Here is a 228,161-nt window from a genome sequence, read left to right on the forward strand (position 1 = left end):
AAACACTAGTTGCAATATTTAAATTAACATTCTTGCAGTTTAAAATTGCCCTTATATATATATATATATTAAGCATTTAAGCATAAACATTAAAAATCTGAGCAGAAGATCACAAATAAACTACTGTCCATGTTTGGGGTTGGCTAGATTTTTTCAATAGTTTTAAAGGAAGTCTGTGGGCTGCAACTGTTTGATTAAAGCTACAGTAAGACAGGATATTGCGAAATAGTATTACAATTTTAAAGTATCTTCTTTCAGTCGTCCCGATTAGTATTTGATACCATGATAAAGGTTTCTGGATTCTGAAATGAAAGCATAGCATTTATCTTAAAACAAAATATTACTCACAGTCACTTCTGATCAATTTAAAAGTATTAATCTTCTTAAAAATAAGAAAGAACATTTGAAACGTAGCGTAAACTGAAATGCATCTGAAACATCATACCGTTGCCAATAAACCACAAAATGCAGAGGCACTTTCTGTAAACATTTTATTTGTAAGTTTGTCATGACTAAGCATGGAGTAAAGACGGCATAGTTTTACATGTGAGTTCACATTTATCTGCATCACCACTTAAACCACACTGGCTTTAGCATTACATGTCCAGTGTATCACATTTATCACTTTAACCTGACTTACAATATGTTCTAAGTGCACAACTGAAACTAGTGGGGCACAGCGGGCCAAAACAATGGCAAATGTAACGATAACTAAAACAACTATCTGCATATGATGCATTACGGAGGTGTCAAAATCTCAAAAAGGAAGATTTACAAACACTTCACAGTCAGACACTAAAGAGAGAGGAGAGAAAATGAAACATCGGACCTAGCGCTGAATTTATATTTAGTTATCTATGATAGATTACTCATCAAGATGCGTTCTTTATATGGACGTATATGAAGAATGCTCGCCCAGCATTAATATACAGTATTTTTTTCCCCATAACAGACTATGATAGATTCTATCAACCAAGTAGTAAGTTCAAAGAGTTTCTGTTTTTAGAGATAAAGAGTTAAACCATCTTTTAAAATACCTCACATTAAACTCCAAAACGTCACTAAAGTGTAGACGGAGGCAATTCTGAGACCATGCTCTCTGTACGACTCACAGATATGTGCCAAATGCTACCAAGGTTTTACTCCCGTCAAGTATTTAACAAGGTACAAGTTTATTTACAGATAAAGCTGAATCCCCTCTTCAACTAAAGCCATTATACGCCTGGTTCCCTTTCACGTAACAAATCCAAAAAAACATCCAACTTTTCCAAATACCCTCGTTTGTTAGTCTGAACTAAAGTGTAGCATATATTTCTTATACCTATAATACCGATAATAAATGTGTTTGGTCAAATAAGCAATATTTACATAATCTACCCCCTAAAGCGGTAGACCATAGCTATAAACAGACTAACATTGAGCAAAGTGCATTAATATACACTACCATTCAAAAGATTAGGGTTGGTATGATTTTATTTAATTATTTATTGATTTACTAAATGAAAGTCAGCATTTTTTATATATAAAAACACAGTAAAACAGTAATATTCTAAACTAATATTAGAATTTAAATTTATTGATTATTCTAATATGCTGATTTGCTGCTCAATAAACTTTTTTTTATTATCAATGTTGAAAACAGATGTGCTGCTTAATAATTTTGAGGAAACGATGATGGAGATGGTTTCAGGACTGGTAAAGATAAAAGGGAAATAAAGATTTGGAATATTTTTTAACATTATAAATGTCTTTAATGTTTTAGTCACTTCAACGTATCTTTGCTCTGATGTATCAACATCTTAAAAAATAATATAAAAATCATACGACGCCCAAAATTTTAAATGATAATGCATAAATGGATCCTCCTTCTTAAAACAAGTAAAAAAAATAACTGATCAAACCGTGTATGTGGTTATTAAAACTTAATAAACAATGTGCAATTTCAGGTTACAAGGTATAAAAAAAAAAACTAAGAAAGAAAGGAAAAAAACCACACCCTAAGAAAGGTTTCAATAGAGCGCTGAAATACTCATAACATAAGGATGAGTAAATGATGACAGAATTACATTTTTTTAGGTGAACTACTCCTTTAAGAAGAAATGAGTAAAGTGCCTAGAAAGAAATTTCACAGAACAGTGATTCTGGGATGTTTTGACACAATTAGTGGCATCTAAATCACCTCCCACTCTTCCTCCAGCTCCTCTCCACTCAGAGAACCCGCGTTACCATGGTTTTTGCTCCTATAGTTCTGCAGAGTCTTGGTAAGGCGCTGGTTGAGAGCACCAGTAGGAGCAACTGCCCACAGTTCATCCATCGGGGTCACTGGAAAAGACAGTTTTTATCATTTACGTGTGCAGATGTTCATTTTATCATTAGTCGTTTTTAAACACTCACCTGCAAGCCAGCTGACCAGTCCTGGGATCTTCTTCCAGTAGTCTCCAGCTGGGTTCTTCTCTGTAATGCCGTATCGACGAGCCACTTCACCATTATAAAGACGAACCCAAGCCGTCCTCATACTTAGAATCAGTTGACTTGCTTGTAGTCCTACAATATGAAAAAAAATACATTTAACCTTCTCTAATTATAAATCTAGTTGAACAATAATAAAGTCTAAATACTGTCTGTGACTAATTTATTTATCTTTTATTTTATTTTATTATTTTTTAATGTATATATTTATTTATTTTTATTTTTCTTATTATTATGTATTTTATTTAGTTATTTTTATTATTATTATTATTATTATTATTATTATTATTATTATTATTATTATTATTATTATTATTTAAGTGCAAACTGTAAATTGAACTGGTAATTATGGAAAGGTGGATGCTTGGGGTTATAAGAAAAGTCAATTTAAAAAATAATAATAATACAAGAAATACAAGAATACTAAAAAGAGCAGAAGAGATTATGTAATGAAGGTTTACCAGGAATGTGCTCCCAGGCAGTTCCGACAGGCATCTCCTCAGTGATGCCGACGCGCACATGTACATTGCCTCGGTTGTCCAGCGCCCACAGCATGCGGTCATTAGGGCTCGTCTGAATTCTCACCAGCTGAAGGCCAGCAGGCTGCTCACATCGGAATAAGAAAAGTGCATAATGTTGGAGAAATAATCACATGGTGTAAACGATTTATCCCTCGCTAGTCATGGTTGGTACAGTTCACTAATAAAGTTGTCGCTGTAATTTCAGTATGGAAATTAGTATTCAGACGTAGTGTTTTCACATGAATTATAGTAATAGTTTGAAAGTTTTTGAAAGTCCCTCTTTCAGAAATGCTGTGATATATAATTACATTTTAAAATAAAGTTTTTCTTTTTTAATATATTTTGAAATACAAGTCATTATGAGTCAATATAAGCAGCCATTACTCCAGTATTCAGTGTCACATGATCCTTCAGAAACCATTCTAACGTGCTGATTTTCTGCTCAAGAAATATCCCTTTTGGTCCCACTCTATATTAGGTGGCCTTAATTACTATGTAATTACATTTAAATTAATCATTTGGTACAATGTATTTATTGTGTACATTAATGTTTTTACGCTGTACTTATATTTTCTTACAAATACCTATAATGTAACTACATCAGTAATTAATTTCCGTACCTACATTTACACTGTTGACTCATCCCACCCTTAAACCTACCCATACCACCAAACCTTACCCGTATCCCACCTCTATAGCAGCAAATATAATATGAACACAGGAAGCGCATTGTAATTATTTTCTACGTAAGCACACAGTAGTTAAGGACACCTAATATAAAGTGCAAGCTTTCTTTTTCTTATCAATGTTTAAAACGGTTGCGCAGCTTAATAATTAATACTGGTCCCAATAATTAATACTGGTCCCAATTTTTCAACGTATTAAGCTGGACGTAAGCTCGTGTATGAACTTAAAGTTCGGACTTAGCAGGAAGTAGTCATCTCAAGCTTGTGTACCTGTTCGGGAGGTTCAATGCAGATCCATGCAGGAAGCATCATGCTGGGGTTCAAAGGTTGAGTTCCAACCCGAAAATACACCATTCCATTGCTATCACAGGCCCAAACGTTCTGACTGCCACAAGTCAAACTGAGAAACTTCACGTGTCCTGTGAGGCAGTAACAGAGAAAAAGAGAGATTTCCAGTGTCTCTATGATGTCCCAGTGAAACATGATTGGCGCATCAGAGCTTCAGAGAAAAAACATTCCATTAATGTAAGGCTAAGGGAAAACGCATTTATCAATAAACCATTGGTCTTTCAAAATTCCTTAAAATGCATCGCTGTGCCTGGAAATATTCGGCCATCACAATCCATCTGAAGGTGACTGACAAGATGGACTGTGACCTTGTGCAGGGTGTCCGAGTTAAACTCTACACCATACATCACATATAGCACCATTTCACTAATGTATATGTCAAGGACATCCAGTGGCATTTATCCAGACTCTTTAGTGAGCCGTAGGACTGTGGGGGGAGTCTAGAACTGCACAGAGGTCTTGTCTGCACACTATGATATGATAGGGAAACCTTGAAATGACATTTATACGTCATAAGGGCTCTGTTGAGGACGTAGATAGCAAATCTGAACATAACATGTGATAGGCTAGCACACATTCTCTCCTTTTACAGCCTATATTGTCTGCCACACTTTCCATGACATTATTCATTTTGCGGTATGATTACATATCTACAGACCAATACCTATGACGAAAACACACTATTTAATATATAAAAAATAAAACATTTATGATGTTACAAAAATTGTTCTGAAATAAACATTTTTAACATTTATAATGATAGGAGGTTTCTAAAGCACTAAGTCAGCATATTAGAATACCATATATATATATATATATATATATATATATATATATATATATATATATATATACATTTTTTAAAATATATAATTAATATAGAACTTATTTATTTTTTCAGATGCTGCCTAGTAATATTTTATTGTATGAAAGAAATGGCTTTTTAAATGTAGTGGTTTAAATGTAACTGCCACCTAAAGCAAAACAGAAAGACAGAAAATGTACTTTTTCTATATACTGATGTGCCTTTTCACATTCCTTCGCCGAGTTAGTTCACACCTCTCTACCAAATCAATGCAAAAAGAAAAGCGCAATGAAGAAAAACAACAGATTACTTAGATGTTGTCACACCTGTGGCCTTTGGCCGAATAACTCTTTACATACTGTGCTGATTCATTCCCAACAGAACAAGATAATGCAAAGCTGACACTTCAGTTCATTGAATGGCCTTTTTCTAAGCCTTCATTTTAAGAGTTTTCCTGAAATGTGACAACTCACTGAGGACACATAAAACAAAACAAGGTTCGTGAGACTCATTTAGACTCGGAAGAACCAGTATTTCAAGATGCTCCGTTAAAAACCTGACAAAGTCCAATAACTCTCTTTGAAACTCGGTTCATAGGCTTGAGTCTAAAAACACTGAAAACATCATGTGCCTGTCTGTTCCCGAACTAAAAATGCCCGTAGATCCAGGACTAGCCCCAGACTCATCTTTCACATTGCCGCTCATGCAAAAACAACTCGAGACGGACAGGGCTACAGCTGTTCCATCACATGGCTTTGCCTATTTGTGTCTCCATCCTGTCACATCACAAACACACGCTCATGCACACACAGACAAAACACACACACACACACTTGTGCTCAATAAACAAACGCCTTCCATTGACAGCACTGAAGTACAAGCCATGTAATTAAAATATGTCTGATGTAATCGGATTAGATCAGCCTGCACTGTCCTTTCGGCGGAAAGCTGCATTGATTACATTTGGGAGATTGTGAACTTGTGTCTTGTTACCAAATTCACTGATTAAATGTGTGTTTAATGCATTCCTAAAGCCTAATCACTGCAAAATTCAATACTAAAGGACTGATCTCTTCCTCTCATGACCTTTGATAGTTAGCTTACCGGCTTTATTACAAAACATGTGTTATGCAAGAACCACCTGCTTGAATTAAAAATATAAACAGCACCCCTAGCAACAGGCGGTTTTGATACATAAAACCACGGCTTGCTATTTAACCTGCAGGAAGCTCAAGATTCCCAGAAAGGGAAATTAAGACACAAAAGTGAAAGCTACGTGCGTTTAGTAGGAGCGTTGCTTCTGTGGAAGTGGGAGTGGGCTGGTTATGCGTGAATATGACAGAAGTAGGTCAGCGGCAGACCATGTGGACAGCCAGGAGACATGGTAATCTGAACTAGGAGAAACAGGAGAGTGTCCTCAACAAGGTATGCCCAACATGCGTCATACTGTCACACATGACCTGTGTATACGGCACTCGAGACCTTGAGGAGCAGCGACATTTGAGCAAATCGTTTAAATCATGTGTCAGACACATCATCATAAGGAAAACCGGTAAGTGTTATATAATGCATACGTGCGTGGACGCAAACAAGCAAAAAAACTAACAAAAAAATCCCTCTAGTAAACAAGTACAAAGACCTTTTTGTAAGGATCATTTTTAGTTACCTATTAGTGAAATGTGTACAAAAAAAAAAAAATAATAATAATAATTTGGTGATCATTATTTTGGATCTTACGTAACATGCTGAAAATATGTCCAGGTCAAATTTCACCCCCACGTAAGCAAGTACATACATAAATAAACGAACAAACAAATCAATAAAAATGTTTTGTTGTACTGTTGTAACATCACCCCACGTAAATTCTCATTACCTTTATGTTAAATTAATACTTTTATTCATCAAGCATTGAATTAATCAAAAGCAACAGTAAAATGTTTTACATTATTTTTTTTTTTTTTTTTTGCGAAGTCATTTTGTAGTGATAAACACTGAAATGCATCGCAATTTCTATAAAAATATTATTTCACATTATTATTATGCACTAATTGTGAAGCTTAATAAGAACTATAAGAAATAATTTAACTATTGGCTGCTGAAAATCAAACCATTAAAAAAAAAAAAAAAAAAATTAATAGTCTTGCAGTGGCAGAGCTGAATTATTTATTATCAGTATTTATAGAATATTTATTCATTTATTATTACATATGAAGAGTTTATGTGCAAATAAATAGATCAAATATGTTATCATGTTTGTATTGTATTTTATTGTGTTAGCTGTATTTTTTTGTTTTTTCTTTTACCCAATTAAAATAAGCAAACTGCAGTCCGATGTAGATTAACTGAAATGCACAATGAAAAATATTATTTTGTAACATTTATCTGTTTCTGCAAATGAACTCATATATATTGCATATTCTTGAAATGTTATGTAAGATTCGAATAAATGAATGATGACAAAAACATATAAAGAGAAGGGGGGGTACGTCTTTTTCATTAAAACAATGCCACAAATTCTAATTATTTTCCTGCAATCAATTTATTTTGGTGTTCTTGGATTTAGTGTTCTCACTTCTCACATTACAAGAGTTTAAATTTAGCCGGCATGTGATCCACTGATAAATCTATTGTCAATGGAAAAAGAATTCTCTCACCGAGCTGGCTGAGGTCCAGCAACGTCCAGTGCATTCCTGTAGAGCAACTGGCTGATAAAGTGCGGATGTGGACACGACCGTAGTGATCTAAACCCCACAGAGCGTCACGACAGGCGGCGAGCTGCACCATCTCTACGTCTGGGGGAAACTGTATGGTGAAGGGCCGCATCTGGAGGTCTTGGTCCCAGATACAGAACAGGTCTTTCCTGCTCTGACCTAACCATAGGAAACTCCCTGTGAAGACATCAGCGAGACTTTAATAGCGTATAATAATATTTAATTGCTTTCTGCATGAGGGGTGTGACAGGACTTCTACATACCCTCTTTAGCCGGAACAGCAGAGGAGAACACAAAAGCCCACTTTGTGGCAGAAGCTGTTCCTCTGGGTACAGTACTTTTCCAAAACGTCCCTGCATTAAAATAAACAGGACGTTTTTAAACACGATCCTAAGCCATCAGAAGAGCATATCTCAGTTCTAAGCCATCGTGTTTCCCATGCTCAGCGCATCATACCGATGAGGCTGCCTTTGGCAACGTGAAACTCATTGCGTCCAGAAGCGATCCACACGCCGCTGGTGTTGACGCTGATGAGGCTGGGCTGGCACTGGGAGTGCTGGGAAAGGAAGGCCACACGCAGACGTTCGGCAACCCGCTCGACCGGGGCTCTGGTGGCTGTTGCGACACTCTGTGTGGCCTGGATCAGAGTCTGGAAAAGACTGCCCTGATCAAACACCACGTAGTCCGTGATGCTCACCTAAACGAAAAAGTAATAAAGACAAAAAAGATTTATTGTTTTGAATAATGCAATACATTTCTGCTAGGAAGCAACAACGAGCTTGAGGAATCATTAGCATTTTTACACAAAATGTGTGATTCACGGACAGTGAGAGTGTGAAACACACACCACACAGGCAGAACATCTGACCAACTGTAGAAGAGGATGTACTGGGCATATATGTACCTGCCACCAATGGTCATCTTCACCCTGGGGGTTTTTAGCTGTGACCCCTGTCCTGAACCATAGGTTGCCACTGGTATCCAACGCCCAAACTGTGTTGTTCTCACCAAGAGCAATACAGATGGGTTCTAGACCTTGGCTCTCACTGTGGACACACATAAACACGTATCTCATTTATGCAGCAAAATCTAGCCAAAAAAACGTAATTTATGCACAATATACATCAACAACATGCTTTGAAATATAATAAACACAAGTTAGGTTTGGCAGGCCATAAATCACTGGTGCAATATATAAATGTATTTAAACATAACTATTCCATTGAAAACATAAATACTACACATGTACGTTAAACAAATACTGAAATTTTGCATTGCGTACTAATTTGCAAAATAAGTTGGACACGACCCTGACACTGTATTATGCGGCAACTTGATGTCCAATGTAAAATCTTGGCGCTGAAGTAAAACCAGCCCAGATCTTTTGTTTTATTTATTCACTGTAGTGAATTTGCTATCGGCTAAAAGAAAGCACAATGACAAACATACCTGACGGTGTCATACTTCCAGTGCTCCCCCTCTGCGCAGTAGCTGCTGAGACCCTCTCTGTAAAACACACCCCTCTGCTCGCTCAGTGCCCACACCACACTGCCGCGTGCCGCTATCTGCGCCATGGGGCACGGACAGTCCACCTTCACTGACCGCGCACATGGCCTGTCCACACTCAGCCCTGAAAACACACAGAAATTACAACAGTGTTAGCTGATTTATGCATATTCTCAGAGTCAACATTTCCAATAAAAGCACAAACTGCTACTAGAAACATTTTTCGTAGCATGACCGCTGTACTAATGACTTCTACTGGACTGGTATGTGTCATGAAGGGATGATGAGGCTTTAACGGAGCTTTACGGTAATGGCTATGGGCAGTAAGTGTGCTGTTTATGCACATCATTATTACATAATACCAAAACAGAGCCCAGCCCAAAGCTACATTGCTTAAAAAGCAAAACTACTAGTGATAGCAGGAAACACCGACAACCATAAAAACAATACCACACGTGTATGACTATCAATTTAATAAGCTTAGAGGAAAACGAAAGTGTTATCATTTGGTCACACACCCATTTACAGTATTTGCTTTCTTTTATGCAACACAAATTAACTTTCCATTCTTTTACACTGCAGTATAAATTAGATTTTGTCAGGGTTTTTTTTTTGTCTAATGGACCACTTTTAATCATAGTTTTATGGCGTTTTTGGATCAGTTGTGATTCTTGAATGTCTGCAGCCCACATGAGAACTAAATGTATAAAAACAAATGCAACTAGTGCACTTCTCCATTTGTGTTACATTGGAGAATTCAAACCAAATGTGTTTGGAACAACATAAAGGCGAGTAAATAATGACCGAATTCTAATTCATGGGTAAACTGTCCTGTTAACTTCGACACAATGAGATATGTTTAGTGCATGCAGCACTCTCTAGTGGTCCAATAGTGAAATAACATCTCTCTCAGTTGGTCTGTGGCGATATTGGGCAGCGTGAAGTTAAAATACTTTCTTCTATCCCGGCTCCATAAGCAACAAGCCATTTGCTGATTCATTTGATCCATTTGGTCAAGTTAAATTTGTTGATTAATTGTAAACCCTCAGGCTCTGTGCAGCAATCCAGACATGGTTCAACTAAAGTTGTGAACCCAAACATAATGAAAGTAATATATTCATCAACTATGTGTAATGTTCCTATATAGGTATAAAGCAGCATGAATTAAATGTCTATAAAGATGCCTCAATTAAAGCTTTAAGTAGAATCAGTCGTTGTAATGTGAGATCATTCTGGTGTGTGCTGTTCTCCCACACCTGTCTGTATGTACAAGTCTCCATTAGTGCGAATAATCCAGGCTGTGTCATCACCAAGTGCTACAAACGCTGTGTCGTCCAGGGCTTTGTACCAGTGTCTCTTCCCCTTGATGGTGACCTTCCCACAAGCGTATGCAGTCATGGTCTTCTGCTCCACCTTCCACAGCAACGAGCCTAAGAAAGCACAGCAGCAACAAGACGACATTTAGACTAGCCCACCAAACACTAATATTTGTTTACACAGTTGTATGCTTATTTAATAACAAAACAAATCTATGCCTCCTACCTGTCGGGGACAGCGCCACCTGGTGGACATTTTCCTCGAACTTCTGCCAGCTCAAGCTACCATTAGGAAGACAGCTACAGAAGAGCCATCCTTTAAAGTCCAGACACCATATATACCTGTCGGTCACTACTAGACTGAGGATGCCACAACCAGGCCCACTGTAGCCCATCCAACTTTCAGCCAACTTCAAACAAAGAAAGATATTAAAACATAAATATCATTTAATACAGTGATTCTTGGTGATTCTCGCAAAGACTTTTAGGACATTATACTACTGGTAATACTTTTACAGTAGCTATATGACAGTAAAGACTTTTACAACAATACAAAAGATCAAATGTGTACATATTTGCACGAGTTTATTTGTTGCAATAGCCACAACTACATTGTATGGGTCAAAATTATTCATTTCTAGAAAAAAAAGAAAAAGAAAAGAAAATCCGAAAGCATCTTAACCATTAAAAGAATACATTAAAAGTATACATTAAATATTCCAGCATTGTAAATAAAAAATAAAAAATATATATATATATATATATATATATATATATATATATATATATATATATATATATATATATATTTATTAAGGACAACCAACCATATCTTTCAAAAGAGTTATATCTTGCAACAGGGTCAGCCTCGCTCATCACTAAGATAAAAGTTTTTATCTTTTCCCTGAACAGAGTTGCTCTGATTGGTCCTGAATCACAGCAAAAACTGCTAGCTATATATTTTTAGCAATTTTTTTTACTCTGAGAAGATTCTTATAGTATATTATTATATTAAGAATATGGGCCCAGATGTTCAAAAATTGTACCTCAGCCAGATATTGTCCTATACTAACAAACCATACATCAATAGGAAGCATATTTATTTCAGATGATTTATAAATCTCTTATGACTGGCTATGTGGTCCATGGTTGCAAATCAGCTTTGCCATTACAGGAATAATAAATGTGTTTTTTATATATTTTAGAATAGAAAAATTTAAATTGAAAAAAATACATCACGATATTACCGTATTTACCGCATTTTTGCTCACATAAATTTCTAAAAGGTAGTGTATTTTACACAATTATATAAATTATACAAGTATCTTTCTCTTGATCTACTACAGATCTATTAGTGGGTTAGCTCACTAACCTGGTCAGCTCTGAGGAGCAGCGTCTCTTCGTCCTCATTCTGCTTAGCAGATGAGCTCTGCAAGCTCAAGGCGTTCAGTCCATCCCCCAGACTAGCACTGGAAGGCACTCCATGCGCATAGATGTCCTCCTCGTCACTAGATGGCGTTGGCTCGGGTTCTGGAGAGTAACCTAGCGGCCTAATAGGATCATAAGATAAATCCAAACTGAAGTCTCCATGCAAACTCTGATTAAAATGTTCCTCCGAATCCTTCAGGGTGTCTTTATTCTCTTTCACATATTCCTTCAGTATATCCTGCTCGTCAGCTGCCTGCATGTACGAGAAGGTACATTCCAGCAGCATGTCCACGTCAGGCGTAGCTGCAATTTGCTCGTTTTCTGCAAACACGTTTTCACTGTACACCTGACACTCCATGTCTTGTAGTGACAGTGATGTAGGGCAAGGTGGTAGGGTCTCTGCTGTTTGGTTAAGTGGATCCTGACGACGCTCCTTGCTCTGTAAGGGTTCTGATGGGCTCAGAATGGGAAAGGCGTCGGAAATGTGGGATTCTCCACAGACGGAACCGTCCTGGTCCGGTGAGTCGGCGCTGTGCAGGTCAAGGCTGCTGCACAGTAGGCTGGTGTGGTCAGAAGGAGGCTCGCTCATGGGTGTATTTAGAACGTCACTGCTTGCACCGTCTTGACTGAAAACACTCTCTGACCAGCTGCTGTGCTCATTGACACGATTCCCACTCTCTGCAAGAATGTATGGAGAACATCAGTGAATGGAATCTAATCAAACTGACACACTACATATGCGATACTGATTCTCTTACCCTGCCGTCTTCTCTTGCCTTTCTTCTTCAGTTTGATGGCTTTGACCACTAGCTCCTGCTGGAAGTCTTCTTGGGTGATGGTGCTGTATCTGCTGGAGGAGAGCTCTGAGGCCTCCGTGGTGGTAAACATGCCCTGAGTGCTCTCCCATGAAGTGATTGAGCTGCTGCGGCTGCGAGACTCCATTGTACCCACACTGACCCGCTGCTGCTCCAAGTCCTCTTCCACCTCTAGAGCCTCTACCACATGATTGAATTCTTCAGGATGCTGCTGCTCCTCCTGCACCTCCTCTGACTCCTCAACCCCATCACGCGCCTCCTCTGAGTTAGGACTCGCTTGGGTATCCTGCTCTGTAATAATGGGCATGGTCCTGATTGGCTGAGCGGTTTCAACGGCGCCATTAGGAGGCAGCAAAATAGTGGGAGTGGAAAGAGGAGATGTAAAACGGTAGGAGTGGTCTAATACTGAGAAAAAAACAAACATAAGAAAGATATGTGTGTGAGATACAGGGGCCCTAAAAGGAGTGCCAACACTCAATAAATACTTAAAAATGCATTTCAAATTACAGCAAAACATTTTTAGTGTGAAATGTTTCAGGCTATGGGTTGCAGCTTTTTTTTTTTGGAAAAAAATTAATCAAGTAATATTTTTATAAATTAAATGGACAATCTACCCAAAAAAACACTGTATGCAAGTCAATGGGGACCAGCAATTATTTGGTTTCCCCCATTTTTTTAAATAACTTCTTTTGTGATCCACAGAAGAAAGAAATTCATGTGAGTAAATGATGACAGAATTTTCATTTTTGAGTGAACTAGCCTTTTAAATTGAGTAAAAGTGACAGTAAAGACATTTGTTTTGTTACAGAAGATTTCTATTTCAGAAAAATCCTATATATTCAGCATATTCAGATAATAATAAGAAATGTTTCGCATGAACCAGCATTTAAAAATACATTTTTAAATGACAGTTTAAGATACAAATGTGTAGTAAATAAAAAAAGTTATGATATTTTAATATAATACTGCTTTAACTGTATTATTATCAAATAAAGGCAGCCTCAATGACTATAAGAGATACTACAACACTAAAAACTCAGTGATCCCTAAACCGCCAAGAATTTAAATATCTTCTATTTGTTTGAGAGATAGGGAGGGGCACACATCAACAAACATAACTCATCAAGCTGCGATTTATAATTTCATACCAACTGACCCTAAAGGATGACTAAGTAAAAACACTGCCATTTTTAAACTGCCAAGGGCAAAAGAGGCTTTTTCCTATCCCTTAATATCCGAGTACTGCTGATGGAGCAGAGTGCACAACTAAAACTGCCATTACGGCATCAGTACTGCAACTCACAGTTGGAAACCAATCCCTCAGGGCAATTTGAGATCCGCAAAATGTCCCGATCTCCTTTCAGAATGAAGATTTCATTCTCGGTGCATGACACAGACACAATATCTCCACTGCTTTCCAATCCTCCAATGATGACCTTAATGAGCAAACGGAAGTAGGAAAAACAGCACAAATTAGGTTTGCATTGGCAACATTTCAATTACAGATGCAATTTCAAAATGCGCCTTCGTACTTGATTGGTACAGTCCACAACATAAACACTATATTCATTCCAGCTTAGGACCCAGCCCTCCTTCAGGAAGCAGCTGACCGTTCCCAACTGTCTTTCTGAAGGTCTGTAGCCACCGTTGGGGCCTGAACGGGGGAACAGCTCAAACTGAGGTATATCCTGATTAAAAAGTGGCTTTAGGACGTGGGTCTCCCCGACACGTCCCCGCACATCCGTCCTCCACAGTCGCAACCCTGGCCTGGCTGCGTAAACAACCAGATCACTCTGCTTGCACAGAGCTGGTTGGAAGCAGGCACCAAACTTGCCATTGCTGTAAAAAACCAAAACAAGAATTCGGCATACATTCAGTGCTGCAACCCTGACAATAATAGGCATAGTTTAAAGTGAAGATGACCTGAGGGTATACCTTTTACGTGGTTTAGTGCCCAGCTGATGATTGGACTGTTCTTGCGTGTAGAAGAGCATCGAGCGCTGATGGGAAGAAACCAAAAGTACTTTCTGACTGTATTCCAACTGAACTATTGCTGAAGGCTCTTCAAAGAGGACCACTGGATTACACACCCCCTAAAAGATCAATGCACAAACACACAGCCGTTAGACAGTAAAACAGTAAGACAGTAAAAGAAAATTCAGAGTGTACTTCAGAAATCGGCAGATATCTGAAACACGCTCAACTGGCTGCTTATAAAACTCTTACTTGGTCCAAGTCCACAGAAGAATAGACCACCCTCCCTTTATCGTCACCAGAGAAGAGCTTCATGCCATTAGCACTCCATGCTAACGCAGTAATTGTGCTTTTGTGTAAGCCCACAACATCAAATCTTCTCAGCTGTAACAGGCCAACAAAAATGTGACGCCGTGGTACACTGACATCAATTATTTGGAAATGTATTAGAAAAGTGTGTCTTTATGGGGTTTTTTTTCTTGTAAGGACAAAAAAACAACTACTCTGGTCGTACACAAACCTTAAATAATGTTAAAAGCTAAATAAAATGAAAGCTTAATTTTTATATTCTAATAACACAGATGGAAAGTAAAATGTTGTATTAAACAGCCATTGTTATGCTAATACAGTTTGAGTAAGCACAGAGTTAAATTAAACCTAATCACTTATTAAAAGAAACCCCTGCTGCTTGAAAACTGCAATCAGAGATGAATTTGTACCTGTTTATTTCTACCAGGCAATGGTGACACAAGCTGAAAGAAAGCAACCCGGCCCGATGCCGTCCCGACAGCCACAAGATCATCAAAACAACTCAGCAGTTTCACAGCAGTAATGGCCTCACATTTGCCCTTTAAAATAGGATTATAAAATAAATATTGTACAAAACACCACCTAGCCAGAAAAGACGAACGCTGCATGAGGCGGCACTAAGCAGACTTACCTCTAAATTGTATTTGTTCATTTGGCTTACTCTCCTGCAGTATAAATACAGCATGCCGATGCTGCTGCCAATGGCTATGTAATCACTGTTGCTGTCCAGCGCAGTCAAGTAGACCAGGACCGAACGGAAACCTTTCTGGACTTTAGCAGGGATGGCATTGAGAAGGTAGTAAAGAGGGCAGAACTCCCTCAGGGGCAGCGGCGCTGGATGGGTGGCCATGGTCACCCTATGGGTCTTTGCTCCCACTGATGATGAAATCTAAAAAAAGAAAGAAAAAAAAGGCATTTTCAAAAGCACATTTCCAAGTACAAGACTATAAAAAGTTCCTGTTTCTGATTTTAGTTCTTTTATTGCTTAACTTCATCACGAGGACAGGACAGTCACAGATCATCAGATCATCTAGATCATCTAGTCACTAGATCATCTTTTTAACACAACACGTCCACTCGGCGTTGACACTTAAGTCTCATTCGCATCCAAACATCTGTATAGTCAAGTGAACTAAACAGTTAACTCACCCAAAAGCCTATTTTTATAACATTAACCACGCCTCAAATTCACAACATAAGGGAGCATCTTCGCCTATTTTACAACATCACTAACGCCTCATCGCGTTAAACACGTTAACGCAGGACAGTACCCACAATTTATTCATTTGTGGCCTAAGCACTTTGAATAAATATAATAAAAAACCCAGTAACAAAAGAACAGTCGCTTACAATTTGCTTTAAGAGATGTGCATGTTTTCTAGTCAGCGAACACTAACGTTGGTCAGCTTCTCAGTTTCCACAAAACTTACCTCCGGGAAAAGCTCACATTGATTATGAACCGTAAACGTTTTTATAGTTTAGATGAGGGCGATCTGTCGACATTTCTGCCGCTTTGACAGATAGCTCTTGTTGACAAGCTCGTGCTTTTCTTCGTTTTGTTTTGGGTTGAAACAGAAAAGTAACGCCAGCGACCCCTTCAGCCGCGGAAGTGAAACCGCCTTCGATTAAATTCCTTTTTTCTCATGGTACTAAAGTTTTACTTAATTTTTTTTTTTAATTTTTAAAGTGCATACAAGTTTATTTTTAAAAATAATGAGTGATCTGTGGTTGGATTTTTTGATTTCACTTTGTGTTTGTATTTAGGCTACATTAATCTTTTTATATTGTCCTATTTGAAATATTCATGCTTTATTTAACAAAATATTCTCCTTTGAAATGCTTTGGAAACTAGCATACAATTCTAATTTCTACAAAATGAGAGTGGAATTATGCACAGAAATGAAATAGCAAATGTTAGCCTTTGACTAGATCTTCACCAAAAATCAGTTTGCCGGACTATAGATCAGCATTATGATAATGGACAGAACACTGCATCTGTTAACTGAGCCTGCTGGTCAAAAACATAACAAGAAGACACAATCAATATTTTGTTGACTCAGTAGGCCTATTTAGTCGCAGCATGGTCATCTACTAACTAGAGCATAATGTTGTTACTCCATGCCTATAATAAAATGTAAGAAAATGTTATTGACAACATGCATTTACGTACATTTAACAATATAAAAATTTGTATTCCTCTCTTCCTCAGAATTCAACCCCTCTCTTTGGCTAAATTGAGTTTGGTCAGCCAGAAAAACAAAATAGTTGGATGATATCTGGATTGGTTAAACAGTCAGAGACTTCTGGCCTGGCACTGTTAGTCTACGATGCTGCGGTTCATGAGAACTAACTTCATTTTCTAAAATATTATAATCTCCACCCTAACTTCAGGTCTGAGTTTGCTGACATGAAACTGTCATTTATGCCACTGCAGTTCTGCAGCTGGACACTAGAGGTATGTCCAGCTGCAGATAATTTATTTATTGTCAGCCTATTGTCATTCATCAAAGAGATATTTTTTAAATTGTACATAACTTAAAATTATATAATGACATATGACTTGTCATTATAACACACACACACACACACACACATATATATATATATAATGACAAGTCTAAAATGTGCCTTTTCCCCCAATCACTATCAACGTTTTTAAACCAGATATTCCGCTGTCTGGCCAACACCTTAATTAATCCCATTGTTTCCAGTGCTCTATATCTAGAGTACATGTACACGTAGATGACCGATGAGAGACTGGGGGAATTTTTTCCACCGTAAATGAGAGTGACGCACCGACGGCGCAGCAGCATCATCATCATCACACGGCACCGGCGCTCGTAGACTAGAGGAGGGACCACAGGCTCGATCTGCACAGCATCCTCAGCAACCATCAGCACCCAGCACTGGATTTTACCTGCACTTTACATGGACCGGGACACGACACTGGTAATACTGCAATTATTACTGTGCAAAATAGAGTAATTCGCGTAATTTTTCCCTGGTAAAAAGGAAATCTGTTTTTTTTTACAAACGGTCTCAGTCACGTTCGTGATGATGAGTTCGAAATAATTCATTCCCTTAGCGTCGCCCGTTCGGGTGTATACTCAAATCAGCGTTTAAACATCTTGCGTTCATGTAGCAGTGTTTACTCTGCACGCTTTCGCTGTAGCTTCAATAATTGCACGATTCGTTTACGAGGAACACGAGTCAGTGGGTCGTGTTTAAACATACATTGAGCTGCCCGTCTAGACAGCATTTCGCGTGCAGCAGTGTTTTTCAGCTTTTCTCGTACCGCACCTATGCTGCCCGAAACCTTGCACACGCCTATGGTGCTCAAACATGTTGTAGCTCGTGCGCACGTTAACCCTTAAACGCTTTCTGTATAGTAGGGGATACGTTAAAAATGACATTAAAACGCTGAAAGGAGATTTCTACAAATCTTCGGGCCACATGACACGGCAAATTAAAACGTTGACATCTTTACGTTATTTACATATTATAAAACTGAAAATAAAAACAACATGTTGGAGAACGACATAAAACATTTGAGTCCCGTTATGCTGTAAAATAACAATCTAATTCTATGTATAATTCGAAATTGTAATTATTTTATGCTCCTGCACTTTTAAGGGTTAAACACGGAGGGAGAATAGTGGTATTGCATTATTGGATCAACATCCTGTGTTTACACTAATGACATAGGGATGAAAAGTTGACTGACCCTTTCGTCACTTCAGTTATTCCTTTATGCATGTATTAATGGAACATAAAAAGTTGCATAAGGCGGTTCTCTTGAGTCTATTGGTGTGGATGTGACGTTTGGAAAAAGAGGCCGATAGATTTTGCCCTGAGGGTGAGGCAGAGAATGATGCCATTGGTATACGCATCTCCATTCTTGCCACAAATCCTTTAGATGTTTAGATGCGGAAACTTGTAAATTAACAGATTGTATTCAAGTCCAAAATAATATTTACTAGAACAGAATCAATCGGATTCCACTGATACTTCAACTAGACTTTTTATCTTTATCTGTAATTTTGCTCCAGGACCCAGATTCAATATTATCTTGTCGTAACCCAATGCACTAAACATACTAAAGTAAACAAAAATATCTTCATAATCGAACATTAAAATGTAAGAATACCACTACGGACATCACAAACCCAACAAAAAACAAAAACACATTTCAAAAATGGCAATAGGCTTTGATTAAAACAGCATTACTCATTCATTTTGCACTCAAGACCCTATCAAAATAGACCAGCAAGCCACTTTCGGGTCACTACCCACCAGCTGAGAACCACCGGGAGCTACAGGCTATATTAAACCGCACATCCACTGCAATAATAGTTTTCCAAAGTCCGGATTATTCATTGATAACCATTTTTGCGAACATCTTAAGTCACAAATCTTTCCATCCCTCTCGCGCATTTGAATATTTTCCAGCTTTTAGCCTTTTTTTTTTTTATCTCTCAGAGATTAAAGCAAAGCTGTTTTAAGTCTCAAAAGCATTCCATAGAAAGCATACTGTGTGTTTAAATCCTATTATTTCAATGAATAAATGTCTAGTAAAATGGATTTTAATAATATTAGCATATCTCACAGATGCATTTTCCTGAAGTTTACGTAATATGCATAACAATGGTGTGATGTGACCTTGTTTCTGGTGGAGAGAAAGAGAGAGAGAGAGAGAGAGAGAGAGAGAGAGAGCACAGCCGGCAGGATTAAAGCGACATGCGCTTAAATGGAGATTAATTTCATAATTACTTGTGCACAGCACTCTAATCTGAAAGCTTAAGATGTTGGTAAACACTTCGGTTTTAAGACCCTCGTAGCTGACAAGGCCAAGAGGTCAGTATAAATGAAATGGCAGATTTAAAAGACTTACTGGAATCTGATTCATTATCTGTACTTGTTCCATAATGTGAACTCAGGTAGCAGAGATTTCACAAGAAACAAATGCCTTTGACCTTTTCCACTAAAGTGATCATGTTTCAGGTCTCTCATCGATTTAATCTTATTATAGGACATTCGATTGTATGCGAGTAATGTGAAGTTGTTACAAATCATTTTGCATCTAGAGATTCAGCCAATGTTATGGATTTTCGGTCTATATCGGTTTAGGAGTTATCCATTACTGATGTGGTAAACCACATTTGTGAAGGTTAAGTGAATTTTAGATAGATAATTTATAGACTATAAGTCGCGGACTGGTAATGCGCATGCGAAATTAACAGAAGCAGAAGCTCTCGTAGCTTATGGAAGAGGCTTTCTACTGTGCATCAGGATTTTGCATTTGTTCTGCATTAAATGCATCCCGAAAATAAATGCTGGTAGTCATGTTCTTGCACAGAGGTCAATTATAGTGCAGAGTAAGCCTTCTGTGTGCCGGTCAGCATCTCTCTGTGTGCGCAGCTAACACCTCCATCCAATCTGTTTCCTGTGTTTGAAAAGACTACATAGTTACTTGGATCAACACTCATTTTTTTGCTCAGAATTATAATACATTAATTGCATGAATGAAAACGAACACTTTGATTCCCAGAATGTGCTAGTGACACCAAAATTACACACTCGGAGGTTATACTTTTGGAAAATTGCAACACTTCGAATAGAGATGTTGTTTTGTGTTGTCTTGAAAAGCAAAAAGTCTTAATGGATGATAAGCAACAATCAGTTAAAGGGAGGCAACATCCTGGCTATAGATCTAAAGCCCCCCATTAACACAGGAAGTCTATTGGATTTAAAAGCTAAAGTCTCTTCCTGTTTTGTATTCAAAGGTTCTAGTTAGTGGATGATGAGGAGCTTATTGCATCTCTTAGAGACAGAAAGTGTGTTTTGTTTAACTCTGCGAATGAGTGGGAATGTTTGTCTGAGATTAAATAAATACATAATGCTAACAAAGAAATGCAGAGACTGGATTATATAAATTTTACAGGCACTTTCTCCTGTCTTAAATCATCAGTGTTGCTCTCTCACGTTGTTCTTTATTCAAACTATTAAGCACCAGCAATATGCATTAAATTTCCATACGAAGGATCTGCAGAGCGCAGCAACATGCATTTCTCAAGGTCACAGCATGTATTGACAGTCAGATCAGGTTTTACTGCTTGAGATGCTGCTTGTTCCTTGTAGTGTGTCAGTATGTTGTTTCGTCTTTTGGGGGACTGTTTCATTTGGTGTTGTCTGCATGATTTTTTCACGAGAATTTGTCATGAAGGCCATTGACTCATATATTAACAAGAGCTTCCAGACTGCCACTTATGGAAGCCTCTGTGTTGACTGTGCAGTGCAATCCACAGTCGGCTTATGGGAAGACCATAAAAAAAAAAAAGGATTGGTTGCATTTCTCAAATAAAGGTTTGACGACATCCACATATTTAGCTAAATTAGAATTTATGTCCATCCAGAAATGAGCAAAAGTCAACTTAATGGATAAGACTGACTGTAGCCAGATATATTAAATTAACTTTAATGTAAGCATATGGCTAGTTACTGTCGTTATTCACAATGTAAAAACAAGGCTTTCAGTGCTGTAATCGTCACTTGGTTTTGACTGACAATGTTCTTGATTTGATTTGCCTTCATGTGATCCGGTCAGGGCCATGAGATGACCAAAAGTGACTGACCCAGTTTTACACAGAACATTATGACCAGCGTTGTTGCTAAAATTTTTATGGGTGGGATTGTTCTCCTTGCTTGTAATGGTCAGAGCTTTTATTTCAAAATGCTTTATTTCTTAATCTCAGGTTTCTAAAATAAATAAGTGTAAAAATACAAATACAGTACAAATGTATATATATGTATATGTATATATATATATATATATATATATATATATATATATATATATATATATATATATATATATATATATATATATATATATATATATATATATATATATATATATATATATATATATATATATATATATATATATATTAGGTTACTGTGGTATTATATGAAATGTTTATATTTGCTGCTGTAGAGACTGCTGAATTGCAGCATCGCTGGTTAAAAACAGTTTAGGCATATCAGATAATCATAAAATAGACTACAGGGTCTATGGACAAGGTTAGCCATGCTTGACTACAGACTGACAGTTTTCCAACAGGAGAAGATCTTCTTAAACTTATGGGTGACAAATCATCTGGCACATTTCTGAAGGAGAGATTTAAAGTGTACCTTTGTGCTTCTCTCTCTTTCCCCAGCCCCGTCTGCCACTGCCTGTCCTACACATTTTGTGAGTTAAAAAAAAGACAATTCCCTCTCCTAATCTATCCTTATTCCTTGTTCTTTGCAGGCAGCGGCTGTCTAAGGATAGCCCACCTAGAAAGGACAATGAAAAAACCTGAACTCATATATTATTGAAGGACAGAAGTGCCTTTACAGATATCATGACTCCCGGAGACCTTCTGGAAAAGTATCATAATAATTAATGTCTCTTCTCTTGAAAGCTATGGACTGAGAAGTGGCCTTGGAGTGATACATATTTCACATTTGTGAGTATGCTCGTATGTACGGCTGCATTAATCCTACATGTTTTCTTTTCTAATCTCTATAGACAGAGTTCATAGACGTTTGGTATCAGGTGGATTTTCTGTTACAACTTTTTTTTAAGTGAAGTGAAAGGATCCTTTTCAAAGGATTAATATGTAAAATCTCTCTTTGGTGGCAATGAAAAAAGTTACTGTTTATGCATATTTTTAATTTGAGACATTCTTATTTTTTTGACATTGTTATTTTGTTTTAAATTTTTACAGATTTTCAAATCACGTGGTCTTTTGTATCCGTTGTCTTTAATCTTGTTTATTATATGCCACATAGCAATAATCATTGTTGGGCTGAATTTACACACAGTACCTGTTTAGATTTAAAAGTGTGAAGATATCTGGAGTATATCTTGATCTTGTCCTACTTTTCTCAATTGCTGCTGGTTGAGTGGTAGATGGTACCGTATCTCCAGAGGCCATAACTCTCTGGACCATTAACTGAAATTAATTTTAGATTTGTTCATGTAGAGGGAAGATTCTTATTGAAAGGCATGAGAAAAAGATTGATGGTTTTAATATAGGTTAATTAAATCTCTTTGAAGCCTTTACACATTTGAGTGTATCTTAGTTCTGTGGAATTTAGTCAGAAAAAGTCATTTGTTCTGTAAATTATAGATTACTTACAGTTCACTTAAAAAGGAGAATTCTGCCTTTATTTACTCATACATTCATGTTGTTTGAAACTTTGATTCTTCTTCTAAACACAAATGTTCCCAGACCCAGAAACATAGCAAGGACTTAGGCAAAAAGTCTGTGTGACATTAGTGGTTCAACTGTAATTTTTACTTTTTAATGATATGGAAAATGCAGATTTTCAAATAAAGTTAGTTTTCAGTTATTTAATCTATTAACGGGACACTCAAACAGTTTCTCTTCTTGTATGCAGCCATGATGGTCCTGTTTCTAGTTTCAGCAGCTCTCATTTCAAACAGTTCCTCTCATGGAAACCTGACCGCAGGTATGTCATATTCAGCTATCTGTTTTTCACTTAAAATGATTTAGAAACACGTTGGCGATCTGTACCCAGAACCTGAATTTTCATAGAATCTAAATGTCTGGAAATGGAACGTTTCACATTTTAAAATAGAAAAATGCTTTAATCTGCCAAATTGTTCCATGCATTTTCTTTCTTGAATAATGGCAGCAGATACCATCTGGGCCTGCTGACAAGCCTGTGGAGAATATTACTTCACTCACTTCCATTGTCTTTTCATTGTCTTGTTCAGAGTCTCCAGCGCCTCAGGGCTCACATGTCTTAGCCTCAGGCCTCGTCACCTCTCTCCTGCTTGTCATCTTTCTTCTCCTCATTGCCTACATTCTGAGGTAAGAAAACACACATGCCCCAAGAACATTCTACACTATAAAACACATTATGCATTATATGCAGAGATACATATGAGTCTGGGCCTTATATACGAGTGAACAGCTCTTCTTTTGACCCGCACTTTACTCAGCTTTAGGCTTTTATAAGTTTGGCCTACAGCGTTGCCAACTGCTGTACTTCTGTTACTCTCAGACCAGCTAGGCCTGTACTTATATGTATTGGTAGACATCTAACTTTCTATTCTTGCTACATGGAAATCGCTCTTTTGTCCAGGCTACAAATTTCTTTATCCAAAGCTTCCATTATTATCATAACGTCAACTCATGATTATGATTATCATTTTGTTTAAAACAAATAATTTGCTTTTTTAGAGCTCCTATAAAGTAACTATAAAAATTGTCCCCCCTCACTGTTACCTGCAGAACTAACACTCGTTCTCCTCTAGTGTTCTTCCACACATGTATGTGAAGAGCAAATGAAGTTACTGCATAGTTTCAAACCTATCCTGTAATATAGATCACAATGAAATGTTTCTTAAGCACTCAATCAGCATATTATATTGCTTTTCAAAAGATTATTTGACACTGAGTAATAGATCAAAACGTAGCTTTGCCATAACAAGAAATACATTTTGAAATAATATTTATCTATAATAAATATAATATTTTTTGTACAGCATATTTTTGAGTTTTTAAAAATGTTTTTAAAAAATAACATCTTTCCCCACAACCTACCCCAGACAGTTTATTAAAAATATAATAATAAAAAATTCAATTCCACACAATTCTTACATATCATTACTTCACACATCTAAAGCATATTCGATATCTCCATTTTTTTAACAAAGTCCAAAAAGCCTCCTAGATATTCAAAAATTCAGAGGGTTCTTTTTTATTACGTATGTAAGTTTTTCAAGAGCCAAACAAAAGTTTTTCAGCCATAGTCCAATGGAAGGGAAATTGGTATTTTTCCAACACAGGGCAATAGACCTTCTTGCTTATAATAGACACAAATCCACCAACTGTCTTTCTCTAGGAGCAGTTGTCTTTATCCATACTCAGTACACACAATACAGGACATTGGGGTAGAAGTACATTGTGAAACAGATTGCGTTACCACAACCCCAAACTTCTGTACCTCCGCACACTCCCATACACAATGGGAAAATGTACCTTAAATGTATTTAATCTTACTGGGGTTACATGAATTCTCATTACCCAATAATACTGTAAGAGTCTCAAGCGGGAGTTTAAAGTTTGTGTTTGTGCTTTTAAAGAAATTGTATTGCTGTCATCTAATAGAATATCCATATTTATATCTTAAATCCATGCTTTTCTCTTATTTTCAGAGCTTATGATTTTCTCTTAGTATGTTAACTGGGTAATCCGCCCTTTAATGTAGCAATCTTGTAGCAATCTTATAATGTAGCGATCGACATTGGGGCAAATATTTTAAAAAGTGTTACTGAGGTAGGGTAAATTTAGCTACAAGCTTATCAAATGGCTTTAGTATATTATCTTTATACAAATCTTTCAATCTGATCATGCCCTTATTCATCCACAATTTAAACCCCATATCCTTTTTAGCTGGGCTGAAATAAACATTTCCCCCCAGATAGGAGAAAAGCAAGAAACCACTGGAAGGTCTCCAAGATATTTATAGGCTACGTACCAGATTACAATAGTATTTTTTTACAAAAGGATTATCATGTAACCAAGGCACATATAATAATATTTTAAACTCAAATGATATTTTACAATATTACCGCTTTCTTTTACTACTTAAATAAATGCAGCCGCTGTAAGCATGAAGATATATATAAAACATATAAAAAAAATATTACCAGCCCCATACTTTTGAAAAGCACTAGTCCTATAAAGCGCTCTCATTTTTCTAACATTATTTGTATACAACGTTACAAAAATATTTGCAATGGACATAATGTATTATTACATTATTCCTTTATATGACATTACATTATTTATTAAAGATGAAGTCTATCATTTCTGGACCTTCAGATATAACTCCATGTTGCAATGTTATTGCCAGTTGTATAATCTCAGCTTTTATGTTAAGTCTGATCAACTAGCTGTTACGAATGTGTAACGACACTCCCCTCTGTCTGCCATTGGTCCAACAGATAGCCTTTCTCCAAACTCACACCATTGGCTGTGATTAAACAAACAAAGCAATGCTTTGAAAGATCCATAGAGAAACATTGTTTACACTTTTTCAAAAGGCTTAGTTAGTTGTTTTTTCTTTCAGCAGAGACAGAATAAATTATTTTAACGTAATCAAACAGCACACTTCACCTTTAAGAGTATGTGTGTGCGTGTGTGTGTCTGTTTATGACCCCGCCGGGCAGCTCCGGCAGCAGCTGCGTGTGTAGTGAAATGTGAAAGCAGTTGTGATGGTGTGTCAGCGAGTCATTCTCTCTCCGTTGCTCTGAGGAATCAGAGAACCAAACAATCTCCCATGAGAAAGAACTTTAGATTCTGGTGTGTATAGAAAACTTTGTCATTTTTTTACTTTGTGTTTTGTTTCATCTCCCTGTAAATGTCTTATTTCAAAATCTCTCAGGTTTAGAGAGCAAAGGAAGGATCTTGTCGCCTCGGTTGACAAAAAGTTGCCAAATGGCTTTTTGGAAGATCAAGGTAAGTTTTTGATTTGTCATATTTTTTTTGCTGACACTTTGTCTATTTGTATCAAATCTATATTTTTAGAACAAAGCTTTTAGAACTCGGCATCTATGCGAGAGAAAAAAAAAAAGGTAACAGGAAGAGAATGTCTCTTTTTCAGCCTGTATGTTTTTCTTCTCTCTCTGTCAGAACAAACGGTGGTGCTCCTCCCCAGATCACCCTCTCCATCAAAGCGTTATTTCCCCATCCCTCTGGACTCGCTGGAGGAAGAGTTTCGCCTACGCATGGCGGATGATGGCAAACTCTTCAGAGAGGAATTTAATGTAAGAGCGCAGATGCGCACAAACTTTATGATTCTCCGCATTCACGCGAACTCCATTTAGTTTTCTTATACTCACATAATGTTCCTTTCTTCTGCTGGTTGTCTTTTAAAGTCTTTGCCTTGCGGTTTTGGCTGTGGTACCTTTGAAGAGGCGAGCAGAGAAGAGAACAGAGAAAAGAACAGATATCCTAATATTCTGCCCTGTAAGTTTTCATCACACTTGCAAACTTTCCAGGTGTAGTATATCTTTGTAATTGTGATAGTTAGGACTTGAATGGAGGAAGTTGGACCCTAGAGTTTAATAAAACACATCTCTTCATTTCCTTCTCAGACGATCATTCAAGAGTGCTGCTTTCACACATAGATGGATATATGGGCTCTGATTACATAAATGCCTCTTATATAGATGTGAGTACTTTCTCCATACTCCATGCTTAATTCCAAGTAGGAATTAAAGGGATAGTTCATACAACAATGGAAATATTGTCATTTTAAGGGATACTAGACCTTAAAATGATCATTTTGCCATTAATCACTACACCCTCATGTCGTTCCAAACCAGTAAAAGCTTTGTTTGTCGTCTGAAGTTACATTGCTGTCTATGCAGGGTCAGAAAGCTCTTTGATTTCATCAAAAATAATCTTAATTTATGTTCCGAAGATAAATTAAGGTCATGATTTTGAATGACATGAGAGTGATGATGTGATTGTATAATTAATAAAAGAATAATTTTCCTATCCCTTTGATTTCTGTGATCAGTATTTGTATTACAAGACATTCATATCTTATAAATAACATATTACATAATGCCTATAATGCCTTCTCGTTTGACATTGCACATGAATGTACTTTTCTGAGTGTCAGGATTGATTCATTGATTTTTCCTGTAGGGCTACAGAGAAAAAAACAAATTTATTGCAGCTCAAGGTATATTTTCCCACTTCCCATTTGTAATAAAAATTAGAAAAAGTTAATTTAATCAATCAGAAGCAAACATTCTAAACTTTAATTCATCTTCATTCATCAATTCATTTTTCTTATTTTTTAGGCCCGAAACCAGAGACAGTGGGAGATTTCTGGAGGATGGTTTGGGAGCAGAAATCTTCCACTATAGTCATGTTGACCAACACAAGAGAGAGAAAAGAGGTAAGAGAAGACATATGAACATATGAATTGTTGCAGAAAGTCATAAAAAATGGGACAATATAGAAAAAGAAATTCAAAACACTACTAATAAAGTAAATCCAGTTTTTAGTTAAATATGCGTGATGTCTGTGTGTAAAATCCAGGAAAAGTGCTATCAGTATTGGCCTGAGCAGGGCTGCTGGATCTATGGCTGTGTGAGAGTGGCAATGGAAGATGTCACAGTGTTGGTGGACTACACGATCAGGAAGTTCTGTGTGCAGCACGTGAGCGGTCATTTCCTTTACAAACAGTACATCACCAGTAATCTATTGTTTAGTATAATATACCGACATACTAATACACCAGTCCTCCCGATAGGCCTGCAATTTAGTAACCAAGAATATTTCACACTCAAGCAATAGGTTGTTTTTTTTTACTTAAGCAAGCTGGTGTGATTTTGCAGCATGCTGCTGATGGCTGCAGGCCTCCAAGGTTGGTCACTCAGCTGCACTTCACCAGCTGGCCTGATTTTGGCGTACCCCTCTCCCCTATCGGCATGCTTAAGTTCCTCAAGAAAGTCAAGACTGTCAACCCTGCTCATGCTGGACCAATCATAGTGCACTGTAGGTAAGACAGCAGGCTATTCTTTGAATATATTTGCACACAGTGCTACTTGCTGCTTGTTGTTTTTCTATGTAAGTATGCTAGATGGATGTGTTTGACTATTATGAGTCTTTTGCTTTTGTTTTCCCCATTCAATTGTCTGTGTCGAACTTGTTTCAAAGCAAAAACATGTTTTGTGTGAAGAACATGAATGTGTGGTGTATGATAGAAATGTGTTGCATACTACAGTTTATTAAATCTATAGGGATGCACTTAGTGAATTAAGTGCTATATATTGGGCAAAACATTTGAACATTTCAGCTATAGCAAACAGTCTGAATTGCAAAGTATGCAGAAACAACCACCAACGCAGATGTCTTGAGGCTCAGCTGTTAAACGCCCCCCTCATGTGGGACTGTTAACACTTCAGCCAGAACCACAGACTTTCCCACTCGTTAAAGTGCGAAAAGTCCCGTATTGCAGTGAAATGGCCAACTCCAACTTTTTCTGGTACGCTGGTAAAATCAGCAATGTTCACAGCATTATGAATGTTAATATAAAATCGATCTCATGTTCAAACGAACTGAGATAATTATCTAGCCCAAAATAGTACTTCAAATGGAAAGACCCGGCAGTTTTTAACTACATTATCTCATTATCCCTCATTTCATGCCCTACTTCACATCTCACGACTCATTTTGTCTTTGTGTAGTGCTGGGGTTGGCAGGACCGGGACGTTCATTGTGATTGACGCGATGATGGATATGATGCACGCTGAACCGAGGGTGGACGTGTTCGGCTTCGTGTCCAGGATAAGAAAGCAGCGCTGTCAGCTCATTCAAACAGACGTAAAAGACTTTCGGCGGTCCCTCTTTCTGTGTTTGACTCATTTCAGCAGTGACCGGCTGCTGATATTCCTCTCTCTCACCCACAGATGCAGTATTCTTTCATTTACCAGGCACTTTTAGAGCATTACCTGTATGGTGACACAGAGTTAGACATTGCTTCTTTAGAAGGCCACCTCCACAAACTCCACAACACGCACACACAAATGGATCGAGTGGGTCTGGAGGAAGAATTCAGAGTAAGAACCACATTACATGTATTACAGGTTTTGCTAAGCAAGAGTATGAAATGATCTGATGACACATAGGCAAAAATAAATAGTTCTTTTAAACACATTGTTTCGTTTGTAATCTCTTTAGAGACTGACTAATGTCCGCATAATGAAGGAGAATATGAGAACCGGAAATCTGCCCGCCAACATGAGAAAGAACAGAGTACTGCAGATCATCCCATGTGAGAAGAGGAATATATATATTTATAAATACAGATTTATTATCTCAGTGTCCTTTCTTTCTTTCTTTCTTTCTTTCTGTAATCAATATACTTGTCTTATTACCAGATGACTTCAACAGGGTAATATTATCAATGAAAAGAGGGCAGGAATTCACAGACTACATTAATGCATCATTCATAGATGTGAGTATATGTTTAATAAAAAAAAAGCTCATTATTACTATAAATAATATAGTTTATATTTACAAATTTATAAAAAGTGTATTATTATAATAAATATTATTATAAGACCACATGCCACTTGACATATAAATAATGGCCTTGGATAAAAACGAAAAAGAACATACTTTGTATACGTATTTTAATAATATATATAATATAATATTTTAACACTCATAACTCTGTGTTTTACCTTTGCAGGGTTATAGGCAGAAGGATTACTTTATAGCAACTCAGGCACCTTTGGCTCACACTGTGCAGGACTTCTGGCGCATGGTATGGGAGTGGAAGTGCCACTCTATTGTCATGCTGACTGAGCTGAAAGAGAGAGAACAGGTACGGTTTAATCTTTTTAATATTTACATATTAATCAACATAAATCCGATTCCACAATGCAATGTCCCAAGCATTCACCCTTTCGCTTCCACTCTGGCAGGAGAAGTGCGTGCGTTACTGGCCAGCAGAGGGCAGCGTTTCTTTTGGAGATTATGCACTGGAGCTGAAGAGAGACACGCTTTGTGAGACTTTCAGCATTCGAGACATGCTGCTGTCATATGCATCAGTGAGTTAAATGCGCAGTGAATTTGACTGATTTATGCTCCAAACACCCGCTTCACTTAGGAGCTTCCTTTATTTTGCACAAACTGTGACTAAATTGAGCTGTCTGCAGGAAAAGCAGACCCGTCTAGTCAGGCAGTTCCACTTCCACGGTTGGCCAGAGATCGGAATCCCATCAGACGGAAAGGGAATGATTGACATTATTGCTGCAGTGCAGAAACAACAGCAGCAATCTGGAAACAACCCTATAGTGGTGCATTGCAGGTACCCATACACTATATTTCACACACACATTGTTCAACATTGTTTTTTGTTTCATGAATAAAGTCTATACAGCCTATCATAATAGTGTGCTTTGGAATTTTTTTAATTTTTATTTTTGGTAACATCAGTGCCGGTGCTGGCCGGACTGGAACCTTCATTGCCCTCAGCAACATCTTAGAGCGGGTCAAAGCCGAGGGGTTACTGGACGTATTCCAGACAGTGAAGAGTTTACGCACTCAGAGACCTCATATGGTCCAAACTGTGGTAAGAATGCAAAACACTGTGCATAGTTCACGTAGATCTGATGCCTTCACTGTTAAATTACAAAATGAAAAAAATATGAACAATGATAAAAAAAGAATGAGTTGATGTTCTGGCTTTTGACTTTGTGAATTATGATATAATGTGATTCCATTTGTCTTTTCAGGAACAATATGACTTCTGCTACAGAGTTGTGCAAGATTTTGTTGACATCTACTCTGACTATGCCAATTTCAAATGAGTGCAGCTTACCGACACACATTTAGATTATATTTAAACTGAAGAATATTACTGTGGCTTAGTGACACTCCATGCACTTGACATTTCCTATTCTTGTTATATGCAGTAAGGTAATATTTTGGATATGGCCAGACTCCAGTGGATTAACCACGTCACGTCTTCGCGTTAAGTTTTTGTTACATTTGTGTAAGTATTCAGTACGACAGAAGTTTTACTTTTAATATGACCATAATATTTAATTTGTACATTAACAAGTTTTGTTTACTACAAAATTATTTTTGTTTATGAATTGTGTTCACGAAAGTGTAAAGCATTCCAGTATTTGTTCCTAATATTTATGCTCCAGCTTGCTTCCCAGAAAAAAATTTTGCATGGTTATTTGTGTGAACTAGTGTACTAAAATGAATGAAGATACTTCCAAATTTGAATTTTATTGCGATTCTTGGGCAGAATCTAATTGCATCGACCCTGATAAGTCACTTGGACCATATACATGCTCTTCACCTTCACATCACCTTCATAACCTGACTGAGATGTCCAACCACTTAATGAAACTTTAGTTTCTGTGATGATGATGCCGTTTATTCTTATGACTCCATAAGCCAATCAAATACCCAAGAGGCTAAAACTGTGGTATAGATACAGACATGGATTAAGCGTACAACATTATAAGGAAGTAGTAAAATCCATAATGACATTTGGTTGAGGAATTGATAAATTGCATTCAGGGTTTAGTGAAACCTGTGAAACAAAGGAACAGTTTCCTTTCATTATTCCCTACAAACACAATGCCCTGTGTTTCTGTCTGCGTGTTTGAACAAGGTCAGATCATTTGTGCTCTCACTGGAGTGTTCCTACGAGGGTGAGAAATTCTGAAGAAAATGAGGAAAGACGTATGCCTTAATCCTGAATAACACCATTTTCTGCAATAAATGTTTCAGTCAATACTTGTGTCTGCTTTCTGTCTATTTTTTACTTTAGAAAGACAATAAAAGCAGCTTTTAGTAGTTGCATACTAGTTTTGCAGGTTGCAATACACAGTTTTTGCTGTTGATATTGGTAATAAATAGTAGGTATACTAGCCTAGACATAATACATTATTATGCATAATTCCAATTACTTACAGCATTTTTTAAAGTATGTATTCACACGCTTAAATCACCAAGCTATTGCTATGGTCATTATTGATCAATTCCTTGACAGCTGGTAATGGAAAGATCGTGGAACTACGTGGCAACCCGCTCCCTGCAGCGCCTTCATCCCATACTAATTTATTTTAGTGTAAATGTATTTTTATAATTATATTATAGCTTTTTAATTTGAAAAAATAAATAACTAAATAATTCACCGAGTACACCTTTAAGACATGTGCGTGTGAGAAATCCTGCTTTCTCCTCAAGACACGCTCCCAAAACACTGGGCGGGGTCTGCGTCCTGTGTCAGGAATGACGGTATTCTATTGGCTGACGCTCTGATGAGTCCACAACGTTCTAGCATCGCTCTATGGCGTCCAAAACACTGAACGTAGCGATCCTAGATCCCACGGGCTACAGAAACAGGCCGTGATAGTTGAAGGCCGCGTTTTGAGCGGTTTATTAGAGCTCTAAAAATGGAGAACGCCGTATGCGACCAGCTCCATCTCGCACGTCCTCCCCGTGACGCATAATTTATGGGCTCGCGAGGAAGGTTAAAGAGAATCTCGAGGACTCCAGCTTGATCGATGCACGACCTGGATACTCACGTCGCGCGCGGAACTGTGCGGAATTAGGGAATGGCCGGAATTGGGAATAGTTCAACATCTGGAATGGGTGACATCATCCAGCTGAATGTCGGAGGAACGAGGTATGCTGACGTCATGGCTTCTTTACGAGAATTCGAAGTCGAAAGAGTTCTGTTCGAGATCAAGCGCCGCGTGAACTTGTGACGCAACCCGCGTTAACGTGTAACGGTACACATGTGTGACCGCTAACCATGCCTTAATATGAAGCTCCTCATTTCGAGCTAAGACTACACGTCCTGAACGTAACCGTAGCTATTATCGCGTTAATGGGACTGAGTGTATTCACTTCCTTATTTCACCCCCAGCTTCCACATGTTTGACTACAAGATGTCATCACAACATCCCCAAACCCCTAAACTACCATCGTCATTAAATCCCTAAATGAATAAACAAGAGAAATATCCCAGAAGTAACAATTTTCACAACAATAGCATGGTTACCTAAGTTACTATAATACGAATTTTGTAAATACATGAACTCGTCTTACTCCAACAATAACTGTAAACTGGATTTTGGACCTTTCTAGCTCACTGAGTGAAATGAGAGAGATGAGAAGTGATTGTATCATGAATCTTATCTACATATTTTCAGATTTAGCACATCAAGGCAGACTCTGACTTGGATTCCTGACTCTTTCTTCTCAAGGTAAGATAAGATTGTGGGAAGCAGCACCATAGCATGCTGTTGTTCTGTTCTTATTCTTTGCACTGGGAGGAGGTTTTGAGTTCTGCATGCTACATACTTCAGTCTGAAAGGTTTAAGGAAAAATGTGACGCTTCGTAGATGTTCCAGAATCATTCTTTTTGCATATTTTTGTATGCATATTTCATAAATCTTTATCCCTTCTTCTCTGTTCATGTGTTTGCGCCTAGTTTACTTAGTGGAAGAATATCAACACTACGGGATGAAACTGGAGCTGTGAGTAAATGAAAACATACCAAAAAAACCTTAATGAATACTGAATAATCGTGTATTGTGGGTTCTATGTTAAAATAACAATTTTAAACAATTTCAAAATAAAAAAAAAAAAGTTTTCTAGTAGCAAACAAATAAGAAATTTATTCAGCTTTTTTTTTTTTTTTTTTTATAAGATATTTATTGACAGAGACCCAACAGCATTTGCACCCATTTTAAACTTTCTTCGAACTAAAGAATTAGACTTGAGGTGAGACGTAAAATATGCCTAATTGTTATTCACTACATATCCCAAAGGTATATAGATCCTTGTGTGTAATATTCATGCTTTCTCTGATAGGGGGGTTAACATAAGTATCCTGCGACATGAAGCCGAGTTCTATGGTATTACTCCCTTAGGTATGCAATAGAAAAAGAAATGTGACTGAATTAGGTGCAGCACCTAATTTACGCATATATAATTCTTACCTTGTATTTCTATTTGTCACTGATATGATTAGTCCGACGATTACTGCTTTGTGAAGAACTGGAGCGATCGTCGTGTGGAAGTGTGTTGTTTCATGGCTACCTCCCTCCACCAGGTAGGCTGAGAGTAGATCTGTGGAAGTTTCATTCTTTGTGCCAAATATAACACATCAGGATGAGGCATGGTATTTTTGTCCGTCAGCTCTCCCAGCGCGGAGCAGTGCCGGAGGGCAAGGAGCAGCGGTTGCAGGTTCAGAGGAGCGCTCAGGTCCTGGTGGGGCAGAGGGGGGTTACCCACGTTCTTGCCCTCAGTCTTCTCTCCCTGGACCCTCTGGGGCAGATGGACATCAAAGACTGGGTGAGTAAAAGCTGTGCATTAATAATTTATTTTTGGTTGCAGTGGAATTTTTGTGGATATTTTTTTTTTTTTTTAATTTATATATATAAAAGACTAAACAAACAACAAAAAAATAAACAATTGCCACTGACTATATATTCTTGGTTTGTGTTAACTGTGTTATGTAATGCTTTTATAAATGTGCTGTGGATTTTGAATGCTGTATTAGATGCAGCAGTAGCGTGTACAGAGAACATTAGAACTGAACAGCATGTGCTCCATTCTGGTCTGGGCATGCGAAGGGGAGAGGGGTGGGGGTGCCATGAAGACAAAGTATTCCCCTTACAAGCACTGGTGCAGTAGGCAGGGTGAGGTCATCTTAAAAGGCCTTTTATATCCTCTGTGCCCAGCGAAGTCATGTGAGAAGAATGATGAAAGAGAAATGGAGAAAACAAGTTAATGGACAGGCCTTCCTTTTAACCATTTTATTGCATTTTGGTGCGTTTCTATAACACAGGGCAAAATGTACTGAGAGAGCATCACAGAATTTGGATAATAATTGTATAAAAATTGACAGAACAGGAAAAAAAACTGAAGAATGTGCATAAGAGCTAATAATTACAAGCAATACCCTGTAGATGAAAAAACTAAAACAAAATAAAAGGAAAAAATATGAAACTTAAAATATTGTTACTTGTTTTTAATAATATAATCATTAAAATTGTACTACAAATATTAAAGGGTCCACTGAGCTGAATGTTTGTATGCTATTACTTTATTGATTAATCATGTTTTTTTTGTTTAAATACACAGAAAATGAAAATTCTGTCATTGAAAAACCTCTTTTGAACCTCTTCTTTCTTCTTTTGAACACACAAGCACGTAAACACTTTCACTGTTTTTTTCCGTATCACAGAAGGCAATGGCTAGCATCAACATTTCAGCTTACTTCTGCATTAACATACTGAGGCATTGTTTTTAAAATATTACAATAGGATCACCGGTGGACCCTAGGAAGGTGCTGATTGTCGCCGGCCATCATAACTGGATCGTAGCAGCTTATGCTCATTTTGTCATATGCTACAGGTAAAGCTACAGACCATATGACTTTAAAATGTAAAATTACAAGTGTTATGCTCAACAGACTGGGATTGTTTTTAGGATAAAGGAATCATCTGGCTGGCAGCAAGTGTTTTCCAGCCCTTACCTGGACTGGGCCATTGAGCGTGTGGCACTCAATGCAAAAGTTGTAGGCGGCCCACATGGAGATAAAGACAAAATGGTGGCAGCATCGTCAGAGAGCAGCATTATATTGTGGAGTATCCAGGATGGAGGGAGCGGAAATGAAATAGGTAAAAAATGCAATGTGTTTATGCAGTTTAAGGTTCAGAAAACATCATTTTCTACTTACTGTACATTATTGTTTCTCCTCTAAGCTCTGCCTTCTGAAAGGAGTCGATTTGTACAAAGCTCATCATTCTAAAAACCGAGGTGTGCTCTGATTGGCCACCTGTCCAGTACGTTGTGATTGGCCTAATACCACAAGCATCTCAAGGAAATCTTATGCCCCTACCATAACGTGATGCTGTGTCTTGTTGCTGTGACACAAAAACAACGAAAGCCATTACAAATTAGGCATTTGTTGCGTCCAGTAAGGACATAATTACAGATTATAATTTAGAAAAACTTAGTAGTGCCTTTTTACGTGTCAAGTTGCATCGTACCTCATAAACATAACACCATTTCTGCATTTGGGATCGAAGAAACCACAAACAACAAGCACTACACTACACTGCTCAAAACTTGTGCTAGAAAAATAAAGAGCAGGTTCTTTTAATAAGGAAATCTAACTTACTTAAAAAGTTGTGAGTCAGAAGCGCCAGACTGTTATTGCAGAGTTGTAACTTCGATAACTGCGTAACCGATTTCTAGTTGATTGATAAGTCATTGATTTCCTCTTTTTGAAGCAGAAAGTAGTTTCACTTTCACACAGCGACACACAGCGTTTCCAGAACGTTGGGCGATGTTTTGAAAATAAGACCATTCTGTGGCATTTAAAAGTTGGGGCGTATTTATAAGAGATATTTTAAGGGGGTGTGGACAAGTAATAATTTTTATAAAAAAAAATAACGCTTTGGTTTTGAAACGTTCATCTTTGCCACTTTAGGGATCTTATCTATGCACTAACAGCTTGTAACGCTCCATAAAGAAAGAAAAACTCGAAATTGCATTATACGACCCCTTTAAAGATAATGTTTCTCTTTGTGAAGGTGTGTTCAGTCTTGGAGTACCAGTCGACTCTCTGTTCTTCATTGGGAGTCAGCTGGTCGCCACCAGTCACACGGGGAAGGTAGGAGTGTGGAACGCTGTCACCCAGCACTGGCAGGTAAAGCTATTTCAATTTTATACTAGATTCAAGCATATCATCAAGGTTCATATTTGATGATTTCATTTGCAATGCAATCACTTGTACAGGTGCAGGATGTGGTGCCCATCACAAGCTGTGACACTGCCGGCTCTTTCCTCTTGCTGGGCTGTAACAACGGCTCAATTTACTATATTGGTAAGCTGCTTATCTTCTCCTGGATTGCATTGAATTCATTTTTCTCTGACGCGAGTGGTTAATGAGATGTGCAACCGGCAGTACCAGAATCAGTGTCCAAAATTGAATTACAATTGCATAAAGGCATCAATGTAATTCATTTAACATAGTAAACAGGTGAAAAAGTCATATGTAATTCATCATCCTAATGCAGGGCTGTGTTTGAAGTTTAAAGCCTAATGTTTTGTGAGATTTTAATGTAAGGAATGTATGTTTATTAGTTATAAATTTAATTAATGAATACACTACCATTTAAAAGTTGTGGATCAGTATATTGTTTGTTAAATAAATGAATGCATTAAAATGTGTTACAAATAGTTATATTTCAAATGAAAGCTGTTTTTGACCAGTGTATCGTTTTACATAAAAATATTAAGCAGCACAACAATATTACTGTTTTTTTTTTTGTTCCATTCAAAAATATGAACTATTTTGAACTGTAGTGTGTAGTGTGTTTTTTAAATGCATTAAAACCGTTTTACATTTGAAATGTCTACTGCTTTGCTTCCTGTTAGCTACGATCTGTCCTATTAAAATTAAATGCAAAAATAAAAAAGGAAAAAGAATTGTATAATTGCCATACCATATGAAATACTTCTAGTATGCATACGTAACATGTTAAAAGAGAAGATGATAAAGGAAGGACTTGACCATATTCTCTCCACTCTCAGACATGCAGAAGTTTCCGCTGAGAATGAAGGACAATGACTTGTTGGTGACAGAGCTGTACCACGACCCATCGAACGATGCCATCACAGCCCTCAGTGTCTACCTGACTCCTAAAACCAGTACTTCCAATGATGATTAACTAGTCTTTCCAAGATGAATGGAGTGGTTAGTCTGGTCAGTCGCTGATCTCGCTGTGTTTGCAGGTGTGAGTGGGAACTGGATTGAGATCGCCTACGGGACCAGCTCAGGGGCCGTGCGTGTCATCGTGCAGCATCCAGAGACCGTTGGATCTGGTCCACAGCTCTTCCAGACCTTCACTGTCCACCGCAGCCCAGTCACTAAGATTATGCTCTCAGAAAAGCATTTAGTTTCAGGTAAACTGCTCAGATATAGGACAGTATAGCTCAAAATGGTGGTGGTGGTCTGTAATTTTGAGCTGTTTCTGTTGAAGTGTGTGCTGACAATAATCACGTACGCACATGGACGGTGACACGCTTCAGAGGCATGATCTCCACTCAGCCAGGATCTACTCCGCTGGCCTCCTTTAAGATTATCTCTCTGGAGGAGACGGAGAGCCACAGCAGCTATTCCTCCGGCAATGACATTGGTGAGAGACTTGCTTGTATATTTCCAATATATCGGTACAATTAGAACTAAGAAGCTGTTGTAAGCAAAATATCACTTCTTTAACTGTCTCCATTCAGGTCCGTTTGGAGAGAGAGATGACCAACAGGTGTTCATTCAGAAAGTCATTCCTATTACCAACAAACTCTTTGTTCGTCTCTCCTCTACCGGAAAAAGGTACATTTTGGGACACATTTAATTCTTGCACAAGAAAATTGCACATTGCATAATATGCTGAATAAATATTTCATGTAGCTGTTCATGGATATTAAGAGTACTATTAAAAATACCAACTTAAAGAGATAATACAAAATTTGATAACACCCGACTCTTTATAATGTATTTATAATGCATTATAAGGGTATCCTTAAGATATTATAATGAATGCATAATGCATCATAAATAACATGTTGTACCATCTCATGAATATTCATAAGTTTAATGTGTTATAATATTTACTTATTTGTGGTTATAGCTTTTAAGAGTATAATCATTTATAACACACAATGAACATGATTCATCAACTTAAGTTACAATGTATTATATTTCTCATATGCATTATAAATCTCTTATCTTGCCATTTTACTCATGTTACTTAAAGCGGACAAATACCACTTATATGTAATAACTTTTTTTTTTCTCAAACAACCATTAGATCAGATATCAGATCACTTGAATGTGTAATATGACACATTTTATTTTTGTAAAATCAGTTTATTTATTATTTTGATGGTACCCTTTAGACGGCTATTGATAAGTTTCTCTTCAGCTACATGTCATCTAGCCTTATTAAAGTATTAGTAGTGTGTCAGCTAAATTTATACTAACACTTACTAAGTATAGTGTACTTTGCAAGTATGTGAACATTCTATATACCCTACCAGATTCTACTAATACTCTAAGGTTTATATAAAAAACATTGAAATATTAGCCAGCTCAATATTAGCTTCACAGGAAACACTCAAATAACACTCAGCACCTAACCACTCACAAGATGTTATAAGGTACTTAAATAACAATGTCAATATATGATATAGTCCATTATACGTGAAGTAGATTTAATATGGTGTTCATTGTGTGTTATAAATAATCATACTCTTAAAAGTTATAATTACAAATACATAAATATTACGATGTATTCTAATTGTTTTATGATTATTCACTTTTTAAGGTTCGTATAATGCGTTATGCATTCATTATAATGCCTTAAGAATACCCTTTTAATGTATTATAAATATGAGCTTTGTAGAAAGTGTTAGCTTAGATATTTGAACATTTATTTCTACATTCATCTCTGTATTTCAGGATATGTGAGGTGCAGGCTGTAGATGGCACCACCATCACATGCTTCACAGTGCGAGAGTGTGAAGGCTCGAGCCGCATGGGCTCCAGACCCCGCCGTTACCTCTTTACTGGACATGCAAACGGGAGCATTCAGATGTGGGACCTCACCACCGCCATGGACACGGTCAACAAGAGTGAAGACAAAGCCAAGCGGGAACCAGGTCGGATTATTACTGAGGACAAAATGAGGGAAATAACTTGTCTGTTTGATACAGTTGTGAAATGATGTTGTTACCTGTCTGCAGAGGTGGGAGGTCCAACTGAGGAGGAGCTGCTGAAGCTGCTTGACCAATGTGATTTGAGCACATCTCGCTGTGCCACGCCCAACATCAGCCCCGCCCCCTCCGTGCTGCAGCACAGCCGGCTGCGAGAGTCCTGCTCCAGGTACGGCAGTCCAGAAGCCTTTGTCTAAAATATTGTAGTGCAGTGATTTGGACGCTAGATGAACTGTTTAGATCTTCAATTTTTGCTGTCATTCTGGTATTCAAGCTGAAACAACTTAAAGGGGTCCTATTATGCTCTTTTACAAAGTCTTGATTTTGTTCTCATGCTTGGTGAAAAATGCTTTAAGCTTCAAAAAATTACAATACCTCTCTTCCCAGCCAGGCAAAGGCGGCTGATGAGACCCGCCTTCTGAAGAAACAAAATGTGTAGTGATTGTGTAGCTGTCCTACGTTGTGTCTGGCAAACGGCTAGGCAGACTAAAAGCATATGTATTCTCTGCCAGTGGGAGGCGCTGTTGGAGTGGTAAAAATGTTCCCTGGGAACAACTGCACACAAAACAGTGCACAAATGCTGCTTTGTCAGGCATTACACGCAAGACGAAAGGAAAATGATGTCCAAAATTATCTAAAGACAGCTGGTTTTCTTCAAAAATAAAGTGATAGAAATTTCGATTTTGAAATGTGCATTCAAATTATTCTGAATAATTTTAATGATATCTAATAAACCACTTTGTGTCATCACAGATACCAGAAAATAATGCTGACTGATGCTATATTTCAGGTTTTCTTTATAAGAAGAGAGCAAAAAGTTTGATAATTTTTCACATCTTTGAAGGCACATATTAAAAAAAAAAATTACAAATGATTATGGCAATCACAAATAAACTATCAATGTATTACATCCTATTATACAGAGAAAGCTTTTAAATGACTAAGAAATGCAAATGATGCATGAGCTACGTTTATGTTTATTTTGCAAAGATATACATTTCAAAGTAATATTACCATATTAACATCCAATGAACCATATTAAAATTGTAATACTTTGAGTAAAGCATTCCTTTAATGATCTTGTAAGGTTAGATTTGTAATGATTTAGCAACACAAAATTGTATTTGGTCTTTTTTACAGTCTTCAGCTGCAGGCTCAGGAGCCCATCCCTGAGACGGCCACGTATGGAGCCTTGCGGCCGTACCGAGAGAGCCCCCTGCTGGCCCGCGCTCGACGCACCGAGAGCTTCCACAGCTACAGAGACTTCCACGGCATGAACCTGACCAAGGCCCTGCTGGAGAACCACGGACAGTGCGGCTCCACGGAGGACGAGATGCGTCAGTCGGCGGGAGAGAACGCCGAGGACCTGGACAAAAGGAACTCCACCTTTGACCTCTGGGGGTCCAGATCATCTGAAAGCCACCCTGCAGCCGCACGCAAACCCCCGGACAGCCCCGGAGACCAGCGACGAAGGGCCCATCCGACGGAGGAAGGCGCTGTAGACTCTAGACAGGATGGAGGCAGGAGGAGGGGGGCATTCGAAGCTAATTTTCTAAGCAGGAAAAAGGCCCCTCCGGTTCCACAGCTGAGCCCCCCACCACCGGCCGGAGCTGATGGAGGGGGCAGCGACTCGTCCAGCACCGCCTCTCCCTCGCCAACTAAAGTGTCCACTTCCCCACGCCATCGCAAGGCTCCGGACGCAGCGTGTGAGTGACGCTTTACACAGATACACAGTAGTCAGTGAAAGGAAAAAGAAAGTAGATGAACGGATGATTTCGAAAGCGAACCGTTTCAGAACGTACACGTGAAGGTTTGGCAGGACGGCAGCCGGCAGCTAAAAAAAAAAACTCACTCACTGTGGACCGATTTAAAGAGAACGTGCACAAAAACATGCCATGTCAATTTCACCTGTCTGTTAACCAGATGAAAGAATAATTTCACTTCTGTCAGAGAGACGACTCTTCAGCATTATGGACCTAATCCTCTCTTTGCTGTTTTTTTACAGGCTTAAAAATCTGATTCATTTACTTTTCATTCCTTGGAGGAAATCCATAAAGAGTGACTACATTAATTATTATTCAGTCTTTGTACCCCTGCGCTGCAAAATTTTAAACATTTTTATTGTTTTTGCCCATTAGATAGTCCACCCTAAAACGAAATCGTGAAGAAAATTTAAATAAAGAATATACTAACCCTCGTGTCGTTTGAAACCCACAGGATTTTCTTTTGTGGATCAGCAAAGGAAAAGTTTCTCAGAATGTTTTTGCTGCTCTCTTCCATACAACGAAAGCCGATTTAATACTTAATACGATTTAATTAAGTTCTGAGGAATAGAATTAAATTTGTCCTTTTTTGCATTTGCTTTCATTGTATTTAAAAGATCAGTTTCGGCACGACGGCTTTTGTGTTCCACGAAAGAAAGAAAAGCCAAATAGGGGTTCAGATGTTGCTAAGGTCTGAATTAGCATGCTGACGCCACTGGCCACTAACGGTACCCTCAGCACACCGTGATGCACTTTACATCCATCCCTTTATAACGAAAGAACGGGACTTCAGCTAATTATCAGGTTTGAAGTTCAGGTTAAAAGACTGCAGGAATCAGAAGCCTTCTTTGACATAATCTGTTTCTTTCTTCATTGAGCCTTTCAGATGATTTCTACTCTCTGAACTCTCAGCATGCGTCCGCAGGGGATTTTTACTTGCTCTCTCCATTTTTGGGATTTATCCAGTGCCTTTTGCTAATTTAGATGCATACTGCTGCAAGAAATCAAAATAGACTGAGCTTTTCTTTCTCTCTTTCTGATGCGAGTTAGTTGGATTATCTCAACTGATTTAGGTCAAGCTAGGTTTTTACTGGTAGGATAAGACGCTTATCAAAACGAAAGAAATGAGAAAAAAAAGGTTTGTTTTACAGACAGCTGACAGATTTAAATGAAAAAAAAAAAGATTTGTACTAACAGATTAGCTCTGTATTTAAAATGATACAATGCAAACGTCTCATGTCGAAATTAACATGAATAATGTCATAATTGTATCATTTGCATTTTCACTTCTGTTAAGAATATATTGTAAAGAGTTATTTATATTTGACATGAAGGTAATTTTGCATCGTCCACTGATGAGCATGGACACTTTCTTTCCAGCCATTCCACTTTGTGTAAAGGGTATATCCTACAAGAGAAAATGTACAGTATATATATTTAGCAATCGGTGATACATATCCAGTAAAGGCTATTAATGTAGTTATATGTTGCTAAGTGAGATTATTATTGTAATTGTAACTAAATGAATGCCTTTAACGAAGTACTTTATATAAAGGAAAAGAGATCTCATTAATGCTATGCAATCAGTGATAGTGCTGACAGGAGGCTTTACAGCCTAAAACATGAAAAGAAACAGTTGACAACAGCACCAAGCTAGAAAAATAAAATAATACAGTTAAATCAAAATCCGTTTCATTTCTCAAAATTATGTTGCTTATAAATCTAATTTCATATAATACATTTACTATACATATCTGTTGTGAGCAAGCTAAAATAAAATATATTTCACTGAACATTGTACTTTTATCATCTACTTATGTCATTTATTTGCTCTCTGAGATGTCTCGGCGTTGGGGAATATTTAATTGACAATAGTATGATTCTTTATGCTTGCTTTCAGAAATGCAGCCATAACCTGATTTGTGTTTTAATTTTATCTTCAGACAAGAGTCTTTATTTGTGGTTTATCTAACAAGACTGGCTTACCTGCTGCACAGATGGTGGCTATAGGATGAACGTTTATGCTACATGAAGTATGTAAAAAAAGAAAATGGTACATGCACTACAGATCGGTACTGAGCATCTGTACATTTCCGGTGGCACAATAAAGTAACCAAACAAAGCAGCCTCTCAGACTCCCATATATCTTTTTTTTTAATAAGCATGGTAACATCGACATTACAAACAACTTTCTTTTACATTTCACAACAAGATTGTCCAAATATGAGCGTACGACACAACATAACCACAAACCTCTGTTTAATCTCTGTTTTATAAAAAAAATTACAAATAAATTATTGCAACAATAAATAATACTGACACTCCTAAAAAAAGGTTATGTAAAAATGTGTGGGTTTTTTTTTTAGGATAGTGCTGTTTCATCTTTGCTAATATCTATGTGAAATAATAACGACGCATGTGTAATTAAACATATTCACGCTATACAGGTTTAAAACAACCTCTGGTAATAAAATCACGTTCACATGTAACAATGATGACGATTTGTGGAGAATAACATTGAAGACACTTGATCCATTGGCATCGTCACGAATGTGTCCGCACTATTGCTCAGTCTAGCAGGCACAACACATTAGCTAACATTTCCATGAACACAGGACACGTCTACCAGACTGACCATCTTCCTCATTCATGTGTCTTTAGAGACAGAAGAGATAAACTCTGTGTTGGCATGAATAATTTGGAGACTCAGTCATTAATACTTTATGATTGCGGTAATATTTCATAGCTGCACAGCCAGTCGTAAGACTCCATTTAAAGCTATGATAATACAGTGCTATTTTCAGAACGGACTGCTTCCTCTCTGCATCAGTGCTAAACACATCGGAGCAAAAGTACGTTCTGCTCACCCTGTGTCTATATATGGGTAGATGAGATACCAGTGTGTCCTGTGGTGTGACAGCAAACAACAACAACAACCCTCTAACATCCAAAATAAACCGCTCTTATGATACTTGCAACTTAAAGAATGAACATATTTGTAACATCTTTCTCATGATATTTGGATGTTTGCTGTCACCACAGGACAACATTTTTATATATATATATATATATATATATATATATATATATATATATATATATATATATATATATATATATATATAGATTAAATATATATATATATAGATAGATATATATATATATATATATATATATATATATATATATATATATATATATATATATATATATATATATAGATAGATAGAGACAATGTAATTTCTTAAAAATGTGATATTCAACCACTTTTCTTGTAAACAAAATAAAACAAGACTGTAATGTAAATAAAGTAAAGAAAGGGAATTAGGAATTAAATGGAAGCAATAAGGTGACGTCAGAGGTAGTCAACACTTAGCTGCAACATAAATGACCATTACACCTCTGACTTCCAAAAAAAATCCAGCATTATGAAATCCAGCTAATTTGTTTTGTCATGATCAAATAAACCAAGTGAAGGTGATCTCCAAACTATTTCTTTTCTATTTCATACATATACTGCATTCATCTGTCTTTTTTGTAGTAAATGTGATATACACTCAGCTACGTAATAAGTTGGAGAAGAACTACATCACCAAGCACGTGGTAGGTGTGTGCTCACTTTACAGGTGAGTGTCTGTAAACATGGTTTGCTCCTTCTTCACTGAGCTGTAGCTTTTAATGGTCTCCCCAAACTCCTCATCCCCCACATACTGAAAAAGCCAAATACATAAATAAATATTACAAATAGCTATCATAATTCCTTCACCAGGCTGCTGAAACACATCAGGAACGATTACATTAATATAAAAGTACATGTAAATGAATGTTGGTCTTTTACATGATTGTGATGGTCATTTGTGTCATTCTAGAGATTGATTCTTCTAAATTTATTCTGTTTGGATCTCCACTAAACTAAATATACTACCATTCAAAACACTGTAAAAATATATTTTTAATAAATATCTGTTATGATCATTAAGGATGCATTTATTTGAAAAATGTATATTTTTTCCATTCAAAAATACAATAAAAACAGTACTATTACAGTTTTTTAAAAAAGTGCGTTTTATTTTAATAAAAGTGTAATCTACTTTAAAACCATTAGGATATTTAATAAAGACCATGAAGATATTTTGTAAATGTCTTACTCTAAATATAATAAACCTTAATTTTTCAATAGTAATATACATTGCTAAGACTTTCATTTGGACAACGATAGAGGTTATTTTTTCAGTATTTAATTTTTTTTTTAACCCTCAGATTCCAGCTGTATAAATTAAAAAGGTGACATGGTCACATATTTTAAAATGTAATCTATTCTTGTGATACCAAAGCAAACATTTATTTCAAAAATCATTCTAACACATGCTTACTCTACATCATCATCATCATCATCATCATCCTCCTCCTCATCATCTTACCATGCCGCTGTCAGTGCCATGCAGGTCAGCGTCCCACGCACCACCACCCAGAGACTTCTTATCCTGCGCGTCGATCAGCTGACTAACACTCCGGTGCAAGGAATTCTGGGAATATGCACGGCTGAGCTGGCTCTGGCTGGGAACACGCAGCACAGACATGCTGGCCTGATAGCTGTGGTTGCTGGCGCCTCCGATCTTAGTGTCAGTCAGACCCTGATCACAAACACACATTACATCAAACACACACGCACACACACACATAAGTGCACACTTAGTCAGTCGCATGCAGTCAAATCAATCAAATCAAACTGACGAGCAAATGTCAAAAGCAGGCCATTAAATGAAAAGGGTTGTGCGTATATATATATTCTGCATGCGCTGCCACAGACTCGACGGCAAAACAAAACCCAAAGCATAACGGAAAGCAAAAAGCATTCTTGTCCGTGGCACGAATACTTACACGTAAGTGTTTGTAATTAGTATAAGAAAAAGGCAAAACATGCCAACGCAGCAGGCTATGGTGATAATCTAGAGAGCCTGTACCTCAGCGCGCATGGCAAAACGCTTTAGTGTTATACTGCAGGAGGAGTCCGGTATATTGTCAAACTGGGAAGAGGAGAGAGAGAGAGGAGCTTACCATCGGTGCATCGGGCTGAAGCAGAGCAGCAGAAGCATGGTTAGAGCAGAGCTCAGAGGAAGGTCTCTGGAGCGGCCACAACAGCGCAGGGCACAGAAAGTTAAAGGACACACAGCAGATTTCAAGAGAAAGGCCACAACTTAAAGGAACAGTTCACCCAAAAATCGAAATTTGCTCTCAGACTGTCCAAGATGTAGATGAGATTATTTCTTTATCAGAAAAGGTTTGGAGAAGTGCAGCATTACTGCAGTTCAACTTATTCATGGACTCAAGCTGTGTGCATTATTTGTAGATTATTGTGATTTTTTTAGAACTCGCATTCTGACGGCACCCATTCACTGCTGAGTAAGAGAGGAAATGCAGTTACATTTCTCTAGATCTTTTGTGATGGAGAAAAGAAAACATTACATGTTGGTTGGCCTGAGGGATTTTATTTTTGGGTCTATTCCTTTAAATGTTGGGAGTGTTTATCTGGCTCTTAGCAATCAGACTTTACTTCATCAAACCTTACAGGAAAAACTGTTCAATATCATTGAAAATATATATTTGAATACATTCAAAAATGTAATACATTTTCGTGATGAACTGTCAGTAGCCATTATTCCAGTCTTTTGTGTCACATAAACCTTCGGAAATCATGATGATTTGATGATTGTCTTACTATTCATTTGGAAATTTTCAGGAAATTCAGGAAATTTTTCAGGATTGTATGATGAATAGAAAGAGTATTTTGCAACACTATAAATGTTTTATTGTCACTTGATATATTCAGTACTTTTATTCGGGATATATTCTTACGTAAAATAAAATGAAAAATTAAATCTTACTGACCCAAAATTTTTGAGGGGTTTTGCATAAATAGTAATATGCTAATCTGAACAGTGTTATTGCGTTTATGAAGGAAGGAGTGAGGAAAAGCAGTGTTATCCCTCCCTCTTCTGGACATCTGAAGGAAGTGCATGCGTTTTGAGCGTAAACAGTCGAGTAAGCATTGTTGAAGACAGAAAAAGGGCATCTTTTGTATTTAACATACACATTTGAAAATTGATTCAAAAATGGCAGAACGTTAGAGCAAGTGTTACAGACCTTGTGAATTAGAAAACATCATTCTCACCAGATAGGTGTCATTAGGTGGATACTTGGTACTTCTCCTCTGAAGGGGCACAATCGGAGGTCTCTCCCTGATGAAGGGGGGCTTGCTCAGGGCTCTTCTCAGCACCAGACCCATTAACAGAGCCAGCAGCAGCAGCCCCAGAAACGCCATGAGAATGATGAACCACAACTCTGTATAGAACTTGTATTCAGCCTCATGCAAACCTGTTTTACCTCCCGAACTCGACTCCACGGCATCTGTGGGGAAACAGATGAGATTGCAAGGCAAGGTAAGTTTATTTATATAGCACATTTCATACACAATGGTAATTCAATGTGCAAAATAATCAGAAAAGGAAAAAAAAATATATATCTATCTGTATGTGTGTGTGTGTATCAGCAATAAAATAAATTATTTTAAACTTTTCAAATGATTGAAAAATTATTCAAAATGAAAACGGTTAAAGGTAGTTTAAAAACAGAGAACAGATAAAAACATACTATAAATGTATATATATGTGAGCCTGGACTACAAGACCAGTCAACACACTTCCTCGGTCTGTTGGCCTCTTTAAGATGAGTTGCTTTATGTATTGCCCAATTGTAAGTAGCTTTGGATAAATGTGCCAGTGCAGCAGTTGTGTGGGTCAAAATAATCTTTTTTTTAATTTATGGAAAAAAAATCAATATTATGTTACGTAAAGATAATGTTCCATATTCAATGTTCATTTTTGATTAGTAATACGCATGGCTAAAGACTTCATTCGGATTACTTCAAAGGCAATTTTCTCAATATTGCAAATCTCAACCAAATATTGCCCTATCCTAACAAATTCATCAATAAATACATCAATGCAATGCTTATTTATTCAGATTACAGATGATGCATGTATCTAAAAAAATGACTGGTTTGGTTGCCCAGGTTTTTTTGTTTTTAAATTTTCCATACTGAAAAGGAATAATCTATTTTTACATAGCATATCTGCAGCAAACACTGTGAAACACCACATATTTACAGTATGTTTCTCATATTTACCTTTGGGTGGCTTAATGCCATAGGAGTGTTTTTCCAAATGAGGCTCTGGAGCTTTTAAAATGAGCTAAAATGTCTGCAACAATACCTTTTGTTGCATTCATCTAGTTTGACTTGAACCATTTGTTATATTGGAATACCTAAAAAAAAGTTTTTAGTGTCTATTTTTAGTGTCGATGAAGATTACGAGTTTGCAACACTGCTAGTGACTCCACCCAGACAGAATGGAAATATTGCCCAATCACCAGCCAGTCTGGAGCAAACATACCTACGCCAGTGGCCGTGTTGTATTTAATGACAGGAGAGCTGGCGCTGCCGCTGTCAGTGGTGCACGTAACCTGAAATGCAAAGGCTGAAGAGAAAAGAGATGACGAGAAAAGGACACAATGAAAAAGAACCAGTGAGCTTCACAAAAAAAGAAATACATCAGTCCCGGAGGTGATAGTATAACCCTATGGGCATACTTTTATCAGAGGTGCGTGGGATGTATAGTGAGCTGTGGAAGCCGCTGTAGATGCGCAGGTTGTTTTCGGTTAGACTGTATTCTCTCAAAGGTCCGTTCAAAAAGAAAGAGCTGCTCCAGTCCACAAACACTGTGGTGAGGTTACTGTGCACCGCAAATGGCTCCTTATACTGAGGAGCTACAAAACAACAGCAAGAGAAAGGTCTGATTTAGGTGGCAAGATAAGTTAAGAATGTTTGATGGCAAGATGAATGTCGTTTATGGCAATCAGAGCCATACAAGTGTCTCGTAGAGAGTCCTTACGTTCTTTGAGCGTGGTGATGGAGACCCAGTCAGACACGGTGCTGCCCATGTTATTGTAAGACACTACACACAGCTCATAGTTGGCATAGGGGAGCAGACCAGTGATGTTGAAGCTCTGCCCCAGTCCAAAGAAAGTGATTTCCACAGGGCCAGTGACACAGCTTACAGGGACAGGCTGCAGCGGCTGAGGACAGGATTCTCTCACGTGGAGCTCACAGCTATACACATCGAAAGTGAAAGAGACAAATATTTATTCTACAGGACTGCCTTAACCCTAACCCTAAAAAGCGTAGCATTCAAACGTTCGGTGTCAGCGTGATATCTTTTAAAAAGTGACAACAAACACTTAGATGCAGCACCACTGTTCCTTAATAATTCTTGGGAATAAAAAAGTAGTGTGCATATAGAGTTTATATAGAGGTAAACTAAATTAAATAGAGGTTTTTATTTAAATACTTTTCGTATATTAATGGTGAATTTTGTTATTACCTGCTGCTAATGGCTAGAGTATTAAAATGTTTTCAAACACTCCCCCAGTCTGACATTGCTGAGAAAAAAAAAAGAGTGCTGGAGTCCTGCCCAAGCCCATGTCATTGGTTGTTGTGTTGCTAGGCTAAACTGCTCAAGTGAACAAGGCGATATTTTGATACTTTAATACACAAGGAAACATTTTAACACAGTACAAACCGCATACTTAATCCTTAAATATGAATCATGTTTTGATTATGCTAAAATCATTGATGATATTATTTATTTTTTTTATATTATGGATTTTTTCTTTCTGTGAGATCTGCACCTTTCAATGTTGCCATTGGGCTGAAGAGGCATGTCCCACTCCACCAGAGCTGAGCGAGAGGTGAGAGCGACTAGACGAGGCGGGGGCTGCTGGGTCGGAGCAGAGGCCTGGGTGCGGAGCTCACTCAAGGGACCTCGACTGCAGCACAGGAAACAGGTGCAGGCCTCCACACCTACAGCATACACAGTGAAGGGCCTAAGACCGTGCAGAGTCTGCTGGTGGGACATCCCCTCAGACAGCTGCAGGAAAGAGAACGTTACAGTTTTTACCTATAAATGATAAAAAAGTTCTTGGTTGCTTAAATATATTTGTTATATATAATATATATAGGTACCAGCTGGTATGAGTCTTTGTTTTGTGTGAAGACTCTGTAGAGGCTGACAATGCCGTTTGGCTTTGTGGGTGGGCTGATATCCACCACAGCTGAGGTGGCGAGGATGTGCAGGAATTTAGGAGGGCTCAACCCCTCTGGAGGAGCTGGACCTGTGTGACCTTGAGCCCAGGGGCTACCAGCACGACCTGCTGAGTTTACAGCCCACACCTAGATAGTCAAAAATACATACGTTGTACATTTACATATAAATATATAACACATTTATAACATAAAAATGCTATATAATAATAATAATAATTATTATTATTATTGTTATAGTACACATATATAGTGATGGACAAAATACACTTGGCATATTTAAGAGGTTTTTGTTGAATTTAACATTTTATTGATGTGAAGAGATGCCACAAGGACACTAGCGTTGACTGATGGACACTGCAAATAAGCGCCAACATTACTCGTACGCTACAAGGCATTATAGGTATTTTAAGCATCTTTAACATTTCATTTTAAATGTTTTAAACGCAATTAGCGTTCGTTAAATATTATTTTTGTGGCTGCGTTTTAAATAGTAAAAATTTTTTTTAAGTAAAACCTGCAGTAGAAATCAGCTCTACAAAGAAAACAGAGAAAAAGGGGTTTTGACATTCTATAAAACTAAAAACTAGCAATCCTAATGCATTTTGGCATTTTGCCAGGAGTTACGTTTGTAGTTTTAACAAAAACCTTGCTCTGTCCAAAATATAGAGCACACATTGTTGATTTACTTTAGCTATCTGAAAAAAATTATTTCACAGCAATTTAGCATTTTTGACTGCTCGCTAGACCACAGCTTCACCATTCATCACAATTTTTCACCCTATCATTTTTTCCAATGCCAACTAGTATAGCCATTCTTAAGTAAAGAACTTTAATGTGCAGTGCTACAGGTGTGTGCATCGAGACGCCTATGGTCTCCTCACACCTGCAGAGCTGATATAAGACCGGCTCTGATACCCACACCGGCTCTGAAATGGCCCAGCAGACAGAACGGAGACTCTACACCAACCTCTTCTCAAAGAAGAGTCACCTTCACCTGATGAACCCACCTGGCGCCTTTTGCAAAAGGAAACTACTCATTCAACTACTTTGAGGAGTCAGTAGTCTTGAGCTCTCGAAGCCCTGCTGTCATTAATAGCCAAAACATCAGCATCCATTACAGAATCACTCCAGCCTGAATCTACATGAAAATTAAATTTCACCTTCATCAAGGAGTAAATGAACACATGGAAAGGTGAAGTAATCTTATTTACTAGACGAGCTGTTTGTATAATTACACAGGAAGAGTAGGAAAAGGTCATCTGGGGTCGCTATTTGCATGAGTAAGTAATTTGTAGATTGTCAGTTATAATAGCAGCGGCAGATGGATGTTCCTGTGGATAGGGTTAAATTAGCCTCAATAATAGGCAATTACACCGTGATCAATCCAGATGATAGATCTAAGTGGCAATACGCACAGACTGCACGAGGCACCGGCTGATTTCACATTCCCATCCGAACCCGATCCACTGCCAAAGTGACGACTAAACGTGTCGGAGCCCAAAGGGGCGACAGAGGTGTGACAGAAGAGAAAGAGGGCGGTCACGGAAACAGCCTCTTGTCACCCAAAGAGAGAAAAGGTCACGTTGGCAGGAAGACAGTGAGAAGGAAAGAGTGACGGTTCGCTTGTGTCAAAAAGCGGCGTTAGGAATGAGCACAGGACAAAGAAATGAGATAACCTTAATTTCTCACTGATAAATCACGCTGATTCTCGGATAGGAATTTGGTGAAAAGAGATATGGCCGCTACATTTAAAAGTGGAGTCAGCCAGGACATCTTCATGCCCTTGTATGCGGCGCAGACGTTTTATTGCCACCGAAGCACTTGCATACAGAGCTGTAATTAACGCGGGAAAATAAAACTATTTCATGAGCGAGCTCTAATGGATGTGGGTGTACACCGCTAGGGCCGAATCTGCCCGGAGACAGGCCCTTATTGGCCGTGGCCACGCCCCCAGTCATAGACACAGGGCCAAAAGTTCCCTTTTCTGTTATGAGCACTAGGCTAATTAAGATTTGACATAAAAGTGTCAATAAAATATGTAGCCTCTTAACATGGGATGGGTTTGATTTCACAGGGACACATGCCCTTGTGTGAGAACGAGTGAAATGAAACACAACAAAAAGGGAGACGACTCCATGACATTAGGAGAAGAACGTTAAAAGAAAGTGGTAGTTCTGACTCCTTGAAACATGTAAACGGTCAACACACAGCCATTTATACTGTTAAATATCAGACGTAGGCATGAGCTCAATGATGCTTCCAGGATAGTTAGCAACCTCCCCGGGGGAAAGCCAATAGCATTAAAAGGTCTTTCCAATACTTGTACATTTGGGAGGCCTAACAGATAATTCAATGGCTTCGATCGTAATCATCAGCATTCAGCCAGGCCCAGATTAATGGCCCTGTCGCTTGTCCGTCATCACTCAGCTCCGCCCGCCAGCTGTCATAAATTACCGCTCATAAATAAGATGGAACAATCAGGCAAACTCTATCAATTTAGTCCTGATCAGCCCACGCCTCTCAGGCCTGACAGTCAAATGCTAATGTTATTTTGCTCCAAAGGCTAGGCTGTCAATTAAGAAAGGTCTCGTAAGGCGACGGCGGTGCGATGAATATAGTGAGTTAGATTAAACGCCTGTCTGTGTGAATGAGAGAGTATAGATGAGCAGAGCGTTAACACAACAGCAACAAATAAACATGCTAATTAAATATTCCTTGAGGACAAGTTTATATGGCAGATTTAATCATGTTTAGTTATATGATTATGCTAAAATATTTTTGATATGATGATTTCATATTCAGGATGCATCGTGCTAAAAACTAAACTTGCGGAAACTATTCAAAATTGTTTTCGTTAATTAAAATGAAGAAATGATATAAATGTCAGATAAAAACAACTTTACAACAAAAACAAAGTTAGTAAAATGATTAAACCTATATAAATAATAATAATACAAATAAAAAAGTGTAACTATTAGAATTTTCAAACGCAATAGATTTAATAGAATTACTAAAATGAAAATAAAATAAAAAAACTGAAAATATAAAATTAAAACCCAATTCAGAACACTAATAAATGCTATATAAAATACTAAATACTATAATACAACGACCTACATGGCAACCCTGTGCCAACTACTCAACTAACTACTCAACTAAAGACAAGAGTCCTGTTTTCTTGAGAAAATATAAAAAAGTCTGTTCATTCTTTGTATAATATAATCATTTAGATACTTTTAAATCAAATACGGCAATTACAGTAAATTCTGAAATTTGGAGTGTAAAATATATCTGTGTCAAATGTGAAACAGCGGTGACCTGGTATTCATAGGCTGTGTAGGGCAGGAGTTTGTCATCGTGACAGGAGGTTGAGGAGTTGCGGTAAACCAGTGAAGTTACAGATCGGCTTTGCTTGTCTAAAGAGTGTTTTCGGTACAGCTCGTAGTGCAAAAGTTTCCCATTAGGCTCAGCTGGAGGAGACCAGGACAGCAGAAAGACTGTCTGTATGCCTTTAGGGTTAGTTTGCAGCTCCAGCAATGGGGCGGGTTGTCCAGCAGGAGGCGACTCAAGCGTCTGTATCCAAGACCAATCACTAGCAGCGCAGCCTAACAAGGTGCAGGCCTCCACTCTTACCTCATATCTGCAAACATACACAAAACAAATAAACAGTAAGTAACTAACAGCTAAAAATAAACAAACAAAAAAACAGGGCACATAATAAAAAGAATAATAAAAAAAGTATAAACAAATAATAATCAACCACTAGAAATGCAAATTTCAGTGCCACTTTTTTTTTGTTTTCCTTTTTTATTTGATTTTGAATATTTAGGAATAAAAACATACTTTTGTGTTTATCCTAGTAAAACGTGCTGTTATTTATAAACGGACTAAAGGTTTTCTCCTTCAGAAGGTCACCAGCGATAGACTGAAGGAGAAAAGGGAGAAAAGAGAGGAGAGCAGGAGAATAAAGGGAAGGTCGTCTGAAAGAGGCAATGAGTGGCGAGTTGATAATGTTGATGAACCATTATCATCACCCCACTTATCTGGTTTTTCACTTCAACATACGTATACAGCTCTAGACTTTAGTCATCCCTCATTTGATTGCCTCCTCCTTCTGACCGTCTTTGTCTATGCCAAGGATGGAAACATTAGAAAAGGCTCAAGGTTGACTCCCTCCCCCTTTAAGATTCTCTCTCTCCTTTTCTTCCTTCCCTCGTTTGGTTTTAACAGTGCGTCTGTCTTTGGTGCCGCAAATGAAAAAGTCTAACCAGCTCATTTAGGTTTGCAGCTGGACAACACACCAAGAAAATATCTACTTCCAATTTTATTTAAAGATGCTCTGTTAGTCGTTTACCTGTAGTAGGGCTTTAGTGCAGTAAGAGAGAAACTTTGGCTTTGAAATGCACTGTGGTGTGAAGCAAAAATGAAGCGTTTCGTGTTAGGCTCAGCTGGGTCACGTTTGTAAAGAGAGTAGCTGATGATGACCCCATTAGGTCGTGCGGGGGGGTCCCACTGCACCATAACGCTGAATGGCCCCAGAGACTGCAGTCTGGGGGGAGCCACACCAGAGGGCGCTGAAGGCTGCGTTCGGGCCACCGTTGGTGGACTGGTAGTGGTGCCTTGACTGTTATTGGCAGTGATGATGTAGCTGTATGCTACGCTTGGAAGTAAGGTGAAGTCATGGTAACGGGTGTCCATGCCAGTGTAAATGAGGCTCCCGTTTCGACGCAGTTCGTACCCTATGATTACTCCATTGGGCTGGATGGGCTCTCTCCACGTGACCTCAACCGATTCAGGGCCTGTGACTTTAAGTGTTGGGGCGAGCATCCCTGAGGGAGGTGCTTCTCTTGCTTGGACTGAAATGGGTGAACTGGCAGTGCAGCCACCATTGGTGCAAGCCACCAAGACCAGCATATAGGAAACATGTGGCTGTAGATCCAAAACCTGTGCACTTAATTTTTTTCCTCGGTAGACCTCTTCATTGTTCATTTTAAGAATATACACCACAATCTCACCATTTTGGATGGATGGAACAGTCCATGACACATTGAGAGAATAGGAAGTGACATCAGACACCATTGGTGGCTCTACGTTGGCAGGGGCGGCTTCTAACGTCCTGATCTGCGTCGGCTCACTGGTAACACATCCAGCCACGGTGCAGGCAATGACTGCGTAACTGTAGAGATTGTACGCGGTTAAATCCACATCAGTGTAGTTGAACACACTTGAGTCGAAGCTGAAATGGAAGCCAACGTTGTCCCTCTGAATCCTGTAGGTCAGAAGAACACCATTGGGCTCCAAAGGAGGAGTCCAAGCTACGAAGACTTCATTAGGCTTGCCCTCTACACGACTGACAGCTGGAGGAGCCAATCCTCTAGGAGGAGCTTGTTTGGTTTGAACTATGAGCCACGGGCTATCGCTATGTCCTGCCGCATTTGAAACACGCACTCGAAACTTGTACCTGCTCCAGGGCAGAAGGCCAGACATATTATAGGAGAAGCTGTTAGACTGGGTGTCGTTCTGGATGAACACAATCTTGGCTCTCATTGAGTCATCTTCATCACTCCGTACCCTGCCATCCTCTAGACTTACAGCCAGAAGCTGGTACTGCAGGATCTTGCCGTTGGGCTGGGCGGGTGGAGACCAGTGGAGCTCTACACTGCGCGATTGGACCTGCTGTACCATAGGAGCCGGTTGAGAGGACGGGGCGGCCTCTTCGGTGGTTACACTTTGAGGTGCGGTCCTTGTACAGCCCGCTTCGGTGCAAGCTTCGAGAACAAGAGTATACACAGTGTAGGGTTCCAGACGGCGGAAAAGGAACTGACGAGCAAGGCCGCTGAACTCCAGGTTGTCCTCATTGAAGATATTGTACATCTGTGGATATAAATATGGTAAATGATAGCAGATTCTGGAGCTGATATTGCAATGTTACCGTCAGTGAGGGAGGCATACTTTGATGAGTCCATTTGGATAGGCTGGTTCAGCCCACTGTAGCAGCAGTGCTCGGCCGTGTTCTCTCTTCTCCACGCTGAAGTTAGCCAGGCCGCTTGGAGAAGCTTCAAGTGTCTGAATGGTGGTCCAAGGACTAGACACCTGACCCGCTCCATTAACAGCTTCTACACGCACATTATATGTGGTGTATGGCTCCAACCCAAACACATGAGCTTGAAAAATGTTACCCTACAATACAAAAGCCACAAAATTTGTTATTTCATAAAAATAGCAATATAACCATTATTATTGATAAAAGTAAGCAATTAATACAACTAAAATACAATTGAACTATTCTAAAATGTATATTACAAAAACCCAAAACAAAACAGAAAACCCCCAAATAACACAAAACAAATAAAAAATCCCCACAAAAAACACCAAAACAAAATAAGCAAAAAACACACACATAAATAAATAAATAAATAAATATATATATATATATATATATATATATATATATATATATATATATATATAATAAAAACCTTATCATTTACCAAGTGGAGACTAAAATTATATATATAAAAATATCAATATTGAAAAGCAAAAAATTAACTGATAACGGGAAAAAAAATATGTAACACTGTTAGCATCCATGCTCAATATTAGTTGTGTAAATACATGCTTGCTTTTTCAAAAGAATTATTCATTCCTCAAAAAGAAGCATTAAATTGGCCAGAAAAAAACAACAACAAAACAAACCACATAATTCTTACCATCAACAATAAAACTACAGACCCCTGTCTGCTATCCCTATGCAGATTTTTACACCCCAATACATTACTACGCTGGGAGGCACTGAAGCATTTAAAACGCTACCTTTTTATGTGGTTGAAAAATTGAGAACATTTGGACTATAAACCAGCAAACATATGCACATTGTCAATAGAGACAGCTGTTTCATTTCACTTTATTTCAGCACAGAGACTTATATCCTGCCCCTAGATGGCAATGCTATCAAACACTTTCCTAAACACGGGCACCAAGACATTAACAAGCAGGCGCTCCCTCATCCAGGATACTCAAGGCAGCCATTAAAAAGCGACTAAGAGAATTGATTTTTGTTATAGATTTCCAAATAAATGTTTATGGCACAGATCCCTAAAATGGGAAGTGTTTAAGTTTTGATTAAGAGAATTGGTTATGCTGCCTTTTGGGTGTGCACAGATCCACCATACATCAATTTCTCAACATTACAGAATTACATTTCTTATTTCAAAAGAGAATGAGTCGGGTATTTAAATTATGTAAAACACTCACTTTAAATTCTAAACAATCCTTTACATTAAGGCCCATTGCAAATGAACCTGAATGTGTAAACCTCTCTGCAGAAGCCAACAGCAGTCAGGTTTCTGGACAAAAGCCCTGAATTCGGACTTTATGTAATTGAGGCAGAAGAAGGATTAAACATTAAAGAGATATCAGAGTCAGAAGCGCATTTAGCATTAGCTCAGGGAATCAGTCATTTGTAAAGGGGAAAGAAGTCTTTTAAAGCCCTTTTTCTTTCCTCTTTTCCTCTTTCAACTGAGCACAGGTCTCCCTTGTCTCATCAGCTGCTTACATATGTGTTATTTCCTGTGACAGCGCTGGGGGCTGCTTGGGCCAGGGGATGATTTTAATTAAGAATAACCATGTGGATTTGTCACAACAATTATGCTGATTAGATGAAAGTGGAGATTCCTGACCCTTCAAAGGTGTGGGACTGCTTCATTTGCATACAGTAGACATACTGTCCCGGCCTGCCATTGCTGACTTCAGCCTGAGCTGGATTTTATTAGTATCACGCTAACAGCTACAGGGCCTGGGAAATGCCTCATCAAAAACCATCAAATGGAGCCTTTGGTCATGTTTTGAGCAACCTACACTCAAACTCTGTTGGAAATGTAGGAGAATTTCAGGCAGATAAAATAACGCACTGGTGCATTTTGTTGTTAAGAAATCATTTATTTCTGAATATCCCTGAACGTCTAATATTTATTTTGTACACACACATGCACACATAGATTCTTGAATATAATAAAAATCTTATCTAGATATTAAAACAAATTAAAGAAAGGTGCTTTCCCGAGCTGTTCACAGGCCGTAAAATAATGTGTTTTTGTCCATATATTGAAAGTCATTGGAATCCAAAATAACAATGACTTTTATTATAATGAACAAAAATTGTGAAGGGATATTTTGTGTTAGGAAAAACAAAGGAAATTTTTAGAAATTTTACAAATTTATAACAACATGAGGGTCAGTTAATAAACATTTCAATCACCCCATTGCTCTAATTTCTGCTACACCTTAGTTTAACTTTAAGAGAAAGTCTATGCAGAATTCAGAGCATCATTTCAAAGAATCTTCCCTTTTGTTCTGCCATACTAACAACTGACAACCAGATCCTGAGATGCCTTGACACTATTAATTATTTGTGGTTTAGATGTAAAGTTCTGTTCAAGCCAAGCCTCAATCAGATGGAGGGCTCTTGAATCACCGCGCTGTTCTTCAGAGTGGGCCGGTGTCTGATGAAGGAAACCCCTCATGCATGCAAACGCACACATAAAGAAACAGAAGAAAGTACCGTTTACCTCTTCTGAATGTGGCGATCTGACTATGTATGACAATCAGGACTGTTTCCAGAAAATAAAAGCACACGCAGTCAAGCACACCACTAACCATAGCTCTCTAAATGAGAAATTAGATTTAACTGGCATGTGTTTACTTAGTGTATATATATACACACACATATATATATATATATATATATATATATATATATATATATATATATAAACATTTTATATATACATAAACAGTATACATGTCCTAACCACCAGGCAACCAACATTTTTGAATCTTTAAGCTACACAAATAAAATCCTCAGCTGTGTCACTGAAACTAGGAATGAGATTAAAGTTTGTGAAAGCTCAGAGGAATCCACTATCAAAATCCACAGGCCGTCGGGAGCTCCCCTCTGTGTGTCCTTTTGGCAAATGAGCGCGGGTTCCACCAGGGCCCAAACGAGCTCCTCGCGGTTCTGCTTCAACTGTGTGTATACGAGTCTACACAAAGACACGGTCCAACGCGCCGCCATCATGTTTATGCACTCTTCACTGTGTTCTTAATGATAAACTAACAGATTGTAAACATGCTGCCCGAGTTTCAACCCCCCCTCATTTTTTTTTCCTGTGCATTTTTTAAACAATGTCCTTCATGTTAGAGTGGTTACAGGCAGCAGAAGGACATCATTAGAGCCATGGTTAAACTGTAATTTACACCATTAGGAAGGCAGGAGCAATTTTTATTGCCTAGTAAATTTCAGCTCTGAAATATTTGGACCATATGGCTCAATTTGTGTAATAACCTTAATTTCTTGCACCCTTCAGGTCCGCCTGCATCTCCGCTTGCCACTCCGACAGAGTCGGGCTTCTGTGCGCAAAAGGCGAAGCGTCTATAGAGCGGCGGTGGAGATTAATAAGGTGTCACGTCCTGTTTGGGTGAAGGCATTGGAACAGCAGCCAGATGGTATCTCTGCAAATGACTGTCAGGGGTCCTGATCTAATCAATAGGATGTATTAATACATCTCCCATAGCTGGGGTTCTCATGGGGCTGCTGAGCAACATCTGGAAAGATCAGGAGGGGGAGAGAGAGAGTACGAGAGGCGGAGAGAGCGCTGGAAGCTATGTACGGAAAGCAGAGGGAGAAGGCAATAGCGTTAAAAAGGAAGAGAAAGTGCGAGAACAAAAAAAATAAATAAATAAAGGAAGTGAGGAAGGGATGGGACAGGTCTGGTGCTGGCTGTGACTGGGCCTGCCTAATCTCTCATGTAGGCTTGATAAGTGTTCGGTAATGAGGGGCGTCTGCACACATGGTGAGGGAGGAAGCTTTTGGCGGCTCCGACCGCCTGTGCTCCGTAGCCTCATTCAGTCCCGCCGCCATGACGTCCACATTAATCACACGCACTGGCACGAGGTACAGCACACAGCACAGCCAGGGATCAATAGCAGCCCCACCCACCGAAAAAAAAGAGGATGGGCATGCTCAGACCACAGAAGACCACAAGCTCTACTCTCGGCTAAAGCACTGCTGAACAGCATTACACCATCTGCTCCACGATCTGACTCGTCACCACATACTATGTGTCCAAGTAATGATTTCTAAATGGAAAACAAAGATGAAACATCTAGTACGGACTCTTTTTGGATTGATTTGATGTTTACTGGTCAGGCCTCAACAATAAAGATGACATCCCAAATAATACATTTTGGTTTTAATAGTGTATTCAAGTGTTGTAAGACTAAAAAAAAAAAGTAAACTATATAAAACAACTAAAAATGAAAAAGCTTTAAAAATAAACAAAAGGCTAATTTAAAGATAAAACAGCAACAACACTGGTGTACTCTGCTGATGTAAAGAAGTAACTAAGGTAAATTATTCAGTCTTAAAAGCACCAGTTAAAACTATTTTTTATTTATATTATTTTAATTAATAGCTATAACCAGGCATTACAGGGCATACTGCAGCCCTTTTTATTTATTTATTTTTTTACATATATTTCAATATAATATAATACAATACTATGATATTATATAATACAGTATACAACATTTTTATTTTTAATTCATAGCTGCATGACATGTACAGCTATTATTGCAATATAGTATATAAAATTACTTGATATAATATAATATATTGCTTGTTGAAGATTGTTTTCTTGTCAGATATAAAAGGGCATGTACTAGCAAGAATGACATTTTTTTTTTCTCTGCATAATCCTTCGTTCTCAGACATGAAAACAAGTTCACTCGACCAGAGAACATTAACCTGTAGCCACTCAACAGTTGGCAACAGCTAAATCAATATGATGCCCCACTGCAGGCCAAGTATTGACATGGCAGGCGGACAGCTGATATAGCACAAAGTCAGTGTCCAAAAAAAGATTCTGCTGGATCGATGGATTATAAATGTAGCCGTGAGAAATTGCACTAATACCCACTCTACAATTTCCACACGGCAGCGGTTATGCAATTGGGCAGTGTCTTTAGCAGATGACCATGAAATCAAAACTGCAGTATGGGTAAATTAACCTTTGTATTGTAAACTCCTTTCTTTACATTACAAATAATTAGCCTGGTTCTATCTAAAAATCCCAAGCTGAAAACACTGCTGCTATTTCTATTTCAAAACTTCACATTTTATTTTAAATAATGAAAATACAAAGCAATGTTTTTATTAAACATATAAAAATGTAAATATCATAAGTTCATAAGTTGCATTCTAAAATTCTAAAAAAAACGTGCAATTTGCAAAATGATAAATTTGCATCAGCCATTCGGGGGCCAGGGTCATAACTCAAGAGGGCTGAGGACACGTGGAAAATTAATTACAAGCTGATTAACTGCAATCTGACGTCACACGTTCACCACTGAAGCCGACCTCTGGAGGTCAAGAAAACCTGAAAGGACTGCCAAGAGAATAGAAGCCGAACTGTAAATTACTCTCAAAGAAAAGAGGGGTGCTGATAAAAGGCCTATCCTGAATGACGTTCATTAATTGCTATCAAAATAATTAATTTGTCTATTAGGCAGGCATCTATCTGGCGCTCTGTGGGAGAAGCTGAACTCCTCAGTGGGTTCTGGATTCTTTCCCCTATGGTGTTGCTGCTATCAGGGGGCAAGTTGGCTCTGTTCACACTTGTTTTGAACAGGAACTCAAGCTGAAGCCTTTAATTTGGCCATGATGCAGTTGTGAGCATCTGTGAGAAAAGCAGCACACTATTTTTCCTCGGTGTCAAACATGAGAACGCCATGAATCACAGCGGATACTTTTATAGGTGGAGACATCAGCGGATGAGGAATCTGTTTAAACATGCGGCCAATGGGCTGATCGCTGATGAATGATCTCAGACAGATGCTGATGCTGGAAACTTCAGGTGCTGAAGCTGAGCTGAGAGCTAGAAGCAGTAGCAGCCAAAACCACAACAATGGGTCAATATACACTCAAACTCAAACTAGGCTCAATAATAATAATAATTAATATTAAATACTAATTTAAAAATATCTTAAACAGTAGCGTATACAATTTATTTACAATTTTGTATTTGCTTTGTGTAATATTTTGTCATGTGTTTCATTATTCATAATAAAATTTTGCTGAAAAGTCAATAGGCTACTTTCCAGCCTCATTTATTGTGACAAAATGACGTCAGATATTTGTGTTAGCTGTATAATAACAGAATGCATTTTGCCCACGGTTAATAACACAGAAAATGTCCAACAGATCTTCAGATCCTCTTATCATAAAGGCAAAAATGGCAAAAAAAGTAGCATCATATCTGTGCAACTTCTCTCAGAGACGATATCTTGATTTTGTCAACAGATAATCACAGACAACAGTTTCTTTGATTCTTGTTTCTGTCTAACAATAGAAAAAAGTGTTACCTCTCTATTAGATAGATTTGTGAAAAAAAAAAATCTGGGTGCTATTCATAGATCATTACTCAATCGTCTTGCTTCTTTGCACATGGTTCATTTATAACTTCTCACACAGTGTATCGGATAGCATACCAAACTGAGAGTATTACATAAAAAAAAAAAGAGTATTACCAGAATTGTAAGAGCAGTAACAGGAGCGGAGTTGAACGTAGGATCGTTGGGTGGTTTCTGGTACACTAGTTTGTACTGGGAGATCACTCCATTTGGCATGTTAGGCTGGGTCCAGCTCAGCAGAAGAGAGTAGGCACTGGTGGGCTGGGCCGAGGGTGGATCCATACCCAGTGGTTTTGCCTCTAGAGTTCTGACGGAAGTCCAGGAGCTGGATGCAGAACCTTTGGAGTTGACAGTAGTGACTCTGTATTCATATTCACTGAAAGGTAGAAGGGAATCTGAGGCATCGATGAACTCTAGGGGACCCTCAGTCCAGATGAACACCAGCAGCTCCTCTTGAGTCCCAACTGGTCGTCTGGAGGAAATATTTAATATTACATGAAGAAACAAAAAAAAAGTAATCTGCTGTAGAATGAAAGATTAAATAAACATGACAAAACACACAAAAGCATCTTCTTTAAAGACCCTTTAAATGCAGCTGTAGTTAAAAATGAGGCCCCGAAACAAACACATCCAGTGGGGGTGCCAAAGGAAGGTTGCAGAGATGAGGAAGAACACACAGAGGAGGGTGAGGAGCAGAGGCAGAGCACTGGGCTTTGCTCAAGCTTCGTTAATTCCTCCACATTAGAGGCCTGGCTTCCATGCTGCTGGAGAAAATGACATTCAACGCTCTAATGTGGCCCCTGCCGGCCCCACTCGCACCGCAACGGCCTAATCTCACCCACCGCATTAAAATAAAGCCAAACAGAGGCTGGCAGGGGAGAGGAACGTCTCACACCATGGCGCTAAACTACAGCACACAGCTGCGATCAGCAGTCTGTTACACACACATACCGACACTGCATCTGGAACACAAAAGCTTCTGCTTCAAAAAGTAAACGTAATAGGCATTTTGATTTTCATACATTTGAGTTTAAAGGGGTCATAGAATACAAAATTCACTTTTACATTCAGTTTGAACGTGTGTTGGCAGTGTATGTACATAACCACCCTACAATGATAAAAATCATGTTTTTTTTTTTTTTTTTTTTTTTTTTTTATATTGTTAAATTATGAACTCTGTCACACAGGCAAGGTGTTTTGTTGTTGGTTGTAATAATGAACATAGTGAACATTTAAACCTGAACGTGAACGTCGTAATTCAGCTTCACCTCTAGAACAAGTGAGCGTAATTTTTTTAATGAATTTTGCAAATCGTCTTTCCTAATAATGTGCTAGTTAGTTTGTAGTGGCGTTTGCAGTCTCTCAAAGAACTGACCGTCACCCCACAGAAGAGAGGGGCGGGGTGAGCAGAGCTCATTAAATTTAAAGGGAAACGCACCAAAACGGCTTAGTGTAAACAGAACTGTTTTTGCCTTTTGAAATTTGCCCTTTGAGGACTTAATTTAAACAGTAAAGCAAATTAAAAAAATATTTCCAGAATAATAAGATGTAAGGACATAAACTCACTTACACAGCAAAACTCTTTTTGGGAATACTAATTATGACATAAGCAGGGTCATGGGTCAGTCATGATGAAGTGACTACAAAGAATCTTTAGCAAACTGTCATTTTTGTCTTCCATTGTTTTTTTGCAATAGCACTTTTTTACCTACACAGTGTTTTGCCGTTCACAGGAATTAATTACATATTAGATATATTAAAGAAAATAGTTATTTTACATTTGAATAGTATCTCAATATTTATACAGCATTTTAATGAGACTTCCTCAAAAAATCCTGCTATCAACTTAAAATCCAGCATTTTTGAACTGAGACATTTTTGCTGATTAGTCTCAATGCTATGCTCTTTACATATCTATAAATCAAACTCTTTTACTTCATAACGTCAACAAGAATTTTTTTTATTATTATACAACATGACTCATTTAATTCCAGCGTCTTGAGGCTATAACAGCTAGATGAATAAGTAGTTCATCAATGCTTGTATTGTCTCACCAGCATCTTCTGCATCACTTTATGCATACAATATGAACACAGATGAATTCTTAGGAGCTGATTTATAATAATTCTGTACAGCAGCCAAGCACTACCCCAGGTTAGTACTTCATTCTCCTGTGTAATATAAGTTAAACGCATGGAGGACAAACATCCCTGAGGAGGGGACACTTACTTCACAATCTCAGATAACCTCCAATGAGCTGAATACACACACAATAGCACATTAAACCGATTACATTTAGCGCAGCGCTGATCGCCGGTATTAAGATGAGCAGATAGAATAATACACCAAGTCCTTTAAGCCACGAGTGAATTCTCTGCCCCCTGAATGTGATGTATTTGCCAGAGTTTATCCCGCTTCCAAATCAGGGCTAAGATGAAATCCAGTCATGCGTTCGTCTGAATGCCCCGGCATCTGTGGCTATGCTAATGATATTTTCTTAAGATTTATGCGGGCTTAGGCTGATCTGACCTTGCATATGAATGACACTGGTCAACAAGCTTGGCTGCCCTTGACTGAAATCTTACCTTGTTGCTAACACACACACACACACACACATAATCACGTAGATACCGTAAACACAGTTTTTGCTGCCATCCAAGAGCGAAAACTTTGGGAAGACGTCTCAATTTATGGCTTAATCTGATCATCGTCTGGAATCCTTCAAGTCAAATCTGAATGGTTTAAATTGGCGCTCACGATGTGCAGCAATAAAGGTTCAAGCACGGCCGGCTGTGTTGTTTCCGACCGTAAGGGCAATGATGGCAGCGTAATGATAGAGTTAGCTACTCCCCGGCGCATTGCTCTCCGTTCTCCTTGAAGGATGTTTCTGTAACAGCGGAGCAAAGCATTCTGATGTGATCGTGCCATGTCAGTCTTAGCTTTATTCCTTCTGTGCGGGGTGCAAGCATCATGGCATTCTGTTTCATATTGCTCTCAAACAGCTCTGAATGTGCCTGGAATAATCAAAGTCAGCAGGGCAATGTCATCTTCCATTTAGAGCTGCCGATCAGCCTCTCTCTCTTTCTCTCTCTCTTCTCTGCGCTCAGATACCACAGTCACTGATATACAGCTGATATCCACATAAGCACTCCACACTCCATTCTGCGTTTCCTGCTGTCAGTTAGACAGGAACTAGAGAGGAAATGTTGACAAGTGTAACCAGCAGTGATTGGCCTGTTCACCTCAAGGTCACGGCATAATTACTGTTTGTGTTCGACTACGTTTCTGGCCTTCCTTTCAAACATGCCCTGACATGGACTCACATCTACACACACATTTATCCCCATGCAAGCTCTGCACTGACATTAGCCTGACAACATCTTCGTATGGAAGTGCATTTGCGGAGACTGAGAGAGCAGTCCTAATAAAAAGTAACTGGTTAACATGCCCACAGAGGCAAAAAAAAGTGTCTTAAAATTGCCCTATGCTGACAGGACCAACTTTATCCAAGTACTATGAATATTCCATTCTTATTCCGATGATTCCTTATTTTCATCCGATTTAATGATGTTTCTGTTGCCCGAACAGTACAGCATGGTATTAGGAAAATACATTGCAGAGTAAAGAGAAAATTAGCAAAGCACCAACAGACAAGACAGAGCGGGGTACATCTGATATGAAACTAATTTTGTGATTTTTAAGAAATTTAAACAATAAATACCATTTTATGGCTCTTTAATGTCATGCAGTGCCTCAGCTGAAGTGGCACATGAACCCTTTATTTTTTCTTATTTACTTTAAGGTAGGGTATTTTATCAAAAAGCTTTAGAAAACTGAATTGGGCCGAGTAGCAAAACAGACTTGTAGAAAAAGATAAGTAGAAGGCATAATATAGTATTTTGTCATGCCGCTCGTGACCACCATGTGAGATTGGTTTTGCTTTGTTTCACAAAATGTTTCACGGGTTGTGTTAGTGTGTGTGGGCGGAGCTTTAAAAATAAGGATGAGAACCTTTTGGGTTTGGGGTGTGTTTGTTTTGGTAATTTCAAATATAAACATCGATTATCAGAAATCACCCCACTTTTAAAGCACAAAATAAACTGAACATAAGGTATTTAAATTAAACAGCATAAAGATATACACAGCACACTTTAAATTTAAGTCTAACGAAGTTAATCCGCTCTCTTTTCTGAATTGTTTGTTGGACAAAATGGATTTGGCGTTAGGATTGGTCAGATTACCTATATCAATCAAGCAGGAAATAAATGGAAGAAAAATTCTGCTCAACTATCTGTGAACATTTTTGCGACAAATGTCTCCATTCCATTGTTTTACTCTTGCTCAAAGGTTTCGAACCCCTACTGGTTCATAAGGGAACTGCAGGGGATTTTTGAAATTGTGATATCAAAGCTAAAGCAAATTCAAATAATAGCAAATGAATTAAAACCATTAATTAAAATGATTGGAAATTTATTCATTATTGTAAACTTTGATTTGAAACAATTAATTCCAAATTAAATCAATATAAAAAAAACATTAAATATAAAATTCTATTCTGATCCATTCAAAAATTTGTCATTAAACGTTTCATTCATTATATTTAAGTGTTACAGTTTTCAGTATTAGGGGATGCTACAGTAAATCAGTCGTTTAGCCTGATTAAGTTGACAAAATAACCCTGTTTTAGCAAAGAGACTATCACAAGTACCAAGTCTACAGCCTATCAGACAAAAATCCTGATGACTGAGTGTGCAGAGTGATCAAATGAGTCTCACATTGTGCAGTCATCAGCATGGTATGGGACACCAGGATGTTTTGGTGTTCGTATGTGAGAATGAGTGCTTTGTACCTGTATATGAAGTAGTTAGTGATGAGGCCGTTGGGTTTTTGTGGTGGACTCCAGCGGACCTCGATAATGGCCGCTCCTGCAGCTGTGAGAACCGGAGGGTCCTGAGCTAACGGAGCAGCCTCAGGGGTGCGAACAGAAACCCCCTGTCCTACACCACAGCCATCTGCACATAAAGATATTGACGTGAAACCATTTGATACATAGGTAAAAATGACATTTAACACAACATAATTAAACGGACAGAAAGGAAAAATCTAAATGTGTTTCCTTGATTTTTCCTCACTTATTTTATATACTGACAATTACAGTGTGTTTACAAAGCCAAATGTATCAATAAAGTTAATTGAAATAGTCTGATCGTTGAAGACCTGAAATGAGACCTATGCCTCTAATCGTATCTTTTCAGTTTGCGTTTTCCACATTTTCTTCTTTTATCTGTCTATCTGACCATATTCGTAAGGTTTTCTGTGTTGCAGAGTACCTGGCTGACAGGCCTGCACTTGAATGTGGTAGATGGTGTAGGGGTCCAATCCTTGTAGTAACAGGAAGTGCTCTGGTCCAGCAGGACGGATGAGGGGCCGCTCAGTACCTGCATTGAGCAGGACGTTATATTCCAAAGGGACACTTGCATTATACACACCTTAAAGGGAAACAGAAACACAAAGTCACATTTACTTCTTTTCACTAACCCATAGCCAATCATATCTTGTTTAAGCAGGTCACACCGATGCTAGCGCTCACTAAACTGACAAACTAACTGAAAAGATTAGTGCCACACCAGCATGAAAACAAACCCCCAATCAGCTCACCCAGCACACAATCACAACATACGAAGAGCCGTATGTACTCGTAATACAGTGCAAGGACTGACATACAGCGGACCTGACACTTTGGGAAGCTTTGCCCTTGATTCAACATCCTTCTGGGCAAGCAGGCACTTCCCCCGTTTCGTCTATCCCAGCGCTGTCCGAAACACACAGACACGCACATGGTCTTCTGTAATGCATTTGAACTAAAGAATGTAGAGTCCCGGCATCCACGCTTTGTTAATATTCCCATCACTAGCGCCTTTCATAATTTACGGCAACTGGAGGCTGATAGGTTATTCAACATTTATGAGACCCGAGATGTATTCAGAACGGGCTGATTATCTTTACAAATGAAAAAGTTAAATTATTCAACTTCCTTCATTGCGTCTCCCTGAGCAGATGTAGTCTTTTGCCTGAGACACAAAAACCCGCTGGAATTAGACGGCGCTTTGATCAAAGCTTCCTGCCTGAGAAGTTCAATCGCACAGGTCCCTAAGTTCTATTATTTACAACTAATCACTGACTTTGGAGTTTTTGCACTTTCAACTTGAATGAGAGTCTAATAAGAAATAATGGCACAAAGGAAAAGAAAAGGAACATGCTATCAGATCTGATCCATCAAGCACAGGTGCAGCTTAAAACCGTGCCCGTTTCTGCATTCGGACTTAACCAAGCGTGAGATATTGTAGTTTGAAGCCATAGATTTTTCGCTCGCCTCTCTAGGAATGTAAAGTCAATAAAAGATCCGGCCTATGTAAATGTTTTCTGTGGGTATCAGGGCTGTTTAAGGGCTCTTATGGTGTAATTGAGGTTGTTTAAGGGGATCCTCTCACAGGAGAGAGGCATAATGGGGCAATAATAGCAAAAGATGGACCATCTGAGGCAGACAATCAGAACCGCTTGAATGTAGCCTGTGAAATCACTCTTGAGTGTGCGAATATGCACACACACACACACTCTTTAACACCCACCCACCCTTCTGCACCTTTTTGAGGGAAAACAAATACGTGCATGCAGATTTGCTTAGATGTGCTTTGGACATATGACCTGGTAAATACATACACAAGGATTTTACATGCACAGGGTAGATGTTGCACATAGACGCTCTCTTGCACATATGTGCAGCAGGTGGGCTGGGTAGATGCTGTAAGCATGCATAAGAGCGGTTAGGGGTGCTAGAGTCTATGAGCTACCATGGCTAATGCCACAGGGAGAAAGAGAAGGAGAGAGATTGCATTTGCTCTCCTTGTAGGGAGAAAGTTTGGGCCACACGCACAGTGTGAAGTGCAGACGAGACTTGTGAGTGATTGATTGATCAGTGGAGTCCGGTGGGATGCAGTCTGCAACAGACATGATGAGAAGATCATGCAGGACCACAGCCATGACAGCACACGCTGGATGACTGAGTAAACCACAGCGTGTCCTCACCAAGAAGGACTCCCAGGAAAATGATGGCAAAAGTTATTTTCTGTTCACTATCTGTTTTAATAACCTAATTGGGATAATGAATGGCCTTACAGTGCATCTATTACGGATTTTTAAAAATGACACCGCTCTACGTGAATGTCCTTACATCCTCCAAAGTTTTAAATCAGAATGTGCACGGTTTATAAATTTACTGTCTCTCAAAAGAATGAGCATATTGCCTGCCACTTATAGGACTTTTTGCGTTGGTTCTGAATGAAACTGCAAATTCATTCTTTACCACTAGATGACGCTTTTTGAGCATTAAAATGCTGCTTTAAATGAAATCGACCAATTACTGCTTTGTAAAGGGCTATGTAAGAGTATCATGCACTATAATTATTCATAACATGCATTTGTAATACATAATTTCTTGTTGTTAATAATTATGACTGAATTTAAAATGCATAGTGTAACAATGATTTGTAAACTGTAACATTCACACTTAAATTTTTAAAGTTTGTAATATGATTTTGTATTATGATTTTGATGTACCATTTCTGTGGTAATGCAATGTCTGATTTTAATGGGTTCCAAAGGATGATTTTCGAGAAAGTTTTTGGTGACGAGGATCTGAACTCCTATTATGATGCAGATGTTTCAGGCACGCGTTTGTCATAAATTAATCTAGTACTCCTCCTACATAATTGAAAAAAAGGTGGAAAATATCTAGTTAGTCTTAGACCTTTCCAACGATATTGTTTAATAAAAATACTCTAGCAAAGAAGTGGTAGCAATTTTATATGCATTCCAGTTTTATCTGTTGTTGTTTTCTGTACAAGCTTCATCCGTGTGCGGCAACTACTTCGTTCAGTCTCCACATGATCTCAAGATGAATCCAAAGTACCACCATTAAAACTGAAATGCCACTAAATAAATAAACAGATACCGAATAAACAAGTCTGCTAACATGCACGTGATCAGCATTGGTACACCCCATCCAATAGAGGAACTTCACCTCAACTCCACAGCAACAGCGGAGAAGGAGAGAATGAATGGGACACGACTGGACAGTGATGGCAGAACACAAGCAGGTGAAGGGCGAGCGCATCTCAAACAACTCTCCCCTAAATCACACTAAAGGTAGGAAAAGCTGTCACTTAGGTTTGAATGTTAATTGATTGGTGGGACCCATCTACGTCCGGCCCGCGCTGATGCATGTACACACGACCATGTTGGGCCCCTGGTAAATTACACACAACGCCACTCGTAAATCCCTGCCCATGTGCCGTCACTCTCGCAGGCCCGAGCAGGGATAAATCAGCCCCGCGTGAGTGCTAAATAGAGAGGCTGCATAGTGCATTAGGTTGTAAACATTACCTGGGGGTGACCAGGCAACAAAGACGGAGCGAGGGCCGTGGAGGCTGACATTATACGGAGGAGGAATCCTTTCCGGGGAGGAGACGGGGGTCTGAATGACGTATCTATCACTGAGACTGCTCCCGCCGCTGGTGCCGGCCTCCAACTCGTACACATATCTGTGAAGCAAAGACGGATAGCAGATAAATAAGTCAACTGCGAAACTAAATTATGCTATTAGCTTAAAAGTCTCCTGTCACAGAAGTTAAATTTGCCACTGTTTCAGCGATTCTCCATTTCAGGTGGGAGTCGGCGCTGCGTTTAATTATTCATTGTCCGAGGGAGAGGCGGGTGCATCGATTCTGCCATTAAGCTGTGTCTTTCACAGCAAGCGCGGTTAGGTTTGAGGATGCGCGTCTTTCAGAGTTTCCAGAATTGAAGCGTGAATGCTGGCGTAAAAAAAACAATTGTTCTTTAAGATCACGAAAGCAAGCTAAAAAAAGAAACTCTCACATTGCTAGCTCAGAATGATGTTGTATAGAGCAATTTTTTGATAAATTTGTAGCATTTACAGCAGACCTTACCACGAAAACACACACTTAAAATATTTAATTCAAACAGACATTTTATATATAAACATTTTCTTTTTTACCGTTTTATTTTCAATTAAAATATATAATTTTTTTTTTTTCAAGTTTTTAATTCTTTGTTTTATTGTTGTGATTTTTTTGTTCTGATTATTTTATTTTCCTTTTACAGTATGAAAAGCACTTTGAATTACCATTGTGTATGTAATGTGCTATATAAATAAACTTGCTTTGCCTAGTTAAAAAAAACACAAGACATTTTAATATAAACAAGTTAAAATCTAATAATATTGAATTTGAATTTTGAATTTGAATTAATAATTTAGGTACATTTCATTATAAAAAAAAACCTGATTGTTTTCCTAAACCATTACATTTTATGAGTAACATTTTATGGGGGAGTAAGATTTTCTCTGTACAGAATTTGCTACAGGTTTACGTGGATTACTGCCAAGTTATCATTAACAAAAACTAAACTAAAAATAAATTCATTATTTAAATTAAAATAAAAAATTCCTGAAATAAAATCTACTTATTTTCTGTTACTTGACAAAGCAACGTTTAACATTTTAATTTAAAGCTGAAGAACTAATAACTAAATCTTAATACTTAATAAACTTAATAAAACTAAAACTAAAAATCTAGTAAAAATGATAAAGCTTTTAACACATTAAAATGAAACCAGAAAATATATAAATATAAAATGTATATATAATTAAAGATTACCAACAAAAGCTATAATCAAAAAACTGTAAAATCTATAATAATATATAATAGTATATCAATAATAATAGAAAAAAAAATTCACCGTACTGTCAAGCGAAAAGCTAAAAATAATTTCTGAGTGACTGGTATTTCATACATCACTACACTTTTGACAATAGACAGTGGGCCTTTTCTGTATGCAAAATTTGGCCTAAATTTAATGAATCAGACCGCAGATTAGTAAACGCAAAGGCAGATGTCATTATCACACAATAAAGTGGCAGTATTTTACAAAAAATATATAAAAATTTGTTTCAAAGAAGGTTTCGCCACAATCAAAAACAAACAAATAGATGTACAATTTATAGTCCGCCGTTAAACCTCATGAAATGTTCTGATTTAAATAGAGAAAAGAAAATGCTCACATGACTAAGCCTTCTTGTGATTCTGCTTTTACATTATACTTGATTCATTGGAAAAGTCCCCGCTGGATCGATATGGTGTGATACTATTTAACAGATGACACTGTTAATGCAATGCTGATCAGCCCCTCCACTGTGATCTGTGACAGGAGTGACAGATGCTCTGAACGGACATGCATATGAATAGAAAGGGATGTGTGTGTGTGTGTGTGTGTGTGTGTGTGTGTGTGCGCATGTATTAATGCCTGATGTGGGTTATAAAAACACTCTGCGGAAGGCTCTTTTAAGACATACATGACTTCACAAGATAGATTTGCCTTTTAAACAGAGATGGGTGTCAGTGCAAAGGTGTGCATTAGCAATGTATGTGGGTCATGTTCAACATTAAAGGCTTTTAATTCGCCATAAACTCCATAGCCAGCCATTAATACCTCCACATTAACTATTGTTCCGGCACTATCCCTTTAAAATAGTCACATCAGTTATTATATACCGTGCTCATCATGTGTAATAAAAGCATTAGCGATATTAATCAGAGAACACATGAACCAGAGAACAGCTGTGCATACCAACACGGCCATTGTGTACGTCGAATACTTTAAGTCAAATAAACACGATGTGGCGCATCAAAGGAGGTGGTGAGAGGCTAACCTGTTTCCCCAGAGGGAGAAAGGTTAATATTTCTCTCGTCAGAGAGACTTTCTACGATGGTGAGGTAAGTGACAGCTAATCAACATTGTCATAAATAATCGATGAGAAGGAGTTCTGGCAGAACACCCCCCCCAGCCCCCAGCGTAACTGTTTCCCACATCAGCCTATAGCCTCTCCAGATAATGAACCGCTCGCCTGCCACTGTAACGCTCCTCACGAGGCTAGATTGGAGGAAGAAAGGGAAAAGGAATAAGCAAGGGAGAAGGGAATGCCTTTTGGCAGGTCATCTGGAATTACGGCAAATTAAACGTCATGGCTATCCCAGCTACACTATAAACAAAAGCAGCGAAGGGACAATGAGAGGGAGGTCAGGTGACCGAATGACCTGGCTAAACTGTCCAATCAGGAGACACATGGTTTTGACAGTTCAGATATAGGATATAGATTTGCATGTGCAAAAATGTTTAAACACACACACACACACATATATATATATATATATATATATACATATATACATATATATATATATATATATATATATATATATATATATATATATATATATATACAAGTGATAGAATGCAGCGAACAATCTAGGAATCACTGATTGTAAAATAATGAAACAAACAGATTTATCCTGTATCTTAAGCAGCTTATGAGACTGAACCATTGCAAATATTTACACAACATATTGCACAAACTAACCAATTATTTTGCACACACAGCGTCCCTGTGTGCATTTTTTGATTACAGCAAACCAACAGATTTCACAGATGCTAAGACCGAATATATTCATGAATAACGAGGCAGTGACAAAACAGCTAAATTTCTACAAGGAAATTATTTTCTCATATTTACAATAAGTAGATTATAAAAAAACTACAGCACATAGGAAAATATTAATTTAAAATCCCCCCCAACAAATCTGACTAATATAATACAAAATACAAAAATATCAAAATATAAATATTTAAACACTACTTTTTATGTACATTAATTACAATGCAATATTTAATTATATCTTAACATTTTAATAAAATGTAATTATTTAATTTAATTACATTATTTAATTTAACGTTAATATACAATGTACAAATACTTGAATATTAAACAATTATCTTTTGTCAATTTAAAACAATTTATATTTTTCATGCTTGAATCAAACAATTAGACTTTCCTCTATTTTCCTATATAATTTATTGAATAGATACAATACTGTGTATATGCATATATATATATATATATATATATATATATATATATATATATATATATATAGAGAGAGAGAGAGAGAGAGAGAGAGAGAGAGAGGGAGAGAGAGAGATATTGCATAATGTTTTTAAACATGCAATATCAATATTATATAAAATATAGAAAATGCAATTAATAATATATATATTTTTATAAAATGTATGCTAGAAAAAAAATCCTACCAAACTATCTTAGTCTCACTGTCCATCAACAGCAGAAAAGTTTTGTTGCTGTCCTATCCTGAGTCACAAGGGGAACGCGATCAATGCGACTTTCCAAGGCATCGCTGCTCCTCATTAGCTAGCTCACTTCTCTTAAAAACTTTTAATGATTTGGTATCAGAGCAGCACTATTTCTGAAGAGCTCTGTTATTGTAGAGTCCCGGATTCTTTAAGACACACATAGGATTAGATGTCATCAATAATCAAGTGCTAACGGCTTGTTAAAGATGGCTGACAGATAGAACCTGCTGTTAGGCTGAAGGCCAGTGTCTGTGTAGCTCATCTTTCCGCCGTCACCGCTGAAGACGACCACTCCGTCACGCAGCAGCCGATACCGAGAGAGCAGGCCATTGGGTTTGAGCGGCTGGCTCCAGTGAAGCTCCACTGCCGAGCAGTTCACCTGGACATGCCTGGGCACTGCCCACACATCTAGAGGGAGGAAAGGAAGATAACAGCAAAAGACAAGGGTTGATAGAAGGCCGCAATGATTGATCACAATTTGATTTTTAATAGGGTTACAAAAAGCTCTGAAACAGCTATTGAGAAGGCTTACTGTGAAAAGAATGCACATATATGCATGTATGTATATGCAATTGTTTTTGCTGTAAGATATGTTAGAGTGAGTGTGTATTAACCTGCTGGTGCATCTTCCAGCGTGTGGCCCATAGATGGCTGACTTGCTCCGCAACCAGCTGCAGTGCACGCAACAACAATGAAGCTGTAGTTGGTATGAGGCTCCAGACCTGCAAAAAACAGTCGACAGACATATTACCTCTAAACGCCACACTGAAAAAATCACCTCCACAATTAATGAATGTATAAATAAATTAATGCATTTTATTATAAAGTATGTATTTAAAATCTGTACTTAACCATGAAAATCCCACTGAGATATCTATTTTTACTGAGACACCTGGTCAAGACGTTAAATTATACTAAATGTGATATTTATAAATAAAAAATAAAAAAATTACAACTTATATAAATACGAATATATTTTTTCACACATATAATTTGTATATAAACAATATACTGAATGCTAACAAAAATAGCAATTCAGCTGATTTAAATGTATTCAAAATGCTCTTATTAATATACTTCACATGACAGCAAAGAATATTCTGGAATTAATATTCTCGGATTGTTTAATTTAATATTATAGAATGGAATCAACAAAAAAAATGTGTTTAATTAAAAACTGTGTACACGTGCTACTACAACTACACAGAAGAAAATAAGCAAAAACAAACGATTTATTAACTTCAAATAAATAAATTGGAATAATAGGTATAACGTCTAATAAAAATAAATAAATCTAAAGTGTGAGTAATATGGAGTCCAACACAGCACCTGTGACAAAGATGCAGCTTCAGCAGTCAGAACTCTAAATCTGGTTCTAATCCTGAAGCACTTTAAATCTCACTCTAATCCTGAACTCTGCACACCCCGTAAAGCCGTGCCTGTGTCCGTGGAGCACTGCCTCCACATCTGGAGGAACGCACGCACCCGCGCTGCTGATTAGTATGCCTGACGGCCTCTCTCATTTAACCCAAACACAGATCAATGTTTTCAGAACGTTGAGCTGTGTTTGGGTTAAGTAAAGAATTCTGTTGAGCATACTAAACACAGGGGACAACCGCTGAATACTGCATTTAAAGCTTCACTTCACACATCGCCATGCAAAACATGTCCAGGTGTGTATTCTAGAAGGGCTAGGTTATTATAGTGTTGAGGGGTAAGTTATTATAGCATTAGGTGTTCGGGGGTGACGACATTTGCATGGCATAAATCAAACCTAATTTAGAGATCAATCTACTTGGGAAACTAATAGGAAGATAACATTATTCGCAAAAAATCTTAAGTATTAATCTTATATGGCGGTTAACTTTAGAAGAAAGAAAAAAACGTTAGTAAAAGCATTCATATTCCAAATGATCATTGTTACTACTATTACTATTATTATTGTAGTTAAAAAAGGCAACGTTATATTTTATTTTCACGTTTTTACTTGACGATACTACTTACATGGTCTCAATTTCGCATTTAAAGGAAGCATGCGCTGCATGAACACAAGCATGAATTTTATTAATATGCATATATATTATACTCCAATAAAAAAAATGTAACAACCACAATAATAAAATAAATACAAAAATCCTTTAACAACATCACCCTCAGTAGAATTTTGAATTCTCATACAAACTGAAGGGGGCACTCTTAGCCTATTAAAGACACGTGCACCTTTAATCAAAATGGCAAATAAATAAATATATAAATAAACAGGAGTTTTTGGAAAAAAATCAATCATTTTAGCTCTAACCCCTCTAAGCACACAGCGGCCCATTTGTAGCACATGGCTAACACAAAGTGAAACAATGCCGTAACTGTCATCCAAATTGCTCTGTACAGCACTGTGAGGAAGTGTGAGGTAATAAACCATATAAAAAGGTATTTTATTGACAAGCTGCCATTTGCTGTTTGCATTAGAGAATATGAGAAGATGATAGGTGCAATCCCTGAACGTGGCGACCTGATGAGAGAAGGCCTGCAATGCTTGCTCACTTTACCTGCCACATTGATAAAACCTCTAAATAATTAAGTGCCCACTTCCTGTCTACAATTACTTAATGTTTTTTTTTTCCGTCTGGAGGGGATTATGAAGCGATCTGTGGGCTCCACGTGTCGGCCAAGCTAGGAGACTACCCCTGATGCCTTTTATAGGATCAGTTTCCTCCCGCTCACGCATAATTTAGGAGGCAGAGGTTCTTCTCTTCTATCAGGACATGGGCAGACCTCTGTGAACCCTGATAAAGCAGCTGCACACGGCAGACAGATAAGACAGGTAAAGGGAACTCGGGATGATGCTGGTGCTGGGCAAAAACTAACTGAAAACTAGTCACTTTACACATTTACGTAAGATTGCTGCTTATTATGATATAAAGCCTTATTGGTTTTAAAAGTGTGAATTATGTTACAATTCTCTAGCATTTCGCTTCATTAACATTCACTGTGCTCAAGTGGGAAACAGAAATATAAATGCTAGCACTGTATATTAATAAATTATTAGTTCATTTACAAATGTACAATTAAACGCATGGCTTGCAACATAATTGAGATAATTGAGAGCAATAATTCACATCAGTTAATGAAAAGCTATACATATTTCAGATACTTTGGGGATATGATAGTTAATTTAAAGGAAGCTCATTTGCAATGATGAAGTGTCTACACAATAAAAAGAGTTTTATCTCATAGGAATGTATAATTCTCAATAATTGATACATTTAAATGAAAATAAAAGAAAATACATTTAAATGATAAATTAAAGATTTCATTAATGATTTATTCAATTACTTGAACTACATGCCATGCTACAATTTATCACATATATATATATATAATAATTAATAAATTAATAAATAACATATTTATGGAATATGAGGTGTAAACTATAATCTTAATCATACAATCTAAATAATCTAAAATAAATTAAATATCTGAAGTTAGGACAATATTCCTAACACTATTTGTTTTTAGTTATTTTCACAAACAAAAATAAATAAAATTAAATAAAGCTTTAAACCTTTTTCTTGTTCCCTGCATGTGTTTAAAGTCACAGTTAAAACTAATAATGCTTTAAATATTGATGCCTTTCATTTATTTGGTCTCCATTCATTACAATAACAAAGAGGACAGGAACTGTCTTTGTCACTAGGCGTGCTGTCATATGAAAGGACGGCTCTCACAAAGCGTGTGAATGTGCGCATAGCTCCTGTAGCTACAAAGGGCAGCAAAGAAATGTTTGAAAGTGATCCATACGTCACACGCAACTTCAGTCAGTTGCAGTCTTTGACGGTATGGGATCTAAACATGCATGATATGCAATGATCGCGATGCAACTTGCTTCGAAATTAAAGTTTGAGTATGAGCTCTTTCATAGGTACCGCGTAGAAAAAAAGCCAACCTCTAATCCAGTGACTCTAATGTGGTGTTTAAAGTGGCGGCTTTGTTGCCACAGCGAAAGCAAGCAGGAGGCTTGAGTGCTTTGGTGTGTGTGTGCGTGCTTAATCATGTCAAGTGAGGGAGGGCAGGAAGTTTGGGGGTTTTAAGGAGCACAGAGGTGCTTCCCAGCAGCAGTCGGCGCTGAAACACAGACGCTCAGGCCGGTGGAGTCGGTGCACGCCGCAAAACACTGGTAGGATTTACCAGCTTCGCGCAGAGGGACATGAAAGTCTCGACGCGGCTTTAGAGCCTCTCCACAAAGGAAACCCCGAGCAAAGGCATTTGCAGCCCCTGCCAGCGTTTGAACGGCATCGCAGCCACCTCACATCCAAGCCAGCGAGTCCGCCTACGCCTGCCATCACCCCCAGCCAAGTCTTAAACACGCCACACTGCCAGCCAGCCAAATCTGCCATCAGATCCCCTCCCTCCCCGCTCACCCCGGGATCCAGGACCGGCTGATTGGTTTGGTGCGTTCCTCCGCTGCCAACTTCAGGGCCTTCAGAGGAACAGAGAGAACTTGGAAAGCCCCTTACGGCCGCCGCTTGCTGAAATATCTTCGGTCGACAGCGAGTTGCAAAGGAGCTCCAGCCATTTGAAGGTCCCTGCTGATTTCAAGCTTATTTACAAAGACGTGGTGCTTCCCAGCGGCCCCTCTGGAGCGCGCAGACAGACAGCCAGTGGCTGAGCGGTGCTGAAGGCAGGGAGGTCTGAGCTCGTGTTCGGAGAGGAAAAGCAAGAGCTGCGCGGCAGGAGATTCCTCACAAAGAACAGGAGCACGGGAAACCTGCTGTTTAAACATCGCTTGCTTTCAGGAATACTCTGCCTACGAGGCGTTTCAAATACATGTAGTCAGAATGCTCCTAAAAACTAACAAAAAAAAAAATACAATATGTTGAATGAAATGAGCTTGATTTGTTTGTTCCTTCTGGATGTTCGAGAGCTGTTCTGTTATGGGATGTTAGCATTCCCAGAGTCAGCTACAGTACCTCTGCGAGGAGCGGCTCCCTGCATGTGATTCATTCAGATTAATCCTGACTGGAAAGAGATCAGATGCTCCTTAAAACGATGTGCCCGACTCAGGTTTGATAATCATGTCAGTGATAGTGTCGGCAGGCTGGAGCGAGAAGCGGTCTCTCTTTTTCTCTCTGCATGAATTATGCGTTTCAGTATGGTCCGTAGAGACAGACACTTACACCACAAATGTGCTATCTGAACAGAAGCCTGTTCAAAATAATGATTCGAAGGAAGCAAGACATATTCTACTAAGACAAAAAAATAAATAAATACATAAATAATATGATTATATTCATCATTATTATTACTACCACTGCTAGTATTATTATTATCAGTAATTAATTATTATATTAACAGCAGTTGCACATCAATATTTGCTGAGAAAAGCCTTAAAATGTTACATTATTGCAGACATTATAAAAAGTGCCCTATAAAAAATGTGCAAAACACAAAGACAGTGTAGAATGGAAATAAAATAGAATAGAATAAATATTGTTAATAATAATTATAATAATGCCTTAAATTACCTTCTGTATATTTTACCTGAATTTCCTGAATTAATTTTTTTATATACATATCATAATCATAAACTGCATTATTGCATATGTCAATATTTGGTTTATAATAACAATAATAATGGTTACTTTTTTTTTAAGTGTACTTATTAGAGTGTTATTATACATTTAAGTACAGATTAATATTAATTAACTACATTAGGATTAGAGTCTGACTTACGGTTATTTGCATGTTTTGCATAATAGTAAGGACATGTATAACAAGGACACCTTAAAATAGTGTTACTATAATAATAATGATAATAATAATAATGCCTCCAACTGATTATACATGCCTAAATTTACTGAATTTCATTACATTAAATATTAATTATAATAATAAACTGCATTAATGCTTGTGCCAGTGTATGATCAGAAAAGCCTCTAAACCTTACACTATCATCGTTGACGTTATAATTAATGGCTATGTAAAAGAATTGTGTACAAAAATGTTAATAAAAAAAACTGATAAAAGAGATACTGCTCAGAGAAAAAAATGTAAATCCTCCTTGGAACGATATTTGTGAGCACTTAATCTAAATCCCTCTCTCTGTGTGTGCTGGCTGTTGTGCAGCTGTCCATTGCCATGTGCTGGGCTGCGCTGAGACGGGCGGCGCGGAAAGTGGGAGTGCGCCGTGTGCGTACCCTTGCGGTGGTGACGGATGGCTCAGGGCCAGGAACACTGCTCCTCTCCCAGGCAGATAAAAGAAGCCCCACAAATCAGCGGAGGCCTCAGGAGTGATGGGCAGGCCGGCTGCTCATTGCGGGAATCAGGTGTAAATTCAGTCATTAGATTGCTTCCAGAAACAGCATGCATAAATAAAGGCAGGGCACGTGGAGGAGACACGGCGGATCCTCACTCTCTTACTCTCGCCACTGCTGCCGTCAGGGCCAGCATGGGGCAGCGTGTAGGGGGTGGCTGCTCTCTGCAGCTAAACTGATTCATCACTCGCTCTCTGACTTTCCTCTTTAATTCCCTCCTGCCTTCAGTACTTTCAATACCTCCTTATGTTGAAGTTCAACATAACACTGAATCTTGCTGCAAGTTTTATGGGGTTAATACATTTTACAGTTCAAAATATTTTCCACTATTCCTTAATCTGCTTAATAAATTCACATTTTGAGTGACTGTAGCATAAAAAAAATGGAAATAACAAAGCTAAGAAAATCTAGGGACATTTATAATGAAAATGTTTATATTATTTATATTATGGTTCTAAACGAATCATTAAAATATGAAAAATAAAATGTAAAAGTAAGATGAAAGAAAGAAATTCCAAAATTGTCTCTACAGATTACAATAAAATTTACAGTAGGAATTATTGTACATAAAAATTTTGTATTTACACTATAATTAAAAAATGTGGTATTTGTAATATTTTAAGATGTTTTCGAAAGAAGACTCACGGGCTGATTTATTTAATTACAAATATGGTAAAAATTGATTTTAGAATAAGAGTTTTCTACTTTCATATATTTTAAAATGGAATTTATCGTTGTAGCGGTGAAGATGAATTTTCAGCAGCCATTACTCCAGTCTTCAGTGTCACAAGAACCTTCAGACAACATTAAATGCTATCTGTTGATAAGTAAATAATTATTATTAATAATAATATTAAAAACAGTTGTGCTGCTTAAAACTTTTGTATAAGCAATGACAATTTTAAGGATTCACTGATGAACAGAAAGTTCGAAAGAAGAGCAATTATTTAAAATTGTTTTGGAAACAACTTACAAGTATTTTATTTAGTCATTTTAGATCTATTTAATGCATCCTTGCATCTCAAAAAATCTTTCGGACCCCTAAATTTTAAAAGGTACTGTATAGGTGATACCTGTGACGTTGTAAGCCATTTCTCCCTCTGTATGCGTGTGGATGACTCCAACTCCGCTCTGATTGATGTGGTACTCCCGGATGATACCGTTCTGTTTGGCTGGAAGCACCCAGCTGATCCTCAGGGCCCTGGGTCCCAAAGCGCTCACCACCGGAGCAGCGATTCCCTCTGGCTCCCCCTGGACAGTCACTGCCACAACCTGCACACACACCAAAAAGAATTACAGAGCAATTTGCCCTAATGGAGGCTTGGATATCCTGCTCTAATAGAATGTCACTAGTGGTTTCAACTCTTGTCTTTAGGAGTGGCAGACTATTAGGAAAGGGCCGCGAGAGGTGGTTAAGGTGTTTTTTTTTCGGCTACGTGTAGGCCGGCCCGGCACTGGCCTGATGTGCTTGTGAGCCTGCAGAGTGTCCACAAAGATTAAATCAGGTTCCTCATTCCCACCGACAGAGCTGGCTGAGCAGGGTCCCGCTGAGCGACAACAGGGTGCCCCGTGGTAATTGCTCCCCTTGTATTGGGTCGGACAATAATTGCAACTGTTTGGGCAATGCTTGCAGGTGTACAAGTTAATCCTGCTCCACTTAAAAACGATTGTGCAAGAGGGAAGAAGAAAGAAGTAGTGGATCATTGGTGGCCAATTGGTGTGCTGGGCCAGATCCTGGAGGTGTGTGGAAAGAGAAATGCACCTAACGCTGCTCTGGGAGGTTCTTTTTACTTTGCCTCTAGCAGATCTGTGTGGTTATTGATAATCGGATCCTAAATTAGACATAAAAAGAGAAGATAGACAGCTTAATTTGCTCTTTCATCAGCTGAGCCGCTGACAGCTATTACAAGGAGACAACAATTATGGCAGGAAGTCAGCTGTTGCTCTGCTTCCATTAGCTTGCCATTAAAAATATCCTGTTTACTTGGCACTAGCGACATAACATTGGAAGGGAGAGTACAACTCCTGCAATTCTTTACAAGCGTTTTGTAGCACTTAAACACAATGCTCGTAATGCTTGCAGGTAGGACTGCAACAAAGACAAAGGAAAATAGGGAGATGTGCAGTGACTACAAATACCTTAAAGGTTCGAGCACAGGTGGAGCTGGGGGGTTTCTGAAGTTTTATACTCATAACAGATGTTAAAAGAATTTTTCCTGTCCCTGTTTAATGTGCAGAAACTAGAAGCAATTAGTAAAATTTTCCCCAAAAAATGTAGCGCTGATTTGTTATACAAATGTTGAACCAATGCTATGCCAGACAACAACATCCCTACCAGCCCGACACAGCAATATTGTCTCATCTGCCAGTGTACGTTTGGGGCATGATTGTCTATTTGATCAACAGATGGCAGGTTGCGTTAAAGAAACCTGTTTGGAAACAGTCATCATTTTTGCAATGCCATTTGGTAACACTAGTACTACTTTACTTTTTAACTGTACGTGATTTTCTGCCTACCAGGTTTATAATGAGAGACAGATGCGAAACGGACTCACTTTTGAGCTGTCTGTGCAGCCGGCGACAGTACAGGCTCTGAGCTGGTACACGTATTCCTGAAAAGGTCGGATTCCTCCTGCGTCGGTGAAGCTATAGTCAGTGCCACGGTAGCGTTCCTGTCCATCACGCAGGATCACATAGTGACTTATCTCGCCTATCACGGTTCAAAAAACACACAGGGTTAAAAATGTAGCTTCAACGCCTATTCCACTCAGTGTAATAGTGAAACCGGTGGACAAACTTTCTTTCGAAATCACAACAGATTGGGCGGCAAGCCGTTTGATTAGCTCACGGAGTGAAGTCCTAATGAGCAATCAGCATGTTTCTTTACATATTAAGTGGCACAGAAGTCCCCTAAAATGAAGCTTGTTATTCTCACTTAGTGTTTATGCGCATGTGAATTTCATTCTTCATAAATTATTCTGCCGAGCTATGCAGATTACGCTTAATAACAGGCAGGTCTTCAGAGGAGAGATGATAAAACAATCAGCTAGTTCCACTCTGTCTGAGTCATATCATTACAGCCTGAGGAAAAAGCCCGTCTTCTAGTTTGTTGGGGGAAATGTGAGTAAATCTTCTGAGAGTCACGACTTCAGGCGTGGATTACCCAAACTGATTCACTCCGTGATTAATCATTTACATAACCAAACCTTCTACTGAATAAACATATGACAATATTACCATGAGAGCAAGAAACCACAAAAAAATGATGTGCTCTGATTTGATCTGATTTGAGGAGGAAAAAAGAAATCAAACCATGTAGGATTGATTATTCATTCAAAAAGTTTGTAACTATAAAGACGTTACATTTCCAAGATGTTTAGACATTTACACTACAATGTATATAATATTTTTATTCTTTAAAAAAAGGACTGGTTTCACTTCGGTCAAGTACTACTAATTACCATTGGACTTGGTTGGAGCTGACCACTCAAGCTGGATGATGTCGTCACGAAGACCCACATGGCTCCAGTGAGGAGGAGAAACACCCCAAGGTGCATCTTCTTTAGTAGTGACACGAGAGGAGGGACTGAACCCACGGCCAAAGCTGTTCCAGGCTCCTATCCTAAACTCATAACTGGTGTAAGGGTCCAGTTCAGAGTCTGAAATGACACACCAGAGGATACACAAAGTCACAAAAACACACACATTCCTCAGAAACCTCTGGACAGCACCACAAGAGTGCCTCTAAAGTGTCTCAGTCTTAAGATTAAAACAAGACTAAGGTATAAAGAGCAATCAGGGACCCTGCGTTTACTGTAATGCTCTTTGTTATCAGAAATAACGTGTGTTTGGGGAGTCGGGTGTAAATCTCTGAGATGGTTTTCATCAGACAGGTGAAGGCACTTACAGGACTGACGGGATGATAAAACACCCTTCTTAAATGGGCACAAAAAATTATTTTCTATTTTTATTAATGTTAAAAATGTTAATGTTAAAAAAAAAACACCATACGTAACATTTTACTTTTAAAATTATATTAAAATTAAATTTTATAAATTACATAAGTTTAGTTATATGCATTTGCTTAAACATTATGCAATACCAATTTATTTTTGTTAATAAAAACAATTAATAATAATAATAATAATAATAATAATAATAATAATAAATATAAATTTTTACCAAGAAAACGTATTTACAAACAAAATCTACCTAAAATTCTACTTAATTCCAGTAGAATAAAGTAAATATATTAATTAAATAAATATAATTATGAAATAAATATATGTGTAAAACTTTTAAACTATTTACATACGAAAGAAGTACAAAATTCTCCTAAAGTCAACATGAAATTTTACAGTATTTTCATATTGTAATTTTATTAATAAGGAATTGACTGGATTCTGAAGTGAGCGTTTCATACTAGAATGGAGCACGGTGGATTTTGGAGGAGGCCGTAGTAAAAAAAAAAACGTTATTCGGTTTTATAATTATTCTGTTTTTTTAAGTAATTTTTTTAAATTAAAATGACATATAACAGACACAAAAATAAGTACATGAGGTTAAATTTAATCAGGGTCATTTTTGATTTTGTGATGACTTCAAAATTCACAATACCCCAAAATGGCCTCAAGGGTGTTTGTTACACAAAGTCAGGAGGAAGTGAAATCGTTCATATTTGTGTGGCTGGCAAATCAACGCTTGTGCAGCATTTGTCCGAGAGCACTCAGTGTCATCTTTCTCCGGGGTGCGGGTATGGGGGCGTGAGAAACATCTGGAGGAGTGCAGGGCCACGACAGGTTTATACGCTTCTGCCCAGATGGTGGCACAGCGCTGACTAGAATCACTCTCCTCGTGCCAGCCAGCCCCCTCAACTCCGGCATTAGTCTTGATTAAACAGACGTAACTAACCAAATAAATAACACCTCGGATGAGGTTGAGCCAGTATGAGGGGCCAGCCCTCCCCCCGAAAAGATAAATAAGTGTGTGAGTCAAGGGGGCGCTCTAAACGCCCTTAAAGTTTTAATGATGAGTTTGAAATAGCAGGTGAGATTTATGACTCACGACAATTAATACACACTAAAGCATCTGGTCTTGTGAACACATGAAACGTGCAGATGTTTACAGTGTGAGGAACATCCCTGAAGTGACTGACACTTTCCTTTTTTTTGCGTGTGTGAGCCATTCGGTTTGATGTCTTCACATAAAAGAGCATGTTGGACATATAGCAATTCTTGTTTATTAGATACATTTGGCTCTCGTTTGCAGGGCTGCTGCTTAAATACACAGGGCTCGGGAAAAAAATTATGGCACTGCTTTTATATAAATTTGTATTATTATGGGACACACATAATCATAAATTCATGCTTCCACATTTTAAATATCAGAAAAAAACAGAAGAGGCCAACAAACACATACACACACACACACACACACACACACACACACACACACACACACACACACGTACGTTGGGTTTCCATGTTTTATATACTTTACAAACTGTGTTTTCTATTGTCCTTCACCAACCCTACACCTAAACCTCCCTCATGAGGACCAAAGGGGTGCATTTGTGCCGTCAAATGATTAATTACAAGTTTTTAATAACGTGTACCGTGTTTAATTATTATGTATATATAAACACTCACACACAATCATATATTTCAAAAGTATTTACATGTATATTTATATATATTATTGTATTATATAGAAATATATTTAATTCAAAAACATAACAAATATTTCCTAAATATATGCACGTATGTGTTTGTATTTGCATATGCATAATAAATATACACCATACACACTCACATATTACGTAAATGAAAACTTTTTATTTTGGATGCGATTAATCGCAATAATTCATTTGACAGAACTATATATTTATACATATATACATTTTATTTCAAGAATTTTTAAAAGGTTTTTATGATAGTTTTAGTTTTGTTGGCTTGTTTTACATATGTTATTTTTCTGTAATTTTTGTAATTTCGTTTTTTTATTAGTCTATTTAGTTGTAGTTTTTATTTACATAAAAACTTAAATATTGAAAAAGTAAAAAGATATATATTAAAATGAAAGTGTTATATATATATATATATATATATATATATATATATATATATATATATATATATATATTGTAAAAACAAATAATGGTTCGTTATTTATTATGTTTTTATTGTGCTTATTTACCTTTTTTTTGTTATCAAAATGACCCTGCAGATTGATTGCGATTAATTGGAAGGCACAATGGAAAATTATTTTGAAAAATTGTTTTGCAGAATTTGCTAATTTTTTTTAGCAAATTCTGCAAAAAAAATGTAGTAAAAACTCTTAACACACACACACACGTATATGCCTAGTGTATATAAAAACAAAAAAACCTGTTGACTGTTTACCTGTGAAACTGTATCGGTTTGCCACTCCACTGTATATCAGCTCCTCTGAGGATGGGCAGAGCTGGCTGTGGGCAGCAGCAGAAGGAGCTTCTTCTTGGGCGATGACCGTTGCAGAGGAAGATGGAGCGTGCGCGGAGACCTGCTCGCCTGGTACCCATGTACAGATGGACTGTGCCGGGCTAAAATCACACAGGCCACAGTAAGCTCCTGCGGCTGCCGACACAGGACACACCGTACTGGGCCGGCAACTCTCCTAAAGGACACATGCGCACACACTCTCATTAGTGACAACAGTCATCAGACAACTGTTGTGTGTCAAAGTACCCCTGCCAGCGGGTGTGTATGGAGTCCTCTGTCTCAATAAATAGCACGGATGCCCCTTAATGACATAATTACAAGTTAATGACCGCCATCCCAGTTTTCTTTTCTTGGTCTCTTTCTTTTTCTCGTGAGCTCAAGCTGGGTGCGCGATGAGCTTGTGTTATAGCGAGCAAATCTGATTAATGAAGTGTGACTGTGAGTGCCTACTTCCTGAGGAGAGGAGCAGATACATCACTGCTCCGTGCCTCATATTTCCAACCTCCACTTACATCATGGCAGCTTGAGTTTAAAACTCAACTATCTTACTAAAACACCTATCCAGTAATCATTTATCAGCGCTAAATCTAACAGCTTATTACAGTCTTTTTGCTGGTTGTGTGATGCACACTGAATTAGAAAGTCTGGATCAGACAGCTCTATCGGGGGTACGTTTCCCAAAAGTAACTATAGTCACAAGTTCCATCATTACCAGAGTTCAATGAAACCAACAACCACTGCTAGCTAACATAGGTTTTGTGAATTGCAACCCTGATTATAAGGTCTATTATAATTTCTATAATCAACACTTTTGATTATTATATAGCCACTGGTTTTGCAATCATAGTTTTAAGTAACTTAACATAGACATCCATGACCAGAACTGCTTTCCGGTTAATTTTAAAGTGCCCCTATTATGGGTTATGAAAGGTTCAGGTTCATATTTTGGTTTTGGGAGTTCCAAAAAACAGGTTAAAAAACATTTTTCCAAACCCCTCCAGTGATTGGTGGATTTCATTTAAAGCAATGATCCAAAAGCAGCACCTAGTGGCAAAGAATTTGTATTTCATTCAGACCAATTATGGAGGAATATGCTAATGTTTCATTGTGACGTCATCATGAAATCAGCTTGGGGTTCATTAAAAACAACTTGTTTAATTGATTCAGAGTCAACTCTTTCTTTTAAGAAACAATAACTTAATGCAACATGCCATTACATATAAGTATAAATAAGATTTCACATTTAAGTATATTTGCATACTAAATACTGTTTTTAAAAGAATAAAGAGCACTTGTATTCAAATCAGCCCTGTGTGAAAAACTAAAAGTGCCCCTGTAATGGATTTTTGAAAAGACACTATGTGTAGTTTGTAACACAAATGAAATGAAATGAAAACACCCTGCAAAGTTTTAAATCTGAAAGTGCACTGTGTATAAAGTTATTGTCTCTCATAAGAAAGAGTCAACTAGTCATTTTTAAAAGAGGTCCCAAGCCATTTCATGATGACGTCAAAGTGAAACATTAACATATTGCCCGCCCACATGTTGGTCTTTGCGTTGGGTGATATGAAAATGCTAATTCATTCTTTGTCACTAGGTGCTGCTTTTGAGCTCTCAAAAGCTCTTAAACACCGCTTCTAATACAATTAACAAATCACCGAAGGGGCTGAAAATAAATCATTTAACAAATCGTTTGGGAGTCGTTAAACAGAATGCGTATTGTTAGAGTGTTTTTTGACCTTGCATGCATGTCAATCTCCCAAAACAAAAACACGAACCTTTCATTACCCATAATAAGGGCACTTTCTTCCCTCTATCATGGTGTGATCAGTGGTTTCCGATAAACCTGCACATAACCTCACAAAACAGCTTTTACCTATCAGTGGCACTTCTTATCTGAAGTGTGGACCAGGCATTTAGTCAAAAGTCTAGCTAGCAGTCTCTCCATAATCTATTTTGGCAAATTTTGGCAAAGCATCGGCTTAATCTGAGTTTGAGAAACTGGCGTGACACTACAGAACAGCTTGAGGGCAAAGTCTTGACTATGTCTTCATCCTGAAGAACTATTGCTGAATGAGCATACAGTGAATATGTCACTCTGAGTGAAAGTGTTAATTACCGGGATGAGGATGCTGGCCGGGGCTCTGTCAGCACACACAGATGTGAGGGGATTGAAGCCCACTCCATTACAACACTCTTCCTCCTGATCAATCACTTCTGACCAGCAGCACTTCAGCGATGCCGTCCTGTTCTCCAGCACGTGGACCTCAGACACTCCGTTGGGACCCGTGCAGCACCAGGAAGTGGATGTGTTAATGTAATGCTCTCCACAGCAAATGAATCCTGTGTAAAACAAATTATGCTTGTAAGATGTTGATTTTAACAGTGCGGGAAAGTTATTAATGGCAGTTCAGGGTAAAAAAATGTTTGCATGGCACATGGAGTTCATTCAGGCAACATTGCCTTCACTAAACCAAAAGACTAATAATGCATATGAAGACATCTTTAACATCATTTCTAAAATCCACACTCTCAGAAATAAAGGTGCAAAAGCTGTCACTGGTGTGGTACCTTTACAAAGGTACGTGCTTGTACCTAAAGGGTCCATTTTGGTATACATATTAGTATTTAAGGTGGACATATTAGAACCTAATAGGTGCAAAAGTGTACCTGTTGAAAAGGTACTGCCTCAGTGACAGCTTTTGTACCTTTATTTCTGAGAGTGAAGAATATGAATGTTTCCAGTGGATCCTGGAAAGCTGCATGTAAAAGATGCAGACGGCTGTGCTGTGTGAAGAACCAGATTCACCTGGCGATATAGCCACTGTCTCCTCCCATCAGCCATCAGCGCTCTGCACCCACATCTGCATCCTCTCCTATTACCTCTAAAAGCATCAGCACCCTCACAGAGACCTGACTCAACATACACGCACCAGCCTTGCAAACACAGCTCTGCATTAACAACACCATTCAAAACACCATATTCAAAAAAAAAAAAAAAAATACACACACAAACATATTTTTTAACTCTGTAAGAATTAATTAAATTGATCAAAAGTGGCAGTGAAAACAGTCAGGAGATTATGATTTTTATTTTAAACATGTGCCGTTTCTTTAAACTTTACATCTGAGAAAACATTGCTAAAAAAATTATTACATTTGAAACCTATATTAAAATACAAAACAGCTATTAAATTGTGTTAATATTTTATTAATACTTAAAAAATGCAGCCTTTGCGAGAATATATTACATGCATATTACATGCAAGGATGCATTAATATGTAAACTATATATAAAAAAAAAAAAAAAGTATGTTTAAACAGTTTTTATTTTTGTCATGCTCAATTTGAATTGTGACTCATTAGAATTAAGATCAGTGCAGACAGAAATGGGAATAGAATTTTCTGAAATGCAGTTTAATATTCTTCTAACAGGAAGTGACTCCTGGTTTATTTCCTTGGGTAAACCATCACTACTTTAATTACCATCAACCCCCAGTATGATAAATTGCTAATTGTTTAATACCCTAATCAGCGTTCATTCTTTGCACAGATAAACTGTGACAGCGCCATTAATTTAAATAGTAATTTCACTTAACGGCCAAAACGGCGCAGCAGATTTTTATGCAACGTTTTCTAGGGGCCGCATCCATCACGGCTCTGCAGTGACATAAAGATGTCTGACGTGCTCTAACTCACTTAGGGACAGCAGATGTTGCAGTGCTGCGTTTGGTGGCAATTCCCAGGGTGCATTACTTCAGCTCCAATGACTTGCAAATAAACAGCTCAACAATTTTTCCAAAATAGCTCGTCCCATCCCTGCCCCTCTGCATTTTTCATGATATTTCGTTTAAAGACCAGTGAACTTTGACACCCTGACCTCTTGGCTGGGGATGTCCCTTTATTTTGTTTTCCGCACTTGACCTTGGCCTGTCAGCTAAACCAATTCATTTTCCTTCATCTCCACCTTTGTCGCGCTATGAATAGAAACAGGAGGGAAAGCCACTAGCCCCTCTAAATCTGACGCGAAAACACCAGCACCCTTTTAGCTCATGCTTTGTTTTTTCAAGCACCGAAAAATGATTTAGCTAATCTTCAGATTTATGATGGATTTGCATACATTCATTAGAGTGCGAGTGAACGCAGGCGAGCATAAGGTGCTTAGGCTGTGTGAATTAAGGTTCATTCACTTAATGATAAGTAAATATTTAGCATGCAATGAGCAACTGATAAAAATGTGTGCTGTGGCTTACACAAGCTTTTGGTTAGTAAAACTAAAACTTCGAACAAACAAAAGCACTAAAAAAAAAAAAAAAAGCTTGAGCACATTCAAAGTCGTACTCACTGAGCAAAAGAACTTCATAGTGCTTTATCTTTACGTAGTGGACATCATATAATCTTCGAAAATATTAAATTATTATTTTTTTTTTCTTTTAAATTATCATTTGCAAGCATCTTTAACTCATGTAATCAGTTGAATGTGAATTATACACTTAAAATAAAATACAGTTTAGCCACTGGGAGAACAGAAAAAAAGAAATGTTTCAAAGCTATCACACGGTCGGTTTAAAAACACCGTTCCCTGGCTGTTTTATTCATTTATTTATTCCAGGCATTCCTGAGGGAGAGGTGAAAGGACAGCACATTAAACTGACTTTCTTCGTTCATTCCATTGGCCGTGGTTGCATGTGACAGAAAGTGCTTGGGCAGCAGTAATATTTTCACTGCTCTTTGGGGAATTTGAAAGGAGGAACAAAAGGAGAAGATTTAAGTTTGAACATAAAACTTTTAATGCACATGATGGAAACGCAACAAATGGTACTTTTGAATATCACTGTGTTGCTCAAGGTTTTTTTTTTTTTCTCGAGGACCTCATTCCTGACCTTAATCCGAAACCGAACTTCTACTTTTGGAATAAAAGAAAATTACGAGATTAAACTGTAAGTAGCACATTTGCATTCCACTGCACTGCCTTTCCATTGTTTTTCTATTTAAACATTCACTATACGGAGCGTACTAAAGTCTTTTTCATGACACAGCGTTCTAAGCACAGGATCCTCAGTTTAAAAGTTCAGCTTTTAAAAAAACAAGCCTCTAGACCTTGCGGGTTTTTTTATATGCAAAAACACAGCCCCTAACAAAATTTATAAGGTTGTATATCATTGGTGTCTGTCTGTCTTTCCGTCTAACTTAACATGTGAAAAACATTTAACATTAACAATTAACATGCATTAACATTAACAAAAAACATGAACTCACACAGTCTGGTTATTAACACTAACACATCAGAAACGTCACGATCGGTGATCCAACACCACTATTCCTCAACCAAACATGTACAAAGCATTAGGAGTCTATACTTTGTGATTAGTAGCTGAGCCGTGCAAAATGCTTTAATTGCTCAAGGATATTAACTAAGATTATTAGCCATGATTAAAGTAAGAAAAGCTATCATCATAACTGCGTTGAAAGAAAATGGTCTTAATCTGTATGATCTCAGCAAAAAAGATCCAGGCGTGCGTGTTCAGAACGATTCCCTCTCTGGCATTCATGTCTTGTCATTTGGCAGAACAATATGAGGACATATGAGCCATGATGAAGCGCTCGTGCAGTAACAAATACAACGCAGACACTGACGCATTCAGCCACCGGGATCATTTCCACTCGCAAATGGTCATTGTGTCCTTGAGAACATATTTAATTATTGCACTATTTTGACATCGTCACAGCCATTTCCACACCCACTCTTATGATCCTTCTCTCCCTCACTCAAACACACACAGCTCTAAAGCTTTTAACACTTAAATGGTGCAAAATATTCAGATTTAACCTTGACTGCGATACAGGCACTGTGCTTTTAAGCAAAGCTCTGTACATAAGCAGATATTAAAAGAGCTCTCCGTATGACACCAAGCCTCCAGATGCAGAAAACCCTGTAATCCAAATCTAAACTTTAAACAGGACAGCGGGACATTCGCAGTAATACCCCGTATTACTCAAGGCTATTGTCTAAACTGTTTCTCATGTCTCAAATGGAAAAATTCAGAAGACTGGATTTGATTTCGACAGTTTAAAGGCTTTTTCTTAACTTGTCATAGAGGATGATGAAATGTTTCACAGTTCACCTTCAAAGAGATATCTTTGTTTCTGTAACTGGTGTGAAATGTAGGATAACATTTGGCTTATAATTAAGCAACCTTTTTAATATTGTGATGTGTTTCATTAAAGTTAGAAAGTTTGATTCAATTGTGTTGTTTCACTCAAAAAAAAAGAAGAAAAGAAAAATAAAATATATATATATATATATATATATATATATATATATAACTTTTATTTAAAAAAATAAAATGTAATAAACATATAATATATAATAATTCATAAAATGAAATAACTATTTTAACCATTATGTAATATACAATAACAGAAATATTTATAATATTTATAATATTTATACATATTATATATATATATATATATATATATATATATATATATATATATATATATATATGATACATATAACTTTTTTTTTTTTTTTTTTTTACTTGAAATTTGGTATAAAAAGTGTTTATTGTCAAACAAAACTCTGTAATCATATGTCAAAAAGAAAAATTGTAATTGATTTATTATCTGGCTTATTGATCGATCTATTGTTTCTTTAGTGGTTTATACACCGTGCCCAAAAGGTGACACTATTAATTTTCTTTTTGTAATTTGACTAATAGCAGTTCTTTTGAGACTGGTTAAGGGATTGGTTCACAGGCAGCTTTTCAAACAGCTGATGGCTGTCTCTAACAATTCCATCTCCGCTGCGCCGGAGCGCTGCGAGTCCTGACAGGCTAGAGTGTAATGTGTGACAGATCGCACTTTGGGGACCCGGTAATCACATTTCCATCGGCCATCAGCTGGATCTCAGTGGGACATCCTCAGAAAACCGCCCGTGATTCTATTTCCACAATCTGGAGGAGCACGTGCAGCTTAAAACACAATGTCACGGCATTTCTGAACAACAGAGTTCAGAAATACAAATAGAATAACAGACACGTTTCTTTCTGACAGCCCACTCTTGAGGACAGGCCTGAATATATATTGCATCTATGAATCCTTTTAAAATTTACTAAATGCTTTTATTGTTTGAGTCACATTTGAAAGTATTACGTGTGTTAGTCAATGTAACAGTGAATGGATTTCAAATGTAAATGCTATGCTAATGAACCAAAATGAAATGAAAGTTGTTGGTAACATTTTTTAGATGCTTTTGTTTCTTAAGCTCACAAATGTTTTCCATTTTAATATATTTTAAAATGTAATTTATTTCTGTGATGCATGGCAAAGCTACATTTTCAGCATCATTACTCCAGTTTTTAGTGTCATGTTTCATTATAACCAATGTAGAAAAATGAATAAATAGTACAAGATTTTTGTAAAACAACAACAACAAAAAACTGCACACAAAATGCACTTTTTTAAAAAAAATAAATAAAAACAAACATGAAACTTGTAAATAAAATAGTTAAAAGAATGTAGGCCTAATAATTTATGTCATAAATACACAAGCCTAATTGTTGTCTTAATTACCAGTACAAAACAAAACTACAAACATTTGCAATCAAGACAGAAGTAAATGTTGCAATCTGGGAAGCATAAGAATAGTCTACTAATGTAAATGTGTTAACCCACAGTAACACGTTTTATATGATTAATAGCGTTTCATTTGTGGCATGCTTTTAAAAACACACTAAAAGTTGTTGTTTTTTTTTAGGGAAAAAAAGAAAAGTCTTGTATAAGTCACACTTTTCAAAATAATAACGGCAGGCCTAATAATGTTGTAATGTACTACTATAGCATATTTTAGCTCCCCTTATATTTCAACAAATATACCATCTATGGGGCATGTTGTCACATTTCACTTCCAATTTTTGAGGGCAAATAAAGAAAGTGATACTTTCATACCATATCATTTTTGGGCATACAGTAAAGGTATAAATTGAAACTACAAAGTGCAAAGTGTTAGCAGTTCAAAAATAATAGCAAAGTTAATAATTATGTCTAATTGCAGGCTACCATTTTATTTTGCTCGGCATAACCTGAATGAAAAAATGAAAAAAATGAGCAAAGAACAAACTGAAATGAAACCATTTAGCTTTTAATCTGACAATTTAACAGCATGGGAGACCATCCCAGAGCAGTACCCTGTGTCACAAACTAAAATTAGGGCATACACTACAGAGACAGTACCAGAGGTGAGGGGGCACAGAGACTGGGGTTGCCGGGCCGGGCCCCATCAGACCCCCCTGTAGCACAGGCGCTGTAAGAATAGCATTTATTTGAAACTGAAATGATTCGTAATATGTGTCATAATTAAATGTATACATCTGAAAATTTAATAAATAAGCTATCCAATCATGTATGTCTTGTTAGGATAGGACAATATTTGGGTGAGAAATAACTATTTGAATATTTGGAATCTGAGGGTGCAAAAAAAAAAAAAAAAAAAAAAAAAAAAAAAACGTATTTAAAGTTGTCCAAATGAAGTCCTTAGCAATGCATATTACTAGTAAAAATTGTTTTGATATATTTACTGTAGGAAGTGTACTAAATGTTTTCATGGAACATGATCTTTACTTAATATCCCAATTATTTTTGACATAAATAAACAATTTTAACCCATATTGTTGGCTATTGCTACAAATATACAAGTGCGACTTCCTGGTTTTGTGGTCCAGGGTCCTGTATATTGTTTTTTGTATTATTATAAGATCCATAGTATGGCTTTATTTCTTCATTTTAATTGATTTGATGTGTCCTTGCTGAATAAAAGTATTAATTTCTTCTCCTCACACAGTGATGTCAGTGTCTTTTGCAGTTGTTGGCATTTCATACAAACAATTAGACATGTGAGGTCGTGCATAACACTGACTTTACCATACTGAAGAGGATCTAGAAACTCCACTTCATGGTACAATGGTAAAATCCCTATAATCCTTGGCCTCAGATATAATATATCATCATCAAAAATAATAAAAATAAAAATAAGCAGCTACATGCCTAATAAATCTAATTAAGCACCCATTAGACTTTTGCCAAATACATTTTGCCACAGTCTATAGCACATTTCAGCTCCGACTCACATTACACCCTCCTCAGCCAATAGAAGAGGATATCAGCCCATGACATATGCAGCGTTATCTGTCCATTAGCTTATATTTGCAGAGACACTCACCGCCGCTAAAGGAGACGGAACCTTGAGGGAGTCTGGGTGTCTTTATCAAGGTTAAGTAGCTCATTCAATAATAGAGCAGGCTGACAGAGTCAGGAGCCAGCGTGGAGCTCGCGGCGTGAGCCCTCAGCACCGTGCACCAGCGGTGTGGCTACCAGGCAAATGGCCTTTAGTTATCCTAACGGTACTATCCATCATAACATATGCTCTCCCCAGGATGCTCTCTTTAATGAGCGATGACTTCTTCATCTGCCTTATTTTAGTAAGATGAACCAAAGGAAGAGAAAATCAAGCAAGGTAATACGAGCGAGCAATTCAGCGTGGCGTGGTTTAATTCAGAGGAAAACGTTTCTGCTAGCTTCTGAAAGACCTCCAGGTAGGTAGTGAAACAAATGATTAAGTTGCCTAAAAAAGGGGGACAGATCAGAAAAACTGTATATCAAGGGCAGGGTGATTAACCAAAGCTTGAAAATGATTACTGGACCCAATCCCAGGATGCTAGCGAAGCCACCAAACGACTTAGAGAATGTGTTTGTATGATAAATACACTGGTGCCATTGACCTCATGGTGGCCATTAGTTCTGTTGCATCCTGGGAGCCTGCTGTGAGCTTGGCACAGCTCTGGTTGGTGCTCAGATAGACTCAGCTCCATCATCCAGCTTGACAAAGATGGCTGACACCAGGGCCAGTGCCCATCCAGCCCATCTGTGCCCAGGTGCCCACTTTAGCGGGGCACTGCGGGGGAGCCTGGGTGACCCCAAGAGGGTTCAGCTCCTCTGACACTCCACCACAGTGTCATTAGAAAGTCACTAAGGAGTGAGGGCTAAACTTAGCCACAATGAGGTGGCCATCCGTGCTCTGGCCCATTTAAAGTTTACTAGTGCCACATTTTCTGTTTTGCAGGAGGAGAGGATATTAAGGCAGTACAATTCTGATCCCTGACAAGGGGCTGTGATAAATGGATTATATTATGATAAGTGTGATGTGAGAAAGGCAAATTATTCTTTATGTCATCAGCAGTTCTCTTCCAAAGGTTATGATGGACTGCTGCTGCAAATCAGATAAGTCTGACTGCTCTTGAAATGTCAGCAAACCACTGATAACCAATCAAATATGAGATCCAGAAAAAAACATGAGAGAAAGAAAGACTATTATCCATGCATTAACTTGGTCAAAAGTGACAGAAAATGTATAATTTACAACAGATTTCATTAAAAAATGTTGTTGTTTTGAACTTTATATTAATCAACGAACCCTGAAAAATAATTGTATAGGGATTTTCTTAATAAATATTGCAAAGCACAACTGTTTTTTACATTTATAATATGAACAGTGTTTCTCGAGCAGTAACTGAGTTTATTAGAATTATTTCTGAAGGATCATGTAACACTAAAGACTGGAATAATGTCTGTTGAAAATTCAGCATTGCATCACAGGAATAAATTACAATTTAAAATATATTCAAAAAGAAAACTTGTTTTAAACTGTAATCATATTTCACAATATTACCCTTTACTGCGTTTCTGATTAAATAAATGCAGCCTTGTTGACCATAAGAAACTTAACTGACCCCAATCTTTTTAATGGTAGTGTACATTGCAGGCAAGCATGCTGACCTGATACATGTTTATGGGGCGTTCCTTGGTCAGCATCCCCACAGCACACCGTCTCTCTAGGAACTAGCTGTCCTCCACAGCACTGAGAGCTGAAACCATCATAAAGATGCCCCCCACAGCAGATCTGCCCAGCTCCAGAAATGAAAGGACTCCCACCACAGCATGAGTCCCCGAGACCGACAGATACACGCCGTTCCACAGAGTCCGGACAACAAACCTCTCCTACAAACACATATAGAGCAATCAACTACAGTCTAGTACGTATTGCAAAACAAAAGTATGTTCAAAAAAATAAGTAAAATATTTATATTTTACTTATTATGCAACCTAACTTGCTAAATGCAATACATACCTGGTGGGACCAGTACATAATATCCTCCACAACACTGGTGTTGAGACAGAGGCTGGACAAACTGACCTCCACAACATAAACTCCCAGAATCCTTCAGAGCTGGAACATAACGCTCTTCACAACACTGAAGAGAATGATTTAGGCTGTGAACAGTCCCTGCACAACAAATCTGAAACAATAAAACACATATAAAAATCTATGCAATTCAAATACATTGTCCACAGAAGTTTTGCGCTCCTCAAGGCAATTAGGAAGTTAAGAGGTGGCAATGCCTCAGCCCTGAGGGCCCGCAGAGGCACATGTGAACGCAGGTAGAAATCCAGCCCACCTCTTCGCTCCACAGCGGCGGGCTATATTTAGCCGGACTCCACTGCCTACTTTGGCGAGAAATCAGGGCAGGATAGATTCTCTACAGCGCTGAGATGATACTCTTGTGGCGTCTGAAAAATCTGTATTGCCCTGAGCCACTGACATTGTCCTTACCTTCTGGCCCAGCTTCCAGTAGAAAAATGGCATACAGTAAATACCTCCTCTGCTGTGCCTTTGAGAGAGGGCTGAACTTTTGAACCTACTTGAACCTGCTTTATCAAACTCCTGAGAATTACAACCACTATGTGTAAAAGTGGTACAGAAAGGTAGCTTATGCATATAGTATATAATTGCCCTCAAAACACAATGTTAGCCAGAGTAAAAGTGCTCAGATAAGAGTTAAACTTCTTTGAAACAGAAAGTGCATCCAAGTAAAACGGATTATCAAAGAATAAAATGCATTGATTGTTTATTGGACGCAAGCATGCAGTCAACTGTAAGAACGGCCTTGGGACTAAGAGACTAACAGAGAAATATTTGCAGCTCAACAAAACGACAATTTGAATGAAAATTAAAAGCATTAAAAGCATTGATTAATCTTTCACAGCAAGTCCAATAACATGCATTTAACATAGATAGTGTGAATTTCCAATACATGCTGACATTAAACATTTTAATTAAACGAATTACATTATGTTTCTTAATCAATCACATATTTGCTGATGGGGGTGGGGGGCTTCAAGTCAACAAGGTTCAGAACAAGGTTCAGGAATCCCCTAGTACAGAATTTACAGCATGTTTAATGTGTTTTTGCTTTTTAATAATTAAAATAGACATCCCTAATTATAACATAGCTGATGTTTCCTATTGGTACTCAAAGAATCAAACAAAACTCCTTTCACAAGGTGTTAAACTATGGATAATGATGAATTCCACACAAGCTCCATTAACACGTCATCACAATAGTGTGTCATGTTTCCTCTGTGAAATTCATTTTCCATTATACTGCTTTACAGCTTTGAGAGCTCTTGTCCTTATCTGAGTTGTGTTCTCTTTGTGTGCTTGTCTCTAGTGTATTACTGTCTGATTTAAGCTGGTGGAGACGTATGGCCTGTGTTTGCTTGCCAAGTTGGCTGTATTTCAATAACACCAGGATGGCAGCAATTGCAGAAGACAAGTTAATCTGTTTACTGAAAACAATCACAGGGACTGTACTTCATAGATAAATACCAGCCACTTCAATGAACGAGTCACTGTTTCTTTATAGAAAAATGCTTTACTAGTAAAACTAATGATCTAAGTGTAAGAGCTTAAATGCATTCGGTGAGTAGTTACCTGCGTCTCGGGCTTATAACAGGTCTTGCCGCAGAAGTCTTGTTCTGCAGGGCACTCCAGGTATGAGCAGTGAGCCTGAGAAGCAAACTCCTGCTGGGCCTGCAGCTTCTCGCACTGCTGCAGAGTCCTCCGCCAAACGTCATATCCTCCCAGAATGCCATTGGGTTTACCAGGTGACGTCCATTGTAGTTTAACTGATCTAACACATACAGAACACAGACACAGCACAGATATTACACCTTCACAAATACTGCCCGTCACTTGGTTTACACTGTCAGTCTGGTTTTAGTTCATACTTTGTTTTTGTTATGTCACTGTCAAGGAGAAAAAAACATGTAATATAATAGAAAAAATGGTTATAATCGGCTTGTTATATAGCGCTTTATACAACTTGATATACTAGAGCCAAATAGATTGTGCTGTGCAGTATATGTTATGATATGAGTTATGATATGTGTCATCTTTTCTTTTTCCGATGTACTTCTTGTATTGATTTTCCTCTCCACTCATCATGCAGTAGAGCTGGCTTTCCAGAGAAAAGAACAATTTTTGTTCACTATGCTGACTTTGAGATATTGGATAAAATATTGAGACCAATATTATCTCATTAAAATATTACTCCCAAGTTGTATTAAAAGCATTATAATGCATCAAAATAAATATTTTGTAGTAATTTATTTTACTTATTTTAAGTTTTGTTTTTTGTGTTAGAATATGCGTTTTATGAAAAATAAACAGAAAAAAAGAGTGGAGAGAGAAGAAAACAAGAATAAGACAAAAACCAAACCAAACCAGTCAAGACAAGACAACAAAGCGTCACATTTTGCGGAGCAGCTTGTTATCTAAAGGAACAAAAAGTCTGGGCAGGGAAGAAAAAAGGAATAAAACAAAAACCAAACCAAAGCAAACTAAACAATAACAAAACAAAACAAGACAAAAGAAAATGAAACCAAACAAAACTGAGACTGCTGCCTGAAGGAACTTTGCAGAGAGAACAGGAAGGAAAAACAAAAAAGCCATTAAACGAGCCTTATTTCTTTCTTAACTGTAGCCATAACCTTATGGAAATGTGCTTTTGTTTTCATCATCTTTTTCATCTCCTCTCCGCACATGATAATATCCATACCACTCTGTGATTTAGCGTCCTTTGCTTTTTGCCCATCTCTTTTGTGTTGTGCAAATCTCGTCACATACGTAAGACGTGGAGAATGACATAATTACTCTCTTTTGCCCCCTCCCTGATGAGGAAGCTAATTGATAGTGAAGGCCTCTGATGACTTAAAGCTGACAGACCTTAGTATCTGATTAGGAATTCATGAAATGCGACAAGGCTTCCTCTTTTAAAGTAGAGACAGAGAATCGTTTGGAGATTACTGCGCGCCTTTACAACACAAAATATTATTCATGATTACTTTCCTTTGGAGGGGTGGAGGATGGGGAAGCAGCTTTGCTATAACAAATGCATTAGTATTATATTACAAAGGGTGTCATTGCTGTCCACCGTTAATCCCTCATGGAGAGAAATAACTGGAATTCATATTGGGCGGCAGCAGTGGGTAAGCCATCGGTTGCAGCACTTGTCATATTTCAATCAAAGCTTAAGCCAGCCGCCGATTCCTGCACCCAGCCCCCACATAGCACCAGAGACAGAATTAATGAATTAGCTATTGATTAAATTCCACTCGAGCAAATCTAGCGTGGCAAATAAATGAACTGTTTGGGGCATGTGTAGGCCACGGCCAGCCATGTCGGGCCAATCGATCAGTAGTTAGTATTCTATTGGGAGTGAGTACAGCAGACTGGTGATATGACATGAGGGTGGGAGACAGCACGGTAGGAAATTTGTAAATTATGGCTTATTGTGATGGTACACAGAGCCCTGGTGCCTTAAAAAAAACACAGTTTTTACAGTTCTTACACTGTGGCGTGTGTAAGGTCATCTTATATTGTGCAAAAGCGTACAGGGTCACCACTGACTGCAAGCTGCTGAAGTATGGAAGTACATGGATCTAGTATTATTACCTCTAGTATTCTATAAAACAATGTGGATAAGGGGTGCCCAATCCTGTTCCCAGAGAGCTACCTGTACACTTCAGTTCCAAACCTGATCAAACACACCTGTATGTATTTAAGTGCTCCTGAATATCTTAATGGATTGGTTGAGCTGTATTTGATGGGGTTTGAATTTTGAAGGAAGTTCTCCAGTAACAGAACTGGGTATCCCTGATGTAATCGGTGGACGAACTTGGGCTCACCACTGTCTGTGTCTGCTTGACTGACTCACCTAGAGCTAAGCACCTGAATCTGAGGTTTGGTAATTTCAGTCGGTGTGTCCTCCACCGTGGTCACCTGAGTGCTGTTACTCTTCACACATGCATACACGGTACACACCTCCACCTAAACAAAGACAACAGCAGACCCAAAGTACTGAGACCAATAGAGAAATGTAACACATCTTCTTGCCAAAAAATTAAATATCACAAAATAAACATTTTTGCATTAAAAATAAAAAATAAGTCAAATGATTAGTGCATTATACCATTTAAATACTTTTTAAATGGTATTTGATTATTTACTCATTTAAAAATCCTAAAATTCTTAGATCCTAGATTTTTATTGTAACCTTAAGACTTTTGAAGAAATTTGAATATATATCAAATAAAGCAATGAATTTGTGTGTTTATATAGAAGGCCCGACCTGAATACTGTGTACAGTGAATGGCAAGAGTCCTCCAACTTCCAGTGATCCAGTTCCATTGCTAGAGGACTCATAGAGACGGCCATCTAGATAGATGGTGTACTGTGTGACTGCACCATTTGGAACAAGAGGAGCTGTCCAGATCACTCTTACTGCTGTGCTATTTAGGACCACCACCTCTGGAGGAAAGACCCCTTCGGGTTCTGCAACACAGAAAGAAAGCCACACTAAATCACCCAGAAGAGCACTCATGAAAACATATGGTCATATTGACATAACCCCAGCACTTTTGAAGAGCTCAATCCTCTAGATTTGTCTCTTTAACCTCTGCCCAAGACGAGGCTCAGAGTCCTCAAGTCTGCAGTAGTCTCTACAAGGAGCAATACAATGACCAACAAAATCTACAGAAAAAGACCTGGAGGAAAAGCAGTTTTTCATTCTTTTCTTTTTTTCCCCAGACCAAGATCATGCCAGCGCTAACATAAACACACAGCATATTCTACCCTTAATAGTGTCTGAAAAGGCTTTGGGCAGCACTTTTATTTCTGCCTTAGAAATATAGCGTGAAAGAGAGACAGAGAGAAAGGGATAAACAAAAAAAGACTGAGGCATTTTCTTAAAGCTGATCTGTGTAATTTTTTTGATGTTAAAATACTTTCTCCTATCCTAGTTTTTAGTGTTGAGAACTACAGTATAAGGAAACCGTTCATAGAAATCATCTAGAATCTCTCCTTATCATTCATTATAACATATAAATAATAAACATTTATATAATTATGACCAGGTTTCATAGACATGGCAAAGCATAAGCCAGCATTAGTCCATAGTTCAATTAGGAAATTTAGGTCATTTTTGCCTTAGTATTGCTGGAGTGTATTTTAAGACAAGACACAGGCACAGACGTGTATTAAGATCAGTCAGTGCAAGTATTATAAAAAACTGGTATTTTTTTTTTTTTTTACATTTTTGTACATTTTTGTCCCTCAGTTGTTAGTTCCAACAATAACCAATAATAATGCAGCAATAGACGTGTGTCCGTTTCATGTGTGTTCCTGAGTGCACTCATGTGTATAAATAATGTAATTTTATATGTACATCAGGGAATGCTGACAGCAATACATCAGGGAGGGCTGGCAGAATGAGAAAAAGCTGAGTGCGACTCTTTCACTTTCCCTTTTGCTTTTGGGGGTTCCCGCAGATGGTTTGTGGGCAAATTGAATCAGTCCTGGAGAAGCGCTCAGGGATTGGAGTGCTGCACCGGGGGCAGAGGGGGTTAACTGGGCCAGTCTGGGGGATTCTTTCTACAGCTTGCACCATTTTCGCCTTCTTTTCCTTTTTTCCCCTTCTGTTTTTTTTTTTTGCAAGCTCTTCCTTTCCCATGACAAATCACACTGACTTACAAAAGAAGACCAGAGAGCCTATTTTTCAGCTTGATGTGACTCTAGTAAACAGCTATTGTGACAACTTTGTAAGGCTCTTCTGAAAGAATGTAAAAAGGGAATGATTGATAAAGCTTTTTTTTCTGAGACGAGTGAAGTTAGTTTGTGAAAGAGAGCTGAAAGACATGAGTGTAGTGCTAATGACAGCTGAGAGATCAAATATCTCAGCAGCGGCTTTGAACAAGCCATTGGCTGACATGACGGGCTGGGGAATGAATTCGATACAGAGCAGGGGTCCTGACACTTACACTCTCTCTAAAGAATATAACTGCTGTTCTTCCTGCTCAAAGCCTCTCTCTTCAGGAGATATTCTGCTAACACAAAGGTCAACAAGTGAAGAGACCCCATCTTAGATATTTAGTACAGTAAAAGTTCTTGTACCTTTACTGCAGATCTTACAGAAGGTTTGAGATACTGATAAATGTTTTGCCAACAACTAACAGCCACCTAAACGCATTCTATCGTGCATTAATAGGTGCTATGTCCCGCAAAAGGATGGCCAAATAAGTGCTCACGCAGGCTAGATTTTTGTGTATAAAATGTGAGACAAAGGGAGGTGGAATGAAATAAAAGCAAAAATAAAATAATAAAATAAAATGGAAACACATAACAATTGAAAAGAGCTCCCAATATTTATATTATATACTGTATATAATAAACTCTTTAAACATAATTTTTTAAATGAACAGAGCAGTACTTATCTACCACTAAAAATACAGAGATCAGGTTTTACCTAACTTGAAGCAAAACTAACAGTATATAAAACTAATCAAAAATAGTGCACTATTTACTATTAAACAATTCTTAAAATTAAGTGCAGGCATTCAAATGAATCAGTGAATAATTTTTGAAATGGGTTCATTTTTAGCAACTGTCTAAGCTAGCCAACTTCCCAATGTGGCAAATGAGACAGAAGACACATAGAAGCGCTAAGAGCATGTTTGATTATTGACTTGATTATTAAGCCGCTACATAGAAAATGATGGAAAAGGCTGCTGGAAAAGGCCGTTTAGAATGCAAGCTAAACTACTTAAGACATTAAAAAATGCTTAGTGTCATTTGTTACTCCCCATCACTGACCAAAAGAGCAATGAGACATACTTGGATGTGACCAATATCAGTGCTCTCCTGAAGCATCTCTTTCCATATAATTTCTGCTGCTGTATTATTAATGCAAGACTTCACATGGACAACCTTGTCTCCATTCCAGTTTTTAATTAGCAGGTTCTTAACATACACACTATCATGCAGCACAGAATGATCTTTAAGTTCAACTGCTTTTAATAAGCTGCCCTTTAGGCTGTAAAATAATGAAGCCACCACCACTAGCTCTTTGGTAAATGACCTGTAACCTTTATTTAGGAGGAAATGATATTCTAATGTTTTTAATTATACTGATAGTTGGGAGCAAGGGATGTTGAAGCATGTTATGGAAAGCCAGTTGTTTAGTTTTTAGTGCGTAAGGCACAATTTAACTCTCAGCGCTGGGTGTGTGTGTGTGTGTGTGTGTGTGTGTGCGTATATAAGAGGTTTGCTGAGCTTTCATCTGTTTCCTATGCTATCAGTGCATCAGTACATTAACTGTGTGAGAGGACAGCTTAATGACTATTGATCATAGCACAGAGGTCAAGATATCAAAATTTTGGTAAAGGCAAATTTTTCTGCAGGTTGTGAGGTTTGCCTTTAGAGTACAGAGGGAAAATATTCAATCAATCAGTTCTTCTTCTCATCCGTTTTTTATCTCTGTGAGCAGGGGCTGCTGGAATGATATGAGAGAGGCAGGCTGACAGAAATCACAGGAATATTTGAAAAGTTGACAGGAAAACCATAATTAGCCAATACTTTCAATCCAAATTTCATCCAGTTAAACATACAGAGAGGGTTGTGGTCTAGTGAATTTCATATTTCAGCTGAAATCATTTGTATTTTCTATATAAAATGAGACGCTTTTATATTACTTGCAAAGTTGTAGAAAACAAGACCCTGTATATAATTTAAAAGAGATTAATTGGCAAAGGCAACACCTGGTCTTTTTGCTCTAGAACGTGGCAAATATAGAACTTATTTACATTAATGAGCTGAAATATATTAATGAAATGTACACTACTATTCAAACGTTGAATAATTTTATAAAGAAATTATTTTATTCAGCGTGGATACATTAAATTGATTAAATACACTGACATTAAAGACAGTGACATTAAAGACAATTTTACAAAAGAAAGTTTTTTTGCCTGATTACAAAAATCCCTAAATAAAAATATGTCGTGGAACTGTTTTCAACGTTGATAATAGGAAACCATTACTGAGCATTAAATCACCATATCACGGATCATGTGACATTGGAATAATGGCTGATGAAAATCCATTTTGTCATCACAGAAATAAATTATATTTTTCAAATATTTTATATTTTAAAAATAAGATTTATGTTCAAATGCAATAATATTTCATAATATTATAATTTTTCTGCATTCTAAAAAATACATGTAGCCATGTTAAATATAAGAGATGTGATAAATAATGTATATTAAAAACGTGCACTGACCATTAAACATGGTCCAAAATATTGGAAAAGGGCTTTTGAAATTGAACTCCATTCAAATAACATTTACTCAATACTTAAGGGACAAACAAGAACATTACAAAAGGTTTAATGCTTGTAGATGTTGTATGAAACGTCTATGTGGCATATACTCACCTCCATCTGTAGTAGTGCAGCTGACCTCAGGACTGGTAATGTTGTGAGCACCGTTGGATACAGTCAAGGAGAGCTTGTACTCGGTGCTCGGCTGCAGGTCAGAGATGACCACAGAGGTCACGGTGGGGTCAAGTGTTAGAGTCTGCCTGTGCTGGGTGGACAGAACCGTAAGGATGTAGTCCTCCACACTTCCCTGCAAATCTTGCAGAGCTGGGACCGTAAAATATAGAGAGAGCCAGGACACACTAAAGGTCAACCTCAAAAACGAATTCTCTAAACACAGATTCCTTCCTGAAATGCATTTTCGGTCAAGGGCCAGGATAGGTTTAATATAGAGAATCTAGACTTTTACCTGGGGTGGACCAGCTGACCAGGATCGCTGTATGATTGAGAACTTGGACGGATATGTTGGTGTGGGTGAGGGGTTGCCCAGACAGTGTGACCCCTGTGGAAACCTCTGCTGAAGCGTAGCCAACATCATTGTGAACCAGAAGTTTGTATTCATACCATGTGTACCTGTAACACATTTTAAAACATTATGCACATAGACATAATGAACTGAAGTCATAATCACAGAATCCTTTCTTTAATAATACATGAAATATATAATTATTTATATCTTTACATGTACATATTAAATCATTTACATGCGCAGAAAACATATTGCTCACACTTTATTTCAAAGTCCAATTCTAAAATTATTATTAACAAACCAACTATGACTTGTTAATAGCAGGGTAGTTTTAAAGTTCAGGTATTTGTTAGAGATGTAGAGTATAGTCAAAAGGAATATATGATTCATATGTACTAATAAACAGAGCTAAGTGTTATTAAGTGTTATCTATTAAAATGATAAGAACTATTAAAAATATATCCAATGAAAAATGTGTGATCAGCCTGATTTTTAACAGTCTATCGGCCTATCGATTTATTTGTCTATCTAATATACATTATCAATATTACTATAAGATATTTCTGCATTACAAGTTGAGTATTTAAAAATGTCATAAAGTCAAGCTCAAAGTTAATCTTTTACAAGGACTGAAAACATTTAAATGAAGTCAGACATGAATCTAAATGACAGAACCTGTGATACACAGGAAACATTCGGGGGTTTTATGTTGGAGTCTTTCAGCGTACACACAAGGAGTGCCAGAGAAAGATTAGCTGAAAACAATTTAATTCTATGGAATATTTGCTCAAAGTATCTTTGAACAGCATTAAAAAGATGGCATCGGTGCACAAAAACAGTTTTGTACACACAAGCAAAGTTTGCATTAAAGCTAATTTCAGTAATCTCACCTGCTAAGGCCTTTATCTTCATGAAACAATTTGGTTCCTGCGTAAACATTGTACCACAGATTCAAATCTTCAGGGGGACGGGAGGCCAGGGGCTGCTGGGTTTTCCGTCTCAACAGCTCAAATCTGAGGGCAGCGGAAACAGCCAGATAATCAGAGCCCGCTCCACTCCCACAATCCTCCTGCCATTTCACCCGCACCGCTGTTTCGCTGGGTTTGTGCTTTTGTCTTTTCTCTCTCTCTCTTTCTTTCTCCCTCAACAGTAATGCTAATTTTGCCTGTAATCAGGAGAGCTCAGCTTAATGTGCGCTTTATAAGCCTAGTTAAACAAACAGAGCAGCAGCGGGAAAAGTAGTCATGAATTTTAATCATCCGCCGTGAACAGACCTTTATTTACCACCTAATCAGCTCAAAAACAGACTAAAATATACAGTGAGAAAGAACAAGAACTTTTACGTTGTTTCTCGCTCTTCAGAACCTAGGGAGACACTTGCTGTTCTCATATAAAATGGCAGAGTTATGGATTATTCCCAACAGATTTGAGAATTTTCTTTACCATATGAATAACTCAAAATAGGGGTTACAATTGATTTTACTTTGAAGTATGTAAACATCCATTTCACAACCACAGCTACGTAGATTAAATAATAATAATAATAATAATAATAATAATAATACCAATAATAATAATAATAAAATGTTTATGAAATGTTTTGCATTCAAAATTAAAGTGTTTACATAATATTGTACTTTGTATATTTATTTTGTATGTATAAATATATGCACATACAGTGTATATTTAGAAAATATGTAAATGTATTTACATGCATGTATTTATAATTATATTTATAGTTATACAAAAATGATATTATTATATATTATTATTTCTATATTTTTCCTGAAATATATTCATGTGTATTTATATATTTTATATGCATACAAACTTTATCAATCATGATTAACATTTGACAGAAAAGTAAAATTTTTAATTATTAAAATTTCGATCAAATAAATCGATTGATTTGTGTTTTACTTTAGGAGTATAAAACTACTTTTTAACACACATTTTGCAATCATATATACATTCAAATATAGTGATACTAATACTACAACTAAATGCAAATAAATGAATTCTAAAAAAAAAAAAAAAAAAAAAAAATCAAGATTTTACTATAATTCTAGTACTACTAAATAAAGAAAGAAAAAATAAAAAAATACATTTTACTTTGAAGAATGTAAACACCAGTTTTAACAACAATTTTACAGTTATATGCATACACTTTGAATAAAATAAGTACAGAATAAATAAACAAAAAGAAAATTAATTAATTCCATTAGTAACACTACTTAAAAGCGTGTCAGGAAAAATAGACATAGTACGTAGATATAAAATTAATTGGTTACCTTATGTTGGGCCCATTCGGCCTTGATGGGAGTTGCCATGAAACAGCCAGGAAAGATTCACTGATCGCCACTACTGAAAGTGATGGCAGACCTTCTGGGATTGTGGGTAATGTGGTTACCAGCGTTGGAGGGCTCTCAGTGCAGCCTCCGACATGACCTCCTCCTCCTGAACAGGCGAGGATGGTGATGCTGTAGTTGGTGTAGGGCAGCAGCTTGGTAACAGTATGGTTGAGCACAGATGTGTTGGTGTGTGAGATGCGTGGATCAGGCATGCGGATCTCGTACCGCTCAACTTCTCCATTGAGTATGAGTGGAGCGGTCCATGTAACCTGCAATAAAACACAGGATACGTTTGAACCTGTTAGTATCGCTGAAGAACTTGACATCAGAGTCTAGCGGTGTTCTCGTGGTCATGTAGTTATAAACTAAAATGGTTTCACAAGTGTGTCTGAGGCTCCAGAGAAGGGCCGGAGTCCAGCACAAAATCACAACGCATCTTCTCAGGCTTTTAGATCGATGAGTTTGTCAAACCGACGTCATGTGATGAAGCGAAGGCACCCTGACTTTGACCCAAGACAGAATATTCCTTTCATTACATTTAAAAGAGGCCCTAGCCCCCGGAGATCATAATGAAATCCTAATGGAATTGCATAGGAAACGCTGCTTGTTGCTGCTACATACTGTCTCTGGCTCAAGGCAGGCATCAGCATTTGGTGGACACATTAAACATATTGTGCATGCCTGGGGAGAGGAGATGAAATGGTAGATTGGATAAATGTTAAGAGTTAGGATTAGTTATGATAGAAAAGTTAGAATAATGGATATTAAAAGGTTAAGCAGGAGTGAAGGCTGTTTTAGAAAGCAATTTTAATCCAACCTAATGTTAAGATAACCTACAGCGCATACACAATTTGGGGTTGGTGAGATATTTTATTTTATTCATTCATTTTGTTTCATTTATTATATACGCAATTTTTTATGTATTTCATTTATATAGTGTGAAAAATCATATTGCGAAATAGTATTATAATTAAAAATAAATGTATTTAAAAAATTGATGAAATATTTTAAAATGTCATTTGTTATGTGTTGGCAAAGCTGAATTTTCAGAATCATTACTCCAGTCTTCAATGTTATATGATCCTACAAGAATCATTCTAATATAATGAATCATCATCTTCATGATGGTCAGAACGCTACCTTAGAAGGCAGTTGTCTATCTAGGAACACCAGTAGTCTTGCTGAAATGAAATCATCAACACTTGCTTACAAAAAATTAGCCGTGAGCACCACAGAGGCTTTTAGCATCTCAACAGCAATTTAATATAGCGTATGCTAATGCGAACAGTTGTTTTTTGGCTTTTACATGTAGAAGAGTCCTCATCCAGTTACATACAAATGCAGCAGTTAACAAATTAATGAAATAATAATGGTATTACAATACACTAAACCTGGGGTTAGGGAAAAATGAATAATTCAAGCAAGTTTATGCAAATGCTGCCTTTGTTTGAAGTGGTAAGCATTTCTGTCCATGTTTCTTGGCACTAGCACACAACAAATAACAAAGAGAAAAAGAGAGGGGGTGCACGGGTGTATTTACACACTGCAGGATCTAAGCTGCAAAGCTTGTTTGGTTACATTAACGCCCCTTAAATCCAACTTGTATACCAGCCAAAAGACTGCAAGCTACCTAGCCCTCTTGAGTATTGTGACTGCTGAATTACAGGGATGTCTGCACAGTTTGCCTCAAAACACTCTACTGTGTCGGTGTTAATAAGGTCTGGCATGCTTTATGTATCTTACGGACACAAAATAAGGAAGTACAATCTTTAAAGCGTTCACTAGATGACCAAGGGCACATTCACGAGGGCTTCCCACAATAACCTGACAATCTTAATTGGCTGTTCCTTAATAATCAGCTCTGGAATGACCTGGAAACCATGCGTATCAATGATCTCATAGCATGAGGGTGTCACTGGAATAATGATGGATGCTCTGGGTGTGGCATAAACGGGAAGAAATACAGTAGCTTCTCACTAATAACCACAGCAAAGACCTCATTTGCAACTCATTGGTGAAAAGGCGGCATAAGGCACTGCAGTTTGCTGACAAGAGGGTGGAACAGGATAGAGAGACACCCAAACATGTTTATTTAAAGGGATAGTTCACCCAAAAATGAAAATTGAGTTGAAATTGAATGAAATATGAGTTTCTTCTTTCTGACAAATACAATCAGAGTATTATAAAACATGTTATCGCGAACAGTATTCCACGCAACTCTGGGGGCCTTGAAGGCCTTCTGAAATGAATGGATGCATTTGTGCAAGAAAAGCATCCGTATTTAAAACTTTATAAACCATAATTCACATAAATGTATATATTTAATATATTTTATAAAACACATTTATGTATATATTTAAGATACATTTGTTTATCCCTTTTAACAAACGCATCACTTCTCTTGAGAAGGCAACCCCTGGATTCATGTGGAGTACTATTTATGATGAATAAATTGACTTTTTTTGGGTGAGTAAAATTCAATTTTGGGTGACGTAACATGCAAACTGATTTTCCATGTACCTGCACTGACTCTGGCCCCAAAACCAGCGCATGAGGCGGCTGAAGTCCTGCAGGTCTTGAAGGCCTAGTGGTCACTTCCTCCCACTCACTGCTATTGGATCCACCCAGCCTCGTGTGCGCCACAATGCGGTACTCATAAGTGGTCCAGGGGCTGAGTGTAGCAGAGCTGTCTAGATAAGTGAGAGTCTGGTTGGGCTGCAGACTGGCCACAATAGAAATGTGCTGTGTGCCAGTGACTCTCCTCTCAATGGTATAGCCATCCAGTTCACCGTTGGCTTGACGTGGAGGGGCCCAGGACAAGAGCACTGAGGTGGGGGTGTCGGAATAAAGCTGGGGGGCTGGGATGTCCTCTGGAGGGGCTGGTGGGGTGCGTATGGAGTGGGATTCAGAGGAAAGAGTGCAGCCGGCTGCTGTGCAAGCCTCCACCTGTATGGTGTAGTGCTGATAGGGTGTAAGCTGAGAAAGAGTCTGGCTGGTGCTGTTTCCTGGCACACTGGCACTTATCTGGTGGTTTTGGTAGATGTTATAATGGGTGATGATGCCGTTGGGCTGGGATGGAGGAGACCAGGACACAAAAGCACTTCTGGGTTTGATGTCAGAGAGTACAGGTGGGTCAACAGATCCAGGCCCTGAAGAAAGAAGAAAAGTAATATTATTATTTCATTTAATTTAAAATTATTTAATCAGTCACAAAACAATCATTATTTTTGCTAATATATTTGTTGCCGCCAGTAGTGAATAAAACACACTCTATCTCTCTCTCTCTCTCTCTCTCTCTCACTCAAAAGATGTAATATAGTAAATAGAGATAAAAAAAATATAAAGATAAAAATAATATAAAGATAAAATGTTATTATAAATGTAATGTTTTAAAGTTTATTTATGGATAAACTATGCAAAAATTCTAAAAATAAAAATTAATGAATGAATATTATAAGACAGTAATAATATATAATATATATATATATATATATATATATATATATATATATATATATATATATATATATATACACCTTTATTTACCCATCCATCCATTCATCTTTCCGTCTATTTATGTATCTTAATGTTGCATTTAAATGATTCGAACCAAAAGACTGATGAGTCTGGTCGATCTCCATGATCTAGAGAGACGCAGCTCCACTCTGACAGCACAGCATTGAGACTGACAGCACAAGGACACCGTCTGATTGGAGCAGCCTGATTCTCTGGATTAAAATGTAGAGCAGGCGGTGTGCAAATCAGCTCATTTGCCAAAGAGGAAGGAGTCAGCCGCTGCATATTGCAAGCAAATATGAAATTATATTTATGGATTTATTCGTTGGGGTGATGCGGCTAAGGGATATCAGTGATGTTTGAGGCGAACCTCTGAAGGGTCTGTAGTGAATTGGAGGAAATCACTTAAGTTTCCTGCCCAGTCATTTTCTCTGAGTGGTTACAAAAACAGCCACCATGGCAGCACTAACATCAAGAAATCCTTCATGGATCTTCAAGCCCGGACAGCTCGGGTCATTTTCATAATTACACATCCACACATGCATATACCAAAAACACATGCCAGCATCCCCACACACTCACTCCCTCTCTCACATCTGATGGCATTTCTTAGTTATGCCTTCAATTAAACAAAATATATTAACGCTTGTGCGACAACATATAGGTCTAGAGTGGACAAAAATGTCCATGTCAAAAAACTGTAAAAATGTTAAGTTTGGGAGCACAGACTTCAGTTTGGTCCAAAAAAAAAAGTTATGCAAATTATTTATGAACATTTTATATGAACATTTTATATAAAATATATATGTTATGAAACATGTTGAACACTAAACCTGCTAGATTCTGCCATCCATCTAAAGAAATTGTCTTCCAAATATGTTGATCTCAAAAAAAGCTTTCAGTAAGTTTTTTTTTGGTTGCAGTACCTAATTTGCCCCATTACATGCCAGCAAAACTCACACAAAACAAATCAAGCAAGGATTTACTTTATAGACCAAAAATGTTGGCACCATCTGTGTAAAAAAATGTGTACAAAAAAATAGTTCAGAGTGAAATCCTATTTTTAAAAAAATTGTAGAGTTTTACAGTTAAACGGCTTAAATAGCAGTTGGGTTTCAATGTGAACATTTTTGTCCAAAATGTCTTGAGAGAAACTATTTTTGTACATAGTGTAAAATAGATTTGTTAAAGGAAATGAGGGTGAAATATTAACGCTCCAATAAAAATACAGACCTGAGCCAGAATTTATGCAGTTAGCATGAACACAGGCAAAAAACAAACAAAAAAAAAAAAAAACACTAAACAAATCTAAAATGGACATAAGGTCACTGAAGGGTTAAGTAATGCGTACAGAAACCTTTACACCACATGTTTTACACAATGCTCGAATAAATGTTCTAAACTCCCAACAAAGGGAAATTACAAATTCTGTTATCATTTATTTTCCCTTGTTCTATACCTTTGTAATTTTCTGATGGACACAAGAGATATTTTGGAATGCTGGAGTGTAAACAGCATTATATACCATTGATTTTGTGTGCAAAAAAAAAAAAAATCAAAACATCATCTTTGTGCTGATGCATACTTAGAGTCATAACAATGGCAAATGCAGCATTGTTAACACAGCCGAGGCCTAAAACCTAAGATTACCTGAACACCTTCTTTTGCTGCTTTGCAAGCACTGGCATTTCCTTCAGGAAATGCAAATCGAGAAAATACTATTTTGATGATTTGTCTTTATTTGCTATGTGGAGCACTGCTATTTGGTTTCAGAATAATGCTGATCCAAAATGTCACATTGGTTTATTGCACTTTTTGTGCTCATTCTGTGAGGCCCGATATATGGATGCAGATTTACATTACAGTAATTTCCCATACCATTTTTCTGACAAAACTGTTAGGAAACTCCAGAAAAAAACCGAAGAATGATAAGTAAAAGAGCTTGAACATTTGGCAAAATGAAAGCAGTTAGAGGAATATATGAGATGTGGTAATTGAACTGAAGTTGTTTTGTTGCGTTTTAAGCGTCTCCTGTCTGCTCTGTAGCCGGGGCTGTCTGATTGATATTTGGGCCCTATGAAAGCTCATTTGAAGGTAATGTTTTCCTCCTCCATTTACATCCCACGGTAGCACGGTAATGGCGTACCGGCAAGGGCGTGTGGATCAAGGTGACTGGCTCTCTCTCTGCCGTGCTGGGCTGCTGATGTCTCCCCACAGATGGCCCACTTTCCACCTCCCATCACCATCACCTCCCAACTGACTCACTATGTATAGAGAAGACATAACCGGCTACATGTACGCTTTCTCTCCCTAAAGCTCAGCGGCCACCACAACAACCAGCAAGATAATGACTTAAAAAAAAAAAAAAAAAAAAAAAAACAACAACAACAAAAAAAACTAATAATGCAAAAAAAAAAGGGACAGGAGAGAGAGGAAGCTCACAGATGGAGCAAACTCACTATATTTAAGCACAAAACCCTCACTTAACCAGTTTCTAAACAGCTCTGCGATGAAAATTAGACTCATTTGTATACACTTCCATTTAAAATTTTACAGTCAGGATATTTATTTTATTTATTAGAAGAAATTATTACTTTTATGGAGCAAAAATGTGTTAAACTGATTAAAAGTCACAGCTAAGACAATGTAATTTTTTTTATCTATTTCGATTACATGCTGTCCTTTTAATTTTATAATCATCAAAGAATGCTGAGAAAAATTAACAATATTAAGCAGTCCAGCTGTTCCTAACATTAATAACAATAATAATGATGTTTTTGAGCATCAAATCAAAATATTACAATGATTTCTAAAGTACCATGTAACAATGAAGACTAAAGTAAATGGCTACTGATGTATGTTTAGCTTTGCCATAACAAGAATTCATTTATTTTTTAAAATAGATTAAAATAGAAATCATTGTAAATTGTTATAATATTTCAATATTTCAGGTTATAGTGTTTCAAGCAAATAAATGCAATCTTTGATGGGTGGTGAATGCTTAATATTCCTCATAAAAAGCAGATATTTGCCTGAACCAAGTGGTACATATACATCCAGGCATGCACATTTCGGGGATTTTTCAGGAGCTGATCCAGGTGCCTGATAAATATGAAGTCTGCCTGACCCACTCTCACCGTCAGCACAGATTTTATTCCATTAAATGATCTACATAACTCGGACACTAAAACACACCGAATAGGCTCAAATAAACAGTGCTTTCAGCTGGAGCAATTCTTCTGTTTTAAAACCCAAGTGCGTTCAACACGTAGTGCTTTAAACGCATTGCATTACCTAAATAAACAGACCTTTTTTTAAATAGTTCAGCTTTACATAATAACACCAATTACCGAATGATGTGAAGAAATAAAGAGCTTAGTTGATTCTCATTAGTCAACCCTAACCCTAACTCAAGCTTCATCCGTTTTCACTTCACACAGCGGGTCGCTGCTTATGATTCTGGCCCAGATTTCTCCATTCATCTAGTAGCTGTTATTTTTGGGGGTAATTTTTTACTGTGTCTGTGAAGGGGCCCTGCCGATTTCGCTCCCTCTCCCTCCTGATAAATAAACAATGCACAGATCTGACCTTTGGGTTAACAGGTTTTTATGCTTGCTCCACTCAGCACTCTAACTGATTCAATTACCACAAAGGTTCAGGAGCGTCCATGAATACTGAAAAAGCTCACGGCCGGCGGCACGGCAAAACGCCTGCATAGGTGCTCGCCGGCAAATCCAATGTGGCTCTCAGGAGAAATTCCTTAATTGTAAATAATTTTACCACATGAGACAATCAAGTCACCTTGAACGCGAACCACCCCTCCTTACTTCATCCCCGGCCAGCCTTCCTTCCTCGGCTCAGCCGTCCGCTCTTTCGGGTCTGCAGAGGCAAAGTGTTATTTAAGCTTTACTGGTCTGCGTTAAATTCCGCAATTTGAAGGGCTGTTAAGTTTTTCAATTGAAATTTCATTTAAGATGCAGGTGCTTTTGATTTTATTGATGCTTTACTGCTCTCAGGGTACAAGCAAGAACACAGTGCAATAACAGCAGTCGGCCTCAATCAGGCATCGGCAACAGCTGTAATCTCAGGACATTTGGAATACTTAGAGAGGCCTTTCCTGGGCCACTATAAATCGCTACAGCAGAAGGGAAAACAAGAGCGCGGGCCGCCAAGCCTTAAATCACATTTATAAGGATTTGGTTAGCATAATAATAACACAATCAAGTGACAAGGAAAGGAGGGGGGACCGGGGAACGTGAAGGAAAGAGAGGATTATTTTTAGCATTGTAGAGGTCCTTGTGACAATATGATAGCTTTGAAGGTTAGCGTGGCTGATGTCAACTAGGACGGATGTCGGTGTGCTGCTTTCAAGAAGCCGTTTAGCTGAAAGGAGATTGAAAGGAAAAGAAAAAATTCACAAGTATTCTTTATGAAAGATATCTTGTGGTTTTGAACGAATATTCAATGAAGTGTACACTACTGAACGGTAACTTATTTCAAGGTGAACTGCACGGCTGCGGCAGCTCTTTCCACATTGTTATAACTACAAATGGGGCGCTAATTAAAGGAATAGTTTAAGCAAAAATTTAAACTTGCCTCGAAATACTCAACCCTCGGGCTGTCTAAGATGTGGACGAGCTTGTTTCCTTATTGGAACGAATTGGGAGATATATCAACTGTGAATGGGTGCCATCGGATTGTCCAAAACAGGTGACAAAAGCACTGTAATTTTTCAAATATAAATAAATCCATAGATCAAATAAACAAAATTCATAATCCATAAAAACTTCCCCCTGTGAAAAAATCTATCAAAATATTTGTTCCCCACAGTACATGATTTTTCAAAATACATTAGAGTAGTGGACTAGATTGTGTGAATTACTTGTTTTTTTTTATGTTTTCTACTCTCATTCTGGTGGCACCCATACAGTGTAGAGAATCCATTGGTGAGCAAGTGATGTAATTCTCCAGTATATATATATATATATATATATATATATATATATATATATATATGTAAAAATGTAAAAGTTAAACCATACAGACTTTTCTAAAGGGGAAGAGGGGGGGCTTAAAAAATGCCCCTTTTATGTATATGTCACTCCAACACAAAGACTCGTGTGCCTCAGCACAGACAGAGAAGAAGGGAAGACAGAGGAAAGTGCTCTTCTACATGGCAAAGTTTATGTTCACAGAACCGCCTGTCAAGTCTAAGGGGTAAAAATTCATGGATGGAATTACATTAAAAAGATGGTTATAAAATCTTAATGGAATGATAAAAAGGAAAGGAATGAGGGCCTTTTGAATACTTAAAATGCTCATACATCTTCACTAAGGAGATTTCTAGTAGTGTTCTGACATGCTGCAGCACAAAAGGAGCTAAACAGACAAATCATACAAGTGTTTCCACCACAGCTCCATCAGTAAGGTTAACGCACTCAACAAACCAGAAATTGAAAACTTTCCAAATATCTCTACTTTGACTCATGAAATGAAATAAATAAATAAGTAAATATTGGCTGCACTTTATTTTATGGTACATGGACAGTGAACTTAAAACTAAGACTAAATCTAAGAAAGTACCGGTAATATAGGGTAACTATTCCTTGGGTAGGATTAGGTTTAGGTTTAGTACCTAGTTACTGTAATTACAATAATAAGTACATAGTATGCACATAAGTAATAGGACTGAAAAATAAAGTGCTTCCAAAATAACCATAAAATAATAGAAAATCAACGTTAAATCGAAATATGATAAGTTGAATATGTTTTTGAAATGCTGTTTGTTATTGCTTACTGTACATATATGTGAGCATCTTATATAGCGTGTGCTGCTGTGAACGTTTCACACAGAGGTGGAGGTCTGACTCTGGAGGGGATTTCTAAATTAGAGATGAAGATGTGCGGGCAGACTGGGACCCTATCAAAGAAGAAAAAGAGCTAAAGAAAATATGACATACGTTTCTCTCCTCCTATTTCACCTTGCCCATCCTTTCCTCTTCCTTTATCATGCGGCCGGCCACATTATTTTGAAGAATCTCCTCAATTCTTTCCTACTGTTAATTTAGTGCGGCTTTGCCGGGTACTATTTCACGTTGATGGGGCGGCTGATGATATGTGCGAGAGTGTTTATTAGCAGTGCCAGGAGCCACTAAAACTCACGCTTTCCCCATAATCCTGCCGCAGAGAGCCGAATATGCCGCACCGAGGCTCTTCACAGCCCATTTCAGAAAAGAAATAAAGGGCTTTTCTCTTTAACAATAACAATCATTTCTCTCCTTCTTGGTAATGCCCACCTGTTCTCAAAGTCATCACCCCTGCCGCAAAGAAAGAGATGTGTAAATAGAGCTGGAGTGAAAGGTATGTATCTGCTGCCAGATACATGCAGATGGAAAGTGAGGAGGAGGAGGAGGACGGTTTTGATTTATATGGCATGCTGATCGGGATTTGATATGTCGCATGTTTGGGATTAGAGCGACTTTTAGAAAATCTGTTAGCATGGTGCATGCTGGGTCATGGCAGTTCACCGCATATGGTATATGGGCCTTTCTACAGAATTCATCCAGAGTTGGAAACGTCTTTCCAAAAAATAATAGTGTAACATCCAAGGTACACATTTCTATTAATTGTACAGTTAATTCTCATATTGTACTTTCAGAAAGTTTTTAAATATATGTCCTATAATAATAATAATAATAAAAAAATTTAAAAAGCTGATCACACTGATTTCCAAGTTAAGGGTTCATTAAGTACATTTAACCAAAAAATTATGATAATTCAATATACTTTATTTTTGACAAAACATTTCATGTTTCAGTAGTGGCAGTAATTTTTTAGTAGCAACCACATCACATTACAGAATTTTAACTTGCATACTAAAATACTATTAAAACATACTAAAATACAAAATAATTGCATAACTATCATTTTTTATTTCCCCTAAACATTAGTATTATGTGTTCTCTTTTCTCACTACTGAAACAACGATGGCATGGCAATATTTTTTTTTTGCTTATTTTGAACCTAGCTCAAAGATGCTAATTAGCACATTAGTTAGCTAGCACAGTTTTGAACAGTGGTATACATATACAGACTGTTATGTACTGTAATAAATAAAAGGCTTAAACTGCAGAAATTGACATTGAAAAACAATAATTCATAATTCATAATTATGAGATGTATCTACTCACAGTTTGTAGCTATAAGAGAGACATAGGAATATTTCCTAATCATATATTTAAGGGTTTAGCTAAAAAAAAAAGTCTCTGCCAACAGACTGAAATATGCACTTTTTCCATAGTGGCAAGAAAATTTCATAATTTACAAAAAATTTTTTAAATGTATATATTTTAAACTTCACTTTTTAAAAGAATCAAAACGTTACCTTTAAAAACAACAATATAATAGTTAACTAATTTTAATGAAAATCTAAGATTTCAATATACAAATGCTTTTTAAAAAAAATACAAATGCTTTTTTTTGGTTGTGGGACACCAATTCTGTAGAATGGCCCATACACAAAAAAGCGACGGTTTGTATTAAAATATTCAATATTAAAAGAAATAATGTTAGAAACATAGTTAAACAAATATATTAACTTAACATATTTACTTAAATATCCAAACATTGTATAGAATAAAGAACACAAATATCAATCCATATTTAATCAAATTGCAACAAATAGCAAAAAAGTAACTATCAAATATCACTACCAATATCACTCTCACTGATATCACTATCACAGTGAAATTTGAACAAGTGAATACTTTATTAAGTAATATCAATGTCATATATCTTTATAAAAAACATATAATCTATAGCAGAAAAATTTAATTAAATTAAAAGCATCAGGCACTGGAATATTCTTTAATGCTCAACAATGCAGCTAGTTCTAAAAGGCATGACACTTTCTGACTTTCTCTTAGAGAGGAATATAACCCATGAAAGATATGCTAAGCACCCATAACGAATACTAATTGCAAGCTGCAAGATAAAATATATCAACACATGGTGCAACACAAGACCGAAGACCAAAGCAGAATCCAAGACAAGAAACTGAACAAAAAGTCTCAATGAGGTTGTGAATGTTACTCAGCTCACGTAGTTTTGCTCTCAGACGGAGGGAAAACTCTTCCCAAAAGCAGAAGTTGTGAAGTGCTGCAGGGCACTGTGGGGAAGGGGATGTCTCTAAGCATGATAATGAAGAGGTGATGGTCCATAATACAGTGCAATCTGAGTGTATGCAAATACTGGCTCAGTAATTATAATGTATGTGCTAATAGGCTGAAGTATAATTAATTTATAACTTAGCAGAGAGTGTCTGTTATGATCCCTAATATGATTCTATTACAGTAATCAGTCCAAAATGACACCGGCAAGGTCATGTGGAAGAGGCGTACCTTTAACTAGAGATCTCTGCCCACTGGCCTTCTTCTCTTTCTCTCTCTCTCTCTCTCTCTCTCTCTCTCTTAACACCTGCTCTTCTCTGTGGGACAAGCCTCACAGAGGAACCGCCTGACATGTGGTCAAACAACACACTCTTTGTGTGCTTATTGACTTAAGTGTTTGTAGATATTGTGCAAATGTGTGTGTGTGTGTGTGTGTGTGTGTGTGTGTGTGTGTCAGTTGTGGAACTCACTGTCTTGTGCGGTAAAAAAAGAGAGCCATGGGCTGCTGGTTTCTCCGTGGCTGTTGGACACCAGCAGTCTGAAGTGATACTCAGTAAAGGGTTCAAGGTCCTTAACCATGTGACTAAATACAGTCGTCTCATCGTCCATTAACCTAAAAATAGAAATAAATGTACATGTGCATTACACAGAACAAATTAAAGTACACATTACATATAGTAGTAGAGTAAATGTGTTTACATTTTTAATATCATCACAATACTATTATTATTAAGCAAAAAAATGCAATGTTATAAAAAATAATGTTGCAATTGCAATTGTTTCATTAACACTTTTTGTGGCAATGGTGTATGTATTTGTAACACTTTAGTGCAGGGACTGATTTTTTTTACTATTTTACTATATTTATATTAGCTAAAGCTAGCTTTGTTAACTCTTGGTAGTGCACAAGCTTATAGATTATGACTTAATATGGGCTTTAAAATTATTCAAATATCTTTTGCTTAGCAGATCAGTCATAATTGACTTTGGGATTGAATGTGCTCATCAACTGCCATGTTTAGAATATGACATTATTCTGGTGAAAATGCAAGTGGATATTTTTATTGAACTGAAATGAAAAGTAGATATAATCACGCCACGTTAAATGGCTTACGAGTCCTGCTGATTGGAACAAATCTTTGCTGGTTTTTAAGCAGCACAGCATCAACTTCCACAGAGCCGAGCGATCAAATTTACCATGGAGTATAATAAATAAATCACATGAACAATGAAATACATTTCAAAAGAATCCCAGGAAATGAGGGTGATATATAATACATGCGCCTAGTCATTTATTTATTACAACAGAATGAGAATTCCCCTATTTCTGATTAAATTGCAATTTGTTGTCAGGGAGCATGTAATGCATACATATTAGATAAAACATTTGTTTCTTTTTTTTTTTTTTCATTTTAAAGAAGATTTTTTCATAAGGACAGCCCTGGTCTAGGCCTACCATTTTATATTCCAGTTACGTCTGCTGCACAACAGTCTAACCACTGCTTTCTTCTGTTTAGATCAAATACTCAGATGTATCCAAAGTCACTGCCTCAGATCATTTTGTATTTTCCGTACAAAAGAACTATTGCTCACCGCTGACTGCATGTTTGCAGCAGTAGCGGTGACCTACATGTGAATGTAGTGTGGAAAAGAGTATGTGTACACTGTAAAAGGTCTTCGTGGCTTACTGGTGAACTTGTGGGGAAGCCGAAGTCCTCATCTGGAGCCGGTAGCGCAGAGGTCCGGGAGCGTTGTGACGCGCTGGAGCAGCCCAGACCACCTGCAGCGAGGTGGGGGTGGCAGCTGCCAGCCTCGGGGGCAGAAGGCCATCTGGAGCTGTATGTGGAGAGGATGCAGAGGTGAAGTGGAGCAGAGAAAAGACCTGCACGGTGCAGCATATGCTAAGGAACATCGGTAGAAACACTGCTGGGGATGGGAGCTTTTTAGGGGTGAGAGACTGAAAAAAACACAGGTTACTGTATATGCTACATCACATACTGGACAATAAGCACAAGCTACTATATGCCCCGAAAGGTTCTACAGAAGAGGTCAAATAGTGGCTAATATTATATTTGATAGATATCTGGACAGATACACACACATATATATATATATATAGTGCCACAAAATATTGGATGAGAAAAAGTTTGCAGCACCAAAAACAATGCCAACGTTACAAAATGTAACATTTAGAATTGTATGAATGACTCTGTCAAGAAACACTGTCCAACAGCGACATTAGCAGTTATAGGTGAGAGTCCTCACTTGAACCTATCGAGTTTTTACAGTTTTCATAGTGTCTTGAGATCGGTGGAGAGTAATTGAGAAAAAAAGGCAATACCTCCATCGCTAGATATGACTGGTTAAGTAAATCTTCATGTCTGTGACCAGTATTTAGCAAGCTTTGATGACCGATGATCCAAAATAATTCAGAAATAGTTCAAAAGTGAACTATTAAAAAGAATAATTGAACACAAGTTCTCAAAATATATAGTTTCAATTGTTGCTAAATCTAAAATGCTTAAAAACACTTATTGTTCTCTAATTCAAATAAACTTTTTTCAGCAATACAGTGCATTCCTCTTTTGTTTCAAAAGGTTTAATATTCAGCCGGTGAGGAATCATCTAGCCATCTTTAATCGGTGCATATCACAGTTTGGAGAGACAGAGACAGAGAGAGGATAGAATTCCTCCGTTTTTAAAGAGAGAGTCAAGAGACGGGTGGAGAATGTGAATGGCACTTGTCTAATGGTGCGGTCAGCTCTCTGCGCCTCTGATTTACAAGGACTTCCCGGCCCCTTCTGAGCCCCCTCGCCTCGCTTCTAGCCAAACGCACCATCAACCCTGTGGATAATGCTGCGGCTTCTATTTACTGCGAGAGTCATCCGTCCTCAACACAATCTCACTGGTCAGGACACTTATACACCCACCCTCATGCACACATGTGGGTATAAAACATAAAAAAAAATGAATTTCACAATATTAGTACTTCAAGTATTAATAATAAATTTCTATATGTAAAAATGATTAGATAAAGAATATATAATAATAGAATAAAGTAATGCAATACAAAAATGTAATAAGTTCTAAGTAACTACAATGTGGATCTCATGATTTTCACAATTCTGTCTGCAAGACATTGAGAGTATATTACAAAATTGCCTGGAAGCACATGAACACATCTCACCCATCAAGAAAGAAAACATCTTGATTCTCGGTCTTGTTTTAGTGCTCAGGGAGGACTCCAGGCAAAAATCATCTATTCTGAGGAGCAATCTAGTCAGCATCAGCCTCAATAATACAGCACTCCAATGCTCCAAGTGAAGTCCTTTCCCTAAGTGAAGTCTCATTCTCAATCAACCCTCCTCTTGTCCAGCCACAAGAACTCAATAACTGTTGATTACTTAAGTCATTTCGGCCACGCTGAAATGCAATTGCCTCGATAGAATACGAATTAGAATTGAATACGCCTGTGATGGTCGAAGCGCAAAAAAACCCAAAACAAAACAAAAGGTTATAAGGGCGAGACTGAATTCCTGGTTTCGTAGTCTCTGGTGTAGAGAACGAACTAAATGAGATCAACTCATTGACATTACGGCAAGAAAAAAAGATGTTAATACTTTGATTGATGAGCGATGGAACTGCCAATTATGTCAATAAAGAGTATGGATATGGCAAGCTGTTGTGGGACTTACAATGCTTGACGTTCCCATGCGTCATTTAAGAGGACAGGGTGACAGTCTGATTGAACGGAGAAGCAAGAGACAATGCGGGCGTCTGAACCCAACACCACATAGGCTGGCATGCAGGAACAGGGATGTGGCTCGTGCTCAGCGGGGGTCAGTCTCATCACTCAAGTCAGCTCTCCAAAATTAGTTTTACTGCCAAGCTGCAATTTTCATAATGTCCATGTGGCTTGTATTAGGCAAGAAAAAGCTCGGCAGAGGGACGCTGCTGCTGCTGCTTTGAGAAGAGTGGATAGGGCTTTGCTGGACGGACTTGGGCATAAAAGCCATTTCGCTCTTTTGCTCCATCTGCCTTTCCTGCTATGGCTTTTGGGCAGGAATAAACAGCGCAAAGCCCGGCCAACCAGTCATAAACATAATGATGATGATGAGCATATGGACAGGTCTGGACCTTGTCCCTACAGACTGCCGCAGCTCAGAGATGCCAATACTACTTCTTATAGTTTGGACCTGAACACCAACACACACACAGTGCACCAGCAGTGCAGCACTGTAAGAAGTGGGCATACTGTGAATCTATCAATAAACCACCAACCACAAAAATATTCAATAAAGGTGACAAAATTCATATGATGTGATGTATATAAAACATACTTCTGGATAAAAACAACTTGTGGATACTGTACAGTCACATATCACTGACCTGCATGTTTCAACACAAAAGGTTTGCACTGTCAGGCTCTTGCTGGCATACCAGAAAACTACATCTAAAATAGTGGCTCGGTCAGGTTATCATGTTAAAAAAATATATAAATAAATAAAAACTTGAACTAAAGTGTAAACTTGAAAGGACAGTGTAGGTGTAAGATGTTTTATCCAGGAACTGTTAGTGACCTTCATAGATAATGACAAAGATATGTGAAGTAGAATATCTATTATGTGAAATTATGAAAATGAAAAACCGAAGTATATATATAAGGAAGCAAGAAGCTTCCTTAGTTTTGTCTCCCTCCTTCCACAGGAATACCAAATGTAATTATTAATTAAAATATAATGCTAATTTTATTTTAGGGTCTCTTAACTAGTTGCTTATTAGCATGCATATTTCTAGAACATTAGCCATTTATTAGTACTAATTAAGCACATATTAATTCCTTATTCTGCATGACCTTATTCTACATCCCTAATCATACCCTATAACTAAACTTAAAAACTACCTTACTAACTATTAATAAGCAGCAGTTTAAGACTTTATCTAGGGAAAAGTCACAATTAATAGTTAAAAAGTGTTACCTATTCTAAAGTGTTTACCAATATTATTAATGTTTCTTGAGCACCAATCAGCATATTACTATGCTTTCTGAAGAATTTGAAACTGAAGACAGGAGTAATGATGCTGAAAATGAACAGAAGTAAAGTTTATTTTAAAATATATTCAAACAGAAAACAGTTATATTGTAATTATACATTTACAACATTATAGTTTTTACTGATTGCAGTCTTTAAAACATTTAATACTGGTACTTTAAATAAGTGTATAAATGAACAATAAAAGCACAACAGTGGCAACAAATATTGTTTCAGCTGCCACGGTTATGTATTACTTATTTTTTAGGTGAGTGCAGAAAAAACTGGTTTTATACAGTTTATGCTTGCGTTCGTCTACACTACTGTACCAAAATATAATAGTGTTAACCTGTATGTTCTGCACACTGAGAAATGAACAATATGTTCAAAGCATTTGAGCATTTTTGAAAGCATCTTCCCTAAAGTTTGAGAAGAGAGGAAAAGATGGAGAGAGGCGGTGAGGAGAGTCTAACGAGAATAAGACACCCCATTGACAAAAGAGTTAATTCCTCACAGCCTTATTTCATCAAACAGTCGGCATGAAGCTTCCTTTGTTTCACCTCCCTCCTTCCTCAGGTATATCAAAAGTGTCACTAATCATTTTAAACTATGCACTTTTATGTTTCGTCTGTATCCTAAGCCTTCTACTCCGTCTGTTCTTTGATATAACAAGGACAGTTTGAGACAAGGCTTCAGTTCAGCTAAGACAAACCAAAAGATCTACTGAAAGAAGTGGAGGGAAACGTGTGGTATTTAAAATTTATACTTCTTGTGTCTTTGTGTTGAACTTGAACATTTTCGCAGAACTTTAACTTGGGCGTGCTGCTGTTTTTTAACAGGGCCATCGGAGAGCGATTGGTCTGTATTTAAAGGCTGGGCATTAACATGGAGTGGCGTTTACAGGTCAGCTTCATCATCTAAGAACATGCAAGGCCATGTCCCATTCCCCCCGAATCAATCCTCAATCCATACGCACTCCTCTGGGAATGAGCGTTCTGTTCACCTCCGTGAGAGATGAGACAACGGCGGAGCTCTGGGGTTTCAAATGCTGATGTTTGTTCATGAAACGTGCCCCAGCAACTTCATTTTCTTTTCCCTACAGGAAAATGATCTTCCTTTCAGGTACAGATGGAATGATAATTGTTACAGAACGTAAAGCAAAAGCAAGCGAAGCAAAGGTGGTCGAAAGACATGTCTTGCTAGTGTCTTTGATCAGGAAAGGTGTGTGTGCAAACACAGTGGATATTTGTGGATGCATGGATGCTGATTGGGAAATATACACTTGCCTGGTAAAAAACAAAAAAAAAAAACCTTACGTATTCGATACTTTTACGCATTTGAACTGATAGTCTAAGGATTCCTTAGCTAAAATAAGTATGGGAATGGCTTTAACTAAAATAAGAAAAAAGCAAGAAAGCTTTAAAATAAAATAAAATAAAATATTACATTAACATAAAATGATAATAATTCACACCTTTAGCCAATAGGTTTGCTCATAAACATTTAAAACTATGGTTAAAAACATTTTTTTTCCTCACCTTTTAAAGGAACAGTATGTAAGATTGACAGCTAGTGGTTGAAACGGGTACTGCATACAGCCCTGGGATGCACATTTCAGAGTAGAATTGCTGACTATAATATCATTTCTCTGAAAAAACGTAGACACGATTTCTTGACAGCAATACGACAGTAATACGCTGTGTTTTCCGACAACTGAAAGTGGGCAGGATTATACAGAATGAAGGTGCAGTATGTAATATTTGCAGCTAGCAGTTGAAACGTGTACTGAATTTTTGCCACATAACATTTTTCTTAAATATTTACAAACATATTTATTATTTATTTATAATTTGTTGGCTTTAGAAGAATCAGAAACTGACAGCACCTTCGAATTCTCTTATACCTCTAAAATATATCTAATATATACACATACATACGTAAATTGTTGTCTATCATTGGGTTATGTTTAGAAATGTTTATTGAACAAAATAAATTCTATTATTCTAACAGGCATTTAGATAATTTAACAAAAAATACATTTAATTTACTTGAATGTTTAAGTAAACGCTACTTTACATTGTGTAACCTTTACTTATATTTTTTTTTCACTGTAGGGCAAAGCATTTATTACTTGTCATGTTACGTCTGGATATGACGTGCAGTAAGATAGAAAGAAGGAAGAAAAACAAGAAAGGAAAATGTCACACACACATTTTAAAGATGTATGATTTGCACTGAATATTCACTCTCATTCAAAGAAACACTGGTCCACTGACCCTCTCTCTTTTGCAACCATTTCTTCCCACTGAACACAATGGGGCGGGGGTTGGGAAGGCAGAAATCAGTAAATTGTCTTTTTTTATCTCCTCCATGGTAATTTACCTTTCGCTTAAACACATATAACCCAGTGCATGTCACATGCTTCCCAACAGCCTTTCTCTGTATAAATCAGCTTAATAAGTTCCCACACCATTAAGTAAAAGGAAGGATGGACCAAGGCCTATTTAACCAATGAGTTGTTACCTTTCATTTGCCTGAGAAGGTCGTAAAAAAGAACATTCTGGAGCCATAAGAGTCATAATTAAAATCAACAACAATTTAACAGTGGGAAAGTGTGGCTCCTTAGTGTGGCAATAAACTTATAGTGGCTACTCTTGTGTGCATACGCTCTTATCTGCCATTTCCATAGACAGGAAATGGCATGTCTTTAGATCACCAGCAGCGGGCATTGTTCTCTGTCAGCCAGCAGATGTCCAATGTCTCCCTGCTGGCCCCGTACAAAGCAACGTTACGGGACCCAGAAGATTCAGCCTGATCAAACAGCTCACTCTCTGCCCGTGTGGAGGCATGCGATTAAACATTAGTGCAGAGAGCCTGTAGCTCTGCGTCAGATATGATGTGCCAGCGCTGAACTTTACAGGCTGTCTGCTAATGAAGAACATGGCAATATTATGGAAATAGAGCTTTTCTAAATTGTATACGCGAAAAAAATACCCATTTTGCTTATGAAAAAACGTTTTGGAAGGAAAAAATCAATAGCAGGTGATTGCATCATTTTAGTTTGTGTACAAAATCCCAGTAAGTTACTGCATATTGATTTACAACTAACTGCACTAATCATATTCTTGTCAGCTTTCTGGCAGATGCTGATGTTTCGGCCAGTGGAGTTTATGAGATTTCTGAGGGTCATTTAGATTTCATAACTTGCAACCAATTCCTATTTCATATTGCATTACGTAATAATTGATCCTCTTCACCGCCCTCCAAAAAAAGCTCACATTTCTAGAGACACGGTGCATCACTTGTCACATACAATTAAAATGCATGTATGTATATGTATATGAATGAGTGAATTGAAAAAATAAAAAGTGTCTGTTAAAAAAAACTAAATCAAATGATCAGATTAAATAAAAATTCTCTGTAAGTATGCAAAGATCAAATCTATATGGCAAAGGAACATGTGGAATGTGTCAGTTTACCTAATCTGTGTACAACAATTACATAAATAATGGTCAATTAGAGAAAGCTGTGCTTGGTACTGACCTCCAGGTGGGAGAGAGATGTTGGTGGGAGAGCTCTCCACACAGCCCTGACTGTTACAGGCCTTCACCAGCACAGTGTAATTAGAATACGGCAGCAGTCCTCCTATAGACACCCACTGGCCCTCTTGACCGGTGCTGAGCAGCTCCCTCGTCTCTGTGTCCGGTATTTCGAAACTGCTGAAGTTCTGACCTGAAACACACAGAGATGCAATTTAACATCCATATAAAGGCCCATCAAAGGATCAGAGCCATGCTGACCTGCGGACATCTTCAGGAAGTTGGATGATGATCACTTTGCCGATAAGCTCCTAAATACAGATCCAATTTTCTTGGATCAACGACAGCGAGGTGTCAGCATGATACGTGGCCATTTGGTTCGCAGATCAAACTTATCCTATAAATTAGAGGAACAGTATTTCTTTAAAAAAACTCCTTTTAAGCGCAATGACCTTTTTTAGACTGAGAAGATGCTGGACATTCTGTTTCACTCTGTGTGTGTGTGTGTGTGTGTGTGTGTGTGTGTGAACAGCAATGCCCTGCTGACACAGGGAAGCCCAGGCTTTGGCTGTCTGGGTCTTAATCCAGAAATGGGGATTGATTGCTCTGCCAGCCCAGACATTGATTCAACACAGGAAGCTGGATCCACAGAAAAAAAAAATAGAGCGGCAAAAATAGAAATACAATTTTATAAATAATGACAGAAAAAAATTGTGAGTGAGCATATTGTCAATCAGTTAAAAGTCTTGTAAAGAGCTGTATTAAAAATAGGAAACAAAGAAAATCCATAAAAAATAACCTAGATGTTCACATACTAAGCTGTAATAAGCATTATCAAAATAAAACACAATGAAAAGATTATGAAATTTCCTAAAGTGAAATCTGTTTGCATTACAAATTAATAAACCGAAAAAGACTTAGAGATATTTATAAATGTCTTAACTTTCTTTTTAAAACTTTTACCTATACTACTTAAAGGGAACGTTTACACAAAAAACTTGAACGTAATAGTTGCATTACTGTCTGTGCAGGGTCAGAAAGCTTTAGGATTTCCTCAGATATATCTAAATTTGTGTTCTGAAGATGAACGAAGGTCTTACAGGTTTGGAATGACTTGAAGGTGAGAATTTTCATTTTCTATCCCTTTAATATGCATGCACGGCTGTAAGTAAGTCAAATATTAGTTTATTCGCCCCAAAAACAAAGCTCTGTTTGAGCATTTCATCCTGACAAGAGCCAACAATAGTGCAGCCAGTGAGTTTGGACATATGGCTATCTGCTTATTTGGCCTATGGCAGATAGGTGTTTGGGAGAACTGTTTAAAAACATTATTTTAGTTTTTCATGTTATTAATAGTTTTGCTAATGTTTCATTCCTGCTTTACATTTTTTTTTGACAATCTATTTCACTTGGATTTGTGACAAAATACAGAAAAAAAAGATCTTACTTCCATTGCATCACGTGTCTAGCAACAGTGCATGCTAAATATAAGGCACCATAACTTTAACAGTACATTACCATCACAGAAATTCAAACACATCTCTTAACACTCCCACTTATTGGCTGTAATGCTTTCAGTCAGACCCATGCATGTGTGCACATTAACCAAGAGGTCAAGAGCCAAGCCTCCAAGTCCCCAGCCACCACCACTTACTGTAATGCAATCGACCGCAGGATATACGGCCCTACTTGCAAATTAAAAGGGAATTAATTCCCCCAAGTTCTCACCTCTCCTCTGGACCAGATAGACTTCTACCTTCACTGGAAGAGAAAGAAGGGCGACGTGTGTGCAGGCTGAGTCTATAACCTCCACCCTTTCCCCATCGAAAGGGCTTGAAATGCAGCATCATAAAGAAATCAATAGACATGAATTGCCCCAATGACTGGAAACCTACACAAATATATCTCTTCCACTGCTTTAGCTCTCTTTAGCTGACGTTTTACATTGCTGTGCAAGTGTAAAAAGAAAAAACACACTCAGAACTTGTAAAAATAACCCGTTTAAGCAAAAATAAACATTTAATGAATTTATCTGAGCTCCATGCCCTCAAAGAATCATTCTCTGTCATCTACAACCAGCTCAGCCTTTTTTTAGTCAAATCTTATAATTGCCTCCAATTTACCAATTCTGCTTTTGGCGGTTTTTGAAATGAACTGCCGCAACAGCATCCACCTCATTTTTTAAGGGCAAGAGTTTTCCCCCACTTTTTCAGCTGTGAGGAAGAAATATGCAGCCAACTCTCACTTTATTTCCACGAAGAGATAAATGGAAGGGTTTGGAGACTAAAGAATATATAACGATTAAAAAGTCACTTTTTCCCTGAAGCTCTACATAAATCACAAGAGTAGTCAATATTTAATAATGCTAGCCTCGGTCCACAGTCCCTTGATCACCCCTGTCATGTGTAATAGCCCCTGCTCCGATTTTTTTGACATAAAAGCTTGGCTTTACTGCAATACTAACATGTAGAGGGGTCATTACTGATCGACATTTCCCTTAATCTGTGATAGCCAGCCACCCGCCGATAAATTCTCCAGCAATCCACTGGGAGAAGTCGCTTAAACTTCTTCTCTCCTGGCACAAAAGACAGAGAGCGAGAGAGAGTGAGACGCCTGTGGATCTGACCCTGCTAGCCTGACGCGAACAAACCCTCCCTTCTCGAATAACACACTCCACAATAATACAAAAATAAACAGTGCTGAACCCTCTGGAGCCAATGATATAATCAAAGAAGCCAAGAAAAAGCATAAACATACTACTTCACACTCAACGTAAGCTATCATCTCCATCAGAGGTAGCGTTGTGAAAACAGCAACAACAAATGCGCGCGTGGCAAGGCAAAGGGAAAACAGGAGTTTGGTTGGAAGAGTCCACTGCCAGTGATCTCGCTCTCTCAAATCAATCCCCCTGCACATCATAATCTTGCTCTCTCTGCTCAGAAGAATACTTCAAAGCTCTTGCTCTATGAGAGGGGGGACGTGGCTGCCTTTGTGAGAGGTCACTTCCATCTGCTTGTACTAGGAGATTACAATCTTGAGTCCGTAAGCTGCTCGTCCTGCTTGTCAGATAGCTACTTTTAAGTCTGGCTGGGCTGCACACTACCTCAGATTGGTCTGCAAGCTGAGAGGATCCATAGCAAACAGATCCAGTTACAGATCTAGCTGTACACAACTCAATGATACAATGAAAGGAACATCGGGTGAACGGCAATGGTTACTTATTCATATGAGAAGCAGAAGTAGACAAAGTAAGGCCTGTGTCCACCAAACTTGCCATTTATTTAAGTACAATACACAGTTTAAAGTAGCTTGTTTAAAAATGACTTCATACTTTATGTGCCTTTAACAAATTAAAGGTTTTACTCCACCCCAAAATTAAAGTTTTGTCATTAATCTCTTACCCCCATGTCGTTCCAAACCTTTAAAATTAATATTGAACCACTAATGGCAGATAAACTATTTTTGACTATGTCTTTCATACTTTTCTGGACCCTGGCAGTGTTTATACTCGGGAGTATAAACTCATACTCGGCAGTCTTAAACTGTGCTCCACAAATTAACAAACTGTCATTTGGAACGACATGGGGGTAAGATCTTAATGACAAAACTTTAATTTTGGGGTGGAGTAACTCTTTAAGTTCTACATTAAGAACCATACAGTTGTATGGAAGTCAATTGGGACCAATGACTGTTTAATTAGTTTAAAATTAAATTCTATTTAATTTAATAGCTATTCATAATCATAATTCATAATAATACATCAACCTTCAACCTGAGAGTATCCACAGCAAATGGCTGGCATTTAAAGTTACATATTCAGCAGTATATAAGTCAATGACACAAAGAAAAAAAGCGACAGCTGAATGGCAAATCTTTGACAAATTTGATTCTTATTTATCCATACTAACAGCAGAAGTGTATACACAGTAAGACCTGCGTCCATCAAAGTGGCCGGCTGATTGCTTTGTAAGCGATCTCTCGCAAATATTAACGATCAGGCGAGCTCAGCTTAATTAGACGCTGACAGAGTAATATGGCGGTCTGTGAATCAACCTCTGTTTTGGTATTTTTTTTCACAAACAAGCACATTATGGGTTATAATTTGCTGATCTTGGTCGATTATGCAGTATAAAAATGTCAATGTATTCATTTAGGGTAAGCTACAGTGAAACACACATACTGTAACACGCACACACAGGTCCGCTGGCAGGATTAAATGTGTAGAATCTGTAAGCTGTACAGATGAACTCTTGATTAATGGAGAGAGACAATCTATTCTATTGGCCTGGCAGACAAAAAGAAGTGCTGACACATAGAGGTGCAGGTCAGTCTTTTCATCTGAGACTGGCTGGACTTTGACCAGGAATACACAGAGTTTTGGATGCCTACCAGCAGGATATGTGAAAGAAAGAACGGGGGGACACAGGGTTCAGCATTACACTCAATTCATTCACATACTGACAGTATATGAATGCAAATTCGATCTTAAAAATAGATCAAATCGGCCCTATGGAGCAATAAAGGAAAAAGGTTTAGTTTGTGTGCTCTTTTTTTATATACACTGCTGTTCAAAAGAATGTGGTTCTCCTATGCTCACTAATGCTGCACTTATGCTATCAAAAATACATAAACATGAAATATTATTACAAATAATTTTTTTATTATTTATTTTAATACGTTAAAATGTCATTCACCCCTGTGATAGGAAAACAGAATTTTTAGCAAATGTTACTCCAGTCTCCAGTGTCACATGATTCTTCAGAAATCATTATAATATCCTGATATTTCATGCTGAAGAAATATCCCTTATTATTATCCACATTAAAAGCGGATGTGTTGTTTAATATAAACCATGATTATTTCTCAGGATTCACAAAAGTCCAAAAGAAGAGAATTTATACAGGAATTACAAATAAATGAACAGTAGTTAAACAAACGTATTTATTTTTTGCTATATATCTGTCAATATAGACATTAAGAGCGCATTCACTATGTACTGTATAATGTGAATGCACACTTGTAATGTGTTTGACAAGCATTTGCATCTGCATTTCCATACCGGTTCATGAGCTTCACAAAGAGAACGTGCGTCTGTACCCCTCACCCTCTCATTACAGCAAATGTTTATCCTCTAACCAGCATATAGGAAGCTCCAGAAGAGATCAGGAAGGCAAGCAGTGGGAGATTCCTTTTGAGCGTGCCATTACGCTTTTTAACAAACCTGTCCGCTCTCATCCTGTAAAGAACAAGAGGAGAAGAGCGCGGGTGTCCTCCCGCAGCCCTTCTGGCCCATGATAGCACCCAGCAGCCAGCCTGAGCAAAATGGAGGCCGACAACAATTCATTTAAGCCCATTACCGCGCAAGCAGGGTGTGCTAAGGTTCGCTGACCTTTCAGCATTTTTGTTTGTAAACAAACAAAGGGAAAACAGTAGAAGTCAATACAAGCAGCAGAGGCGGCATGCAGGGAGGCAGTGTTGCGTTTACTCGAAGGAACTGAGGGGGGATGTGGAGGGGTGAAGGGAGCAGTTAAGTTTGATTTACCTGGCCCGGTGAAGAGGACTGTGTAGGTCAGGTTGCCGTTGGGTTTAGCTGGGGCCTCCCACTTGGCTCGGACTGAATGAGGAGTCTCGCTGAGGATATACAGGGTCACTTGACCATCAGGAGGCATCTCTGAAGTCCTGCCTTCCACCTGAAAAAAGATAAAAACTAGGACTGCTTAAAAACTCAAAGTCAGCACGAAAATTAAAGGATGTTTGAAGCATTTCAAGGCTTTTTTATTGTCATCCCAAAACTGAAATTAACACACGCACACACATCACTAGAACCTGAATAGCAACAGCACAGCAATGTAAAACAACATATCTTAGGTACATTTAAGTCAATGTAAAAATTTGATCTCTGTATAAGAATATTTAGTTTTTTTACTGACATTACAATAGTCTATGTGAAACAAAATTAAACAAAGAAAAGCAAAAAAAAATTTTTTAGTCAAGATACATTAAATTGATCAAAAGTAACAGAAAAGGTTTTCACATCGTTACAAAAACCATTTAAATTAACTTTCTCAACAAAATCCTAAAAAATAGCAAAAGGTTATTTTAAATGTTAATAATATTTTATTTCTTTGCCATAAAATACTTTTTTTACTGTACATTCAATCAAGTGCAAATAAGCAAAAGAGATATTTAAAAACATTTTAAATCTTGACACATAAACTAAATGTTAAAACTGTGTAAACTAAAGCCACAATTCACACTGTCTGAACTGAAATTACTCTCATTTAAAATCCATACTTTGTGAGAGCATTAAAAGGCATCGTTTCAGTAAAAAAAATGATAATACAATTAAATTAAAAATTGTAAAAAATTACAGATTGCATATCTTTCCCCACCATCTGTCCACTAAATGATTGGATGCTTCTTACCCTGACACCACAGCCATTCAACCTCTCGCTGCTTGCTCCAACTTTTGCTGTGTCTGCAGAACTGGCCATTTGACTAAATATTGCACACATATTGGAAAAATGCCCAAATATGGCCCATCAAAGCAGTAACCAGCCCAGAGTGGCATTTATACCAAATGTCAAGCGTGAGCAGAAGGTGCTTTATTGAACAGAGTGAATCGATCACCTTTATGATGTTGAGCTGCCATCTGACACGCAGAGGAGGCATTAACATAATGTAAATGTGGTGGACTCTCACCAGGGGCCCCAGAGCGCAGCCCTGAGCCGTGCAGGCCTGTACACGGAAGCTGTGGAGGCTCCATGGGGACAGATCACCGACCTCGAAGCCCATAAGGGACGAATTCTGCACCAGAATGCCATCCATCCAAAGACCATAGCTGCTAATCACACCTGTGAGGGGGAAATTAATACACGTTTAGCATATGGGCGATAGCTGTATGATTGTGTACGTGGGAATACAGGTTGTGCAAAACGGCATAATCGAGAAAGCAGTGGATGTCTCTACAGTACCAAAATAATTGTTGCCTTTAAGGACATAACCTAAACATCAACCAAAAGAAAAGAAAACGTCATTTATTAATAGGTAAAAATCAAAGAACACGCCGCATGCACTGTAATTCTGTTATGAAGGCTAAAATTCTCCCTCCATCACGAATCCTTATTCTAAGACGCGTTTTTATACCCAAACACTGTTTGCTCCACCGATTTCCTCACATGCCCTGATGTAAACTGGCCATTTTGTTTAAAGCCCTCTGTTAAAGCCGACCATTAGGGAAAGAGTGCTGTAAAACATGTAAACACAGCAGTATACTGCTCCTGCTCTCTTTATGGCTGCTCACGGGGCACACCCCTCAAGATGGACCGGTCAGTTAAAAGGTTCAAGAAGGACAACTCAGCCTGGCCCGCTGCGCAGAAGAATTCTATGTTAGTTAAAGCTTAGACTAAGCTTTAACTAACCTTAAACATACACAAATATATTTATGTATTATAATATATCAAATAAATACTTATTAGTGCATTTATTTACATTTTAATTTGCAACCATTTTGTAATAATACACCGAGCAGGTTTTAGGATGAAAAAGCTGTGTGTTTTCTAGAATCATTGCTAAAAGGAGATTTGATGTATACTTTTCAGATTGGGTAATTCATTTAGTATACATTAATTCTGTGTTTTTAAACATAAACATGCTTTTTTTTTTATACATATAAAACAAGTTTTATATATAACACGTTTTTTTTTTTTTTTTATCCTGTACTTGAAAAAGTAGAAAGCTTTAAAAAAATCTTTGAAATATACAATGTAAAAACAATTATTAATTACGATTTAACTACATAATCTGCGTTCAATCAATTGTGCCTTACATAATCCTGTTTCATAATAATATAATATAATATATTAGATAATATTTTATTACAGTATTTATTATAACATTTATCATTTATTGTGCATTTACTTGGAATTAACTGGTTTCAAATTACTGTTTATATCTGTAAACAATTAATAGGCAATCATTTTTCAGAATTTTTTTTTTTATGTGTATATATCATAGAAAAAAATATATCAGAGAGGCTCTTTAACTGTGAAACCAACACTTCACCTCAAGAATCAGTTGAATCGATCATCTTTTTTTTCATTAAATGACCCTTGAAAAATTTAATTCATATTTTCTGTACTATGTAAAAAAATATTTATATAAAACAACCTAACAAAGTCATCTAAATACAAACATATGTAATACTTATAAATACAGTAAATAATGTTCACAAAAATGCAAAAGGTGAAGGATTGAATTCCAGAAGCACTTCTCCTAATCTGCATGTGCTCTCAAAGGCAGGGGCCGCAGTGGTGACCCCATCCGGTGCTCAGGCTGAGTGAATGAACCTGCTGCTGCGCTCCTGCCAGACGCTGCTAAAGCTGCAGTTCACAGCATCAGTCAAAAGGGAGCACTTTTCATCCACTTAAAACGCAGCACCCTCTTTTCCTCTGTGTCGCTCTCTCTCACTCTCTCACACGCTCTCAGTCGCACGCCACACAAAGTGCTCCTCTTTTCCTGTCCCCTTCTCTATGTGCTAACCCATCATTAAACATGAAGCACCCTTAACTAAACGGCCATTTGGAATATGAATTCACCTTTGCCGGGCACTAGTTTTAACCCCACTCACCATTGGGCTTGTGAGGGGGGGTCCAGGACACATTGAGGGAATGTGGCGAGAGTGACAGGATGTTGGGGGCAGGCACTTCCTCTGGTGAACTCTCCTCAGTGTGGGCGACGCTGGGGTCACTGAGGGTGCATCCACCTCCCGTGCAAGCCTGCAGGTCAAAAGACAAACTTTAAGTGGCACCATCAGTCAAACATAAAACAGAAACAAGCTTAAAAAAGATTTTAAATGGAAAAAGCTATGCAATAGTTCTGCATATGTTCTTCCTTGTGTGTGTTTTTTTTCCGTTTGGTTAATTAGATGATTAGAAGACTGCAGTACTCACAGCTTCATTTAGCACATTTATCAAGGGAGTTCTGAGATATTCCCTTAAAAATGTATTAAACTTAGCAGATCCAGTTTAGTCTTGCTATGTATTAATAGAAAATACTACATAAATACAAAAAAGGCATTTTTACATTCTAGAATTTGAAATGTAAATGAATATTATATTTACAAATTTGATCAACTTGCTATGCTGTTGATTCCAAATCAGTAGGTGCTAAATCATATAAGTAAACAAGAATGTTTTATTCAAATCTTATTTTTTAATAATGTATAACCAGCGATTAAATTTTTGTTTAATAAGCATAGAAAAAAATTAGCTTACTTCAAAATGGCTTCAATATATTATACATTATATACATTTTTTTTCAGTTAATTAGACAAACTAACAATATAACACAATCACATTGAGGTAGAGTATAAAAATAATAATTATTATATATATATATATATATATATATATATATATATATATATATATATATATATATATATATATTATAATAAATTTAAATGCTATAAAATGAAAAAATAATAATAATAAAAAAACAGGTGGTATTTGGCATACAAAAATACAATAATAACATTTTCTAAATTATTTTAATAAAGATTTTCAAAATTGTATTTATATAAAATATTTATTTAAAACTAAACGTTCCTTAACCTGAATCAGTCTGAATCAGTGAGTAATGCAGGTTTAAAGTTAGTGTGCTGAAGTGTCAATGTTAAATTTATATGAAATTCAATATGCCTATTTAAAGCCTTATTCTGATAACTTTACTAAGGACAAAATAAACTGAAAGTCACAATGGCGTGATATTCTGCTTTTCTCATTTAGGCGTGTGTATGATGAAAGAGCGAGCAGGAACGCACTGCTATCTGAAACAGGTAGGTTGATCCAGGGACGAGGTTCCGCACTGTATAATCCTCAAAAAGCTCGGAGCTGTTATAGATGGCGGCCGGCTCTTCTCCTAAGGCAGACTGGTACAGCGTGTAGAACTCCAGCAGGCCGTTCACCTCCACTGGAGCAGCCCACCTAAAGAACACCAGAGACAAAACACTGAGTGCGATATCCTGTCACATGACCCCTGTGCTTCCCCTGTGAGAGCTGCATGTACGCCCAGCAGCAGCAGCAGTCGCAGGTAAACCAGTGGACCACCCAGAACCCGGACAGAGTCTAATAAGCCTGATCATGATAACTCTGTCTGAGGATGTGCAGACAGAAATAGGAAAGCCTGGTGGGTGAGCGTTTCACTCTCTAGCTTGACTTTCTAATGGCTAAATTTAGAACAGAGGACAATGCTATCTACTGAAGGATCTATCTGAAAGACAGAATCACACAGGACGACTGAGAGGAGAAATAAAAAAACTCAAAGAGAAATAGTTCTTCATCTTTGGGTGTATTTTGTTGTCCAAGTCTGATTGCAGCAAATGCATTTTCTGATTTTCTGTCAAATTTATTGTTTACCAGCCTTTTAAAAGGTCATGACACCGTTCAATAGCGCTATTTTTTTCGACAAAAATATACTTTTACATTATAGAAATAAGCTAGACTGTCCTCTATTGACACACACACACACAATATTCGAATTTTATTTCTATGCATTTCACATTAATTCATAATGTATATAAGTAGAATGATAAACACTAGACAAGGACAGACCCAACAAAAAGAAAAAAAAACAAAAAAAAACATTTACGTTACTTGATTTGTTATGGTGTTTTCAGTAAAATGCCTATGTTAACACAGCAGAAGTGTTAATTGTTAAGATGATTTTTTTCCCACACATATGAGGAACACAAATAGGACTCATTTTGTAATATGACCTCTCTAATGGAGTCAAATTGAGAGCAAGATTGAGAGCTTAAATCATCTTTGTTGTTTTAAGATGGAAATAGGACAGTAACCTCCTGTGTGATGTGAGGAATCATCAAGTGTCTAAGTACAATGAGTTTGACCTGATGTTTCTCCGACCCTCTTTGTTTCCTTAATTTAGTACGAAGGTCACGAGGGCCTCCTGGTCCACACGGAGCAAACACACCCGCAGGTGACCTTATTCATTATTGTGATTAATTTAGTTTAGGCATAATTTAAATTGCATTTTAAATGGCAAACGACAACGACCATTAAGACCAATCATTGCATAATTGATAAGCAGTTGGATGTAGTATTAATAATATGGCATTTTAATCAATTATAATAAAACCTGAAAAATGCAGATGTTATTTTTCAGCAAACTGTGGGTATAACGCAAAAAATACACACCGTCATATGTTGTCTGTATACTTACTTAAATTCTGAATAACAATAATAATCAAAAAAAAAAAAATAGCTGTCACTTTGGTACATTATTTTGCATCATTTATTTACATTATTTTAACTATAAAAAATATTTCAATGTCCATGATCTATTGCTATTGCTCTTTTTAAATGAATCTAAAATATTTTTTGCCATTCAGTTTTTAAGGCAACATCGCTGTAAATGTAACGAGATGTTAATGTCATACTGAGAGCATTATTCTCGTTTATTCAAGGTGCCGTATACGTTCATGCAGCATGTTTCTGCTGATATTCTGTTTGTGCATATCCTGCAGTCCGGGGTCTCGCAACCTTTCTCACAGGCAAATCGCAACACAACAAAAGAGTATTGAACACATATGATCCTTCACCCTCTCCTATTACGATTCTGCTAACAAGGCAATACCTTTCAAAGGCACTGTATCCACAATTAGACCCTGAGAGAAAAAAAGAGAGAGGGAGAGAGATATCATCTGTAATGTCAAATTACAATACTGTCTTTCTCTCTCTCTCTCTCTCTCTCTCTCTCTCTCTCTCACTCTCCCTCTATCATCATTGCAGCTTCTCGTCCTATTCAAATTGAAATATCCAATGGAAATAAAGCAATAACCATTTCCCCCTCTTGGCGGATGAAGACAATAAATAAGGTGAGTTTCCCTCTGAGGCGCTGCCGTCAGGATAGAGCAGATACATAATGAAGTTATGAAAATCGGTGATGAGACAAATTGGGTCATATACATCTTTTTAATAAATGGCTTACAGAGATCACAAGCTCTCCACCGCCATTAATACGGAGGTAGCAGGAGAATAAAAAGAAAGGCCTTGTGTTTTTTTTCCTTCTTCAATGCCTGAAACGAGCATAATTGAATGAAGGCTGTTGAGGTGGGCTGCTAGAGAGAGAGGGAATGTTGTGAATCTGAGGGGTCAAGGTTTTGCTGGTTCGCTCCGCCCCGTCAAGCCCTGTTACTACACTGTGACAAATGTATTTTAGTATATTATTTGTAAACAGCGATTATTTAATTATATTATATAATGCATTATATTTATATTTTATACATACATTACAATATATTCTAGAAGAGGTTTTAGCAGATCCCAGTTCTCCAGATTCTTTATAAAAGCATGGCTTCACAGCTCATGGTAGTTACCGGTGAAGGGTTTAGGGCACTGCACCTGCCAATCACAACTGTCATGACACCATTTGCCAAATTTACTGCTCAGTTGATTGGTCAAAACATCCTGAGCACCGTTAAGCAAAGATGGCAGATTTTAAATTGCGTGCTTTCTGGGAGACAACCGAGCAAATGCCATTAAGATGAATGGGAAGGCTAAAGGATAGCTCTCTCTCTCTCCAGGTATTACAGGCCTCCTCGGGCGGCGCGGTAGAGGTGGAGTGGTGTGAGTAATTTAATCGCCGCTTTCTGATGGCAGTGAACTGGTGGTGGATTTTGCCACGGTGTAGGTGACAGCTCAAATATATATTCTCCTCGTGGCCCTCTCCTTCTCGCTCTCTCCCTACCTGTAATCATTCAGTAAAGTGATGACATTTTCTTTCTGATGGGAAATGCGTCGGAGCGCTTCTGTCATCTCTCTTGGCCTAAAACAAAGTGTACATAAGTTCAGTTTCCCCATTGCCCCTTGCAGTTCTCTCCAGCTCTTCTTCTATTCTCTCCTCGTCCCCTCGTGTTGTCGTGTGGCATGGTGCCCTCTCTGGGTAGTTCTTAAGTGATGGCAGCGGGGCAGCTGAAGATGAACCTCTAAAGGCTTTCACATAGATTGCTATAGGCCCGGGGTGCAAGCGGCTGGGAAGAATCTTGTGCAGACTCTTTTTTCCCTCACTAAGTCAAGCGGCAGGGGTCAAACGCTAGAGAAAATTCTGCATGCTAAACAGGCCGGAAGAAGGTCGGACTGTGCGTTTTCATACAGTGCAATGAGACGGTCCAGCGTGGGTGCAGGAGTTGAGCATTAGCCCCTAAATCAAGGCCTGCTCCGTTCCTCTGGTTGCTCAACTGCAGCCAGAGGACACGCAAAGACAATAAGGACAAACAGCCAATGGCATGACTGGCGGAAGGGGCGTACTTTATGATTATATGGAAAACACTCAGTTGATTAATGCACCCACGCTGTGGATAGGGACAGCTTCTCAAATTTGACATACGGGTTGGTTGGATAAATCGCTCTAGTGTGAGATTTTTGTGGCGTGGACTTTTTTTTTAAACAGGGGTTATATCGTATCTTCAGAGGGTTATGGTTTGACATGCGGCGCTTAGTTTTAGTATAATGGTGAGGAATAACAAGACCTGAGATGCATTTCGTCCTCTTGCAGAGAGCAAATGTCCGTCACCTCATTAGCGTATCTCTCTGATAAAACATTGTCATATAAAAGGTGAGAACGACCACCTTCACTCCTGTTCATGCCTCGTTAGTGTGCATGTGTGCGTGCCGTCCAAGGACATATCTCGTGAGGGTGGAAAACAGCCTGAAAAGTGCTTTGCACTAAAACACTTTCCCTAAAAATGATTTGATAGAAAAAATTATTTCTATAAAAATTTGATAGAAACAACATAGATTGAAAAATAAACATTTACTTAATCATTGTAATCTCATAATATTAAAAGTTGTCTTTCATACTCACTGTATGTGGATACTGCGGGCATCCAGTACAGTCAGGATGGGTGGTTCTACATGCGTGGGAGGTAACTGACCTGTGAACAGGGTAACCTGGGAGCTGTTGGTGCACCCTTCCTCAGAACAGGCACTCAGCATCAGTTTATGAGGAGTGAACACACCAACACCTGGCCATACGGAAAACATCATTGAGCCAGAAAATTATGAAACCCAATAAAAGAAAGTTATACAATAAACAAAGTTATACAAAACAATCAAACAAGAGTATTTAGGAACAAGACTACGGAAAAATGTTTAATGATCTTTTTCCTTAAATAATTATGCAACTTAATTACCTGCACAAATACAATTTATACCATAACAGTATCGATGTCTATAGTAGCATATTAAACTGTAAACTATGATTTTTACAGTCATTTTAAATTTTTTAAATACAGGATTTCGCAAAACGAAAAGTTTTATTAAATGATAATCTTCACATTTCTGGTTTTGAAATATTTTTAAGAAAAGTAATGTTAAAAAAATCTATTATTTTATTAATTTAAACACTTATTATAAACCAACTGTATTAATATGTCTTAGTATCTTAGTTGTCGATCTATCAGTTCACCATTACATGTACCACTTCATGTAATTCAATATGACCCGAAAGATGTGATCTAATCTCTGATACTGAATTATTATTACATGTTTGGGCTCTACATGTTTGAACTCCTGGCACTGTCTTCCTCACACATAGCAGTCCCTGCTTCCACAAGGCTGGAATCATTTGTTAATCATTTGTACCGGGAAACCAGAGTCGCAAACACTGCCTGATAACGGCGCGTTTCAAAGGTTTCTCTTGACGGGAAGGAGGATCTCTCCTTGAAGCGCCTGAAAGCAGTTTACTGTCAAGGAAGGAGGAATAAAAAAGGTGAGATATTCCAAAATCACAGCGGGGGCAGCTTGGAAGCTGAGCTAAGATATCCTGAAAGAAATTGGAATCCCCGGGTTTGCGCGTGGCGGGGTGAAGGGGAGGGGACGGCAGCCGCAGCAATGCAGCGCTTCATAGCTTCTTATCACATCAGACCTCTGCCTTTACAACGACCCACAATAAATACGGGATACCCCACCGAGCAGACTGAAAATAACATCCTGCCGCACAATGTGTCTTATGAGAAATGCCCTCAAAGCCTCCAGTACATTTTCTGCTTTGGCTCGGGGTTGTAATACATATGTAGTCAGGCATATCTTTAGCTATTCAGGAGAGAAGCTCAGGCTGATCAAAAGGAAGCAGATGTAAACGGAGACCCCGGTGAGGTGCCTCTGAAGGCTTTATGGCTCTTTACACAGACTCAATGTGATATGCGCTCAGGTGGTGGACTGAGGACATTGACTTCAGTGTGACCTTTGTTTATGTGGGTTTGCATGGGACCAGCAGAAACCAGACAAGGTTGAGTGAAAAGAGAGCACACATCATGACAACATCAGCATCGGTTAGGTGCTGCAATAAAATGATATTCGGATACATGGACGCCCCAATGATTACGCTCAGGCAAACTGTAATTTTCAATCTGGATGTTGAATAAGACCCTGCTTTCACTGATTTGTTGGTACCTTTATAGTTTTTCCTTGAAAAACAAGCTGGATATTTTGTTGAAGCCATTAAATGTTTGGTTTTGATCACTCCTTTTAATAAGAACATCTTGAATCTATACCAGTCTTTAGATGTATGACCTGGTTAAGCTCGGGTTATTGTACTTTTTATTAAAATTTGATTATTTGTGCTTACACATATTAAAAAGTTGTACAAAATACAGCTGTAAATAGCACACACAAACAAAAAAGTTATAATAAAGCCTATAATAAATAATATGTTTTTTTTATTTTATTTATTTTCATTTTGTGTTCTTTACAATTGTTTTTAAAACCAATATTTTTTGCCAAAAATATGTCACTCCCTAAAGGATGATGTCATTAAGGCATCATTAAAACCATTACAAAATCATTTTTATTCCAGTGCAAAATATTTCTATTTTAGATAAATACTGTGCTTCTGAACGTTCTAATCATTGTACTATCCTAAAAGAGAAATGCATGTTGGCTTCCACTAAAACATTAAGCAACACAGCTGTTTTCATGATGTATAAGAAATGTTACATTTTATTTGTCAGTTCATTTGTTACATTATAACTACAATAAAATAGTGAGTAATTTTAATTAACAACGTTCTTAATATAAGGCCTTTAGTGTACTTAGACGAGCACCAAATCAGGACAATCGAATTTCAGCTTTCACTTCTAAATAATAAATAACAGATATATACAATAACAATAACAGATATGTTAAAATAGAAATATGTTATGTTACATTTTAGCAATAATTCCCAATGTTACTATTTTCCTGCATTTTTAGTGAAATAAAGTCTTATTTCGTTCCCAGTCTTAAAAAAAAGAACAGCTATTTATAATACGTAAATAAAAAGGCAAAATAAAGGCAAATAAGTATTTCACAAGGTATGCTCGATAATTCCTTTCAATCCAGTAGTAGAATGTCTATGTGTAGGAGTGTATGTGAGGGGAGGAGGGGGCTGACATTCTGAATGATTCATCTCAGTGAGAATATACCTGTCTTGAGTGTAAATTGGCCTTTTGGGGGCTCCATATCATTTAGGCATGCTTCTCACCCCGGGTCAAACGGCGGCTGGAGCATTGGAGCCTTTTAATAAAACATCTCACAATGTTCGTGCATTACCGCCAAGAGCAGGGGCTGCTGCTACTCGCAAAAAGAGCACACGGGGAATAGAAAAAAATAAAACAAACAACAAACAATGGCTGGCTGTTGGCCCTGTCTCCACTGGCAAGATGAAATACAGTAATACAAGTGACGCTCTTTAGAGCCGAGCATCTGCTCCACCTATTCACTGCAGAATTTGATTAAATCAAGAGGAACATGGACAGCCATTCCCTTGGTTCATATCTGGCCTATGTATCCACCATGTGCTCTGAATGCTTTTTTTCTTTGTGTTTTCATAAAAAGGCAGCTCATGGCTTCTGAATTACATTTTTCTGTTATATTCTCTTTTAATTCTATTCACAACTGGTAAACTAAAGCGATTCTGTTTTTTTTAAATGTTTAAAGGAGATACAATACATGGATACAAGGATACACTTATTTCTGTCCTTAGGCAAACAATTTAATAAAAAATGTACAGGTTAACCAGTCACAAGAGAAGTCACTTACATATACTGCACTTATCTTAACAAAACCTGGCTGGTTCTGTAAAATATTTTTGGATAAATATACCTTTAACATGGACTACAGGGGATAAAAATAACTAAAAAGTGGCTTTTTTGGGCCAGTTACACATCAAACAGCATAATGTTGAAGATATTATAAGCAAATTTTATCCACTCTGCATTTTATCCTTACAATATATCTGTTATAACACATATGACATAGTTCAAAGAAAGTCCCCTGAGAAGGTGTGAGTTGCTCTATGCTAATCAACCTCTTATTTTTATTTTCTTGTGTTTCATGCGAAAACATGGATAAAATGAAGCAGCAAGAGCATTTCCTGGAAAAGGGGTTTTGATGTGGTATTCAGTGTTGTGGCACAAATGCTGTTTATATAGTTTAGCTTGTAATGAACGCAGAACACTTCTTTAATTAATGAGTAAAGGTCACAGATCAAGTCAATGCATACTTGACCCTGCCTGGACACTTTCCATTCAAGCAATGAATACCAGGCAGCAAAGACTTGCAAGTCTTGCATTTCAAGTCTTGCTTACCTGTGATATTGAAGCTGGTCATGTTGCCTTGGTACACAATAGTATTGTCTTTGTAGAGGATGTATTGGGTGATGATGCCATTGGGTTTCAGTGGAGGGTCCCAATGGACAGACAGAGAGTTGGGGAAAGAGACTGCAGCAGGTGAAGGAACCTCCTCTGGAGCTATTAAATATATAAGATATGAATAAAATGATCCAAGTGTTAATTAGTTGACTAGTAGAGAAAACAATAAAATAAAATAAAACATAATGATTGATTATTACAAACAATAATTTATTCTATTATTTATTTATTCAAACAGGTCAAATAACAATAATAAAGAATTTCATATGTCACAATGCTTTAGAAATAATAACGATAATAATAAAAAGCAACAACAACAATCAAATAAAAATATATTTAAGGTTCTGCGCCATTTCAGGTCTCTAATCAAATGAATATTTGGGACAAAAACTGTCTCAATGAGCAATTTAGGTCAAATGTGTTTTGATCAAGAGTAAAAATGCAGTTGCTTCTGTAGTTGATATTAAAACAATGTTAAAATTTTCCCTCATTGAGGATCAATACTGTAATTTGGGTTAGCAATCAAGGCCACATCAGATCGATTTTTTTTCACTCTGCGATGACCCATAATGTCATACTATCCTTTAAATAAGGCTATTTAGCCCAGCTTAGATTAAAACGCTATCTACATTTTTAAACCTTTATACTCACCAGCAAAAGAGAGAAATCGGACAATATCAGCCTAAAAACGAGCTAATTTTGTTTTTGGAAGCGGCTCTATTTCTACAATCAGACAAAGAAAATAATTGCTGCTGACAATTAATCTGTCTTTATTCTTGTCGTTTCATGTAGGAAAAAGGCTCTCGGTCAATAGACATGACATTTTTTTCCCCACTGACTGAGGAAGAAGGTTCTTTGTCTTGCCTGTGCGGTCAGACAGATGTGAAGGCAATAAAGAATGAGCCTGGAAGAGTTGAAAGAAAGCGAGAGGAATGATGTTTGCCGCGGTGCGCTCACACCACAGGAGCGATCCTCGTCGGATTGAATGAGAACGGTGGAAATGGGCCGCTTGATTCTCGATTTCATACTTTTCAGCTCCACAATCAATTCTTTTTAGCCCGAACTGTCCTTAGATTTACTTCTCTGCTTGAGTGAAATGAAGAAGCTTTCATTAATCTTTCAGATGCCTTACATTAAGACAAGGCTCTCGCATGAACAATGTAACAGCAATTAAAAAGCCCATTAATCTGCATTACGGCTATTAAAGATGCATGTCATTTAAGGGGAAAGAGTTAAATCCCGCACTTACCCCTGTTCCTAAAACCACTCTCTCCAAAAACGGGCAAAAGAACGAGACGGGGAAATAAAAAAATAAATAAGATGGAGCAATTACAGCCTGGCATTGCACTTTGTCATCAAATTAGTTTGGAGTTTTCAAGCAAATGGCTCGGCACTATTTGAGCCCCTCTCGTCACTTTTATTATTCATCAAAGAAATGTGGGAGTCAGGACCTTCTAAATGACTTTACCCTCTTGTGGAGTGCTGAAGCCGGTGGCGAACGGGCTCTCGCTGCACCCGGTCTGAGTGCATGCCGTTAGGGTAATACTGTAGCTGCTAAAAGGAGCCAAGCCACTTAAAGTGCCTGCGAAAGAAGAGCGGAAGAGAAGGTTTCAGAGAGCAAGAGGCAAATGTCATTCTTTTCTCTTCCATATTTCAAAAAGTAGGCCTCCCCAACTCCGCTTCCTAAAAGACTTAATGCAATGGCTTTTCAAACACAGCATAATATAACCATCACTTCTGATAATAGGTCTGGATTTAAAAAGGTCTTTATTATCAAACAGTAATATCTCCTATTAATCAGATGGATGGAAAGTGATACGGCCTTGCTATTCAGGATATGGGACACTAATGATGTTATTTAATGGATAAAGTGGCTGATGCTATTTAAAGGGGGTTTCTTGCACGTTATGAAAGTCACTATCCAGCCCTGCTGTGATCAATATGCCTCTGACTTTAATTCATTGCTCAGGACTTTTACCCATTAGGGATTGTTTTGGAAGATATTAAAGACGTGGCCTCAGTTCAGTGATGTTTATTATCAGCTGGTCTATTCTGATAAGGTCACATACTGTACATCTAATCGAATCACATTCTGAAACATATCCACCTACCATTTGGAAGTTAGTCAAATTAGTCCCTCATTTATAACAAACATCGTACCTAAAGTAAACATAACATTAATAAAGATAAACACCTGTTTTATATTAATCGCAATTAGTTTTGCATGTTGAAATGTTAGTTTCATTTAGAAACCGGACATTCAGGCTATAAATACTGAAAAAAAACTGTTTTGTGATAATTTATGAATCAGAACAGACGCCCTCGGCAAGTGCTGCTTTTAATTCATTTGTAGACTTTAAAACTGGATTTATTTTTTTAATTTGTCATCCAAAATAAAGGCAGGATCCTTTAATGGAGCGTATGAGTGAATCTTTGGCTAGCTTCCACTGTATCCATGTAGCAGACAGATCTTGGAAGAGTTGGAAGGTAAACACCCCAGCCGAGCTATAATTGGCCAGGTAAGTGTAACTTTTTTTTTTTTTTTTTTTGTGTCAGACGTCTTTTAATTCAATTAAGAGCCTGACCTGCTCTCCTCTCGTTACCCACTCATTTGCTTTCGGAGTTTTTATCTGCCCGTGTAATTCTGCTTTTGGTGTCATGGCTATCATAAATTAGTGCGGCTTAGGCTTGCGCAGGTTGAAGCGTGCCAAGAACAAGGCAAAAAAAAAAGTCTTCTTGTTACGCTTTGCCCGGAGACAGAGTATAGCCACAGTGATTGGTCATCTGAGAACGTAATCGTTGTTTCAAGATCCTCATTTGTTCTTTGAAGTAATTTCAAGTAACCAAGCAGATTTTCAGTCTATAAACTTGCAATGTCACATAGGGAACACTGCCGTGACTACAGACCGTCTGGGGCATTAATGCATTTTGCTTTTAAAGGGACAGTTCATCAAAACAACAAGAATTGTGTTATTTACACACCCTCTTGACGTTACAAACTCATATGGGTTTATGTCCTCTAAAAATACAAACTAAACGATCTTGAGGAGAATATCTAGGCTTCTATCTTATATACAATAAAAGTGAATAGAAACCAGGGGCTGTTATCTTTCAAAGAGAACAGAAAGTGGTCTTGTGCACTCTATTTTGAGATTTCTTAAGCCATATGATGTTCCTCAGTGTTAGGAACTAAAATCAAAAACTTTTTACTTACTCCCTGAAAATCCTGATTTATAGTCATGGTTACCACTGACTTTCTACTCAATTGTATATTAAAGTTGTAGTATATATATATATATATATATATATATATATATATATATATATATATATATATATATATATATACACACACATACATACATACACACACACACACACACACACACACACACACCTTACAGTTTGTAACATATTTAAGTACACAAATACAGTGATTTTAAAACTTTAAAGAAGTGCACTTATACTGATGTGTACTTTACAATTTTAACACAGTTCTGAAGAAAAAGTACTAAAGTACATTTGACAGTACAACAAAATAATATTTCAAAGACCATAGAAGTAATTATGAAATTCCATTTAAAAATCTATGCTTACGTCCTAACTTACTGCACATGACATTTAAGTATGCTCTATAATAATCACTCCGGTTAAAAGTGACTCCATGCAAGGTTTTATTTTCCATTTTTTCGATGAACAAATATTTTAAAGGTATTTTAGGCATTTTGCACAGCCATTTATGGTCAGCTAAATTAATAGTAAAATTAAAATAGTCAATTTCATGAAATAATTAAGAATTACCTTGATAACTTAATGTGAAGTATGTTTTCAAGCCATTAAAATGGCCCCAAACAGAACACGAGGGTTAAAAGGTGTCAGAGCCAAGCTCCAGGTGGACGGGGTGGCCCTTACCTGTCAGGTGCTGAGAGTGGGGGAAGGTGGCGCTGATGGGGGGCGAGGAGGGACGGTCCCGGCTGTACGCTTTCAGTACGTACTTCTCAATTACACCTCTGACCTCCGCCGGCTCCTCCCAGCTCACCTCCACGCTGGAACCATTTACACTCCCAACTCTGGAGGGAGGCAGCACACTTTGTGGAACTGTACAGGAAATAATAGGTGAGAGAGACACATGGAGAAGCAAAGCAGGAGAAAAAGAGAGAGAGAGAGAGGCAAAGTAAGGGGGAGGAGAGGAACGAGAGTGTGAGAATCCAATTGGGAAGGAGAGAAAGTGTGTGTCAGGCCAAAGAAAAGCAGCACACACATTCCTCACTTTTAATAGACACAGTAAATCATATCTAACCATTAGCATAAATACAATTTATTAGAGTTGTAACTTTTTCAGCACTGATTTAATATGACTGTACATCCAGCGTTCATTCTGGGCTATATTTCACGCCCATCAAGAGACGGCTTGCTTTCTCTCCAGGATTCACATTTTAGGGGGCATAAATAAAACAGTCAAACATATGCAGAAATGCAACAAGCATCATTTATGATGTGTCACAGACAACAGAATCTCTTTAACACTCGTTTATACAGTCAAAACAAGCCAGACAGCAGACGTGTGTGATATATCCGCCACTGGAACGCTGGTCTGACCTATAATGCGGTGTATACACGTTTAAGTAGGAAGTCCTTGTGATTCATCATCTGTACCAACAGGGCTGCTGTTACAAATTACTGAGGTTTCCTTAACTAAATAACACTGCTACCGAACGGCAGGAAGTAAATGCGTAACTATACGGAGAGAGAAAAAAAAGCCTGACAGAATTAATTTTTGATCACTGCTTTAGCAAACTCATTCCTGATGGATAAAATCAAAGCCTGATTTCTATTTCTCATAAACAAAATCTATTTTTTTCATACAATTCACATAAAAAATGTGTTGGAACAGGCAATTCACATTGTAGTAACTGTCAAATATGTCATTTAAAAATACACATTTATAACCATTAAAATTAAGCCATATTTCATAACCCAATGTAGCTTGCAATGTCTACTGGGATTTTTTGTGCTTAATATACACAATTAAATTAAATTAGTATTTAACCATTATTTCACATATCTAAGCCTCTTTGTCTCAATAAGGACACCTCCACCATCTCTCTTTGTCTCTCTCTCTCTCTCTCTCGCTCCCAGACAGCATCTTCATCTGTAATAAGGCAGTGTGTGTGATGCACGCTCTCACTGAGGGCTTCTCGATAAGCTATCTTCAAGCACATCTCATCTCCTTGACTGCTACATATATTGTGCAGATAAGAATAAAATGGGTTGGCCTGAAAACTATGACACAAACAAATATCAGTATGGAGCCTGTAGTGCTGGCTAAGTTGTAGGCCTTTTTGTCTCAGGTGAGAAAGTAAGTGTGTGTGTGTTCAGTATAAATGACTGTAAAGTACAAATAGTAGCCAGAATACACTGTATTTTTGGGGACACAAACAGCACTTTATCTATTTACCTAATTACATGTAATTTATAATGTAATTTCTTCCTGTGACTGCTGAATTACCATTTCAATCATTATTATGTATCATTACTCTGGTCTTCAGTGCCACATTACCCTTTAATAATCATAATATGCTGATCAGTGTTGATATATATATATATATGACATTTGACTGCCAATTGTCACGTGCCTTACCAGTCTCTCTACTGCGCCCCTGCTGCCATGGCCCGGCGGTCCAACCTCCTTCTCCTGACGCCATCACTCTGTATAAATACTCTGTACACAAAGAGTACAAAAAATTTAAAAATAAATATGCTTTGTCCATACTATTCAGTATACCGTTCATTTCCCTGAATGTTTCCCTCGTTGATGCGTAACCCTGCTCACAGTAACCCACAAACTGTTTCTCGCTCCATCTCCATCACTCACAAGAGAGGTACCTCGGCTATATTTGTCCGTGCGCATTAGCTAAGGTGCAGTTCTCAACAGTTTTGCAGTATTGCTGATGAAGGGGACAGCAGTAGCCGTTTTAGATATGACCTCTCCACGCCCCTGGTGTCGTGTCTGTGCCCATCGCTGGGCTGAACATATTATGTTGTTCTTCTGTTTGGTCTTTACAATAACAAACCCCAAGCAGGAAGGACAAATCAGGCCAAACAATCGCCTGACAAAGGCAGGCAGCGCGAGGCCAAAATAGCTGCGGGTCAATGAGTCTTGGCTACCGCGCTGGTGGGGATGTGTTTGCGAAAAGGGGTCGGATGCTGCTTTTACCCGTGAAGGGCTGCAGTGTCAGGTCCTCTGCGCTCCTGTCTCTGCCCGTGTACACCAGAATGGAGTCGTTTCCCCTGCAGTTAACGCTGGTGTCAGCTGACAGGCATCCATCCAGATTGACTCTGACAGCACTGCTGGACACGGCCGCCAAGCTTACGACAGGCCCGCGTGCGAATCTAACATCCCTGATGCAGCCGCCAAAACCTGCAGCGCAGCACAGACCAGGATGAAAGAGAGACAAAGACAGAAGGAGAGACAAAGGGAGAAAGATGTTAAAGTCACATTCCGAACCGGCTGGATTAATCTGAAACAACAAAATCTGTCAGCAAACTCCAGTACCTGAACATTTTCATCAATTATGTTATTTTAAAACATGATTCTGTAACGTCAATCAGAGATCATAATGAAGAATTCAAAGAATTAAAAACAGAGCTTGCATTAAAGTCAGAGCATTATATCAGATTGTGCTTCCAACTTGAGGTTTGAGTTGGAGGTTTTCAGGATAATAAGCTGATAAATATCCACCAAGTGACTTACCGTGCAGAAAGCTGTGTTTGCTCAGGGCTGGGTGCTTTACTCCAGGTGGGACTCCCCCTAGATAGAGTGGGGAGCTGATAGTCAAAGGGCCGCCCACGCCTTTTCTTTCCTGTTCATACATGTCATTGAGTCCAGCGCTCGCTAACGGGCCTCTCTTTAGCACATTTACAGTGTTCCAGCCCCCGTCACAGTAGGACAGGCCCACCCATACACTCAACTCTGCCGTCTGTTCACCCCAACGCAGAACCCAGAAGAGAACGCCGCCCTGCAGCTCTGCCTGGATGTCATGAAGACACAAACAACAGTTACAGAGAGGTTTTGAAACACTTCACATATATAGGTGGTCCTTGTAATTCTGTCTTTGATTACTCATTCTCATTGTTGTTTATGTTCAGTTTAAAGAGTAAACAATATATCTGCTTGCGTACGCTCCTTATGTATGTGATACTCTCCAAAATGGTGCTATAGAATAAAGTAGTTGTTTGTGTTTTCTTTGGGTACAAATATTGCCTTATATCTTGTAGCATCATAAAATTAAGTTTGAACTACTGAAGTCACAGATTATTTTAACAATGTCCTTGCTATGTTTCTAAGCCTTGATCATTTTAGGATCCTTGCTGTCTATAGGTGGGTGAGAGAGATCAAAATGAATAAAAAAATATCTTAATTTGTGTTCAGAATATGAATGATGGTCTTACAGGTTTGGAACGGCATAAATATAATTAATGACAGAATATTCATTTTTGGTTGAAATATCCCTTTCAGCACAAGTCAAGTGCAGTGACTAATTAAAAAGTCACAATATCTAAATGTACAAAATTGCATTTAAATGTAAGAATATTTTTTGGGTTTATTTGTGGAATTAATGTTTAATAATTTACTGCAAAAAAACAAGCAAACTTTAAAAATTTGTTTTAAGTAAACTTACCAAAATGAAATCTTTCCCATTTATATCATAAGCGAACAACAGCATTGCATTTAGCTGATCAGTTTTGAACTCGAATGACATTTCAAAATAATCTCCTCCAGTGAATATTTCAGGCTTGACTTTCAGAAACCCTGAATATAAAAATTGAAGAAACAGACTCAATTAGAAAATCTCAAAATTAACACTACAAATTATCAGACCATGTGAAAAAAGCCTAAAGCAGGAAGTACCATGTCCTAGGAAGTACGCCCCAACTTCAGAGACAGCAGGGCAGCCCTCCCAGCTTTCATAGGTCTCATGTTTTTCGAGTGCTGTGTCCCAGTCCAGAGGCTCCCATGCATCAGCTGTGCCGCTGGATATCTGCACCATCACATCCCTCAAACACCCAGCAAACCCCTGCTGCACCAGCTTGGCTGGACCTGTATATATAACAAGCAATTGTAACTCTTTGTAGATATTGTCTATCAAAATATTATAATATAGAGATAAATTACCAGTATCTTGTCTAAAAATGGTGAAATTCTCTGGTATCCCTCCTATGAAAACACCCGTGTTCTGACCGATGATGGTGCTCCCACTTGTAGCTGATGCTGATCCTGTTGAAGGAAAAAAATATGACCTGATACCCCTGAACATGTGCCAATGCTAAATCAATACAATAATGTTCTTCTGAGACGGTTCCTGGCTAGTCTAATAATCAGAGCAGGGCGCAGCAGTATTTTAACAACTTTATTGTTATATTCCAATGGTTTCAGTTGGTGCTAGTGCAGATAAAGTCATATTACTCAAAAAGAGTGACTGAGATAAAGCAGTCCTCCCTCTGGTGGAAAAAATCCCCTGAGACCGCTTTGAGACAGGAAGCGGGAGACTCCGCTTCACACCTCCAGCCTTAATTGAAATGTAAGTTCAGAAAAGGAGAGGCTTCTTTGGCCTAATTATTCTAATCACACAATGAATGGCAACGATTAACCTTGATAATTCCTTTGCTAGAAATCTGTTCAAGTGGGGGGTTTTACAGGCACTGAATAAGCGAACAGGACAGAAGTGAGGGTACGGGACTCGCCTATGAATATCATATGTGTGTGCATCATTACCGCTGTATTGATTGTCGACAATGATTGTTCCCACGGCCTGTTTCCTGGTAGCGATCAGATGGTGCCACTGGTTGTCATTATAGCGTCTACCTCCATCGTTGCGAGGGCTGAGGGCCACGGCTGAGGCCTAGCATCAAACGCTGAGGGTTAATCACTCGCTCATCATGAACACAACGCACACACTGCACAAATGATGGCTGATCAGCAGCTTTAGGAGGAAACATTCCCCTCCCTTAGAGCTACATAAACTAATGTAAACACTTTCAATATAAACAGAATGTGGGAATGCAACTTCATTTTGTAAAGTTGTAACGATTGTAAATTGATTTCAAATAACTGAAAATGACATAACTAAATGCCAGGAAAACATTTGAATGGTTGGTTAAGTTTTGTTGGAAGGTTAAAAAAAAAGTTTATAAAGCATTTAAACAAATTAACAAACTAACTATAAGACAGACAGACAGACAGAGTGATAGTTCTATCATGACAACACTTTGACAACACATGACAAGATTTTAGCATGTTAAGGGTTATTGTTTATTATTTTAGGTAATTATTGTTATTGCTGCAGGTGTTGGTTATTGCCGCTGCTATTGCTGCAAAGTACACAAACTTGCTACTGCCAATATATATGCCAGTATGATGCCATGAGTAGTTAAGATATACTGCTGCTGCACAAAATAAAATATATAAATGAACCCATAGCAGATCAATACAGGTGGAGCTGGGGAAGGTGGAGCATATCAAAGGAATCCCTAAAGCATGGAGCGAAATACACTAGTGAATGCTGATCAGCCATTTAAATTGAAGTCAGTAAGTTATTGGCTGTAGGGGTGTCAAAATTTAAATGTGCATCATGATGCGGACATGGACAATTTTGCATAGATAATCGAGGTCATATGACGTCATTCGCATACACACTTATCATGCAAGTATTAAAATGGACTCTCTATTTCAAAATCTGAGCTTGGCTTTTCCTTGCCTATGGCACGTGTGCGCTCTAGAGACAAATTCATTGCACAGAATATGTGCTGGGAGACGCGAGTGCATTGCTTCCACATGCTGTTATTTTAGTTTTTTTACTTATATGCTCTTATTCTGCAGTTTGTAATGCAGCATGTATTAAAGACATGAAGCTCACGTACTGACAGACATCCACGCGCACTTTGTCTTTGTTTGTCCTAAAGCTTGTGAAGCAGTTAAACTTGCAACCCCCGGTAGATCACAGAAATTGTTCCTTAATTTTCTGAAAGCAAAAACATTTAACTCCAGAGCTGGCATTAAAATAAGTTTAAAGCTCAATAAAAGTGCAAAGTCACTGGATGTAACAGGTAGGCATAGTAAGGAGACAGTAGACAGTAGTGGTCACAAACTGGTCACACTGATATACATTCAAAGCTAACTTTGAGCATTTATGCTGCGATAGCTTAAAGTCTACAGAGGAGAAGTTGGAGATGAAGTTGAAAAACTAGCAGCAGAACCCCTCTTGGCACAAAACTCAAGCCACTGAGGAATTCTGCCCGGAGATAGGACATTCCCCAAAAGCAGTAAATTTCATGGGCTGGCACCATCAACATAAGATGGGGTTATTGTCCTGCTAAAATATGACATCATTCAGGTTCATACACTTAACAGCCTGACTGAGTGCTCTGCAGTGAAAGCACAGAGACACAAAGTATCGCATCTCCTCTTTGTGATGAAGATTTAATGATCAAATCAATATGTGTGGATGCTGAGGGAAGTCAGCCCTGTGATATGCTTACTGCAGAGAGAGAGAGAGAGAGGGAGGGAGAAGAAGAAACAGCTTTAGGGAGAAGTCAGGACAGACACAACACTGCATTCCTATCCCTCCTCCCTTTGAAAGTATTCAGTGGGGCTTCTTTTACGATGGGAGATCAATTCTGTCACAACAACTAAAAGCCTTTCTGAATAAAATCATCTGCCAGCGGTTTAACAGCTAACTTTAATTATGCCAGACAAAAATGTGTTTACTAAATAAGCGTGTTTATTTTAGATGAAGAATAAAAAAATCATATCAGTCTAGTTTAGTGAGAGACAAACCTGTCAACGACGTCAGGACCTGAACATCTGATGCAACGTATTCAAGTTTCAGTCACGTGCCGTAAGCATTAGGGAGTCCTAATGACTGAACCCTAAACGATCAGTCACAGCATTCATCAATTTTAAGAAAACATTGAAGCAAGGCTAGAGGATATTTACACCACAAATCATCTACTTGCATAAATTAATTGCTAATTGCACTCATGAATTATCAATTAGGTCTCGTTTCAAGGGAAATTTTTTTGAGGTAAACATACAGATACTGAGATATGCTCAAAGGAATGGCTCAGCCAAAACTGAAATTCTGTTTTCTTTTATTTACTCTCATGTCTTTTGTCCTTCACTTCTTTCTTCCATGCAATGCAAAAAGAGACGGATGGATGCGCCGGCCATTTTATTTCTTGTACGTGCATAGAATTTGGCCTCAAACTTGCCTTAAAAATACCATTAAAAGTCCATACTACCTATAGAAAGTGTGCAATCCTGTATTAAAAAGTCATATAATAGTTTTGTTTTAGAAAAAGACCAAAAGTTAAGCCATTAGGCTATTCACTGAAAATATCTTTACCAGTCTGGAAACCACCATGACTGATCTGTTGAGCAAATCAGTCAGACCATTTATTTAAACCAGAAACAGTAAATATCCACTCAGTAGAAATATCCAATTCATTTCAACTATTATATCAAAGAAATGTTTTTTTTAGTATTTTTTTACTTAAGGGCCAACACACTGTCCAACACATTTTTTAAAGATAATAAAAACATTTTCTTTAGTTTCTCTGGCATAATTCTGAGAAGGTTGCTTGGTTTTATTTAATTTATTACAGAAACTAGATGAATGAAAGTAATTACCACAATTCATTTTGTGATTTTAAAATATCCCAAATTAGCCTGTGTTTTTTTAATATACATTTTATTATACAATTAAATCATTTTAAGTCAGTGATACCTCTCAGTGAGCCCTAGATCCACTGCTTTAAAATGATCCAATTCACAAATCCAAAGAATATAAACATATAAAAAACAGAAATGATTCAGTCTAAAGTTCTCGCTTTAACTATAAAAACTAATGGTCAATGGAATACAGTGAGCATGGCGAAAAGAATTTACGCACTAACTCTCCAAAGAGTTCATTAAAGATCTGTTCCACAACAGTCCTATAGAAACTGCTATAGGTTTTGGTGATGTAGTGTGTGTCATTAACATAGTGAGCAGCGTACTCTTGCTTAATAGCCCTTGAGTTTGTTTAAGATGAAATGGGCGCTGTCCATGCTACTAATGCAACTAATCATGCCCATGGGCCTTGAAGAGACCTTCTCTCCTCACTGTATGCCTGGAAACCACTCATCACTCTCTTATCTCTAAGAGACTCAGATAAGGAGACATCGGGAAAAAAACAGCATCATTTGTGACAGCCTTTACAGGAACTAAATACGCTTTCATGAGACAGTGTTTCATAAAATGCTCATTAATTTCATCATTAGAAAGAGTGTGTGGGGAAGCATACCAGTTCCCTGTGTCACGCTCAATTAGCATCCCATGGTGCTAATCCCATTAGAATTGTTGAATTCGTTAATGGGGGAACTAATGGGCATGCTATCAGGGGACATTAATTGGGCATGACACCACTTTTAGTTATAATTATCAAACTACCCCGACAAAATGTGTTTACGAATGCAAAACCGGCAATATTCGGCAAATGCCGCTTATTGGTGGGGAGAGTTTCTCGGTGGTCTCCTGGACACTAATGTGAAATCATCTTTCATGATTGCTTTCATCATCAGAGCAATAGACTCAACCCCGCATGCTAGTGCTGCGGAGTGCATAATTAGCATGCTATTGCTATTCCCACCCAATGTCTGCGGGTAACGAGTTAATTGGTCTCAAACACTCTTTTAGCTGAAGTTTTTAGCACAGAAGAACTTGATAGTTCATCCATCAAAATGCACAAATGTATGTCTAAAGCAGTTATTAAAGTAGATATTAAAATTCTGGCCGATACGATAAGTTGCTCTTTTTTTTTTACTATTACTAGAGATGGGTATATCAAAAAAAAGAAGAAAAAAAAGGGACTGTGAGAAGCTTGCCATGAGAGATGAAGAAAAATAATAAATTATTATGTAATCAATCTTTCTTTATTTAATCAAGCAGAATCTTTTTCGGTATTGTTAAAACGTGTCAGTATCATATTAAATTTTAGTATAGTCAATTAATAAATGTCAATATTAAATAAAAAACAGTCATACTGTAAATTATTGAATGTATCAACACTACACTACTAAGAAAAAAATATTTGCTAAAAATTCTAAAGTCTACATTAATCAGTGTTATTAAATTATTAGTGTCTTTAAACAAATACTGCAAATGTAACCTAAATGTTAAAAGTGAGCATGCACTATTAAATATTCAACATTGTTAAATGAAATCGCTAATGTCAGCCGACAAACAATATGGTACTGATATATAATACATGCCTGATGTAGAGGTTGGTATCTATTACATTTGAAGGTTTAAAGCCTTTTTTAGTATAAACACACAGCGGTCCATGACCATGATGTACCTGAGGGTCAAAGAGGAAGTATGGACGGCCGTTGTGTATTTGCAGAGCGACATACTCCTCCTGTTCTCCAGGGGAAACTGAAAACAGTATTAGCCCCTCCTCGAAGCGTGTCCGGAAACTCAGCTGCAGGCCTGGGGAGACAGTCAATGCATGCTACATATTACTCCACTGTTTAATCAAAATACTGCAAGAAAACCCATTCTAAAGCTTCATGAAAGCATGTCAAAATGCACGAACACACAGCAAAATTAAATGTATGAGACTGTAAAAGTAAATGACAAAATAAAAAGTGTGAGAAACAGATCCAGTGTGAATGTGCATGAGTGTGTAATGCCTGTGAGAACAAAACATTGAGCAGTGCCTGAATGGTCCCACAGTGCCCGAGCAGATCTACCCTCTAAAGACTTTATCCTAACTAAAAAAAAAAAGAAGAAATCTCCCAGAACTGTTCTTAGTAAACCCTTCCACCACCTGACTTAAAAATCAGACATAAAAAAACACCTTTGAAGTGATATCCCTCTTCAATATAAGTTCATTAATATGTTGAGGACTGTGAGTACAAACCCACTCAAATACAGACTGCTTAGATTAAAAAGATTCCACTTAATCTATCTTTGAATCTCCAGTGGATTGAAGAGGTTGTAAGTCTGGTTGACCTCATGTAGAGCAGCAAGATGTTTCTTCAGGCTTCAGATCTATACAACTGATACAGGGATTATACCATCTGAATACCAACCCTGCAGGACTGACTCTGTATGCTGGATTGAGTTGATAAAACTATTATACATTGCATTTTATAGGATGTATGAAATTTTAAAGTGGCATAAAAGACAAAATGGCAAAATATTTTTTCACCAGAGAATCAGAAAAAAAGTTTCCACAAAAATATTAGGTAGCAGAGCTTTTTATAATATTTTATAACTGCATATGTGTGATGGCTGGATATGTGTAATTTGTATACAGATCAAAGACGTTAAGATGTCCACAGAAAAATAAATTCTGTGGTAACATTATTGAAATAATGTTACATTATAATATAGGGTAACATAATATTTATGCAAAAATTCAAACAACATGCTTATTCTGACTTGTACATATATAAAATATATAAAAGAATATGGAAGCATGATACATTTTGTTGCGTTTTAGATGAGTAAAAAAAATTACTGATAAATGGGCAAAACCTAGGAAAGTGGCAAATTAAAAATAATAATTAGTATTTGATGTCTTTTAATGAGTCATAAATGTTTTTTGTTATAAATATGCCTGAAATTATTGTTACATGAAATTATATTTAGTCGTTAAATTTAGTAAATCTGGTAAAAATTGGTAATATTTACAACAACAAATTGCAATTTAAAGTAGTATTACACTTATTATTATTATTTTTCTTTTTTGGTTAAACCCTCTTTTCGTCTTTGACCAATACGTAAAGTAGACTACAGAAAATAAGAATAAATATTCAAAAACCTTCATTAAAAATGTTTTTGAAATGTGACCCTGTGAAATTTTATGCCCTCACATATTTAACATGACTTTACAGGACAGAACACCTTAATCCAACCCTTAAGAAAGGGTTCTGTAAAGAACACAGAGAGAGATCTTGTCTCATGTTGACCAGACAGTCTCACTCCTGTGGAGGGTGGTGGGGGAGAACCTGGTTCAGAAGTTGTAGGTTCAGCAGAGCAGATCTCTCTGGGGTGATCAGCTATTTTTTGACAAGTGCTTCACATCCATCAGAACGTCTGGTCCATTACAGGAGAGGGAACGTGGAGGCTAAAGGGACATCTGTGGGATTTGGGATCCCAGTGGAGTAGCGTGGCGCTCTACGCACTGACAGGCCTGTCCAGAAAAGCTGTGGTCAGAGGTCTCTCAGGCGCAGGGCCGGTCTGAGCGGGCTGATGAGGAATGAGATTCACCTCTGTGGGTCTCAAGACTAGCACTAAGACGTGGGAAAGATGTGAAGCACTTTTACACGGGGACTGCATCAGCACTTTAGGAAACCGTGTTCAGGGTAATGCACCCACCAAATATAGAGAGAGACTAGAAGATGTATGTACTGTATATACATGTGTGAGTATACACACACACACACACACACACACACAACTGCATACAGTATATACACATTTATTCCACGGTCTGTCTGAATACTCGATTCTGATTGGCTGGCAGGTACGCAGTAAAACCATTTAATGCACAGGTAGTTCCAAGTCAGTTTAATCAATGTTCCATATTAATGCGCTGCTTTAATTGATACACACAATCTCACTCACACACACACACAGAGGGAGAGAGAGAGAGGAAGAGAGAGAGAAAGAGGAGATTGCAAATTGCCTTTGCACACACACACACACACACACACACACACAAACAAATTTGTCAACGATGCTCCATGACTGTTATTAATAAAATACTAGATGCCTACATTAGAGATACTAGATGCCTACATTATATTTCTCAGCATTGAGGTGGTAAACTTGTATTTTTAAACACACAACACAGCTTGACTGTTTGTAAAGAGACGCACAGACGCAGGTAACCCAAACACAGTTGCATCTCTCTCTCGATCGAGAATTAATTCAAATAAACTGAATAATTCATTCAAATAAAAGTACTATTTCTATGTAGTGGGCAGAATGTTAGGGCTAATGAGCTGTAACGGACAAAAATAATGCTTCCGGTCAAATATTGCGCTGCAAAGAGCTGCTGGTTTTAACTTGTCTATAACTTGGAAAATTACAATGCAATAAGTGGAATAATCAACAGCTAGCTGTGCATTAAGGGATTTTAAACACATAAAAGGATTCTTACGTACAGTACATATACAGTCACATTATTCCAGAATTGTTCCACATTCTACACGTTTAATGAATCATTCTGTTTGAACAATTTTGAAAAATATGAAGCAAGGATACATTTGGCAGTTGGTGGATAATGGGAATTGATGGCAAACATGTTCATCGCAAAATATTTTTCTCTGCCAAAAAACATCATATCAGCTATAAGTAAAACAAACAGGGCTATTTGGATTTAATCTGCTTAGTACATAACCTGAATAACTTCAGTCATGTTAGTATTATTGAGGCATTAATCAAGTTGTTGCGTATTAATGAGTTTTCAGGAAATGCTAATTACTGTCATAGATTCTGCAGCACCCCATTAAATATACAAATTACAGAATTAAAGAGCCAGAGCTTTTCATGATTAATCTTTAAATGGGGAAAAACTAATGATGTCTGTACAAAGTTTCCCTCTACTTTCCACTGACTGAGGCCGTTTGACAATCAATCAAATTAATTAAGGAAAATAATTTGTATCATTTAACATTTTGTGCTACAATAGCATGTAGTCTTTGAAAATTGCTTCATTCTCATGTATTACTGCCTCCCATTTTGGGAAACTGTACATTTATTCAATGCCACTCAATGCGGAAAATGAAAATAGACCGAAAGGAAAGAAATAAAAATGAAATAGATGAATACCATAGACGGTGTGCGAATGAGACAAGCCTGAAAAGCAATATATTACAAATATTTTAAAAAATGAATAAAATGAGACATTAGATCAAACGTTCTGATAATTTGTTATTAGAAAGCACACACATTTTACACAAACAGAAAAAAGAACACGACTTCTGTTTCAATGACGATCAAAACCCAAGTCAATTCACCTCAACTATTGCATTTTTAATCTCATTTTTACTTTGATTTGTTGGGACTTGCCTCCTTTAACAAAGTCATTTCAAGCACAAGATTAGATGACCATTGATTTTGCTCAATTTATTGCTTTGGCTACATTTCAATAATATACAAAGTATTTGTCCCCGAGCACGCTATTTGTTCATCGCTTTTTGCTGTTGTCATTATGCCTCATTTCAGCCATTGAGCTTTTCGGTCCGATTTATCCAGCTCTCGTAGTTCAATAAAACGAGCTGCTTGTTTTCAGCAGGGAAATCTTTGTGTGCATCACAGAAATCAACAACGCAAACATTTAAGCCGTTCAGTACCAGCATTTGAAACAACACTGGAAATGGAATCAAACGAACTAAAGGTGTGGAAGGTGTAAAAAGAAAAGTCGGTTAAAAGGGGTGTTGTCGTTCTGGTTTGTTCTTTGGGTTCCCTCATTAGTTGGTGGCCATTTATAATCCCAGCAGGCCCAAGGACGAGCTCACCACTTTGACTGCAGCCATTGATCAATTAGGGAGTGAGCTGAACTCAACTCAGGGCTTGATTTATAAAGATTTATCCGTTTGTCATTATTTAAGGAAAAAAAACTGGAAATTGCAGTGCTAAATGTTAATAGAGTTAGAGGGGGAAATGGCCATTCATTTCCTGAAATTGCAAGGTCACAAAGGGTCACCCATTTATATGCACGCTCCTTAAGGAGGCAATTTAATGTCCCCGACTTCTTAGGGAGGATCTACTAATTGCCTCGTTTTAATATAAATAAAGTCAGATTTCCCAGATATCTTAGAGCATGTGTCCAACAAAAAGGGCTCGCGACATGACATGGTTTCATGTTCGTTTGTGGATTATGAAGCACAGAGAGGCTGGGGAATGGAGAAGAGAAAATGGCATAAACCTCTCTGAAGGCAAGAGGGCCTCAATGTGTCGTAAAGCACTTCTCCACTGCACATTCTTACCTGTGAATCACTCTTCATGCTAAAAATGTATCACGTCGTACAGAAAAAAATTCTAAATCGTATCCACACGTCACTCAGAGGAGGTTATCTGATGCTTGCCTCCTGTCACATCACACTGACCAATCTGATAATGCAAAGCAACGCCTTCTGAGTTTTTAACGCAATTAAAGCGCAAGTAATCTAAACAAATGGCAAGCTGAAGGATTTTTGCATTAGTAGATGAACCGGAACCTGTATTCATTTGGAACTCAATTCCCCAATTATGTTTGTAAACAAAAGTATAATTGCCCTTTGTCTAATCATGGAAGTCATTAATACATCAGTATGGAGAAGAGTGAGGAAAGGAGTGAGAGATGAATAGAGAGTGTTTAGGGCAGAGCGATGGGTTTAGAGCAGCCCACATGAACGTTTGAAAATGCTTTAGAAGTGGAAAGAAAAGTTAGTTTGGAACCAGCATAAATCAATATAAATGTCAAGAGAGATTATGTTTAGTCTTGATGGTAATAAATGTTCATGAAGTTTTAAACTACTTAACTGCTCGTTAGCACCGGTCTGAAACACAATTACAGGAATGCAAATTAAGGTACTTGTGTACTTCCACATTACAATGGACACGTTTCATTAACAGTAAAGCAATACTTTAAATGCACTGAATAGTAAACAACAATTTATATAGTATGTGACAATTTCCATCATTTTCGAATTACATCAATTTAAAATTTGGTTACATTTAACTTTTTGTGATCGAAAACATGGTCAAATTAACAGAAATTCATAGATTTCGCATCGGGTTCAAGTTAGTTTACGCATTGTTGTGATTCAGCTGTGTGTGCTTCGCATTGATACTTTATTGGTAACCAACATTTTTTTGTCTACTCGACATCAATATTTGATTTCTTTACATTCATAAAAAAAATTATAATAAAAAATGAATTTAATAATTAAATAATAATAACAAGTTTACTTGTAATCTTTGACCAAGCTCTGAAACAAACTCTCCTTTTTAGCCAACTTCACAAACCCTTACTTTTCAACCCCTGGCTTAATTCTGAGAAGTTACACCCATTTTTACAATCCAGTCAATCTCAAATAGATAAAATTGATAGATAAAATTGGCCCATGATTTTTTTTTTTCAGGATGAATATCCGAATTTTCCTGGAAATACAGCATATTATTTAATTCGCATTTCCCAATAAATCGTATACTTTGAGGCACATACAGCATTGACGAGACCCCATACCTGTGAAGTCAGTGTTGACAGGCAAAGTGGAGCTGGGAAATCTGAAGTAGCCACTCCCTGGGAAGTGTCTCCCCCTTATGACCTGACCCTGAGCATCAGACAAAGACACATCTGTCCTTTCCACGTGGTAGAGAGGTGGAGGCCCGTTGAGCTCGGCAGGGGCATCCCAGGAAACCTTCATCGCAGTCATATTCAGCGGCTTTAACGCAGGGGCCCTCAGACCTGATGGAGCTATCACAACAGAAAAGGGGAAAGGATGGAAAGATATGAGAATGAAAAAAAAAAAGAGATGTGCATTTATAGTCATCGCTCAGTTTCATGCATGCTGCTGTAATGATCTAATGGGGCTCTCATGTAGGCTGAGAGGAGGTAAATTACCTCGGCCTGACACATCCTCTGTGCATTTAGCCCACTCTGCCTGTCAGGCCGTCCACACCAGCAGTGCTAATAAAAACCCTCCATAGGGAATGGACGTGTTGTCTTCCAAGGCCCATCAAGGCACACAAGTCATAAATTACACTCAATCAATAGCACTTGAGTCTATATAATTGAAACTCTGATATCATTTCAAATCCCTCCCGCTGATTTAATAGGATTTGTGTGAAGTCTCGCCGGACATTTATCGTTTTTGCCTTAAAACATAAGGCGGTAAAAATGAAGTGTGACTGACGTGGCTTCATGTGCCCTTAAGTACTACAAAGGAAGTGATTATTCATGAAGAGTCACAGGTGCTGGAAACTCATTAAAGGGACAGTTCACCCAAAAATTATAATTCTGTCAGAATTTACAGAAGCAGCAATTTGTGAACAAATGGTTTTTTTATGAATCAATTGATCCAGTTCAGAAATGTTAAATATTTTAAGAAGATATTTTAATAAGCCAGAATACTCTTCAACACATTTATATTAAAAACATTCATAATGGTTTGGTATGACATGAGGGTAAATGAGTGAATGATAACATCAAACATTTTCACAAATTTAATTTATTTGATTTTTTTCAGTAAAACTCTGTAAACACAGTCGTGCGGCTTGTTTTATTAATTCATCTGTTCTTTTTCAAAGCAGCACATATAATGTTTTGACATGGCTCACAGGCTCTGCAAAAAGGTTAATATTGTCTTAATCATATTAATGACCAAGTCAAAGACAGACATGTCTAGCACCAATTACAGCCTGGCCTGAGTGTTTGCTGTATTTATCCAGCATGACATTTTCTGAACTATAATACTTATTTCTGTAACAGGAAAAGTATTGATTTATGCATAATTGTCTAACCCTCTCGGGTGGGGGGAATGTATGCACGCCGTATTTCGAGTCAATGCGATGTGTACAGGCGGGGTACACTTGTTCTGCTTGTCTTTATGGATGTAATATACATAAAACATTACCATCAACTCTTGATTAGCTGTTCACATTTCAACAAGATCAATAACGGCAGTGTGCTTCCTTTTTAAAATGCTACAGGCTTATGTCCTCATCAGAGAGGGCATGTGTGCTCTAAAGAATTATGGTACCTTTTACATGGAAAAAAGGAGAAGCTTTTTGGAGGGATTATGGATATTTGTAGAACATTTTTGAGCAGCATAATCTAAAATAACAAACACGCACACACAGTATATTCAAAATGAATTGAAAAAGCTATTTTGAACTGTAATAATATTTCACAATATAAATGTTTTTACTGTATTACTGATCGAATAAATGCAGAAAAATTCCTTTTTCAAAAAACACCTTATAGTTCCCGCTCTTTTGAATGGTAGTGTACATAAGAAAATCATCTGACAAGGCTATAAATTGTGTTTTTTATGCATTTGAACCAATCACGGCAGCTTGCCAACCGACAATTAAATGGATTGCGCACAATGATTTTAAATAGTTACTCTCTTGCTATGCATGCAGAAATTTCTTTGATCTGTGTCACATTCTGCCTTGTTGATTAATGTAATTTTCATTGATTTGTATGGAACCAAAACCTTGACCGCAACCAGGAACAAAATATCAAATATTGTGTTTGCTGAGATCTTTCCAGTCTGTTCAATGAAACCTGACATTGCAGTGCATATCAGTAAAGATAAATCAAAAACAATTAAATATTGCCCTAAAGAATGTGAATTAAAAGACAAATCTGATTCATAAAGTTCAAAATATTGGAAACAAACTGTTTATCTCCACTGCTGTGTTCTATAGCTATGAGAAACATTAATCTACAGTTTAACCATTCTGCTAGGAAGATATGAATAACTTAAGTGTCTCCGTTCATTTCAGTGGTGTGCTATTTAAAGCAATTTGATGTCATTCCACTCGGAGAAAGCAGATGCTGACTTCTCGGTTTGAACAGATGGTAATTCTGTCTAATAGTGCATTGATGTAATAGTGATGTGCATTGTGTATACAGACAGTCGTAAAACGGAGGTAAGGCTCAAATAAATTGCAATCATCAACATTAAATCCTGGCAGAGAAGTGGGCGAAAACAAGGCTTGAGGGAGACATAGTCTTGAGTGGTCCAGACAACAGGTTGTGTTGGGTTAGTCAGCGTGCTGTTTGTTCAGACATACGGGAGGTGTGTAAGGACGTTAAGAGCTGCTTGTGTGGGAGCAGAATATTAATGAATTAGAGACATGGCAAATTCAGCTTAAGTGGTCGTAAAATGAGCTTTCATATGAAAAGTCAAAAAAAAAATTTAAGACAACGCTATTAAAAATCCCACAAACTTATACAATGAAAGAGAAAGTACAAGAATTAAAACAAATACTTAAATAATGTCCTTAAATATAACTACTGACACCCTATGCTGACAAAAAATAGTAAGTATAGTAAGTAATAACCCTATAAACAGAAGCAAAGCGTTAAAAGTCTCCCGCCATATGGAAGAGCCGATGACATCGACAGCTCCATCGGCTGAAGCATATTGAGCTGACCATATGTTACAGCGGCGCTGCAAGCCTGACTGATTCATGCCCATCACATTCCACTGTATCAATTAAAGGCCCTTGAAGGCTGCATGATTTGTGCCTCTGTTATTAAACCCTGCTAATTCATCCTACTTACATATTCCTTATAAATCTCCGGGAGTGTGTGGTGATTCATGGCAATCGGGGAGAGCGCTACGGCACATTTTTCTCCTTGTAATTAACAGTAAATTGTTTTTACTGCCGCACAATGAATTTCTCGGCTTGGGCCGCAAATGAAGTAGTAAGAAGCGGAGTGGAGAATCTTGACTGAGGGGTTGGTTTAACTCATTAAGCAGTCACGTGAGCTGACGTGTAAATGGCAAAATAAAGGCAAAGGGAAAAAACTGAAAGGAAGAAATGAGGCTGGTCAAAAAGCGCATTGCCTTCCTTAGGAAAAGGACAAATATGGAAAGGCTAAGATGAGGATACATGAATCGGCTAAGATGGGCCAGATTCATGTCTTCTACAAATGTGTAAAACACAAGATTTTTTTTTTATTTTAACTGGCCCCAAAATACTTCAAACTAAGTTATTTTTGTTGTTCTTCGTTTGAGGGCAAAAAGAAGCTTGGGAAAGGGCTAAGCGATGGTGTACAGTTTCCGAACATTCAGATCCCCCCACGCCGCTGGAGTAGGGGTGCAGATTAATGTAAGCATGACTCACGACACATAGCTCATAAGTTTGATAAAAACAAAGTTTTATTTATTGTATACCTTTTAAATTTGCTTTGAAAGAAGAACAACAGCTTGCTACCTTTCCTTTCATTCTTTTCCTGAAAACTTGCAACTGATGTTTCTTTACGTCCTTTTTTTGCACAACCCAGGGTCGTTGCCAAGCTTTGTTGTAATTTCTTTGTAGGAATTAATTGCTTTTGCTGAATTTTTCAGGTCTCTGCGAGTGTGTGGATATATCTGTGTCAGCTCAGCTATGCATATTGACTTGGAGATGTTGTTCTCCTGCCTGACCTTGGCTGAATGAGAAACAAACTGGGGAGAAAAGGTGCGTCAAAGAAGGTGGAGCTTCAGAACACACCTTCCGACTCGGACTAATGGTAGCTCAAAGGTGTTTAGGAGCTAAAACAAACTCCCCAAAAAGTTAGCTTTGGTGAGCTGATTCGATCTGCCAAAACAAACTTTGATTCTTTGAAAATGACGCCATTTGAGTTCATTTTTTGAATTAGCTTGAAGTATATGTTATATCCTTAGTACAAGACTTTGACTAATCTTGAATCCATGTGATATGCTGGAGGATCACACTACTATTTAGCTACAATTTTCAGTTTATATCACATTAATAATTGCTGAACAACATATATTATACAGTTTATTGTCATTTTGATTTTGTTACTCTGCAAAATCTGGATCTACAAAACAAGACAAGACAAGACAAAACAAAAATACCAAAATACTAAACTAAACAAAAAAGTTAAACAAATAACAATACACACAAACACAAAACAAAACATAATTCAAATGTCAAAAGCACAAACTGAATTCTATTTTATATGAGTAAAAGTAAAATACAGTATATAGTTACAATATAAAAGGTAACAGCAAGAGTAAGAGATTAAAGAAGAGTGAAAGAGAAAGAGAGAGACAGACAGAGAGAGGCAGCAGAAAAGCCTGATAAAAAATAAAATGGTGTTCTTGATGACATACTTTCAGAAATTGCGCAAGGAACGAACCTTCCTTCCTCTGACTGCTTGACTATTCAAAATTCATCAATTTTAAAGTATGAAAATAATAGAGATAACCTGAGTGAATCTAAAATAGCTTTAGTTTGTATTCCTTTGAGATAAAAGACTTCCTCTCTCAATTGAGAGCAGGGCAGACCATATGTGCTCCAGTTCACCGATGGGTTTACGTATACAATTAAAGGTGGTCTGGCCCGGCCTTCACTAAGGGAGACCTATTCAACAAACTGACTATGAGCAATGACAGACACTTTCCATTAAAGGCACTTCATTAATATTAACATAAGAATTAACACCTATTCAGGGTTTTCTCCTTTCCACGACAACATATATCAGAGTGCTCACACGTAATTGGATGCCGAGTTCCCACACATTAATTTTGTGTGTGTGCGACATTATAAACCGTGCTTTTTTTAAAAGTAGAGCAGTTGGGATTGGTTCTTATAGTTTGGATTGGATTGGTTCTTGCATTAGAGATGGTACAGCATTGATGAAAGAAAATTTTAAACCAATAGGCAAACAACGTAAATGAGAATAAAGGTAAACTGGATGTAGGTCGATGGTACTGACCGGAGGGCAGAGTCCGGCCGGACGCAGGTGGACTGCTCACACAGCCCTGTCTGTTGCACACAGTTACTGTAAAACTGTACTCCTCATAGGCCTTCAGTCCCTCTGCCGTGTAACTCCGCTCCTGTGCTGATCCACTGTACAGCACCTAAAACATCAACACATGCAACACTGAGTACAGTTTAAAATATAGAAATAGATTTGAATCAACACAGTACTATAATACTAGAAAGCACACAATTTTACACTAAAGATGACCTGTTTTTAGGTACTTAAACTAAGAAAACAAAGTCAGAGCCTATTTGGTCTATTTGTTATGATTTTAACCATGGTTCTCATTTGAACACTGCAAGTTTGAATCAAGTTTACGTCGTTTGTCTCCTCCCTATTTCCTGCCTTTTCTCCACTGAATATAAAACAAAAGTCAAGTAGCTAAAAATGTTATTCATAATGAAAAGTCAACTACAATTACGCTGCCCTTTATGCAAATATATTCAGTTAGAGAAGACAACTAAAATCGGTCCGGTAAATTTTTTACACACACACACACACACACACACACACACACACACACACACACACACACACACACACACAGGCATACTGTCATACTGTGATATTTCATGCAGTAAACCTAAACATCTTAACATACATTACTGAAAACAAGATTGTTTTATAAATATTATATGTGATGCATTAAGCAGAAATGTTCTTTCACTGTTTTACAGAATTATTTTGTAATTCATTATATATATATATATATATATATATATATATATATATATATATATATATATATATATATATATATAATATATATATATATATATTATTTTTACATTTTTGCCATCTATTTAATAGAAAGTGATTTGGGCACATCACTCATAAGTACACATGTAGCTTTCAATACCTGCCTAACCTGACATATTTGTTAAAAAAGTTCATATCTGCAGGTTACTGAATGAAAACACAATCAATGCTAACATACACTTATCAAACTAATTAAGATCTAAGATAATGAAATCCAATTAAAAAGAGGGTTGTTCAGGAAAAGTAATCTCAAAAAACATCCTTGAAACATTTGCCACGAAGACAGGAAAGGTGATCCTGATATGGAAAACAGTGCTTTAAATACAGACTAACATGCGGAAGGCAGCGCTGCCTTTAACCTTTAAAGGTTTGCTACCTGAACGAAGATAAAAAAAACACAAAGATTCACATGAGTAATAGAGGAGACCTTTTTGGACAGTTCAGCCCATGCCACATGCATACTGGGACACAAGGCACAAGCTACGGAAATATAAAACTGGACAGAAATGAAGGTTACTGGGGATATGAAATGTATTTTTTATTTCAATGGAAACTTGCAACTTTCTTTATCGATACAGCAACCCATATCAATGAAAGAAGAAGAACAAAATGGAAAAACTGGAGCAATAGGAAGTGTTCTATGTGATGGATGAAGCAAAGTACAAGACAATATAGATACAGAAGCTTCAAAGCTGTGTGCCAACACATCAGAATATTCTGGCAGTGGCCCTTTTCTATCAAAAAAAAGTTGAATGTGCTGAAATGGATACCTGTGTTACTATAGGTGGAGCATATGGGTTGGATATTTGTTCTTGGTGAAGGTTGACTCTGTACTCAGTCACTTCGCCCCTGATGTCTTTGTCCTGTGGCGTCTCCCAGCTCACTCTGAGTGAGGACGAGGACACAGGGGACACGTGAGGAGAGGGCATGTACTCTGGCTCTGTGGAGCGGAACAAATAATTCATCAAAACAATAAAAACTGTTCTTAATCAGCATTTTTAGCATTATTGTACTTGAGATGAAAATGTAAGCAATTTGTCTGTCTACAAACTGCAATTAAGTTTCTTTATTTAGTTTTTTATCGTTTTATAATAGCATAAACCTAACAGGACCCAAAAAAATATAATAATTGTTGTTTTCTATATATATATATATAAACAAACAAATAAATACTGGGAAAATACTTACTTTTTTTTTTATTTGCTTAATACTGAAAAACTGAATCTGCTCTACACTGTTTAAGCCTGACTTATTTCAAACAGCTGTTGGGATATCCTCTTAACACAACCTTTGACAAGGAATTCCGCAGACTCAAGTGCATCTCGTCAAGCAAAAACATGGCGAGAAATAAAAATAGTAAAGTACACCTCCCTCCAAGTGTCAAAATATAGAGAGGAAGTTGACAGAAACACTACATGGAACTTCAGCTGTCTTCTTTTTAAATAGAAAGAAAGCCTGGACTGGCTCCTTCCTGTGAAGCACTTGTGGTGAAAATGTATCCCACATAAACAATCCCTCACATGTTTATGCTAATTCCCAGTTTCCGTTTTTCAGGAACTGTCATTCTATGCTGTAACACTAGCCACCGATTCTTTCTCTGCTTAATAAGCATCTCCTCAAAATCAATTCTCCAGGGCTCCCATCTAAATAATGACAGAAGATGCAGGATTTTCTCTGTGGAACGGAGCCGTGTTTGTGGCCTATGAAATGCAATACTTGTTTATTTCAAACTGTTTTGAGTGTTGTTCAAGATAATTTGTTTCATAATCTCTTCGGATATAAAACAAAATGAAAAGAGCCATCCCCATGCAAAATTTAATACACAGTTTCATATAATTTTATAACTTTAAATGGCTTTCTTTGATAGCAAGTCTTCGACTGACCTCCTTCTGCAGTTCGCCCCATGGCCCATTCTGACATGGTACTGCCGGCCATGTTAACCGTAAGCACTCTGAAGCGGTAGGTGGAAAAGTGTTCAAGATTGGACACGACCGCACTGCTCTCAGGCGGGGTTAGAGCGTTCTCATTGGCCGAATTCATTGATGGCCTTGGGTTCAGCCAGCCACTACTGAGGAAAACCCTTTGCTCTGGACCGTAACTGCTGGCGTTTCTCTGCAACTCATTCAGCAGCTGCATAAAAAGCTCATACCTGATAATAATACCTGGAGAGAGAAAGAATGAGATGCATGAAACATACATACGCCAATACCTCCTTCCACAATCCCCTATTAAACCTCAGAAAGAAGCAGATGATATTGAGATGTAAAACTGGCCATTGACAATACACAATTACAGCTGCTGCATGAAATTATGTAGAAAAGAGAGGCAGACAGAGAGAATCTGATAGACACAATTAAACGGAGAGGAAATTCATTGAGAGAATCCTCTAAGGGCACTTTATAATGGTCCATGTTAATGAGCTAATTTGGCAAAAAGCATGATAACTGGCATTAAAAGTCATTGATATACAGAGGGCTATTTTGCGACGCTTTCAATGGCGCGAGGCACAATACATAATTGTATGCAGCAATCAACTGCTTTAAATGTGAAATGTTTCTTTGCGGCGCGCAGTCCCATCAGTTTATATTGCGAAATGAAGCATGGGCTGAGCCTTAATCAAGCCTCTTGGTTGTAGATTAAAGTTCGTAAGGAATTAATTTTCATCCCGGCTGAGATCAAATGGCATCTCTATAATAGTATTTCTCATTATTGTAATGATGTAGCTGGAGACGGCTAAAAAGGAAGCTACGGCAGAGTGGAATAGCATTTCAGCTCTGCCATATGCATTTAAGAATCACTGTTAAATAAAATCATGTCTAACAATATTACCGCTCTCTATAAATAAAACAGGAGAGAAAAATTTGGGGACTGATCTGAATATTTAAATGAAAAAGGCAAAGTTAGTTTTAACAAGTTTAACATCTAGTACTGTTTCAGTGTGGGGTTAAGAAGTCAAAAGCTGATTATTTGAATTTATTTAATTTCTTTCAGCATATTAGGACTGGTGGAAGACAAAAAATGTGTAAAAATCAGGGGTAGTTATTTTAACAACAGAAATATAGCATGTACCTACATGGACAATTAATTTAGTTAATATATACTGTAAGTTGATTAGTTCATATAAGTTGATTATGTCTTGGGGTACTGAAGACAGTAAGTCAGGATGAAGAATTATTGAATAAATTATGATATTAGTGTTTTCTTTGCGCACAAAAAGTATTTGGTTAAATGGTTAAACCCTTGCTGTCGCATGGACTGTTTTAACAATGTGCTCTGATCGTGATTGTGTCCTTACTATCTATGCAGGGTCAGAAAGTTCTCAGATTTCATCAAAAAATAGCTTAATTTGGATTCCAAAGTTGAACAAAGGTCTTGCGGGTTTGAAACAACTTGAAGATGAGTAATAAATGAATGTTTTTTTTTGGTGAAATATCCCTTAAGTTTGAAAACAAGCAGCTTTGTTGTAACTACAGTTGGGCCTTCAAACCAAAAGGGTTTTAGAATCAAACCACTGCACATATGCACGTCTTAATGTGGGCTGCCTATTTCTCAAAGTGCCCCTGTCAACAACGTGAGAAAGGCTCTAAGTGTGTCAATACCATTAGGTAACACTGGAGGTTCCCAGTCCACTTTGAGTTGAGATGGCCCTAAGGTTGTGATTGTGGGTGCAGGCTGCTGCTGGGGAGGTATCTGGGCAGTAAGTACAATCAGACTCTCGCCACGAGCACAGCCTCCGTTAGTGCAAGCCTGCAGACTGAAGTTGTATCGAGTGAAGGGTTGCAGCTCCTCAGCGGTAGCCTCTGTTTGGAGTCCCGTGTAGTGGATCCTCTCTTCTCCGGTCAGATCCTGTATCGAACTCAGTGTAAAGCTGTCCACTGGACCAGTGGTGTTCAAAGGCTCCGTCCAGTTAAAGGAGGCAGTGGTGGGCTTGGCTCGACCCACAAGGGTTAACTGGAGTTCTTCTTGCTCAGGTAAAGCGGACAGAGTGCGTAAGATGACTGTGGAGCTGCTGGTGTTAGCACGGATATTACTGGTGATAAGCTGGTAAGAGTATGCCGTGTAAGGAGACAAATCAACATCTGTGTAATGCATAGTTCCTGTGTCAGAAAGAGAAAAAAGGAAGCTGTCAAACAAATCTGGGTACTGATGATAATATGTTAATTGTCAGTTAATTAATAAATGTTTAAAAAAAAACTTCAATGCTTAATAAGGCTGCATTTATTTGATCACAAAATACAGTAAAAACACTAATTGCAAAATATATTTACAATTTTAAATATCTGTTTTCTATTCTAAAATGTTGCTTAATATTTTATGAAAAGCGCAATACATTTTTCAGGTTTCTTCGATGAATATTTAAAAAAAAAACAGCAATTACTAGTAATACAAATGTTCTGTAACAGTATAAACATATTTTCTCTGAAAATACTTTCTCTGAAAATAAAAAAAATTCTTAATTTTAATGTAAACCACAACTTTTGAACAGTAGTCTATATGAGTTAAATTTTTTCTTAAAAATAAGTACATTTTTATTTTTCATATTGTTCTTAGAAATACTCTATGTATGCATGTTTATTGTTGTATAGTTTAAAAAAATCGTATAAAATGTCAATTTTTTTTGCACATTTCAGTCATATTTTGTCTTACATTTTAAACAAGATACTTTCAATTTTTTTGTAAAATGGCATTAATAATGACTAAAAATCACAATGTTTTCAAGGAGTTGCACCAAATGACAATTTGCAACTCGTCATAAAAAGATCAAATCAACACAGTCATGAGTTTCCGTAGGGGTCTTTTCTATCATATAATTTCAATCTTTTAATATTATTGCGTCACAATTATTTAGGACACAGGGTTAAAGTATCATTTAATCCCAGAACACAATCATATTTCGAAGACATTTGACACTAACTGAATGGGTACTGGCTGTGGCTGATGTGGATGATCTCTGAGTCTCGTAGCACTGTGTACATCAGTTCATTGCTGTTGGGGGAGTCGGGGGCTCTCCAGCTCAGCTCTATAGCCGTGGAGTTCAGAATCCGGCCGAGGGGAGGAGGCTGCTGCTGGGGATCTGCACAGGAGTGGGAGAGTGTAAGCGATACATACTGGTGATAAATCTGCACTGTGAAACAGAACTAAAGAAGTGGAAGACACAAGGTTAAAGCAACAACGCTGCTAGCTAACAGGGAAAATGGACTATGAATATACTAGAGCAACAATCATTTGTTACATGTAAAAATGCTAACTTAATAAAAACACTGTATGGAGGGGCACATTAGGGCTTTAAGAGTCTCTGTAAGGTTAAGTGCTGTATGCTCTAAACACATACAGACCCATAAACAGGTCACCTTACAGTATACATGCTGAATGTTTATAATGTAGATATGCACTGAACCAGGAATGGCATAAGATCATGAGGGAGATATATATCTATATTAAATAGAAATGTTCAACTAAAACATAAGGATGCAACATGATTAAATTTGAGTGTCAGCTCCTGGGCAAGTATTTTGAATAAAGTATGTAATAAATTCCACAGTCCAACGTAAATACCACAGCTTTTGAGTGACGGCAGTGAGTTCTGACCTTAGGTATGCCTCTCTTGCATTAAAATTACAAAGCAATTTGACTATATTGGGGAAATCTGCATTTAAATTACAGTGACTACAATAAAGAAACTCTATGATGTGATCTATAAGAGGCATGTTCCTGTTTTTGAGCCAAATGGAGTGTTAATCCACAGGATTTTAAAATCTAACTACTACAGCAGGGACCTTGGTTGAAATAAAGCTCCTAAAAATGTTAAAATATTTTTAAATAAAACTGCAGCCTGAAATATATCAAAAGGCTTGTCTTTTTATTAGGTGATAGCATGAATGGCAAATTTTGATATATAATGGATAATGGTCATTAGAAATACATGTTATATGTGTATGTTTAATGTTATTTGTATATGTTATTTAATATTGAAAAGAAATCACTGAAGAATAGTTAAGTGTCATTTAAATGTAGTTGTATGTAACATGCTATATACACATGAATAAAGAATTTTTAATTTTTAATAAGGGTTGTTATTGTTAACTAATATATTATTAAAGGACTAAAAGTTTTTGTAAAAATAAAATATTTAAAAAAATAATTTGTAATAGGAAACCAACATGCTGTAATAAAAAAATCTAATTCAAAATACATAAAAGATTGAATCTATTAATAAAATTCAGACCTTTACTGCAGCCCAGGTAGTTGTTTGGATCCATGTGACTGGCTCCCTCCACACAGATGTCACATTTATCTCCAGTCACATACGGTTTGCACAGACACTGCCCTGTCTGGGGGTGGCACGTGCCATCGAATCCCCCGACAGGATCACATCCACACGACTCACACCTAGACACATGGAGATCACAAGAGACACAAAAACCATTTTCATAAGATAAAAAACAGTATCACTTCTTGTGACATTGTCCATGTCTGTAGAGGACATGAAATCAGGTAATTAACCAAGAGTAACAAGTCCAGCTCTATTTACAAAAAACTGTGAGTCTCTCTCCGACTAGCTAAGAGACGAAGAGTTGCAAAAAGTGAATGTGTGCATGTTAGTGCGTGTGTTACTGTGAGGGAAGGGCGGGGGCACTTTGACTAAATGGAGGCATTCACAGATGCACCTGTCAGTGACACTTCTGGGAGGGGTGTAGGGGATGGAGGAGGAAAGGCCCTGAGGGGCCAGCAGCGGGTGATGTGGGGGCCAAGCGCCTGACACCCTCGAAAGCAGCTGATAAAAGCCACAGACTCTTAATGAGCTGAAAATTTGTTCTGTCAACTACAGGGGCGTTTTGGGCTAAGCCACCCGTTTCCCAATGTGGTTCGACCTTGACTCCTCAGAAGGAGACAGTGAACTTTTTTTCTCTTCGTCATGCAAAAACGAAGCCAATTGATGTATCAAATTCTGCGATCGGTACCAATATTGCTAAGTTCCACTTGCTTACGTTCTCTATATTTTTGAAAAACACCAATAGCTTGCAGCTATCAAAGTAAATTACTCCAGATTGCGCCTCCACGTTTGTCTGGAACAGGTGCTGCAAACAGAGCTGGAAAGTTTGCAGTTGAGGAATTAAGCAAGTTTGACTAGCAACAGGAAAAAAACACTGACCAGATATGACCTACACTTCAGTAAAATAAAATCTGCTTTTCCCCGCCAAGGTTAAATGATTAGCCAAGCACCACTTTCCATGTAGCCTATGCCTGTCATTTGCTGTGATGGCTAATCTTCCCTAACCATATTGTGGGTTTTTAACTACCTCTATTAGGTGGTCTGCAGCGAACGACCCAATATAAGAAAACAAAATAAGATGCATCGTCTTATTGATTCCGGGGCGGACAAATGAGTTTATAATATTTAGATAAAGAAATCTTTATTGTGTAGGATCTCCTGATGCAGTTCAAGCTTCCCCTCTAATCAGTTTAAATAGTTCATTTTTCATCCTTACCGGGCGAACGAGTGCAGCTGGATGGATTGCGTATGCAGTGATCTGTCACGACTCGTATGGATTAACAATTTGTGATGTCCGGTAGCCCGGTTGTTGATGCATCGAAAACACGCGCTCATGCTATTTGCATCTCACCAGCCAACAATTAATGTTCTCCCTGCCTACTGCGCATCCCAACATCATATTTTTTTTATTTTGAGGGGGGAAACGCTTAAAAGGTAAACGATGGTTGATATGGGAAGCGCTGACGATGTCCCCACTGTTGCTTTTATTCACCCAGCGTGGATGGAGTAGTTAAATATCTCCTGCAAGCCTTCAGGAAGGTCATTCAATGAGACTTCAACCAAACCAAGACTTAAATATAAAAATCATCAAAAGAAAATCTGCCGTGTGTAGAAAACAAAAAAAAAAGAAGAAGAAAAATCATTTTCCAATCCACTGACTCTCGAGAATGCCAAGTTTTCCATCCTCAACTTAGGCCATATGTTCAAGCTGGGAAGCTGCTTTGGAGTATATCATTAAGACAGCTAACATATGATGTATTTACAACCTAATTGATGTATCCAACAAATCAACTATGCAGAGAGCATTAAAACGCAGCCTCGTTTAGAGGCGGGAGACTTTAATGGCTAATTTGACCTTTGCTGGCTCTGTCTGAACCCGTGGGCCAGTAAGCAGCTAACTGGCTCAAATCGCTATGAAAAGTGATGTGCATGATTTTCTAAATGGGCTTTATTCACTAGTGTTCAGTCTCGGTGACAGGAGGGAGGTCTGGAGTCATTTTCGATGGTGATTTACACTGTTCTTTTTTACTTGAAGATATATCTTGCTGCATGGTAATAAATGAAAACGTCTTTCTCGAACATGACCGAGATAAAGGTGTTGGACCATGGCACTGACCTGCCAACACTTGGGTTAAAGCCAAAGAAGAGATCCTGGCACTGGTCGCATCTGTGACCGGTCAGCGATGGGTGAGCACACACACACTGCCCTGAGTGGGCAGCACACACCTGCCCAACTGCACCGACCGAGTGACATTCACACACTTCACACTCGCTGAGCCCCTCCTCGGACAGGAAGAAACCTGTATGACGTAAAAAAAAAAAAAAACACAGACCGATTAAGCATATTTTATTGTGAGCTCTCTCATTTAATTTGCATCACCATGAAAAAAAATTATTAAAATTATAAAAATGTATAAAATTTAAAATAATTATAAAAAAATTATTGCCTTAAGAAATTACATAATTAAATGTGAACTGAATATAATGTTTGTGAACATTTTATTTCATATTACTTGTAATGTATTTTAGCTTAAATATATGAAATTAGTTAAACTTGCATTTTTCTGACCATCCAAAATATGACTTAAGTACATCATAGTATTTAACTTTATAATTAAATTAATTGACTTAAATGATACACTTTTATGCATGTCATGTTATGAGTTATGAGTAGAGTGCATTAATATTGTCTTATTGCAAAAAAAAAAAAAAAAAAAGCAGATAATCTGCCTTTAATCTCCCTTTGGGTTTCAAAGAAAAGTCGAGTAGGTATTCATTTTTGGGTGAAATGTTCCTTTAAGATTGTCCTGGTCCTCTTTCTGTCTATATCTTCTTAAGAATAAAGTACGAGTTGAATCTCAAGGGCTCCGTCAGGCTCCTGCACGTATCAATCAGACAGGGGGCGCTGAGTTTGAGATGTTTCAATCACAGGCTGCTTCCCCTCCGGTGAAATACGACAGAGTGGCTCCATGAGGGGAGCCGGGGGAGGGCCTGCAGAAACACAGTCATCAGACCCCCCCACCCTCCTCCAAATAGATCCCCCCCCCGCTCCCTGTGCTTTCAATTTACTCCTGCCAGCCCCACTCTCCGTACACATGCTTTATGTGCCGGCATGGGCGGCCGAGGCTCTGGTGAGCAGCAGGTACGCCTGCATTATTTCATCATGTGTGGAGGGGCACAAGCTTGGGGAGGGCTGGCCGTACATCCTTGTCTGGTTATCGTGCGAGCTTAGCACCCTCATATCATATGCATAAGCTCATTGGTGGATGTTGGGAAGCATGGTTTTGCTGCCTACACCAGGCAATTTAAAGTTAAAGTTACCCCCAAAGTAGTGCAATGACATACTATAGGCTTCCTGCAGTACTTGTGGTCATCCTTCACAAAACTACCACAGTTTTAAAATAAATTGAATGGGAGAAATTTAACACAAGCATTTTAGTCAGAGGTAATTTATGCAGTGTTTCAAACCAAAGACTATAGAAGAGACTTTTCCATGGGGGAAAGTTAACCTTCCGCAACAGTTTAAAATCATCCCGATTCCATGGGAAACATGAGGATTTGCCAACCCTAAATCCAAGTGATTTAAAAAATTCCACGTATTTAAACAGCTCCCCAAAGGTCAGAAATTGGGAGTGGGATTCAGAAAACAGTTCTTCACAGGTCTTTAATAAAAATAAATTACATTTAAGAACAAACAAACAAAAATGTGCACATAATGAATAATAAAAAAACAAATCCAGTACATTTTTGGTGCTTTAGAAGTCCCGGCTGGACACAAAGAGGATGTATGGTCACCCTATAATATTTTAGTTTTAATGTAAAGTACTTTTTAAATCTTTGTTTTATTAATCTTTTGTTTTGATTTAAAGAAGTAAACTTATTTTTATGTTCCCTAACATAAAACACAAAATATCTGACTGCAATATTAACTGTAGTGTTAGTACAATATTACATTTAAAAAGATATTCTATATGTACTAAATGGAAACTTACAAGACAAATAAGAAATGTTTATTTTTATTTCTGGTGACATTTTCTTTGTTGAAATAGGAAGTGTATTTGGGACATATACAAAAGCCCTAAAATCCATAAATAAGCTTTCTTTTTTTGTTTATAATAAGGTCTTGGGTTGAAAAAAAAGGTCTTGGGTTAACAGAAGCTTAAGACATTTTCACATTTTATTTTGTAATATAAAATATATTAGCAATACCCACAAAGGCTACAAAAGATAGGTTTTTGGGGCTCTACCTCATACTTTCCAACATGTAGATTTTAAATAAGGCATCTGATGGTCAATTATTTTCAGCAAAAATTCAAAAACCAATGGAAAATCCTACTGACTTTTTGTTCATGGAACCAAGGTAATGTCACCACAGCAACTACTGCAGTGGCCTACAAAAACATGTAATCCTTGCAGCACTTCACTGAAGTATTTGTGTATGTTTTCACCTTAATAAACATTGTATTATTTATTACAAACATTGTAATAACTATGTCCAAAACAGTACCGACTGTAACGCGACAACTTGATCATACCTAGATTTGAAATGAATAAAAAAACGAATCTACATTATATCTATGGCATTCTTTTATTTTCTTTAATTACCATATACAGTAGAAGGCCTCAAGCCAACACACAGACTAAAATGCACATTTAAATCATGTGGTCTTTAAGCCGGTCTAAACTATTCTAAATCGTTTTATCTGCAGGGTTTAAGGGTTGTGTTTAACTTTTTAAATGGACAATATAGTATCAGAATAAGATCAACTACCAAATTACTATAGGGACATGTCTTCACAGTATGGTGGAGGACCTTTTTGGAACTGGAAGACTGTGCTTGGCGTACAAAAGTGCAAGTTGGATTTACAGTAAACACTGAGGGTTAATCTTCATTACGAAGACAAAGGGACCAACTGGTACAGGGCCACACTGACCCTTGAGCTCCTGGCAGTGCACTTCTAGCACTTACTATGCTGCAAAGAATAAAGGAAGTGCAAACATTTCCACCCCCTGAAGAGCACTTGAGTCATAAGGCCAGCGCTGGCCCAACAACCAATGAGGGGGTTGTTTGAGGGTACATGAGGAATGGCCTGTAGCTATGCTTGCTAAACGCCATCGGCCAAAATGACTGCCAAACACACTCAATTCCCAGGCACAATCTAGGGAAAAAGGAATAACAAAACAATGCAGCAGCTTGCAGAGCCAAGAACAAAATGTGAGGGAGTCATTAGTTAAGAAAAAGAAGAGAGCGCTTTGTAGTTCAAAAGATGTTTACCCAGATACTTCAAATGCAATGCGCAATGGCAAGGAATCACGATAAACAACAAAAGTGATGACTTCACTGGTACTGCCAACAAAGTATAATGAGCTCAGAAAATACACCATTTACCTTGTAAATTCACACATAGAAAGATATTCAAATCAGACTGAAAGCACCAACCTGGTTTACAGTTTCCACAGTCTCGGCCGTAGCGTGTGGGCAGACAGACGCATTGACCGTTAACAGGGTCGCACACGGTTGCAGGAACGGTGCCCATGTGGTCACAGCGACATGGTTGACATCCATGAGTGGCGTTGGCAGAACTCAAGTTGTAGGTGTGAGAGGAGCATCGATTACACCGCAGTCCCTCTACATTGTTTTTACACATGCATTGGCCCGTGGACTTGTCGCAAATATCTGAGCCGTTCGCCGTGCCCCTGAACTCACACTGGCAAGGCAGACAGCCCAAAGAGTTTCTGCCGTCCAGACTGTGGTATCCATCCCGGCACGCGTCACACCGCCGGCCCTCTGCGTGAGGTTTGCACTTACACTGCCCGGTTGCCGCGTCGCAGGAGGTACCAGAAACCGATCCGTTTGGACTGCAGCCACAGGGCAGGCAGACTCTACTGCCGTTCAGACTGTAGAAGTGAGGGATGCAGGTGTCACAGAGGAGGCCTTGTACGCCATCTTTGCACTCGCACTGGCCGGAGAAAGGATTACAGAACTGATGTAGAGAACCCCGTGGGTCGCAGTCACAGGGAATGCAGCCGCCGGGATCCGAGCGATTGAGGAATTTGAAGCCGTAGTTACAACGGTCACAGGTTAGACCTAAGTATAAAAAAAAGAGATCAATATCAGTGCTGTTCTCATTTAGAACCCCAGGAGATACGTAAATGTAAAGATGTCATCATTTATTCAACTTCATGTCATTCAAAACCATTAAGGTTTTATTTCTTTTGTTATATAAAAGATGGTATTTTGGAGAAAGCTGGTAATTTAAATAGTTGTTGGTCCCCACTGACCTTCACAGTATTTCTTTCCGTACTATATAAATCAGTGGTGATCAGTAACTTTTTGTTTTTTTCAAAATATATATTTTTTGTGCGTTCAACATAAGAAAGAAAGTTATACAGGCTTTGAACGACATGGGGTGAGTATGATCAAAAAATGTTCAAATTTGGGTGAATTATTTGTTTAAGAAGTTTTCACAAGCTACTTGGAAAGATTTAAATAATACTTTGTTACATTTACACAAAAATAGCAACTTTAATTCTTTATATTTTACATTTCTTTTAGTATGTTTGTTATTGGTTGTAATAATACTAAAATACTTCATGTAGTTTTTAATTAAAATTTTTTGCAAAAATAATTTAAATGTAATTGCAAATTTCAAATAAATATAATTTACAGAATTTTACTAATTATAAAGCTCATCTTTACTTTTATTCACTCCGAGGTGGGAAAAAAAATTGCATTACATTCCATTTATGTGAAGTCAATTTATGTGGACCAGTAACCAAAAAATATGGTCATGTGTGTTTTCTTTTTGCATTTCATTTATTTTCGTTCAACTAAAGTTCGAATTTGCCTCACCATCCACAAAGCACCGACCTCAACATCTGAAATGATTTGGTCTTGGCTTTTACATCATAACCTACATTTCACTGTATTACAGAATAAACAAATAAATAAATCAGTGAAATATTACACAAGGAATAAAAAACGAAATTGGTAATGTCATCATTAAGTGAGCCCCTTTCCCAATGATGAATGACTCACCTCGGGCATAACACTTAATTTCTCTAAAAGGAAAATAAATAAATTAAAAGACCCAAGAAAGGCAATGGAAGGAGAAAAAAAAGTAAAAATAACTATGAGGCTAAAAAAGAATTACAGCTCATTTGGAGACCCTAAAAAGTGGTCTACGTGGAATCAAATCATATCAAGTTTTTTAAAATGTGTGCGGTGCTTATTTGAATACGCCATACATATTCCTGACAGGTAATCTATTCCTAATGTTGCTGAGCAGAGCCTACAGGGCAAACCGTTTACAGCCATAAGTACTGAGAACTCCACTCTCCTTCACTGCTGTGTATTCCGCTACACGGCTCCACTTTAATGAATTTAGATATTAATATATTGCTCTCTACCCACAGTTAAACCTCATTACAACATTATGTTAAATGCACAATGTGACACAGATGAATACCCCAATAATATCACGCCAAAGGTGCCGCAATTTGTCATTGTGTGCATGGCTTGTGGATGTTGGAAAATTTGTGCAACTCTCAAAACGCTACAGTAACTGTGCGCCATCCAACTGTGAATATAATAAGAAATTAATTACTAAATCTAACAACAAAGTGCAGGTAAAAATAATAAAGTAAATCTTTAAGCTTAAGATTTTTTTTTTGTTAAACTGAAGCGTATTTGGTTTTAACTAATATGATTTTATATACGTGCGTCTGACTGCTCGCTGGTGCTCCCATGGAGTGGGACATGCACCAGCGTAGCCCACATTTTATCAGGAATGCTTTTCTGCATAATATTCTCATACATCAACATTTCAAAGCACATTGTGTACGCAGAGTACTTTGGACGCTTGATAAATTTTGTCCTTATGAAGCTGCGGCTGGCCTCAAACGCGCTGGAGGTAATAAATTGCCTTAATCAAATCTAATTTCTGAAAAATACCTGTGGGAACTACAAACAAAGAAGCAGGTCTTGTAAGAAGCGTGAAAAATAAGGAAGACAGGGGCAGTTTATTATAATCAACTTGGCATTGAATTACAAAATTAAAATGAGGTGGCCCTTGATATCCTGGCTTAGCAATACACATGATCTTCTAAGTAACATTCTTTTGCATTTCATAAGAAAACGGTTCAAAGGTACAAAGAAGAAGAAAAAAAATGGAACAGATTTATCGCAAAGGACCTGGAATGCCTGGAAAAGCTGGAAGAAAAATCCTTTTGGCTGCTGTTCACAATAGATTTGTGAAAAAAAAAACACACACAGAAAAACAGGGCTTTGCCAAAAAAAAAAAGAGGAGAGCCTGATGGTAAACAATTTAATCATGCCATTTACATATGCAGCAGAGCAGAGTGATCACGGTATGCTTCATATGTTTTCATTTCAGAAATTAAAAAGTGTAAACAAGTAGAAAATGAACAATTTCTTGTATCGAAAACAAACAGCATATGAACCACTGTCAAAATAACTTGGTACTAAATTTAATTTAAAACTTCCTGAAAGACAACATGGAATAATTTTTAACAAGTGTGTCCTACCTCGGGACCATTTAAAAAATGAATTAGATTAAGAAAAAATAGCAATAAACTTTAAGGAGCAGTAAAAAACAACTACAATGTAAATCAGTGGGGACCAGCAATGTGTTTGGTTCTTCAAAATGAGTAATATATGACAAAATTTTCATTTTTGGGGTGAACTATTGCTTTTAAAAGAAGTTAAAAGCAAGGTTGCTTCACATTTTTTTTTTATAAGTTTTAAGATAAAATACTAATGTAAATTAAATTTAACATCACAGCTGTTACATCAAATATTTCATAGTTTATTTAGTAAAAACTGTATGATTCCAGCCACACACCGTTATCTGTTTATGATTTTTTTCCCCCCTGTACAGCTTATCAGTTTTGTTGGGAATTAACAGAGAGAAAGGTCGAGAGACTGGAAAAAAAAGTTGGAGAGAGAGGAAGAGAAGGATGGGAGAAGAAAGCGAAAGAGCGATGGAGGGCGCAATGCTGCTTGATACGTACCGATTACGTTTGCCTTGCACTGGCATTGACCTGAGTCCTGGTGACAGGTAATATCTGGCTGCACGGTCCCGGCGGTATTGCAGTTACAGGCACGGCAGCCGTCAGCCAGCGCCGACTGCAGCTTGTAGAATCCGTGTTGGCACTGATTGCACTGTCTGCCAGACACATGTCGCTTGCACTTACACTGCCCCCCGATCTGCGGAGGAAGGAGAGCGTCACGTGACCGTGCTCCAATTAGTCAAGTTGAGCAGGCCAGTGTGAGCGTGTGTGAGTCATGGATGGGCAACTCTGCTCGGAGATCCCCACTGGGCTGCTGGGATGCTTTTTATCTCCATTACAGAGAACGGAGTGGATTGGGATGGGGAGGTCACAACACCTGAGCTCAAAAGCTGCCATTGTTCAGAGGGTCATGTGACTTAACAAAACGGGTCTCTTCTTTGGGATGGGTTGAAGATAGCAGCTGTTATTCGGATGAAAAGAGGGAATATTTGATACCGCTGAAATGAATAGCTTCCGTGATCCTTGTGGTAAAGTTACATATGGCTTTAGGAAAAGAGACTAGACGACTCAAATGACTTGAAGCTTAAAGGGAGAGTTCACCCAAAAATGTATATTTTGTCATTTACTCACCCAAGTTTTCCAAACCTGTACAAGTTTTTTCCCTTTCTGTTGAACACTGACTGGTATTTTTCCTTAGTGTTATAGTCAATGGCTACCATTTAGCTACAAACTTTCTTCAAAATATTTTTTGGTATTTAACAGATAAAAAAAAAAAATCATACAGGTTTAGAACAACTTGAGGAAGAGTAAATGATGAAAGACCTTTCATTTCTGGGTGAACAATTCCATTAACTGCTGAAACAAAAAAAAAAAAAAAAAAAAAGAAAGATTTGACTTATTCATAAAAATCCTGCATTGTTAAGTAACATATACTATTAATAATTGATTTTAAGCTGTGTTTTGATATAATATTATTACATAATAGATGAAGTAGTAGTAGATTTGTATGTTATATAAATGCACAATCATCAAATTTCTAAATCACAATTACAATTAGGGATGCCACAATTACATAATCGTTCAAAATTAAAATTAATAGTTATGTCCACTTATGTGTGCTTAAGATGTGTTCTTTTCTTTCTACATTTTATTATCTCAAGGGTTATTTGCATGGTTTTAATTTTACTACTATTGATAGTGTTACTTTTTTATTTAAAGAATTAACCAATCTGACATATAGCTCAAATCTTAGGCTTAATTCTACCGAAAAGCAATACGTTTTTCAGTTGCTTTTAGCTTGTTTATTTTAATCTAAAAATAAACATCATTGATCGTACTTAATCATAACAATGATGATTTCAAGGGAATAATCGACAATTATGATTTTTGCCCTAGTACATTAGTAGTAGTACATAAAAAAAACTTTTGTAGTCTATCTAAATATTACTATTATTATTAATTTTTTACTTTGTTCCCTCCGTTTAGAGACTACTGGAATATTTGTGTTTTTATGCATTATACAACAGGGTTTATATAATATTTACTGAAAAAGAAATTCTCTGCATTGGAAAAAATATACTGTACATCTTGAATAATCTATAATACTAATAAAATAAAACATAAGACATAAATAAAGCTACATAAATTCATACCATGAGCTTAGAATACTCAATCCTTAACCAGCACCAAATAGAAATGGCCCAACTAACAGTGTAAAGTCATTACCATATGTGAGGAAATAATCATTCTGATAATTTAAATAAGGTAACAATCTAACATGGGGCTGACCCAGCCATTGATTCTGAATTTGTCATCCAGTATATCTATCGACATGGATCTGTTCCTCCAAAATGGCTTTCATGATGCTAAGATAAAGGAAAAGGTGGGGGAGAATTCTCGAGAGAGAGGCTCTCATGACGACACTTTTACATACTCCCTACTGATCAAACCACTGATAAATGCTGTTGTGAATACTAAAGTCCTCAGCCAATACATCAATGCAACCCTCGAGAGAGGGACCGGCCAATATCGTTATCTGAATCTACAATTCTCAGGTCCATCACAAAGCCGGGGATCAAAGCCTCAGATGTCTTTCTTTGCATATACAGAGCTACTGTTGCACCTCGAAAAAGTCTCAAGTCTCAAATATCAGATTTCTTAGCTGTTGTAGAAATGTTTGTTCAATGAATTTAAATGTGTAATATATAAAAATGCTAAGAGCAGGAGACAAAGGTGCTGAATGATGGGGTGAAGTTTACACTTACAGGCTCACATTCTGAACTACCATTGATGGTCCCAGTGCTGTGGCACTCACATGGTTTGCACACATCCTCGGCCCACAGGAGCGCACCCTCCTCCCTGTAGAACAGACTCCGACACCGTTCACAGTTCCTTCCTTTAAAACCCAAAGAGAGTTAGTCTGCGTGTGCTTGTAGAAGGAAATGGGTGGGGGGAGGGGGGAAATTGATGTCAACCTATTAAAATTCAATCATATCATAGGACTATGATTTCAAATTAAAAAACTGCAGTCTTGGGAGAGGTCCGGCGAGAGATGTGTAATTTTCTAAGGTGTCCATTTTAATGTCCTCTTTCATCCCTACCTGCCACTGTGCCTGATGCCCAGCATATGAAACAATGAACCTGTTAGCATGGCCTGATTTACTTCATTAAATGTCCATCTGTTTTCGCTCTGATGCATTATTTCGATTTTTTCTGTTCTGCTTTTTGATGCTTTCATTATATCACTACTATTTCTCTAGCTGTTGTAATGAAAAATATCAGGGTTTCTGTTAGGTACAGCATATTGGAAAAATACTAAATTATTTCATAAAACATATGACAAAAATAGGTCTTAGAGGTTCACAAATATAGGTTTCTCAATAATGGAGTATTTAGAGAGCAGGGTGACTGATATATTGCCGATATATTTTGATAATATAAAATTTTTACACTTTTCAATGTTTACTATTACTATTGAAATAAAACTATAAAATATATATATATATATATATATATATATATATATATATATATATATATATATATATATATATATATATATAATCTAACAAATTTGAGACCACTAGGAAAATTACTCCCTTTTTGCATTATTCTTAATAAATTTGTTTTATTGCAATTATAAGCATAATGAAAGGTTACATTCAAAACTGAGCATACATCTTAGAACTTTGAATCTTTGTATTTAGTTTGTACCTTTTTTAAATGTAAAACTATTTTTAATAAATGTTTAATAACAGAATTTAATAATAAACTAATTAAAGCAGACAATTCTAAAAACTTTGAAGTTTCAATACATCACCTTAATTTAATTTTACATTTCAGATTTTCCCTGTTTCACAAACAGAAACATCACACTCTAAAAAAACATGAAGTGCTGTTACCTGTGGTGTTATGTGTGCAGTTATCACACACCCCTCCGCCTCCCGTGAAGTGTTCTCCAGGGTGAGGGTCCAGGCTGGCATTGTAGTGGCAGGAAGAGGCGTGGCCGTAGCACTGGCATGGGCGGCAGCTGTATGCCTGCACCTGATCTCCAGCTCTGAAGGGTTTGTCATTGAAGAGAGGAGAGCAGCGTTCGCACTGTTGAAGAGAGTGAGAGATCAGAGCACATCTACATACATCATCTACATATACATTTATCAGCAATATCCAGATGTGACCTCAAGGTTCAACGATAAAGTCCCCACAGTCACAAATAACACAATATTTCCATATGTACAAGACAGAGCAAAATCAGCTCATTTATTATAAGTGACTTTCAACAACTGAACTATTTTAATAGGACACTTTCATCGAACGAACATCTCATAATAGGAAGAAAAGGGCGAAGAGCCAAGAAAAATTAGTTTTTTGAGCCTTTACAGGCAAAGTATTAGATTTTTGCAAACAGTCATTACAAATTACCGAGAACATGGGAGGCATCAAATGAAATGATTAAAAATGTATTATAAAAAGCAAAGGATTCCCCAGCGACTGCTCAGGCTCGCTGTGTCAGGCTGCTGTTTGGGCAGTCGTAGTGGGCCGTGAGCCCAGAGGGAATTGCAAATTCAGCAGGCTGGATGCTGGAAGAGCCAGACACAGACCACCCGCCACTACAGCCCTCTATGCCAATCAGAGTTGTGACAAAATTCTACAGGGATTTGAATTTTTAAACATTGCAGAATGTACTTTCAGAGAGAGCAACTATAAGTGCAACAGTTTTGCAATACTAAAGCATAAATTAAAAAAAAAAACTAAGCTAGATGAAAAAATAAAGAACATGCTCTAAACAATGTATGCGGTCGATCAATATGGACATTTTCAGACTGTTTTAAAAGCATGAATATAAAAGTGCAGGACGGAGATCAGCACACGCAGGTATTGTGTGTTTTGTATTCGTCTCCAGTGTGTGAGGTGGAGAGGAGCCGGGCTCCAGTGGGGAAAGAGCCTTCATCCCGTGTGAAAGGCCTCTGTGAATGCCATGGCTAATTTCACGCTCCCTCAGGAAAGGTCTGCGCGTGGCTGCACCAGTAGCAAGCCTACAGTTAACCTTTAGCCTGTTTGAAAACACAAGGTTTTAGCAATGCATTTGCCAAAATGGCATTCTCCATCATTTATAGTCATTCTAGAAAAGGCCAAAGGGATCGCACTGAGGCTGGTTACACAACTTTAAATCAGTAATTATAGCGGAAGGGACACTAATATTTCATAATGCTGATATGATTATGAATATGTCTGATATTTAGAGCGAATGAGCTTAATTTTGCTGAGACCGTCTCCTCCCACGATTGGTGATACACCAGTTAACTAAATTAAAACAATAATACTTCAAATCATTCTAAAAAGGACTCGGTTTCCTTCAAATCGTTTATGTAAATCATATGGTTTATAAAAGCAGTACATTAAAGGTATAGTTCACCTAAAAATTTAAAATTCTGTCATTAATTAATAACCCCTATGTTGTTCCAAACCTGTAAGACCTATGTTTAGACCTTTGGAGCACAAATGAAGATATTTTTGAGGAAGTCCAAGAACTTTAGGCATGTTTAAGGTCAGAACGGTAATAATGACATAAATAAAATAGTCCATGATAGTCCAAAATAGTCCAATAAAGTTGTTTGCTAATATGAATGCTACATATGAAGAGTAAACGTTTTAGAAGAGAGTCTGAGCAATTAATCTATTAGTATCTTCACAACTTTTACCTAGCTACACTCCTCTCCATGCTGGTAATTAGGATCTGACCTCAGTGGTCTAGAAGACAAACTCTTACTCAGAGACAGAAGATGAAGATTTGTTAATAGACATTGTCTGAATAGCTTCTGAGAGCTGAATGCTGCGGAATGTGGCTGAAAAATGTTCTCCGTGGACCGTGAATGACATGAATGTCACGTGCCACATACATGTGACCTCCAACGCTGCTGTTCCCACTCAGTGACAACCAGTTCACTCCATGTACACTGAAGATGAGAAATAAGACACTTTCATTGCTCTGGCTGGTATATTACGAGGAAGCAAACATTCATAGGGCCAGCCTAGGTCTGTGTCTCAGAGCTAGTAAGCAAACACAGCAGATAGCTCCGGGGCAGGCGGTAGTCCCTCCTCGAAGCCAGGTGTTTGGGTCTAGGGGCGTTTAGGGCGGTGAGACAACTCATATTTATCATATTTACACACACACACACACACACACATACACTTTTCAGCATCTATGTGTTAGATGTGGCCCTTGTTTGTTTCAGTGAAAACAACAACAGTAGCAGCAGTAGAGAGAGTGTGTCGTGTCTGGCCTTGAATAATGCATGACATGTGGTGAATAATTTAAATCACCAAACATCAGGTTTAAAAGTTTAATCCTGGGACTTGCTCCCAATGTTCAGAATTATATGCAGCGATCTGGACAGTGCAGATTCTCAATAGGATGAACTGTGAAAGATTTCAGAAAGGATTGGAGAAGTTGGAGAATACAGACAAGCCTATTGGCTTCTATTTTGGCAAAAGCAGTTCTTCCAATACAGGAAAACCAACCCGTTTAAAACCAACTACATTTTTCAATAGCGTGACAACAGGGCTTGTTTTGCCAACAACAGGCTGTCTAATGCAATCAAATGTTATATATTTGCTTAAAATGTCATATTGTATTGCACACACAGCTTTGCTGAAGCTATAAATCAAACACTCTTTCATAAACGGTCTTTCTTCTTAAATGTAGTGTCAAAAGGTGATTTGATTTGTTTAAGTACTTCAGTTCATTATAAATGTTCCTATGTTCTTTATTAGTTTGTCCTAAATGTTCCTCTTCATCATATGTACGAATGTCTAAATCATTTCAGTGAATCAGTTTGCATAAAGACCCTTTCTCTAGAAATCTGATTCAATCTAGTGAATAGGTTCATTCAGTTGAATCGGTTCCTCCAAATATAGTGAGAAGGTTTGATTCATTATAGTGAATCAGTTTGAACTCAATGAAACTTTCTATGGTTCATTTAAAATCATTGAATTAGTTCTCTCATATGTAGCTTTGAACAGTTCATTCAAATGGTTTATGAAAATTGATATATAGTAAAAACCCTTTTTGGCACTTTAGCTCATATTCTTTCTCTCTCAAAGTAGCTTGGCAAACTATGATTTCAAAGTAGCTTCCCAACATTGGCATTCTTGAAAAGTGTGAGTACTGGAGCCTTATGTCATCAGAGCTTTCCCTGAGATATAATTACCTTTGCTGGACTCATCATCAAGACACCCAGGGGCTGATAGGACAGGACGATTAGAGCACTGCTGCCCACAAAACCACTTCCTGCTCTTTTTCCCCTTTTTCCCCACTACTTCTAGCTCTTTTTATCAGGAAACTGGAGATGTGCGTGAATGATCTGTTTTTCGCTTCCTCCTCCTCCTCTCTCACTGCTTTTTTTCCCCTCTGTCATTCCATTAAAGCCTATTTTTGAGTGTGCTGTTCATTAAAGAGGACTCTTGCACGTCATTAAAGGGAAGTGGTTAATTAAAAGGGGGCCTCCCCTGCGGGACTTACATTAGCTCCATGTGTGTGGCTCTCTGGGAGGCAGGCGCAGCGATACGGACTCACACTAGTGTCACAGCTGTCTGCATGGCCATGGCACTCACACCTAAAAGGGACAAAGAAACACAATTAGAAACCACAGCCTTCTGGAGAACCTTCATCATTGTTCTTCTGATACGTCTAATGGAGCTGGTTCCCAAGGTAAAGCCAGAATCTGGATTTATGTTAATACAGTAAATACAGATAGGGTGAGATTATGCAGATTATGTTGATATGATTTGATTTCAATGAAATAATTGTACTTCCATGTTGCAACACATTTCTAAATTAAATGGGATATTTCAATATTTACAAGTTACATTTAACAAATTTAACGTAAAATGGAAAAAAAGGTTATTGTTTTGTTTTATAAAGTGGGAACTGATTGGCTGAAAATAAAATGGATTAGTTATGTCAGCATTAAGTATTTATGTTATATTACATTATATATTAAAACAATTTGACTTTTTTTGTTGCTGTTGGAATAACTTGCAATAATCATTTTAAGCCATATATATTTAAAACTCCGCTGTAATTTCATGAAATCAGTCTGATGGAGGCGTCACCTTTAAATTATTATTTATATATATATTTCTATAGTTAATTTAAACCTAATTGTATAATTTTCTGTTCCATTTTAAGCCTGCTTGGAAATACGTAGCAGGTTTCAACAAATCAACAGGGTCAGCAACATCAACAGCACCTGACAAAATCTTTCTCTTCCCTTTTCACATTCCCTAGATCTCTCTATCAGTCTTTCATTCCTTCATTCTCTCTGTGCATGGCTAATAGGACGTTCGCATTCAACATTTATAAATGCCAGTGGAAATATCAACGGCGTGTCGTAATGTACAACAGCAGACCTGACAGGTCTCCATCAGACAGAACACGCACCTGCAGGTCACCGCTTTAATTATTCATTCTCAAGGGCCCTTATTCGGCATTATCATCCACCCATCTTTACACGACTCCCTCTAAAAGCAGCACCCTTCACCTCTGTTATTTAAACAAACAACGTAACAAGCAAACAAGAGAGGAGGAAAGTGGAAAAGAAAGAGGCCTGTCGTTATTGCTGGAGGTTATTACCGTATGAGCGTAAAGCAGACGCTAATGCTCCCAGACACAGCTTGACACCCTGTCAGAATACCTCAAAGGCTGAATTTACGCACATTTTAGTCCCCAAACACACATACATCCTCTTCTCAGCCTCTCACGGGTTTGAACTGTCAGTCTCCCTAAGGGGGTGAATCCACTACTGTTTACTCTCTTCCTTTGTTTCTCGGGCGCAGCCTGTTGCGATGTCTCAGAGAGCGAAAGAAGAGAGCCGTACAGGAAAAAAAAAAAGACAGAGAGAAAAGGCGGGGAGGACGGGGGACACCTCTGAATGTCAGAGGATGATGAGATTTCACAGTCTCTAAATCTCGATTTCGTCTGTGCCAGTTTAACTAGCTCTTAATTAAAGCTGCCTTCTCTCGCTCACTCAGACACACTCGCACAGCGAGAGCGAGCCAAGTTACAGCTGCCTGCATAATGACATAATTACCATAGTCGTAAGAACAGTGGCTGTTTAATGTCTGAAGGTATACACGGGTATAACACCATGTCTCAGCTTCTGAAGAGACAAAAGAACATTTTCGACATTCTTGAGAGACGTCGAAGAACATTTCAGACTGATTAGCTGAAGCCTCCGAGAGAAAGAACACAAGTTCTGAAGTTTTCCTGCCAGTGATTTCCAAATGTGGCATCCACACTGTAATTACAAGACCATTAACGGGAAGACAAAATTTGTGTTAAACATGGCATTACTCTCTGTGGCTAATAACAGACATGTCATCGATCCTCCAGTTGTGTCAAACTAGCAAACATAATTTGTCTCCCATCAAGTCATTTGGTTTCATCAAAGTCTGAATTATCCTGCCTTATCTGCCTACTGATTTTCTCATCAAACACAGAAATCCAATCAAATTTAAAAAGTCCACAAATTATGTCAAATTTTATTACTGGGAATGGTAATCATGGGCTTAAAAGGGGAGATTGTGTCGCATGACAGCTGATTGGGGTTGACTGGTGTCAGGATGCTGTTGGTTACGGACCTGCCACTGATGGTGATCTCGTCCACGGCGTAGTAGCGATGACGGAAAGGAACCGTTGGATTTTGGGTGTGGTACTGGCCTTGGAGGTGGATTCTCACATGTGTGGCTCTCACAAACTCCTCCAGGGCGGCGCTGTTGTAGAAGTCGTTGTAGCCAGGTCGCAGGTTCGGCTCAGGTGTCAGCATGCTGAAGGTGATATTTCCACGGGAGAAAGGTATGTTGCTGATGCAGAAGATAGACAAAAAAACACAAAATGTAAGTTTGTAGTTAAAAGTGCATTCAATCCTAACACTACAAATTGTGTAGTGTTTGGATCTCACTAAATGTGAAGAATACTGTACGGCAATTCATTTTAAATAATTTTGAGGTGCCATTTATTGTTTTTTTGCAAATTAATTCTTTAAAAAAACTTTCCAAACAGGTGTAACTTGAAGACTTAAAAAGGTCAAGAAAATTTCTAACAGAAATAGTTTTGGGAGGTTATTCAAAGCTCTATATTAGGTGGCCTTAACCACCAAATCTGTACCTAACCATGCCCACTCAACAGCAGCAAAAGTATTTTGCAATACAGTACGAGCACAAGTACATTTTACCAATTTTTGTACGCACACTGTAGTTAAGGTCAACTAATGTACTGTAAAGTGAAACCAGAAATTCAAAAAATTCTAAAAAATTCTAAAAAAATTAAATAAAATAACCTGTCAACTCATTAGTCACAAAAAAATAAACCCTAGAACATATATAGTTGTTAATGTCTTAAAGTCATTATTTCATAGATATCTCCTTGGAAAACAAAATTAGTCATCAGACATACTTTAAAAAGACATGGATGAGTAAATGATGACAGCATGTTAATTTTTGGGTGAACGACCCCTTTAAAGTGTTACAAACATAAAAGGTACCCTATATTGTCCCACTGACTAAAAAAAGAAAGAAAAAGGAATAATATTCCTGCATCTTAAGCTTTGAGCATGTGAGTGATTGAAAGAGACCGAGATTTTCAAGTTTTGACATAGCAGGGTAACACGCTGTCAGGCTGAAAATGAAACGTGTCACTAGCTACTGAAATGAACAAACATCAAAGAAATTGGAAAAGCAAAGGTCTTTTCTTTGCATCTTAGAACTACTGAGAGGAAATTTCACTAATACATGTTTAAAATATAGTTTAGTGATATGGGGTTTGAAAGGGAGATTTCTCTGAGGGCAAGAATAAATGGGGTGAATGAGAGAGTTCTTGAGGTCTTTCCATGGGGCAGGACAGGTATAACCCCTACTGCATTATTCACTCTCAAGAAAGATCCACAGAGCCCTTCTGCACGTTTCAGCCCTAATGCTGGCAGACTTATCCAGGACAAACCTGTGTGAGGAAAATCTTTTGTCCCCATCTCTTCTCCATCTACCTGTGCTCTCTGTCTCTCTCTTTGCCCACATGCTATGATGTGACATGCCTGAAGAGTCTAAGTGCAGACCCTAATGCCACAGGGTCGAAGCTTTTGTTTGCAAACTAAAATACTCAGACAGGTAAAGTGGTGAAACATCTGGCCAGTGTGCAGTTCATCCAAGCAGGAACAAACTTAGCAGGATAATATATTTTAAACATATTCATCATGACCCAACCTAAAAAAAAAGTATGATGTTATGTAGATCACTGCCTCTCAACATTCGTGATTGTAAGGCATTGTAAGGCAACTTTTTTATGGTCATAAACTGGTATTATTCATATATTAAATTAACTATGGTTCATTTAAAGAAAAAAAAAAGATTGCTTGATTTTATTAATAAAAATATTTATTTAAACACTATAAGTCATCTTGAAAATTGGTTGAAGTCCCCTATAGTGGGCCCCGGTCCCTGGTTGAGAACCAATAATTGAAACATGTTTTTACACATTTAAACAATGTGCTTCAATGTGGGTCCTCAAATAACTCAAAGAAAATGTATAATTTAAACATGATTGCCTTTCACTAATCATTTTGTAAGGAACAATTATGCATGTTTAATGTGTCCTGTCAAATAATAAAAAAAAAAGACACATGAACTGTAGTTTATCATCGTAAACAGTTACGATAACCCTCTCAGCCCAAACCCATTAAAATAACTGTCCTCATTTTCTTTTTTCGTATGCATATGAAACCAGGTGCTTGTGTGGTCCATAACAGCTAAGTATCTCTGCTGTCTTGATTGAGGCCAAGGACAGCAGAGATCAGATCTGAGCAGGCTGGACTGCAGCCAAGAGCAGCATTTTCCTCCCCATTCTCCTCCTAGATCCTACAAAAGCTCACTAAACGACAATCCACTGCTTTTATCAAAGTAGGAACTTGTCTCAACCCACTTTGATACAGCTTACCTGGCAGGAATCATTAGTTCAAGGACTGTTATCAGAGTCAGAAGCGCCTGTGGATGGACTAACAGACATATAGAGAGCTTGTGTGTACCTGGGCAACTGTAGACAGTTTACAGAATCAGGACGATCCAAAGGCCCGTTATCCTCCATCCCAAAGTAGCTGCAGTTCTTGGCCAAGAACTGCCAGTCCTTCCATTCTGAGCTCCCGACTGTCTTCCTTTGAATGCGGACCGCTTCAGGCTGAGCGTTGAGGAACTGGAGTATCACGTAGAAAACCTGTAAAGGAAGCATGCAAAATTGACAGAGGGTGAAATATGCATGAAATACTAAACAGCAATGGATTATCTATTATCTGCACAGCAACAGTCAATGCTCCGCCGCCTCCTAAAGCACACCACCGCTTTGAAGAACAGCTTGAAGCGCCGCTTTACTCTTCCCTCTCTCCCTCTGTGGCTTCATTTTGAGGAGTTTGTCGAGAAACTGGTTGCAGCTTTGACTAAGTGGACACTTCAAAGTCTGTGTGGTGGTGTGTTTTATCTGGTATTGAGAAGAGAGACTGAGGCAGAGCTGCATAAATCCTCTACTTCTTTACAGCTGGACTCTCTGCTCAGCTTGGCTTAGCCACATGGATGACTGGGCGACTCACTCAGACAAATACAAAGGACTTTAGGTCGGCTTTAGTGTATTCAAATGGAAAAGATGCTACCCAGTGTCTGGATTTCAGAAAGCAGACACACAAATAGACAACGTCAGGTTGAAGCTTACTTTAAACCAGTCGCTCTCAACCAGGAGGCCAGAGCCTAAATGGGGCCTCAGCAACCTTTCTGGGGCGCCCCCAGTAAATCTTAAAATGTTGTTGTAGTAACATAATCATAATTAAAATGCCATGAGGATATGAGGATCTAAATGTGGTAATATTGTCTCAGACAAAGTGGGGCCTTGGAGTCAAAATAGTTTAAGAGGTCATGAACTAAGAAACTAAAATTCTATTGATCTTTTCATAAATACAGTAAGAGGTCAGTTGTACTAAAAAAAACATTGTATACATTTCTCTAATTTCTGTTAGTCTGAAAAAAAAAAAACTTATATTGAAGACTGCCAGAATAACAGCTTGTGGAATGTACCAGTCTATGATTTAGCAGCACGGTTAAACACAGCCTCCATCAACTCCTGCTTCTACATTACTGCATGATTAGCTAAGCCCACTGATTCATGCATATAAACAAAGAGGCAAAAGCAGGATTATGCAGAAATCAAATAATAAAGACGGCTGCAAAACAAGTGTTCATTTTGTTAATGAAATCTATGATGAAAAATGTTTGTCAGCAAAGTTTTTTCCCCTGAAGAAAATGAAACGATGTGTGGCAATAAGACATTTTTAAAATAACTATTAGAAATAATATTATAATAATATTATAATAATAATATTATATATTTATAATATTTGAGACTAGGTTTGTGTAATATCCGTTTACATAACACAGACAGGGGAAGTGTAACTTTTTGGTGTTTATTTAGTCTCTAACTGGTATCCTGTTAAAAATCTGTACACTAGATGAGATAAAAATAAATTAATATTCTATAACATTGATTTGTGCTTGTTGGTAAAAGAGAAACTTCTGATGAAATGTAAAAATACAAACATTGCAATTAAAAAGAGACAAAATAGGACGAAAATGTTTCCACTGGCTAAAATTAAAATGACTAAAACTAGACTAAGCTAAAATTTGACTAAAACTAAAACATGACAAATTGACTAAATATGATAAAAACTAAAAGTTTGACACATTTGATACAAGACTAAATTAAAAATGATGACAAAATTAAAACTACTCCGAAGGGCCAAGTTGTGCCGCTGTGCCAAGTTGCAGAAAAACTGAGGAATGTACTCTGTCAGACATTTTAGTCAATCATAGCAGTGGGTGTTTATTTCTGAGTCTACAATCTGGCACGCCGACTCAGAAGTATTCTGATAAGGGAGGGTTAAAAAAAGAACAAAAAATAACATAAGGGAACCTCAGAGAACAGTATAAAATAATAAAAACAGTTCAAGACCCCTTTAAGAAACACTGCTTTAAACCATTTATTGTCTTGATGCTCATTAAACTAAACATTTTTACGAAGCTAACTAAAAACCCTTATTGGTGGTTACCTGGTACTGTCCATTCTCCAGATCTATAGTGATAGTTATTCCTTTGTCCAGCAGCTCTGAAGTGGGAAAGGCAGAGGAGATCCAGGTGGTTCCGATGTCATTGTCATTGATGTAATGCAGTGGGTGGGCATCCTGGTTCAGACGGAGCACTTTGTTATGGGTGGTGTCATTTGCTGCGTTGGGAATGCAGTACCTCTCCACTAGGGGGTGCACTCTGGGGTGACTGGCAGGGCAGCGGCATGTCGACTGGGTGTGTAGATGAGGGAATTGACCAGTGTACACCTCTTCAATCTCTCTAAAATACAAAAATGCATGACTTCAAATTGTTAAAATGTTTCACTTCAGGATCCAGATTGCACATAGAACATCTTTGTAAAAACTACTTCTGCAGCTACATCTAATGTTAATGCCCTGCCCTGCCTACCTTATACTTACCTGTTGGTTAATGTCTTTGGATAAAATCTAAAATCCTGCATCCTTCCAATGAATTGATTTGACCCTGGGGAGAAAAAGAAAGTAAAGTCAATGGGCGCTATTGAAGACGGTCTGCAGGATCCATAGCAACTAGTGGATTACCTTATCTATATCTTTATTTGAGTTAAAGAGACACTTGCTGCATGGTGGGATCTATTATGTTTATTTACAGTTCTCAGTGAGCATTAATCCCACCGGCTGGATGAGCGGCATAGATCCAAGCCTAAACGTGCAGATCCATCCACATCAACAGATAAGATATAATCACTTCAGTTCTAATAACCGGCTCTGATTGAGATGTCATATATGGATGTTTGCCCTGAAATCTTTTCATCTTTGTGTGCTGAGTCTGTGTTTTATATGGGATATTGTCATATTTATATAGCGTATTTAATTCATTAAAAAAAAAAACCACAGTCTTTACAAGATCCTTCAGAAATCATTCTAAAATTCTATTTGATGCTCAAGTAAAATGTCTATATTATGTCTATATGTTGTGTTCCTGACTTTGTTTTTATAGAAACCACAATGCAGATATGATAAACATTGCCATCAAATTTAGAAAATATATTTTTTTTTTTATAGTCAAAAATTAAAAATTGCTTGATGTTTGTCTGAACCTGCTTTTGACTTTAAATCTTATAAGAACTCCCTCTATGCTTTGTCCACATGAGTTCTACATGAATCAAACAAGCATTTCAGACCCCTGGGCTCTGGATATAGAGTTAGAAATGTGTGCAAAATGGATTACACAGAGTGCAACTTTCATGTGAAGCTGTTGTGTGTGTGCATGTTTGACAGTAAATGAGGCATGCTCTATTTGAAGAGTGTATACAGTACACGGGATTGCTTCCTTGTACTTCTGTGCCATTTAGGAAATGAGAGAAACAAGCAGCACTGGTAACCAATCTACTGTGTCCTCTGAGAGATCTGTGCAGAATTATTGTCATTTTTGCAAACAAACACAGTGATGTTAAGCTAAGATTAAAACGAATGCAGAGTGAACTTAAAGAAACTTTAGCAAGTCTATGCTATTTGTGGAAGTGTATTCAAAATGTGTGTGTGTGATTGTGTGTATTTCATTCCCTGGGGGTATTACAGAAATCCCATCTCATCTCATTTATGAGGAGATTATTTGTTGCCATATGGTCACCCTTGACCTATATAAACTCCAACTATGATTAGTTGCAGGCTTATGAATATTTCTATAATGGAAAAATGTAACATGTCTGCAAATTAGTGTGTCCTTTTCCGCACTCAATTTGAGTGATAGGAAACTGTGTGACTCTGAGGAGAAACACTGTTAGATGAGGATACCTGCAGCTTTGAAAAAAAATAAATGCGAAGTCAAATCAAATATATAATAAAAACACCATAATAAAAGCTGAAAGAGCAATGTAGGAGTACAGGAATCATTACCATTAGACCTTCTACCAATCCACAGAGCACCCTCTGAGGTGATGTCATCAACTGGTCCTGCCAAGGTTTTTGTGTCCAAAGCTGTACCATCATCCTCTTGACCATTCAGGAACAAGCTGACACTTGTGTCATGCATCTATGGATTCATTAGAAAAAATGACAAATGAATTTCAAAAGGCACAATTTAGTCAATTGCTGTAATATATATCATAAAAGCAATATAGCTGCAAACATAAGATATATATATTATACACAATATTTGTGTAAGCAATGTGTCTTAGCAACACGCTGACACTTAACACTTCTAGAGTTGGGGGTGTCTCCAAGTGGAGTGTTATTTGTGTCATGAAGAGTATTTCCATATCGGTAAAGTTCCATGACAGATAGGATGTCATGTAGGCAGTAAGGCAACAGACCTAATATTTATGTTTTTTTATGGCTGATGATTGTGGGTACTTTTCTTAGATAACGCCCCTTCATCACATTCATATTTGCATGTTCTTTCATAGTCTCCTTTAAAAAAGGTGCATGGAAATAAATCAACTAAAAAATCCATAAGGATGAAGGCAGCGCTAGACTGGAGGATCCTTAAGCTGCTCTCTTTCATGGCCGCTGATTGAAGACTGTAGAGAGGCTATTCTTGAAATCTCTAACCGGCCAATGACTTGCTGCTGAGATCTGAAGCAACGTCACAGTGATGTAAATGAATCCTGAAGTGCTTCATCCCATTTACCAGCCCTGCAGACTCTTGAAAGAGCTCTGGTGCTCTTATTGTTGCTTTCCCAGCGTTTATTTTCATCTCCTCGTTCCATTCTAGCAACTGTTGGTTTGGGACAATAATAAGGTGGTATATGCTTTCCAACTACATCATCAATCCTTTTTGTATTATCAAAATTGTTAAAATTAATGCAGTGAACTGTTTATGAAATGGGAAATTTTAGCAATATCAGACATGTAACAACAAAAGTGTGATACTGTTTTTTACCCAAGCAACTGATGTTTTACAAAAAAAAGTGAACAGTGAACCAAATGAGCTTCAACAAAATCAATCACTGAGATCGAATGAAACTGATACTTGGCTAGTGATGTTCCTTAGATGTATTTTTTAAGGCAGTAAATAGAGAAAAAGATTAAGTTAATTTCATACTTTTTGACTTTTACTACAGGTACTAATAATACATCTCATTATGTAGTGAAATTCTAACCATAAACAAATATGCGATTGTAAATTAAATGTAATCAGAGACGTCACGTCACGTCTCTACTCCCTCCTTCAGGAAACTGAGAAGTTTTCTTTCAGTCGGTCACTCCGAGTCACATTGGTGACTGACGAATTGGGGTTCCTACCAAAGCGCTATGGATGTTGCCCCTTCTAGTGTCCTGTGAAAGCCTCCTGTACACGCTCTGTCTAGAGTAGGCCAGGGATCACCACAAGAAGGCCAGCTACTGTTGTCATAGCACTACCCATTCAGACTGGATAACACTGGCAAAAAGTACCACATTCTACCTAGGAAAGGGACTTTGTGGAAGTCCCACCGTTCCTGAAGGAGGTTTCAAAAAAATTATTTATATGGACAACTATTTATGTGCATATTGAAAATTGATGTTTTCATTAAGAGATGATTGTAACCCTCTTAAAAGATAGCAGATAGTATCCCGGGGGAACTTTGGACCATACCGCAAAATTTACACATTTGGGATCCTATTAGGTCACTACATATGGGCCCGAGCTTTCTACCAGTTCTCAAGGATTCATCGAATGAGGGCCTGGTGCCAGATGCTCTGCCAAGGGGTGCTCAACAGGGTCTGCTGTATGGAGCACTAATCAATGAACAGGTTTTACCTCAAGGCATAAGCATGTCTCATAGACAGTGCTTTTGCTGGAACCTCCGTGTCTCATCCAAGAAACCAGACATGAAGGTCTGGACACAGGTGCCATAGGGTCCCCCGTCTCTGCGTCAGAAGATCCTTCCTCAGAGGAATCAGCCAAGGGGGGCTGTTATAAAGAACATTAGTTCTGGGAACCAGGTCCAGGGGGGCAATAGGGTGCCACTAAAAGGACCTGCTTCTTGTCCTCCCTGACCTTGCGCAGTGTCTGTGCTACACAAACTTGCGCAAGCCCCGCAGCCAGCTGTGTGCCAGTGCATGTGTGCAGAGTGTTTCCTCACTCAGGTTTACACTCGAAATGGATTAATTTCTCTAGGTGAGATCCATTTCGTTGTGACTCGGGAGTGACCAACTGAATAAGAAAGGCAGTTGCTAACAAGTTGCTAAATGGGATATAAAATATTATCGAGCAAAGCTCATCTATATCTATGGAAGAAACCAGAGTAATGCTAACTTTTAGGTTGGCCTACAAAGTTACATCATTGCTACAACAATATATCTGATCAATCTTTGAAATATGTGAATGTGAAATATTTGAAATAGTAAAACCTGAATTATGTGAATATGATAATCATAGGCTACATACAGTACATACTGCAGCACAATAAAGCTGTTACTACCTAATTCCTTTTTGAGTTTATCATTGTGTCAGGTTTACCAACACCAGTGTGTATGTGTGTGCTTTTAAGGTCGGGGAAATAAGTATTTGCTGATTAGAACTGCTTGTGTCCTAAGTGCATCACTTGGCTAGCTCATATTGTGTTAGAATGCAAGTGTGTGTTTGTAGTGTGGGACTGGTCTGACCTGTCTGGAACGCTGCCTTATGAGATCAAACCAGTGTGGAGCAGATTAATAACTGGCCATTCTGTGGAGCTCTTAGTAACGTACTAATCAGCAGGTGCTGACATCTTAAAAGCTCCTCTCCGCTTTCAAATTGAAAAAGGAACATTTAATCTGCACAGGGATTTACCAGAATGTGCAACAAATTTATGCCATTATTTATATAACAATGGCCATTAAGCAAAGGTCCAACTAGCAGTATAAACTCCAGGTAAATACCTAACAATAATTTGTTGGTAAAAGAACTGCAGCTTAAAACACAAACAAATATTAATGGAAATGGTGGAAAAAGTCCTAAATTTTTTTTAGGCTTAAATCTGTGGTATACAGTAATGCTAAGAGTGTCGTAAGACACCACAACACCCTAAAAACACTCAGCCAACACTGTAACTTAATAACTAGATGACATTAAGAAATAGTAACACTACCCAACCGCTAAAGGTCTACTGTCCATCAGCCTTGTAGAGGTGAATAGTGAACAAATATTGTCTGTTTTTACATGTGGAACCACAACAAAGGATTAGAAAATGAAAAAAAAAAAAAAAGATTCTTCATTTAAAAGAATGATGTCTTCTTGGAACATTTATTGAAACAGATTTGCAAAAACAGCTATTTTTGAAATGGTTTAACACTTAAGATCATTTTCACTGAAATCCTGAGCAGGAAACAGATAAATACACTTTACGTTAGACTGAACAGCAAACACACAGTTTGCATTTTGCCTTCAATGGTCTGAGGAAATGGTCAGGGAAAAACCAAATTATGGCTGTGTTTGTAAAAAGAAACCTCTTGGGAAAAATGAATGAACTAATAAAATATGACCTCTTTAAACTGAAGCAGACCCTCGGACATGAGATTTATGAAATACTTAAAACCCTTTTCGAGTGTTGAAGGAAGACAATTTAGCCTGCGATTCTGTTCTAAGAAAACAACAGTGCACAATCTTTCTAAAATCTAACTGGGGGCTTTTTATATCAGCGATTTCATAATTCACACCAAAAACAATGTTGTGATCTTTGGGCTTGGACCATAAAGCAGGGGCAGATACAAGCTTAACCTGAAGCCAAGTCGTCTGCAGCAGCGTGAGTGACAAACCATTCCATGATAAAGCCCTTTCCATTTCAGCACTGGAGGAGCTGTCAGGGCCTCTAGAAATATTCCACTCTGGATGAGGGTATCAGCGCGAGCAATCCTCCTCTTTTAACGCTGATACCTGCCGGAGCCCTGCCCTTCTATCTGAACGCACACTCTCTCCCGTCACCTCATACACGCTCACACATACATAACCGCAAACACGTGAGATGTTTTATTTATGGCTTATAGCTAGGCCTCACTGTGATTCTTATCATTTAAATGAAGCAAAAAGGTTTTCCTATTTGTAATTTGTTACATTATCACATGTTTCATAATGCACTCAGAGGCCAGTGCGGTGATGTGAAATATAACCATCACAGACAGGAAGTTTGCAGCGCTGCTATTGACGCCGGGGCCTCTCTTCACTGTCCACCATTACAGTGCGAAGAAAACTGATGAAAAGCCAATTTCCCCTTTATCACATTAACGCAGCCATGAGAGAGAAACATTTGTTCTACTCAAGTACACTAAAGATACAATTACCAATCTCACATATACATGTTTTATATCGGCCTTCCTCCTCCCGCTGTGAGGATGGCAACAATATATTAAGACTAGCATGACAGTTTATTTAAGAAAAGAAAATTGTCTCTGTGGAGCTGGAGAAGTCAGAAATATATAAGGCAATGTGTCAGTGCTTTTAATAAAGGTAATAACTCTTGAGAGGCTATGCTTTACACAGAAAGCATATCTTGAGTTTTGTTTGTTTTTTTTCGCCGTTCAGTGTGTCTGAACTGAACAGGATTTATTTTTACTAACTAAGTTCTCAATACAATGTATTATCACTATAGTTTCTACGGTTATGATTGTGTGACAGTAAAAAACAAGCAAGGCATAAAGAAAAAGCTTGCTTATGATGCTGAAGAGCCTGTAACATACAGGTTAGCAATAAGTGGTGTTTTTTTGTACCTTAATAACAAGTGGCATACAATACTAAATCTGATTAGACATTCCTAAATAAATATTTACCAAATAAATATTGCTTAAGAAGTGACGGTGCACTATAGAACAGCAAGTGCTAACAAGTATGATTGCAACTTTGACATTTTAAACTGGTAAATTAGCAAATGTTCATAAAGCTTAGTGTATGTAAGCATATGGGATAATTGCTTTACTGGAGGTTGTTTGTTTTACAGAACCATTAATGGTCTTCCTGCTGGGCTAATTGCTGATGCAGGAATATCTAGATACTGGTGAATTACAATCTTTTTACATCAAGATAATGATTTCAAGTGGACTGTTTCTAGAAAACATGACATTTACAAGCAATTTACAAGTGCAAATGTTCCTAATTGATCCGGTTGTCATTAAGGATATTAATCAAGCAAGCTCTCTCAACAGTGAGCGAGGAGGGCAGCTTCAATGCAAGAATGGAAAGACCAAGCGATTTTCTCACTTGTTTCTGACTTTGAAAGTGCTGGAGAGCTACATCTGGTTCATGTATGGATAAAATTATTAATTTCTCTTGGAAGCCTTAATAAAATTGTGATTGCAATATAAGCAAAACCAGCAAAAGCACAACAACATGCAAGCTCTATGATATGTTCGGGTAGCCTAACATTTTTTTTTTAAGTAAACGAGTAGATAGAAAAAAATGAAAGTGAGTGTTACGTAAAATAATGTAAAATAAAGATGGAATACTAATATGGAAACACATTTTGTGTTTATTATTTTAAAAATTTATTTGTGATTTATTTTAGGTATAAAAAATAATAATAATAATAAAATAAAGGTAATATCAGCATTCATTGCCAGAGATTGATAATTTGACTATTTGTTTAAAAGAAGAAGTTAGAATTACATATATAATTTAAAAATCATTAAGCATTATAGCCCATCAAAATCATTTTAAGCAGTTAAAATGTTGATATAACCTTTATGGAATTGAAAATCAGACCAAGTAAGTGAGCACATACATCACGCACTTGCAAGATTACAAGTCTCGAACAACCATCAAAGTGAAATAACCAATCCCACATTTCATGTAGCCTCTCATTATTTATTACCACCAAAGATGAAATATATAATTGAGCCAATATAGTGCACATGCGACGTTTTCTGTTTGATGAATTGCCGTTTATTTAGAAATGCCGGAAATGTTTAACATACCGGCGCATTTTAGCACCTGACTTATTGCCGTCTGGCTTTATTTATGTAGTCGCTGAGTGCTGGTGTGTTCATATGACTTTGCTGTACACTTTACAGATTGTGGATGCGGGGGCAGCATGCCACAAGCTACCCATCCATCTCCTGACAGGTCTCAGATCCAGGATTGTACACTTCATTTTTTCCTCTACCCATCCCTCTCGCGCCTTTCACTAGCAATAAACACATGCTAACTAGGCAGAAGGGCAGCGACAGCTAAACAGAGGAGACATAATCAGCTCCGCCACATCTGCAAAGAGCCGTGACCCCGCAGCTATGACAGATTACAGGACTCCGTTGTGGCCACACAATGCATTTGATCTGTCTGATCAGCGTGGACGATTTCCGGGATGGTTCTCGCCCCGTGGCCGTATGCCCGTCTGTCATTGTTACTCATGCCCGGTCTGAGAGACATAATATACAGTGAAATTGCTCATATCGACTTATGGCCATTACCAGTTTCACAAGAAGCTCTGCCACTCAGCATTGCCCCTTTTGATTTATATCCATCCGCCGCTGATCTTCTCTGACTTTAATCTGAATAAAGACTCCTGAGAAAACTTGCCAAGGAAAGCCCATCTCTGGGTAAACGTTTAATTCTGTCTGACATTGATGTGCTGAAACACACATAAACGGCTTGACGGACCAGATTAAACAATGCTCTGCACGTCATTACTTAGGGTTCTCAAAAGGCCAGCGTGTTTTTTTTTTTCCTCGATACGACATGTAAATTAAAAACAGTATATTCACAAGTACTGAAAGATGTGCTGCCCATGTCCTGTAGAAGTCAACTCCAAGAGCTTAAAGCTGCAAAGACTCTAATTTCCTGTCAACACTTTGGGGTGATTTATTCGCCACTCATGGCCTCCGGTGCCCGTGGACAGTGAGCTGGGGAAAGGTGGAAGCTCTCCTTGCCTCCATCCACCTTGTTTCACCTTCACTTGCGCTGCCAATCAGTCTCCATCACTCTGGGTGGCATGAGAAGCTCTGAAAGGTCAGCTGACCCGCTGCCAGCTCCCCTGCCAGAGCCAGAGGGCAGCCTGAAAGCAGCGCTGACGTCTCCTCTGCTAGAGATTTACTCCTGTGCTCCAGCAAAGTTTATTCACAGCACACCTTTATCTACAAAGATAAACATCTGTTTGACATTCTTGATATTTGAATTTGAAATGTATCTTTCCTATGTGAAAAGCAATGAACAATAGACGTGATACTATTCGCAACTGCAGCTTACAACAACAAGAAGTGAGCACTTGGGAGTCTATTTATGTTAAAAACTGTATTACTAAACATATACTGTGAAGGCGATCTGCCTACAGGCCTTTATTATCCTGCATGATCTTTTTTTTTTCTCACAAAGATAGTTTGACTCCAGGCAGCCAGCTACCCTTCGCCAACCCCACCACTCCACCCCAGTTTTAGTGGTCCTCTGGCTCAAGGGGCCCTGGGCCACGGGCTGGCTGGCCTACTTATCTTTGGGTGGGGTGAAGTTCACGCAGGGTGATGAGGCATGTGCACATTCGGGTTAAGAGCTTGAGACTCGGCAGCTCTTGGCCAAAACAAATGTCCCCGGAGAACAAGCGTCTGCCACAGTGCAAGCCTCTGCGATCGAAATGGCACGGCCAAGGCCTAGACCCTTGTGGAAGCTCTAATTGTGCGTGAAAATGTTCATTAACTTGTGGGATTCTCACAAACTTTGAACAGCCAAAGACAACATATAAACAGCCACAAGAGCACAGTTTCAGTTCGCTTCCCACAGGAGCTGCAATGTTATAAATGATGCTGTTCAATAAATAAGAGGATAATGCTGAGTTGCAGATATGATGCTGCTGCTTTCTACTATTTCTGCTCTTTTGATGAAAACTGTGCCAAATGATGTTTTGTATAATTAACAGGTGCGTGTCTCTGAGCAATGTTAATTTAGTTGAGCCATTGACTCAAATGTTGCTGTTACGATGCACAAATGATGTTTGTCTTCAGCAAAAATCTGTTTTTTAAGGCTGGAATGCGCTACACTACACCAAGACTTTTGGTTTTTCCCCTGATTCAGTACGCAGATTTGAGCTGGACGATTTTATTGAAAATTGTGTAGCTTTAAACTATAATTACATCTAGTCAGAGGATATCAAACATGTTTTATATTTTTAGCCGATTTTCAAACACACATTGTCTCAACAAGATGCACATTTCTGTGTTAGTTTGTTGTGAACGTAACAACTTTAAAGCGTTAATTCAACTCAAAATGAAAATTCCGTCATTAATTACTCATCCTCATGTCGTTACAAACCCATAAGACCTTCATTCATCTTTGGAACACAAATGAAGATATTTTTGATGAAATCGGATAGCCATCTGACCCTCCATAAAAAGCAATACATGATTGTTTTGCAAAGCTACCAGAATGCTTTTTTTGCGCAAAGAAAACAAAAATAATATAATTTACTCAACCAGTCTTTTCCCCTGAGTTACGTCTTACACCATTTTGGAGAGTACTGCAATGCATACGCACATTTTAACCTATTTGGTATAATCAGCGTTGTTTACATCCAGGGGAATTCATGAACATAATTTGTGGTTGTTTAAACCTAGGGAAAAGCATGCATATGCATTGTGATACTCTCTACAGTGGCAGAAGATGTAACTAGGGGAAGAAGAATGGTTGAGTAAATTATGTTATTTTTATTTTCTTTGAGCAATTCTATTCTATTCTCGTAATGTCGCAAAACTGAGGTTGAGCTACTGATGTCACATCCTGTTTTACCCTTAAAGTCTTGTAGTATATGATTCTTAGTCGATTAGTTCTCATTGAAAGTAGATTAGACTCATTGAAAAATCTCCATTACTAATGTACAGACTGACAGTCTGCCTGGAACATGCAAACTTAACAGTCCTAATGCTGCCAGAAATACCCCCGGCCAAACTAATTCCAGAAGTAAATGTTATAGAAATACATATTCAAGACTTTATAGTTCTACGCATTAGTTCAAAAACTGCATGAAAACACATTATGATTTTAGAAAATATATAGAATCATTCTAAAATGAAACCGATTATGGTTTTATTTAATCTTCTATATAAGAAAAGGAACATATGTTTTCAAGATGCATAACTTGGTTCTGCTTGACCCAAGCAAAGTCCTGTTTTTACTTGGCATCACTTCAGCTTTTTAAATTGTGACTAAACATGAGACCTGAAAGTGAGAGCAGACAAAACAATGTCTGTGACATGGATACCACAAAACTGACAAGCTGTAGACGTGACCACTTCACTAGCGAAGAACTGCATGAAAGACTCCCAATCTTCATATGCGAGAACAAGAAGTTTTAAACATTCATAAGAGCGTGTTTTGTCGTGACAGGCACCTGACACGCATTGATATGATAATTCAGATATACGTTGAGCAGCGGCTGTAATCACAGTTCCTCCTTGCCATTTACATTTTCAACTTCCCCTCTTCGATGACTCTTTTCATGTGTCGAGACCTGCCGAGGCTCGTCAGCTGCGCTGTGATACGTTCACGGTTTTGAACCGACGTGCAAAGAGAGACAAAAAGAACACTGTTGTACTTTTCCTCCCTGCCGAGTCTTATGCCACTCGATACTTGCTTGATCTCAATTACAGCCCACAACTTCAGAGAGACAAATTACCCACAATAAGCAGCGCAACAAACAACTGACAGGAGCCCACTGTCGCTCCTCATCGTCATCCGAGCGGGCAGCATAAAGGCATATCACTCTTTTATAGCTTCTCCTCCTCTGTTGCTCTCACTCTCCTTTTAAAGTAATGACTACGGACAAGCACCTACAGATCAGCTCCTCTTTTCTTTTTCCCTGAAGCCTTTCTAAACGCTGTAATGTTGTATTCCGTTTGAGTGTTGCTTTTTTCCTCTGCTCTCTTTATCTTGGAGTTTCTTTTGACTATAGAGGCTTCCTCAACAGGCAGCAGAAAGACAGCTACCTGACAGGGTGCTTAATTATTTGGCGGCCAGCATTTGACAAAACTATACTGGCAGTCAGCAGCGGAATTTAAGGACAGCAAATAATCTCAAACTGACCCTAAGGGAATGCGAGAGTATTGTGATTATAGCAGAAACCGAAGTGTTATTAGGCTTATATTTGCAAAAAAAAGGAAGCAGCAATAACACATGAGAGGCATAAAACTAATGTTAACATTATGAGTCTGGATGGTCAACTAGTCCAGTGAATTTCAACCAGGGGTAAGCTGCTTTAAAAACTTGGAAAGATTGATTTTGCTTCAGTAAACAAATAGAACTATCAATAGAACTGATATACTGTAAACAATATAAACTCAGTAAATTAAGTATCAATATAATAAATTAACTAAAAACAACCAAAAAAACAATTAAGTAACAATTTAATTTAAATAGCAACAAACTAAATTTTTCATTTTGAGAGCATCTTAACAGTTTCACTTTCTTAAAAAAAAAAACGAATCAGTATGCTGCAATAAGTGTTGAAAGATATAAAGCAACCCTCTATTTGATTTTGATAATTCACTTTTAAAAAGGGCAGGTGCATAATGCATTAATATCGCTGTTGTAGTTACTTTTTTTGTTTACATTTGTAATGTTTTTCATAACCATATTCAAATAATAGTTTGCACCTGTAAAATAAAAAAGCTTGCCAGAAACCAGGTACTGTGTCAGTAATAGTCTTTAGCAAGTAGACCACCATAAAGAGTTAAGGCTGAAAATAGGCTAATTTTGTCCCAAGAATACAGTGGCCGGCCTGCAGTTTAAATTCCTAATGGGCACAGAAAATATATCTTATATAGTCCAAGTCAAGGCTGTCACAGGAAGGGAACATATTACCTCTGAATTTGTGGGAAGGATCTCATTATCATAATAATGTTTTCTGTCCCAGAAGTCAACCTGCTATTCATAATCTGAACGATTGCAATTTAAAGCCATAATAATCACTACTATTGTAAGGTAATACTCTCCACAGACAGAGCACTCTGTTTCCTGGTGATGGCCAAGTTTATCCTCTGCTCCTTTTCCTTTCCCTTCAGACACAGAGATACAAGCAGCCATTTCCAAAGCTGAACAATGCCAGAGAGCTAGTCCTAATGGGACTGACTGGTACTTTGTCTGAGCAAAGGGCTCTGAAAGCTGAGAATGAAACATGACCCAGCAATTCCACAGTTTTGTGCTATTCATTTTTGCATTACTGCACTGGATGCGGATCATTCTTTGAAAACAATGCAGAGGCAAAAGCAGCCGAACGTTTCTGACAGGAATGAAGCAGAAGCGACTGGACACACTGTGTTTGTGTGTGTGTGTGTGTGTGTGTGTGTGTTGATATATATTCAGAGCAGGGTATGTGAGGGGTTGACCTGCTCTCTTCCCCCTTCCTGCCCTCACAGCTGCAGGAAAGCAGATGTTTACCACTGTAATTAACGCCTTCTATTCATGCATCTTGTCCAAAGTGGAAATCTGTTGTGACATGGGTTCAGCGAGAACCTGCTGTGGGTTCTCCCGACACAATATTAATATCAATATTTTCCAGCGGCTAATTACCTCAAATATGAATGGATGGTGATTTAGTGTTGCCAGGGCAACATTACCTGACACCTGACCAAGCTTATTATGTATTTCTTATTATATTTCTTCTCCTGTGCTAGAAAAACTAGTCATCCCTATTGGTACTAAGCAGCATATGTACTTTATTGAACAATATGCAGTATATTCAAATTATCTTGATCACATCAAACGATTTATATCTGAAAAATTTCAAAAGACAAAAAATTTAAACAAATAAAAATGTAAATAAGATCCTATTTAATTTAGTCTTATTGCAGATAAACAAACAAACATTTTCCACCATCACCTTTTCTTTTCTGTTAACATAATCAATTAAAAATGAAAACTGATCCAAACCTGATTAAGTCCTGCCCTATTTCCCACTAAATATTCAGTTTGTCTTTATAGATGGATATCAAATTACAAAGTTACATGCTTTTTCATGTTGTCGTGACACATATGACCGCAGAAAGAATAAGAGAACAGAACATGTTGCCTACCTGTAGAGCCACGTGTGTCCAGTGGCCTATGCTAATGTGACCTGCAGTCTTCATGGTTATGGAGAAGTTTTGTTTGCTGTGAATGCCATAGTGGATCTGAATGTCATCCTTGGAGACTGTCACAAGCAACACCAGTCTACCCACAGTGCTCTTTTCCAGTAAAGTCCTGCACATTAGAAGAACAAACATTAATGTTTTGCAAGAGAGAAATTCAGATACTTAAAACAAGCAACATCAAAGAATATCCAAAGAAGGCCTGATTTTACAATAAATATGACTTGTAATTGAATAATGCATCTTCATATATAGCGCCTCATATTTTTTCATATGGGGACAGTTAAAGACATTAGTAAGCAATCAATACACCTTCAAAATTTTGGCTATGAAAATCCAACAACCCTCTTTTACTGGCAAATTCCTTGCCATCTAAAATGAACATCACTGTGACATTTATGCATGTTGTATCAATATTTTCCATTTGCCTTTTCTTGTTACTCGAAAACACCCTCATACACTGTCATATGAAACACCATTACAGACGTTTTACGGGAAACGGCAGCATTTACGAACACAGGCCACCGCATCCAATAAATCATAAAGCATTTGTACTCAGGTTGCGGCTGGCCCCGGAGTCAGAAACATCTCACCTACAGCCAAGCTTTTGCTGCCTGCTCCACTTGCAATTAGGCCAGGCTTCTCCAGGGAAGGCAACGTTTTAGTATTCAATAAGTCTACTAAGGCAAGTGTTCCAAAAAACTACGTCTGAGCGGTGTATATTTTTATGTCATATTACCAAGGGGATCTTAGGCAGGTATTAAACACAGGCCAATTAATTCACTAAGAACAGAATAAACACGCAAGCCTGTTGACTTCAAGGAGAGAATGCGACGGCTGAACCGCCTTGACCGCACGGACTCGCTTATTTATTTTTCAACACTACAAGCTTGTGGCTTTTTCTCTCTTTTCATGCTCTGCACTTGATATAAAATGCTGAAACAGTTGTTCTTCTTCTACAGCCTCTCTGACTCCATCCTTTCATCCCATCACCCACTTTCAACTATATCATTTTCTGTGCTGTGGAAAAACAAAGTGGCCTTTGAGTTGATGCTTTTTTGCCAGAGCTCAGGAAACACTGTGGCAATTTCATTTCATTGATCTAAAACTGGCCACAGCTGGTCTTGCTGGAGCAGAGCAAACAGGGCTCAGAGCTTTTTCAACTTGGCAGGACTCCTCACAGAATGTGTTCCATGTACCAACACGCTTTCAAAGTGGAAATACAACAGAGGAAATGTCAGAAAATGAGGTGAGGACAACCAACAGCTGAGTGGGGATCAACTACACAGGAAAAGCTAGTTTGAATAAAACCAGCTCTGGCAAGGCGAGCGGCCGAGCTAATCCATATCGGGTTTAGATCATACAGCTGTGTTCTAACAAGTCATTCTTTTCCTGGAACGGAGCAGGTATTGAAACTGATCTGGTTGATTAAGTAAAATATTCACTCTCTAAGTGACAGAAACACTTGCACTGCCTCTCTGATCTTCTTAAGGGAAAATTCTGGACGTGTGTCTACTTACATTACAGTGACTTGCTCGAGTTTCAGCCACACCGTTAGAGTAAATGAGTTCGCTGGGCCGAAGCTTAGAGTCGACGGGGAAGCCGGACAACCTCTTGAGGTCGGAAAGACGAAGCTGGTGGAATCCGCTTCCGCTCCTGGACGGTGGTCCATTGTATCGCCCTTCCAGCACGTGCCCAAGCTTGTGGCGAGGACGTCGGTGTAGTCTGGAATAGAGGAGCTATACGGACACTCCTGGATGCAGAACTTTTGGATACAGGTGTGGAGATCCTCCTGAACCTGGCCGGCTTGACAGAAAGCACTTCTCTCAGGAATTCCACACGTAGCCCTCGTCGGCGTGGTGCTGACAGATTTATATGCCCCAATGTTCTCGAGCCTGGGGAAGTTGCCCTGAGGGGCAACCAGGCCGAGGGAGGCATAAAAGCCTAGGGTGTACAGTAATAACATAGCACCTTTGTGCCCAAGGAGCCAATTCGTTGTTGGTGGCGAGGTTGCCTCCTGATGTAGTGATCTTAAATAAGTAATGATGGTCATGCCGGTGGTGACATTTTTACAGTCCAGTGCCTTGGGTAAGGCAGCGCAGCTTAATGGCACAATGTCAAAGAGGGGGCCAAAGCCTTCACATGATAGCTAGGATTTGGGCCCGTCAAAGTCCTGTAGAAAACCAAAGGGAGAAAGGAAGAGCAAAATCATATGTGAAAACATATTTATGAAAAATATTATACCCTGACACCCTTCCTGAGGCTCTTAGGATTCCACTTGATGCAAGAAAAGCTTAACAATTACTTTTGCCGGTGCATCTGAATTGCACTGAGCATGGTTTTATGTCAGTAACATCCGCCCTGAATTCAAGTGGCATTGCAAAGAGGAGAATTATAATAACCTCTCTAAAACTGTGTACAGTGAAGACATAAAATGCATGCACTAGAGGGGTGAAAAACAGATCAGTTGGGTTTATAGTGCCTTTTTAAAAACGCATAAATCCAGAGTAACCTTCTACAAGATTGATGACTGAGCAAGAGCTCAATTGTCGTCAACCTCGTTCACGTTACAATAGCAGCGGGCTATTTGCCAGCATACATTCAACAGGTTGCTGGAGCTAAACTTATTGACTTTGTATCAGAATGAAGAAAAAGAGCAAAAATGGCAATTATACTAAGACTTTCCCCTTATGAGAATCAACCGTGGTGGTTTTACTAAAACTAAACAAACACTGGCTACTGTAGGCCTGTATATAAACAATGGTAAAAACAAATTAACCATGGATTTCTTACACTAATCATATAAAAATGTGGTTATACAAATGTTAATCAATGAGCCAAAAACATGGTTGCTACAGTTTTATATAGTAAAACCACACTTCACTTTCGTACTTAACGTTTTAAACGAACTTTTGTCGTTAACTTGAGTGAAACGTTATAGTCTTTTTGTGACTCGTTGTATCTGTTAATATATTTAATGCCTTATTAATTATAACTTATTATTTATATTATGTAAATTTGTCAGTGACAGCTGAATTTTGTCTTGTTGCCGTCCGACACTTAACGGAAATCTCTCGAGCGGAGGATTGTTACTATGGTTACCTCCTCTGGCGAACGCGACTTCTTTTCCCGCGTCTATTTAGGGTAGGGTACTCTGACAAACTTTTGTGGAAACGTTGCTTGGAAGCGCTGTTGAAGTAAAATACAAATTCATATATAGAAGAACGCATACATTTAAGCCCCGGCGTTTTATTCAGATTTTTAAAAATTAGTCTGAGCCCCTCATAACACCCTGCTCTTCCACGAACAAAAGCACAGCCTGTTTTGAGTACGAACGTCTTAATTAGACCTCAACGAATAAAGAAATATGCCGCGTTAAACTAAATCAATACAGACAAACATATACACCACATAAAGGCGCATTCAAGAACCATATGTGATACTGAAAACAATCTATATTCTTACCTCGGCGCATGATGCGTTCAAGGAGCGCCTGGCCACTCTGAGCAAAGCAGATTAGGAGAGTTTGCCATCTGCTCCTGTCCAGAACTTGAGCGCTCGGTCACTCTAAAAACAATTGATCGAGACGCTGATGAATAGCATACATGTGCATATCCGCCACGAATAAAACCCAAACACCTGTTGGCATCATTGATCGGTCGCTGGAGGAAGATGCCAGTGTTACATTACGTCTCGGTTTAACAAGTGGATCTCTCGGCTCAGGAACGCCACTCGACGTCGCTAAGCAACCCGGCACAGAGTTGCACATTCAGGTGCTGGACTCCGGGAGGGGAAAGCAGGACAAAGGATTAAAGAGAGGGGGGCTGAATGAATGCACTACAGTATCTGGGGATGTCTGAGTATTATTATGGTCCATGACGCAATGGCTCATACTGGTGACTGGGATGGCATTACTTTGGCCAAATGTCGTATCCTACTTTGTGCGTCTTAAGCCTACCTGATATGGGCCTAAATGAAACAAACCTCGCAAACGATTGCCCTGCATCTGATTCAACTCCAAGAGTTTAAACAGATGCAGGGCAATGGCACTATTTGAATATGGCGTTCTTTATTTATTTCTTCACAAAAGTTATTTTAAGAAACCTGTAGTTATAAAACGATTTTATTTAGAATTTATTTCGAAGTAATTTGAACATTCAGTGAGTTTAAAAAACATACAACGGACTTTAAATCATCTTAAATTAATTAGGCTATACGATTTGGCCTACAACACACTTGCATTTACTATTGAAAGCCCTAGCTACAGCATATTTTCAATTCTGAGTAGTCAATTTATAGGCTACATTTCTTTCAGTGGTTTTATTAAAAGCCCCCAAACCGTTTACAGACTTTAGTGTTTTAAGTTAGTGATTTGCTTTGCGTGACTTTAGAAGTCGCCGACGCACGCGCTGCCACCATCAAAGTACTGCCATGACTACGCAGTTCTTTCGAGATTGGTCGAATTTAAGGACGACAACGATTTTGTGTTTATTTTACGCCTTCAGAGCCAAGCCAAATAAAACTAATAATAAAAGAAATCGACCTCACTTACTGATATTTATCAATAGGCTATTTAAATAGTATATTAACGTTTTCAAACGGCTTGACGACACCATTTTGTCATCGTGGTTGTGCGAGCATTTAGCGAGCTGTGGATGAGAAGGCGGAAACTTTGTTTTAAATAAGTTGGTTCTATGGAAGTTATTTTCCCCCGTTTACCTTTTATCGCTCTTTCTTTTCCTCAAGAGGCTGTTTGTGATCGCCGAAAATTGTTTGACTGAACATCGGAACAAGTTCTCGTCCGTTAGCTGGCTAGTTTTATGGCGGCTGCAGTGGACGTAACCACGCTTGAACCGCGATGTTTTTACGAGGATCCCCATGCAAAGTATTTTACTAACGCAGAAGCGTTTCCAGCTGAGGAGCGACGATGGTGGCGCTAATGTGAGCACAATAACTTAACGACCACTTTTAATAGCCACGGTATAAATACAACAACGGATGGATATACTTCTGTCTAGATTCAGAGCCCTCTTAACTACTATCTTGTTTTGGAAGGAAGAGATGCTTTGGAAGTGTTAGTGTGGCCCTCATAACTGTGATAAGCGAGCACATCTAAGGTTATATAGCTAAACATTACCCCACTGATTTAAAGGCCTGCTTCAGACTAAATGAATGTTCAAGCGGTCCTGACAAAACAAATATGTCAGTTACATTGTATTGTATCATGATGCACACCAGTAAAGTTTGCAAGGCATTTGTAAAAGTTATTTAAATAATTTAACTAAGGCCTAGTCCCGGCTTAAACTAAGTTCTGTCTGTGAAGCCCTGTCACTATGTTCAAACATGGAAGCCATACAAGAACGAAGCATTGTCTTTATTCACATCAGTCATGTACATACATTTGATTTACTTAATGTACTGAAACATACACTTACACACCACCTCACAGAGGTTAACTTTCGTGGGTTAACTAAGACCTGTTCTGAGGATGAACGCTTTATTGACTGGCACACTGCGCAATTAAATGTATACCCTATATAAAGTAAAGACTTTGCTCTTCACAGAAAAGTTGTCAACAACAAGCACCCAGGCGATACTTCAAAGACCAGCTCTTTTTAATGTAAACGCGCTTTCACCCCGCGTTGTTGCCATAATTACAAGATACCAATTTGGAGAAATAATTCGTGTCCTTGTATAACTCATAATTACCGTCTGTAATCTGAGAATTTTCTGAGAGCTTCTACTTGTACCACGTGACCACTGTACCTGACTGCTGCAGATTAATTTAGGCATTGATAGTGTTGCCATAGAAACGCACCATTCCCAGTCCAAGGACATGATGAACCCAGCTTTAAGTAGAGCATGGTGTGAATGCAGCATATGATCTTGAGTATTTGATAACAGCATTATCTAACTGACTTCATAATGTCTTTTTCGATCTGTTTCTTCCTCTGTTAGGATGCAGCTGACAAGACCGACTCCAGTAAGAGTCCTCAGCTTTGATCAAGAAAGCCCACAACTCATTCCAGCTAGAGTGGGAATCATCTTGGAAAACTTTACTGCAAATACTGTGGAATAAAACCATGTTTTTATATTAACATGTAAAATTCAATTAAAATAAAACAGAAAATTGCATGAATGTTCCTTTAGTTGTTTGCTTCTGGAAACCAGCTGGAAAATTAAAACAACTGATATAGATTTAAGTAATTTAAAAATATTGTATCCATCTAATTAAAAAATTAAAGGTTAATGATTTTATATGTCTTTAACTTGAGCCAATGAAAAATAAATAACAGCCTAAACAATATTTTCTATGTCTATGAAAACTGAAAAATATGTTTGTTTTGATCAAATCTATTTTTTTTTGTTTAGATTAAAAATAAAATGTAAATTATTGACTTTCTTCAGCAAGAAAACTATACTTTTTATAAAGTTTTATGAAATAGTTTTCATAGAAATAGAAAATATAGTTTAGGGCAAGTTATTTATTTTTTATTGACTCTTGTAAAAAATATAGATGTGAATCATTACCCTAATTGTTTTGAATGAAACATTTTTATGATAAGTGATCTTGCTGAAAGTTTCATCCATATGCAGGTAGAAAACACCTATTGAATGCAGTGCACCTAGTGCAAACAAACGTTGGGCACTTTTGACATCCATTATAGTCCAGTAAAATCAGGTTACCAGATATACCCTATGGACATTTTACTGAATTTAAGAGATACCATAAAAAAACCATAAAACCCCAAAATAAAATATGATTCAAACAAAGGTATCATGTTATTTGAAACTATTTAGGCTGTTATCTATGTAAATATTTAAACAGTTGCAATTGCTTTTGTAAACACAGACAGTCCTACCACTTTTTAATTAAGTGTTTCTAATGACCTTAAGCGGCTTAGCTCACTTGCCTAATAATCAATGAACTCCATCAGCTGTGTCCAGCTGTAGGAAGACTTTCTCTTTAATGTGCTCGGCTAAGGAACAAAAGCTGATTTCTGCTGCTATTAAAATACATGCTGGACCTTACCGTATTTTAGCACAATCAGAGGGACTTACCGGGTTTACATTTTTCATGCAAAATTTCTATGAGTTTAAAAATCAGTCAAAACAAATAGAAAATACTGTCATCATGCCATTCCTGTATGATTTTCTTTCTTCTGCTGATAGATACTCTTAAGAATGTTAACCAGTTAGTTTTGGTTCACTTCTCTGTAATTTCAGCTCTCATTTCGTTTCATTTTATTTATTTTTAATTTATTTGTTTTGTCCATAAATGGGAAACCATGTGTTCCATCGAGAAAATTCATATAGGCTGGGTTTTCAACAACATTAAACCATGGCTATATTTTTATTTAACACTCAATCCTAACGATGTTACATCAACTATGAAAAGTTTGGTAAGGATATAAGGGTCATTTTAAAAATAAGACACAAACATATGCATCGCAATATCCTAAAAGCATATTCTGCATATCTTTCTTATTCTCACGAGATTAAAATTTAGGATCAAAGCCAATGAAAGTATTTCCCAACACTGACTACTGTTTCATCATGTTTTCCTCTTCCTCTGGACTGAAGTATACATCAGGTTTGGATTTTAATCAAATCGATTTTTCTTAAGCCTCCTGTCTTGCAGCCTCTGCTGCACACAAATGCTGAGAATGTTGAAATGAAGAGCGGTATTAGAATTAGCATTAGCATTATCTTAGCTTTTGTTCACAGAGATAGCATGCAAATGAGTCTAACGCTGCTATCCTCTGCATTCCAGTTACTCGGGAGACGAACCCTGGCAGTTTAACCCAGCTGTGCGCCAGGACTCTTCCACTAATTAATGAAGCTCAACAACTACAAACACAACACACTGTATTGTTTCTATTATACTTTCCTGTCTTTTTTTCTCCAGTTAAATATGTGGTGCAAAATTTTCAAAACTGAATAATTTCACTGTTTGCCATATTGGCAAATTAACATAAACCAACATACAATTTATTCCCTTCTTCCCTGGCTTACTAAAGGGAATCCACTGGCATGTACCTTTTGACTGTTAAACTGGCATATGGTTTGTCTTACAATAAAATATGGGACATGTTAATGCCATAAATTGTAATAAAGGCTGAAAGTCATATCTTGAGCTTTATGCTGCTGATGTGCAGTTCTGTGGTATTTTCCCCCAGGGTTCCATAGTGAAATCCCTGTCCTGCTGAGATACATATGATTATATTAGCCTCTTACTCCCAGTGCAGGAAGAAAAACCTGCTACAGTTTGGCAAAGGGCTACAAATATCGTTCTGGTTGTATATTTCAGCACACCTCAGCAATTTGCTTGCTAAGTCTGTGTTAAAAGTCTTTTTTTGTGTAGCGTTATTCATTTATGAGTTTTTTTTATTGTCGCGTGTCACTCCACACCTCTCTGTTTTACTATATTTAAGGCCTTTGACACATTTTCAGGGTTGAAGACATTTATTTATTTTATCAGGCTCTTAAAAAATCTTTAAACATTATCATTTTGTCTGTTCAGATCAAAGTTGTATTTATCACATAGACATCAGTTATTTATGGTACAAAAGCAGTGAAAAATGCACTTCATTTGTTCTTTGTTTACACTATTGTAAAAAAGGCACTGAAATGTGCCTTTTGCATCCTACTTTCTTTTGTTTCATTATCTTGGGTTTTGTTCAGTCTTGCTTTAGTTTACATTAAAGGTGTAAGGCATTGAAATATATTTTTCTACCTCCGTATTTTGTTTTGTTACATTGAGGGTTTTTTTTGCTTTGGGATTTAGTTTTATTTAGGTAGTTAACATAGAAAGCATAGAAAGGTCCAAAAACATAGAAAGGTCCAATTTATCCCAACCTGAACAGCCCGTTTTGTTTTTGTGAGCAACTATTGGAGTTTTAAAAAACTTTATCAAATGCTTTTTTTCATGCATTGACACATCTAGATCTAAATGCTTTAATATCTGAGGACCAAGATGTGTACCAAGATTGTAAACAAGTTGCAGCGTGAAGTGCAGAAAATGTGTGGCGATGTGAATTTGAAGACCGCTGTCGAGCTTGGAATCCCTGTTGCTGTCAGTGAAAAAGATGGACATAGAGGGTCTGTGCCAGTGCATCATCTCTCAGATTGCTCCTCTCCTGTGTAGCGACATGGCTGTATATTGAGTTGTCAGATGTGACACTCCAGACACCCCATGCTGGCTCGGAGTAGGAACTGGAGATCACTGGGAAGTCAAGTCACAATGGGCTCCGGAGTGTTTGGTTGCCACACACACACATATACAGTCAGTCACTCAGCTCACTGCGCCACAGGGGGGTGAGATTTCAGCAGACACAAACACTAGCTCTGGTTGAAAGCATGGACCGAATTACAAGGAAATAAGGTACAGGACAGAAAATACAGGGGGGGAAAAAAAGAAATCTGCCAGAATTGAAGTTTTTTGGAAAAGTAAAGACAATAATGTTAAATTTCAAGTACAATATCTATACATTTTTCTTCCTCTGAGATTCACATCTAGAAATCACTATAAATTCCCACATTGGTTATTTATTGTGCTTTATGCTATTTTATGAAGGCCTCCCCTAAAGAGTTCTCAAGTGCTACTAATTCAAACCCAGATGACACCCCAAACTATTTATAAAAGTGCACTAACCGAATTAATGGTTCATCGAATGTAGAGTAAAACATTTAAGTGCAAATAAACGTGCAAGTGTGACCCGCTAATGCTCTCAATGAGCCCGATGCCGTCTGATCCATTTTATCCCATGTATTAAGGAGATGGTGAACTTGCCTTTTACAGGGACGACAATTAATTGCTTTTGAGTGATCTACCAGTTACATTTAGTGTTAAGTAGTTCTAAAATTGAAAAAGGCTATTCTGCTGGAGATGAGTCATTATCTGCCTCAGTAGAATAGTGGAGACATGGTGCGTGAAGAAAAGAGTAAAAGAAGGGTTTAGATGGGAACTAACCCACTTCGCTAATAAGATAAAGATGACTAATGAGATACTAACGCTGGAATTTCTGATAGTTTTACATAATGTCTTATAAGAAGATGTTTTGTTTGCCTACACTGTTCTTTCTTTTTACAGTTTTGAATGTCAAACATTAAAAACATTGGCTGTGAAAGATAAGACACAAAACGGTAAAGGAATAGGAATCATAATTTACACTCAGGTCATTCCAAATATCTATGACTTACTTTCATCTGTGGAACACAAAAAAGGATATTTAGTATTTTTTTTAAGTACATATATAGACAATGTATTTATATGATATGTTGTATTTTTTAAATGACAAACTCTTATCATTAAAAAAATTATAATAATAATTAAAGCAAGGATATAGAAAACATACCCAAAATTAAATGGAAGTTAACTTTAAAACATTTGGTTAACCATTCATTGAACTCTCTCTAAAGACCCAGGACTTCAGAGATCATGTGGTAGCTGCTTGCATCCAGGGTAAACAGGGTCTCATGAGGGACATGCCCAAAGATGTCTTCTTTGCACATTGTCAGGAATCGGATCTACACACTTCCTTCTCTTTTTCTACACACACATATCAGGCCCCGTGATGTCTCTCGCAGAGACATAACCGGTGTCAAGGGAGCAGGAGACCTGTGAAAGGCCATTACTACAGTGTGGCCCAGGCCATCAGCACACTAAGACCCAGGAGAGTGACCCTGCTCTCACACTGAGAAATAAATTGGGTGGACTCACTGACAAAAAGCCATCAGGGCCCAACTGCACACATTAGCACTTCACAGATGACGCCATGCACACCCGTGCCACCAGTCGAAC

General features: G+C 37.7%; 4 protein-coding genes across 8 annotated transcripts; 2 read left to right on the top strand and 2 right to left on the bottom strand.

Annotated features, from left to right (window-relative positions):
* Positions 1-477: 477 nt before the first annotated feature.
* Positions 478-16,449, bottom strand: tecpr2 (tectonin beta-propeller repeat containing 2). 2 transcript variants are annotated; one of them, XM_043262860.1, is made up of 20 exons: positions 16,319-16,449; positions 15,520-15,777; positions 15,299-15,427; positions 14,832-14,963; positions 14,541-14,698; positions 14,138-14,444; positions 13,909-14,041; positions 12,549-13,010; positions 11,735-12,468; positions 10,589-10,772; positions 10,303-10,476; positions 8,990-9,170; positions 8,445-8,586; positions 7,997-8,237; positions 7,804-7,893; positions 7,484-7,717; positions 3,947-4,095; positions 2,931-3,072; positions 2,395-2,544; positions 478-2,322 (listed from the first exon to the last, which is right to left on the bottom strand). In XM_043262860.1, exons 2-20 carry the CDS (start codon positions 15,736-15,738, stop codon positions 2,171-2,173), a joined length of 4,113 nt encoding a protein of 1,370 aa, XP_043118795.1. In that variant the 5' UTR covers positions 15,739-15,777; positions 16,319-16,449; the 3' UTR covers positions 478-2,170. The 2 variants fall into 2 exon arrangements, with proteins under 2 accessions (XP_043118795.1, XP_043118794.1); XM_043262859.1 differs by lacking the exon at positions 16,319-16,449 and adding an exon at positions 16,239-16,257.
* A 1,242-nt stretch (positions 16,450-17,691) lies between these two features.
* On the top strand, positions 17,692-32,248 carry ptpreb (protein tyrosine phosphatase receptor type Eb). Of its 3 annotated transcripts, none has more exons than XM_043263114.1 (21): positions 17,692-17,837; positions 22,198-22,396; positions 23,334-23,405; positions 23,674-23,770; positions 26,352-26,425; positions 26,600-26,733; positions 26,845-26,935; positions 27,064-27,140; positions 27,623-27,659; positions 27,781-27,878; positions 28,022-28,141; positions 28,321-28,484; positions 29,173-29,308; positions 29,395-29,544; positions 29,666-29,759; positions 29,866-29,942; positions 30,180-30,314; positions 30,415-30,540; positions 30,649-30,800; positions 30,929-31,064; positions 31,228-32,248. In XM_043263114.1, exons 3-21 carry the CDS (start codon positions 23,336-23,338, stop codon positions 31,300-31,302), a joined length of 2,043 nt encoding a protein of 680 aa, XP_043119049.1. In that variant the 5' UTR covers positions 17,692-17,837; positions 22,198-22,396; positions 23,334-23,335; the 3' UTR covers positions 31,303-32,248. The 3 variants fall into 3 exon arrangements, with proteins under 3 accessions (XP_043119049.1, XP_043119050.1, XP_043119051.1); XM_043263115.1 differs by having other exon boundaries at positions 17,738-17,837; positions 22,352-22,396; XM_043263116.1 differs by lacking the exons at positions 17,692-17,837; positions 22,198-22,396; positions 23,334-23,405; positions 23,674-23,770 and adding an exon at positions 26,150-26,269.
* Positions 32,249-32,740: 492 nt separating this feature from the next.
* On the top strand, positions 32,741-44,140 carry kctd3 (potassium channel tetramerization domain containing 3). 2 transcript variants are annotated; one of them, XM_043263112.1, is made up of 18 exons: positions 32,741-33,143; positions 33,673-33,726; positions 33,954-33,999; positions 34,173-34,246; positions 34,337-34,395; positions 34,497-34,577; positions 34,664-34,819; positions 35,794-35,884; positions 35,960-36,150; positions 37,069-37,184; positions 37,274-37,361; positions 38,072-38,188; positions 38,273-38,443; positions 38,521-38,676; positions 38,774-38,870; positions 39,999-40,198; positions 40,283-40,421; positions 41,393-44,140. In XM_043263112.1, exons 1-18 carry the CDS (start codon positions 33,073-33,075, stop codon positions 41,964-41,966), a joined length of 2,481 nt encoding a protein of 826 aa, XP_043119047.1. In that variant the 5' UTR covers positions 32,741-33,072; the 3' UTR covers positions 41,967-44,140. The 2 variants fall into 2 exon arrangements, with proteins under 2 accessions (XP_043119047.1, XP_043119048.1); XM_043263113.1 differs by lacking the exon at positions 34,173-34,246 and having other exon boundaries at positions 33,056-33,143.
* A 1,105-nt stretch (positions 44,141-45,245) lies between these two features.
* Positions 45,246-222,206, bottom strand: ush2a (Usher syndrome 2A (autosomal recessive, mild)). The gene is made up of 74 exons (XM_043262307.1): positions 222,077-222,206; positions 220,823-220,924; positions 218,878-219,530; positions 217,304-217,469; positions 205,259-205,394; positions 203,801-203,864; positions 203,366-203,660; positions 201,305-201,489; positions 198,870-199,091; positions 196,750-196,843; positions 193,130-193,325; positions 191,993-192,123; positions 189,729-189,924; positions 186,136-186,783; positions 182,812-182,995; positions 180,648-180,811; positions 179,337-179,495; positions 178,021-178,518; positions 176,305-176,583; positions 175,192-175,361; positions 173,615-173,759; positions 168,398-168,628; positions 162,512-162,642; positions 157,891-158,017; positions 157,291-157,392; positions 157,027-157,215; positions 156,797-156,927; positions 155,869-156,145; positions 155,332-155,535; positions 154,756-154,836; positions 153,027-153,212; positions 150,583-150,696; positions 149,052-149,213; positions 145,289-145,448; positions 141,228-141,390; positions 140,034-140,181; positions 138,107-138,258; positions 136,947-137,094; positions 131,409-131,597; positions 124,521-124,668; positions 123,303-123,445; positions 113,669-114,297; positions 111,089-111,417; positions 109,688-109,810; positions 108,738-108,901; positions 108,386-108,595; positions 104,246-104,448; positions 103,832-103,944; positions 101,548-101,746; positions 99,904-100,072; positions 99,552-99,773; positions 90,835-91,058; positions 88,638-88,890; positions 85,698-85,895; positions 84,792-84,946; positions 83,310-83,508; positions 76,540-76,647; positions 76,150-76,333; positions 72,086-72,243; positions 68,974-69,132; positions 68,493-68,655; positions 63,761-64,115; positions 57,128-57,355; positions 55,530-57,049; positions 54,494-54,815; positions 51,095-51,301; positions 50,761-50,999; positions 49,965-50,182; positions 49,663-49,839; positions 49,467-49,550; positions 48,188-48,423; positions 47,074-47,139; positions 46,437-46,649; positions 45,246-45,725 (listed from the first exon to the last, which is right to left on the bottom strand). The coding sequence occupies exons 3-74, from the start codon at positions 219,408-219,410 to the stop codon at positions 45,636-45,638; spliced, it is 15,768 nt and encodes a 5,255-aa protein (XP_043118242.1). The 5' UTR covers positions 219,411-219,530; positions 220,823-220,924; positions 222,077-222,206; the 3' UTR covers positions 45,246-45,635.
* Positions 222,207-228,161: the final 5,955 nt, after the last annotated feature.

The sequence above is a fragment of the Puntigrus tetrazona genome, chromosome 17 (assembly GCF_018831695.1).
Source record: "Puntigrus tetrazona isolate hp1 chromosome 17, ASM1883169v1, whole genome shotgun sequence".
Taxonomy (NCBI): domain Eukaryota; kingdom Metazoa; phylum Chordata; class Actinopteri; order Cypriniformes; family Cyprinidae; genus Puntigrus; species Puntigrus tetrazona.

What these genes read in the sequence shown, in the direction of transcription:
- tecpr2 (XM_043262860.1), bottom strand. Translation starts at nt 15,738, where the DNA reads ATGGCCACCCATCCAGCGCCGCTGCCCCTGAGGGAGTTCTGCCCTCTT. An exon ending in TGCCAAAGGCAGCCTCATCG is followed by an intron (nt 7,894 to 7,996) that starts GTATGATGCGCT and finishes ATTTTAATGCAG; the next exon opens with GGACGTTTTGGAAAAGTACT. An exon ending in TGCCTGGGAGCACATTCCTG is followed by an intron (nt 2,545 to 2,930) that starts GTAAACCTTCAT and finishes TTCATATTGTAG; the next exon opens with GACTACAAGCAAGTCAACTG.
- ptpreb (XM_043263114.1), top strand. Translation starts at nt 23,336, where the DNA reads ATGATGGTCCTGTTTCTAGTTTCAGCAGCTCTCATTTCAAACAGTTCC. An exon ending in GTCAGCTCATTCAAACAGAC is followed by an intron (nt 29,309 to 29,394) that starts GTAAAAGACTTT and finishes TCTCACCCACAG; the next exon opens with ATGCAGTATTCTTTCATTTA. An exon ending in TTAATGCATCATTCATAGAT is followed by an intron (nt 29,943 to 30,179) that starts GTGAGTATATGT and finishes TTACCTTTGCAG; the next exon opens with GGTTATAGGCAGAAGGATTA.
- kctd3 (XM_043263112.1), top strand. Translation starts at nt 33,073, where the DNA reads ATGGCCGGAATTGGGAATAGTTCAACATCTGGAATGGGTGACATCATC. An exon ending in CTGAATGTCGGAGGAACGAG is followed by an intron (nt 33,144 to 33,672) that starts GTATGCTGACGT and finishes ACATATTTTCAG; the next exon opens with ATTTAGCACATCAAGGCAGA. An exon ending in TACGGGATGAAACTGGAGCT is followed by an intron (nt 34,000 to 34,172) that starts GTGAGTAAATGA and finishes TTTTTTTATAAG; the next exon opens with ATATTTATTGACAGAGACCC.
- ush2a (XM_043262307.1), bottom strand. Translation starts at nt 219,410, where the DNA reads ATGACCATCATTACTTATTTAAGATCACTACATCAGGAGGCAACCTCG. An exon ending in GGACACACGTGGCTCTACAG is followed by an intron (nt 205,395 to 217,303) that starts GTAGGCAACATG and finishes ATGAATCCATAG; the next exon opens with ATGCATGACACAAGTGTCAG. An exon ending in CTGTGGAAACTGTAAACCAG is followed by an intron (nt 182,996 to 186,135) that starts GTTGGTGCTTTC and finishes TACGTCATACAG; the next exon opens with GTTTCTTCCTGTCCGAGGAG.